General features: G+C 43.2%; 21 protein-coding genes across 63 annotated transcripts; 11 read left to right on the top strand and 10 right to left on the bottom strand.

Moving 5' to 3' along the window:
* Window positions 1–3,248: 3,248 nt before the first annotated feature.
* Window positions 3,249–9,292, top strand: pmela (premelanosome protein a). The gene is made up of 12 exons (XM_037448292.2): window positions 3,249–3,384; window positions 4,726–4,821; window positions 4,922–5,068; window positions 5,261–5,395; window positions 5,902–6,063; window positions 6,168–6,452; window positions 6,560–7,345; window positions 7,427–7,573; window positions 7,678–7,780; window positions 7,966–8,171; window positions 8,259–8,349; window positions 8,722–9,292. Exons 1-12 carry the CDS (start codon window positions 3,327–3,329, stop codon window positions 8,873–8,875), a joined length of 2,370 nt encoding a protein of 789 aa, XP_037304189.2. The 5' UTR covers window positions 3,249–3,326; the 3' UTR covers window positions 8,876–9,292.
* Window positions 9,293–12,474: 3,182 nt separating this feature from the next.
* prph (peripherin) lies at window positions 12,475–21,488 on the top strand. Its single transcript, XM_037491306.2, has 9 exons — window positions 12,475–13,123; window positions 14,738–14,798; window positions 18,375–18,470; window positions 19,147–19,311; window positions 19,387–19,512; window positions 19,609–19,829; window positions 20,146–20,198; window positions 20,571–20,644; window positions 20,745–21,488. The coding sequence occupies exons 1-9, from the start codon at window positions 12,576–12,578 to the stop codon at window positions 20,811–20,813; spliced, it is 1,413 nt and encodes a 470-aa protein (XP_037347203.1). The 5' UTR covers window positions 12,475–12,575; the 3' UTR covers window positions 20,814–21,488.
* Window positions 21,489–21,814: 326 nt separating this feature from the next.
* Window positions 21,815–30,843, top strand: timeless (timeless circadian clock). Of its 2 annotated transcripts, XM_062563965.1 has the most exons (31): window positions 21,815–22,423; window positions 22,856–22,968; window positions 23,065–23,218; window positions 23,457–23,571; window positions 23,683–23,745; window positions 23,854–23,955; window positions 24,054–24,209; window positions 24,289–24,422; window positions 24,581–24,668; window positions 24,758–24,934; window positions 25,052–25,269; window positions 25,341–25,444; window positions 25,646–25,815; window positions 25,908–26,033; window positions 26,138–26,289; window positions 26,370–26,467; window positions 26,542–26,662; window positions 26,751–26,952; window positions 27,027–27,166; window positions 27,334–27,413; window positions 27,517–27,640; window positions 27,750–27,832; window positions 27,957–28,111; window positions 28,247–28,454; window positions 28,646–28,714; window positions 28,892–29,010; window positions 29,202–29,393; window positions 29,424–29,523; window positions 29,880–29,931; window positions 30,021–30,082; window positions 30,286–30,843. In XM_062563965.1, the coding sequence occupies exons 2-31, from the start codon at window positions 22,887–22,889 to the stop codon at window positions 30,414–30,416; spliced, it is 3,777 nt and encodes a 1,258-aa protein (XP_062419949.1). In that variant the 5' UTR covers window positions 21,815–22,423; window positions 22,856–22,886; the 3' UTR covers window positions 30,417–30,843. The 2 variants fall into 2 exon arrangements, with proteins under 2 accessions (XP_062419949.1, XP_037347202.2); XM_037491305.2 differs by having other exon boundaries at window positions 29,202–29,523.
* A 2,321-nt stretch (window positions 30,844–33,164) lies between these two features.
* On the top strand, window positions 33,165–42,949 carry LOC119194108 (transmembrane protein 198-like). 4 transcript variants are annotated; one of them, XM_037448197.2, is made up of 5 exons: window positions 33,165–33,390; window positions 40,052–40,293; window positions 40,511–41,086; window positions 41,846–41,923; window positions 42,156–42,949. In XM_037448197.2, exons 2-5 carry the CDS (start codon window positions 40,140–40,142, stop codon window positions 42,206–42,208), a joined length of 861 nt encoding a protein of 286 aa, XP_037304094.1. In that variant the 5' UTR covers window positions 33,165–33,390; window positions 40,052–40,139; the 3' UTR covers window positions 42,209–42,949. The 4 variants fall into 4 exon arrangements, with proteins under 4 accessions (XP_037304094.1, XP_037304089.1, XP_037304091.1 ...); XM_037448192.2 differs by having other exon boundaries at window positions 41,846–41,994; XM_037448194.2 differs by lacking the exon at window positions 33,165–33,390 and adding an exon at window positions 33,572–33,655 and having other exon boundaries at window positions 41,846–41,994.
* Window positions 42,950–43,133: 184 nt separating this feature from the next.
* Window positions 43,134–46,735, bottom strand: mmp19 (matrix metallopeptidase 19). Its single transcript, XM_037448191.2, has 9 exons — window positions 46,458–46,735; window positions 46,256–46,341; window positions 46,001–46,131; window positions 45,246–45,458; window positions 44,921–45,166; window positions 44,670–44,777; window positions 44,365–44,529; window positions 44,155–44,282; window positions 43,134–44,060 (listed from the first exon to the last, which is right to left on the bottom strand). Exons 1-9 carry the CDS (start codon window positions 46,548–46,550, stop codon window positions 43,830–43,832), a joined length of 1,401 nt encoding a protein of 466 aa, XP_037304088.2. The 5' UTR covers window positions 46,551–46,735; the 3' UTR covers window positions 43,134–43,829.
* A 2,341-nt stretch (window positions 46,736–49,076) lies between these two features.
* On the bottom strand, window positions 49,077–56,165 carry suox (sulfite oxidase). Of its 3 annotated transcripts, none has more exons than XM_037491186.2 (5): window positions 55,901–56,165; window positions 53,650–53,711; window positions 53,310–53,478; window positions 51,970–52,209; window positions 49,077–51,425 (listed from the first exon to the last, which is right to left on the bottom strand). In XM_037491186.2, exons 2-5 carry the CDS (start codon window positions 53,697–53,699, stop codon window positions 50,202–50,204), a joined length of 1,683 nt encoding a protein of 560 aa, XP_037347083.2. In that variant the 5' UTR covers window positions 53,700–53,711; window positions 55,901–56,165; the 3' UTR covers window positions 49,077–50,201. The 3 variants fall into 3 exon arrangements, with proteins under 3 accessions (XP_037347083.2, XP_037347082.2, XP_037347084.2); XM_037491185.2 differs by lacking the exon at window positions 55,901–56,165 and adding an exon at window positions 55,749–55,880; XM_037491187.2 differs by lacking the exon at window positions 55,901–56,165 and adding an exon at window positions 53,794–55,527.
* Window positions 56,166–57,865: 1,700 nt separating this feature from the next.
* On the bottom strand, window positions 57,866–62,393 carry mcrs1 (microspherule protein 1). Of its 2 annotated transcripts, XM_037448288.2 has the most exons (14): window positions 62,205–62,393; window positions 61,151–61,305; window positions 60,823–60,961; window positions 60,565–60,729; window positions 60,348–60,457; window positions 60,142–60,250; window positions 59,895–60,033; window positions 59,672–59,747; window positions 59,537–59,565; window positions 59,333–59,425; window positions 59,150–59,232; window positions 58,970–59,057; window positions 58,343–58,470; window positions 57,867–58,262 (listed from the first exon to the last, which is right to left on the bottom strand). In XM_037448288.2, the coding sequence occupies exons 2-14, from the start codon at window positions 61,303–61,305 to the stop codon at window positions 58,176–58,178; spliced, it is 1,401 nt and encodes a 466-aa protein (XP_037304185.1). In that variant the 5' UTR covers window positions 62,205–62,393; the 3' UTR covers window positions 57,867–58,175. The 2 variants fall into 2 exon arrangements, with proteins under 2 accessions (XP_037304184.1, XP_037304185.1); XM_037448287.2 differs by lacking the exon at window positions 62,205–62,393 and having other exon boundaries at window positions 57,866–58,262; window positions 61,151–61,341.
* Window positions 62,394–63,234: 841 nt separating this feature from the next.
* LOC119194159 (25-hydroxyvitamin D-1 alpha hydroxylase, mitochondrial) lies at window positions 63,235–68,412 on the bottom strand. The gene is given in 10 exon segments (XM_037448289.2): window positions 63,235–64,327; window positions 64,818–65,015; window positions 65,106–65,187; window positions 65,284–65,450; window positions 65,532–65,695; window positions 66,105–66,305; window positions 66,702–66,892; window positions 67,255–67,445; window positions 68,172–68,381; window positions 68,383–68,412. Coding segments are annotated over 10 exon segments (1,548 nt in total). The 3' UTR covers window positions 63,235–64,213.
* A 3,741-nt stretch (window positions 68,413–72,153) lies between these two features.
* mettl1 (methyltransferase 1, tRNA methylguanosine) lies at window positions 72,154–83,168 on the bottom strand. Its single transcript, XM_037448139.2, has 6 exons — window positions 82,932–83,168; window positions 82,431–82,558; window positions 82,137–82,321; window positions 79,142–79,255; window positions 77,039–77,140; window positions 72,154–76,572 (listed from the first exon to the last, which is right to left on the bottom strand). Exons 1-6 carry the CDS (start codon window positions 83,009–83,011, stop codon window positions 76,456–76,458), a joined length of 726 nt encoding a protein of 241 aa, XP_037304036.1. The 5' UTR covers window positions 83,012–83,168; the 3' UTR covers window positions 72,154–76,455.
* A 488-nt stretch (window positions 83,169–83,656) lies between these two features.
* LOC119194172 (E3 ubiquitin-protein ligase MARCHF9-like) lies at window positions 83,657–96,450 on the bottom strand. The gene is made up of 7 exons (XM_062563968.1): window positions 96,203–96,450; window positions 90,461–90,739; window positions 90,060–90,215; window positions 89,151–89,418; window positions 86,348–86,503; window positions 85,323–85,515; window positions 83,657–84,624 (listed from the first exon to the last, which is right to left on the bottom strand). Exons 3-7 carry the CDS (start codon window positions 90,107–90,109, stop codon window positions 84,326–84,328), a joined length of 966 nt encoding a protein of 321 aa, XP_062419952.1. The 5' UTR covers window positions 90,110–90,215; window positions 90,461–90,739; window positions 96,203–96,450; the 3' UTR covers window positions 83,657–84,325.
* cdk4 (cyclin dependent kinase 4) lies at window positions 95,884–101,602 on the top strand. 3 transcript variants are annotated; one of them, XM_037448102.2, is made up of 8 exons: window positions 95,884–96,227; window positions 98,467–98,701; window positions 98,790–98,925; window positions 99,074–99,241; window positions 99,413–99,522; window positions 100,713–100,763; window positions 100,846–100,981; window positions 101,357–101,602. In XM_037448102.2, the coding sequence occupies exons 2-8, from the start codon at window positions 98,484–98,486 to the stop codon at window positions 101,444–101,446; spliced, it is 909 nt and encodes a 302-aa protein (XP_037303999.1). In that variant the 5' UTR covers window positions 95,884–96,227; window positions 98,467–98,483; the 3' UTR covers window positions 101,447–101,602. The 3 variants fall into 3 exon arrangements, with proteins under 3 accessions (XP_037303999.1, XP_037304000.1, XP_062419953.1); XM_037448103.2 differs by lacking the exon at window positions 95,884–96,227 and adding an exon at window positions 96,734–96,812; XM_062563969.1 differs by lacking the exon at window positions 95,884–96,227 and adding an exon at window positions 96,787–96,807.
* A 2,153-nt stretch (window positions 101,603–103,755) lies between these two features.
* LOC119229976 (arf-GAP with GTPase, ANK repeat and PH domain-containing protein 1-like) lies at window positions 103,756–119,283 on the top strand. Its single transcript, XM_037490881.2, has 20 exons — window positions 103,756–104,319; window positions 104,828–106,050; window positions 110,003–110,061; window positions 110,152–110,239; window positions 110,442–110,527; window positions 110,667–110,808; window positions 110,904–111,038; window positions 111,123–111,244; window positions 111,440–111,601; window positions 112,045–112,128; window positions 112,334–112,438; window positions 112,514–112,673; window positions 113,054–113,182; window positions 113,296–113,433; window positions 113,562–113,621; window positions 113,880–114,031; window positions 114,767–114,857; window positions 115,068–115,290; window positions 115,442–115,745; window positions 116,192–119,283. The coding sequence occupies exons 2-20, from the start codon at window positions 104,913–104,915 to the stop codon at window positions 116,489–116,491; spliced, it is 3,678 nt and encodes a 1,225-aa protein (XP_037346778.2). The 5' UTR covers window positions 103,756–104,319; window positions 104,828–104,912; the 3' UTR covers window positions 116,492–119,283.
* A 559-nt stretch (window positions 119,284–119,842) lies between these two features.
* On the bottom strand, window positions 119,843–125,270 carry LOC119229977 (phosphatidylinositol 5-phosphate 4-kinase type-2 gamma-like). The gene is made up of 10 exons (XM_037490882.2): window positions 125,014–125,270; window positions 124,833–124,930; window positions 123,772–123,868; window positions 123,156–123,305; window positions 122,326–122,472; window positions 122,004–122,042; window positions 121,374–121,487; window positions 121,014–121,296; window positions 120,776–120,879; window positions 119,843–120,659 (listed from the first exon to the last, which is right to left on the bottom strand). The coding sequence occupies exons 1-10, from the start codon at window positions 125,161–125,163 to the stop codon at window positions 120,579–120,581; spliced, it is 1,263 nt and encodes a 420-aa protein (XP_037346779.2). The 5' UTR covers window positions 125,164–125,270; the 3' UTR covers window positions 119,843–120,578.
* Window positions 125,271–126,069: 799 nt separating this feature from the next.
* On the bottom strand, window positions 126,070–128,332 carry LOC119229422 (insulin-like growth factor-binding protein 3). Its single transcript, XM_037489731.2, has 4 exons — window positions 127,854–128,332; window positions 127,627–127,655; window positions 127,422–127,541; window positions 126,070–127,308 (listed from the first exon to the last, which is right to left on the bottom strand). Exons 1-4 carry the CDS (start codon window positions 128,167–128,169, stop codon window positions 127,195–127,197), a joined length of 579 nt encoding a protein of 192 aa, XP_037345628.1. The 5' UTR covers window positions 128,170–128,332; the 3' UTR covers window positions 126,070–127,194.
* A 1,471-nt stretch (window positions 128,333–129,803) lies between these two features.
* LOC119194072 (SPRY domain-containing protein 3-like) lies at window positions 129,804–142,241 on the top strand. 2 transcript variants are annotated; one of them, XM_037448138.2, is made up of 12 exons: window positions 129,804–129,913; window positions 131,091–131,237; window positions 131,381–131,456; window positions 134,342–134,466; window positions 134,838–134,970; window positions 135,110–135,298; window positions 137,334–137,483; window positions 139,025–139,082; window positions 139,468–139,587; window positions 139,682–139,809; window positions 139,915–140,094; window positions 140,366–142,241. In XM_037448138.2, the coding sequence occupies exons 2-11, from the start codon at window positions 131,110–131,112 to the stop codon at window positions 140,047–140,049; spliced, it is 1,242 nt and encodes a 413-aa protein (XP_037304035.1). In that variant the 5' UTR covers window positions 129,804–129,913; window positions 131,091–131,109; the 3' UTR covers window positions 140,050–140,094; window positions 140,366–142,241. The 2 variants fall into 2 exon arrangements, with proteins under 2 accessions (XP_037304035.1, XP_037304033.1); XM_037448136.2 differs by having other exon boundaries at window positions 139,915–142,241.
* A 1,130-nt stretch (window positions 142,242–143,371) lies between these two features.
* On the bottom strand, window positions 143,372–153,996 carry LOC119194052 (LIM domain and actin-binding protein 1-like). Its single transcript, XM_037448101.2, has 9 exons — window positions 153,882–153,996; window positions 151,107–151,246; window positions 150,725–150,770; window positions 147,914–148,342; window positions 146,415–146,469; window positions 146,125–146,280; window positions 145,893–145,924; window positions 145,648–145,781; window positions 143,372–145,520 (listed from the first exon to the last, which is right to left on the bottom strand). Exons 2-9 carry the CDS (start codon window positions 151,223–151,225, stop codon window positions 144,440–144,442), a joined length of 2,052 nt encoding a protein of 683 aa, XP_037303998.2. The 5' UTR covers window positions 151,226–151,246; window positions 153,882–153,996; the 3' UTR covers window positions 143,372–144,439.
* Window positions 153,997–155,507: 1,511 nt separating this feature from the next.
* Window positions 155,508–175,065, top strand: znf740a (zinc finger protein 740a). 27 transcript variants are annotated; one of them, XM_037447995.2, is made up of 21 exons: window positions 155,510–156,037; window positions 158,345–158,520; window positions 158,719–158,922; window positions 159,444–159,590; window positions 160,236–160,356; window positions 160,606–160,689; window positions 162,214–162,297; window positions 163,902–163,985; window positions 164,359–164,442; window positions 165,061–165,144; window positions 165,384–165,467; window positions 166,151–166,234; window positions 167,557–167,640; window positions 168,005–168,088; window positions 168,382–168,465; window positions 168,859–168,942; window positions 169,568–169,741; window positions 170,095–170,178; window positions 171,190–171,273; window positions 171,674–171,792; window positions 172,014–175,065. In XM_037447995.2, the coding sequence occupies exons 2-21, from the start codon at window positions 158,476–158,478 to the stop codon at window positions 172,185–172,187; spliced, it is 2,076 nt and encodes a 691-aa protein (XP_037303892.1). In that variant the 5' UTR covers window positions 155,510–156,037; window positions 158,345–158,475; the 3' UTR covers window positions 172,188–175,065. The 27 variants fall into 27 exon arrangements, with proteins under 27 accessions (XP_037303895.1, XP_037303903.1, XP_037303898.1 ...); XM_037448004.2 differs by having other exon boundaries at window positions 162,214–162,327; window positions 169,568–169,651; XM_037447992.2 differs by having other exon boundaries at window positions 162,214–162,327.
* A 474-nt stretch (window positions 175,066–175,539) lies between these two features.
* Window positions 175,540–177,547, top strand: smug1 (single-strand-selective monofunctional uracil-DNA glycosylase 1). Its single transcript, XM_037448031.2, has 2 exons — window positions 175,540–175,970; window positions 176,329–177,547. The coding sequence occupies exons 1-2, from the start codon at window positions 175,671–175,673 to the stop codon at window positions 176,857–176,859; spliced, it is 831 nt and encodes a 276-aa protein (XP_037303928.1). The 5' UTR covers window positions 175,540–175,670; the 3' UTR covers window positions 176,860–177,547.
* Window positions 177,548–178,210: 663 nt separating this feature from the next.
* On the top strand, window positions 178,211–183,952 carry LOC119230171 (calcium-binding and coiled-coil domain-containing protein 1-like). 6 transcript variants are annotated; one of them, XM_037491215.2, is made up of 14 exons: window positions 178,211–178,390; window positions 178,827–179,107; window positions 179,205–179,307; window positions 179,642–179,844; window positions 180,017–180,262; window positions 180,392–180,540; window positions 180,633–180,702; window positions 180,795–181,049; window positions 181,146–181,271; window positions 181,567–181,743; window positions 182,052–182,103; window positions 182,190–182,368; window positions 182,957–183,024; window positions 183,367–183,952. In XM_037491215.2, exons 2-14 carry the CDS (start codon window positions 178,976–178,978, stop codon window positions 183,392–183,394), a joined length of 1,788 nt encoding a protein of 595 aa, XP_037347112.2. In that variant the 5' UTR covers window positions 178,211–178,390; window positions 178,827–178,975; the 3' UTR covers window positions 183,395–183,952. The 6 variants fall into 6 exon arrangements, with proteins under 6 accessions (XP_037347112.2, XP_037347110.2, XP_062419975.1 ...); XM_037491213.2 differs by having other exon boundaries at window positions 178,785–179,107; XM_037491212.2 differs by having other exon boundaries at window positions 178,212–178,390; window positions 178,959–179,107.
* Window positions 183,935–209,731, bottom strand: LOC119230172 (retinoic acid receptor gamma-A-like). Of its 2 annotated transcripts, XM_037491219.2 has the most exons (9): window positions 209,590–209,731; window positions 200,588–200,957; window positions 188,960–189,108; window positions 188,360–188,501; window positions 188,102–188,265; window positions 187,785–187,961; window positions 187,379–187,583; window positions 187,086–187,244; window positions 183,935–186,638 (listed from the first exon to the last, which is right to left on the bottom strand). In XM_037491219.2, exons 2-9 carry the CDS (start codon window positions 200,754–200,756, stop codon window positions 186,307–186,309), a joined length of 1,497 nt encoding a protein of 498 aa, XP_037347116.2. In that variant the 5' UTR covers window positions 200,757–200,957; window positions 209,590–209,731; the 3' UTR covers window positions 183,935–186,306. The 2 variants fall into 2 exon arrangements, with proteins under 2 accessions (XP_037347116.2, XP_037347117.2); XM_037491220.2 differs by lacking the exons at window positions 200,588–200,957; window positions 209,590–209,731 and adding an exon at window positions 196,639–197,127.
* Window positions 209,732–218,987: 9,256 nt separating this feature from the next.
* Window positions 218,988–228,678, top strand: LOC119230089 (nuclear receptor subfamily 1 group D member 2-like). Its single transcript, XM_037491082.2, has 8 exons — window positions 218,988–219,616; window positions 224,274–224,588; window positions 224,703–224,791; window positions 224,895–225,039; window positions 226,221–226,765; window positions 226,897–227,082; window positions 227,172–227,382; window positions 227,482–228,678. The coding sequence occupies exons 1-8, from the start codon at window positions 219,598–219,600 to the stop codon at window positions 227,676–227,678; spliced, it is 1,707 nt and encodes a 568-aa protein (XP_037346979.2). The 5' UTR covers window positions 218,988–219,597; the 3' UTR covers window positions 227,679–228,678.
* Window positions 228,679–231,209: the final 2,531 nt, after the last annotated feature.

Genomic DNA, 231,209 nt, shown 5'->3' with positions numbered 1-231,209 from the left:
CAAAGGCGGGCCACCGGTTCGGCTGACGAGGGGGAGGTGCGTGCTGACGCCATAAAATGACAGATGACAAATCTGGTCCGCGGGTCTTGAGTTTGACACATGTGAATTAACCAGTTACAGGACCATGGGCCTGCTGGGCCTATAGGGTCAATACCTCCCTTAGGCCCCCTATGAAGGCCTTAGGGCAGCGTGCATCAAAGGTACTGCGTCAAAGTCAAGCTGACATGTCTGTAGGATACTTACAGGTATAAATAATGAAAATAGAGCTTCCACTTTCAGGATCCTAGTTTTGCTCATTGTAACACTGTCCTCCTGGAATGGAGAATGGGCTTCGTTAATTCTTTTATAACAGCACCAGCTCATTATGGCAATGACAATGTGTGGGGTTTAAAAAGACAAAGGATTGGTCATGAGGCATTGGATGTGATCTGTTACTGCATGAAGAAACAGCCTCTGTTAGATGTTCACTCACCATCACTGCACATGATCAAAGCCCACAGGCTTGCAAAGCGTCCGCCAGGGCCGACTCTAGCCCATTGGCTGCCCTAGGCGATACTAACATTTCGCCCCCCCCCCCCCCCCCCCCCTCACCTAACACCAACATTATATGTGACAGGATACTATATGATCCCAGATCCTAGGAAGTCATTGCTCACAACTCCCAAGGGAGGTGTTCCAGGCACGTCCAGCTGGGAAGAGGCCCCGGGGAAGACCCAGGACTAGGTGGAGAGATTATATCTCTGCACTGGCCTGGGAACGTCTTGGGATCTCCCAGTCAGAGCTGGTAGATGTGGGCGGGGAAAGGGAAGTTTAGGGTCCCCTGCTGGAGTTGTTGCCCCCCCGACCCGACCTCGGATAAGCGTTTGAAGATGGATGGATGGATGGATGGAAGGCCAGCACTAGCTATGTAAACGATAGTGTTAATCTAAAGCATCACATGTGTGAAATGAAATGACTTGTCTGAGATACATACCTCTATGCAGGGCTTTCCTCTCCTCCTCCTCCTCTTCGTTTTTGTCCCTTTGCACCAGAGAGTTTGGACCTTTTGATTTTACATTAGCTTGATCTTGAGCTTGAGTGTGACCATGAGCGGGCAACCGTAAGGTCCGCGGGATCGTCGCCCCCCCCACACACCCTAAATTTAATTTCAACATATAGCAATGATGGTTTTATTTCACCAGGGTTTTATTTCATTTCTATTTTGTTAATCAATGTTGCTGATGAAGATGTATGCTTACGGACACACCTAGAGGGCGCCCCCTCACAAATTTGGCGCCCTAGGCGGTCGCCGTGGTCGTCTATAGGAAGACTGAAAGTTATGCTTTGTTTTTGCTGAAGAATACTGGTGTTTGTGGCAATGAGGAGACCGATTGACCAACAAAGAGAAAGAATTTGGTTCAATGTCAAGTATGTTTAAGCCTTGTGAATAGACCAAATGACAGCGATCCTTGCTGTATTTGTTACCTTAATTTCCTCGTCCTGTCTGATCTTGTTTTAGCAAGATTTGGCTTTTGGTCATAATTAAGCACAATCCTCATTTTCTTTGAGTTATTGTAAGTTTGTGTGGAGGACGAGCTTTGTGTTTGTATCATTTTAGGCATTCAAGCTTAACTGTGGTCCTGATGTTGAATTTGATGCCCTTTTGTTACTTTTCACACCACGTTAAGGCTGTTCCACAAACTATTTATTTGGATTGTTCCCTTATCCTAAAATCACAAATCATTTCATCTTGGGTTGCTGTTAATAAAAATACTGAAAAATTGCAATCTTATTCCACCACTCTTTGAAACACTCTTAAATAATATTCCTAGAAAGCGAGCAGCAATGAAATTGCCTGTGTTTTTGTATTACTTCTGATAATAATTTGTAATACAAATCTGTTTATTCTAGAAATTCCCCAAAACCTTGAAACAGTTTTATCAAAATACAATGGAGACTAATGAGGAAAGAAGCTAACGGTTGAATATGTGTGGTATGTTAAGTCAGTTGCTCTGTGGTAAGGATTTATTTCCTCCTGAACTTCGCTGTGAGCACATGAGGGGTCACATGTAGTGCAGCATGAACACGCATGAGAAAGCATCAGTGGGAAAACGCACAATTGCTGTTATAACAGCCCACAATATCTAAAATAAAGATGATGTTCGGGTCAATGCCTCACCAGTGGATTGTTTGTGTGGAATATTATCTCCAATTAATACACTTTAAGTAGTTTAAAAGTGATCCATCAATACGCATCAATAACAAGTCCAAAGGAAAATAAAGCTTATACAAGCTGTAAGCTCCTGTCAAACTTTGTTTTTTAAATCGTTCAGATTCACTCTGCTTTAGTAAAGAATATTTCACGGGTGGATTGCAGCCTCTATTCCTGCTTTGTAGAAAATGAACCCGAGAAATCAGATGAATAATTTATTGAGATGTATTGACATCTTGTTTTTGTATTCATGGCTGTAATTTCCCTTGTGTGACTTGAAAACTCTTAATTTGGCTACATTTCTCAAATTTGTTGTACATTCCAGCCTGTATAAAAAATACCAATTTACCAATACCAGGATTTTTGTAATTATTTTGTTTTTTAATCACTTCCAGAATCAATCAGCTCATTCATCCAAATGCATTCTTGTCCTCCTCTCAATAAAAGTTATTACTCACAAAGTGAACACGGGTGTCTGTGCGAGCACACAGAGCTGCAGCAGCCTGAAGGTGGTCAGCAGGATGCAGAGGAATGGCTGGGGAAATAAAAGGATGCTATTGATCCGTAGCCCACACACTGCTCTTGTGATGCCTGCTCACGTAGCACTAAGGTCATATGTCAAAAACAGGCATGACTCAAGCTTAGCTCACAATTCTTTCTCATCACTTTCTCTGTCCTAAAGCAGGCAGCACGTACACCATTTCCATATACACGATGCAGAAAGTAACCATTGATTTTACAGAAAATACTGTCTTTATGAATAATTTATGTCCACAAATACATGTTTATTTGAGATTTTGCATTTATGAGTTTAAAAAAGAAGAAAGGAAAACATTAAGTATAAAGCATTTCTAACACAGATGGGGTCAAAACATTTAATTGAAAAAGTGAAAAGCAGTTAAACTAAAAAATGTATTGTAAAAATCACCAAGAGCCATCACAACAGTACTCATATTTGTTCTTACCAAGGGGGTGGTGCCAGCCTGAGACTCCCAATGATGTCAGAGGTGAGAAGAAACCTTCTTAAAAGGAGTGAGAGGACATTTCTAAAGTCTCTGTGGGAGTTGTTTTTGGGTTCAGGACGGCCGGTTGACGATCAGGACTCAGAAGACAGAGAAAAACGCCCAAATTCAGGATGAAGACTCTGGTGCTGGTGCTGCTGGGTTTGGCCTTTACGTTTGCAACTGCGTCAAGTGAGTAAAACTAGTTTCCCATCGGAAAAACACTTGTTTCAAAGATTATTTTGAGCATTTTTTTTTCTTTTAGCGTTTTCTGTCTCATTTAACACTCAATCAAAAATCTGAAGATACATATAAACGTCGAAATGCCCTCTGAACACCATTCTTCTTTTATGGTTCAGAGAAACAATGTCTGAAAACCAATTTTAAAGTATTTCTTTTGTGACTTAACAACTTTCTCTAACACAGTTAAGCAACGAGAAAAAAAATTATTGTCATCTGAATAATTTCTATTACGTTTCCCATCAACTAAACATAGAAGTGTTTCTATGGGCTACGGATTGATCTTTTATTGAGTTAGAACATTAATTCCATCAACGATTTATAACTTTATAGTGTCTTATATACCACAATAAAAGATCTAAATAAACAGATACAGGGGAATTATATTATAAGCATTAGGTTTTAGGGGAACAATGGTTGAAACCTGTATAGCAACAGGGAAAGTGATCAGTTGTCATTTTCTTTGACTACATCAACGCATTTTCCATCAAATACACATAGTATTTCCTTGTTTGGACTGCAAACTGATTGATCTGTCATTTCATGCTGATTTCCTGATGACATGCTCCCCACTCTGTTAAAGAGAGTGAAGATATACAAACATTTACATGCCCATTTTACGCTATTTCTTATGCCGATGGGCATTTATGACTATATAAGAGCGTAAAAATATGTTTCAAGGTGTTCTGTGATTTAGAATAGTGTACTTTTTAAGTTATTAATGGCATGCTCTTTTCAAACTTTTTTTTCTCTCACAAAAACGCACACACACACACACACCCAGTGTGAGTTTCAGCTCTCACCAGCTAAGAACCCCCCCCACCCCCCCCCGCCCCTGAGCCGGTTGTCTGGGATCCCTCATTCCTCACTCTGGGATTACTGATGCTGCTGCTCAGCTGATAGTCACATGAAAAGGATTGAGGGGGATTGCAGGTCGTGTGACTCCCAAGGACCCCCCCACGCCCCCCCCCGCTCCTCACCCCGCCTCCCTAAAACATGGACCTGCTCTCTTTTACATAAGCATCTCTATCATTATGTACCTACAGCCTTCTTGGTTATAGAAGGGAATTTGTGCCTCTTTTAAAAAGCCTGCACAACTTAAATCCCGCTAAAATAAGTAGATAATTGCGTACAATCATCGATCTGACACAAAAAATAAATAGCAAACTACAGAAACTAAAATATTATTTTGAGGTTATGAATGCAATACAATGTTTTTCAATTGTGTTACATCACACAGCTTAGCTTATATAGCTTATTTTTCTAAAAATGTGTTTGTGATATTTCTTCCAGAGCCTAGAAGTCAGTTCACACGTTACCGCTCATGGAACTCACGGAAGTATCCGGTGTGGAAAGATGGCGACCCAAGATTCATGAACTGCTGGCTTGGTCAGGACACATTTCTTTATTTCTCAACACAGAAATGTTACAATATTCTGTTTGGCAGTTAATCTTAACATTTTACATTGTTGTGCTTTTCTTTTTCCAGGTGGTGAAGTCACTTTTGATCTGAAAAATGATGCACCCACATTGACAGGAGCAAGAGTAACCTTCAATATTAATCTCAATTTCCCGCAAAACCAGACAACTCTCTCTGATGGGCAGGTGGTGTGGGCCAAGAACTGCACCGTCAATGGTAAGAAAACTGCAGGATTCCTTTTTCAATAACGCTCAATCAGCAAAACCAGTCAAAATAAAACTGACTTGTGACTTATTATGTTAGGACAAAAGACAACCAACCCATATTACATTTATTCTGTGTCGCCTCATATTAATATTTATGTAATTCATGTAATAAAAATTGACCTTTGTACGTTGACATTTCCAGGACAACAGTACCACGAGGGTCAGGCTGTGTATCCTGACCAGGACACCCAGTCGACTGGAATTTTCCCAGACGGTACACCGTTCCCCAGGAGCCAAAACAGGAACCCCCACTACGTGTTTGTGTGGAAGGCATGGGGTAAATATATTAAAATATGTCATATTTATCCTGTTTAAAACCTTGGCTGCTCTTTAGCCTTGTCCAATACTGCAAGAGGACATACAAACCATCTTAATGCAGCTATAAATATGTTGAATTCACTTGTGTTATCTCCATAGAAATAAATAACATAAAAGGGGCTGCAGAAGAACACAGGAGATGTTTTACCTTCAGGCAGGGAGGCTCACGTTTTTCTACCTGTGAATAATTGGTGCTATCTGCAAGAAGTTGAATTAGCAGAGTCGTCATATTTTTATTGTAGTTCACTAGATTTAGCGGTTTTGGTAAAGTAAGTAAAATTCTAAATTTGAATCATTTATTTCTTCCATTAAAAAAAATCAGAGGTTTGTTAACATTTATCAGCATAACAGTAGAATCTCATGTACAATATGAAGAAAGTGACACTTTGAGTTTGACCCAAATTACCAACAATTTGCTGTGATCACCAGATGACGCTGAATAATTTCAATGACGGCCTATTGCAGGTCGTTACTGGCAGGTGGCAGACGGACCATCCTCGTCCCTCACTGTTGGTACAGAGAACGTCGCCCTGGGCTCCCACAACATGGAGGTCATCATCTATCACTGTCGTGGCAAAGACAAGTTCATCCCTCTCGGCTATGCCTCTACAGTTTTCACCATAACAGGTCACCTGTCAAACAATTTCTAAAATAATTTGAGAAAAAGAAAATATTGCTCATATCTTTACAATCCTCATCTTTAAAGACTTCATCTTTCCCTCCGTCCTCAGACCAGATTCCCTTCACCATCTCCCTATCCCAAGTCAATGACGTCAACCAGGACGACCAGAACTTCATCCAGAACCGAGCCATTACTTTCAGCATCAAGCTCCATGATCCCAGCCAGTATCTCAACAGTGCCGACATCAGCTTCAGCTGGGACTTTGGTGATAGCACTGGCACTCTGATCTCCAGAAGCCTCACCGTCACACACACCTATCTGGCAGTCGGTACCTTCATCCCTCAGGTGGTTCTGATGGCGAACATCCCCAATGGCTGTGGAAACCCCACCGCTGGTTAGAACTTAAACCAATTTGATCTCTTAGACATAGAAACTCTCGTATAAGAACTGTGTACGAAAATGTGCTCAGTTATTTTATTTAACTTTAACTTTTTTTTCCAGTTGTTCCTATTGATGCCTCTGCTGTTCCAGCAGTAGTTGTGATGGCCTCCACCCCTGCCGCTATCCCGGCAGCACCAACCGAGGGAGGAGATACGATTGCTCTGGACGTTCCTGCTTCAGTCGTCACTCCACTCGCTGTTTCTGTGCAGCCAGCTGAGGCGGTGGATGCAGAAGTGGTGGTTGATGCGGACATTGAGGTGGTTGCCTCGGTGGCGCCTGCAGTAGTCGACGCAGCTGTTGTTACAGAGGGACAAGACCCCGCTGCTGAAGCAGATGTTACCGCAGGTGAGGTGGCCACTTCTGCCCCGGTTGCAGTTGAAGTAGCAGCAGACGCCGATGCTGCTGCTACTGAGGTTGCCGCAGCTGTTGCAGATGCTGATACAGTTGCTGCGGCGGCTGAAGGCGAAACTGCAGTGGTGACAGATGCAACTGAAGAAATCGTGCCTGTGATTGATGCTGCCGCTTCAGTTGCGCCTGTTGAAGAGGGAGAAGAAGCTGCAGTTGAGGCCGCTGTCACTGTTGCTCCTGCAGCAGAAGTAGCCGTAGAGCAAGAAGCTGCTGTTGTGGCTGCTGATGCTGATGTTGCTGCTGCTGAGGTTGCTACGGCAACAACTGAGGATGCTGCCACAGAGGTTGTCCAAGCTGAAACAGAAGCCCCTGCTGATAACGTTGTGGCCCTTGCTGCCACTGAGACCACAATTGTAGAAGAGGCATCCCCAACTGGTGATACTGAGGCGGAAGTGCAAGCAACTGAGAATGAAGTTGCAGCTACTCAAGCTCCTGCAGGTGAGAGTGTGTACAGTAAAATAAAATCAGTGCAGGATCTAAAATAAAAGTAATATAACTCAATGTGACTTCTTTTTCAAGAGCAAGCAGCAGAAGCCGTTGCAGCTGAGGCCGAAGTAGATCCAGCACAGGTTGCCCTTGTTGTGGCTAAAAGACAAGCACCAGAGCTACCAGCTGACTGCATGGTCTACCGTTATGGCTCCCTCGCCACCTCTGTAGTTGTTGTCCGTGAGTCAATAGCATTTCACACTAAACTGATGATAATCTGCTTTAATGAAAATTGTATTATTTAACTGTGGTATAATCTCTTTTTCTACCTTTCTACGCTACAGAGGGTATTGAAAGTGTAGAGATTGTTCAGATGTCCAACGTTGTAGCAATGGCAACAGAGTTGGCTCAGAATGCTGTAGACGTCACTATCAGCTGTCAGGGAAGGTGAGCATCAACATTTGAGTCAAGATGTTTACCTACTGTTCAGCTTCTAAAAAAAGGATCATCCAGTTGGACACAGAAACTGTGATTTGTGATATTGTATTATATATTATGTTTGTGAAAATAACCCATCCACTCAGGATTGTTCTGATATGTATGTCTCTGCATTCCCATTATCCTTCCTTCAGTCTGCCAAGTGAGGTCTGCACAGTTATTTCCGATGCTGACTGTATCACGCCCATGGAAACTGTGTGTAGTGCAGCTTTACCCTCACCAGACTGCCAAATCATCCTTCGGCAGTTCTTCAACAACACTGGAGTATTTTGCATCAATGTCTCCTTGACCAATGATGTCAGCCTTGCTGTGACAAGTGCAAGAGTCAGCGTATCAGTAGGTGAGTGGAAGAGAAACTACACAATGACCACTAAAGTATTCAATCTATAGAATATTGTTTCATCTGTGTGATTTGCTTGAATTTCAGCCTCCGGTGGTTCCCCGGGTGGAACTGCAGCCACAGTCCTGGGGGTTATGGTTCTCGCTTGTGTCGTCTGTTGTATTGGTTTGATGTACAGGTGAACTCCTTAATTATCAACTTTTAATTTAATGAATTGATTTTGGGGTCAAATAGAATCCGGATTAATGTCTGTCAACACTGCTTAGAGATAACATCAACATTTTAACGCGATGATGTATACATGCTGTTGTTGAGCACGTAATATTTATCTTGGTTTAGCTTGTTAACGTGCTAACATTCACTGATAAGCACTGGACAAAAAGTTCATTCTAATGATATTAAATACAAAGTGTTGGACAAATTTACTCTAATAGGAACAAGAATTCAAGAGAAATAGTTTGTACAGTTGATTTTGATTATTTTGTTGAGGATAGAGATTTTGCCTTTGATTTCATGTATTATAAACTCTGTTTTGTGTCTCTGCAAACAGGCGGTTCAAGCAGTACCAGCCACTAAGAGAAGACCATGATGACAGTAATGGAGGCAGCTCGGGGGTGACATCCATGCCTTTGTTGTTGTGGAACTTGCTGAGCCGACAGTCACCAGGAGAGAGTCGACCACTGCTTCAGGGGAGGGTTGTTTGAATTTTATAATCTGCGAATGCAAACAGCATTTCCCAATCTGTTAAAACATTGACTTCAGACACAATATAATAGTATAACTCCTGCTCAATTTATTAAACCGAAAACTAATTCATTTAACCAGGCCCGTGTACAAAATGTGCAGAAATAAAAAGGAGTCAACTGTCATAAGAATGTTGAAACATTTGTTGAAGAAAGTGATATTTATTTTGACCTACATATTTTTTATCAATTAGTACCAATAGTTTTTTAGAAGCCAAAACATATTCTCATATTTGTGGCCAACTTAGAAAATCAATTGGAAAATCAATTTTAACATATTTCAATTAAATATTTTTAAAAATTCATTTAAATCACTTACATCACAAAATATGATCTTGTTTGCTACCCAGTTATTAATAAAGTGGTAACGTATCACAATCATGTTTGTTGTTTTCTACTGCCAAGAAATAATTTCCTGTCGTTGAAATAAGGGGCTTGTTTAATAAAATATGTACAAGCATTTTATAAATGTCTCAAATGGGGTCTCGTTATATGATGTACATTGTACATCATATAACACACTGCAGGAAAAAGGCTGACGTCAATGCAGAAAAATCTTTAATGAAGGAAGGCATATGGCCTGGCCTGCATGGTAAAAATAGAGTGTGGGGTTATATTGACTGAAAGCAAAAGATGCCTCTCGATGATTTGATGTCCTCGTTTTATTAAATAAGACAGCCAAATATGAGAAACAGTACATACATACTGTGCACCTTTCTCAACAAAAGAGTTGTATTTCACATGCTCCATGATGTATTTTCGCTGTCTCTCTCTTTACTGACATACATGGAGTTTCCCTCCAACAGACCAGTGTAACACTGCAGAGCTCCATTACAGTAATTACACAAAGCCGTTAATCATCCTCCACCGTTTAACGCGTCTCTGGGTTACATGTACAAAGTGTTGTTCAGCCATCTGTGTTCACTTCGGAGGTGCACTGCACTGTAGCCAAGACAACACCCCAGCTCTGCTGGAAGGCCATCATTTTTCACTTGATGATCTCTATCTCGGACTGACAGTCCTGACCGGATCTTACCAGGCCAGCTCTTAATAGGTCACAGCATCCTCCCCGCTTGTCAGTCACAAAGCTGCAGAAAATGCTTTTAATTTTTTCCAGATAGGCAGACGAGACTTCTCTGTGTTTTACGTCCTCTCTGGGCAGCGAGGCCTGGAGTCAGTCTTAACCCTCACTAATGTTTAAACATTTGACCATCCTAAAATGTACTAAACATTTAACAACTCATTTATTTCTTAGTAATGAGCATGTGAAACATTATTATATTAATCACACTAATTGTTTAAATCCATAATGAACCAGAGTGTATTCATAACCACACCCTAACTATTGTTTATTGGCAACCACTATATGTAACTTAATCAGTTGACATGCACAAGAATGGTAGAAAACAAATTTCCATGTAGAAACATCAGAATTTGTACAAATTTAGAGGGTTTTGCTAATTTGTTATGTTCTAGCATAGAAATTCAGTTTCGATGCTATCACTATATTTTGCCAACGTTTGATTACTTTTCTTATTAGAGGCCACACCCAAGACATTGTCTCATCTGAAATTCGACCACAGCACAATATTTGATCCACTTTGATTCTGATAGCTAAATGCCTGTTCAGGTTTGAGACAATGCACACATTCTGGGGTTCAAAATGCGGAGTAGATATATTCCAACCCGTCACTGTCAAAGATGCATGATTGGATTTGTGTTCCCCTCGGGAATTCTCGGAGAACCAGAAGGATCAATCGCCAATGGTAACATCTGGCTGATGGTTAGAATTACTGATGTAGTCCAGTTAAAAACCATTCCAATGTATGTGTGTGTGCCTGAAATACACATCCTGGAGCATGACTGGGGGGAAAGAATAGAAGGCGAGATGTGCCTTGAGCAGACAGGGCGAGGAAGAGGGGGATGGAGAAAGAGGAGAGAGTCACTGAGCATAGAGAGAGTTGATTAGGTTACCGAGCTAAGACTAACATGGCCATTTGTTACACAGAGAGCCAGACCTCTGCAGTAAATGCCATGCAGACCTGGAGAGAGGAAAATCACATGTGGGAGCATGTAAGAGTGAATGACAAAGGGAAGAAGAGATCACTATACTTTTACTATAGTGTGCTCCAGATGCTGCATCAGGGAGACAAAACCTAAAGTAAAAATGTGTTATAAAACACTGGTGAGTGCAGGTCAAAATGAAGGCTACTGGTTGATATGTAGCGCAAAGTGCATGTGTTTGAAAGACAATTTTACACAATAAACTATATTTGGTCGTGTAGAAAGCATACATGCATAGGATTAAGATACCAAGGACCATGGGGAGAGGACACAGGGAGAACAAAGTGACACACCCAGTCACCACAGAGCATGCTCAGAATTACGTCAACTTTATATGAGAGCAGTAGTCCCTCTGCAGTCCTCAATTAAAATGACTACAGAGCTCTCCCACACACACATAGAAGTGCAGAGGCAGTCTGCACAAATAAAGGTGCTGCATCATTGAAATCATTAACATAACATTTTTAACCAACATTTGAAGGTATCTTATAATAACAATGGATCTTGCTGCATGCCAAGCCAAGAGTTAAAGCTCTTTATCTGCCTCAGTAGTGAATACAGAAATGTAACTGTATAACAGAATATCATGATCTTTCAGTAGATCTGTGAAATCCAGTCATTTTGTTGTTAATTATCATTGCAAAAGGACTCACATCTATACCAAGGAAGATTGTATATGGACAGTAGTGGATTTATAGCAGTTTTGATCTCAATAAAGATGTGTTATTAAATGTCAAAAAATATATATATTTAATTGGTAACGGTACTAAGTTGTTGATATTAAGCTAGAATAACATAATCAAATGTTGGCTGAGTTCTACCTGCAAAACCCTCATTGTTCCTCACAAATACTGACAAAGTTATTTGACAACTTTTACTGGTTTAGATCCTTTTTAAAGGATAGAATAACTGCAGAGTCATCTCCCTGCCCCAGACGCCCAGGATATCAATAAAGTGTTCCATTACTGTAGAAGGAGGGAAAGACAGAGAGGAGACAGATAGACACTGGGGGAGGGGGGGGGAGAGTGAAATCGATACACAGGATTCAATTCAGAAAAGTTTTTTCGAGAAGGTAACAGAATCCTTGACACCATTGGTGAAGTTATATATGCTGGAATGCTGTGGAGAAATAACAAATCCAAACTGACCCAGTGAATAAGGGTCAATGTTGTCATGAATCAGAGAGGCAACAGGGAGTGTGTGGGGGGGGGGGGGGGGAGACGGGAGCTGAGGAGACATCTTTAGATATTAAAGCAGTAATGTGGAAGCTAGTCTGGCCTCCAGCCAAGTGCTCGGCTAAAAAGGGTGGAGCTGTCGAGACAGAGAGAAAGACGGAGAGAGTCTGGGTCTCTGAAGGGTAGGGAGTGGCCAAAGCTTGCATGCTGATTGAGAAAGAAAGGGTACATGTGGGTGGGGTGGAGAAATGAGGGAGGAGGGGGGGGGGGGGTGGCGTAAGCATGATGGGACAGCCAGCCTGTGTGCATAAATACCCCCAGCACTTCTCAGCCGGGTGTCCTGTAGCTTGACGAGCATCTCACAGCCTCAGCTCTCCTTCTTTCCTCTTTCCTCTTCAACAGAGAACAGAACAAGACCAACCATGAGCCACTCTTCAATGCACACCTCAACTTCCTACAGGCGCACCTTTGGTAGCCCACACCCCATCTCCATGTCCTCTTACTCGCCCGTGTCCTCCAGGATGCCCGTTTCTGGAGGGCGGTACGTGCGTTCGATGCCACCTGCGGCAGCGTCCCGCTCCACCACCTACCACCAGCAGCGCTCTCGCTCTGCCGCCGTGCCCCCTCGCCTCTCCTACGACAAGGTGGACTTCACCCTGTCCGAAGCCATCAACCAGGAGTTCCTAACCACCCGCAGCAACGAGAAGGCTGAGCTGCAGGAGCTCAACGACCGCTTTGCCAGCTTCATAGAGAGGGTGCGTTACCTGGAGCAGCAGAATGGTGCACTGCAGCAGGAGCTCAACCAGTTCAAGGGCCAGCAGCAGCAAGGTCAGCCCAACCGCGCCTCTGAGCTCTTCCAGGAGGAGGTGAGGGACTTGCGGCGCCAACTGGACTCCACCGGAAAGGAGAGGGACCAGTACCTGCTGGACAGGGACAACCTGGCTGAGGAGCTGGTCCTGTATAAGCAGAGGTAAAATATGATGAGAAAAAAAAGATATGAGATACATACAGAAATACATACATACATAGCTAGATCATTTGTTAATGGGTGATAATATAAAATGTTTTGGATACAATCTTATACAAAAAAACAGAACTAGAATGTATGGCTACAGATAAAGTTGCATCATCTTCTAACAAACCATATACAGTATATATAAACCATAAAAATGTCACAGGTCAAATTCCTCCTACTGATAATTCCCTGTTTTAGGTTGGTCAGTTATACATGTTGAGCACTGTATGTGGGCCATACTGTGTCATCATCACATAATTGATAGACAATGCAATGATTAACTGCACATTGTCCACTTTAAGTACAGTAAAGGAGGAGCGTTTGTGGGCGTTTGCAGCTTGAGGAGTCCAGTGATGAGATTGCTGCAGGGCGTGGCACATGTCCAGAGCGGACACCACTGAGTGGGTGCACGATAGAGGACACTGTATTAGTTTATTTACATTTTTGAGTGTATATGTTCACTTAAAGTCTTGTGCACCAGCAGGATTGAACATAAAACAAGGGGAAGAACGTCAGCACATTTGAGGCTAAATTAGATAAGGGCTTGTTTTGTTACTCCGTTTAGATATTGCAGATGTTATGTAAAACTTTGTAAAACACACAGCTATGAAATCCCCATAATGAGAGCTGTGGAGAGGATGGATGGACCAGACACAGGGTGGGGCCGGCGGAGGAGAGGGAGAGGGGGGGGGGGAGGAAATGAGAGGTCGGATATCAGGCGTGGTGAAAATAGCGTCAGGGAAAATCAATGTGACTCAATGTCTCCATTAGGTGTGTTTTCAGTGTCCCTGTGTGCAGATGGGATAGAGCCAGAGACCCCATTAGGACAAAAGGACCCCTGTAACACAACATGAATTAAAGATGAGGAAGCAGGGCCCACTGTGTGATCCTTCCCCTATTAATCTACTTTATGTCAAGTCAGGACAGGACTTAAAAGGACAGGACAAAGGGAGCATATCCATCATAGAATAAGCAAATGAGTCTATTGGACATTGAGCTATGATTTGTGATGACTCATCATCATAGTGCCTGATGGATTGTAACCAAGTTTGCATTCTAAAAATATATTTCATTTTGTGCAGGGCCATCAAATTAGCTTGGGGCTTAAGAGATTCCACAAATTCTCACCTCTCAGCACATCCTACATTATAACTGCCTGTAAATGTTACGTATAATATCTGGATCCAGCAGTTTTTGTAACATCATTGTAAGCAATATCAAAACGACTTAATCGCCATCTTTAAAAAAGAGGGTAAGTGTGTGTACATAACCCTATTGAGTGTTTGCAGATGACCTTATTGAACTAGAGAGAAACCACATTAGCTGAATGGAGCAGCTGCTGGTCCCACTGGGACCACTCCCAACCCCCTTCTGCAGGACAGTGAATTAACAAATTGATCCAGAAAGCTTTTTGCCAGATGAGGCCCTGGTGCAACCTGAGGGAGAAAGTGCTTTCTTGGACAAATTTGACTCATTCTCCCTGAACCTTTTTGTAAAAGAGAGATATTGGTGCCCAAAGGAAATCTGTTCATTGTTTGAAATATTTTGCCTCGCTTTTTTGTCCTACAGGTTGGATGAAGAGGCCCAGAAGAGGGCAGATGCTGAGAGTAACCTGGTTGCTTTCCGCAAGGTAAACATTCAGCTTTAGTGGGCCATGGTGACCTTGTGTCTTATACACTGTCCTTACGCTTAGATAACCAGTCAAAATTTACAGCTTTTCTCCAAAAGAAAGAGCAGATTTCTAAAATATCATTGATCTCGACGCCTGCACACGAAAGTTACTTCTTTTGCTTAATAATTTTTCAACGATTAAACAAATCAAGCGTACGTCTAACTGTTGATTGGATTAACGATTTTTGACAGTAATCTTTTGTATTTCTGTAATTGTTTACTTCACCATTCAAACTTTTAGTTAAGCTATGGTGCATGTCTTTGGTGTCAGGGACGCAGGCCCAGGAACCAGAAAGGCCCCACCGTGCCTGTCACGGTTTGGCTTCGCTTCCGGTTTTAGTTTGAAGTTTCATGTCTCTTGTGGTCCTGGGTTAACTTCACTTCCTGCCTTGTCTTGTGATTGCGTGATTGATTCCACCTGTGTCCAATCACCTGCACCTCCCTTGTGTATTTAAGCCCTGTGTGCCAGTTGTCCTTTGTCGCGTCATTGTCCATGTCAGTCCTCGTTGGTGCACGTTTTTGGCTTCTGTTTGGTTCTGTGGTGAATAAAGATCACCTTCTGAAAACTCTGCGTTTGAGTCCTGCCTGCCTGCCTGCCTTCTGCAACCTGCTCCAGCCCGAACCCCGTGACAGAATGACGCGACCAAGGAAGGACTCAGCAGGGTTTTACCCTAATGATAAATATTTGGGAACTCGCCTTGCGTTTGGGGGACCACGGAGCATGCAGCAGGCTGCCCGGCGAAACACCGGCATGCCAGCGGACTCCTGGAGCGACCTGGGGCCTGACTACCTCGACGTAAGAAGCCCATTTTTTCAATGGAAGACTGATGTCGTTGTTGGCCCCAGGAGCTACCAGGAGGAATGCTTCAGGCTCCGGGACCTCCTCAATCCGAGGAGAAGGAGCCGACGAACCCCCGCAGTCCCGGCTCCCGACTCGGCCCCCAGATATCCGTTCCAGCCTGAGCGGGCCCCAAGACGCCCGTTTCAGCCTGAGCGGGCCCCAAGACGCCCGTTTCAGCCTGAGCGGGCCCCAAGACGCCCGTTCCAGCCTGAGCGGGCCCCAAGACGCCCGTTCCAGCCCGTTCCGGCCCCCAGAGTCCAGTCTCCGCCCGTTCCGGCCCCCAGAGTCCAGTCTCCGCCCGTTCCGGCCCCCAGAGTCCAGTCTCCGCCCGTTCCGGCCCCCAGAGTCCAGTCTCCGCCCGTTCCGGCCCCCAGAGTCCAGTCTCCGCCCGTTCCGGCCCCCAGAGTCCAGTCTCCGCCCGTTCCGGCCCCCAGAGTCCAGTCTCCGCCCGTTCCGGCCCCCAGAGTCCAGTCTCCGCCCGTTCCGGCCCCCAGAGTCCAGTCTCCGCCCGTTCCGGCCCCCAGAGTCCAGTCTCCGCCCGTTCCGGCCCCCAGAGTCCAGTCTCCGCCCGTTCCGGCCCCCAGAGTCCAGTCTCCGCCCGTTCCGGCCCCCAGAGTCCAGTCTCCGCCCGTTCCGGCCCCCAGAGTCCAGTCTCCGCCCGTTCCGGCCCCCAGAGTCCAGTCTCCGCCCGTTCCGGCCCCCAGAGTCCAGTCTCCGCCCGTTCCGGCCCCCAGAGTCCAGTCTCCGCCCGTTCCGGCCCCCAGAGTCCAGTCTCCGCCCGTTCCGGCCCCCAGAGTCCAGTCTCCGCCCGTTCCGGCCCCCAGAGTCCAGTCTCCGCCCGTTCCGGCCCCCAGAGTCCAGTCTCCGCCCGTTCCGGCCCCCAGAGTCCAGTCTCCGCCCGTTCCGGCCCCCAGAGTCCAGTCTCCGCCCGTTCCGGCCCCAGAGTCCAGTCTCCTGGCCCGTCCCCACGGCCCCTGATCGTGCCCCCTCCCTCCCATCCCTTGGTCCTCTCCCCCCCACCCCTGGGGGCCGTCTGGGATCCGGCCCTTGAGGGGGGGGTGGGGTCAGGGGTTGGGCCGCCGCACTGCTCGGCGCCCCCCGCCACGACGACGCCGGAGCCGCACTGCTCGGCGCCCCCCGCCACGACGACGCCGGAGCCGCACTGCTCGGCGCCCCCCGCCACGACGACGCCGCAGCCGCACTGCTCGGCGCCCCCCTCCACGACGACGCCGCAGCCGCACAGCTCGGCGCCCCCCGCCACGACGACGCCGCAGCCGCACTGCTCGGCGCCCCCCGCCACGACGACGCCGGAGCCGCACTGCTCGGCGCCCCCCGCCGCGACGACGCCGCAGCCGCACTGCTCGGCGCCCCCCTCCACGACGACGCCGCAGCCGCACAGCTCGGCGCCCCCCGCCACGACGACGCCGGAGCCGCACTGCTCGGCGCCCCCCGCCACGACGACGCCGGAGCCGCACAGCTCGGCGCCCCACGACGACGCCGGAGCCGCACAGCTCGGCGCCCCACGCCACGACGACGCCGGAGCCGCACAGCTCGGCGCCCCACGCCACGACGCCCCCGGAGCCGCACAGCTCGGCGCCCCAAGCCACGACGCACGGCCGCCGACCCGGCAGACCCCCCGAGACCCTGAGGCCCGGCCGCCGACCCGGCAGACCCCCCGAGACCCGGAGGCCCGGCCGCCGACCCGGCAGACCCCCCGAGACCCTGAGGCCCGGCCGCCAACCCGGCAGACCCCCCGAGACCCTGAGGCCCGGCCGCCGACCCGGCAGAACCCCCGAGACCCCGAGGCCCGGTCGCCGACCCGGCAGACCCCCCGAGACCCCGAGGCCCGGTCGCCGACCCGGCAGACCCCCTGAGCACCCCACGCCTGGCCGCCGCCCCGGCAGGCCGCCGGACCTTAGCTGTCGGGTCCCCACCCTCCCTCCCCTTGTCTGATTTTTTCCGGTTCTGCTCCCCTTTAGGACCGTCTGGAATTCGGTCCTTGAGGGGGGGGTTCTGTCACGGTTTGGCTTCGCTTCCGGTTTTAGTTTGAAGTTTCATGTCTCTTGTGGTCCTGGGTTAACTTCACTTCCTGCCTTGTCTTGTGATTGCGTGATTGATTCCACCTGTGTCCAATCACCTGCACCTCCCTTGTGTATTTAAGCCCTGTGTGCCAGTTGTCCTTTGTCGCGTCATTGTCCATGTCAGTCCTCGTTGGTGCACGTTTTTGGCTTCTGTTTGGTTCTGTGGTGAATAAAGATCACCTTCTGAAAACTCTGCGTTTGAGTCCTGCCTGCCTGCCTGCCTTCTGCAACCTGCTCCAGCCCGAACCCCGTGACAGTGCCGCCCTTACACTCTGTTCCTGGATTAAATAATCAAAATCAATTATTACCTGGCAATTCAATTTATAATCATTTCCACATAAAACATATTTATGCCTCATCATAATTCAAAATAATTCTTTGCACTGAAGGAAACTTTTGATGTTGTTTTATTCCTTTGGAATAGGTGGAACTCACTCATCATATATCAAACTCTATCATTTCTGCACATTGCTTTATTGCATTATAATTATTATAATGTGATGTCATTTTTATGTATTTTATTATTATATGATGATGAGATTTTTCAATCCAATAAATGACATATTTGCAATTGTTAAAAACATTGACTATGTTTGTGTCCCATACAAATTAGGATGTGGATGATGCCACATTGTCTCGTTTGGAGCTGGAGAGGAAGATTGAGTCCTTGATGGATGAGATTGAATTCCTCAAGAAGCTGCATGATGAAGTAAGTTCTTCCACTACGCTAGTATTAATCAAGAGCTTCTTTCTTATAGGAGACAATATGTAGTAGTATCACAGAATGGTTCTGTTGCATACGTCAGCACTAAAAAGCTCCAGCTTATTCTCTGCCTCTGATTAACCGTCATGTCTGCAGTTTGTGTCACTTTTTTGCTAAATGAGTTCATTCTTCTTCTTCTTTTAAGCGAACCAGATGAGTTTTGCACAAAAAAGGTCTTTAGTTTGGATATGTTTTGAAAAGTGACTTTTATATCTGAAGTGAAGATCTGTTTTGAGACGTAGTATGTGACATAAGGCCACAATAGTTGCAAGGCAAGAAGTTGCCCGAGAGGATTACAATGGGGAGTATTTTTTAAGCTAAACTGGTTTCAGTACACCAAAATGAGCGATAAAATCAAATATCTAAATATTTCTGATCATATATCCCAATATCCATATGACCATATTGGAGGGTTAACTAGATTTGGATGAATAATTGAACAGCTAGAAAAGTCTGGTAAGTTCATAAAACATCATCATCACCAGGAAAAGACACCAATGACATATTTTGGAATCCAAAATGTAAGACCATATCTAGTGTTCTACTGATAAAATGTTTATACTTTTACCAGAGGACAAGCTTTTGATATAACAGTTTTTTTGTCTTTATCTTGGTATATAAGGAAATCCAGGACGTACAAGTGAGTGTCCAGACCCAGCAGCTGAAGATGGAGGTGGACAACACCGCCAGGCCTGACCTAACTGGAGCTCTGAGGGAAATCAGGGCCCAGTATGAAACCATTGCTTTAAAGAACATGCAGGAATCTGAGCAATGGCACCAGTCCAAAGTAGGCAGACCGACACACTGACAGTCACACATGAACATACATGCACATATTAATTACCATGTGTTTTATCTCCAGTTTAATGATTTGACTGAGTCAGCAAAGCGCAACACTGATGCGCTGAGGCTGGCCAAGCAGGAGGCCAATGAGTCCAGGAGGCAGATTCAGTCCCTCAACTGTGAAGTTGATGCAATGAAGAACACGGTGAGGACACATTCCAACCCTCATCTGTACTATATAATCCATCATTATACACATTACAGCCTCTTATAACGGTGTACGTGTCATCGTGTGTACCAGAATGACGCTCTGGTGAGGCAGATGCGTGAAATGGAAGACCAGTTTGGCAACGAGATCGGGAACTACCAGGACAACGTGGGCAGGTTGGAGGACGAGATCCGCCACCTGAAGGAAGAGATGGCTCGCCACCTTCGGGAGTACCAAGACCTCCTCAATGTCAAAATGGCTCTGGATATTGAGATTGCTACATACCGTAAACTCCTGGAGGGGGAGGAGAGCAGGTGAAAAAACATACCTATGCCCAGATTACATTTTTGGCTTTTTTAACAGGATTTTTTAGCTTCAATAAATGTAGACACCGCTTGCTCACTGTAGCAGTTTCCAACTTACAGCTTAATGGACCTGAACTTGAACCTAAATCCTCCACACAAGGTTCTGCTAAATGGATCCTCCAGATAATCTAGTTTTCTGACAAATAAAACCAACAAACATGCAAGACAGGTGTATATAGACGTAGATAATAGCAGCTTTATGCAAAAATGACTTTTTATTAGAGATGGGTTCATAACACACAACCTTTTTATGCCCTGTTTATAGGATTACTGGTCCTATCCTCAGTATGGGCATGAGCAGTCACCATGGCCACCAAGGTAAGCTATAGTTCTCTTTTTTAACAATAACATCTAAAGATTTTAATCTCTTTAACCTTTCAAATAGGGCATTGCGAAGTATAAGTGTTTCCCTGTTTTTTCTTCAAGCATTATCTTGAATACGACTCTCCAGTACTTATGTAACAAACATGTGGGTTTATATTCATTTTTTTATTTTCAGAACAGGGCAAACCAATCTTCCACTTAGCTATTCTCATCAGTTTATCATTGATCAATAACAACTTCTTATAATTCTACTTTCAAAGACTTGTAAAAAAAAATTGCAAAAGAAAAACAAAACTTCTATTTTGTTATAGCAAATGTATCTGAATCTGAAAAAGCTGATCAGAGCATTAATCTGACTTTTGACAGATTATGACCACACTCCAAGCAGCATGGGCAAGAAGACTGTGGTGATCAAGACTGTTGAGACTAGAGATGGAGAGGTACATGGATTTATACAAAGATATATTGACTTGATATACTGATACAAATGGTTCGTACCATATGAAAATGAATCTGAACAAATCGGGTTTTTTCCAACAGGTGGTGAAGGAATCCAGGAGGGAGAAGGACAGAGAATCTGCTCGTGAAGACGAGGATGATGAAGAGTAGAAAATGTGAGATTGGAAAATGTGAAGGCCTTTGCCATGAGAACAAAAATAAACAAAAAGAAGAAGAAAAAACAGAAAAAAAAACTCCAAATCAAACACATATAGTCCTCATTCCCACTAGTTATGTGTTAAATCCTCCAGCAGAGAGTCTCGAATTTAATGAATGAATCCCTTTAGACGGTGTCACTTTGGTGCTATTTAAGCGACCCAACTTTTGCTAAACACATGTGTGTCATCTGTATGCTCAGCAAAGCCATTTTACTAACCTACCACTTGAGGCCTTAGTTTACAGTGCAATTCCGTGAAATCCTGAGAAGACAACACGTTTGTAGCAGAGTATCAAACTACAGGTTGGACTAGAAAGTTTGGAGGAGTTTGGAGGATTTTAGTAGTTTGTGTTGTAGGTAGGACTTACTAATAAAACTTAAGACACTGCTGCCCATTAGTCAATACACTTAAAAAATAGACTGCAAATATATTTACCTATTTGCATTTGTTTTTGAAGCTTTGCTATTTTCTGCAAACCAACAAATCACCAGAAACATCAGATATTAGTAACAGGTAAAATACTGGAAATCAACTGAAAATAATTCTGCTGAATGTGCTTCACAATGCTTTGTGTATCTGGCACTATCAATAAATGAATATGTAATTGAAAATAAACTGCAGCAAATTGGTTTTGTCTGTCCATTTTCCCCATCATGAATATACAACAGTAGATTTGTTTTGTCAGTATTGAAAACACTGAAAATGTGTCAGTTGAATCCCTGAGGTCACGCGCTGACGGTCCGGTCGCGGGCCACATAAAATGACGTGGCGGGGCCACATCTGCCCCCCGGGCCTTGAGTTTTAGGCCGTTTCTCAATATGCGTTCTTGTGTGGACTTTTGTTCTCGTGGACTCGTAAAACGTCATCAGTCTCAGCCCGAGTACTGTTCCAATTCTCAAGTCCGCATCTGGCCGAGAACGGTCATAATACCCGGATGTGGCTCGCCACGCCCATTTTACCGGGCATGCATCGAAGCAGGCTCGTCTGTTCTTGTGAGAGACATATATCCCAGAATGCATTTCACCTCAGCAACAGGCAACAACGACAGAGGAAAATAAACACAACTTTATGTCGAAGTTTATAAATACTACTTTTTTTAAGTAACGTAATGTAATTTTCTGACTGAATAGTAAAATGTTTAAGTCAAAAACTAAAATAAAAACGTATTAGCAAGACCAGCTGACGTGGTGACGTCATCAAGTCAGCTGCTGTTCCAACTGCGGAAATGACCGTTCTCCGTTCTCCCGAACCTGCGAGTCAGGACTCCCGAGTCTGTCTCCCGAGTCTATTCTCGCGGGAACGCGAGTCCGTTCTCGCCGTCTTAGGTATTGAGAAACGGCCTAACATGTGCCTTAACGGGCTACCGCCTGAAATGCCAAACTGAGGGCACTTCCGTCATCGCAAACATTCTACTTCCGCTTCCGGAGTCCTCGCGCTTGGCGGGAGACTTCGCTCAGACAACAAACAGAAAACAGCGTTGCAGCTGATGGAAAAGCTCTTAACTTTACACGCTAGCAGCTTCTGAACACGGAACCCGTCGAGTAGCAGCGTTGAAACGATCTGGTAAACCGACGGTGTTTTAAGTAATTGCGGGTCAGGCTGCAGTGAACTGAAGCGTTAATTACTGCTCCTGGCTACTTATCATTAGCGATGTGTGGAGCCATCTTATGCAGCTAATTCAACCCCTCCACTAGCACAACGTGTAATATCATAGCGGTCATTTGAATGCCGCTAAAATGAGTAGCCTAACTTTTAGTGACCTCTACGCAGCCCAATATAAAAATGCCATTTCTCACTGGTTGTGTATTATCTGTATACAACATCATTTGTGAATACAGTTAACGTACAAGTTCACACACATCAAATATTAATTGGCTCAATCTTGTCATAAATAGTATAACGTTCACAGTAACGCCTGATGTTTGAGTCGATGTGTTGCTCTCTCGGTATCCTACTGTACTCTGTGGGTGAGTAGACTGAACATTTCCTCTTTAGGCTGTCTGATGGTAAAGAAAACTCGTCCAGGATGAATTGTGAGCTTCTGGCAACGTGTAGTGCGCTGGGCTATCTGGAGGGAGACGCCTATCACAAGGAGGCTGATTGCTTGGGTGAGTATTTACTCACCTTCTCCATCATCAGAGGGAATGTTGACAACTTGTCAGTATCACTCCCGTCCTCCTCTAACTATTCTTTGTCTGTTGTAGAGAGTGTGAAAGACCTGATCAGGTTTTTACGCCATGAAGATGACACCCGTGATGTCCGCCAGCAGCTGGGTGCAGGCCAGATTGTACAGAATGACCTTCTTCCTATAATCATTCAGCATGGACAGGACAAGGCCTTATTTGATGCCTGCATCAGGTAGAATTACTTTATTGTGTAACTTGTATTTGTATGTTGACATATATACTCATGGTTATTTGAAAAACACGTTCCACATTCAACTAATTTGTTGATATTGTCTTATGAAATGGAATATTGATACTCCAATTGTCCTATTATGATATGTCTTTGCCCTACTGTTGCCAAGTATTGTTTTATTAAATATTGTGGTTAGTTTGGCTGACTGTTGCTTACTACACTTCACTTTTTTTGTCAGGCTCATGGTCAACCTCACTCAGCCAGCCATGCTTTGCTTTGGTAAAGTCCCTGATGACCCAGTGTTTAGACATCACTTTTTGCAAGTGACATCTCATTTACAAGCATATAAAGAGGTACATTCACCGTAGTATAACATTTTAGTAATTATAACTGTAATTCATGTTTGTAATTTACTACATTGTATGATAATAAGTACTTTCTTTTGTCCTCTGCTTTAATTTCAGGCATTTGCCGGTGAGGCAGTGTTTGGCATTTTAAGTGAGACATTATACACACTTCTACAGCTGGTGAGTGTTTCAATCATGTTTTAGCCTGCACCTGTTGCTACAGTATATCAGTGAAATGGTTCCCCTTAGTCATGTTTTTTTGTATCGAATCACTTGTTTCTCTTTCAGGACTGGGAGCAGAGACAGGAGGAGGATAATCTGCTCATAGAAAGAATCCTGCTGCTGGTCAGAAATGTGCTTCATGTACCTGCAGATCCCTGTGAAGAGAAGGTCTGACAAATCTACATACTGATCAATACTATTAATAATAGTATTACGAATGTTATTCTTCATCCCACCTCATTCCCTAATTTCTGTCGTTCCGTTAGAAAGTGGACGATGATGCCAGCATCCACGATAGGCTGCTCTGGGCCATTCACATGAGTGGTTTCGATGACCTCGTCAAGTTCCTTGCTTCGGCCCAGAGTGAGCAGCAATGGAGTATGCATGTGTTGGAAATAATCTCCCTCATGTTCAGAGACCAGGTGAGACCGGAGGAAAGCCCCTGGTGGCCCACGTATAGATCTCCAACCGTTCTGCATTTGAGCTCCTCTTTCCATTCAGACACCAGAAGGTTTGGTGAGCGCCGGTCATGCCCGCTCGGCTGAGGAGAAGCACAGAGACTCTCAGGAGCTGGAGGCACTGAGGCAGAAGGAGCTTGCAACAAAACGCTCCCGCACATTACAAAGAGGAACCAGGTACAATCAGACCCAGAGAAATCTCATAGATGCTTTGGTTCACTTCCCAATTTTTATATGGCGTATGTAAAATACTACAGCTTAAAAAAATAAACTGACAAGTAGAATAGAACATACATTTATGTATGGGATATTTTGTGTTAATGTTGTTCTCTCAGACACTCTCGCTTCGGGGGATCCTATGTTGTTGAAGGCCTCAAATCGATTGGGGACAGAGATGTGATTTATCACAGAAATGTTCATCATGTGAGTATTGAACTCCTGTATCTCAGTTCTGTTAACATGCAATGCTGGTGCCGGTATCCATGATATATATATATACATTTGTTTTTTAGTTCAAAAACTATACTCATGACACGGGGAAAGCAGTGAGACGTGTTCCCAAGAGGAACCGTCAGGCCCGGGAATGTAAGGACAAGCGCCGCTCTGCCTTAAATGTTCGACTCTTCCTGCGGGAGTTTTGTGTGGACTTCTTGGAGAACTGCTACAATCGCCTCATGTACCTTGTCAAGGTAAGCTTCTTTTATAATACAATGCAAAACAAAAAAAATCAAATACCTTTTTTTTTATAGATTTATAATGCCTAAGTTTGAAGCACAACCCTTTGTATTTCTTGGTCTCCTCTATAGGAGAGTCTAATTCGAGAGCAGACTCAGCAACATGATGAGACGTACTACCTCTGGGCACTTAGTTTTTTCATGGCCTTCAACCGTGGCAACGGCTTCCGTGCCGACTTAGTTTCTGAGACCATGTCCATCCGTGCCTTCCATTACATTGAGCGCAACATCACCAACTACTATGAGATGTTGCTAACAGACCGCAAAGAGGCCACGTCCTGGTCCCGCAGGTGAGTTCGTGAGGGAAGCATGTCACTAGGAAAATGTGAAATCTCTGTTTTGACATTGTTGTTCTTTGTAGGATGCACCTGGCTCTAAAGGCCTATCAGGAGCTGCTGCTGACCGTAAACGAGATGGACCGCTCACAGGACGAAAGCATCCGTCAGAGCTCCAGCGTTATTAAAAGTAAGCTGCAGTCAGATCTTACTAACTTTGGGTACTCTTTCCAGTGATGAGATTAGAACCGACCAACCAGGGTTTGCCCAGGTCTTAATTCTTCATGTGTGTGTATATATTTGGTACTTTGTTTTAAATCTTCGTCTCATATAACATTTTAATGTAATTGTAGCCTAGTTGCCTCATTTCCTTTTGGCTTCCCTTTTTTAGGCAACATATTTTACCTGATGGAATACAGGGAGATTTTCCTGACCCTGCTGAGGAAGTATGATGAAACCAGGCAGCCTCACTCATACCTCAAAGACTTGGTGGAGTCAACTCATCTCTTCTTGCGCATGTTGGAGCGCTTCTGCAAAGGTCGCAGGAGCCTGATGGTTCAGGTAAGTCCTTGAACTCAATTTGTAACGTGTGTAAGGTCTTGCTCACACTATCCGCGTACACATGTCGACATCGAGCTTGGTTTACTTTCCAGAAAAGGAAGGTGAGGCGGAAAAGGTCTCACGGTAAAAAAAAGCCCTCCGCTCCAGACACTAGTCCGGAGGCCCTTGGAGAGACCTGGAAGATTGTGGAGGAAGAGTTAAGGGCTTCAGGGTTTCAGGTCAGTGTGAGCATCTGCACGCCACACACACACACACAACCGGTCTGATATCGGGGTAATAGAAGGCTAACACTGAATACAACCTTTCTGCCCTCTGTGTGCAGTTGTCTGAATCTTTGACTGAGAACACTGTGCCATTTGATGCCACGTCTGAAACTCCCCTTGAGGAGCAGAAGAGTGAGGCCATGGTGCGGGTGCAGGATGCCCTGCTGGCTCGACTGGCCCCGGAGGCCCTCGGCCTGCTGCGTGCAGCCAGGTCAGGGAGACCTTCGACACCTCAGACTAATCACACATGCGTAGTCATTGAGGTGTTCACCATCTGGTTATCATCCTCAGAGAGGTGTGGCCGGAGGGAGATGTGTTTGGTTCTGCTGATGTGGAACCCGAGGAGGAGCTGGAACTCCTTAAGCAGATCCTGCATGCCAACCTGCCAAGTATGTTTTTCTTTTACATTTTCTTATTTACTGGATAGATCATTTTGTATCACAGCTTCTATGCATGGTTTCAGGGTCTTCACCTCCTGAGCCTGCAGAGGAGGAAGAGGAGGATGCAGCTGAATTAGAAGAGGAGGAATTGGAGTCGATCCAGGTTTCTGAAAAAGAGTTCAACTTTCTTGACTTTATCAAGAGGTGAGGAAAGGGTTGTGTTAACGGTAACCGTCTGCCACTCTTGTGACTTTCCTAATGCTGCATGTTTCTCTTCTCTTACCCATCGCAGGTTTTCCAACCCCGGGATTGTGCGTCCGTACCTCCTCTTATTGAAATCCTATTCAAAGAACACACCTCACACCAACCACTGCATCGCTCGCATGCTGCACCGCTTGGCCGTTGACCTTAAAATGGACGCCCAGATTTTTCAGCTTTCAGTCTTCAACCTCTTCAACAAGATCCTGAGTGACCCCGCTGCAGCTGCTTATAAGGTTCCCTAATGACATGAGAAAATGCCGCGCTGTGGGTGACGGACGGGAGCTTACTTTCGTTCTCTCCTTTCCAGGAACTGGTGACCTTTGCCAAGTTTGTGCTGAACCGTTTCTTTTCTCTGGCGGCTCGAAACAACAAGGCCTACGTGGAGCTGTTGTTCTGGAAAAACGTGGGAGCTGTACGTGAGATGACGGAGGGTTACAGCATAGACCGGTTGGTGCATGTTTTTTTGTGTCCACTGTTGTGTAAAGCCGATTGTTGCAGCACAAGATGCACATGTGTTCGATTTTTAGCACTTTGAGTCAAACCTTCACATTACGTTAACTATGAAGTGGCAAGTCTGCTATTTTAAATATTGCATCTTGTCCTAAATATGTCAGAGAGGAAACGAAACCAACGTGGACCGAAGTGGAGGAAGAGGAGTTGCGCAACCTCTACGAGGCGCACCGTCATTCTGAAGGTGTGATTTTCTTTAGATTTTTGAATTTTAAGTTACAGGAAACATTTGCATACCATGTACTATGGTGTGGATTTTTTAATTGACTGTCCGTCTTTGTGTTTAGAGCCTGATATAGTGGAGACTCTGCTGCCATTACTCAGCAACAGCAACCGCACTCGCCGCCATGTAGTGATGCAGCTGGTGCATATGGGTCTTGTGGAAAATGCTAAAGCACTAAAGAAACCAAAGTATGTTCTCCAGACAAACCAAGTGATGTGATATGACAATGTTAACGTAGTGAAGAATATACTGCGGTGTTGGTGCTATACATTGGAAATGTTGTTTGGTCTTTCGTAGGAAAGGTACCCAGATTGTTCTTTGGACTGAGGAGCAGGAGGAGGAGCTGCAGATGCTCTATGAGGAGTACAAAGACTCTGATGGTACCAGACACCATAGTTTCATACTGTAGGGCGTTAGCTCCAGTCCTGGTGCAACATCACTGAGGGATGTTAATGCAGGCTCCTTACGGTGACCCTCTTTAGTGATGAAACTGTATTTTCTCAGATGTGCTGGGTAATCTCCTGAAGAAGCTCACAGCCAAGCGGTCCCGTGCACGCGTGGTGGACAAGCTGCTCAGTATGGGCTTGGTGTCTGAGAGACGACAACTTTATAAGAAGAGGAGTCGCAGCGCTCATGGGAAGAGCTCTGGAAAAGCAATGGTAAAATGATTTTAGATGACTTCTTATTGCTGATTCACAAAGTCGATATCATTTCATCCTTTACAGAAATGACTCGACCAGATTAGGGAGTCTAATGAATAGTTGCTTTAAAGGAGGCGTCTCTTTCTCTTTCAGTCTGAAGAAGAATTCTTTGAGGAACTAACGCAAGGCTTACCAGATGATTCTGGTGACAGAGATGAGGATGAGGAAGAGGACGAATCTGAAGAAGAGAGTGAGGAAGAAAGTGAGACACGGCATGTAAAAAGGAGGAGCCGGAGCCTGCCCTCCACAGAGGAGAGGGGACCTGATGTAGGAAATACAGTGTATGCTCTACAGCAGGAAGGTGAGACAAAGAAGGAATATTTACCATAATGAGAGCTGATATTATATATGGTATTAACATATTTTAGACTTTTTGATTTATATTACAACGGCAATAGGCATGGGTGTGTATTTATAAAGTGTTAAGCTAATGTCTGGAAAGTATATCTTTCCTTCTTGCGCTTACATGCTGTTTTATTTTATTTTTAATAGGCCTATCTGGACCTTTGATGTGGCTACAAAGGAGTCTATACAAAACGGCCATATACCGAGACAATGATGGTAAGCGCAACTGTCCGTCCCCCCCCCCCCCCAAAAAAGTATCTAAATATTTCTTATGATGTTTCCTTATTCTATTTCAAGTGGGTTTGGCTTTCGGTGAAGTTACAGTATTATCTTATAAAAAATGTAAATATTTATTGTGGTTTGGTCTTTAAATTGTTACAATCTGTTCTTCAGGATGTTCCCAGGATGTGCCGGTTGTTCCTCACGGGAAGGAAAATGAAGACGCCATGGAAAACCAGACCTTCCGGAGGCTGTTACGCAAACTGGGACTTCGACCACCTGCAAATGAACAGGTGTAGTTTTCCTGTGTGATATTTCACCACTTCAGCTGGTTCTAATGGTATCCATTTGGGCTTCAATTTAAGACTCTTTGAGTTTCTCCGTTTGATTGCAAAATCATAAAAAAAATACATTTATAACAAAATACTATACAGCAGATATTATACATCTAAATTTGAGGTTGTTTTTACTTTTCTGTAACCAGGAGATATTTTGGAGAATCCCTGCAGAGATCAGTGAATCCCGGCTCAAAAGTGCAGTTGCAGCCCTTAGTTTGAGAGAGGAAGAACCTAAAGGAGGCGAAGAGCATGACGGCTCCAGGAGTCCCATTGGAGAATCCCAGGAGAAGGAGGTTGAGGAGAAGGAGGTTGAGGAGAAGGAGGTTGAGGAGAAGGAGGTTGAGGAGAAGGAGGTTGAGGAGAAGGAGGACGGGAAAGAGGGAGAAGTCTCGGGTGAACATCGAGCTCAGGCTCTGAGAGCTCTGCGGCTCAAACGGCAGAGGAAACGGCACACCTCTGGGCATACAGGTGCGTGTGGGAGCTTCAGATTACGCAACTCGTCTCCGATGACAGCCGTTCGTTAGAGCAATTAAAGTTAAAGCAATGAATTACCTGTCCACAAGTCTAACCTGTTCTGGCTAAGCTCGCAAAAACAAAATTCATTTTATATTATTTTTACATGTAGAATCCTTTGTCTGTGCTTTACTTTGCTAAGACTATAAGATAAATCCACTGCAATGTTCTCAAAAAAAATCTAATTGTATCTATTATATCTAAAAGTACAGTTTCAGTACAAAATTCCTTTGCTAAAGAACCTTTAATTGATGAGTTGAGTCATGGATTGAGACAACTTTGTTGAAAATATTCAGCTTTTCTTTTTTTAGCTCCTGTGTCAGATTTCACTCCTTCTGAGGAAACGGACAATATTCTCGAGAGGTGAGTTAAATCTGTTTTTTGTTAAGCCACAAATCTGAGAAATGTCTATTTAGTTCTGAACACGGCTTAATCTCTTCCCTCTCCCACAGGTCCCGGGAGAAGACCTCAAACAAAAGAAGCAGGTTGTTGGACGACGACAATGAGGAGAATGGTATTTACTGTAGGATATCAAATTGGGATTTTAATGCTTGTATTCATAAATAAGAGGCCACCCGCAAAGCGTGTAAAGGCACAGTTTAATAGTATGCTGTCTCTTTATTTGCCAAGCTTAACACCTGCAGGACCAGTATTGATCCTCTGATAATATCCATGTTAAATCGTGACTGATCCTCACTCACTTACTTGTCTTTACAGCGAATGGTGCTGCCCCGGTGACGGCTATGGAAACCAACGACGACCCAGATTCAGACAGGGAGGATATCTCCGCGCCGGTAAAGCGCAGACGGAAGTTGGTGTTAATTGATGATGAGGACGAAGAGGATTAGTGACTTTCTGTAATGGACTGTAAAAGGCAGGGGAGTTTTGCCCTCTGGAGGTCTGTGGTCCAGAGAGCAGAAACTATTAACAGAGTACCAAACAACCCAAAACAACAGGTCCTCATCCCGGCCCCTGTGGAAACCTGGATTAGCTGTTTTACTGTTGTCATCCCTTAAGCTTGTAAGCTTCTCCTTTTTTATATAGTTGTGGGAAGTAAGTTGTGATCTGAAGATTTCTTTTTTTGTTCATTGTTCCTTTGCTTTCTCAGTGTGTACATTGTTCAGGTGTTGCTGTCTGAGAAAGAATTGTATCACAGAATTTCATCTATAACTTTGAGCTGAAGGTTAACGGTCTCATTGTTTTAGTAACAACATTACCTTTTGAATTTCAGAATAAAATGTATGTCTACTTGATGATAATTAATAAAAAAGCAATAATGTTAAATTATGGTCTCACAGGCTGCTTTTGTTGTCACTACATCATTTTGAACAGTAGAGGGCACTTAATGTTAATCTATTTAGTTTGTACTATTTGGATGAATTTCTGTAGAATATCTTAATTTAACTTTTGAATAAATTGTACATTCCTCCCATTTCTTTTGCGAGCAAAACGCTTCATCAGTTTTTCATCGCTGTAGTGAGCGAGAGGCCCAGTGGGAACGATGAGGGATTACAATCTCAACCTGTCAATGTGTCGGTTTTATACTTCTGCAGACACCGCATGAACGCACGTATTTTGACTGAGCTTTCTGGATATAAGATCCTGTATGTGAGCAGTTGCTGCCTATTTTCATCCACGTTTTTCAGCTTTGTCGGAGGTGGTCTCCTGTCCCCACATCTGGACCATGTTAGTAACTTCCTGTCACCGCATCTGTTCTGCCCCCATCCCACAGAGGCATGAGCCGAAACTAAGCGGTTGAACGTGTAGATTTCTTCATCTGCACAGAGTACTGTCCTGACATGTCTCCATGTGTTAACCTAAAGCCGACTTGGACGAACAGTATGAGTTTTAGTGATTTATAGAACATCGAAGGCTTCAGGCTGTATTGCGTAAATGTTGGCAACCAATGCATCATGCAGGAATCAAATCATGGAAATAGAAACCATACTTTTATTATTGAAAATAAAGACCTGTTTTTATTTCAAAGCAGCAAAAGTCACAGTACTAATGTTGCTCCTTATCCACCTATTAATCATTAAATGTTAAACCCTATATAGAACGTCTAAAGGGATTTACTGCCCTATAGATCACCATATAGGCACCCTCTCATTTAGGGAAATGTAAAAGTGACGTGTAGGAAAAAACACTGTCGCATAGTTTGTTTTTCCTTCAATTTGCTCGGATTGCAGTTAAATTAATTTCTCCACAACACCACAAACGTAGCATTTACATATTTGTTTTTTTTGTGTCAGGTTGGTCATTTTGGGACAACAAGGAATTTATTTTGCGCAACCCACAGGCCCTCTCAAAGTAATAACCTCTGATCTTAATGGTCAGCTAATGAAGTCAACCCGACTGAAGCGATCATGGACTATGAAAACCTGTGGCTTGAGCTGTTGAACTGTTGGTGTAATGGCCATGCAGTCTATGGTCGTCTTTTTAAATAAAAAAATACAACTCCCTGGCTCAGACACGTGCAACTGCCTCCTACGGTTGACCCTGTGGTGCAAATGAGCTCCTACTCTCAGCATTCACAGCTGCAGCTAATTCCTTCTCAATGTACCAACACAATCCATTCCACAGGGTCCTATGTCAACAGTTGTTGCTCTAAACACAGCAAGTACACAACCCTCTTCAGTGGGTAGCTATGTGAGTAGAAAAAAAAGAAAATCACCAGTTAGCCTCTTATATATATGTATGTCATTACCACTTTATAAAAAAGACACCCTTTAAAATCGATTTGGAATTGTGTTTCTCTAATAGTTAAATTGCTTTTGAGTGATGAATCAGTTATGAGTCATCTATAAGGTTTACTTCAACCTAAGGTAGTAAAAAAAATCTCCTTATTGAAACATAATGAGTGTCATCGAGTCCGGAGTTATAAATGTTATTATGTGATGTTTACTGATAAGGGACAAAGGTTTCTCACCTCGTATTACAGCAAACACGAGGGAGCTCACTTATACAACTTAATGATGCGTTTTAATTATCAGTGTTAAATGTGTACACCCAAATTCTCAGAAAAAGCACTATTGATAATAAGTACATTTATCTTGCAAAATAAAGCTCATTTGGTTTAATCACTTTAGTTTTACCCTTTTATAGCTACCATCAAGGAAGATGAACACTAACTAAAGTCAGCCAGCAACCAACAAACAAAATGTGTCCTTAATGGTTTAATGTAAATGCTGTGTAAAACGTTATCGGAGTACGTTTCATTAGCAATTATTACAGCTATGAACCCTTTCCAAATAATAGTAGAAAGTGGTACTGGTGTGGGTAATACCGGTAACAGCTGTTGTTTCGATTTCTTTGTTGTGATAAGGGGAGTTTGGGGGGGAAACAAAAAGACAATGTCAACAGTTTGGTGTAAATGTTCTACTGTGACCCCTTTGGGTTCATTAACGTGCATCCATTCAAAGTAACCCCCGTTAATTGAATGAGTTTCTTGCTATGGCTGACTATAGCTCAATGAAGCTCTTCAATGAAGCTCATTGAAGAGCTTCGCCTGTTGCTGTGCCCCCCCCCCCCCCCCCACACCCCCCCTTCCTTACCCTCCCCTCCATCCCTCCCCCGCCCCCCTCCCGCCTCGCCTCTCTTCTCTTCCAACGGCCCAACTGACGCTTCTGGATGGAGATAGAGAGGAGGGCTTCCCTTGGAGCCAAAAAAATATATATTCCTCCTTTGTTTTTTTTAGTTTTTTTTTTTCAGCTGAGCAGCGGAGGGAGGCGCGCGAGGGGACGCCGTGAGGAGGAACCTGCTGCCGGGTCACAGACGGGGAACTTCTTCAGCGCTTCATTCGGACACAACAAGTAAAGAAAAGTAAGTTAGTAAACGTTGGCTGATCGAGTCGCCTCCGATGCGCCGTTACCGCGACGTTTTTTTTTTTTTAGCAAACCTTTTCCGCGAGGCAGGGAGAGGGAAAGCACGAAGCCGTAGTGGTCGGCTCAAGAGTTCAAAAAGAGCCTCGGGAGAAGTTGAGAGGAGCCCGGTTCCCCCCCCCCCCCCCCGGTACTTTACCGCCGCTTTTGTGTCGGTGAACGGTGGGAGTTGTTCCTGTTTGACGGGAACACGCGCGGACTCATCGGTACGTTTCTCAAAGCACTTTCATTACTAACGTTATTTCAGTTTTTCATGTGGCAGATCTCCATAGGATAGTTTTCTATTGGCTGTTTTCCTGTTGTTGTGCCAATGAGACGTTTGAATTCAGTTTACTCTCGTGACTCCGTTACTGTACTTTATTATCGATGATGGTGATTGATAACGTTTGAGTGATTCCACCCCAGATCACGACTGATCAGAGGCTAACCGTGGCCGTGTTTGTAATAACGTGTAACAAACCTGGCTGCTTCCATATCTGCTCCTTTTTCACACTTGAGGCTCATAATGCTATCGACAACTACGTTTTAAATAACGTCTATGGTACAGTGCTATTTGAATAGGCAACTTTTAACAAAACATAACAATCAATACAGATATGATTAGGCCCCAGTTACAAGTCGTATGTCCACATGGAGGAATATAACTTGTATTTCTTTATGCCCAACTATAGTGTACAACTATAGAGGGACATCCTTCGCCTCTGGAAGCCAACATGTCAGGGGCCTTCTGGCTCCGTGGTTGTGCTGTGAGATCCAGGGTGCTGGTGCCCGTTGGGTTTTTTGGGCTGTGTGATGATAGCCTACGGGTCCTGTAGTTACTGGGGAGGGCAGTTTGTAGTTACACCCCCTCAGTGCGCCCCCCCCCCTCCTCCCCCGCCTACTCAACCCACTCTGACAGCCTGCACCAGATGGTTTTGTCTCTTTGAAAAGCTATGGAGGAAGCCCTTCCTTGCTTTGAGGAAGGAGGCAGGAAAGGAGGCCTGTAGAGAAAGGCGTTGATCAAAAGTTACACTGCACATGTTGTTTTGCAAGGTGTGCCTAAATTTGCACGGATGCAAAAGTGTGATTTTTGTCTTGCGTTTTGTATCAAAATGTGTTATCTACTTGTTAAATACAAAATAGTTTTGAAAACTATTAAGAAAACTGTGCCATAGGATAAGGTTTATCCTTCTAGTTAAATGTTGGCCTTCGCTGGATGTCCCATCTAATCTGTAGGCGGCTGCATTGGTAAACTACGTTTTGTATCCATGAAGTAAACTATTCACCTGCATACCAGTACTTTAAAGCTTTAAATGCTTTAAAGCACAAATATTACTCAACAACTGTTAAATTATAATAATTGAGCTCAGAGGTCTTTAGAATCTACGGTTGAAATGCACTTATTGTAAGTCGCTTTGGATAAAAGCGTCAGCTAAATGACATGTAATGTAATGGATGGGTTAGCACTCCTTTACGCGCTGCACATGGACAGACAGTATCTATGAGGAATGAATCAGAGGTTCTCATGGTAAATAAGAGAGAGCTGTGCTGTATAATCTGTGCTTAAGGCTCATAGATGTGCTTAATTGTACATGGAGACTGCTGTGCTTTCTCTTTCTTAGAAAGTGCATCAATTTATAATATATGGCCTTGTTGTTTTTAATGTGGTAGCTAATTTAATACATTTTTTTAATTACCCAGCCAAAGCTGTAGTTGTTATTATCAGCAACGGCACTCCATGATGTTGTTGTTCTTCTTAAATGAATAAACTAAAGAGGCCCAACTGACAAAACGGAGTTACATGGTTGAGCAGCAACCAGTCAAACTGCAGAGAGGAGGGACTTCTGCGTGGTGGAAAAGACCCATTGTCACAAGGAAACCACATGAAAACTGATACCAGTCATTTTAAAACATCCACCCATAAGCTACTTATAGCACCTAAAACATTGGTTATAGCTCTGACATGACAGGGGCATTGAATTGGCTTGTGAAATGAAGGACACACATGAAATTTTAGCCTTGTGAGATCGCTGTCGGAGGTACAATTATTGTCGAGGGGAATTGGACAAAGGGGGTTAAATGGCCGCTCTAAATGATAGAGCTGCTGTGGACGTGCTGCAGACGTATATAGACACTGCGTGGAGGTCTGAACCGCTAGCAAAACTATCCACAAAGTATCACAACTCAAGAAATGGCCAACTGAATTTATTTTGGAAGTTTGCTTGAACCACAAACTCGTGTTAGAAAGAAGAAATAAAAACACAAGTTTAACAAGAGCTAAACAAAGTTTCCATTGACACTGCAATAATAGCATTTATACCACACTGCCTTTCCTCAGCTCCACTTCTGTCAGAACCAGGAGGCGTCTTGCTCAGAGACACTACTGCTCTCCACCAGCCGGGTGTTCATCAGAAGCATATATTATCTCGCACACAGTGGCGCACTGTCAAGCTCTCCCTCGCATGTAGACATCAGACTCCACCGCACCGCCTGCTAAATCTCGCTCTCTACCACAGACCCTAATGGAGTGTTTGTGGAACTGCCGCTCCCAGCTGCACACACCGTACGCTGCTTCACAGAGTGCTTACGCGATGAATATTTGTACGGGTATTAGTCCTGGCTATGTTAATGACTACTTGTGTTTCTGATGTACAGTACACTCAAGCACCATCGACATGTGACTTTTGAAAAGCTCCCTTGTAGTGTTTCTGATCTCTGTAAGTAGCTCTCTGCATTTTTACATTGAAAGGCCCCTATTGTTTGGACTAAAGTCTGCATGAGATTGAGAGATTACGAGGGAAGAAGAGGTTGGATCCTAGTAATGAAAAAAAGGGGTTGTTATGGGGGTCAGAAGCTAAATTATTAGGCAGAGAAAATGATGAAAACATTTTTGGATTTCGAAGTAGCAGACTTTGCTTGAAGTCGTAACCATTTTTCAAAACACTAGGCGGTGATCAAGGTGTTCTAAAACAAAGTTAGTTGGTTGAACTGAGTCGGCTTTGTGAGGCAAGCAGTTTTGCATAGAAGTCACTATTTTTGAATATTTGGTCACAATTTGCGTATTGTGAGGAGTAAAGTAAAAACATATCTTGTCAGTTCAAGTTGAGGTACCAACTATGAACTGACTGTCATGTTATGTTTTTTTCATTATTCAAGTCGTTACAGCACACCAAGCACAAACAAACAGAATGTGTAGATTAGCCTGTGAGCCAGACAGATTACACGCTTGTTATAATCATAATGCGAGGCTGACTACTCTAATGACTCAGGTCCAGTTGTTTGTGTTGACAATGCTAACTTTCATGGCAGTGCACATTTCCAGATTCTCATTTGAATTCAGACAGCGTTGTTGTTGAGGTGAGTTTGATGTTTCAGTGTTGGTGATCCAACTCTGGGTTCCTGTCTGCACAAACACAAGGATCGGTTCCTGCTGAAAGCTGATGTTCCACTTCCTCATGTGGCCCTGAGCTTCCTGCTGTGGAAAGACAGGAAGCTCAATGGTGGCCACTGTGATCTCCCGTTAATGGGATTCTGAGTGAAAGCAGATGTCGTTGGGATGGTGAGGATTCATGTATCCATGTTGTCCAGTGTTATGCTTACAAGCACAATATGGGGACTGCTTCAATTCATTCCCCTCCTTCCCGGTGTCTTGACCCGGATTCCAATGTGCCTTAATTTCCCGCTGCAACTGCAGAGCGCTCACATCCTTGGTGGAGTCTTCTAAGTGATGATCTCAAACAGCCAGGTCGTAACACTGCAGGTATTCAGCTTCTCAGCTACCGCCGTCAAGTTGGAGGAGCACCCCCAGAATCCTAGGCTGTGATCAGACACACCCTTCCTTCGATTAAACACACCCAAATTAGCTATGTGGGAAACTTTTAGGTCGGTCCTGCCTGTCCCACAGCAGCTGGGCCCTCAAACCTGTGCTACTCAGCCCCCCCCCCCCCCCCCCCCCTGCAGTATTTGTTCACGGGGATACTGGTGGGCGGGTTTTTGTTTCGAGAGCAACATAATACTCCAATAGGACCTCTGTAGCTGTGAATGTGCGTCAATGCACTGCTCCCACTGCTAAACTGTAAGTGATACTTTTAAAGGCCAGTATTTGTGCTTGTCGTGCCATTTGAGCCCAAGTAAATGGGATTTACACTTTTCAAACCTCTGTTGGTCAAGCACATGCTTGGAAATGTAATACTCGTCAAAGGTTTTCGCCCATGTTTTCTAGAGTGATATATTTGGTATCAGGTTTTATGCATTGATGTCGTTTACTGCTGGTATTTAAGATTGCTCAAAGATACATTTTGATAAATTAATTAATCCTCTAACCTTTCAAACGTTTCAATTTCAATATTTTCCAATCCTTTGCTTTATGACCAAAGAAATCCCCAAAGACATTCCCACCCACTTGAGCTGTACCTTGTGTTTAGCTCTAATCAGGACATTTTCATCTTATATGGTGAACCTGTTAAATATTTACAAAACTAGAATTGTGGACTTATTGTTTTTGACTTGGATTGTATTTGTTGCCAGGCAACTTTAACTTTGGCTATGAGGAAGCATCGGGGGGACCCAGGAGCCTCCAGTGAGCTCAGTCCTTTAGATAGATGGTTCTGCTTCTAGTTTGGTACTCCTCCCTTCATCACTCACCAGCCCTCTGAAGGCAAATACTTGGCACCATCTTACAGCAAACACAGGATCTACCAGTCTCCCTGGTGCTCTCAGCCATCTTTATGTGGTCTATTTTACCGTCTGCATGGTTTCCTCTGAGTTCCACTAGAGGTCACAGCATGGGCCTCAGAGTCTTTGTTTTGCCCCATAATGGCTCTATTCTCCCACAGCAGCAAAGACTTCCAAGCCCGCTAAACATAGGACACCATTGTGACTCATGGAAGGGTAAAATGAGCAAAGACGTGCAGAGGGATGGATGTGCGTGCTGAGTTAAGTAAATTTCTGTTCAAATGGGGTTGAAATATCAAAGAGTTGGCACATGGTGCGCAAATTACTAAAAGTGTTTTACCATTTGCAATATGAGATTCTACAATAACAATAACCAAATATGATTTGTGGTAAAGAGGAGGGCACTGGACTTGTAATTTTCAATTAGTGCTGCTGACTATTATCATGATTTAACTTAATTTAATAAGCCGACCACAGAAAAGGCATTCTGCTTGCTCAGAGGAAGTGGTCCCACTCACAGGGAAGGATACCCCGATGAGCATTGTACACGCTACATTCTGTTGCTGGAGGTCTGACCCCGATGAGCATTGTACACGCTACATTCTGTTGCTGGAGGTCTGACACCTTCAAACCTTCAGACTGCAATAAACCCAGCTGTGCTTCTATACAGAATAATTCAAATAGCTTGACACTTACCTTTTAGGTGGTGTCGGTGAAGTTACTGGGTCAATCTCTCACAAAACATTCTACAACTTTGGTGTTCAGCTTGCAAGTCTTGAAACACAGAGATTACCCTTATGGATTAGATAATGCGAATGAAGGAGTTACTGTCCTGCTGCCCACACCTCTGAATGTAGAGAGAATGATTCATTATTTTAGGTTATTTTATTTTAAATTGTGGTCTTTGTTGTCTTTTTCTGCTCAGGTTTTTAGTTAGAGAAGAGGATAGTTACTAAAAGAATGCAAATGACTAAAGAAGAATCGGAAAACTTTCCGATAGATTCCATTTTTTCCATGTAAAGTCATTGGCAGGCCATGCAAATGACACAGCCCTGTGTAATAAAGGCAGGCGTCCTTTTGCTGCCTGTTTGTCTAAAGTAGAAAACGTGAGTGAGTTGTAATGTGATCCCAGCTGTGGTGAGATCATTCAGGAGGCCTTCCAGCAGCCTTAGGAAAAGCAGTCCTCCCATAAGCCTTTAGCCCCACTGCAGCCCTCTGTGGCTCACTACAGCCCTGCCAGCTTAAATATCATAGACAATTTTTACTACTTGGTCCTTAAAATTACAGAGGGGAATCTGCGCTTTCTTTTTAAAGCACTGTTTTTCATGGAATTTGAGAGAAAAGGATGGGTTTCATGCCATTAATATGTGGGGTTTAACCCATATCACCAAATGTGAGTATCTGTTAGAGCCGAAGGCTGAAGCGTTTCATTATGAATTTAGAAAACGATCCAACTTCTTATATTAAATACATTGTTTGACATAGCTGAAATCAAGGTTGTTCTTAGCAAATGAAAAGTCAACATTTTGGAAATTCATGACTTTCATCGGAGGGTAACTGATACCTCTTTGTTATTTTTGACATAGCTAGTGGACAAGGTATCTGTTATCATAAAACATGTATCAATTAACTGTATGTGTGTATATTTCGTACGTAGGATCAAATCGTAAAAAAGCTAATTCAGCATAAATCTGACAAAGTAAATCCAATTACTCTCCTCAGATAGCCGACCACTTACAACCGTCAGAGATCCCGACCCCAGTGATTCAGGGGCGACATAGATAAGGACCAGGGGTCTTGGTGCATGGGTTACAGAGAGTGAAAGAGTTGCTTGTGTGAATGGCCCTGCATACAGGATGGTGGGGTTGCATAGCTCTGTGAGTTGAGCCTATGACAGCTGCACATACAGCGAAGCTCGGAAGAAGTCACAGTTTCCTCTCCTCTTGCAGTCACCAGACCTGCTCAGATGGGGCTGAGATAACGGCCACCTGAAGTTCTACCCTCGTGCCGAACTCGAACCTCCCACATTCCGCCAGAATGGCAGATCCCACGGGGCCGAGCTCAGCAGGGGCCGGTGCAGGCTCGGCCGAGGTCGACGCCTGTGGTTTGGAGATAGAGAGGAACTATGATGTCATCCCTACTGTCATCTGCTCCATGTGTTGCCTGTTTGGCATCATCTACTGCTTCTTTGGTGAGGATCTCTGCGGGCCCACAGTCCTTCAAATCAAGAAAGCTGAAACGGAACGTTTTTGGTATACAACTGCTCAGATATTGATACCAGTATTGGAAATGCCTCAGATACTGCCGAAAAAATACTGGATTGGGTTGCATCATCCAAAAATATCTTGCTTGTTCATTTGAGTTAAAACCACCAACTTCTGATTCCTCTGCTGTCTCTCCTCTTCTAGGTTACCGCTGTTTCAAGGCTGTCATGTTCCTGTCTGGTCTGATGTTTGGCTCCATCGTCATTTTCTTGCTGTGTCACAAGGAGCATGTGCTGGACACCCAGCTGAGCGTGGAGGCCAGTGCGGGCATCGGCCTCGGCATCGGCCTGCTGTGCGGTCTGGTCACCATGATGGTACGAAGCGTCGGCCTCTTCATGACTGGACTGCTGCTCGGCCTCCTCCTGGCTCTAGCAGCCCTACTGGTCACTCATCAGTTTTACACCCCGACCACAGTGTGGGTCCCACTGGGGACCCTTCTGGGGACCGGCATGCTGTTTGCTGTGCTGACGCTGCAGTGGCAAAAGCTCTTCACCATGCTCTCCACGGCTGTGTTCGGTGCAGCTATCATGACAGTGTGTGCTGATTACTTTGTGGAGATGCTGGTTTTGGCCACGCACGTGTACGAATGCTTGCGCCTCACACCCGGGCCGCCTCTCTGCTGGTACAGCTGGGTCATTCTGGGCATCTGGCCCGCCCTCAGCCTCATAGGAGTACTGGTCCAGTGGAAACTGACGGATGACAGCTTCTCCCACACTGAGGGTAAGGACGAAAATGACCCTCTAAAGTTCGGTTGTAGGTTTGACTAAGGAAACAGAGTAAACCAAACCAAATAGAGTAAAAAATCTTCTTCAGTTATTACACAACTTGGGCTGCATTCACACCAGCTGTGGTGGTGTGGGAGTCACTTAAATAACCAATGTGTGACATCAATTGTTTTCATGCCTTATAAATGCTAAAACAAATTGAGTTAAAGAAAAGGTGGTGTAGCATCCTATCAGATTACTTTTTTTTACCTCTTTTATGACGTTCTGTTTTTCTGTTCTGACTTTTTCGACATAATAGATTATGATGTTTTTGACATAATATATTGAATTATTAATTATTGAATTGGATTATTATGGAGTACCATACTATGAGTTTTTTGTTACGCACTGTAACAAGGCTTTTTATGCCATAAAAACCTATGGCCTTTAGTTTCCAAGTTGTCCTCTATCTTACCTTGATGGAATAACTTCAAATTGTACACAAACTGAGTGAAGGATGAACCGAATAGACTTTGCTTGTCAAAGGTCATTGTCGCTATGACCACACGGCTGTCCCGTTCTTCTGATGGAATTTATCTGGCACAAAAATCTACTTGGACTCAAGGATAAACTGATTAGTAATGGTAAAAACGCCATGGTCAACCTCACAAAACACAGTTTTGGCCAGAATTCAAGATTTCATATGCTGAGAAAGACAATTTCCTAGAAATGAAACTTAATGAAGCCGCCTTTGAATTCTCTCTTCTCTTTGTAGTTGTCATCAGTCGGAGACAGAAGAGAGTCCAGCTGATGAGAATCAGAGAGAAGGACGCCAAGAAGCGACAGCAGGCAGGTGGGCAGGAAGGCACATACCGCCGTAAACCCACCCCAGTGAAACGTTACGCTGGGGATCTACTGGCACCGGTCAGTGTCACCCACCATGCCGTGTGCTGTAGATGCTGATTATTGGGGTTTTATTGCATCAGTTATACCAGTGAGGCTAACAGACGCAATAAAATCCGTGCCAAGTTGACGCCACAGTTTCCGTGTACCTGACTCATCTCTCCACGCTGTGTTCTTCTTAGAGCTACCTACAAAGTCTGCGGGACAGACAGATGGACACAGGTACTTCCCTTAGCAGCCTGGGCACTGCCAACCACACCATGATCGACTTGGACTATGACTCGGGCTCCACCGCGCCCCTTACCGCTACAACCCCGGTGGTCAGGGTCTGAGCAAAGGGGACTGACCACAGCGCCCTGGTTCTCCGACTCTGTCTTCCTAACGCAGAATAAAACCAACAAACTGACACCCTCAGCTAAGATTTATCGTGCCCTTACTTTGGGGGAAAGGGGATTGTTTGGTGAATGAGAATGCTGCTTTTTTGGGGAGAAGTGAGGGTCACCTGTTTGGTGAAAGCTATAATATAACCACTACAACTACTGTGTTTCTCAGAGAAACACTTTAAAACAGATACTAACAAGTAAGGTCCTCAACTTTTTTTCATGATGTATTAAATACATAAATAGCAAGTACAAGCCTCAAAAACGGTTGTATAGCTGTTAAGGTAGTGAAGTGACAAAGCAATTTGTTTACGTTGTTATGTACTGTACTTAATAAGTTTAGTCAACGTGAAGTGTTGGTATTACCTGTCTTACCTGTTTAACTGTGTGCGCCTAGGATTTGTGGCAGTTTTTCTTTTAAAATGACTGTGTATTTGTTTAAATGGAGTTTGGTTTTATGAGCAGGCATAATATGGCGGATGGATACATGTATGACAAAGTGAAGCAAAAAATAAATGGTGTAAAGAAAATACTGTATTTCCCGTCAGAATAGAGCAGGCAAAGAATTTAAATAGTTGTGTGCTTGTGGGTGAACTTTCTATAAGTTAATTTATATATTGACCAAGTACATCATATGGTTAAAAAAGGAAAAAAAACAGACATGTTTGTTGTTAATTTGTAGATTTTAAGGAATTATCTATCTTTTTTTTTTAATTTTGCAGGGACAATGCACTTGTTACCTGAATCTGTACATACCTGTTGATAGAAATTGCAAAGATAAATAAATGTGTTTCATACAAAAACCATTTTTGTGCATTGATTGAGTCAGATTGATGTGCTCAGTGTTTCTCTCGTTTGGCCCCTAGCAACACTGGCAGCATTACTCACCAGACTTTTCATGGGCAATAACGAGGTCATGGGGAGGATTTCCAACTCTGGAACTGCTTGGGGTTGTCATGGCGCCTCCAAAGTTGTTTTTTTGCAGACAACATAATGAAGGACAGACTGGCATTGTTTCATTGAAGAACATTTTACATTTTACACTTAAAATCTGAATCTGGCCAAAATATCTTTGACACATGACTTCTCACAGACTAGCGATACTCGTAAGAGAAGTGTTCATTAACATTTTATTTCTTAAGAGCACTGAAAAAACGTTTAAAAGCTGCAAGATTTGGTTAAAAAAAAATGGAACAGGAAGTGCGCACTCCCATCATATATCTTACTGAAAGAATTATCACACATAATCCAACACATATGTTTGAGAGAAAAACAAGGCCTCTCTTGATTTCTCCCTGAGATCATTCAAAAGCTTACACAACTCTCGCAGTCACAAAAACACACACGTGTGCTCGAAGGAGAAGTTCTACAATCAGTCACTGCTGTTGAGGTTGCCTGGTTGTCAATGCCTCTGGAGTGGAACCAGCGCCCCTGCCGCGGACCTCCTGATACATGCCGCCCCCTGGTGGTTGGCCCCTAGCATCGCATCCAGCGCTCCCTCTTGCTCAGTGGGTACCCTCTGTCCACCCTCAGCAGCTTATTCACACGCCAGTACTCGTCTCCCTTAAAGAAGTAGACTTTGCCATTGGTCCAGGTGAAGGCTGCGTCCGGACTGGACGGCACTCCACTGAAGAGCATAGAGAGCGGCTTGGGGTAGAGGCTTAGGTCAGTGTAGCTCAACTCATCCCACTGCCAGTGCTCTGATCCCTGCACAGGCAGACAGCACAGATATTACAACCAGATGTTTCTGCAAAAGGAAATTTCTGGTGGGAACGCGCGGATATCGCCCTTGCTTTCATACCTTGATGAAGACCAACTTCTTGTTCTTCTCCAGATAAAGGGCTCCATCGATATTAGGAGGGATCCGTTTGACCTGTTTGGGGTAGCCGTAGTCCAACACGAACATGGAATACCTCCACACTTTATTGTCTGGGACCACAAACAGTCAAGATAGTCACACACTCAGCTGGAGAACACAATAGCAGATGACAGAGGCATTGCACAACTGTACCTTTAAAAAAGTATGTTTTGTTGGTTCTTTGAGAGTACACAACAGCATCCAGGTTCCCAGGGAGGGCCCTCCACAGCATGTCAATCTTTATTGGTGTGTTGTGTCCCAGATCGGAGATCGTCCAGACGTAATCACCACTAAAAGCAAATGTTTTCCTCCACGGACCTGATCAAACATACAGCGAGGTACTCTGTGACACATTTTGTAATCCCGCTGTTGAAGAGCTGACGTCAAGTCAGCCTGCAATGCACAAAGGAAGAGCTTCACACGCTAATTACTATAGCAACGGATGATCTCTAATGTACCTAACATGATGGCATCCAGTCGGGCAGTGCAGGGGTCAGGGATGTTCTCAGCACCATGGGGGCTTTCTGAAGCTGTTGGACTGGCTAAAGTGCTGATGATGTGTTTACCTACAACACAGAGAAACCCAAGGATGTATACTTTCCTTATTTAGACACAAAACACTGTGCTATTGATTTATGCAAATTCACAAACACAGATACAACACACATGGAACCAAAGCGAATCCAGGGTGACTCCTTGATGCACTTACCATAAAGCATCTGGATGCCTCTGATATCATCTGTGTGCAACCTGAAATTGGCTCTGTAACCGGAGTAGACCGGAGCCATCAGAGCACCTCTGAACTGAGAGTGGCCCAGGCCGAGGGCGTGGCCGATTTCATGTGCAGCCACAATGCGCAGATTGGTACCGTAGTATGTTCCCTCAGTCCAGAACTCATCCTCATCAAAATGGACCACACCAGATTCTGGGGACTCGGCATGGGCAAGCACGTGACCTGCAGATGGTACGGACAAACAATTTAGTTTGTGTTTAAGGGGACAGTAGGCCAATACATTCCAAATAAAAAAACTGACCGCGGCCATCGAATGGGATGGAGCAGTAGCCGTCGTTCTTATGAAAGGAGAGCTTGATGTCCGCTCTGCCATATTTGACCTCTCTGAAGGTCAAAGACGCCACATCACTCCAGTACCTGAAGGCAGATTGGACCGCCATGTCCACCTCTACCTTCTTCATGTCAGGTGTGTAGTTGTAGATTCGGTATGTCAGGCTCCTCTTTTTCCAGCGACCTGTAAGAGAAGAATACTTTTTTGTAGAAAGAAAATCTAAGATACTCATTATTACTCCTGTATTAGCTTCTTTGCACAGGCACCTTGTTAAATCAAGAATAGAATTTAAGATACTTCTCAACTACAAGGCACTTGCTGGTGAGACTCCTTCTTCTCTTAAAGAGCCACTAGAGAGCTGAAATAAATGAACTTTTGCACGATATTCAAATTTTTCGAGTTTCACCTGTATTAACAATTCTATGTATGCCATAGGAAGCTATTAGAAAATGACTCAATATTATTTATTTTCGGATAATCTCATGATGTGTAAATGGCATTGCACCCAATGACTTTTATTTGATTCTTAATAAAATACTATAATTTTCTTACATTCAAGACTCTATTTTAGATTTTATTGGATTATTGAATGAGCATTGAATTGTTAATATCATACTATGATTCATGTAATGAAATCATAGTATGGACCGATCTCAAAGTTACTACCACAAACATTTTAACATTGTTTAGACTGGACTTATGCTCAATTTATTTTCTTGACTCACCCATCACTCTGTATTTGTGATGTTTCTTGTTGAAGGGGTCCTCCATTCCACATCTGGGCCGTCTCATTATTTCCAGAGTAGCTTCATTTAATTCTCCAGTAGGGGGCAGATCATTCACTCCCTGGAAAACCCTGGAGAGGAGATATGATCAAACATCTGCTATATGAGGGCTGCTTACTTCCTCCTTCACTGCATGGTGTTGTATCTAATAGTATCTATGCATGTTTCCCCTGAAACAACATTGTTTTAATTTACCGAAGAGCTTCAATGACCTCTTCCAGGTGTTGAGGGTCCAGTGGATCAGCAGGCTCATCCAGGTAACCATACTGCCTCAAATAGGCCTGTGAAGCAGAGGCAGACAATAAGGGTCACTTAAAAGAATAATATGAACCTATTAGCCGTTGACATGAATACAAATCTAAATGTTGTGTGATTAAAGTTACGAAAGCACCTTTACCTTTGCTTCATCTAATTCTGTCCATTGCACCACTGCACAAATAGCTCCTGTGAGGTTGAGCAGCAGCAGCAGCAGCGACCGTGTGTTGCCCATATTCAAGTTCTCAATTCTCCGCGGCTGATGTTGAGAAGCTGAGAAGTGCACGGCGGAGTCCCACAGTGGACTGTTTGTCCCCCGAGCGCTCCAGCAGTTTTTAACTCAGACCGACGCATGAGTCATGAGGTGATCCATCCCTGAAGAATGAGGCATACGAGGGAAGCCAGCTGACCTCCAGCCAACATGGCGGCTGTTTGAATTGTTCAGCTGTTCAGCAGAGGGTGCAGAGCCGCGGCGGGGTCTACGCACGCCACCAGATTAGAGGGTCAAGATGCTGCAAAGAGGTCGATCAACATGAGCAAAATGATCACTATAACCTTCTTCCCTCAGGGTCAATGCTCTTGATTATTCCCTGTTATTACAGCCACGTCTGCGCTACAGGTGTGTATTAGCAGTTTGATTATGGGCCTCCTTCCCGACATTCCTCTTGTGCCCACACCCATCTCATATGGGAGAAATATACCCTAATGCTACTAAAAAACACATCATTGGACCAACTCCAACTGCGGTCATGTAACAAAGAGTAGGTCATTTTTAAAGATCTGTTATGCTGTTACATGTTGACAACAACAATAATTCCTTTGGAGTGAAACAAACGTGTTCCTCAGCCACCAAAATGTAAAAACACTGGTTTGTTATATCACTCCTAAATCTATGTGTTTCGAATAGACTAACAAAAGACATCAACTATACTTTCCTGACCGCTTTTGTTCATTTCCATCACTACTGTTTATAAACATCAGCAATAATGAGAAATCTTACCCCATCAGGAGGAATAATAATAACTTAAAGTCAATAATGTAGTCACTCTTTGGAACCATCAGAGAGCGAGGAGAGCGTCTGGCTGCTTTGAACAATCTATAAAGCTAATAAAAGCAAATGGAAGCACTGAAGCTCCAGCTCTGCTTGCTTGAAATCAAAACACCAATAATATTAGTCTGGCTCTTAGCTGAACCACATTAGTGTTTGTCGCTGTCCCTTATTCCTTCTGTGGCAAAAACGTCATGAGCGGAGCTTTAAGTGGAATTTCACATTTAAATGCAATTAATTTGACCTCAACAATTGGAGGTACGTACATATTTCTATTACTTATGTGATAATCAGACAATACAAACTATGCGTTTATTCAACATAATCAAGTCTCAGCAATCATGCTAGTAGGTCCATGCTTTTGATTTGGGGGGGTTGGGTTTTAAATATCCTTTTCGTCCAAGTGGAACAACTTTTGTTACCAATTTGTGCTTGTTGAAGTGTCAGATTTGAGATCAGTTTGCATTTGTGTACAATTGAAGAGAAGCAAAGAAAAAGCCAACAGAGTTTACAATTACATAGTTCTAGATGAATGAAGGCTGGCGTTATCCTGTAAAATTGAAACTGGATTTGGACATTTTTACTACGTGGGAACAGGGCGCAGCAGGCGGATGTGAGGAGCTGGTTGAAATGTCACAGCAGCTGGCCTCCAGATGTGAGCGCATGGTTAATGATTGCCATCGTAAACCCTTGGACTCAAACATACTAACACCAAAGGTTTGTCTTTATAAGCCAACAGCGGGGTTTCTTTTACAGAGTTTACAGATTTTTCTTGCTTCTGTGGGTGCGGTCAGGCTTTACGATTTATTCTCAAATAAGCAGCTAACTAATAGTCTTTCATGCAAACAAGTAGGTTTGCTTTTTTCTTTTACTTTGATCATTTTTAGCTGCGTGCTGCTTGTTCCCCACCTTTTCACAATGTATCCCACAGAGGAAATGAACCTTTAGTGCCCTGGTTTGCATTTACCACCAATATGACACAAGTGTCTGTATTTGCTGAATTCAACTTAATCCGTTTCCTATCTAATGTATTTATCATTGGTGCCTAATAGTTACTGACAACAACAAAAAGGAACCAAAAGAGGAAGAAGCAAAAAGTGGGAGTAGGAGTTGGCTTCTGTTATTTCTTCAAGTATTAGTGAGTAGTGCATGGTTTCACTGGTTTCACTGTTCTCAGAGCTGCGTCAGCAATCTAAACCAAAGGAATACACAAATTCTCAGATGAGGTTAACTGCTGAACCACAAACACGTGTTTTCTTTCAAATTAAACAACAGTTGTGCATTCCCAACTTCTAGTCATTGGTGAGTCAGATCAGAATAAACAGTTTATATCAAACAGCATTTCCAAACAACAAAGGGTCAGTAGTCCCAGGACACCAACTTCATTTTTCATGCTGAGTAATCTCCTGGCGTATAATACATATATATGAATAAAAGATCTTCAGCCGTAAGGCCGTAAGGCTGCTTGTCTTTTTGACAGAGATCAGGATTCTGAGGACATAAATCACAAAAACGATTGTGACTCGAATACAGGACACTTTTAGTTTAGTTACTTACAGCAGATTAGACTATTTATAATAAACATCAGTCCTGGCACCTCATCTTTTACATGAACTTGTCCTCCCTCTTATTCACCTCCCTCCCTTTCTCAGAAGACAGTCTGAGTCACTCACATCCCATTACTTCTGAGAAGAGATTTGACAAACTTTGGTGTAAAATTAGAAAGTCTTTATTTATCAGCTTTAATAATATTGTACATTTCACACAAAGCAGCGAGGGTGAAACTGTGGTCACAAGGTGACCGGACTTCTGCAGAGTGTCGTGGTAAAAAAAGAAAAAACTGAACCCCAACAGCACCTCGACGGATGGAAACTCAACGGTGCACAAAGATCACAGCACACTACGGATGCATGATCTACAGCACGGATACGGCTCTACTTACTTCAACCGGTCTGATATACTGACGCGTCTTCAGCATTGAGGATGTCAATGTGCACCACAAAAAGAAATGTCTTGGAGAATTTACTGACTCAAACGTTTACTTCAGTGTTCTGATCATGAGAGAAGGCGGACGTGTTTTGGTCACTGACCTCTGCTTTGTTCTAGCGTAGGTCAGTAAACCCACGACCACATGAGCCCACTCTCAACCTCAGAGTCTAATGAAACAACTCTAATCAAAACTATAGTGTTTTACTTAAGACTTCTCACTTTTGGCCTTTTAACCAATCCTCTCCCCAAATTCTACCTCACCAGATGAAATAGCTCCATAATACTGATAATTAAAACCCACAGATAAAAATCAGTGATATGAGGTAATATATCCTTTAATTCTTGATTCTTTGATCATTTATCACACATTCCACCAGCTGAAAAACCAACGACACAAAACTTAATATGTGGTCAGGCTGGTCATGTCTTTTGTGCTTGACAGTTACAGGCCATCAGAAGTGGACACAAAGTAAAGAGGTACAAATGCTATTTTAACAAGTATTTATTGCTATGTTTTTTAAATAAATAAATATTTATCAGCAAATCAGGAATTTGGCTTGTTAGGAAGCACTATAGACGCTTCAAACTAAATTGTCAATTAGAAATCTGTATAAATTCATTATTCGAACACCAAATGAAATTATTTTACTTTTAAACTCAAATGTCTTAAACCACCCAAACCGTTCACACGAGGGTGTGAATGGTCCTCTGTGTCAAGATGGGTTTATGAGAGTTAAAATGGGACCTGAACAAAGAATTACAGACAGATATAAAACAATGTCGAACTCTCTAATGGCGCTTTTGTGCGTAAACCCTTTTGGATTTTGAATGTGGATCAAACCGCCGAGTCTATTCTTCGCTCTCATCTTCTCTGATGTTCACGTTGACTCGGTGCCAGGCGTTACTCAGCACGCCCCTGAGATTCCAGATGGGAGCCACAGTGTCCGGCTGCATGTTGTAACTATTATCAACCGCCTTGCATACGATCTTCAGCTCCTTGGCCCCCGGAGGGAGAGGAGCCGTTATCTCCCACAGCTTCCAGGCCCAGGCTCGACCCGGTGGGGGCGCGGCCTCCGGCGCCTCACCCTTCTCGCTGCTCCTCATCTGGGCCACCTGCCATGTCTCCCCCCCATCCAGAGAAACATCGACACGCACCACCTCTCTGCCCCCCCCACTCCAGGCGTAGCCCTTCACCGTCAGCTCTCCCGAACTGCGGTCGACCACGGCCCCGTCGGCCGGAGTGGTGATGGCCGACTGGACGGGGAGCTCCTGGATGGCCGGAGCGGACTTGAAGTTCACCGTGTCCCAGTCCGTCCCGGGGGAGAAGCCCTTGTAGTCGTTCTGCTGCCAGTGGCTGCTGCTTTCGTCCGCACTCACTACGATCCTCCCCAGCCACTTGACGTTGCGCGCGCCCACTACGCCCGGCACCACAACGCGGACGGGGTAGCCGTGGTCGGCGGGGAGATCCGCGCCGTTCATTTCGTAAGCCAGCAACACATCGCCTTCCTCACTGACTGCCTTGTTCAGAGGGATGGAAGCGCCGTAGGTGGTCCCGGTCACGTCTTTGTCCAGTCCCTCAAACTGAACATGGCAGGCCCGTCGGGCCACATCGGGCCCGTATCCGGCGGCCAGCAGCACGTCCCGAAGCCTCGCCCCGCTCCACGTGGCGTTACTGATCGCCGCGATGCCCCAGTTCAGTCCTTTCACCTGCTTGACCTTATTCATCTCAGAGCGACGGTTACCGGCACACTGCAGCGTGGCGGTGACGGTGTGTTTGGGGAATCGGGTCTTCAGCTCTTCTAAAGACAGCGTCAGCGGTCCCCCAGGAAGTCCCTCCACCTGCAGCTGGTAAGAAGCCGGGTCCACCTGAGGAACTGGGAGGTGGTTTCTTTTGAAGAAGAAAGCAGAGGGGGTGGTGAAGCTGTCGGAGAGGATTTCGGGGGGCGGCTCGGCATTGAAAGGCTTGAGGTTGTTGATGCGCAGCACGGGGTGGCGTTCGGGGTCAGAAGAGTAGGGGTCTGATGTCTGAATGGGCTTCTGCTTCTTCAGGTCTTCTGCGTTCAGTTCACCGACCTTGTATTAACAGGAAAAACACCACAAAAATTAGCAACAGGTGCCAGTATTTAGCCTACAGTGGTTCTTCTGCATACAGTATCCAGTAGACCTTTACATATGTGTGGGGGGGCAAGACAGACAAAGAAAATAAAGTTCATTTTAGGATAAATTCAAATAACAAAGGTCACTTTAAAACCTAAAGCTTGACATAAATCTCTGTTCATGGTTTTCTGGTATTTTTCTCTTCTACAGTTCTGTTTTCCAGCCACAAATGTAACTCAAATGAACAGAGCTTTGCAACGTAAAAGCTGGTAAGTGATCTTGGTACATGTAGGTCAGTGATGGTCGACCCTTTGACTTAAGGTAAGCATATATATATATATATATATATATATATATATATTTAGCAGCAAGTATCTACACAAAAGTGGCTAAGCCGTGTGGTGCTCTTCATGGAACCTTTTCCACCCAATAAAAGACTGCTGGATACCCACTTTTTTCCTATGTATTCCTAAATACAGTCCTCCTATTATGTTTTACTGACATTTAGTAACCTGCCCACCTTATACGCTGAGAGCATTTCCAGCACGTGTTCCTGGTTGTGTACAGCATACAGCGCCCAGAAAGGTTCAAGGGCTCCACCTGCTGCCAGCAAGATTTTATCCCCGCCAGGGTGTATGGCAACAAACGCCGTGATGTCATAGACGCCACCTTTGTAGGTGACCCACACGCCATCCTCCAGAGAGCGGTGTCTGGTGACCTCTTCTTGGCTGAAGATGGGAAAAGCTGCCTCCTGCTCGGCCTGCACCAGGAGAGGGGAGAGAGGAGGCATTAGATTTGTGAGATTTCAAAGAGAAAAATACTTGAATCCAGTCTACATGCTTGAAAAGAGAATTATAAGAAAAGGGTCATTTGCATTCTCGTGTGATTGCGTTTTTAACTGTAGGGCCTCTGCTTTTACGATGGTGATGAGTGTGTTCTCATGACGACACCCCTAGCTGTATATCTTTTCTGACCTTGCGGTTATCTGAAATGCTCCAGGATATAACACACTGACTGGAAGGCCAGTAAATTAGAAGCCATAAAGGATTAAAGTAAGAGTGAAACCACGCAAGCTACACACTGAAAAACTTGACACTTATCAAATTAAGGGATAAGAGTGGGGGGGGGGGGATTACCACCAGAACCCATAAAAGATAAAAAAAATGGTTAAAAAAAGAGAAAGAGAAAACAATAGCATTATAATAATAACATTTAAGCAGTTAAAGCCATCAAGCAAATTGAAACAGCTATTCCCTGTGACATCATAGGGCAATAATAGAGCTACAAATTGATCTCAAGGAGGACGATGACTGTCTGAGACACAAAATGAATCACGTGGGGCAAGAAATCAACGGCAAACTTGACAACATGACGTTGGAAATGCAGAGTTTATCAGAGCGAGTTGGAGGGGTGGAGATGGGGTGGAACAGGCAGAAGGCTGGGCGGTATCGACGACCGGAGGCCCCTGCTCCCTCTGACTTGGAGTCCCGGTCCAAAAGAAAGAGCTGGAAACCTCGAAGGGGAGCGCAACGTGGAAACACGACTCTGCGAGCTCTCTGAAAGAGTTTGGGTACTTAAATTCTTTTTAGCTCTTGTAGAAATACTCTAAGAAGAGGAAGAGCTGTTCTGACTACCACCTTTAAAACACTCAATGGAAAAATTGGAACAATTCTGGTGAAAATGAAGTCTATACAAGGGAAAAGATGAATTGTTGTCAGTTGACCTGAAAAGACTGGAGCCAAAATTATGAAGAGCCACTGCCACCTTTAATTTACAGTATTATCTTTTTTTTTTTTTCCTCCTCTGTCATTTACAATGTTTCGTCACATTTTGTGTTCAGTGAAACTGAAAATAAATCACCTTGTGGTGGTGGAGGCCGTAAGCCAGCGCGGCAGCGGTACCAGCCAGCAGTCCGGCCGCAGTGTGTCTCCAGCTGGGACCATGGGCCCGCTGGTACGATCCCTGGTCCTCGCCGCTGCTGCTCCACAAACGCACAGCGCACGACGCCACTGCAGGAGCCACTGGAAGCCTATGAAGTGAAAAGAAATGGCAATATAACTTGTATGCAGATCAAGCGGAGCTCACTAGGTTTCTAGTACAGCTGTGTGTTAAAGGTTTAACAATAAAATTCCTATCTGTTCACCAGAGGTGCAGACCAAGTACACCTCAGGGAACATATCGGTTTGTCACAGGGCTGCACCTTTGCGTGCTGAGTCGAGTCAGGCCGCAGCAGCGTCTGAGAAGCAGCATTGCACCGGAGATCTGTTAAAAAAAAGAATAAAACAAAGTTAATTTCACGGTGAAAAGCTACAAAAGAATCTAGCAAAGAAATAGTACAACATACTAGTTAAAAGGCAACCCACTGCAGCAGAAAGTGACTCTGTAAAAACACCTGCACGCCCTGATAGTGACCATCCCTATACAGCCAGGTTTTGATGAGTGAGTCAGCCTGAATTAATGCGTCTACAGGAACAGTCCGCCCACTTGCAAGGGAAAAGAAATATAATTTCCTGAGAATTTTCCAAGGGCATTAAGCTGTGTTTTGTGCATAATTTAAAAATAAAAAGTGGACCCTTTGTTAGTGAACCGACCAAAATACTGACACTGATACATGCATTCAGACATTTGGAATTACATACATGTTGTTCTTCACTGATGTTTCAGTTAACCGGTAGTACAAAGTACGTAGTGCATCAACCCCTTCTGCTAGTTGTTGCAGGCTAACTGACCGCATGTGAAATGTAACTTAATTAAACAGGGTTTTCGTCTATTTTTATTCATTCCCAATTGGAAAAAATGTATTTTATAACTTTGTTGTTGACTTCGGCATCATGTTAAATAACTTCATAACCATTGAGTATTTCACGAGAAACATTCTTTGTGAACAACTCAGATCATTGCACACAACCGTTTCAGCCATGATCAACTTTATAGGCTTCTGATGATGGGCATTAGTTATGTGTTTAGAATGAACACGTGTTAGAAAATCCAAGGCTAGACCGGAGAAATGTCATTAAATCAGCTTGCAAAGACCTGTACCATCCTGATTAAATACTGGCTCGGTTACTGCTGTGAAAGGACACACATCAGGTTAGAAGTGGTAAAAACAAACTTGCTGTTGTGTGCAGGTTTTTTTTTTTTGTTTAATGGCAAAGTGCAGTCTAACAAACATTGTTTTTATTTTATCATAGAGGACCCAAGCCACCCCCGTTGTTACAGCGTACACAAATTAACTTTTAAGCAACTCCTACAGAACTGGCCAACCAGCAATCACTCCAACACACAGAAGCAGCCAACAGGCTCAGGGGGAGTGAACAGAAACGAGGAGGACAGAGCTCCACCGTTCTCTAACCAGAGACACATGAACCCCGAGTAACTCATTAAAGACAACAAAAAGCTTCAGTTTGTCAAGCACTCAATGGGGAAAAGAAGAGGCCCATGGTTACTATGTTCCAACATGGTGCCGTCTTAGCAGTAATGAAGAAATCTAATTAGTGGATCTTGTCTTATTCTGTTATCAGTATGTACCTAGACCCTTTGACAACACAGTAACGTGACCAAATATCTCCCAAACTTTAGAGGAGATGATGTATCACTGGCAGGCCGGGAGAAAAAAAGTATACATTTCCCTTCATCCTCATTGGAGAAATGCAAAGTAGGTAAATATAAATGAATTGCCAAAAATGAAAGCATGACTTCTCCCCCGACACAATGACAGACAGCATACAGTCAATTACTCCTTTCTTATCACATAAAGATAACTCAGTTATATTTCTTTCCACTGAGGCAGAGTGCCAGATGAATTATAAATGTTCCGCTACATTTTATTAAGAGAAAACTGTGATGCTGCTCAAAAGACGGAAGAAATAATACACACTTTAAACAGTTACATTTGAGCCATTTACACACGTGAAGTGGGTTTCCAAAAGTTAACATTAAACTTTATTTAACCGCAATTATGCTGTAGTTTCCCTAACTATGAATGAACAGTTTTTACATCATTATATTCAGGTATTAAACCATTACAGCCTCAGAGTTTAGTGACCACTTGACCTTTGTCAAGGGAAGTGTTAATGTCACTCATCTTCTCTCACAGCTGTAACAATGCCGTCCACATAAAATGACTGAAAATAATACTTATCATAGTTTTCTGTTGGCTAACTTCACTGCGAGGGCGTTCAACATCGAAGAGTCAACCCACATCGATCATTAAAAACGGCGAAAAAACAACTAGTAAAACAATTAGTAGCAACTAATAACTTTAAAGAGATAGTGTAACGTTAGCTAGCAACATCTCACCATCCTCGCGGCTAATGGCTAATGACGCTCGAGCTAGCAAAGCCGGATCACTGACAGCCCGCCTCGCATGAGTGCATGAACAGAGGGAAAGTTATCTGTGTGTCAATACATCTGTTCGTTCAGAAAACGCTACTAGGATTGTGACTACTCACTTGTGGCGTGTCCGTCGCTTGCTCCCGCACTCGGACGCTCACCACGATCCGACACGCGCAGCCCCGCTCCGGGGCGTGACGTGGACGGCGCGAGGCGTTCAGGACACCTTGTGTTAACTCATTCACCTATTTTGTAATAAGCGGGATAATAACGCTGAGTTGGTCCTTATTCACTCCCTTAATCAACCCCACTGCAGCGCGATTCGAGATGAAATAAAGATATTTAAAAAAAAATGTAATCCTTGTTTTGTTTTTGTCCTACACGAAAAATGTATGGTACGGCCGACGGCGGGGGGGGGAGGGGGGGGGGGGGGGGGGGGGCGTCCACGCTTGTGGTCCGCCGGCCGCGAGTTTGACCAATAAACCAAATTGTTGCAGACAAGAGCAGATAAGGCTTTCCCAGCAGATAGGACCTCGGAGGCACTGCTACCTGGAAGCCTTATCAGCAGCCGTCAATGAGAGAAGGCTCCATCTGTGTGTGTGTGTGTGTGTGTTCTCCTTACAGTGTGGACTTGTACTGGTTCAGGAGGAAATTAACATATTTAATTATATATATGTTTAGAGCTGCATTTTGTGTGAGAAACGTTTTAGTCCCTTGCACAATTTCTACCATGAATCAATGATGTCTTGCTGATTGGTGTCATAATCGCTGTGTAATGCAGATAGCTGCTTCTGTTGATATCATGTTTTGGTGCGTCTGTATTTCTTCAGAGTAAAACTGCACGCATTAACTGCACCTTAACCTTAAATTACACATATCTCCAGGTTGTCTGTTGTCCTTGTTTAACCTCTCCTTGTGTGAGGCTTAACATGTTTGGGTAATTCAGTGAAAACATAACCTATGGCACATATTTAGTAAAGATGGAGTTTCTATGGCAACAGCAATTCCCTTGACTGCACTGTCTGTGTTTTGATGAAAATATTTCCAACATACCTGGTGGATTCTTTACATGTCATTGCTTTGGGTGTTTAGATTCTCCAGTGTATTTATCGTTCTCTAGAAGCTTCATTTCAGTAAAATTTGTGAAATCGACGTGAGCTTCGTTATATTCTCATTGAAAAAGGAGACACATAAAACACTTCCTTAAGCTCACAGTTAAGGGCCAAATCTTTAGCTGTCTCTGAATATAAAAATGTGGCACAGTCAGGCTTTATACACCGTAAACAAATATTTGGTTAAGACAAGAAATGTGGAAGTTGGTTGCAACATTCCACCTTATTATGGCTGTAAATATTGGTGATAAGGTAAGTTTAGTTCAGGGTATGACCGACAGAACTTTTTTCCAGGAGGAAAAGATTGAAGATGGCCATTGCCTTAGCAACCATGAGAATGAAAAGATGGTTACCAAGTCTCTCTCACCAAAACCGAGCCAGGCCGAGTGTGAGCACCAGAGGTCCGTTTCAGGTGGAGGTTCAACAAACTCTGAGTCAAACCCTAAACTCTGAGTTGATTTACCCTGAGATGGGAAACTCTGGGTTTGGGGTTTCAGAACAGCTGTTGGTTCAATCAGGAGTAGGTTGACTCAGAGTTGAACTGAAGGCAGCATGAATGGAGCCATGATACAACGATTCACCATGGCAACGACCACAAACAATCGAATCTCACAGAAACCAAAATCAGCGCTCGAGTAAAAAAGTAACTCTTTCACGGTAAGAAAGGACAGAAGGAAAAATATAATAGTCTGGAGAAGTTCCAAAAGGTGCTATTACAGTATTAATTTTTAAGAAAGCCAATCAGACTGCAGTCTTTGCCTCGACTGCCTTGTGTATGAAATTTCAAGAGCATACCAGTATTCAAAGAAACTCATTTTTTTTCAAAGAGAGTTGAAATACACTGATGAATAAATAATTTAAGATTTTTGCTCCAACTACGCCGGTGCTCTGGCCCCATTGATACCTAAAGTCGCTTTCTCAAATCTGCAGATTATCATCAGCATTGTTGAGATGTGATGCTTCAACAGTATATTGGACATAACTTTTTGTGTATACAAGTTTAATATTTTGAAAAAGCTTTACTACGGAATTTAAATACAATATTTTGAAGAATTGGCAACAAAAAAAACAATGCTCTACCACGAGTGTGTCTACATTACAACATGGAAACAAACGCCTGTTCACAACCTTGCTCCGGGATTTAGCTGTAGTCAGTGCGATTCGTGTCAACTCTACTGCGTTTCATGACATAAACTGTTAACCACTGTTGGACCGAGAGGGACCGACTGGATCGCCCGCAGCCAGTACGCCGTGTGTGATCACTCCGCTAGATGGCTAGCATTCACTGCGGTGTCATCTTGGCTGCTTCAGCTTTTATAAGTGAGATGAGTTCCAGGTTAATGAGAAACACGAAGCGAAGACCTGCAATCTGAAGAGACAAATACATATATTTAGGGCCACGTCTCATTCAGTACCCACATTCAAACACATTTAACGGCCTCCACACACCTCCACCACTGAGTTGTTGTTAAGTTTCCACTTGTTTCCCGACAGGACCGGTCTGCCATCTATGTAGATGGGCCTTCTGCCCTCATTGGCGATGAAGAAGTCTCCGTTATTCTTCAGTTTAATAATTCCTGCAGACGTCAAGGTGGTTGGATGAAAGACGGCACTTTGTTTAAATACACATCAAGATGATTGACCGATAATTGGTAGTTTTGAAATTATTAGCAGAATCACAGGGGATGAAATGCTGCCAGTTTTAAGTTTCAACATTAAAATAAATATACTGATTTGAAATGTTGGGATAAAACTATTAAAACGCCTTGACCTTTGAGTCACAAAGTCCTTGCTAGGAAATTCTGCGTGGTTGTGAGACATGAATAAATTATACTATGGCTTCTATAACCGCAAAGCCATTATAACACGAGACCCAGCTCAATAAATGTACTCTCCACCTGGACCAGAATGATGTGAAGAATTAAACAATGTCCCTGATGCCACTACACCTACAGCAGGAACTTTTAGTGGGAGTTACAGAAGGAGTCACATCTACGTCATAATTCCACCGGAGCTGGCAGAAAGCAATATAAAGTAAAATAAATTTACATCCTGACAGCATACAAGTTAAATCACCTTGTTTTCTTGATATTTTCCAGGCAGGTCCTTCTAGCGACAGATCTACATCTATTGGTTTGTCCTTGGTCGCCCTCCCCAAAGTAATCTGTGTGAACACAAATAAATAGATCGTCAGCTTCATTAGCAAAACGCCTTTACTTGCTTTTCTTGAACAACAGATTCGGAAAGATTGCTCACCTCTCGCGACCGCATGAGGTAGCGCACCATTCTTCCTCGTAATGCTGCCAGTGTCTGGTTATCAAAATCAGGCATGCTCATCCCTGGTGACACACACATAGACAATATTGAGTCACACTTAACTAGGTCCTTCAAAATAAATATACCTATAAAAGACGTGACTGTGAATGAAAGATTCCATACCCGTAATACTATCCACAAGGACCTGCCAACGAGGCAACTCCTGTTCCAACTGTCTGATCTCTTTTTTTTGATGGCGATCAGAAATCATCAACTCTGAATGTAAGGGCAACGGTAAATCAGATATTAAGAGATTATCAAAGATTGAATTGGTACTGTTCAAGATTAAATGTATTCAACTTGATTTTTCATAATCTAATTCCTTACCGTGTTCTAACACTTCATCTCTACTCTCCCTGTAAAAACAGAAGGTCCAAAAATCCATGTTAAAAATTTGCAAACATACAACATCCAAGTGAGAATACGATGAACAACAAAAACATGAAATTAATACTGCCTTACTTTAACTTTACATCATCCACCATCTGCTCAGCATCAGAGAAGTTGAGGACTTGGTCTCCTTTTGGGAGAGGCTGGACTGCAACAAACAATTAAAGACAACAAGAATTCAAAATTTCATTCCAAATTCAATGTACATCGGAGTACGAAAAGCATTCATTTGATCAAATAAAACGAAAATAATATACTCCAGGCTTTGGAGAAATGTGTTGTCCCTTCAACATACCGCTCTGATCATCCAATAGGTAGTACTGCTTTAGCAGCTGCCAGTGTACCAGCAGGCTCTTGGGGGTACGAGATGGGTGAAAGACACCGGGGTGTTTGCTCAAAAGCTCTTGGAACACATCCAGTTTGGGCTGACTGGTCTGTTCAATGACATGTGACAAAAAATGTGAATGCAGTAATAAAATGTGTACATTTAAACAATATGTATATATTTTACTACAATAGTCAAATGTTCCTAAATCACTTACTGATCCAATGTTTGCCAGCAGACCCTCCTCAGCCTGACTAAAGAGAGCTTTGCTTTGAATTGCTGCAATGGCTTCCGGGTGAAGCTGGCGCATGGCCTGCCATGCCAGCCTAAAATGAAAGACAACAGACACAATTCAATGTTTTACCTACTATAGAAACTTGGGAGTGGGGAGGTACAGCTGCTGCCGGGTTATTCTCTACTTACTTTGAGATGACAGGATCGTAGAGGAGAGCGTACCACCGTTCTTTAATTTCCCGCAATGTGAAACGACAACTGAACTTGACCCCCAAATGAACAGAGGTTAGATCTGTAGTCTAGAGACAAATGTAGACACATTAGATCATACACTAACAAATTACTCAATCATTACAAAACAGTATCAATCTGTTCAGGCAATGATTTTAACTTTTATATTACTCACCTGCAAAACTGCATTTATAAGTAGAAGGTCATCCGTGGGTTTCCATCTTCCCAAGTCTTTTGTAATATGTAACGGCTGCTTGCTTTTCTTTACTCTTTTAGTGATAGGTGCAGGGTTAACTACCATTGTCAGAGGCAGTGTGAGAGCCATTCCTGATTTTGTCACCTAACAAAAGGCACACAAAAAATATAAAAAACTCTTTATTCTTCTTTGCATTAAGATCCTTCGAGAATGCGTGTGCTCCAAGAGCGTATGTACCTTTTTTTTCTCACTAGATGAAGGTTCACTCCCCGAACAGCGAACCGGCTCTATGACAGGAGGGCCTTTGACTCTAGTGGATGACTTCACCAGACTGCTCTCCACCAGCTCATCGTCAAACTTCTTCCGCTTTATTGATCTAAGGACATAATTGTATAGAACATTGTACAATGATCCTTCAATAAATGTTTGAAGATATGCCAGAGAAAAACAATATAATAATACACCTATAGCAGAATTAAGAACAAATCAATGCTTTTAAATTGAACCAAATACATATGTATTTAAAAATATTGAATATTCCAATAAACAACAATGTAATCCTAACCTGGATGAACTTCTGCGTTTCGGAACACTAATGCCAAACGCTTGTGTTGCTGTCCTTTTCACATCTTTTACTCCAAGTGACTCTTCGTCCTCCGACCGACTCTGAGCACCAGCACCAGCCATCGTTGCACCAGCCGCTGGGTCCCCAGCTTGCATCTGTTCAGTCACAACTTGCATCAGGACACTTCTCAGGACAGAGGTGCAGGATCCAATGACATGGTAAGACTAGAGATCATTTTAATGGATCATCGTTATAAAACCTCCACTTGGCCCACCAGATTAGCGGTGTCTACGGAGAGTTAGCTAGTTTAGCCCTGGTTGCATAGTTACTTTTAACAATCCAACGACAGATAACTATCTCTTTGGGAAAGATACCTTGCCTGTAAATCCTGTGTTAATTGTGAGGCGATTGGAATAAATGACTGATTTATATATAGTTTCGCACGCTGTTTTTATTAGACTCTAAAGGGCTCTGGGAAAATACATTAAGCATCGCCGTTATATCAGTCATCACTCTGTGGTAACACTTCTATCAGTTATTTGTTGACAGTAAACATTGCATGATAACATGCTAATCGACAACATCTTTACGATAGCTAAATGGGAAAGCTAACGTTAAAGTTACACCCGGAAAGACGGATTTATCGTCAAAGTGAAACCAACGTAGCGTAATGTTAGTTTACCACTCAGTGTGGGACCCATATTCAAGAAGCTGCGTTTGTGCGTGTAGGTGTTAGGGAATGTAACTGGCTAATCAACTTAGCGACGCCTTTGTTTACATTTAATTTGAGCCATGGTGCTTTTCCTTCTGCCTACAATATGTAATATCTAATGGGAAAAGTGAACCCCTGACGAGCAAGATTTTTCCCCCAGACAATATAGCAGCATAGTTTGTTGTTAATCCAACATAATGTATAAAAACAAAGGTCGTTTATCATGGCTAGTTAGCATTTCCCTAGCTAGTACTAGCTTAGCTCGCCAATACACGATAGCTCGCGTTAATCAATTGGGCACGTTTCTACAATAAACGTAAGCTACGCTGTCTTGTGACTCACCTTTCCTTGCTATCCTTCCTTTGGCGTAGTACCTAATCCGTTAACCTAAGTATGTATAGTCGGTTTATGCCCTTATAATCACCTCGGTTAGCTACATGGCTAAGTGGCTACATGAATTTGACGTACGCCTGTTAGCATTAACTGCTCTGCTCGTCTGTTTTCTTCCTACGAGGTTTATCGCGGTTGGTTATCGCGGCTTTATGGCTCTTCGTCGCCACCATCGGGACTGGAGCGGAAACATACCTTATGTGTTCTATTAAATATCTATATTTAATAAAACACATTTATCAGTCATTTATTATTTAATAGAACACATGTTATATTAAATATATATATATATATATATATATATATATATATATATATATATATATATATATATATATATATATATATATATAGATTTAATATAACACATTCATGAGTAAATATATGCATGTGCATCAGTATGCTGAATATTGTGTCAGACTTTTGATTTTTTTCCCCCATCTAAATCGGTGTGTTGTTGTTGTTGCTATTGTTCTTTTTACTTGTTGCGCCATAGTGCAGTTTGACCACTTTTATTTGGCTAATAGGGTAAAGCATCCGGGATGCATGGAAAATGAAAATCCACTTTTAGTTTCGAGCTCAACTGTCTTGTTGCACACACACACACATCCATTCACAATGCATTTTTAAAATATTTTGGTTGTGAATTTTTAGTTTTAGGTTGATCATAGTTTGGCTCTACAAAAAGTAGAGGAGAGCTTTGAATAGACACTGCACACTCCACAGGGTCGTGTCACTTCCGAACTTTGATACCAGTGTTGACTTTCTTAGAAATGACTGCCTACGTGCCTGGTTTCACTGGCATCAAATTAAAAACACTCTTTTGATCGGTTGGACCTGATCTGTTGCACTTGACGGTGTGGATTATATTGGTTAAAAATACAACTGGGCATCACATTGAGAACCAGGTGAAGCTATTGATATAAACTGTATTCTCATTGGTTTGGCCAAATACAATCACCAAATAGGCAAATCTCAAACTTGAAACCATTTAATGACACCTACAAAACAGTTTAACATGTTAAAACATAACAAATACAGAGTTCAGATACTGAAGCTTATTGCATTTACAAAGTGGTGGTACATCACTTATAATAAGTAGGAAAAGACAAAATACTAAAATTGCATTGTGCTGCACTGTTGAATTTGACAATTTACATTTTTAAAACAACACAGATAGCAGGGTGCAAAATAGTTAAAGTTTGAGATTTTAAACAGTGGCACCATGCATTCCTACACAGGAACATTAAACAGCTGCCGTTTGACAAAAAATGAGCCTGTCACTGAAAGTTCACCATAAGCCACGTATCAAATCCACTGATGTTTGGAACATTTGAAACTCAAGTTTCAAGTGCCAGACTGAGACTCAACTCCAAACTCAAATCCTTTATGGCACAATGTCCATATTAAACACAACTAAATATTTGCCTGTCCAGAACACAGAGGAAATGATAAATACATTCATGAGTGTACAAGATTTCAGACCATAATTGGAGTCTGGAAGAGGTTATTTGAATATAAACAGTCAGCTTAAAATACAAACTCGTTGCAAATTCTACAACATGCAGCATGGTCTGACACTTTCAAGCATTGAGTCTGAAGATTGGCAATGGAAACGTACTGACAGTGATCATTGGCTTGCCCTTGGCCTCTGAGTAAAAAGTTCTTCAATGGTGACCCTCAGTATAAAACAAAACAACACAGTATTACGTTTGGAGTTACATTGCTTCGGGTGTAAAGCCCCAGTGGTGGAAATGTCCCCGTTCATCCCTCAAGAATTTGTCCTTCTCCACGCGCTAGGTGACAGGTACGGAGGGCTTTGGCCTTTGTCGCGTCGGAGGTCAAAGGTCTGACTGCGTGCAACAGGCTCTTGTTTCCTGAGATAACTCTTCTCTGCTCGCACTCTACTGCGAAGAGACTCACGTTCTCGCTCGTGTAATAGATTAGCAGAGGAGAGTGGGTCATCGTTCAATAAACTGGAGGCTAATGACATTTTCAGGAACCAGAAGCGTGCGTGTCATGGGCTTCACGGAAATCCCATCTGGGTTCGGCTTCACGTCGAACTCTATGAGAATCTAGGATGAACAGAAAAAAAACAGCAGATTCAATCAATTGTGGTTGAATTCTGAGTAAAATAAGTGTGCAGGTTAGTGATTCCCAACTGAAATCCCTGGATTAAGTGATCAAATGAACACAATAAGAACTGGATCAGTACAATGGCTTAAATGCCCTATAATACATTATTGTAAGAAGAAATGTAGCGAGTGGATTTTACAGATTAAATGCGGTTTCTGAGAAACAATTGGGAACATTCTAAAGCACTACGACCAACTAACCAGTGTGCATGCACCATGCAACATGATGTGTTAGTGTTCTGACACAAATGTGTTTTACATTTTTGAATGAATGACTAGAGGTTAACACGGTTTTCCTTTTCAACAGACGATCAAACGTGTAATTACTGTTGAATAAATACACTTTACCTTAACATTAACAGTTTCTAAGAGTATTCTTAGTCCTATCCCTAAATGCTTATCAATGTCAGATGCTTTTAAGTCAACTCACCCTGGTAAGAGCAAGGTAGAGTTCCAGCTCAGCGATACGTCGGCCTATGCAGCTGCGTTTTCCCACACCAAATGGAACAGAAGCATAAGGGTGGTGAGTCTGGTCCTTGTTCAACCATCGATGTGGATGGAATTCATCTGGCTTTGGAAACACCGCTGGATCCCGCGACGTCGCAAAGTGGCACAGGGTAATCAGAGTCTGGGTAGAGCGATTTTAGAGTCAGATTGGCCAAACATTTACGTTCAGCCCATTTCAAAGCTCTTTATACAGGACCCTCAACACACTCACATTTTTTGGGACGACGTAGCCTCCAACCTGGATTTCTCTCTCTGTAATGACTCTTGCATTGGCAGGAATAACGGGGTACAACCTGGAAAACAAAAGTTCAATATTGTCAGCAATAAATAAAATGTACAGATTGTAAACTATAGGTATTTAGGATAACAATCCTAATCTTCTGACTTACCTGAGCACTTCTTTGACTGTGGCCTTCAGGAGAGGCATTTGGGCCACATCTTTTGCCTCCGGTATGCGTCGCCCCTCCAGCACGCTCAACACCTCGTCCCGGAGCGACACCTGCACCTCGGGGTGGCGGGACAGCTCATACAACGACCACGACATGGTGCTGGAGATCTGAAAAAGACACGAGAGGTTGATAAATCCGGTAGAACCAACGTTAGAATCCAGCGAGGAAAGGGAAGGGATCTTTCTTACTGTGTCGACTCCTGCAATGAGCAGCTCTGTGACGTTGCTGTAGACAGTTTTCATCGGCAAACCGCTCCGCGACAGGAAGTAGGTGAGGTAGCGGCCCTCCACCTCCTCCCCACGGGCAACCTTCTCTGCTTCAGACGTCAGACGCTGGTCAATGTGACCTTTTGCTATAAGCACAGAGATCAGAGTCCATTATGACACCGAGGTATGTAAAGCACAGGCTGAGACACAACAGTACGAGCTGGCTTTTCTCAAGTTATCTTTAGGAAGCTGATATATAGTTATCCATCCTAATAACACAAACCCGGCATAAATCGCAGATCGATTGTAAACGAGATCGTTTTTGTTAATTTTAGGGGAAAAACTAGACAACCAGGTTTATTGTAGGCACAATTTAATTTATATATTAATTCATTTAAAATTGTTTTTAATTGTTGATAATTTGTTATATATATTAATTTATTGTATATTCTGTTAATTTTCATTCTTATATAATGGTGGTATAATATTAGTATATATTTAGATAACATTTCCCACACTGACACTGAATTAGAATAATTTGGAGTAATGACCTACCAAAGTCAAACATGTAGTCCCAGCACTGACAGAAGATGTTCCAGGGTTTTGGAAACAGCCGGTGCAACCATTTGGGCATCGCCATGGTGAGAAGCGTCATTACAAACATGGTGTTGATCGACTGGATAAAACGCTCGGTCTCTTCTGGGACAACTTCGTCCAGGCAACCAATTCTGGATTCAAACAATACCGAGGAAATACCTGTCAGAGGACCAAGAAAAGGTAGATGAGGAGGTGAGACATACACAACACCGGGATTGACCGAAAGGATCTATGATCTCAGGCTGCACAAGGAGCTAAAAGCACATCTCACACAAGTCTTGGAATGTAGGACGTATTTGCACTGTTGTATTTGACTTTTTTTAAATGGTGTGAACATTTTTTTCATCACTGGAAAAGTGAGCTGAAGGTTACTTGTTGTCGAAGGATATGTCAAAACTACAGGCTTTGACAGGTATCTATAGTTAAGTGTCCGTCTTATCACAAAATACTGCTTCCGTCGGGGGTCTGTCCCTGATTGCCAGTGTTTACACGCCGTGATAGACGCTGCGATGTGATGCGTGATGCTGGTAAGCCTCAGAACTCATGAAACCTTACCCTCAAGGCCAAAGCGGTAGAACTCGCTGGCGATGTCGGAGACGAGGCCCTGAGAGCGTCTGCAAAGGCGAAGTTTGGCAATCAGGTCACTGACCACGGCGTTCAGGGTTTTATCGTAAGCTTCGACTGCTTTTGGCCGCAGCATGTGCTTCCCCAGGAGGCTCCTCACCGACTGCCACTCCTCCCCCTCCCTAGGAACAAAAATGAACAAAAGACTCATGTTAAATCAGAATTAAAAAGGTTTTGTTCACCTCATTTTATACAAATCCTGAAAAGAATAAGTTGTAAAATAAATAATTTAAAGTCTTGTAAATTATTTTTTTCTTGTCTTCACATTAGAGGAAGAAAATGCCCTTGATCTCTGTGGCCAAATATTAATGAAATGAAATGAGAAAAGCTGTCCTATCTTTTCTCACCTACTTCACTTACGTAAGGTAAGTTAAGTCATACACGTTTTACTGTGAAATTACAAACCATTCAAGACTACATCTAGCTGGACAATAGTTTTGTATTTAGGGGTTCCCACCGCTAACCAAGAGGAAGTGACACTCACGCTGTCAGGAGTCCGTAGTTGTGTCCTCTGAGCTTCCTGTAGTCCTTCCAGGAGGACAGGTCAGAGCGCATGGGGTGCTGGCCCTCCTGCCTCAGCACCTGCTCAATGAGCGCTGGATCCGCCACATGAACTGTCAGGATGGGGCCGAAGCTGGCCTTCCACATGGGCCCATACCGCTGCACTCCCTCCACCTATAGGACACGAGGGAGAGGGGGGGGGGGCTTGTTAAAACTCTGCTGGCAAAGAGGCTTTGGATGCATTGTCCTCTAGTTTGCAGTGCACTCAAGAAAGAAAGACTCATGCAAGCTTTCCCAACCCGATAATGATTAGATCATTTTCACTGAGCCTTCATGCACTGTTTAATGAGCCAGATGCTCTTCTTCACTTAAGAACCTAAAGCCGAGCACCTTGCACAAGGAATTAGGCTTGTTGAATGGTGCATAACAGTAGACACAGTGCAATAGTATGCAACATCATTTAGAATATATAAGACGATATATACAATACAATATATTATGGTAAACAAACAAATAACAGTACTTTAAAAAAAGGTATATTATTAAAGTGGTAAGTGCAATGCTCGCTTTGTGAGTCTTTGTATGTGCTAAAGACATCTCAAATAATTTTACCAGACTACAATCTCTCTTTCTCAAAAGGGATATCCAGATTAAAGCCATCCACCACCCAACCATGTGTTTTTCTTCACTTAGAGCTCGAGCCGGCTTATGCATATGCAGAGTAAGAGGAGGAACATTTCTTTGTGCTCACGTCAAATGTTAATTTTATCCCAACGACATGCATTCATTCTGTCCCCTTTTTAAAATGACCATCTAGCCTTTTGTGTTGCAGCCCATGCATGCATCTTAAAAACCAAATGTTGTAACTATAAATAGTACGTATCCCTAACCCGTATTTACCTGTAACTCGTGCAGCCGCGACAGCCCGCGCTTGGCGAACAGGTCCCAGGCGAACCTCCCGACCGACGGACCCGGCATGTCGTCCAGGGTCCTCAGTGCCTGCGGCTTGGCGGATGCGCCCTCAGCCCACTTCTCCATCCACTTGAGCAGCGGGAAGCCGCTCCGGCCGGATACTTTGAGAGCTTGTTGCAGCATCCTTCTCACAGGGATCATGAAGCGGTAGCCGGACGTCGGGGCTCATTTTGCTTCGCCCGCGTGCACGCAGTATTTATACTGCGCGACCTGCCTGCAGAACCCGCGGAGATAAAGGTTTTTTTTATTTTTTATAATCTGGGCCAATAGTAGGGTGTGAATGTGGTGCAGGTCCCGCCCCCGGTTGGATGAGATGGCGAAAGCATGAGTTGAGAGAAAGGTGTGTCCAATCAGAGGGCTGAGTTTAGACCATCCCAGAGACAACACACGTGGAGGTTCTGGATAAATAATACAGGACTTCTCTGTAAAATCCGCCGTTCAGGCTTATCTGCGCGGCACTTTGCTCTCTAATAAAGCAGCTGATTGACGTATCTCAACAAGTCTGCTAATGTGGATGTTTGGGCTGGTTGAGTAAAGCCCTCACCTCAAGACAACTCATTTCAGAGAGTTAAATTGACTCTGTGAGATTCAATTTTAACTCTAAACTGGTGTTTATATTGTCCCAATCTTGTCAGTGTTAAATCAACACTCAACAAAGTGTTAACAATTTAACTCGGAATAAGTGTCAGAAATAAATCTGCTCAGTGTTGAATACAACGTCATTTAGCTGATGCTTTTATCAAAAGCAACTTATGTTACATTTTTCACACATGGAGTTTACATTTTAGCCCAGGGAGCAATTCAGGGTTAGGTGTATTGCTCAGGGACACTTTTACATGGAACATGGGTAAGTCAGGGTTTGAACCAACAACCCTGTGGTTCCTGGTGCACCCTCACCAATCTATGCACCACATTACATGGAGTTAAGCCTGATACCAAGAATTGTGACAGTGTACAGTTACATTTCAATCCTATCAAATAGTTAATTTAACTCTACTACGTGTTGCAAATTATGCTTAACTTGACACTGGATAATGACTCCAGCTCTTTCATACAATTGACTCTGTAAGAGTTGAATCTTTTTGCAGTGTGATTTCAACTCTGCACTTCAACACTTTTTTAACTCTAAGGATTTTGCTGTGTAGGCTATGGATCCCATTGATTCAGCCGGGCCAAAACCTTAAACTGAAACAGATGGATCAATAATCCCCCTCCCCCACATCTAAATGCCCTAACCAAGACATTGAGACAATATTTCAAGCTTAACCTGAAGAAATAAGCAGTGACGGCCTGTGTCTTTTTAAGACTCGGGGGGCTTTGTTTACCCAGCTATGACTAATTATTTTGCTGACATACAGGGGTTTCTAGCGAGGGAGTAAATCCTGACCTGATTTCATTGGAGCTGGAATTTGTCCAAATGCACCATGTATGTGCACGGTGAAGTAACAAGGCTGTAGCCTACCCAGAATCTGTTGTGACATTTGCTCCAGTACTTAGTTGGTTCTATCTAGAAATCTTGGATTCACCAGAAATCACCAGGTTTCACAGAAACACTGAGGATTCATTGGCAGGTTCTGCAGGACGCATGAGTCCGATCTCAGCATTGGATAAAGACTTGAGCATCCATTCTGCTATCAGAACATTCCTAATGTTTGCAGGATAAACCTGCTGTGATGCACCGTCTGGTTTCCAAGAGAGTCCTGGCAAGAACTCTCTTGGAAACCAAGGCTACATCCTACTAGCTAGATGAGGCTACATCCAAGGCTACATCCTACTAGCTAGATGAAGGTGCAGACAGAAACAAAACTAACCAAACTTGAAAAAATCCTTGACTTGAATCATATTTTGAACATAAATGCCAGAAGCAAGTGGACCTTCAAAAAGGCAATTGAAACTAAAGGGAGTCTTCAATAAAAAAGCTTTTTTTTTCATGATCGAGATCTGCAAAGACAGTGTAAAGATGATCAGAGGGTTTCATGCATTGATGCATACATATGGGATCATACATGAATGATGCTCTCAGGTCATGATGTGGATATGTAGAAAAATATGTAGGTTAAAGATGGGAAACAGTTTAATGACAATATTAGCATGATCTCAAATACGTAACAACAACTGGGTTACACGTTATTTGTATTGCAATCATGACTGCAGTTCAAAGGAGACTGAAATAAGGCTTGCAGCCTGAAAATGAGCCCAGCAACATTCTAAAGTTGTTGAAAATGAAATAATAAAGTTATTTCTGTCTACCCATAATGATCTGCAGTATCCAGCAGCATTACATCCCGAGGGTGAGACTTCGTTGTGCACAGACTGTGTGGAATTCTGCTGAGTGAGACAGATATTTAGAAAAATGAATTCCACAACGCAACATCACATGTCTGGTCAGCTTGAGGCTGCGTGAGACGTGAAACCTGACAGAGAGCATTTCGATTTTAACGACTAGTTGGCGATAAGGGATCCGGTGCAGAACATCTTGAATCTCAAGTTATGTCTGCATGATTTATTTGGCCGGCGCTGGAAGTGAATTGAATCTCTTGAGTGTGACCTGCTACTGCTTGGAGATCTAACTGAAAGTAAAAATGTCATGAAGTAGATCTAGTCTGATGTATGAAATTGGTGGAAAAATTAAGAACCCTGTGAAGTGCCTTTAGCCTAGTTTAGAATAGATTTACGCAGACCTGGAGTTACAGTTTAGGTAACATCCACAATGGTCGTTATTAATCAGCAGTCGTCTGCATGAGTTCTTATCATAGCGCCTTCGACAAAATGAGCAACTTCCAACATTTCTAAAGCAGATGAGGTGAAGATGTGCAGTCGTCAAGTGGATAAATTAAAAATAAATCAAAAAGAAATTGAAGAAAACACTCATCAGCTCCAGCTGCATTCGACAAGACCTCTGGTGTGGAAGGTTTTTTTTTTATGAGTGGCCCCCTTTTTTTTAACACGCAAAACAAAACGCTGAGTTGGAAAGATGAAAGTGCAACATCAACAGTCTAAAATACAAAAGAAGACACAAGGTCACCAGCGTCTTTGTCTTATGCAACACACTGCAAACTAATCAAACCAAAGATTCGCTGTTGAAATGCTGATACGAAATCTGGGTTTTCTTTCCAACATCTGGCTGCTCAGGGTGGCTGTAAAAAAAAAAAGAGAGAAAATGCATTTCCTTATCGTGTATCTTGTTTGTCATGTTTGGTTCTGATAAAGATGTGCATAGCTTGTCATTTTACTCACATGCTCATCTTCAGTTTCTAGCTCAGCAGGCTGCTAATCTAAGACCACACAAGAAGCTGACACAAATGAAACACTCTCCAAAAACCAGACATTTTTATGAATGTGGCCTTGGCTGAGCAACAGGGATTAATATTGATTATGAAAAAACATAACATGAAATCCTGTGAAAGAATGTCTTCTTTGTGCTGTTGCGGGGTGCGAACTGATGTGGCCCAGTTGTAGATCATGCTATAAAGCGCAGTGGGATAGCCTGAGAGGTATTTCTAATTACTCTATTGGCCGTGTGCCCAAAAGGGAGGCTGCTCAAGGATTAGTGTGTTAAAGTTCATGACTGCAGTCTGCCTGTCTGGGTGGTATCAGAGAAGTATCTATGCACACACACGCACGCACACACACACACACACACGTGTATATATGCACATGCCCAGAGGTTCACATGAACGAGTGACTGTTTGTCCAGCGGTTGTTTAATTTTTTTCCCCCATCACTCAACAGGCTTGTGAGGAGGGTGTATTTATATGCTTTCGATTGTGTATGGTTTTTAAATGTCTATGTTTCCAGTCTGTCATTGATTCCAGTCTGTTTTGATTGATGCACACCCCCAGAGTCCAATCAGGTAAGTTACCCTTCATCTGCACCAACAATCACGTGCCAACATATCTTTATAAAAGTCTTGTTTAATAGCATCAATTATATAATATGTGATTGACATTACCCCAACATTGTTTTTGTATAATGTAAAATGTAAGTTTGTGTTATCTTTGTATTCTTCCAATTTCTATTTTTAACTTTCTAACATTTCTTTTATCCGTTTAGTTATTTCTTGAAACCATTTATTTATTACTGTTTGAAACTCTCAGCATTTTTCTCAGCAAGTGTGTTTTATGCACTCTCAATTGTTTATTCCAATATAGTAGACATTAGCCTCACACCAAGTTGTATTCTTATTGGGCCACCTTAGATATAAATGTAATAGGCCTAGTATATAATATTTGAACACAACAAATTATTTTCTGTATGGCAAAAAGACAAGAAGTGTAAGGAGAAACCAACCAACTTTGCAATATGCCTGCCAACATCTGCCTTTGTGACCCCCAGGAAAGGAGGACGTGCTAATAAAGAACACAAAAAGTGTTACTGAATAATGATTTTATCACCATACGCGTGGTACTTAATTAAGATTCTGCAGTTTTTAATAAAACACCTTCCTGTCATGAATAGAAAATAGGTGATCATGGTGCTGTAGGGGACATCTGTTAGACGGGGAGCACATCTGGACACAAGATGTGAACAACTGGCCGTATACAATGAATGTCCACCACAGTGACAGCATGTCCCTTATAGACAATAAACCGTCTCTGTCCACGGGATGTATAAAATAAGGGATTTCACAGAAAATGTGACCCTTTAATGTTTTTTACCAACATTCAGTCAATGGACATTTCCTGCTTGTTTTCAGAGGAGTCGTTGCTGCAGGCAGAAAAAAACAACAGAAAAATGTGAAAATGTTCCGTAAAAGTTTGATAATATTTAAAGCATCAAGTCCGACTGATAATCCCCTCCTGCGGCTGATGTCCTGCTGTACTCATCGTTCTTTATGTAGAAATATCGCAGCTTTGTGATGGTTGGTCTACATTTTACACACAGAACTAGCTGAGCTTAATACAAAATGATGTACCTATTTTTTCAAAAAAGTTCAAAGTCCTTTTTGTTGGACTTTATAGTTTTACTTTATGTATAGAAGCTACCACAAGATTGAATGCATCTTATATGAATCAATGGATGCCGACTTAACTTATTTTGATGAATCATTGTGACCATTCACATATTCTTTTTGTTACTTGAGCTCAAATAATAAAAAAAAGACTTATGACTACTCAGCACTATGTCATGTTTTGGTCACTTGTTGAAAGCTGACTTAAATAATGAAGCAATCATGATGTCATGAGCACCAGGTGTAAACCATGACAGAGCTGCAGCTGTTCTCCAACTCAAAATAATTACTGATATCCTTCAGAGGCAAAGCTTACTAAAGATCACATTTCCTAACATCTACCACTCACATGTGGTCTGACAGAAAGGGACCATTTCTTTCTATTTCTGTTTGGTACAGCCCTATCAATGATAATAATTTACACTTAAAGTAAAATGATTCTGTGAAAGGAAAGTAGTATTTGTCTCCTAAATATAAGAAAGCTGTTCATTTTTATAAGAGTATAAACCAATTTCTGTGAAAGTGAAAACGTAATTTCAGTCGGGGGGGTTTGGGCAGAGGAATAAAAACTTTTGAAGAACTAGAATGTACATTCAGTAAACTGCAGATTGCTTGAGATGTGCAGAATATCGCCACAGTTGTTTCTCCTTGTGAGAGAAACGAGTCGGCGCGGTTCTTATTTGGGTTTTAGGCCGAGCTTCAGGCGGCAGGCAGCCACCCAGCTGGAGATGTCAATCAGGCCCCAGTGACACAGCACTCGACGTCAGTATGAGCAAGGAAAACAGTGGAAGACGTTTGAGTGACAGTGACTTATGAAAGTAGAAAGAATATCGGGTCAGATCAGGTCATGAGTCCATGTGTATTTTGTAAGATGGACCAGAGTTCCTCTTGTTGGAGTCTAGTGGACAACAGGATCAAAGGCCACGAAACAACGCTCACTTTAACTCGGGTTAAATGAGTAGGGTGAATTGAGGCATATTGGGACATCAGGTCATTTGAGACAGCATATGGAAAAAGCATTTATATAGCAAAGGCTGTAGTAAAGGTAGGGGTGCTAATGCATTGCTTAGGAAGCATATAACTAAAGTCACATGACATAAAGTAGGTCACATTACAGAGGTGTGTGGTCAGCATCAAACAGGAAGTTGGAAATTACAAAAAATGTCCCAATATACCTGAATTCACCCTAGATCGATATTAATGTGTAAAATCTACGACCAAAGTCGGTAGCGAGTTAGCTTAGCACAAAGACTTAAATAAGAAGGGAAACACCTATTCTTGACAAGATAGTACTTTCAATACACATTTCTTTCTTAAAAAGGTCCATTGCTGTACCTGTGACAGCATTGAGTGCATCGTGAAGTGAAATCATTTGCGCTTGTTATACACTGATGAAGCTGATGGAGGTGGAGGATGAAAAGGAAATCCCTGATTAACGTTTTAAGGGAATCAGCAACACATCCTTTAGTCTTATGATGTTTCACAGTGGACAGCTGCCACTGTAAACACCTCAGAAACCGTGGACCCCGAAAACATCTCCAGGTCCGGAAGAAACGGACCCTTTGGGCCTGAAGGCAGCATTCACTTTGCTTTACTGGTGCTATCAAATATTATTCATTAACGTTCTTTCTTTGATTCCCCTGCAGAGCATTTAACTGTTACTTGATGACCTGATGGTGCTGAAATGTTAAATGACGTATGTTGGTTGGTGTCGTTGCCCCATAAACAAACAGAGCATCGGCTCCTCATCCAAAGGCCAGATTGGATAGATTAGACTGGTTTACATCAGCACGCCACACCGCTATAAAAGGTTCTGTGAATACTTTCTGTATGTGATAATGGTTTAGGGCAGAGCAATGACCAAACCTTTGAACAAAGGAGTACAGGCTCACCAACAGTGGGGTTTTCTTTTTCTCGGATACGAGTCACAGGCAGCCATGTAGCTTTAGGATCAAGGACAATCGGAAGAAGTTCCAGACTAACCCTTTTTTTGTTCTTAAAAAGGGGAGGTTTCTTATTAGTCCAGAGAAACCAAGTGAATAAGTGCATTTCTTACTTTGTACTTCAAATTGACAGATGTGAAAATCAAGTCTACTGCGTATTCACTAACAGTGAACACCAAAAATATTCATTCTCGGAATACTACAAGCAATTTATATATTTGTACCCGTGGAACGTTAGAAAGCACCCTGATATCTAATGACTGTTTCAGAAACTGAACAGCCAAATATGGTAAAGACCAGAATGCCAATAACTTTAGCAGAAGAGCCTACATTAAATATTAGCGGTATGGTTGTGTATTTGTTTATGGGTTCTTGGCTGACATGTGTGCAGCGTCTGGTTCCCACTGCTGAGGCGTGTGCTGTCCTGTTCTTAATCACCACCTCTAACATGCGCTGCCCCGACTTATCCTGACAGACAAGAACTCCAACCTGCAATAAAGTGTCTGTTTTTAAATGAGTGGATTCAATTAAAATCACATGACTGAGAACATCCGTAAATCAACCAAACAAGTTATTTTAACAGCTTTGTAAAAGCATTTTTCATTTAAACATAATCACACGCTGCAGCATGTACTTAGAAATTCAAACCAGACAATGAACCAAAGTGAATAAACAGGATGAAGATTGTGGTCAAACTTCTGTCTAATCCATTCAGCTGCCAATACTGTAAATTAACACCGTGAAAGCAACAGTTTATGTCATTGATGGATTTTTTTTCTCATTTTAAATGTTTTAGGGAGTAAAATGCTCTTCCAATCTAGGACTTGTACTAAAGTAAGAGCTACTCCGTTTATTCCTTTTTTAAAGACCTAAAGTGTAACATAAAACTAAAATGTAAAAAATCCATTTATCAATTGCTTGTACAGTCAATGTACCGATCGACACAATGAACCCGACACTCGTGTGTTTTCTACTTAAGTTTTACGGCACTTTCCAATAACGGCACTTTGGAGTTTGAGAAAGGAAACAGAAGTGAATTATTAAAAAACAATCTAAAAAAAGCAATACAAAACATTTCATGAGTCTGAATAGAAATTATTTTATGATTTACTTCCTGTGTGCTGTCTTTTGTGAGGTGAGAAATGAAATATATAAACTATTGAGGAAAAAAAAAACAGAAAAACCCAGACCCCTCACTGTTCATTTGCTGAGGAAAAAGCCGCAGCTTCCAGATCCACGGAGCAGCATCACGCCCCCACGGACACACGGCTGCATGAGGCCAGTGGACACGTTCACTGCGCGTCCACGCGCTTTGGTCTTAGTTTGAATCCTCAATCCTTCGGAAGACTGCGAGGAAGTTCTTCCCTCCGTTTCTCTGCACTTTCTTCCCTTCCTCTGTACAGGTGCCCAAACGATCGATGATCACATCTCCGACCTGCCCAAATAAGATTGAAAAACAAAGCTACGTTAGGAGGATGCAGGGGGCCGTTGTACCAGATTGTGTTCATGCTGTTCGTTGACTTAAAGCTCATCATTTTAAAGTTTGTAACCCGTGCAAAGTGACTGCATTTAAATGACTTTGCTGTCTTGGCGAGAGTAGGACGAGTATGTTGCTGCTCACGTCTGCACAGACAGCGGGAACCATTCTTCTCAACCAACTCTTTGCATGAGAGCAAATAAACAGTTCAAACTTTTACTTCTTAATCATCTCAGAATAACACATGATCAATCTTCAGTCAAAAAAAGTGAAAGATTGAATCATAAGGCTAATCTGCTGATGACGATAGTGATATTATTTAACCAAGAGTGTTTTCCCCAAAATGTCAAATAACTGTTTGCAAGATGTTCGGATCATGTGTTAAATCTCAATAAGCAGATGACAAACCCCATGATCAACGTACCAGTTCTTCATCGGGGACACGTGTGAACAGTGGATGTTCGGTGAAGTGCTTCACCATCCAGACGTGCACTTCCTCCACATCTGTGATGGTGTACACCAAACCCTGACATGCCCAGACAAACACAGGGAGGTTTTTAACATAGTTTTGGGGAAGGGGGGGGGGGGGGTAGGGGGGGGGGACATAAACAACCATCACTGGTGGTTAAAAACGCATCCATTTATCCATCACTAAGTAATGCTACGGCATTTATCAGATACAATGAATTCATTTTTGATTTATTCCCTTTGATTCTTCCTTTTAAAATACATAATCGGCGCAGAGGGGTTTCACCATCGCCACAGAGCTGTCCTTGCTAAAAAAAGATCAGAATAACCTGCCTCCAACACAGAGGTTAATCACCTATGTCACTGTAGTTTACTTTGGCGGCTGGAAAGATAAGGTTTACTGGAAAAAGGGTTTCCTCGAAAAATTCAGCAATGGCACAGATTTCCACACGAGCGTATCTGAATGTATGGGTTTTCCTTCAGAAGGACAGGGGCTGTGCAGCTGGACGGCTTCAAGCTGATCCCACTTGTTTACCGTTTTAATACGATCCAAAAGATATTGACTTTTTAAACAATGGACAACATTTTTGACGGGTCATTTTGGTATGAAAGTGCTTGTGTATAAGTCAAGCCGCACAATTATGGCTGCGTGCCAATTCCAAAGGCCCCTATAGAGTCGACCCACCCAATCCACACACAACCACACAAACCTATCTATCAATGCACATACACCAGGAACAACAAATATAGACACAAGCCTTCCTGGTTCCCAGCAATGTGTCTGAATCGAGTGTCTCCCTGTTGCTGCGCCGACGTCAACCAGCTGCAGGCCACACCGCTCGATCAATTATATTTCAGTTAATTCATGAATTTCTGCACAAAGCAACAACTAACTTTCACTGGGGTTGGAGTTGGGGTCTCTGTGCTATTAAGTCAGTGAATGAAACCTGATTCTCCTTCTTTGTGTTGAGGTGCTGGCAACAAAAAAAAAAGAAACAATAGTCTCTTGAAGCAAATGGCTGGTGATACTTCTTTTGTTACTTCAAACAAATCCCACTAAATCATTACTACTTTGAAGTATTCTGTGTTGCTGCTGCCTTTCCAGGAATCAAATCAATGTTCCCTTCCCTTTCAGTTGCACCGCTTCAGAACTTGCAGGTGATTAGGATGTTATTTAACCATTCAAATGAAAATACATATTTGTGTCCTGTTTTTAATCACATTCTTCATTGGGAATGAATGGGCTCGTCGCTGCATGCCAACCAACCACCAACGTTGTTGGCAAGTGCTAAAAGACGGACACGATGTGCTCTCGTCTTTTCGTGGTCATGTTGACGATGGAGAAATACCACAAATGCGGTATTTTTTGGGCGGTATTGAGACTAAGCAGAATATTTGAAAGTCAAGTTTTAACTCAGATTTGGAATATCCCGCATTTACACCTTGATTAATGTCTAAAGCTAAATCAGGAGTTTGATTGTGAGGAAGTTCCACGACACCAGCTGTGCGGGAACTATCTGAGCAGAAGAATCTCAGAGCACCTCTCCTCTTTGATCCCATCTGTATTTGCATAACATAGCTGCGTGGAGGAAGGAGAAGGTGTGAATTTCTCCGGCCACAGTCCTAAATCTAATCAGACGTGTGTATGTAAGTGCCTTGAGTTCTCCCTCAGGTCTGGGACGTTGTTGCCTGTCTGTTTCTTTAGCATTACAAAACCAAGGTGTTAACCCTGTCGACGTATAAATATGTGTGTGTGTTGCTTTCAAACATCAAGAAGAAGCTTGCCACTGCCTGTCCATGTAATGCTGTTGTAGACGACTTCTTCCTTGCAAGAAATAAACAGACTTCGATTCACAAGAGAGTTGTTAACTGATTCCTGATTGTATGAGAAAATCTTCCGCCACAAACCCAAATCTACTCCCATTCAGAAGGTTTTATCCTTCTTTCAAAAGCCAGTGAATGTTCCTGGAATTTGTGCTTAATAGATCACAAACAATTATCAAAATGATTGACTAATGGTGTTAGCGCTCGCTGGAACAAGTCTTACATGCGTACATACCCCGAGTCTCAGCGTGTAGGCGTACTCTGCCAACAACGTGGGACTAATAATCCTCCACTTGTGCTTTGTCTTCTTGAAGTGAGGGTCAGGAAAGAGGAAGAACATCTTACTGAGCTGAAAGACATAACAAAGGGTCAGAAAACTAGAAGTAAAGGCAGGATAAACTGATTTAGCTGGTGGTGGTTGTACGCCTCTGACTGATCTAGTTTTAGCATTTTAGATGTGTGGGAAAATTCTTCAGTCATGTTCTTGTGAAGTCACTGGGACGTTAATTAAGACACAAAATTCTGATCAATTCTTTAGATTATTACCAGTAGATCAAAATTGATTTATTTAACATCTTTTGTTCGAGAACAAGTCACAAAAAGATAAAAATGACTTTTGAACCAATGGCTGCAGAGCAATACGTCTTCTTTTCGAGTGCAAGTGGATGATTGAGCCAGATGTAATGAAATTGCCTTGAGGCGGCCCTGACATACTGCATTCAAGACAATGGAAAGGATGAAAGGTCACAGCGACCTCGACCTTTGACTTCTCAAATTGAACCAGTTCGACCTTAAATCCAAGAGGACCATTGGGCCCAAAATCAATAGGAAATGCCCTTGAGGCGTTCCAAAGATAGAGGCGGACAGCCAGGAACAACGAATGCGTGCCGTCTGGCCGGTGTGGAGGCAGCAAGAAACGACTCATTCCTTTTATCTAAATAAATGGATAGGCCCTTCGTTACGTTTTGTGGTTGTTTTTTTAAGCACCTCTGACTGAAAAACTGGAATTTCCCTTATTGAATTTTCTCTCCCCCCCATAAACTTCCCCGCGTCTCGGTCTTCGACAAGTGCACAACTGAAGGCTGCATTGACATCAGCCTGGCAGATACATAAAACTATTCCAGCACGTTTTCATTAGTCACAATAAATAATGTCACATACAGACATAAAGTTGTGGGGATAATTACCAGGGACTGCTATAGCTTTAGGGGCCCGCTATAGAGATAATTTTTGGCTACAAATCATGCTAAAAAAGCGGGGGAGTAGGCTGTTTTATATATGCTGAGTTAACACTTAAAACCTGTCATGCATGCAAGAAGAATTGGGACCAAATTCTGATCCCTGGTCTTATATTTCTACAACAGGTTTGTTCTAATCATGAACGAGGAAGATGGTAATACTAAAAGGTAGAAACATGTTCATCCCAGGTGAATTAATACTCGCTGTCTGTGAAATAATCCACCACCACGCAAGGCCGAGGCAAACGAGGCTCTCTCCAACACGCCGGGTTCTCTGAAACATTTCCCATCTCAGTTTGGCAAAAGGCCTTAACTGACACTATAGAAATACGCGTCTTCATCCTAAATTACCTGATATACTATATAAAAATAATAATGATAATTGGAACCATCAATGTGTTCTTAAATTAATAATCTATAATCCACCAATGTGTTTATTATATCTATTTAAATTTTTAATCAGAAACTCCCCAATGAACGGGTCATTTGAGTTGAAGTTTTTTTTTTAATTCGTTTTTTTTTTTTTTACAGTGGGTACATAAAGATATCCTGGTACACTAAACCCACACTGCATAATCTAATGCGACTTCCAACAAGTCATAGATTAGCAGCTAATTGGAACGGATAAAGGACGCGCTGCTCCATACTCAGCTGCATTGCAGATCAGTCAAGGACCCCATTGTTGTGAAATACAGGATTTAATGAGCAATCCGTATAAATTCAGTTAGACAATATGTTGAACATGAGAGAAGTAATTCATTGTAGTGAGAAATGGGCATATTCTTGTTACCTTGCAGCACCGGAAACGACTATTGGCTTTAGTTCAAGGCTATTAGAGGGCAGGATGGATACGCTTTTGTTTTTATGAGCTCCAATTTGCTTAAAATCAAGTCAGACCAGCACCGGCCTCTTGTTGGTCTCTTGCTGACATTGTCATATCAGTTATAACCTGCCTTGTAGCAGCTAAAACATATTTAGATTCTATAGACTGGTGGCTTGTATCATGAACTCTGACTGTCAGAGAACCAGAAATGATCTGGAATAAAAGTAACTGAAACATTATAAATGAAGCGTATGAAGTGAATTCATAATTGTGCAGGATTTTTTGGCACAATTATCAACACCAAAAATAAAATTTATACATGAACTAAATAATGAATGTGTGCATACATAGAAGACAGAAAGTAATTGCCTGTCAAATGCTTTACTTTTTGAACATCTCCCCTGGTGTTGTTTCTGGTGTATTTTGGGGTTCAGTTAAAAGGATACAGTACATAGTTTGATTCGCTAACTCAGTGTGTGAAGGTATTTTAGCGTCATTTTATTTGTGTTTAATGTTAAACGGGAAAACACTGTACAGACACACTATCCAGCGTTGGATACGCTTACACTGTAGGCGGTTTCCCTACTGCTAATGAAATCAGATTATAAATGTAAAATCATATTTAGATTTTGTGATTACGGTTTAAACAGAAACATGAATCATTGGGATTGGGGCGGAATGTGAACATCAACTTTAAGCAACTGGAAAGAATAACCATAAACTCGGCGTTCTAAATGAGTGAGCCAGATGTTTCTGCTGATTTAGGCTTTTTTTCAGTTAAACGTTATTCAAGTGGAACGCAGACTTTAAGCCGCGGTGGGTTGAGGCGGGTTTCAGTTAGATGTTTCAGGTGCACGAGCGGGACAAAGCAACGAGGGAAGCCCTTTAAAGCAGAAAGGTTGAGAGTAAGTGAAACACAGATGGGACTTCTGTATTGTATAATTTTTCATTAAAAATGTAGATAAAACTATTTGGATTCAGTACGGAAGCACCGTAACACAACTTAACAAACACACAGGGATCAATATCTTAGTTTAATGGTTATTTGAAGCCTTCTGAATGAAGTGATTGTCAGACTAAGAAAAGATCTAGCAGTTATCATTTATCTCCCTCTTGTATCTCATCTCTTGTGTCCTCACACACAGCGGGGCACACAGGTGCAGACCTACCTGCCCTTTAAAGAAGAAGTTGGGGAGATACTTCATCGCATTGGTGCGAATGCAGGCGATGTTCTGGTAGAGTCCCGGTTCCGAGGCACGCAGGGATCGAATACGATCCTGAACATAATCAGACACCTTCACTCGGATCTCCATGCCCAGGATGAGCTTGTCTGGAAAAAGTGGAGATAGCTCCACTGATCAAAGGTCAAGACACAAAGAGACACGAGAGAGGACATGAGGTCAATACAAAGAAAAGGTGGGATCTGTTAAAACTGCTTTTGGTCAGAATAGCGACAGAACTACCTAAGAGGCCCCCATATCCACATCCGATGTCAGCAAACTCAACTCTGGGAGTGTCTTTGTCGGACGGGTCGCCAGTGATGAAGTCTGCATACAGTTCGGACCAGTCCATCTCCTCGGGACACACGGGACTGAGGTGGAAAGGGTCAATTGAAATATTTTGTTTGGAGGAAAGTGGAAAAAGGCTTACAGTGGAGTCGGTGGGTCATACATAGTGTCGGAGATACTACGGATTACTTGATAAATACAGCTTTTCATGTTGCTTGTACCTACTGTAATTTACATTGTGGCGGAGACAGTGTCACAGATAAACATCTCAGACCATGTGTACCTAAAAAAACTAAACGCTTCTCTACATAACCAGCAGCAACTTGACTTTCTAATTATTGCCTTCGTATAAACACATAGTAGAGACCGAAAATAAAAGATTGGCAGGTAACGTTACAAATGAGAAAAGTTTCGTCCTTTAGTGGTATTAAACTAGGACACATGTTCATTACTCACTAATCAAACGTGTGGTGTGCCATCGGGTTTGAATGGGCTCGCTGTCTGTAGTAACGTTTCTGCGGCATTGACGAAGTCATGTTGTAATACAAAACGGACGTTTTACTCAACAATATTAACTCTGACAACAAACTATTAAATAAAAGTAGCCGATTCCAAGTGAGTCGCGTTTGTTTCTAGTTAGTGTAGCACATCGTTTGTGAGTCGCTGCGATTCTACGTCATTGCCATGCGACGTTTGCGGGTTGCCAGGTTTGTTGTATTTTTACGATCTCGAGGACGCTGGCGCGTAATAGTCCTACATTTTCAATTTGACTGAGGTAAAGGTATGTACTCACTAAATGTCTGTATCTTTATATTGTATTATCTATTGGCATATCTCATCACATATGTGTGCTGTTTGGATCCCCCAGGTGTATTGTGTTGTTAAGTCTAAGTTAAGTCTTTCATTTCTAATATTAATGGTGAAGATCTTAAGATGTAACAATTTCAAACATTTGACAAGAAACACGTGCAGTTAGACAAAAAGATGGAAAGCATGCCATTATTATAATTATCAATAACAATTATTGTTGAGTTATATAATTGCTGATTTTTTTTACTTGTGAAACACAAAGAAATGTATTTCGCTGTTTCCAATAGCAACTGTATGCAGTCAAACATCACAAATTAGTTATGGGGCTCTCTCAGGGGCTCATGTATATCTATTTCTTAATTTTATAATCTTCACTGTTGTCTAATAAATGTGAATGCTTTTATTTCCCTCTGGGTGTCCTCAGTCAGCTTTCATAATCTTATCTAATTTTACTCCTTCAAGAAGGTGGTGAGACAACATAGTTCCCTGCTGTAAAGCTCCTACATTTGCTAAGATCCAACTTGCTGCCTAAAAATGACACACAAAGTTCCATTTTCATATCAACAAAGTATTTAATACAAAACATGAATTAATTAGTACACTAAGGATTTAATATTTTAAGCAATTGTGCCTTGTTTTCTTGGGCTTTTCCATATCTGCTCCATTTAAATGGACCTTTAGGAATATGTTGAATAAATTACATTAAATTGGCTGGAGCCATTGCCATGGTCACATGAGTAGGAACACAATTATTTTCACTATCAAACTTTTATAGAGTACAATCCAAATCAAAGTGGATGGTAATCACTTTTTTGTTTTGAAAGAAAAACCTTGAAAGAAAACATTTTGGTGACATTTTGTAACATTTCTCATGGTTGTTAAAAAATGTTCGTTAGCTTCTATGAATCAAAGCTTCTTTTTTTTCAAAATGTTTACGGCAGTGTTTATTTGGCAGACTGGAATTTATTCACAATAAAGTCCAAACCAACACTTTAATCTCGTCCTCCTCACTTTGGAGCACTTGTCTGCATGACCCTGCCTCATACAGTGGTCACCCTCATGACCACCTCATGGTTGGCTCTGCGCAGACTGTTGGGTCTCAACTGGCTGAGGATGTGCAGAATGGTGTAGCCACAATGGTGGTTGAGAATAGTCCGGACAGGTCGACTCGCCCTTTGTCCGCTGCCTGAGTTCCTGTCAACACGACCTTTACTGCTGCAACTGCTGGGGTCACCAAGGTCCTTCGCTTTCTCATAATTCAGCACTTTCCACTGCTGGTTCACCGCCTGCCAGCGCTTAAAGATGCGGTAAACAGACGACCCTTCGTGGAATATTAGGCCTGGGCATGAAGGACAAAGGAGGAGAGGAGGTTGGGGTAGGAAGCAAGGTTACATATCAGTAAGTACTAAAAGGTACAGACAATATGCACAAAAAAGAAATCCATAATGCCCAGAAATTTAAATTTGGGGGTCTGAGGGAAATGTCCACTGTTGAATGGGTTGCCAACCTCATTCCCTCTGAATCAAACCTTTGATGATCCACTGACGTTTTATTGCAGCATCATCTATCTCTCTTAGATACTTTGGTCTGTAACCAATTACCTGCTACACTAATAAAACAGAAAAATCATACTATATCTACTTGCTTAACATGTGAGCATGTGACCATGCTGAAGCCACAGAGCCTGTTAATAAGACTGGTTCATTAAAAGCCTCCTTGTAGTTTGGCACTGATTATAGTCCTGAAATAGCGGCTCCATTTCAACACAAGTATGTTAATGTATTATTAATTCATGGAAAGGTTTAATGTGTGCTTGCCTGTAGGAAAATTGTCCCTTCAGTCCACACTGTTATGCAATGACTAAAATACTCGATGGCAACTAATTGGAATTCATTCAGTAAAGTATACAATAAGTAAATAATTTAATAGTAATATGTCATCTTTTTGAAATACTAATTATAGACAAATCTTTCAAAGTGGCCTGCTAACTTCTAACGTTTATTAATATCAACCAACTGTTCAGTATGTGTGTCTTACCAACACAAACTATGTCCATGAAGCCATACATGCCATAGCATATCTGGAAGAGAAGGTCCTGCCGCTGCCATTTGGCTGAAGGGCTGAGAGAAGACCACACCAACCAGGAAAGACTGGCGATGAGGAACAAAGAGCCCAAGACGATGGCTGCAATCTGCACCTTCTCAATGACGGTCAGGGAGAGGGCCTGCCACTGGAACACACACACACACACACACACACACACACACACACACACACACACACACACACACACACACACACACACACACACACGGACAGATACTTTGAACCTTAGATGTACATTTCAAAATCCTGAGAAAGTAATAGTGCAAGGTTTGTCTCAGTTTCTGCCAATGTATGAGCGCGAGGCTCTACGCCGTTATATTGACGAGAACACAGTGTTTTCTTTCTGCTATGAGAAAACAGCCCCAATGCACTGCTCAAGCTTTAGCTCGGATAACTCCGAGATGCAGGAACTGTAACAAGACGAGCCTCAGAGGGAACAAGCGTCTCATGCCATAGCGTCTTTCTTTTCCAGCATTCAGAAGCTCACAACATTTGGTGGTTCGGTCTGTTTGTCTACTGTCTGTGTGCCACACACTTTGAAAGTGTGGAGTGTCTCACTCTTTTGCTTTTGGCCTCCTCCTCACTTTCTTCTTCTCCATTTGTCAGTAAAAAACAAACAGTATAAATAGCTCTGGGAGAATTTAGATACTTGCTCTTTATCCGCCACAAGCAGCATACTTTGACAGGACAAAAGCAGAGCACTAGGCCTTTGTCTAATTGGTGATGGAAGCACTTCATGGCCTCTGCTGAATGCCATTCAGTGACCACTATGACCACTACTGGGATAACTGCCTCAGTCAAATCGGGCACTGTCAAATTTGCAAAGGGCTTTCTGCCATACTTCTAACAAGGACTTTATTCATATTGCTCCTTTTAAAGTTTCTAGCCCAGTAGGAAGGTTTCCACATTAAAGAGAGACAGAGAGAGAGAGAGAGAGAGAGAGAGAGCTGCTTTACCTGAAGTGGGTTTTTGGTGCTGATGGCCAGGACCTGGTACTTGAAATAGCAGATCTCACAGCTCCAGCAGCCTCTCTCACTGATCCAGCGGATAAGGCAGGACTGGTGAGTGCAACGCACGGAGCCAGCACAGCGACAAGGGCTCAACAGCTCCCCCTGCAGGGGGACACAAGCGGCTGCATTCAGCAGGGTCTCAAAGCTATTATTGAATCTGCCTGCTACGAGATTTGATTTGGCAAAGATGACACTAAAAGCAAAGAAGAAGATCTTTATCACAAATAGAACAAAGTGCCTCCTCGGTCCTGACAATGTTATTGTCACAATGTATCTACTGAAGGCACAGAGTAGACTTATATCGTATCTTGTGTTTTCTTTGTTTTTAAATGTTCATTACAGATATGTGGTTGAGGTTGATATCAATATATTTGGCTCCAATTATGTTTTGGTGTCTTTAGAGAAAAGAAAAGGGGTTTCAAAGTGATATGAAACAGTATTAATTACAATCTACTAATCACAAAATAATTATCCCGACAATATGTGCAGCTTTCTTTTAACCGTCATTAGTATTATTACTAGTATTTGTCAATGAAGCTTTGATGTCTGCAGTAACTCCCATGACTCCTCTCAGCAGAACGCTCTCGTGCCTCTCAGGTTTTTGCATATTTGATCAAGTTTCTGTTTCAGTTTATTTGTCCAATCTACATGCTGGCTTTCACTGGTCTTCAGTGACTCTGGTTGTGTTATAAGTGTAACGAGGCTGTCTATAAACGTCCTGACTATAAAGGTCCTGACCAATTGTCGTCTGTCAAATCAAAGCTCCCACAGTTCCCTTCCAACATCGAATGTTCATTTTGTTTTCCACCTGCTAGTTTTTTTTTTCCGTTCGCTAAAACAAGACGTAACTACACCTTTTAACCCCAATGTTTTGTTTGTCTAAAGTCATCCTGCTAAACAGCAGATATTGATCAAGTCAATTATGGGATAGAACTCCCGCAGAAACTTTTTTCAAACAATTGTTACAGCTTGGTGCAGTAATATGGAACATATTAGTGACTCTTCAGATTCAGGTGCATTATTGTGTGCCTGTACAGGTCACCACCCGCTGTTTATTGTCTCCACCAGCAGTGCATACGATCCTGTATCTCCAACTCTCCCACGTCTCTCTAACTATACAACAGTTGCATATTCGTCGGCTTCTCCCTCCGTTCACAACAACAGTTGGGATGAGGAGCGGAGATCAAATCCTTGACAACTGGTGTACAGAAATAACTGCGGGCCGGAATGGCTGAGAAAAAGCTTTCGTCAGTTGAATTCTCCATTTGATAAAGAGCACAGGGAACAAAAGCAACGTCACATCTTTGTTACGAATATGTTTTAAGACGTGGTTGACATATTCAGAGGATATAGTAAAAAAAATAAAAAAAAACCACGAATCAAAATAAAGAGAGCTTGTTTGATGAATTTCACGATCTGCTGGTTGACGCTTTCATGGATCCAGTTTCTCTCGTGTCACTTTCACGTGTCCTCAAAAGAAATCACAGGACCTCTGGTGCAAATGTTTGCTGTCAGAGCGAGCCTCCCCGAGGCCTCTCGGACTGACAACACTTAAGCGCGTCTCACTTTATTTTCTGACTTCAGGCAATGGTCTTAGACATCTGGAGGGGAAACAAAACCTTTCTGACAATCCTGTTAAACACTGATTTCATCCTTTGTTCCTCAGATCCCACATCTCAGAAAGGGACAACATAAGCTTTTAAAAATGATTTTAGCTTTCTGTGCATCCATCCACTCAGTTTTTCTTTACGTGAGGGGCAGAACCTGTACTTCGCCAAAATCAAGGCCGGATCGCTGTAAGGTCACATGAGTCCTTCTGCAAATGTTTTGACTTGTTCCTCATTCAAATAACTTGGACCAATAATCAGTATAAATGTCCTTTATGTCGAGGACTTATTCTCCTTTTCTTTCACTGCAAGCACGTCACCTTTCACATGTAAATATAGACTCCTCATGCTTTTTAGAACCTAAATTATGCCCTGCTTGCTGGTATATTTTCAGATCACGATTGATAGAGAAGTCTTTCTGGAAGTAACGATATTGATACAGACTGTGAACAAATTAGATTTGGAAAAGCTCACTTTATATCAACACCCAGACATTTAATATACCCAGATATTAAATGTCTGGGTGTTGATATAAAGTGAGCTTTTCCAAATCTAATTTGTTCACACAGCTATGAGTTCACTTGTGAAAAGAGTTGTGTATAAGATAAGTATAATATCTTGTGTGCACAGGTAAGAAAATAACCCCGATGAGGTCATAATGATGTCATCTGTGTTTTCTCAGTTTGAGATGAGAAAATTGTATTGTCAAACAAATTGACATCAACAAATACCTTTTCAGTTCCATTATGGTCAATAAACAATTATTAAATGTGTAAAATTCCTGACAAAAATATGCAATTTGATTGTTTCGGGCTTTTCTGAGCTTTTCAGGTCGGTTGGTTTGTTATTCTGACACAACAAACTTGAATTTTCCCTTAAAGACATTATCTAGTATTCCATTTCCATGGCAGCAGACATGTGTATGCATTCATGAGCTCAGACAACAGCACAGTAGTGAGCGTGCCCTCTCGTGACCTGCCTGAGCAGACTGTCTCAGATGAGCACCACGTGACTCCCCATGAACAGCGAGCACCTGCCAGGTTCCTACCGGCTGATACAAACCTGGATGTTAGCTCATAAAGAGTAGACCCCCCCCCCCCCCCCCACAGCAATACCTTTACCATGATTTAGACGAACTATACCTTCTCCGGTCCTTGGAAGCAGATCCGGCACTGCGGGGATCGCATCCCGCTCTCTGAGAGACTCGGGAGTGACGCGGCGTCCAGGCCTCCTCCCTCGGGGTTGTCTTCCTCGGCATCATCCAATTCCACGCTGCGTGGCCGGGAGTCCGACCCATAATACTCCTCCTCGGCATCCGGGTGAGAGCAGTACAGCGGTGGCCAACCGCAGCCTCCTATAGCGCGCCCTCGCATGCCGGTCCGCGTGTCCGGGTCTGTGCCCGTCCTCCTGCTTGATCCAGAGCGCATCAGTAACAGCACATTGAGTTCATTGAAAAACACCCAGATGCGATACTTAAACATTCTTCTGCACCTTTACTACAAAGGCACAACCGCTCCGTGAGACCAAACAGCCTTCAGCCCGACGGTGGAAGGTCCATCGTGAACTCAAATCAACATGACTATTACTGTCAGATCGGTTATTCTTATTGCGGCTAATAAACCATTGGATTCAATTAGGCAATGTATATCCCATTAAACTAAATAGAGATTTCGGCCAAAGAAGCCCGATAGGCTACCATCCCATCCCATTAGCCCATAGCTCTTTGCATATCCTGTTGTTATAGCATGTGCACTGCGATCCAGCCAATCGGGAAGCCTTATTTCTCATGGATGGAGCCAATGGATGCTGAAGTGTGAGCCACCAACATCACAGTCAGATGGTTGCAATATCATTCTCCCGTGTCTTGTCTTTCATTTATAAGCGACCCGCTGTTCCTCCTGGTGTTTATAAATCAGCAGACAACAAAATGTTGGAGTCTATTAATCTTCAAGCGGAAAAGCAGCGAGAGTGTCTGCGGTGGGGGGTTGATATTAAATCCTATTAACAACTAAGTCAAAGCCGATTGATATTTCAGTTTCTCCTTTACCTACAGGGTAGATGCGACAGCAGAGCGCGGGTCCTTTGTTGTCTCGCAGTCCATCCATCAAGTCACCAGTGTCCCCTCGTATATTTGTTTTTTGTCGGATCGAGTGTGTTTTCGTCCCACACCGTTCGACATCCCCGCATTCAAAGTTACGATCCAGCAGCTTTGCGCGTCACAGACGGATACGAGAGAAAAGACAAGCAGACGAACAATTCAAACAATTCGAATTAATTCCACGACAACTTGCGCTCACAGTTCTCTGTTCACCGCAAGCGCCTCTGCGCCAAAAAGCAGGAGGACGAAGAAAGGATGTCAGACATGGACTCCTGCGAACACCAAACGCGAGCCGACAGCAGACTGCAGTCGTGTCTTCCGGGTTGTTTGAACACAGCAACACATGATGCTCACGTCTGTAATTGAAGGCCTCCTTGAAGCAGTGGGACGACAGCCTGCGGTGACGTGTCCCCCTCCTCCTGCGTGTTAAAACTTTGATTTCCCGTTGTTCATTTCCGGCACGTCTGGTCAAAGGGGAAGTTATTTCATCGGCTTAGTAACAGACGGCAGCTTTCCTTCCAAAAAAACACCTTCCCCCGGCGGCCGAGAGAAGACGCGCTCCGTCCGCCGCACGCGCTGTCCGAGGTGCTGATGTCCTGGGTGACGTGGAGACCACGTGACGGTATCAGCCGGCTGATTGAGAAAAGAAAAGACGGTTCGAACGAAGACAAAGGACGTAGAGTCTGATTTTACAGACGCACAACACGCCCGTCAGATACTCTGTCTCTGTACGTGTAAGAGGTTCAAACTATCATAAGCACCATGGAATAAACACTCTCCAGATGATCATTAGATCTTTCTAAATACATCTCTGTTGAATATCAGAAAATGTGCTGAAGAAAGTGATTCTATGGCCTTCGGTTTTTAACCTGTTCCTGGGAAATACCAGAAATGTGCCAATAAAGAGAAAATAGCCAACATTTTGCATTTTTCTTTACCTGGCCCAAAATTTACTTGAGTGCCTGTTGACTTTTGTCACAAAGGCCCGGGATGGCAAGGCATGAAGGACGAATCAAATGCAGAGTTTACAAAACAAAACAAAAACTTTAATAGTCTAAATTCAAAATCAAACATAAAAAAAAGCGGAGGGGAAGAAAAACACAGACAGACGGGGACCACGAACTTATGGGTAGACCTTCACAAGTGACATTCAGGCAGGACATTCAATGAAGCAACCAGGGACAAGAGACTAACAGGGGAGGTGCAGGTGATTGGACACAAGTGGAAACAATCATGGACATGGCAGACAATCACAGGGGATGACAGGACAAAGAAGGAAGTGAATCCAACCCAGGGACACAAGACGCATTCATTTACAAAATAAGACGACATGAACCCTAACCGTGACATTTTTAAGGAAGTTTTGTGGTCCTTTTACGTGATCAATCACTTGTTAGGACATAATACCCGTTTCCAGGAAATGAATAGTTTGAATCAAACTCATTCAATCATTTGTTTGATTTGAAAATGTTCTCAATAAATCCAAAGAGATCCACTAATAATAGTGAACAATAATCTGAATAAATACATACAGTATTTTTTTTATTATTTGAAAATAGTAATAGAGAGGGTAAAAGAAAGAGTTAATGGAGATCTATGGTTCAATGTGTCTCATGCAGAAACACGCATGGGATCCTCTGTCAAAGAGAATATTACTGAAATAGTGCATGTTCCAAATGTTTGTAAGTGCAATGGAAGCAAAATGTTCAGTTGTTGATGTTCGCTGCGAGAAAGACAATAGGAACATTTAGACCAATGCTCAAAGTTATTACAGCCGTGAGTGTCCCAGGCATCAGTGGGTGGTGAACATTATTACAGAGAAAGGGAAGTTATTATGTCCTAAATGAGCTGATGCAAAGAAGTCCCTCTGAGATGTCCCTTTAAAAGGAGGATGTAAACAAATATGTTAAACACGCACATTAACTACCAAATGTTATCCTAGGTCAAATCACATTGAAAATGTAGAAACTTGTTTGTTCTAGAGTAAAGAAAAAGAGGAAATGTTAGTCAAGCTCGGTGTCTCAGTTTCTAGCTAAATCATTTCCCCATTATGCACCAACATTTGTCAACATTTGTGGTGAAAAACTCCGGCATCTGAGAAACACTTAGTTAAAACACTTTCCCATGAAATCTACAAAAATCAGCTAAATGTGAAAACAATTGAATTGAATTGGTTTCAAGACATGTGTATGGTTTGAGTTTAGCCGAGAAACAAGCCAGATTGAATTAGTTACAATGTATGAGATGCGTGTACATATATACATTTGAGGAAATGGAAACGTTCTGGCGCAGAAATGACGTCAGACTTTTTGTGGCCATTTTAGGAGTAAAATGCAGCCCGGATGTAACGTGATGGTAAATTATCTGCGGTCATCTTCAATTATCTATGTACTCGTTTTAGGAGTGCACACTCTAAAAAGCCTAACGTTAAAAAAATGAAGTTAAATGGATTGTACTTGTATAGTGCTTTTCTAGTCTGCCAACCACTCAAAGCACTTTAACACCACATCATTCACCCATTCACACCCTGATGGCAGGACCTACCATACACAGTGGCACCTGCCCATCAGTAACTAACATTTACATGCTGTAGTCGCAGCTACAGGATCAATTTTGAGTTAGTAACTTGAGTAACTTTTTTCATGTGAATACCTATGAAAAAAGTTGAACTAACTCAAAATGTCAACTTTACTAATCAGGAATCAGGAAACGTTTATTGCCATAATATGTTAGACATACATGGAAATTGTCTTGGCGGTTGGTGCATGACGGAAGACAGTACAATAATGACAACATAGTGCAGCAATAAGATAAAAATAAAATAAAAGTATAATACAAATATGCTATGGGTTAGTAAGTAAGATGAGATAAAGATAAAATTAGAAATAAAAATAAAGATAAAGTGCACCAGCTAAATAAAGTGACAAGTGAAGGTGACAAAGTGAATGAACATGGGAGTCAGAGACAGTCAGGGGGGGCCCCGGGCTCTGTTGATGAGCCCGACTGCCGAAGGGAACAAACTGTTAGTGTGACAGGAGGTCTTAGTCCGGATGGACCGCAGCCTCCTGCCGGATGGAAATGGGCACAAACAGTTCATGTCCAGGGTGAGAGGGGTCGGCTTCAATCTTTCTGGCCCGCTTCAAAGACCTGGAAGCGAACAAGTCCTGGAGAGACGGCAGATTGCAGCCAATCACCCTCTCTGCAGAGCGGATGACACGCTGCAGCCTGCCCTTGTCCTTGGCTGTGGCTGCAGCGTACCACACGGTGATGGAGGCGCAAAGGATGGACTCGATGATGGCCGTGTAGAAGTGCACCATCATCGTCTTTGGTAGGTTGAATTTCTTCAGCTTCACGTGCTGCTTCCTGTCGGACAGGAAGTCAGTGATCCACGTGCAGGTGGAGTCGGGCACGTGCAGCTGAGAGAGTTAATAAGTAGAACAAGCTGCATCTGTTCATCACATTCTCGACAACTAGGGGGGGGGGGACACAGTTGTGGTTGCATCTTTCCACTTTTTTGTATACCAAAATACGAATTGGTCTACCACCCTTTGGTATTGAATCCCTTTTTTACTGTGGTAGCACACTTTTTTTATTTTATGTCCAAATGTTATTCTTCAGACATCTGTGCTTGCCCACAGAAAGTCTACAGCTCTGCGAGGTCTACCTTTCTTTGTGAGGAGCCAGATGGCTTGCTGAAAAACTGGTAAGACTAATGTTTCAATGTTTCCGTTTTTAAATTTGTGTTAACAGAGTGTGAAGGGAAAAAATTGGAACTTTAAAAAGGGGCAGATTATTGATTATACTTTCTGTATGCTTGTTTTTCTGTGTCCAGGGAGTTCAACTTGGAGTAGTCACATTGAAGATGACAACAACAAGCATCGCCCTGGTTATTGCGCAAAGGACTGTCCTGTGTGATGTATGCAACATCTTAACAGCATTGCCCTTTTTGTTGGGCTCATCTATGCTCTGTGTGTTTTCACTAAATCCCACCAATTTGTTGACCAAAACAAGATTTTGAGAGACCAATGTAGTTTGCAGTTGTCTTGTTACAGACAATATGATACAGTTGTTTTTGACCCTGTTCATTCATAATAAAGGCAAAATAGCCACATACTGTTGTTGGGTTTTATTTTTTCTTGGTCAGTTCATTTAGGATTTAGACAGATGTAGTTACTACGAGTGAAAACAAATCAATAATTTTATAGATAATGATTAGTGATGAGTAAACCAACTATTACAGAAACATTCAAATATTTAAACTATCAGGTTGTTCCTGATTTGTTGCCTGTTTGGTCTTTGAATTCTGAAATTCAATGATATTGCTTTGCAAGCTGCTGTTTACTTGTTGCAAGTAGTACAAGTATTCTGAACGTTAGTACCTGAGTAGATATGGCTATCAAATGCAATATTTTAAGTACTGTTAACTCAAGTATATTAGTAGGTCTGAGTAATAACATTAAGTTGGACAAACGTATGATAGCACTTTGAGCCAACTTCTCATCTTGAGTTGTCACAACACATTATCCATTAGTTGAGTATACTGAAAAAAGCTTTGCAGCTGGTTGCCTAACTATTTTCAGTATTCTCAACTTCTTCTTTTTTTAGAGTGCAGTTGAAATCGTGTTACACCATTATCGTCACTTTGCAAATATTTTTTGTCAAATCAGCTTGATCGAGCTTGTTGTAATAAACATCAACTAAATTAAGCTAGTTATCAGTTGTTTCCATTAGCCAACATCCCACAATCGTTTTCATTTGTAACCATCTGAAAGACACCACTTGTTAAATGACCCACAACTAATGGTGTGTTCCTTGTCTTTGTTTACAGATTTGTGAATGCCAAGTGCACAGGAAGCCAGCAGCAACACATGTCCAGTTCACCCCCTTCTCATGTCACACTTGTGGATTTGACAAATTTTCGTCTGAAAAGTAAACACTTTAAGTCACGTAAATCAACATCTCCAGGATCAAATATATATCACATACAGTGTATTAGTTTGGTCATGTCAAGACACAAATGGAAAGAAATTGGATATGTAAATAAAATACATAAATGTTCAATATTAGGCTAAATATTTCTGTGAAAGTTCTTTCCCCTCTGTGCAGCAACACAAGCCCAGGAGCAGGTGACTGGAAGAAAAAAAAACTGCATCCCAAATGGATTGGTTGTGTCGGATACTGGAACTATGACCATCCAAGGAGGTAATGAAGTTCTCCATTCATTTTTCCTGTGATCACATGCTTTGAAAGCTGGCAGACATCATTCAGTTTGTCTTCAGCCAATAAAGGTGCCATATAAAAACACAAACAGAATCTAGTTGCATATAGTCTATTTGTCCATTTGGACCCAATATTACCCTAAGCCCACAAAACACACTTGATTTGTTTTCTTTTAACTTTAGTCCCACATTTCATTTGACTTAAAGTTACGAGGCATAAATATCTCTGAATACCGTTTTTTCACAGCTGTATATACCAACTCCACACATTTAGAACATCCTTAAAGGTTAATTCTAACTATTTGTATTTTGTTTAGTGGAATGTTTTTGCTAGAAGCTGTACAACTACATTTTATTCGACGTTTGGCACATATTGTTTATTATTTTTTAGGCCCATGTTGATTCAACATACGTCGATGCGTGCGCTAAATTAATGGGTGCGGCTAATATTTTCTGGGCAGATATTTGTATTATCTGAAATGAACGCCTACATGAAAGCCTTTTTGAAAGATTTAACGACCAGTATGTTCACGCATTGTGCGGCGTGGGTTCTGTGACCGTGGTGACTTCATGCGGCTCAGTAGGACTTTAAATTCTGCGAAGACTTCGCTCCAGCTCCGCCTCCTCCAAGAGTTACCAGAAGCAACAGGAAGCGACCACCCCAACCCCCCAAAAAAGTGCAGACCAGAGAAAAAAAACAAAACATAGCAGGCCGAAAACATAATCTATTTATCGACTTATGCACATCGGATCCATCTGCCGGAGGTGTGAACCCGCGCTGGACCCGACCCGCCCGCCCGGGACCCGCTTCTGGAGGAGTTCTACGTGGCAGAGAGGCGCGAGCATGTCCTCCTCGCGGAGCGAAAGTTAAGCTCACCTGTTGCGCGAAAGACACCCGCGAGGTAAGTGCGGCATCCGCTTCGCTCGCGTGACACTCTGGACGGTTTGTTTCATTTGCCACAGGTGTGGAAACACAAGTTGTCTGACGGTGATCCGTCCCCGGCGTCTCTACTTTACAAAAAAAATAGAATGCTGTCTTCCTCCGCCACGTCGGTGCACATGTGGGTGTGGAGGAAACTAGTCCGCGTGCCCTGCGCTGGCTTCACTTTTTCTTTTAATGGCAGTTTATTTAACAAAGGAGCGCTATGGAGGAGCACCACGTGTCGGGGACTCGGCGTCTGTCCTGGCCTGTTTCTGCCGCCGCCGCCGCCGCCCACTGCCCCCCCCTCACTTGATAGATTAAGCGGCCTGATGAATGGAGTCAAAATAGAGCGCATAATCAATAGGCCACAGGCAGCTGCTCCGTCTGCCGGGACGGGCCTCGGGGCCCTGCGACCTCGGGGGGGAGGGGGAGGGGAGGGGAGGGGAGGGAGCCATCAAGTGTTTAAAATCTGCCCTTTCCTCACCGAGGAGGAAACGAGAAGAGGGACACAAGGGGACCAGTCGTGAACAGCCCGACCACTTCCTGTAGGACCAGGGGAGGTTCGGTATGGAGGCCACGCAGAGCCCGAGCACTCGTTATGACACACTGAATCACTCTATACGGGCTGATACTGTTGTGCTGCACAAATGGTTTTAATCACGCTTTCGTTTTGTTGTTGGCACTGCAGGGGGAAGGTCCAGGTAGTGCAGAACAGTGACTCTCTAATTGGCTGTAGTTGGACAGCCAAACAGCACTCGGAGGTTTATGCTGCTAATAATTATGGCTGTAAATTTAGAAAATGTGTCATAATTCACCAAAAATAAGGAATCCTATAACTTTGCTTTACTTTCTACTTGTCTACTTTAATTTGCAATATTTCTTTCAGAAACACAGGAATGCAGGCAGACTGTAGTCTGCAGACACTCGGACCCATCTTTCTTTGCATAAGAGGAAGACATGTGTGTTCAACGTGCACCATCTCTTCCTCTTCTTAACTAACATGTATATTGACCTCCATAGATACTTGTGGTTTGGCGGCAATGTTCCGATAGTGAAGCACTCCACTGAACGTCGTGATTATATATAATCCACCCTAACTGTACATGTTGCTTTGTTAATGTTTAGTAAAACCGATGAGCACAGCTCGGGTGAGATCAGCATACCGATTACAGAAAGACTGTAAATAAATCTTAGAAATGTATTGCTACATCCAGCAGTGACTCTGCAACTATATCTGTTTACTTCTCTGTGGTCTCTGCTGTAATGTATTCAACGTTGTAGTCCAAACATGAGAACGAGTGTTTGGCTTTCAATGGATTGTGTTTTTGCTTTGTTTCTTCTGCAGAAGCTTGAACCAGCAAAAGTTTGGCTTTTTTTTGTTTTAAATGCGACTGAAAAGGTTCATTGAATATTGACATTTGTCCTGATCTTTTTCACCCCAACGTGAGATTTGCTCTGCAAACCATTGTTGCAAATCACTGTGCATTACTACTTGGTGACAATATTTGAATACATGATTTTTGTATCCCTGTTGAAGTGCATTATTTTGCATGAATTTCTTTTTAAGCATTCAATTTCCTGGATTAGACGTACACCTCCAGATATTTTATCCAGAGGCTCTTTTTCAGTTTTCAATACTTTGCAATTACAAATGTTGCACATTCAGCATTAAAGGAAAAACAAAATAGCTTAGTCAGCTACTTGACAAGTCCACTGGCTTGTTTTGCCGTACGGCCCCTCGGTACAACAGCTGGACGCTGTTGGGCGGCTCGATGCGGCAGTGTTTCACAAACGGAATTCCTCAAGTGGAAACACCGTCCTCGACGTTGCAATAGCTCAGTTTGCTGTTATACAACCTATTACTTGCATGAGCGCACCACATCCACACTTTCCACGGATGAGGGTCAGTGGTCTACTGCCTTATACATACAACGCCATCTTCTATTGTACACCACTGTTAAAATATGGGTCAAGTCAATCATGTGACAAGTACCAAGAGTTCACTTACTTTTTATTGACTTTACCATTCTTTTCTTTGCCCATAACTTTTGTTCAGATATTTGTGGTTCCCAAGTAATGTCTCCTGAGTTTTTTTCTGAAATGTATAAACAAATGTGACTTTCGTATGTTGCGGGATGTAACTCCGGGTCCTCAGCTGGATGAATTCAAAGTGAGTGAAAAACTGAATCTGATCTGTGTGTCATACGTTTGCCCCTCAGTCTGTTTGATCCTGGCCATGGCCCACGGCGCCAGTATCCAGTACGAGCCCGTGGCCGAGATCGGGGGAGGCGCTTACGGGACGGTTTACAAGGCCCGAGACACGGAGAGCGGCAAGTTTGTGGCTCTGAAGAGCGTGCGCGTGCAGGCCGACCAAAATGGCCTCCCGGTCTCCACGGTCAGAGAGGTGGCTCTGTTGAAAAGGCTGGAGCAGTTTGACCACCCAAACGTTGTCCGGTAAGACATCTACTCCAGGGTTGAGTTGCCTATACGATTTACTGTGAACCACCTCCTGAGAGAAGTCCCTGCCACTTGTTCTGGACAGGCTGATGGATGTATGTGCCACCCAGAGGTCGGACCAGGAGACGAAAGTCACTCTGGTGTTTGAACATGTGGACCAAGACCTGAAGACGTATCTAGAGAGAGCCCCAGCTCCCGGATTGTCCCCCGGCCGCATTAAAGTGAGAAATAACTGAAACAACTAATATTGAACAGAAATGTTCGGATTGGCAGGTTTTTCCATTGTTGGCGGGTTTTGAAAGCAACCTCTGTTTGTACAGATTTGGTTCCAGTTGAAGTATTTCTGTGTGTGTGTGTGTGTCTCTGCAGGACCTCATGAGGCAGTTGCTGTGCGGCCTTGCATTCCTCCACTCTAACCGTGTGCTGCACCGAGACCTGAAACCAGAGAATATTCTGGTAACGAGCCAGGGCCAGGTGAAGCTGGCTGACTTTGGACTGGCCAGGATCTACAGCTGCCACATGGCTCTCACTCCTGTGGTAAGACCCTCACCTGGACCGGACCACAACCGCCGTTGTTTGTGTTGTACGCACGGAATACAGATTTTAAGCATTCACGAAGCATTTCACTGAGAAATGCTGAGTCATCTGCCTCTTTGAGCCTCGGGGAAAAACGAATCCATCATACTCATTTCTGTTTGTGTCTCCCAGGTGGTGACTCTGTGGTACCGCCCCCCCGAGGTTCTGCTGCAGTCCACTTACGCCACACCTGTGGACATCTGGAGCACCGGCTGCATCTTCGCAGAGATGTTCAGGCGCAAGTGAGTCGGCGATGATGTTGAAAATGATGAAGACTGATGCTATATGGGTTCATCACATCCTTCGGAGGCGCTCTGTGGATTTCATCGAGTTGTGTTCTCTATCTGTCGAGCCACACGTTGGCTGGATTATTACAGCTGTTTCAAACCCCAAAATAAGGAGATTTTGCCGTGATTGAATCACAATAAACGCACTAAAAGGATGCCGAGGTTATTTAAAAATTTTGCGACCCAGCGGCACACACACTGAAAATCTTCATTGACGTGAATACTATAATATCTAAAGTACAAACATTTGTTTTTAGGGTTAGGTTCATAGGTAAGGTAGACTTTTTGTCTTGTGTTAAGAGTCAGCAAATAAAATGCTTTGAAAATGAGTAGTTTGCAAATCTGTTGCAAACTACCGACTGCTTCATTTCTATTGGACCTGTGCAAAGAGGCCATCATTTAAATGAATCGTGACAGTAGAAAGTACTGCAGCGTGCGCTCCGTACTAAGCGTAACAAAGTTCCACCTTTAGACTCTTTCTATCATTGACGGTAGTAGGGACACTCATTACCTGGCGGGTTTGTGTGTCAGTCGGAGCATAGTGAGTTTGCAGAAGGTTCCGATTTTTATCTCAAAACGGATCAAATAACAAGTTTATCTGCTGCTCCGGGGAAATCTGGTCTGAGGCCTCAAACTGTCGGAAGTTGGTGAAAAACATTTGGGGTTTGCCTCGGTCAATTTGTAACGGCATAGTTTTACCGTATTTGCCCCTGTTCTAACCAGTCAACAGTAGATCTCCTCTGACACACACACACTGGAGCTGTTCTTTACATCTTGAAGTCATCAGCACCATGCATGCTGACTCGAACCCACTCATCCATTGCAAGTGTTGCTGCTTGAGAAAGTCACAATGTTGCTAAAGCTTCATTCTTGCATGCAACTGATCCCAGAACAGTTAACCAGTGCATTGGCGCACACACACACACACAGTAGTCAATAGACAGTAGTAAACTTCAGAGGTTCCAGCTTCAAAATAGTTTCCTCTTGAACAGTTTAATGATGGTGATGTTGTGATGGTAAAGTCATGGTTGATCTGTATCTGCATCATTTGCTCTCCTGCACAAGCAAGAGTTTCAAAGACATGTAAATAACCAAAAACAGCTGCTTCAATCTGAAAACTTTGCTGTCATCTTTCCGTCTGTTAGACCTTTGTTCTGCGGAGAATCAGAGGTGGACCAACTTGGGAAACTATTTGAGTGAGTAAAAAATAGTTTCCACGGTAACCTGACTGCTTGATTCATATCCTACCGCTTGCATTGAAAACATGTGTCATTTCAGAGTTATAGGCTTGCCACCAGAGGATGAGTGGCCGTCTGATGTCACACTCTCCAGAAAACACTTCCCCACTCTCCTACCTCGCCCCATCACGGACTTTGTTCCAGAGATAAATGAGGCGGGGGCGCAATTATTGCTGGTAAGGCTTTGCCAGCATTTCAAAATGAATAAATCAGTATATCCTGCTTGGTATGTGATTCTTTTCAGCTGTGTAGAATTCAAACCATCACAGATCAGTAAGGTCGGACTCCGCAGATCTTCAACAAACGATCTTTTCAGAGGAAATTCTCTATATTAATCGTACTTGTCCAGTTGGTTGAACTAAGACGAGAGAGAGACGGAGCAGGACTTTACATCAGTCATGTTTTAAAGTAAACTTTTCAATCAATATTGCATGTTTATATCACCATAATTTACAGTGCTGGTTCACCCGGAAATAAGTGTAACTCTGCAATCGTTTCATTTAAAACCTGGCCCAACTCTAACTAATGGCCTGCTACTCTCTCTTTCCTAGAAAATGCTGACCTTTGACCCCTTGAAACGAATATCTGCCCTGAAGGCGCTTGAACATCCATATTTCCAGGACGAGGAGACGTTGACTTGAAATGATGCAGACGTAACGGTGTCTAAGCTTAGAGCGGTTTTCAGCCTCTCCACACGGCTCACTTATGCTTTGGGGTATTTCTTGTTTTTGCTCCTACATCAAAAAAGGATTAAAGCCTGAGAAATTGAATTAAAAAAAAAAAAAAAAAAAAAAGAAGAGGAGTGAACTTGAGGATCACTGGCATGCTTTCCAGCGTCAAAATTAATTATGTTACCATGTTGTGTCTTCAAGGACAGTACCAGTGTTTTTGATGTTTGATTTGTGAATCCGACTCGTCCGCAGGGACTGATGCACGGAAACGTATGTCATCTCCTCTGAAATGTTGCTCTTGTTTCTTTTTATACTGTGGTTCGACAGAAGGAGACGGAGATGTTGTTCACAGTTTGTGCAAAGTCTGACAGAAGTGACACATCAGAGTTCGATCAACCAGCCGTTAGTGATCTTATCGTATTCCTGTTCATATTTATCAGACCAATGGAATTATTTGGAAATCACGAGGAAAGGAAGGAAAAACACTTGAGACAGACATACTTGACAGAAACACCGGCATTGCCCTGAAATACTGCCATAGATGTTTCTGTCATCGGAGGACTGAGGGGATGGACTTCATTTCAAATGTTTTATCCGCTTGCTGAAACCATCTGGAATGAACCAGCACTGCAACTACAAATGAATGGAAAAAAAGTTGAAACCACATTCAATCTGTTATGTGTATTATTAACATTGTTATTATCAATGTTGTTTTATGGCAATCAATAAAAAATGAATACATGTTGTTCTTTGAAAAGTGAAATATTCAATAAACTATGACATACTAACAAAAGGAGAAGATAGCTTCACTTTAATGCTTTTGTCCTTGGATCGGATAAACACTTGATGCTACAGGTGTTGAGATCCTGAGTTTTAGTTATAAATATGCTGCAGTTCAGTGTCCCAAAACAGTGAATTTGATGTTTTTGACATCCCACAGCTTTCAACCTTTTTTTTTAAATCTGTACTTTCCAATTCCAAACCCTGATGATTCCTTAAAGGTTATTTCCCCCCCTTTAAATGATTTTGATTTCTGACTGGGCTTAAGGAAAAAGACTAATTAATTATGAATGAATTAACTTTCCCAACTTAATATTTACCAATATATTTTAGAAGAACTGTAACTATGAAGCTGCCAGCTAACCATGAAGAATGGAAAATGTATAAAAAGCTGGATAGATATGCATGTATGAGACAAAAATTGTCAGTTTGCTTTTGAGGTGCTTATAGTTTCCTATTTTGAACTGAGGCAAGTTGTCAGTTTCCCATTTTTATGCTAAACTAACCGGGTGCTGGATGCGGCTTACAAATGAGAAAATGGTATTAATCTTGTCCTGTAATTTCCCCGGCACTTCCTCCAAAATGCATCATTTAAAAAAAAAAAAGAATTGTATAAATTGAAATGTGTAAACTGTATGGTGCCAAAACTATTAAAGTGTCTTTGCTAAATAGACTTAAAGTATTTCCTTACATACATTTCTCATGTATGATGAAACAAACATTTCTATTCCAAAATATATTTTGTCACTAGTTGTATTTTCTGTCTTACTTCCTGTTTATATATATATATATTCAAGACTGAAAAAAGCATGCATGAACTTGGTTTTGGTCACCATTTCTTAGGTTAATGAGAAGAGGGGCAGAAGGAAGAGAGTGTACTCAAAAGAGCAATATTTTTTAGAGGACCTTTTGTTTTTAACCATTCCTCTCCTCTGTGTACTTTACTCTCCTGCATCATCACTTGCACACGCAAATTAGTATCTCTAATTTCCTGCCCATTTTATTCAATTATATACTAATTAAATCAGTTTTGCTTCCACAAATGTCTTATTCTCTTTCTCAATTATATTCCCAATTGCAATGATCCATAGACATCCTGATTCACCCTGAGCATAACCACTTCCTCACTCAGAAGGGACAGACAGTGATGCAGGGAGAGCGAGCCGGAGCTGCCCATAAATTGCTTTGGAGAAGGAGAAGGAGACGGAGCTAGAGACGCAGCAGATGCATTGGCAGGCGCCGAGTTGAGCCTTTTTTTGTCCTCTCTCTCTCTCTCTCTTTCTCTCTCTCTCTCTCTCTCTCTCTCTCTCCCGTGTTTCTTTTGTTGCGTCGGTATAAAAAAATATCGGACGCACGTTGGCAAAGGCGACCACCTGCAAGACTCTCATCCACAGCCAGGCTGCTGGAGCTGGATCCAGTGTGTAGCTGGCCGTGCGGCAGGCTAACGGTGGGCTAGCAGGGGGTGAGGAGAGGAGGGAGGGAGGGAGGGGGGGGGGGGGGGGGGCTGCAAGGCTCTGTGGCAGCGAGAAGAAGAGGGAGGAAAAAAAGAGAGGAGGAGGGGCTGTGGTGGGCTTCCTCTGCCTCACAGACACATTTTATTGACTTGCTAATTGGATGAGGCACTCGGAGGAGAGGATGCGGTGACCGAGAGTAGCTGCTCTCCAGAGGAGGGATACGGGCACAGGGAAGCGTTACTCGGGATGCGTGAATCTGGCTGCTTCATCTCCTTCTTTTTTTTCATTCTGGAAACATAACAACAGATGTTTTTCAGCATCTCCCAGTGACCCTCACACCGTGCATGAATCATTTTATGCATGACATTGTCGAATGGAGGCTCCGGCTGCCTGACGCTCCATGACAAGTGAATGATTTCATTTTGATGTTTTTTGCAGCCTGTTCCTGCTCACCTGTTTTTTTTTTGTTCAAGGACTGATCAGATTTAGCCATTCTCTTTTTTTGACAGCGACGGTCGATACGAGTGGTAATCTAATGGCAAGATAATTTTTTCAGCAAATCGAAAGATACAAGAAACTGTGTCATGGATATTCTTCGGAAAAATGAAGGTAAGCTATGAGAGAAAGCCGAGACACGCACTCTGATAAGGTGGCATCGTTTAGCCAGTAATCATTTTAGTCCCATGTAAATAAACGGATTAAGCAAATGTTGGTAAATCCGTTGCAAAATTCCGGTCTGAAATCTGAGCTTGAGACATCAACACAGTGAAAATATATGTCTCCTCTAGTTACCTATGTGTGTTTGCAAGTCAGATGTGAATACCTGAGTTTAAGAAGGAAAGCCAAGAGGAGTGAGGAATGTGAATGAATCAGTGGACGAGACCCGTAGTATCTGTGTGCATTGAAGAGGATTAACTGAGGCGTTCAAATAACAGTCTAGACTCCTTTCACCACTGGGTCAGCAGTGTGAAAACATACTGGAAATTTGCAATTCAAAGCGTTCCTTATATCAACCCTTTATTAAACATGTCTGAAAGGAAACTATGCACAGACCGGATATTAGACATAATCATCCACACAGGGTTTGATCTTCGATGTTCTTTCTCCTCTGCTCCAGTCCTGTCCTGGTTGCCATGACTTGAGATGTGCAGGTCTGGCTTGGTCAGAGAGCAGGTGCCACTTTGCTGAAGTCCGCTGTCCCAATGAGCAAGGCAAGCAACACACAGAGACGCACCACCTACCTCATTTCCCTCACTCTGGTGAAGGTTGAGGCCGTGCCAGAGGATGTAGCAGGGAACCAGAGGGAGCCTCTTCCAGAGGGGGAAGGGAGTCCTAGGAAGGAGGAGGAGGAGGAGGAGGAGGAGGAGGTGAGCAATGCCCCTGAAAAGGATGAAGGACCTGAATGTATAGCAGTGGGGAGAGTAGAAAACCCACCGGCGGCAGAAGAAGTGGAACAGGTGCACTATGTCAAGTATGGCAGCCCCAGCGAGACCTGGGGGAAGCCTGAACGGAGAGAAACCCACGGTCACCAAAAAGACTTTGTGTCAGTTGGTAAAGACACTTCTTTCGCGCCTCCACCTGCAAGGCAAATGGTCAAAGTGTACGGAGGCACTACCTCCGAGGGGGCTGTGCGCCGAGAGGGGCCTCGCTCTGACGCCATGCGCCCCAAGACGGAGCTCTACAGAGAGCCCCCCGTGCTGTTCCTGAAGGGCGAAAATGGAGCCGAGCTGAACATTCGATCACGATGCAGCCTCCCGTTTTCCATCCCGCCGCAAGTCGGCCAGCGCCCCGAAGTCCTGATGAGGTCGCACGCGGGAGGCAACTCTGCATGCTGGAGGGAACTGAGAGAGGCCAACGCAAGCCTGTATCACTCTGCAAGGACTTTGGATCGAAGGGAAAACCGCTTCGGGGACCAGTCCCCCTCGATGGCAGCTACAACTCTGGGGCCTTACAGGGCGTCCTGGGCCGACAGCGACGGCAGAGGCACGCTCATTCGCCCCGGAGCGCCCCTCAGCGGAGGATTTTCCGGCATAATGACCAAGGACAGCCCTCAGGGGGAGAGATTTAAGACGGTCTCCGTTTCCTTGCCGGCACCTCCTGCCACCGACGCGTCCAGGCCTCAGAGAAAAGGCACAAGCCGTACCCTGGACAACAGCGACCTACATACGGTGTCAGATGACCTGAAGAAGGGGAAGGAGGGCCAGCGCGCTCCCCCCCGCGACAGAAAGGTGCTCAAGTTCATCAGTGGCATTTTCACCAAAAGTACAGGCGTGCCAGCCAGCGTCGGCACCGCACCGCCCCTCTATCCAGCTGTGGAGAGGGGCTCCAGCGAGGACGAAGGTAAGGCTTGGTGTTCAATACATTTGAGTTAACATGATATGCAAATTATTTGTATCGATTAAGGCCCAATCAAAATGCAACCATAACAAAGAGGGCACTTGATGGCATAGCAACAGAACAACAGGTGACAAATAAACTCACGGTTGTGAGTTGTTTTTACTTCCCCCATCAGCCTCATTTGGACTTTAATCAAGCCACTAACAAGACAATAGTATGTGGTTACATATTTATTGTCTTTTATAATGCCCTCTCTGCAGCAAGCCTAAATACAGCAAATGTCCCCCCTAGAAGTTTCAGTAATGATACTCAATCATTTACTCAAACATTTCGGTAGTGTTGCTGAAAACTTCACACAGTGGCGAAAGTCAATCAACGTAGTTTCAAATTGGATGTAGCACTAAAATAAATAGCAATGTCTGTTTATTTTCAATTATAACAGTATTAATAATAATCATAATAATGATGTGCTCCTTTTTCATATATGACACAGCACCATAAAAGAACTATATTAGAAGATTAAATGCGTTTAAAACCAAAATAACATCTCGTCTCAAGAAAAGTTATATAAAAGTATATATTAATATATTTATATAATATAAATGTGAGTATTTGCTGCATTTTTATTAAATGTAATAGTTGTCAGTGTATTGTGGATTTGCACTATTGGGTTGAGCTACTTGAACAAGTCACATTGGGAAATTACCATGGCATTTTCCCACCATTTTCTAACATATAATAGATCAATCAATTCCTTAAATGGCGATGAGAGTAATTGATCACAGGATCTACAATAAAAAAAAATATCTTTTTTGACTGAAGCTCAATCAAATTCTTAGTCAAATTCAAAGTCCTCGATGAAGACCGAATAAAAATATGACAAACATAAAACTACAAATTCAACTTGCCTCCAAAGGGAATTTGAACTTAATTAATGTTGCAAAGAAAGTTTTAAAAGAATCCCAACAGATTGAATAACGTCACTATATATTTGTGGAGTGGAAATGGTCAAAATGCTCGAGCTACAGAAGTCAAAATGTTTTCTTTACTTAAACTAATGCCCACAATGCTTCAAATATCAGTATTTGGGAATTCCTCAAACCCTGAAACTCAAATTAGTTCACTCTAAAACCATGAAAACACCATGAAATCTTCAAACCTCTATATTTGAAATAAAGGAATCTTTCATCTTTATTGATACATTCTAAAGAAAAGAGTGTGGTATCAGAGTAAGCTCTGAATAATTTGTCAATGAGTAAGTGGGACATGAATAATTAAGGATGGGGATACACAGAGCTGTGTTCATCGGAGGAGTGAGGGAGCGAGAACCCGCTACTTCCTGTTGTGTGCGTGGAGTTAATCAACCTTCAAATGGAGCCTGTTCATTCGCCGATGTTTGGGTCTGCAAACGGCGCTCTCAACATCATGTCTTGTGGAACTTTTCATTTCAGCATGTTACGTCAGCGCTCCAATGATATGAATGAAAACTGAATTTATTCACATTAATTCAGAAGATATTGGTCATCATTGTCAAAGCATATATTTTTAGCACCATACCTGCACAGACGGGTGTCGTGTCTTTATGCCTGTCACACACGTCGCTGTATCCAAGAGAGACCATTTATTGTATAGAGAGTGGGGCTGGAGGCTTCTGGAAAATGGAGTTGCCATGGCAACAGCAAGCCATGAGAGTTGCTGTTTGGTCTGTGGCGTGACGCTGTCGACGGAAGGGGGGGGGGGGGGTTATGTGGGTGTGGGGGTTGCCCAAAGATAGGAATGAGGCAGAGTCTCTGTGGTTTAAAGTTAGAATCTGTGTCACCAGTGAGGACGAACGGCCAACAACGTGGCTCCGCCCGAGCTCAGCACGACCCAGCGGCTCCACAGCGCGCGCGTGTGTGTGTGTGTGTGTGTGTGTGTGTATCAGCTAATGAGGGTTTCTGCATTGAGTTACACAGTGTGTGTGTACAGGATGTCAGCAGTTCGGCCACATGTCTGTGTCTATCTGCATGCGTGTATATGTAAGGGTGCGTGTACGTGTGTGTCGGTGCGTTGTCAGTCTTTATAGTGGAAAGTGTTTTACATAAATTCCTTAAAGATATTAAATAAGAGTTTTCTTCTTTGAACACCAGCGTTTATTTGTTGTCTTATTCCTTCAACAAACCTGCACAGCTGGTGGATCATTATGATCACAGTTAAGAAATAAAGTGGATTTATTAAGCCGTAATGTCATAGACTATTTAACATCATGTAGGTTTTGGTTTTTAACACTCGATCACTATGAGAAAACAAACATAAACACAGCACCGTCTGAATTTGTTTTATGATTGGTAATAGCTCATCTTAATGGTGTAAAAGTTCTGATATGATGAAATGTGATGCATTTGGTCTTTACAGGCAGAGAAAATATATCACTTCCCCAGTTTAACTGATATATTTTGTCTTCACGGGGTTGTTTTATATCAAAGTTAATAAGGATCGTGTTTAGTCATCTTCTGATGCAAATCAAAGGCGGTCTGAACTGACAGAGGAATGAGAACACTAATCTCTGGAGATACTGACGCCTTATGCAACAGCAGTTATCTTCCATCATTGCTAAAAGAGACATTTCATTTTTATCTCATAGAAAATAAATTTGAACATAACGTTTTTGGTCCTTGAAGTATAAATACATCAATCTTAACCAGTCATTCTGTGCCAAATTTTGCCCTAGAGACGTATTCTTCTCACAAGTAAGAATCACCAGTAATAGCTTTACTTTCTCTATGCAGTGTCTTTTTTACGGAATACTATATATAAATAAATTCAACTCAATGTAACGTACCCGTACAGGATTGTCATTGTTTTATTTTGTAGTTTCATGTCTCTTGTGTCCCTGGGGTAACTTCACTTCCTTTGGGTGTCTCGTCATGTCGCCATGCCATGCCATGCCATGCCACGCCACGCTGTGCCACGTAGATATCTTGTGTATGTTGTTGTTTGCAGTCCTTGTCTCTATGTTTTTGCCCCCTCCTTGCCTTCCTGGATTTTGGGGATTTTGAGTTTCTTTTTTGACTATTACAGTTTCCTTTTTGTTTGAACTCGGCATCTGAGTCCTCCCTGAAGAATGAGGCAGATTGCTGCTCTTGCATCAGGACTCCATGGCCGACAATAAAAATGAACACTTGAGTAAAACCCCCCCGTATCCATACATTTATATTAGTACTTCACTCTGCTGGCAATCAGATCTTTTCAAATGTATTTTTGAATCAGTACTCACAGAGCACAAAGTGGCATACTGTGTTGTGCTATAGTTGACACTAACTTTTATAACACTCATGGAAATGTGTCTTACTTCACTAGGAACAAGATGAATTATCTCCCCACAGCTGGCGGAATTCTATTTTAAAGGATCAATACATTGAGTGATGAGTAGAAGAATGCATGTCTTGTTGGGAGGGGTTTTGCAGGGTAACCATGATACGAGGCAAAAACAGTGGCATGTTTAACAACGCTGGTGTAAATATCCAGCATCCAGTACATTCGTACACTTGATTTAACTTTCTGGGTGCTCAAGCTGTGACTGTGTGGGAGCTTCAGCCTGGTGGGGAGGCTTGGACTCTGACTCTTCCCCTGTGTGCTGTGTCCACAGGGAGTCAGGCCAAAAACGGGCCAGTATTCAATAAGAACTCTAAATATACCTATTTTTCTCATTTCAAAATGAGTTAGAAAAGGAGACCAGCATGTCTTCTCTGTTCAGAACGAGATCTAGGTCTTGCTTAACTTAGCTTAGCACAAAAGGGTGCCATGTTTAGCCTTGTTAGACTTTTCAGCCCAGCTTAAGACACAGACTTAAAGGGCTCAGCTTTGCAGAAAATACCCCATTTCTTCTTTTACAGTAAGCAACACAAACATGTTTTACTTTCTATTATTAATGTTTTCCCTCTGCTCCTTTTTGGATGTGATTTTCTGTCTCCAGCTGCATGCACCAACAGTCAAGAATGGACCATGAACCAAACTGTCCAAGAGCTTCACTTGGTAAGCATCAGGGCATAGCTTTCACAAACTGCTGTTAGATCTGATTATGAGTTCATATATTATCTCACTTGTGTGTTTGTGCTCTCCAAGGGTGTTTTGGGAGGTCTGTGCAGTGGGAAGTCCGCTCTGGTCCACAGACACTTGACAGGAAGTTACCTGCAGCTGGAGAATGCTGAGGGTTGGTTTCAGACGTCATCATCTAAAACCTTCTGTCTGTGTTGTCGTAGCACGATGTCAGTAGACAAATGACAATTGAGCTTAATAACATTAATGCATCTGATTTTGACGATCCATGTTATTACTTATGCGTTGGCTTTTCATGGCGTGAGACGACAAATTTTAGCCAAGTCAAAGTGTGTCATTCTTTTGTGTATTTGCAGGGCGCCAATACATTAAGGACGTCCTAGTTGATGGACAGAGCCACCTGTTGATGATCAGAGAGGAGACAGAACTCCCAGGTGCTCAGGTGGGTTTGTCATTCGTTGATGTAACCCTAACCCTAACCCTACAACTAATTAGTTCAACTTCATTAAATCTAGTCTTAACTGTCAGCCTGCTCCTGTTATTATTCCACTGTCATACTTCTGCTCCTCCCTTCTGTTTAGCTTGCAAATTGGTTGGATGCAGTCATCTTGGTCTTCAGTTTGGAAAATGAGGCCAGCTTCCAAGAAGTTTACAGAATCTACCACCAACTGGCCGCCCACCGGCCCGTTTCCGAGATACCTTTTGTAGTAGTGGGTACTCAGGGTGAGGCACTTGCACCCAAAAAGTGCTCTTATTCCGGTGTTTGCCGAGATGAGCTCATATTTGTGATTTTTACTCTTTTTTTAAAATTCTTTTAGATAAAATCAGCAGCTCCAACCCCAGAGTAATAGATGACGCCAGGGCCAGACAGCTCTGCTCAGATGTGCGTCGCTGCACATATTATGAGACCTGTGCAACGTACGGGCTCAATGTGAACCGAGTCTTCACTGACGGTGTGTTTACAAACATGCATAAGATGCACATATATATATAATGGCTATGTGTACATTTTTCAACTAAGACTTTTTGTTCCACAGCTGCCCAAAAGATAATGGCTGCAAAGAAGCAGGCTGCTCTTCTGGCTTCCTGTAAATCTCTCCCAAACTCCCCCAGTCACTCTGGGGGCTCCACCCCGGTTTCGGGGGTCTTTCCAGGACAGGTAACTCTGTTAAAGTCCATCTGTTACCAGCTGTCTGAAAGAATAGTGCAAAGTTATACCTTTTAGATGTATGTCTTGTGTTTTATTGCATATGTTAGTCTTGTTGTCTGTTGTAACAAATGATTTCCCTTTTCATGGGCATTCGTCTGTTCTTCATCCCCAACCCTTTTCACTCTGGCTCTTTTCTCTCCTTAGGCCAGTAACGGTGGTCAGAGCAGTGATTACTCTTCATCACTTCCTTCCACTCCTGTGATCAGTCATAAAGAAATCGGCAAAACAGTGAGAGGGGAAAAGCAAGACAGTGCCACTCCCGGGTCAGTCCGCAGTGCCACCCGGAGACGCACCTCCAGATTTGCGGTAAATTCACTGTTTGTTACGGGCCATAAAGAATATTCACACAAACTTTTGATCAATGTTGGTTGAACGGTGAGGGAATTTAAAGTCTGTGGTCATTTGATTTTTTGTTTTGTTAATCAGTCTATTGCTTTAAATCTTGGTGAGATTATATTCACATTATTAGGGCTTATTTGATCAATGGTTCATATAAAAATAGTGATGCCACAGCCTGGATAAGGCTGAGTGGCTGATACTCAACATCTTTCTATAGCCATCCCTTACATTTAACATCCAGCTGTTGAAGTCAGTAGGAACTCAGATGTTAACATTTTCTGGTTTCAAGTGACATGCAGAACAACTTTGAAGGACAACCTTCCTAATTATTGATGTCTAAATGATATTGGTCAACCAATGAGCCCATTCTGGCCTCTGATGATGTTCAATGGTTGTTGTGTTCTTTTCAGGGTCGCAGAGGCAGTGACTCCAACAGAAGGAGTGCAGACTGTATGGGAGACCTGGGCAGTGGACGCTTCATTCCCATCAAACAGGCAGGACACTGATTTACGCTTCAAATCAAATGTGTGAAAGCAGTTTCATCTTTGGGAGTGACGAAGTCTTCTCATCTGCCAAATCGGCCTTATGAATAGAATAGTGTGTGTTCTTTGTCGGGTGCAGTCATCATGCTGTCGTGATGTGTGACATGAAGATATTTGGAGAGAAATTCTCATCATTCAGTTTTGTCACCTCCACCAGGGCATCTTGCTAAAGCGCAGCGGGCACTCGCTCAACAAAGAGTGGAAGAAGAAGTATGTCACACTGTCCAACGACGGCATTCTGTCCTACCACTCCAGCGTCAACGTGAGTTAGTGTGTAAGAACTGCGTCATGGTACGGAAGGTCATCCCTGACCTCATGGTGGTTGATGGCTTGGCAGGACTACATGCTGAATGCACCTGGGAAGGAGATGGACCTGCTGCGGGTGACGGTGAAGGTGCCAGGAAAGCGACCACCTCGTGCTGTACCCGCCTACGGCCTTCCAGTCGGACTCAATGGGCGCGTCAAAGATGTGCCGGGACCCGAGGGGGTCAGCCCAGGTCAAAGAGTTAACAAATACCATACATTTTTAAATTCCCCCCCGCCCCCTCCAAAAAATCCAAATCCAAACAAAATCATCAGTTAATGTGCATAAGCAGAAAATAGTATCTTGCTTATACAAAGGGCAATGCCCTGGAATGACTCTCCAAACTGCTCCTTTTCTTTGTGGAGTTTGATGTGAGTTTAGTGAAACGTAGTGCCTAATGACACTAAAGAGAAAAAAATGAGTTCAGAGCTCTAGTACCCTGTATCTTTTCTCTTTGTCTGGAGCTCACACATAATCAGTACTTTCAATTTTCGTTTCAGTAGCTCTGCTTTACATTTGATGTTGATGTAGATCACTTCATAATGGAGTGCATGCTTGCTGTCGTGTCTTCAGTCCCTGTAAGTGCCAGCAACCTCCTGCAAGTGGAGGAAATGGAAGGGCTGGGTGGTGCACTGTTCCTGAGGGGCAACAGAGGCGTGCAGCGATGTCCCTCGACTCTCTCTAACCACGCTCAAAGTGTCGGTCAGTTATGGACCCTCGTCTCTGCCCATGTTCAGCTGCACCAACATGCAAGTTTTGTACATGCAAAAACATGCAATACATTTGGCGTGTTTTCTCTGTGATGTGATTGGCAGACTCTGCAGTTGAGGGCGTGTCCAGCTCATCCTCCACCAAAGACGTAGGTTCCTCCTCCCCGCTGACGGACAGGAAGAAACATCGCAGAAAGAAAAGCATGAACCAGAAAGGAGATGCAACCATTGGCCAAGCAGATGGTAAAGCAAATGAACTTTTCTACTCATAATAATAATTACATTATATTCAATAAATAGTCACCTTATAACATGTATTTCCCTCTCTCTCACTCTTTGACTTTTTTCTGTATTTTTCTGTTCCTGTACAGCTAAGCGCAAAATGTGGAAACTTAAAAGCTTTGGTAGCTTAAGAAACGTAAGCAAGACAGGTAATGTCGATCTGTCGTCTTTCTAACTCTGAGCTTCTACAAATGTCTGTTTGTCTTCTTGTGCTGCTGTAACTTTAGGGAGGGGTGTTATATCCTATCAAGCTGAATCATTTTATCTACAAGTACCTTTTGAGAACTTCACTAACTTGCTAAACTGCGGTCAGAGATGGAGGCTAAACTGTTGTGATGAATGCAACACATCTTTGTAGTTTATCATTTTAACATGATATTGATGATATATCTACTTTTGTGTGACAGATGAGGATAACTTTGACTTCCTCATCGTGTCGAGCACTGGCCAGACGTGGCACTTTGAAGCCCAGAGTGTGGAGGAGAGGGACTCCTGGGTCCAAGCCGTGGAGAGCCAGATCCTGGCCAGCCTGCAGCTGTGTGAGAGCAGCAAAAATAAGGCAAGAATGAACAAAAGGCAGCAATCATTTTGTGGGCAAATGCGCAGTCTTGTGTTTCATGCAGTGGTGAAAATGCAGCTGGTATATTTCTATTTGTATTATTTGGCCTCAAATGTTCCTGCTCGCATCAAGGAGGACAGAGTCAAACACTTGAGGTTGTGTATATGCAAATCGGGGGCTGTGGGGCAATACTGCTACCCATTTAGCATGAAATTGTGTCTTTCCATCTCATCAGATGAGCTTTTATTGCAAGTCTACAGAATAATTCTTTAAGCTTTTATTGGCAGAGCACACACGCAGAATAGAAGGGCTCAGCTGTTAAAAATATTTGTTATGTTACATAAAAAACATACATATATATATATATATAATCTGCACTTGGAAGTACATGTGTCGGGTTGTGGGCTGTTTATTGGGCACCCTGAGTCTAGTGACTAAGGATTTTCTTTCTCTCAGGAGGATCTGCCCTAGAATACTGTGCTACTTTTAAAAGGGATGAGGGAAGCTAATTTGATTGGCTATTACCAAAACCCATCTCCATGACCGTGTGGCACAAACTAACATTGCTGTCCTCTAGCAGGCTGCACTGGTTTCTGTTCTTGATTTGGGAGTACCTCTTGGTGCTGAACTTGTTTTGACATTAAAAAATATAATTTATTACTATGTTTCTGAATAATTATTTTCTTTCGTTTGCCGGTGTTTCTCCATTTTAACGATGAACTGTGTTTTCTGCAGGCCCGCAGGAACAGCCAGAGCGAGGCAGTGGTTTTGCAGGCAATCCGCAACGCAAAGGGCAACAACTTCTGTGTCGACTGTGACGCTCCAAGTTAGTGACCCACATTAATGGCTTTTCTTCTCTTTCTACATCGTGTCAGTTTCATTTAAAGGGCCGGAGTTTCAGGAGGGCACCTTTAAAACCTTACTACTCAACTTCTGTGGCACGACAATTGAATGCCACATTTAAAATAGTAGAATACTGTCATCCATATCTATATAGTTCAGTTTCAAATGACTGCCTGTATCCTTCTCCTCCAAGATCCAACCTGGGCCAGTCTGAACCTGGGGGCTCTCATATGCATCGAGTGCTCAGGGATCCATAGGAACTTGGGGACCCACCTGTCGCGGGTTCGCTCTCTAGACCTCGATGATCTGCCGCGAGAGCTGACGCTGGTTCTCAGTGCCATCGGCAACCACATGGTCAACAGCATATGGGAGGCTCGTACATTGGGCAGCCGTAAGCCGGCACCTGATGCTACACGGTAAGGACCATGACCATGATGAGTACTGCTTGAGTTGAACAGTGTTTAGGTATGAGCCCCACACTTATGTTATTTGTCAGTCGTTACTGAAGAGGAGACGGGGCTAAAACTGCGTAATGGTCGTATTTTCTTTCTCCCTTTGCTTGTTCAGTGAGGAACGGGAGTTGTGGATCAGAGCCAAATATGAGCAGAAACTCTTTGTGGCGCCGTTGCCCCCTCCCTCTCCTGGCGAGGGCCCAGACATCACCCTTTCTGGCCGTCTTCTTTTGGCTGTGATGGAGCACAACCTCCCAAGGATGCTGCTCCTTTTGGCCCATTGCACTAAGGAGGACATTAACGCCCCTCTCAGCCTGGCGCTCTCCTGCAGGTCGCTCGTGGCGCTGCGAATGCCTGGCTCTGCCCTGCACGCTGCCTGTCAGCAAGCTGATGTGGTGATGACGCAGCTTCTCGTTTGGGTGCGTTTCCCTCCCTCTCGATCATAGGAAGCAATAAGATCTAGGGTTGATCGTCGGATTTCCAGTGCAATGCTGATTGAGCGAGATAGTGTAGCAGTCAAGGAGCCATTACGCCAACGTGAAATGATTTTAAAAGTCTTCAGAGTGTAAAATATTATGTAGAGCCATTCAAAACTGGCAAGATAATCATTGTTACCCTTGAAGAACTTCACAAAAGTAATTTCACAAAAAACAAAAAAGCTTTAAAAGTGATGACTCAGCAGACCACTCAATGTGATCTATAAGTGTGAAAGGCAATGAAGCTCAATGAGTCACACTTTGTTGGATACTTTAGGAAGACGCAGATCAAGTTGCAATTAATTATACGTGACAAAACATCTTAATAACTTAGAAACTACCTAATTGAATCTACTAATTTATCTTCTTTTTTTCTAAATTCACTCCAGTATGGCTGTGACGTTCGTCACCGGGACGCTCAGGGGCAGACAGCTCTGGTTCTGGCTCGCAGCGCTGGCAGCCAGGAATGCGTCGACATCTTACTCCAGTACGGGTGCCCAAATGAACCGGCCTCCTCCTTCTGCGTCGCCACCACAGTTGGTTTTGCAGCCGCTGCCACGCCGAGCTTCCCTGTTGCCATGACGCCGAGCCTGACGGTTGCCACCACCCTCAAGATTTCGCACAAGAGCGGCGGCGGTGGCGGCGGCGCCAGCTTGAGTTACAGCACCTCTAGAAGAGCAGTGTCATAATCTAAATGTGCTGTGGTATATGTGGCTCATACTGTCCCCTACCTCCCGCGGGACTGTTGAACATGTGGCCAGATGTTGCACTACTGAGGTTTTAAAAAGGGGGTTTGTTTGTGTGTGTGTGTGTGTGTGTGTGTGTGTGTGTATCAGGGATGAAAACACACATTGTTGACAGCGCAGGTAACAACACTTTAAGTCTCCCAGAACGATCAAACCAAAACAAAAAGAGAAACTGTCCAGGGAGGAAATAACGTGACATTACATCCTCTGTGTTCGGATCCAATAGGAATGTATTGCACTGTATACCAGCTGGTACGATTCATACGTCATCATGCAGCCAACTTGATTCTCCACTCCGTTAACAATTAGAGTTTACCTTTGGCCTCAAAAAAACATGTATTTAAACACTAAATGCATCCACACATTGCAACTTTATGGACAACAAATGACCATTTTAAATTCCGAATGCATATTCTGTTCAACACAGCCTCATCCACTGCATTAATAATGTAATAAAACAGACTTTACAGTGGCTAAAAAAAAGAAGCTTCTTTAAAGAAATTTAAAAGATCTGTATAGAAATGCATCGATAAAGATATTATAATTCTGAAAGATTGAAAGCTCCATTTTTGAGATTACTATTGTACGATTTGTACAGTTGGTTCTGTGTATAAAACGGTTACTCGTGGCTCTTCAGATATTTCCTGTACAGCATCTTGGTTTGGTTTTCCTTCAACAAGCAGTGGATTAACGCTTTGCCATCCAAGACTGAGATTTCTATGTTATGTCATTTGTATCAATGTGTGTGACATTCATCATGACGCAGCTCATCATCAGGGCGAGTGTAATACTAGATGTGTAAATGCCTTGATTTTGATTGAATGTATACAAAACCAGAGGGTTTCGGTTTTCCAGGCTGATACAGTTTTGGTGGACTGTCAGGGTGTTTTATTTTTTATTTAACTAATAGTATTCCTGTTGTGACTAATAGAAAGTACATTTTAATAGATTACAACTCTGCAAAGGTTCTGATCTATAAAACTGGGCCTTTGAATGACTATGATTATATTTATATCGATTATAGTCGATGGAAATCAACATGTAATAGAGGAATGTTGGCCAATCTAGTATGTTAAAAAAGGCATAAAAACCAACCCTCTTGCAGTACTGTATGTATTTTTGTGTTAATCTGAAGACTCGGCTGAGTGTACATGTCTTTGATGTAAGCATCGCTCTCCATTTGTATTTTTTTACTCATGCAATGATTCATGGAGCATTCACTATAATACACTAAGGCTACGCCCAAGCTGTGGTGTTTCTGTACTAAGTTGTGAATTTTTCCGTAAAGCAAAAAAGGCGAGCTGAATTTTTTATTATCTGTTCATTATTATCAGCAGCCGGTAATGAGGGGGAGGGAAGCTCCAGCAGGCGGCAACTTAATGCAGTAGAGTTGCATCACCTGTATGCTGCATTGAGTCCGTGTCGAGGTGTTTTCTGGACGGGTGAGGCGGGCGGCCGACACTTTGACACTCGATTTAGGATCTGAGCATCAGATCTTCTTTATCAAACCGTCACTCACTGGCTGCGACTCAATACCTTTTTTTCTAGGTCGAGGTCGTAAACCTTTTTCGGTACCATAATACCACGGTGGAGAATCAGTTTCATCCATTCACAATAATAACCTGATTGTTGTGGGCAAAAACGCATCAAGACACAAAAGTGACATATGTGGCAATGTTTTTAAATTGATGAAATGTATAGATGTCCATGTTCAGGAACCACATTGAAATATCAACCAATACAGCGAGTAAAATAAGTAGTGAACACGTCATCAATTTTCTCAGTAAATATCTGCCCTAAGGTGCAATTGACGTAAAGCTTTCACCAGATAACAACCCAAATAATTCAAACATTTGATTCTTGCTACATAAGCGTGGTGGGTAATGACCAGAAGCCTCCTGTGGGGAGAAACTGTGCATTGCGCTGTGATCTTTGCCCATTCTTCCACACAAACAGTCTTCTTTTTTTCCTCTATTGATTTCTTATTGGATTGAAGTGAAATGATTGGCTCGGCCATCAGCAGCTTTATTTTTCTTTCTCTGAAACCAGGTGCGAGTTTCCTTGGCTGTGTGTTTGGGATCATTATCTTGCTGAGATGTTCACCCTCGAGAATGTCTTCCTTCAATTATATGAAGTCTGCCAGTGCAGTATCCTGATAAAATGTGCCGTGATGCCCACACATATACGAACTTTACTGTTGGTTTTGTGTTTTTCGGATGATGCGCAGTACCAATCGACCTCCAAAAATGATGTATTATGGCATCCAAAGAGTTTACTTTTGCCTTCATCTGACCAGACTATATCCCCCCAGTATTTCACAGGCTTGTCTAAATGTTGTGAGGCAAACTTTAAACGAGCTTCAACATGCTTTTTCTTCAACAATGTACTCTTGCCGGGTGAGAGTGCGCACAGGAGTTCTTTCTGAAGCTTTTCACAAGCCGTCTTTGGCTCTCGGACAACTCTTCTGACAATTATTTTCAGTCCTGTGTGAATGTTCCAGTGAGCACCTTTGAAGACTTTAAAGGTGCTCACTGGAACATTCACAAGTTTAGAAATCCTTCTGTGACCAATGCCATCGGTATGAAGGTCTTGGGAGAGCTCTGTGAAATACATTAACAGGGAAAACTCTTGACGCGTTCAATACTTATTTTACCTGCTGTATATGGTTTGCATACATCATAAAGGAACAGTTCACTCCGATAAACAATAAAGCTGTCGTTGTTTTTTGCCCAAAATGTTATGTTTTTAATCAGAATTTTGGTTTATAGGTCATCAAAGTGAAAGAAATCAGCAGCAACAATATTGTTCCTTGTTACCTCCACTGAGGAGGTCATGTTTTGGGTTTGTTTGTCAACCATTTGGATAGTTTGAATAAAACTTGGTTTTTTAGGCTGAAGCTTGTGCCAGAGAAGAAGCTGCCTCATTTTGGATCGGATCCAAATCACAGATGCAAGACACTGGTTATTCATCACTTTTCGTTCAGGGTTCGGTTGACTGCACACAATGCACACCTTCACGTGAGCCCAAATTCTGAAGTGGATTTTGATTCCTTTGATACTTCACTTATGTGCGAACATTATGTGGTTAAACTGTTGATATCATTCAAAAGCAAGGGATCCAAGCAATTCATTTTCACACAAAGGTTCTCAAAAGGATCAATTAACAGTTTAATAATTTGCAGTTATGGTGGCGTTCAGATGAAAAAACATGTGTGTAGCTTCAACTACAATAAACATGGATCACTGAGCTGAGATCAGTGGAGCCCTTCAGCACGACTGAAAATGTGCGAGTAAATCTTTCCAGTTTCAGTCTTCCAAAACGCAAACACCACGCTGCATGGAACCAAAGGCAAATGGGTGTTTGCTCTTTGAAAACAGGTTTTATTAGCACATAATTATCATATCATAACTGATGATACATTTACTGATACACAACAATTGATTTTAATTGAGTTACATATATTCATGTAATACTTAACTGCAATATTGTTGGATACAATTCAATTCAACATATTTTCACATTTTAATGTAAACTGTCAGTATTTACCAGCTGGTAAATCATTCACATCATTATGTTGGTGTTATTTATTTAAAATCTTCATTTGGCAACATCAGCCATAACAGCTTAAATCACACAATGCTGATTAATAGGAGATGCTGTTGCTGTTGGGAAAAGAAAGAGTAATAAATTAATATTCAAGAAGAAATCATACATATTCATACTCAGCAGCAGCAAGTAGGACTTTTACAAATATGTTTGTGTTCATGGGCTTTCTAATCATCTCTACCTCACACTGAATTCCTGCGTAGATTATTGACAAAAGAAAACTCCTCTTAAGCTGTCTGCAGATTCCCCTTCTTCATTCAAAATAAATGCACAGTCCATTTTGCAGTAGACAATGTCATCAGCGGGGAATGCACCTTTAGAGATCACATTTCAAGTGCTTCTAGATGTCCGTTTGAGAGATTATCAAAGCGTTGCATAAAGAGACTCCTCCTGTGTTAAATGATGATGGGACTGAATCATTGAACTAGGCAAAGATCTTCGTGATGAACTCCCGGAAACGTTTAGCGTACTGCTCCGGATGAACTGTTGAGATTTCTGCTCCTGCCTACAAACACACACACACACACACACACGGTTGATTAGAGACACTTGGAATGGAAAATAAAAGCAACCCTTTCCAGGGTAGAGATGTAACGACGGAACATGCCGACGGGTCCTCACCCCGTGTTTGACTGCCTTGGCAGCGTGAGCAGCTTTCTTCTTGGTGTCGTACTGCGTCAGCACGTCAATCAGACCCATGAAGTACACTTCCCTCTGGGGTGCACCTGCATTGGTGAGTGATATGAACACATGATACTGTCACTTACCTCACAGCATGAGAAGAGGTTTAGGTGTGATACAGCACACGGGCTTAAATAACTTTAATTTAAACTTGCCAGAGGTCGCTCAGTGGACTCACCTACGGCGCTCTGAGTGGCGTACACGTCCACGTAGGGGTCAAATTCTCCAGCACCCATGGGTTTGAAGGAGTTCATATAGGCACCGATACCCTCAGGTGGGTTGGATCCCGGAGCTGGAGCCGAGCTGTTTTCCTCCTCCTCTTGCTCATCGTAGGACGACTCCATCTCCTCCTCCTCCTCCTCCTCCTCCTCCTCCTCCTCCTCTTCCTCCCTCTCAGCCCGTTCAACATCGTGGATGCCGAGCAGCAGGCTGTAGTCCATGATCCTCATACGCACCAAAAACTGCAGCGAGAGAGGATACACACAAATTATGTCCGAGATAACAACGCTTGCGTGCTTCTTCAGAAGTATTTTCTCACCTCGATATCTCTGCTCAGCCGATCCACGATCTTTCCCCTCTCCTCGTCGCTGACGTAAACTTTTTGCATGTTATTCCTGAAGTCTACGTCTTTATACGTCGGCAGCTCCTTCACCTGCAAATAAAGGGTGAGGTCATGTAAATTTACATTTAGCCCCGTGATAACAATATTCACACATATTTTTCTCAATAAATAAGGCAGATGCTGTTATCACACAGGTGTCAGAAGTTGACAATGCTAGCAGAATTCAATTTGACCCATTTATCCATGGCAACCTACTCTGTCACGCTTTATACAACCACTGTCATTATTAATAAAAAAGGCTTTCTTACAGAAAACCTTCTTACTATTGCTAAATTAAGTAGCATTTTCAACATGGCTGGGTGTGAATATCTACGATTTTATTTAAAATCCAATGTGTTATCCGTTATAATGTCTGCCTGTAATTGAACTCGATTTATTTTAAAGGTCGTCAAATACACTGTACTAAAAAAAACTTGTTGAATACTTTACTTGTTAATGGAAAGAAATCTCCCTTCATCCCTTTAGCAAATGTGCAATTATCACCACGCTCGTCGGTCTGCAGAAAGCGCAGCTTGTGGGACAACCTTTACAATAATTAGATCTCACCTTCTCTTTAAAACTTGCCTCACGAGACAACAGGGACCCCTGAGGAGAGAAAAGAAACACTACAGAAACCCTTCTCACACATTGCTCCACAAAACAAATGATACAATCACCAGCTGTTGAGAGTCTGTGAACGTCTTCACACGGGATACATGAATAGACATGAATCCAACCACCTCGGGGCAACGTGAGCTGTATAGAGACAAAAAAACTCAGCGTAGCTCCTCTGATGCACCATTCCGCTGGTGTGCCATCAAACAATACGCTGTCCATGCTGATTACAGTTTGAACGATCATCTTGCTACACACCCTGTGCAGGATTTACCTTGAGGTCATACTTCCTGTGTACGTGCAGTCTGCAGCTGAACATGTTCCTCATAACCAATAGGTATGTGTCCTCGCTCTCCACAGTCAATCGGTACATGGCCAGGAACTGAGGCAGCAGCGTGCTGCCGTGGCAGGTGACGATATGCTAGAAGTGAGCAGCAGTGAGCAGACAAGGAATGGTGAGAAAAATAAAGGAGACCCAGCAGCGTGTGAGTGAGTCCACACTGTACGTTTGCTCTTGTGTGAACGTGCAAGTGATGCGATACACAGAATGGTTTCACATCAAACAGATCCACTGGTGGCTGCAACTGGTGGGAGCAAATTAACATGCACCTAAGAAATGCTGGATTTAATCTGCTTTATTCTATAATGTCAAAGGAGGTTTGCAGGCCCCAAGTATGCAAAAAATGGGATTTGATGTTACACTGAATGTGAGCATAACGTTTGTTTGTTTACAAGAAAGGGTTTGGGTTGGGGCAGCAGCTGGATTATTTTAATAATTGAGCATTCTAATTCACAAATGAACCATGGAATTAATCAAAGACTAGTTGTTGTTTTATTCAAAATGTTTGTCCATGAACTCTGGTCATGGATCATTACATATAAAAAGAAGGTACTCTCCTCATCCTAGGGCTTTGATGTTGTAAAACCTTTGCCATGGCAACCAGGGTTATCACAGAAGACGCAGGAAAATACTGGTGCACCAAATGTAAATGATGAAATGTATCCTCAGAATCTCCTGCTTGGAGTTAATACCACAAATGGATTAACAAAGATCACTAAGAAAGGACATTTAGACCTCCCACTAAGGGCCTGTGTTATGCCTACCTGGTGATACTCAGAGAGGATGTGGTGCATTTCCTCCACCTCCTCACTGGAGATTTCTTTTACTACCAAAGTGCGGTCGTATGATGCCAGTAGCAGCTTTCCGCCTTGCCCCTCTTCGTCTTTTATTGGAGGACTGCGGGCCAGAGACACCTGTTGGTGAGGGAGAGGATCGCATCGCTGAGCAACCAAGGACAGCAGCTTAAACAATACATCTTTCCAGTGGAACCTTTTAGGCCCATTAGCTGCCGCCCAGTTTTTGATTATGTAAACATCTGAAATATCCGACACATGCTTTTGTTTTAAGACGTGAGTTGCATCATTCTTGTAGATGTGGAGAAATTGAACTTTTATCAGCACTTTTCCTCACATCAATTAGGTGCTAAGCAAATGCAGTCCTGCAGTCCCCCCTAAGCTGAACAGATGATGACACAGTCTGCCACCTGGCACATGCAAAGAAATGCAAATGTGGAAGGGAGCAGCTCAACACACTCAAAACCCTTGAATTCTTTGTGTTTGTGTTGTACATCTCTTTACCGGAAGCATCTTGTTTTGGTTCATGCTTTCTGTGTTGCACAACCCGATGATCATTATATATATAGTTTTATTATAGTCTTACCTGGTAATCTTGGTCCTCGATTCCAAAGTGTTCTCGCAGGTTTCTGAACACTTGGGGACAGTAGTCCTTGAATTTGAACTGTCCTGGAAGTTTCTCTCTGTGGAACAAATACATGATATAAGAAGATTGTGGCTTCATGTGCTGAGACTTTTCTCATGATGAGTTTGACTGGGAGCAACACTGGAGCTCAAGTCAATAAATATCAAAGAACTGCAGCACAAATAGGCAATACACCAAAATAACATGTTCAAATCACTTGATCAAAAGGTTCACACGATTAAATGTAGCGGAGATACAAATTGTATTTATTATTATGTGTAAGTATATGTGTTTTCTATAATGACACTTAAACTTGACTTGTGTGTTTAAAGGCCCGTTGGTGTCTCCTGTTTTCTAGCAGTCCAAATAAAATAAATGCCATCATTAGTTATATTTAAACTATTCAATTCTAAAGTATTTTTCATATCAGGCGACATGAAAAAAACTCAAGTTAATCTAACTTGAGAAAACATACTTCATTGTTCCTCGCTTCATAAATCTTTACACAACCTGGATTCCTCAGTGGATTAAAGGATTATTGAAAGCCCGTCAAGTCGTCCACTCTCCATCCGTATAGAAACTGAGTCGCAGGGCGGACGCAATTAACAGCACAGCTTTCAGTAATAGTTGTGAATCCATGACAGGGTTTTTGTTATGTTGTGTAAAGCCAATGTTTTCCGTCGAAAATACCAATTTAGCTGTTTTCTGTTTTGTTTGAATGCAATTCATGAACGTTGAGGAACAAATGCATTTCCAACTCATGCAGTTTCTCTCTTTTACGTCACCCTGACAACACTGCACACTATGTTCAAGCTAAATTAGTAGTGCTTTCATCTCTAAGGGACATTGGCTGTAGCCAGGGTAGTATTGTTGGTGTAAAAATATATGGTTTAGCTATAATTTCTGATAAGCACAGGCGGGCGTATAATTCACATAAAACTACAAAAATGTGTGTGAATCACAGGAAGAGAAGGATGAAGGTTCCTACAATGAGACCGAGAGAGTTGAGTGGAGCACAGTACTTGTTGAAGAGGTGGTTGCTGACTTTGATCTTGGTGCTGGCTTTGAAGTCGTCTGGAAGCAGCATGACAGGTACGGGCACATGGCTCAGGTCATTAATCTGCGCGTGACGGTGGACGAACAGTTAATGAACATATTCACTCACAGATATACATCTACAGTACTTTGTGGGAACGTACCTACCGAGTGGTTGACTCCCCACATCAACACGCTCAACACGGGGTCACTGCCTCGGAAAACCTCCACTTTCTGCTGCACAAAGTGATTCTTTTTGGTTTTCCTTTTGGGCGCCAGAGTGTTCAAAAGGCTGGAGGTGTTCCCAGGAGAAGACATCGCGCTTCTCAACCGATCCTCAGCGTGTGAGCCGGCTTCCACTTGTCATCCGCTGCTTTCTGTCTATGTAAAGTAGCCTGAAGTCCAGCTGGTAGGAGTCTCTGCAGCAACCTGCTGGTGGTGTGGTGGAGCGTGTGCAGCAGCAACGACATCAAACACCGACAAACCCCAGACCATAATCACCATCATTATGGAAGCACTTTGGAAAAAAAACTCCTTATGTGGACTTATTAACTCATAATTATGAGTTAGCATCTAATCGTTTTTACGTAATCTCAGAAGTATGAGATATTAAGTCACTATTAAGAGGTAGTTTGTCATAATTACGAGACACTAAGTCATAATGCCATCTCATCTTATAATTATGACGTAGTATCTCATAATATATGTATATTAAATCATTACTTTGCCATTATAAAACATAAAGGATCTTAATTTATTTTTTTAGGTGGCGCAAACAGATTTCCATGCCGTTGCATGTTATTTGCCACTGATCCTATAAGCCTACACATACAAACTTATAGTAGATACCTTTGTCAAACTTTAGTTAGTGGTAGCTTTGTTACTAATTTGCTGTAGTCTTGAGTTATAAGCAGTTCAACTAGAGCAACTTCATCTTTTTGTAATTTCTCAATTTATAATGAAGACATGAAAGTATTCAGTATTTTGGATGAAAAACAGCCAAAATATAGTGCTACAGAAATATTGCAGTTTTTTATTTAAATTTTCTAAAATAACCCACATTTATCTTGGGACCCTGTGACAACACTGCACCTTCTTTGTTTGGAGCCACTCTCATCGTGTATACCCTTGTATTTAATATCTTATAACATTATCTAAATGATAAGATGAGAGTCAAATAGTACACCTCTCAGTATAATAAAAAAAACTGTACATTTTAGGGAACGTACTTTTATTTAATATTTTATTGGCTTTTTACAAACATTGTAGATCATTGTAGACAACTATGTGTTTGGGCAGATGATAAAATGTCATAATGGTTTTATTGCAGACAAATTCTAATTGAGTTTGATCTCAAAGTGCCTTTAATCTCCTTTCTGTTGAATAATAGATATTATTCATGACTTATTCATAATAATGGCCCTTTGTGATGTAATAACAATTCTTCATAAAGTTACATCTGATTGTTACTGTTCAACCTTGCGTTAACACAGCAAACCTATGTTAACTGCTTTCATCTTCTTTTTCCTCTTCATCTTCATTCATGATGTTAGTTTAAATACTAAATTAGTACTCCAAAATAATCAATTGGTTCTCAAAATAGACAAAATCCTCAAAGCATGGATAAAGTTTCTTGTGAGCATGTTTGCTTTATTGACTGGATGTCAGATTTTTCCTTAATGTTCAAGAGGTACATTTTCTTCATATTGCCCTCATGTAATTCTGCATTAGAAATTCAGGTTTTTATATAATAATACCTAATAAAAAGAACAATAATAATAATAATACCTTGGCTGCTCTAGTGGCCAACCACTGTTAATGCCTTATTCAGATAATATAAATATTATATTCAATGTAACATAAATAGGATTACATCAAGAGATACATGTACAGTAATTACAGTTATTCAATTATCGTAAAAAGTACTGAAAATGTACATATAAATATGATACAATGATCCAAATCATATTGTTAAAGATCTTGGTCAATGCCTGGAAATAACATATATTATTAGTTAAAATGGTGAAGCATAAAGATGAACAATTTGAATAGATATAACTGAAGGGGCAATAAATATATGCATATATTGACAGGCGAAAAAGTTGATATACATTTGATATGGTGTTCTTTTCGATCTCATATCAGTTGATAATGTCTAATCATTACACTCTGAATATGTTCAGTAGAGGGCGCAGGGATACAAAGTTACTCCTGATTTGGAAACAGCTTTTCATTGGCGGAGAGCTGTTTCTGTCTGCTTTGAGCTCCGTTACGTTCTGTATTGGTGTTCCTTCATCTTCATCTGGTATCGGCGATGAAGCTCCAGCCTCCTCTGCTTCGGTCCAGGCATCATGCATTTGAACAGCTCAGGCCTCCCCTCTGTTTAGTGCTGGAGGAGACTGGCATGCCGTTCTGATCCACACACCAGCAATTGCCACGCCGCTTACCTCGGGACGACCAACACTGCACAAGCAGAGCAAATAAAAGATTGTTTTTGCAGCTGGAAGTGCAACCAAAGCGTGCAAAAATGTTGTTCACATTGCCATTAGTAGCATCCGACCTATTTGCAAACATACCTGCTTCTTCCGAAAGAAACCCCGTTTGTCACAGTTGGGCATGTATATATGATGATGCAACTTAAATACATGAGCATCAAGACCTTTGATAAGTGAAGTCAGCAGTTTACGACACGGAGTCTGTGGGGAGAGTTCAACAGATAGTTTACCTCATGTCCTGTTTCTTTGAATTATTAAGGTCATCAGATGAAGACGATCTAGTTACCTGGTCTGGATCTTCAGTAGCGGCTTGGTCTAGGATCAAACACAGACAAAAGCATTCCCGTATAACTATCACAAACCCACTAGGAAATCATAGCAGGATTGATTGAACTTTCATTCGCTGGTTAGATATGACATTTAATGACGTCACCCTCTCAAAAGCAAATGAATCAGTGAGTTTTTAAAAATCCATAAATCACGAGCCTCACCCGAGCCTGGATTTCATCTTACCTACAGTCTGGGCATTTTCAGTCGGTCCGACGCCGCTGGCATTTTTGCAGACTCCCCTCCCTTCCAGAAGGGCACGCAGGGGCCTCGGCTCATCCTCTGAAGGCGCACAACGCAGACCGCCGGCGCAGCCCACTGTGTAGACCCCGCATGCTTCTCCAACGGCCGGGGCGGTGGAATTTGAATCTGCCGCCGGTTGGCTCTGCGTGGACTGTGATTTACAGGTGGGACATCCTCTGGACGGGGTGGTCGGCACCGCTGAGCTCAACAAAGCCGGCTGCAGGAGGAGCAGCGCCAGGATGTCTAAATACAGAAGCATCTTACTCTGAAAGTTGCCAACTATTAAAATGGGAGCAGAACAGTCCCGGACAACTGACTTGTTGACTGAGGAGTCTTGGTTTAGAGACTCTGACTGCAGTGTGCCGAGAGGTGGATCGAAAATTCCCTCAAGCGGAGGTAAATGGATAATGAGGCTGCCAGACACGACTGGCAGCAGCTTTTAAAGAGTCGAAACCAGTGGGGAAAGGTATGGGAGGGTACATGATGGAGAATGTTTTCACACAGCTGAGCACACCCTGTTTCCGTGCACGCATGCTCATACCACTTGTTGTTTTCATCATTCGTCAACCAGTGTATTCACTTTCATTTGACAGTAAGTGTGATAATTGGCTACTTTGAATTGATGCTGTGTTTTAAGTTACATAGAAATCTCTCAGGAGATATTTAAATATAATGCAAACCTAGCTGCACCTCAACCATTCTGAAAATTGAGAAGTTATTTCCATTAAATTGCCTCATAATCCCTAATTGATCTGTGCTGTTTAAGGAGATTATTTTGAGCCGACAACACACTGCACATATAATGCACATAACTTTTTGAAAAGTATAAACAAACCCACTTTCCATATAGGATACTGGAGAGAAATTACAAGGACCATAAAAACAAGTGAAAATGGTTATTTCCTTGCTTCCTGTTCTTGTTTTTGACATTGTGAGGACTTATATTTTAATGTCAACGATAAACACTTGGTTCACAGAGCGTGTTGACAAAGTCTGTTCCAGCACGTCTAAAGATTGTGAGGAAAAGGCCAACACTGAGCGGCTGAAGGAGTGCCTATCAGGGTTTGAATGACTAAGAGATGAATAGCTACATGCAAAAAGTCCCACCCTACTTATTCCAATGTGAGTCATAAACAGACAAGACGAGATCTCAAACTGGTCTTAATCCTCATTTTGTGACAAATTTATTGTAGAGACAAATACAATATAAATATAGACCAATACTGAAATACAGGGATTAGGCTGCTTAATCTGTGTGGTGATTCTGAATTCAGAGGATTTCTTCATTACGGTTTCCAACCGTTCTTCAACTTTTACGAAATGTATGTAAAGGTTTCTAGAAATATAATACCCTATACAATAATATTAATCAATATTCCAGCTTTAGATTACCCTGTGATGAGAAAAAAATGTAAATGAATGAAAAGGCCTCAATTCATCACTTGGTAATGTACAAACAATATCTTTTCTTGAATGTTTCTTAAATATTTGTACCTCTTCAATTCAATGGAATATCCTCGATATTAGACTTATGCTAGACTCCGACAACTCTGTGGTTTTTGGCTTTACAATAGTCCAAAATCCAAACTTCATAAAATATGTATGTAGAATGATGCAGGCCCATCAGCATGGAGAAAGAGGAAATTACGACCACAGAAGTTGCTATTTTAAGCCCACCATCAATTAAAACGGCTTCCATAAAATACACTTGTCTCTGACAAAACCTTCAGACTTCAATTTTTCTTTTCTTACAGGGCCCTGAAGTATTTTCAGCCCACAGGTTTCCATGTAAAACGCATGCAAACACCAACTGTAAAACCTGTTGAAAGACTACATCACACAGCAGAGCGAGAGTTAAAACAGACATGCGGTAGGTATCCTCCGATATAATTGGTCGAGTGGGCGGGACTTCCGGCTGCGTAGGCTGGCCATAAAGTGACAGACTTCACCTCCTTAAAATTGGAAGAAAAACAGAAGGACGACGCTTCACAAGTTTTAAAACAGTAAGGAACCCACATGAGACAAATGGGCTGTGAATAGTTTTTGTGTAACCTGAGATACAGTCATGTTTACAGTACATAATTAGCCATAATGCTGTAACGTTGAAAGCAGCTAGCCGGCCAACCGAGTTGTTCCTTTAGTTTGGGATACACCGTGCGGCGTTTAGGGTTGGCTCGTAAAAGGGTACATCGAAGAAGTTAAAGCGAATACATTTTAATCTCAGATAATAGTTCGGCTTATTTATTTAGCATATCAAAATACATCGCTGGTTAGATCCTCTTCGGGGTTAATCGTGCGTATTTAAGATGGAAACTTTCATTATAACTAAGAACAACAGCTTCCAGGAACAGACAACTTTTTCAGGCAACGAAAGTATTTTACCTCTGAATGTTACGTCAGTCTGAGTAATGCTTCACTGTGGCTCAGTACTGAAGCGTAATTATCACACAGTGAGGCAGTGAACTCAAGATATAGTGAAAGGCCCAACAAAGCCTAATATTAAAATGTACCGGTGTTTGACTGATAGATTAGTTGAAGCACAGAGCAATAATCTGCAAATATGAAAAACTGTTTTGATAGGTGTTCACTAAGTGAATTCATTAAGTTGAAACATTTGAAAGACTAGACAATTTAATTTATTGAAGGAAAAAACAGCAGATTGATAAATTAGTTTAACTAATATAGTCCTAACAACAGTGAAAAAATAAGTTTAAATGTTGGCATTTAGGGTTGTACTATTCTGAAAACACTATTATACATAGGCATTAAGATAAGAGCCTGCCTACACTTGAGTCCGTTGGAGTTCACATGGCATGGAAGATAACCCTGGGAGACACCTGACCGTCACAGGGTTAGGCAAATGGAAGGACTCGCGTGTCTGCGTGTTGTGTTCAATCACTGTCCAGGCCTTTGCTTGTCTCTGGAATGTGGGATTAAACGTAAATGGAAAAACCCAAACGTATCACCTCCGCGCAGGAAGGGTTTGGCCTGAGGATCAAAGGCAGGTCCTTCTCGTTGTCAGGCAACAGTGGAAATCATGTTGTGGTCTAAGAGCTTTGCTGTGGTTTCAAACAGCCTCTGCTGTTTTTTGAAGGTTTAAGATCTAAATTTGAATGTTTTATCCAAAAATGATACACATGCTCTATTAAACATGTCTTTAATTTGGATTCCGTGTCCCAGATTGTAATGATTTTCAGACATGGACGACATAAACCTTCACTATCGGTTTCTGAACTGGAGGAGGCGAATTCGAGAAATTCGTGAAGTCCGAGCAGTGCGATACCGGGAGCGGCTCAAAAGGATGCTAAGAGACGGAGACGTCCTCAGGTAGCAGGGATGAGCGATGTTATTTAGTCCCTCATTTATTCATAGTGCTGCTCTTCTGCTTGCTGAATCAGCATGCTGCTTTGCTTATATTTGTCAGAAGTCATGATTGCAGTCATTCATTTTGTTTTTGCCTCCCCTTGTAGGTATCATGGGAATTCAGATGAAGTCGGGTGTTTTGTTGCAGCCCGCCCACTGTCGAGAAGAAATCGATACTTTGAAGTAAGAGTACGACCGTTTCATAAAAACATTCTTCAGTATATTTGAAACCTTCAACAGTGATCCACATCAAAGGAGAAATAAACATACATTTTCTGTCAAAATATCATACTGCGAAGATCAATATATAGCGTTCATTTTAACATTTTAGGGTTTCATTATGCATTAAGTACACAGGCCTGGCGGTTTGTCAGGATGTCTCTTTGCTTGTCTCCTTTGCGCTGAGCCATACAAAAAAGGAGATCACGAGACTTACCCGGGATCAGCTCTTTTATGAGAAAACTAAATCTTTTATCTTGGAAATGCATGCTGTTGTACATACTGTTGTGATTACTGAAGCTAATGTTGTGCCTTTGAGTCTAATATGCAAAAATCATTCACACTAAAGTCAAAAGCGGTGTGTCAGCACTTAAGTCCCAGCCCAGGAGATCGCAGTAGGTTCACCTTTGCATGATATACATCTCCTCTCGATCAACTTTGATGTTGACCCACTGCTCAGTCAATTCGCGACTTTTGATCGAGATTAATAAAATACTCCTCATATGATTTTTTTTACTGAAGAACCTTTGTAAATAAAGTAAGACAACAATATTTTTTCTGATCAGAAACTCACTGAGTTTGGGTCCCACGCATATTCTGCAGAAAATTCATGCTATTGACATTGATTCACTTCATCCAAACCGTGTTGTGATTCCAGCACTTCGTAGTTACTGTTACTACGCCCGTCAAGCCTTCCACCCTAGCATGGAACATACGTTGTTTACAATGATAACAAAGGCACATTTTGGGCTTTTAAATTCTGGTTTTAAAACCAGCGAGTCCTTGAGTCCAGAAGGTGACTGACAGAAACAGGATTTCCATCGCTAGCAAGAAAATAACAATTTTGGCACCTGTAATTACAGCTGTTGGGCGAAGATTTTATCAGCTGTAGCTCGCTAGCTCATCGAGATAAAACTACCTCCATGAGCAGTTCTTAAAGCTAGTGTCCTAATGGCAAATACCCGATTCATGGCTTACTTGCATGACATCGTTCTTAAATGCCGGTAATAAGTTACTTACTTGTACAGTGACATGCTACTGACACCATCCGAGTCAGATTATTTAGTTGTAAATAGACAACTGTATAGTCATCTAGCAGCCAGTTATACGGATAAATACAGTAATGGTAAACTGCCTGTTCTACGGCAGCATACAGATACAGTATATTGAAGTTAGAGCAGCGCTTTTGACGGGATGGATGTACTGACTGGGTCACAAAGCCCAATAAGTTGAAGCTCATTACTAAACTTTTTATATATTTATTTTATTTAGTCCTCCGTAGTCTAGACACTGTAGTGCACAAACATCCCAGGAGAGTGACTGTTGCTCAGAATTAACCATGTTCAAACCTGCCTGCACACATCCTGCTCACGTGCACTGAAACGGTAACAAACCCTCTCAACCTTTCATACTTGCGTGACTCACATTGTGGAAGCCGCGTAGGAGGAGGAGGAGGAGGAGGAAGGAGGCGATCTGCGTATATGTGCCAACAAATGTTACCTGCATGTTTTACACTGACACGGAAAAAAAGATACACACTCTCAGGAGGCCAGCATTGAGGTCATGGGAAAGAACTTTCCTTCGTTCCTTGTCCTCCTTTGCCAGCAGGACTCCGATTGCAGAGCTTCCACATACGGCTCCTTAGGGATGATGTCATAGGGTCAGTATTCAGTTATGACAACAACGGTGGAGGCCAGTCCATTACCTCAGGGTTTCCCTTTTTTAACCAACATGCAGCTCTGTACAAGAGATGCTACACGGTTTCAGGTTCGTTTGGACATTTTAAGTGAAAAGAGAAGCAGCGTCCAACCCGAAAGTAAAATGTGATGTTATGTGAAACGCCTGAGGGAGCAGACACAAAAAGCTTTTCTGCCAAATAGACCTGCATCACGCAAGTTTTGAAACGTATGATATCACTCCCACAGGATCTGTACAAGCATGAGGTTAACAATAGGATTGATTGCCATCAAGGTGTCACAGACCAGAGACGTTTGTGGTCTGCAGAGAGAGTTCCTCTTGACCTGGATGATCCCATGACACCTATAGCAGCTCTGCATCAAAAGTGTATTCTTCTAGTACTTAATGGTTAATGTCTCAATGCCTGGAAATCTACTGACATTCCCATGAGCCTCGGGTGTGCTTTTGTGTTTTGTAGTAAATAGCAGATATTAGCATGCGTAGTTGCGTTGTCATTGGGACCATGAGCTAAATGCTAATGCCATTATTATAGCATTATAGCATTTGCATTTAGCTCAAAGCACAAGTGCATCTTCACAGAGCAGCTAGCACGGCTGTGTACCTTTTTTAGTGTGTAAGTATAAAGTAGTTTTAGCTCTATAGACAGGATGGCTTTGCGTGCAGAACCTGTTTATTTGTGAACCCAGCACACCGGCACTGTGCATGTTCTGGGATTACAGCGTGATTCACCCATGTATGACAACAATCATCAGTAGAAACTATAAATCATGTGTCACTGTCGCTTCCCCCTTTCATACACTTCCTCTTCCTCTGCCTCAACATAGTTTGTTTTTCTGACGCACCATACAAAAGCCTCCCACACATGTATTAAGTAGCCCATGACTCGCTGCTGTGCATGTCAAAGCAGCTTCTTTACAATTCGAGTTTGAAATCCAAAGGTCTTTGAACAATTAAAAAGGAAACTCCTTGCATTATTTCGAAAGAACCCGTTTTAATGCTCACTCTGAATCGCAGGTCCCCCACAGGATTTAATGACACCATTCCGGTCAAAATTAAGTGCATTTGGCGAGATTACTGTTTCAAAACCGCGTTTAGAGCTCCAGTGATGCTCGGTTGTGTCTTTGGGTTTATTGTACCTGTGGTGTTCGCAGGTGACCATCCTCGACACCGGAGTGAGGGGAATGATTGCTGTTGGTTTGGTACCTCAGCTCTACAAGCTGGACCATCAGCCCGGCTGGCTGCCTCCCTCTGTGGCCTTTCATGCTGATGATGGCAAGTATGTGACAAGGATGGTTTTCTTTACGTATACTGTAGACGGACCATGTTGTCAGAGATACAAAGAGATCCAGCAGAATGACACAGGCTCACAGGACACCTCGTGTTAAAGGACAGCTCCAGATAGTTTCCCAATGTTGTCTTTTTAAATTAAAGCCTTGAAACGGTTTTTGGTGTTATAATTTCACCATTCATAGTGGTCATTACGAGCTCCCTTCTCTTTAGAGAGACTTACAAACAGGGAAATGACATCAATCAGCTTCATTTTAGTTACTGGACCCATTTTCTATGTGTTTTCTTGTGTTATGTGCAATCTGACCATGCTGGCCCTTAGTTATAGCCATTGCACCTCGCTGCATTGTCTTTCCACAGGCTGTATAATGGCAACACTGTAGGACAACAGTTTGGTCCAAAATGCTGCAGAGGTGACAGAATCGGCTGTGGAGTTTCTCTGGACTCTGATGATGGACAGCTAACTGTGTTTTTTACCAAAAATGGCAAAGAAGTAAGAGCTCTGTTACAACGTATATATTTTTATCCTGAGAAATAATTTACTCATCCATTCAATAATGATGAATATACCAATGTACTCCAAGTTCTCAGCTAGCTTTCCCTAAACACTACTGTGTCTGGCTGCGGCGTAGGTTGGCAGTGTGGACGTCCCAGCGTCTCCTGATGCTCTCTTCCCTGCTGTGGGAATGCACACTTTGGGAGAGGAAGTGCTGCTGGACCTGAATGCTGAATGGGGGATGGAGGAGGACGATGGACAGATGATTGTGGATAGTCACGAGGAGGACTGGGCCCGTCTCCATGACATCAAGGTGACAGGCACGGTAAGTCTTGTGTGTATGAAATCATGGTGATCATTTTCTTCTGCTAATTCTACTGTGAGCAGTCAAACGTAATGTAAGTATACGTTAAAATGGGACGAGTGGTCCCCCTTTGAAAGGTTGATGATGAGCAATGATTCACTGGTGTCAGTGGGAGGATGACGCAGAGGAAGGATCTCTGCACACAAGATTATTGGTCTGTTATATATCAGAAAGCTTCAATTAAGGTTGTCTACCAACTTATTTTCTTAGCTTGCCTCCTTCCCCTTATTTTAAAAGTGGTACATCACTTGTTTGAGTCAGTGCATCATTTCTGTATTTTGATCAGTTTTACCCATTCATTCCCAGTAAGTCCTGGTCTGTAACGATGTGTAAGGAATCACTTTCAGTCACATCAGCACTTAAGCTTGACATGAGGAATATGAATATAACACACATACAGTATAATGAATAACCAAAATTCCACAGTTGTTTACACATAGTCTATTTACAGCTCTTGGGAAGTAAGGAAGTTGTATAAAGCATTTTGAGTCTCCAGAGGGAGTCGAATAGATTGACTTGTTGAGGCAGATGACTACAAGTTTGTGAATCAAAATAATCTGTAGATGTGGAGTTAGAAAGAAGTGAGCTTATTAGATCTCTGTAGCCTATTCTTTGTCGGGGAGCCTCCTTGGGAAAGACTTCTAAACCCAAATTGCCTCGAACGGTTAATAAGGCAGGTGGCAGCTTGCATGGTAGCACCTGCCATCATGGAATGAATGGGTGTGAATGGGTAACATGCTGTGTTAAAGAGAATTAAGTGGTATGAAGTGCACTTAACATTTATCAACACCCTAATCGAGGTTTGGACTCATTTGGATTCTTTTATGTTTTCATATGTTATAAAATAGAATATGTCATTTTGGAAGGGATTGATTGGCACTTGAATATGCTTTATTTATTTGAGCAGGGTGTACAATTTTAAGGTCAAAGCAAATATTGTTAATGCCAGTGCTGATGTCACAGCATTTTAATAAGCTTAAACATTTAAAGTGCTATTTGTCCATTTATTTTTAGATTTTTTATACAACTTGCTGTTTGTAAACGAAAGAAGAATGAAGTAAACTTTTCCCTCCATGTTAGTAACGGTGTGGGGAGCCTAGGAGGCCATGTATGGGTTTTATCTTCCAACTGTTAGTGGTATCTTGTGTTCATCTCCTGCTCTCACGACCTTTGGGAAGGTCTCTCTGGAAATGAACTCTGCTTCGCTGGTATCGATGTCCTCTGCTACAAGTAGTAAACAGCTACATTATCTCTGCTGCTATCTCTGATGTCAGTAAAAAGTGCTCTGATCATATGCAACTTCAGCCTGAGAGGGACGCAGTTTGATAATTTTAATAACATCTTCCTACTTGTTTTGACGTATATAAAAACGTGAGATACACTTGCAGGGAAAAGCAAATACAGCGGGGGCCTGATCTAAGATGCAGTCAAAGGAATGCATGGACCCGGCAACGTGAAGAGACAACAGAGACGCTTGTGTTACAAACCTAACTCAGAGGGAAAGGGAATTAATTCTTTGCGATGATGGATGTACCCCTCTCCTGTATATCTTTGCATTGCAAATTGTTGTTTGCTACTATATCAATGCTCTTGAGAAGTGTGTACAGAGCACTTCAAAGTGAGCAAACAAAAGCCACCACATATAAGGCTTCCAAACCAAAACTTCTGATTGTATTAAAGCCAGCAAGGACTTTTATTAAATCATTTTCATCTATAGGACTAAAATGATGCTGTGCATCTTACGAAGTTGTTGTGCCTAAAGCATAGTGGATGCAGAAACAACACTTTCAGGAGCCAATGAAACAACATAAGGATTAATTTGGGCTCCTGTTATTATATCGGATAGAACCGATATTCACCTTTCTTATAGCTCTGTTGGTTGCAATCAGAACTCTCGGTGTCATTACCTGCTACATGCTCCACTTCGTTCACCAGCTACATGCTAACAGGCTGTCTCCATAGCAGCTACCTGAGTGTGTCCGTGTTATTTCCACAGTTGCTGGAGTACGTGGGCAAAGGAAAGAGCATCGTGGACGTGGGCTTGGCTCAGGCCCGCCGGCCTCTCGACACTCGCTTCCACTACTACGAGCTGGAGATCACGGATGCTGGAGAGAAGTGTTACATTGCCCTCGGGCTGGCACGCAGGGTAAGCGTCCTGCTACTCAGCCCCAGAATGACCACAAGTCATTGTCATGCCGTGTTACTTCCGGCACACTCTGCGCTTATCTCTGTCTGTAGAGAAAACTTCTCCCCCCCCCACACACTCTCCCTCTTCATCATTGCTCTCCCTCATATGCACCGCTGCTCTCACTGTTTCCAGTCTGAGTGATGGATGACCGAAAGAGGAAAAGCTAACAACAGAATAAACATTGTCTCATTTTACCACCGCATCTGGTTTTCCCTACACAGCAGGTTGTTCCATTTACACGATAATCTACCATGTCAACTGGAGCACTGCAGTCTGCATCAGACTGTGATTTTGAAATCACAAATGATGGCAGCCATCGATTATACATATTTGGGAATTGAGTTGGGTCTGAGAGAGGACGTGTTCTATGTTTAGGCGGCAGAGATGCATTCAGCTGCCTTTGGCCTCCATGCAATTTTCATGAAGGCATACACCTCCTGTTTAATATAAATGAGGGGTGAGGGGGCAATTATGGTGGCATCTGAACAACAGATAGGAAATGAATTGTGGCTCGGATATTGCTGCACTGCAGGGATTCCCAGTTATTGGATGCTAATTGATTCAGCATCAGTCCTGCTAATCCCACTGCTGTGATGGTGCTCTCAGCCTCAGAGGTGCTGGGTAACTGTGGCACTCACCCGCGACTGTGAGCTCCCCATGACGCCTCTGCTGTTAGTTACTGTACGTAACGGGTCAGATGGAGTGGAGAATAGAGCTCTGTCATTTCACTGATTGTTCTCCTGGAATTGTTTGCGGTTCAGGTGAAGCATCATAAATCCATCAAACGGTCATTCCTAAGGTTTTGTAACATCGCTCGTCATCTCCTGCAAGACACAGCAAGAAGAATCCCTCCCTTTGTAGAAAGTCGCTGTAGTCTACAGGGGATTTAGCTCTTCCGAGTTGCGTCATTTGGTAAAAGATTATGTTAATTTTGTCCACATAAACACAACACTTTTAGGATGCCCAAAGCAATGTACTGTAGAAAATACAAATACACTGAGCAGACTGAGGTATCCCAATCAAAACCGGGACTGATGTTACATTTTGACAAACGTTGCGTTATTTCAAAGGTGTGTTGGGTTACACCTTGGTTTTAATGTTGTTTCGGCACATGACTGAGATCAGCTTGGACTCCTGACCTGTCACTGATATTTGGTGTTGCCATGAGCTACAAACATTCCTTGTAATGCTCGGACCACAAACCATCCTTGAACCCTGGCATCAATTTCACATCTGTAAGGTTTTGTATCTGTGTCTTACACAAACGCTGTGACTGTGACAAAATCCATCCACAGAAATGAAACACCTGGGAAAGTACTCAAAACTTCTGCTGTTGTAGTTCCCACTACACTGGGTGTCTCCAGCACCACATTTTGCCACGATGTCACACGCACACACTCGGAAGGTTAAGACAGCACAAGCACAGCTGATTCAGCTGGTCCTAAAATGGATGGATGGCTATTGAATCACAAGATGCCACGTTCTCATTTGTCTCACAGGACTACCCCAAAAACAGGCATCCAGGTTGGAGCAGAGGCTCCATTGCTTATCATGCAGGTGAGATGGCACATGATGACCTGTCTGTGTTTCGTCTGCATTCAGTAACTTTTGTCCTTTAGTAGGCTGTTTTGTTCTCATTTACAATCTTTTTTTTGGGGGGGGGGGTTAAAAATATTTGTTCTGCATGCAAAAACATGAGCAATGGCACCAAAGTGAACTGGAAACTGTAAATGTTTGGGTGTGAGTGGGAATTACTTTGTCTGTCAGTTTGTGTTTTGGCTGAACTAGTGGTTCAGAAATTGACGGGATGAATTTTATTCGATCTAAACCATACAAAAACATTTATACAGACGGCAGACGTCATCTTCCGGCTTTATTGCACCACACTCTTTCACACATGCCACATGCGGCTCTGATGAACGTCCCTGTTATTTTTTTGTAGATGATGGAAAGTTGTTCCAGGGCAGCGGGGTCGGGGACGCGTTTGGACCGCGCTGCTTGGAAGGGGACATCATGGGCTGCGGGATCATGTTCCCACGTGACTACAGCCTCGATGGTGGAGGTCAGAACCGCAAATTGGCTTTATAATTTTTCTTTAGCAGCGTGTGCAACCTCTGAAAGCCTTTCTTCCTATTGCTGCGTGTGGGTTCTTTCAGATGACGCAGACGACTGGGACCTCGATGTGATGCCCAAACCCAGTGAGGTTCAGAATGACTTGTATGCAAACAATGAAGATGAAGATGCGGAGGATGAGGGAGAGGACCTTGAGGGGAGGAAGGTCACGGTGAGATGCTGTCATGTTCTCGGATTATAAAACCAGGTAGTCCTCCTTCCTTCCTTCCTCTCTGCACATGCCGTCTTCTTACCGTCCGCTTTTGTGTTTGTGCAGGTGTTCTTTACCAGAAACGGAAAGGTTGTTGGCCGGAGGGAGGTGGCCTTACCTGTAGGAGGCCTGTACCCCACGATTGGCATGATGAGCACTGGGGAGAAGGTCAGAGTGGACCTGCACCCCCTCAGTGGCTGAGCAGAGTGGAGACACGAGTGGTTGAGCTCTGCTATGTCTTTGGAGGTTGGATAGTAAACATTACCTCTATATCAACCATCTCCAAGATATTACTTGAAAAGTCGGTGACTGAGGTTCATGCTGTAAGAATGATGAAATGAATGCATGTTAATACAACACGCGTTCCTCAAAGAAGTGCTTTATAATGAAATGGTTTTACAGAAAAGTGTTAAATCAGAGGTTTTCTGTCAGTGACACGCTATTTTTGATAATTTTGTCACACAGAGTAATGGATAAAATCACATAAAATATTTTTTCTATATTTGTCTCTCACCAGAATAATGAATGTAAAAACCTAATCGGAGCGGACCCCAGCCTCCACACGGACCCTTTCATAAGCAGTAAATATGCAGCGCCTCTCTCACAGCCTGCTGCTGCTCGTTACTTGAGGTCTGCTTTACGTCTCCTATCGATGGCGTGCTACTGACACTCAGTGGTGAGAGTGGTAGTCTGAAGAGTAATGCTCGGAAAACCTCCAAAAAAGAAGTAGGGCATTGTGTGTGTGTGTGTGTGTGCGTGCGTGTGTGAAAGCCACGGGTCTTGAGAATTATGGGTAAATTAAGTCTAACAACAACTTGTTGAGGTTAAATCTAAAGCATTTAATTGTTGTGTTAGACGTAAGTAAGACGTAAGTTTTAAAGGACGCTTCCAAATTCTGTTGTTTTTCTTTTTGTGACCAAGTGTTTTTTTTTAATTCAGGTATAAATTTGACCAAATTATAGGTGATGTACTGTCACAAAACATATTCAGGTCTTAGTCACTCTCAAGCTTTTTGCAGAGTTATTTGTGTCTAAATGATGCAAAAGGTAAACCAAAATCATGTCATAGGACATCAAAGATTCTCTTTATCACCTTTTTTCCTCCCCCATATAGAGATATTTGGTGCATATAATTTATACAAACTGTATCGATCTACATTAAACATGTTTCCTGAGCACGTATTTTTCCTAATTTTCACAATTAGTGATCTTTATATTGAAGTTAAAATAAATGTTGCCTTTGGATTTAAACGTACTTCACAGAAAAAAAGAAGAATTTGAATTCATGCTAATCAATCGATTTTCTGTAGATCATAAGGTATTTTGGAAGAAATGGACCTTAAATTGAAAATCCACGAAGAGCGAGCCAAAGCCGGAGTATCTAAGTACTCAATACTACACATAGCATTATATTACACAGTATATTACCCACTTCTTCAACATTTCAATATGTCGTTAATGAAGGCATACAGTAACTAATATTTGCTGAACTCCGGTGTATTTGAAATTTGGTACATTGTCTTTTCTATGGTTATTTTGGGATTTTTACTGTATGTTAAATTCAACCATCGATTGATAAAAACCTGTAATGCCTTTTTTTTAATGTTTTTAGTTTTTTTTGGTCATAGTGAATATTTGTTCATTGCCAATACTGTACAAGTAGTTTCTCCCTGACTCCAATGTCAATTGTAATCTGTTTTTGGTATTGTGATGCCAACGCTTTACACAAAACACCTACCTTTTACAAAAAGTGTAGAAGTAAAGGAATGCTTCTGTTTTCTTGACATAATGAACAAAGTGCCCGTGTGAATGGGTACAATCTGGATCCATATAGGTTTGTGGATCCACATTTGAATTAAAAATCTTCTATACCTCATTCTAAAGGTGCATCATATCTATAAACTCTGCAGGTCATTGAAAAGATATGAAAACACTTTATTGGATCCATGCTGGACTTTTGAGTTTTGCTTAAAAATACTATTGAAAATGGAACAATTCCATCCATTCAGGTGCCCCCTGGATATCCCAAAAAAACACAAGCCTGGTATTCATGTGATACTGAACTGCTGCTAATCGTGTGCCGAGGAAAACTCTCATCATATCAACCATGTGCTGTACACAGGGTGTTTTTTTTCACTTTCCACAGTGCAGTTTAAGGTTAATGATTGTAGTTCTCAGGAGCTGCTCATAGTGTCCTACTGTTGGCTGTCTGCCACACTTTTAATATTTAGCCCTCCTGTATCTTCACTTGAATTAATCATGAAGGAAGTCTCTCTCTCTTGTGTAGGTCCTGTGTTTTTTTTTTCTTCCTGTTGACATTTTATTGTTTCCCTTGTCACTTTTCATCAGGTAAACATGCCAAAAAATATTTAAAAAATAAAGATTTACACCCTGCTTTTGACCTTCACCTGTTGTGTCAGAATGAATGATCATATATAAGTGACAGGGCTCTCTGCTGATTGATCTCTGGTTATAGCGCGGGTGTCAAACTCCTTTTAGGTCTGGGCCAGATACTGCCCACTTTGATCTCAAGTGGGTTTGACCATTAAAAATAATAGGGGTAGGGGGGGGCTGCCGCTGATGGTTCGGCCTTAACAGGGGGGTGGAGTCATTTTCAAGCGCGCGCTGCTACCTCCTTCATCGAAAGGGTCTTCTATTATTATGACTCCGCCTAGTGTTCTGGCGGGGAATTGCGTTGCAACACGCGCGAGCCTTTTTGGACCAAGACGGCAGGAACGTGCTTCTGCGTGTGGGTCTGCGTTTGCGTCTTGCGTCGACGGACTCGTTTCAATTCATGGTTCAAAAAGACTTGCGCGTGTTGCAAAGCAATTCACCGCCAGAAAAATAGGTGGAAAAACGTTTTTTTTTGTTGAAGACCACTCGACGTATTTGTGTGTGGAAGTTGTTGGTTTGTTTATTTATTTATCAGAGACTTTTTTTTTGCCCCGTGCATCAATTGAAACGAGTCCGTCGACACAAGACGCAGACCCGCACTTTTTCGGCTCGCGAGTTAACTTTTAAATCTAAGTCATGGCGACCTACCTCCCCCCCGCTGGGAGGAGTTCACCCCAATAATAATAATTACGAGCAGTAGCCGCAACCAAACGGAACAACACAGCGCTGCATCCCGGGAGCGCACATACATACATACATACATACATACATACATACATACACATACATGCATACAGTCGGACTATAGAACGTCCGCATATGGCGGCCATCTTGCCACAGTGAGCTCGCTTCAACAGATTTTTAAACGGTAGAACATAACATAATTATTCATAGTATATATGCAGCGTCAGAACTACATCTCTGAGCTTGACGCATGTTTTGAACGAGCACTGCACTAGTAATATTAACTAAAATCCCCATTCCTTTTGAGAACTAAAAAGTTGAAAAATCTTTTAAATCTACCAATTTCTTTCTGGATAATAGCAATAGAGATAAAACATACCATATTCATAATTTGGTTAAGAGTGAGCTTTATACAAATGAATGGGAAAAGGAAGCTGGTAACTCTGTGGTTTTAGTAATGCGTTTATTTATGAAGTCAAGGACAAATCCAGATGGACTGCAGTCAGAATTTCCTTATTTACACATTTTAAGTATGTTTCAAGAATTGAGACTAATATGCCAGATGTGTCATTATACAAATAATTAGAAAATGGGCAAATAAATATTCCAGGATGCATTCTAAAATACAAAATGTTTTACATATTTAGTGGATCACATTTAAAACATTTAAAACACACATCTAGAAGGCCCAGATAGATTATTTATTTGATACTAGACAGAATAGTGATTAGTAGAAACCTTTGATTAATCATTAATATTTTCTCCTTTTATTGTAGTTCCACGGCAGATTATGACGAGGACCAGTTCTCTTCCAAACCACAGAGCCCCGGCAGGATTGTGTAATGAAGGTTTACTGACTCGTCTGTTTGTTGTTCGGGTGCTGAAAGAGGTTAATGGCTCCATGACAGGAGACTGCACTGGGATCCAGAGCGTTGCCATATGTGTTCCGTTTAACATTTTCTTCAATTTACAGACATTATGTAGGAATTGAAAATGCAAAAGGCATTTAGTCTCCCAAAACATAAATGCTGGTGAATGCTTTTTGTAGTGAGATTAGGTATTTTCTGCATTACAGAAAAAGCATTAATAGACATAATAATGACTGTTTTGCTGGATGCAACTCAAATAATTAATTAATAGACACTTAAAGTGCTGCATAGTAAAATGTCTTTAGACATAACACCTAAAAATTACAGCCTCTAAAGGTGCATTTAATGATCAAGAGATGATTCAATTTAAAATGTAATAGATGGCAAGTTTCCAGTATAATCAGGAGTAATATAAAATCAATATTATATATTGTACAGTATAATTAAAATATATATAAAGGAATCAAATATTTGTACTTTAACAATTAAAGGCAGTAATTGTAATATAAATGCACATACAGAAACCTATTACACCTTTTTAAACCTTGCCTATAACACTATAAAATCTGGCAAAGCTACATTTGTGATCTATATCTAAAGTGTTATGTGGCAGATAGACGTGACAGTGGGAGCTGCAAGTTTTTCCTATGAGTCAGAGTCCTCTTCGTCATAGTAGCGGTTCCTCTTAATCATATCTTCTGCACTCAGCTCTTCTGCATCACTTCCTTCCTTGTCCTCCTCCCAGAAGCCCACATCCTGGGAGGCGCGGTTCGGTTTTGGCTGCAACGGTGGCGAAGGGGACAGCAAGGTTTCCGGGGAGATGCTATTAGGAGAGCCTTCTTCCTCCCCCTTCTTCTCTGCTGCTGCCTTTCCTCTCTTTACGCCGTGGCTCCCTTCCTGTTGCTGGGTCTCCTCGTCCTTCTCGGAGGTGGCCTTGCTTTCATTTGCTGCGTCTCGGCTCTGAACTGGAGGCCCGGTCTTCTCTTCTGTCTCCTGCCGTTTCCCCCGCCGAAGCTCTGGCTTATCTTTCTTGGGTGGCTCTTCGATTGAGTGTTTCTCCTCGAATGAGGCTCTCCATTCCAGCAGGGATTTGAGAGGGCGGCGGGGTTCCCTGGGTGCCAGGCTGGTCGCGGTGCTGGGCTTGGCTGCGATTGTAAAAGGCCGAATGCGCTCTTTCAGAGAAGAGCTCCTCCTCAGGCTCGTCAGCTCAGCTCGGTCTGAGCTCTGGAAGGACGATGGCGCCTCGTCGCCCGGGGGCCACTTGGCTCTCCACGGTCGGCTCGAAGGAACTCCCTCTGTGACCGGGCTAAGTGCGTCGGTGCCAGAGGAGCCTTCCCCAGCTGGGGGAGGCCAGGCAACCCTGAGCCTGCGTTTCTCAGCCATCTTCTCTGTAGAATCAAGCTTCTCACCGGACCTAGCATGGGACTGCACACTTTTCTCCAGTAAGGCAGTCAGGTCCGTCACCTTCACCTGCGGGGATGTTTCAACCGTTGAGGGCTCCGGTTTGTCTGAGGTACTTTCACCCGGGTGCGTCACCGCGGCTGGTTCCTCCCGTTCCTTTGGCTTCGACTCCTCCTCGCCCTCATCCCTCTCGGCGCGAGGCTCCCAAAGCTCCTTGTGAGGCCGATGGCCAAAGCCCTCGTCGTAGTTGCCTTTAGCTTTAAACAGCTGGTTGAAGTGGGGCTTGCAGTAGACGTTGCCATGCAGAGAGGCATAGCTCCCAAGACTGGAAATAGCGAAAAATAACATGTCATTCATAAAATGTCCCTTCCTGTGGTTCTGAAACAGGCAGCCAGGGAGAAGGCCAAAGACATAATTAAAGTACGAGGAGTATGCAACAGTACAAGACCGACCTGAGCTTGGTGCTGCAGTGAGCACAGCGAAAGCAATTTTTGTGGTAGACATGCTGAAGAGCCATCAGTCTCTCCAGCGGGTAGACCGTCTGTAGACAAGCGATGCATGTGTCCCTCACCGGGGGGCGGAACTTCTACACATACAACAACAGTAACATTTATGCAAAGCACCCGAGGGTTGAATTCTCATTCTTGTCTGGATGATTCCTTCACGTCTTCTAATGGTTGTGTGATGACAGACTCACCCGTGATACTTTGGGTTGCTCGCCGCCCCCCCCTGAAACAAACAGACACAAACGAGTCACTATTGCAGCTCAGAAACCAGCTGAAACGGTAAAATAAACAAAGCACCACCTCATTCGGGGTCACAAAGTTACTTATTAACACTGTAGTCAATGCCCTATTTTACAATTTATGTTAAACGTAACACTGAATCAAGAACATTAAGATGGGAACATGTGCTCCACTGAGACTCACCATTGCACTCAGGTGTGGGATCGTGGTTTGGATTTACAGGTGCAGATGTTTTAGGAACAGGCACCTCTTGGGCCTGTTTACAGACAGCAGCCCGGTATTTGGCCATGTTCTCCTTCATGGACGTGGACTCCAGTACTCTGTCAGGCACAGACGGACCTACAGCAAAGGACATGATCACACTTAATGCTTTAAATGTATTGTGCAATAGACAACTCCCCATGGAATAGTAGTTTGGGGATTAAAGGTTGGGCACTTTAATTAGTCAAAGGGTTGTGGGCATTTATCTTTACCACCATGGTGGTCCATGTCCTCTGATGAAGTACTGCGTAGTTTTGTCCTGCCACCCTGAAAGAATAAAATGATTGTTTGAATGACATGTTCAGTTTACTGGTATATAACACTGAAATAACATACTTTGAAAGCAATTCAGTTTGTGTGCGATTTAATCCCAAAGGACACTATCTTAGCATTTGTCGATGTGACAGAAATCATATCTATATTAAAGTGGTTATGTTTCATTAAAGTATAAATTATTTTTTACCCAGCTTTGGGTACATTATGTCATTAATGTCATGAGAAGTTGTTCATAACATACTTTCACAACACCAGACAACAGGCTCCATCTGAGCAGCACTCAAGAACAAACCAGGTCTACTACAAGAGTAAGCCGTCGCACTCTGTTTCCACGCACATACGAGGAGGGTCCACGCATTACCAGCAATGACGTGTCAACCACACTCTTCTGACCAGTTCAGGCTGCTAAACTGGGACTGGGGAGTCCTGTTGTGCCACAATGTTACTCAGTCAACTAAGAAACAAACGCCAGCTGTGCAGAACACACAAAGCATGAGTTAGACAACACTGTGAATGTTGACCCTTTCCTAGTGGTGACAGAGGTAGTCATACTTTTAAGGAAATAAAAAAATGTATTCCTTTACGCTTGATTACTAATATTAATTTATGACGTGCTATGATGACAGCTGCAACATTTGCAGAATGCATACTGTTGCTAGAGGAAAGTGAGATGAAGACAGGTGCTCCTCAGAGCTGGGTCTCCGTAGTAAGAAACAGCCCTGGGTCAGGAATGTTCCTGCATTCCTCTGTTATGGAAGGTGATGAGTGGGGAGCTTGTTGTTTTGGGCTGAGAGGGATGGGAGGGTCGGGCCTAAGTCCAGGTAGAGCAAGACTAATTCAGGAAATACGGGGAAGAAAGACATTCTTAAACACGTTAACTGTGTTTATCTCTAAGAATTTAAAGTCAAAGAAAGGAGCTTGGCATTAAGTTAAGGGTGACTTCTTATCTCCATTTAAAATGTGTTAACTAATTACATATTCCCAAATTTACCCAGAATAACCCCACTCATTACTGTTCTGTTAGTGTTCTGTTTAGTTTAATATAATTTGGTTTTAGTACGGCGGAATAATGACTGAATAACAATTCCTATGAATTAGGATTAAAATAGTTTACGATTGCCTCCAAAGTTGGTCATTGAAGCATTATGCAACATCAAGTTCAACCACATGGAAAACATCCTTCCTTTCTATCTCAAGAAGGGCTCAGAAAACATGTTTTTAAAGGGATGGTCAACATCAGTAAGCCCTTGTGGTTGGAGTTAAGAGCCTGAGAAACATGGCTGGAAGATGCACATCTGTATAAGCTGATGAAGGATTCTCCTGCACAAAGCATTCACTCTTACAAATGTCATCTCAACTCATTCTGACGGTTATGTGGGTGCTTAAATCGTTATTACAGATGCACTGAGGGGAATGTCTCAACAGAAGAGGCTACCTGGCCCATGGCATCCTCTCCCCTCTCAAACTGCATCTTCAGGTTGGTCAGTGGCACTCTGGCTCTTTCATAGGTCCTCGGGCTGGTTGGAACTTGCTCCTCAGGCTTTTCAGGTCGTCCATGGCGTGTCAGCTCCTCCCCGTCCATCCCTGTCTGCTCTTCACCTTCGGCGGCTTGTGGTGCTGCTGCGGGCTGCAGGACACGACTGGCTGTGAGCTGACCTCCCTGATCGGTCGGCAGGCCGGGGCTCTTCAACGGAGGACAGGGCTCTGCGATGGAAGCAGGTCTGGCCACAGCAGGGGGCCTGTAGCGGGTGCTGGACTGCACAGGAGGTGGGACAGGTGAAGGCTTCGCCTGTGCCTGCTCCCAGCGCTTCTTCAGAGCACTGAGGTTGCCCAGACGCAGAGAGGTTGATGCACCCTCAGTAGACTGTGAGCACGAGAAGAAGAGATTCAGAATCAACTCGAAAAAATGCTCGCAAAACCCAAAGCAACAGGATACATTCTCTTAATTCGGTTTTACACGCTGAATTACAAAAGTATTTGGCAACAATCAGTGCTCCAAGCCCTATTCAGCAATAGGAATTAAGGAAATGCCAGAAACTGAGCCCGGCTTCACTGACAGATTAGAGGAACAGCTGTTAAAGGTTGGTCCAGGAAGTTGTTGTCTTGCTGAAGGCTCACGATGGAGATGGCGGAGCTGAGCAGGCGGGAAGATATTTTCCAGCCGCATTCTTTTCCACATGACAACTTCACCTTTCTTAAACACTGAGGAGGGCTCTGTTCACCGCTCCGCTACCCATGACAGTAAAACCTGGTGAGCAGCATACAGACAAAAAGGAGGCGCTTCTCTGTTCCTTCTGGGAACACGCTTAACTGTGAAAGAGGATGCAAATCCTAATCCGCCAACAAATATTAGAAGCGAGCCCCCATGCGGAGGTCACCTCATTGAAACTATTCTATCATGAAAAAACACATTTCCAATTTTGAGATGGTTTGAGATGAGAAACAAAAACAACACCCAGTTAGTCTAAAAAAAAAAACAATGCGTGTGAGCACATCAAACTGTAGCATTTACAAGTAGGTCACACTCATTTAAAAACGAAGAAGAAATAAACTAGAACATTAGGGTACTGAATAAAATCTAACAGACAATTACTGTCTTTGTGAATAACGTGAGCGGAGAGAACTGGACAGTGCCAAGATTGTTCACGTTTTTAGACAAAAAGACAAAAAGAGAAACCTTTGTGAATTCGTTGGAGTTCCCAAACAACGTGTAACAACAACTTGACAGCAAGGAACATGAGACTCCTTTAGTCGGTTCTTCTTTTTACGAGTCAGTCTGCTGAAAGACAAGAGATCCTCCAGATGTTTGCAGCCAGACAAAGTCTGCTCATAAGAGCTAGTTGCCCCTTTAACACCAGGAAAGAGAATGAAAGAGTCAGAAAAACCAGGAAACCAGAGCAGGAAGTGAGCGATTCAGGGAAAAGTTAACTCTTTGTTTGCTGCATTTTCTTTTACACCCTTACAAGTATTGGTGAAGATAATTGCCCTTCAAAACCATTCACATAAAATGAAAAATGTTTAAACAATTACACAAATGTATATATGCTATAAAAACCAAGATGGACTAAAAAATACCAGGACAATAAAAGAACAAGAGCTGCCTGATCGTGAATTTAGCTGTTTTGTTCAGAATTTGACCACTACTCAGAGCTTAGATACAGGGAGGCTGTAAAAAAAACAAGCTCCAATGACAGATGCTAACTGAAGCCTGCGAGAGCTATTAGTTATCAGTATAAGTGATGTCACTTTAATATGATCAATAATAGCAAGTTATATCAGCAAATGTTTGCATTCAAGAAGTTGTGCCCAAAAAATGCTTTTTGTTTTTCCTTTTTTAAGGGTGTATCTATGTAATCTATCAAAAGAACAAAAGATGTCATTGTCTGGTTTGAAAAGCCCCTCCTTCCGCGTCCCCCAACTCCCCCTCACACACACACACACACACACACACAAAGACAGACAGATGGTCTGTTGCGCTGCTCATTCAAACTCGTGTTATCCTTTAATATTTGAACAGGACTCCCGTATACCCAGTACTTGTGGAATCAGATCATATCCACACAAACTGCAAGGTCCCAAAAGTGATGGCAAACTATGAATCAATCGCCTTGAGATTTCTACAAAGACAGAACTCGACACCCTGACATTTTTTGGAGAAATGTGCATTCAGAGCAGCTTTTACATTAAATCCTTAAACAGGAGAGCCTTCTTTCAAAGATGGTTCATTCACACAAAGCTTCTACTGCATAGAAAACACAAACAAAGGCGTCCTGATGTTGTCATCACCAGACGGATAATCAAACAAAGAACACAGAAGTTTACAAGCTTTTAAAAGCAGCTGGCTCACACAAACAACGTTCCACACAGTGTACGTACACAGCAATATTACCTTATGTTTCCACATGGCATCAGCTGATCAGTTACTCATTTAATATAAGTCTTGCTTTGTTTATGCCTCTTTCACACTGACAACGCAGCTCACCTTCAGTCTGAGCTACAAGGAGCATTTCCAGGGGATTACACTGAATTAGGATTATGGGTTTGATAGCCTGCCCATCTCAACAAGTGGCCACAACACATTAAACCCAGACCTGTTTGTTGGCCTGTTAGTTTAGCCGTAACCGCTACTGAGCAAATGAAGCAAGCTAGGGAGCACAAAACTTACAAAACTAGTTCACAAGCCCCAAGAAATGTCTCCACACTGATATAACATGTCTCAGTCGTGACAGTTATGACTCATACTTACTCCTTTTTTCTTCTCGGCACTGGACACCTCAGCCGCCCTCTGGTACCTGAGAGAGACAGACACAACACTGACCTCTGCTGCCTCAAAACAAAACCCCTACATGAATCGTGGCATTTCTCATCTCCGGAACCTGGCCAGGAATTCAAGAACCACACAGCTGAGAAAAGGAAGCTTTTCATGTTGGTACTTTAGGTTTCCTTTAGCTCACAGTTTGTTTAGGTACAGTGTTAGACATATTCTGTGTAATATAAAATAGTAATCAAGCAAATATTGAGATGTAAGTAGAACTCATTCATTTTGTCCACAGTCTTTAAGGAACCTAAATTCCCATTAACAGCAAGAACACACACACACAAAAAAAAGAAAACCGCATGTCACTCACTTGGAGAAGCGCTCGGCGATGGCGTTGTTTTTACCTCGGCCGCTGAGGGACAGCTCCTTTGCAGTGACGCGCAGGGACTGTGCTGCCCATGACCGTCGATTGAATGGACCACTTTCCATCTCTGGCAGCTATATAAATACCTAAAACACAAATGCAACCGCCATTAGTCATGATTATTACAATAACCACTGGAACTATACCTCTCAGAATCACTTCCCAAACCTTTAACAAAGAAAACTAAACTTCAGGACATGACATCTCCTTCTGCTGAGCACCATCATGGATTGAAATTTGTTTGCATCTTGTACACAGAAAACAGGATTGTCTACTTTTCATCCGTCCATAGAATCATCTGACATTGTTTAGGAGATGGAAACTGCCATTCTGACAGTAATGCAAAGCAGATTCACTGGGGACATGAACCGTCCCTGCAGAGGGTTGTTGGCAGAGGGAAGGACCCATCTGCTGTCTGAGATCACTGATTTGCTCATTTGTAACATTCTCGCCATCAGTTGACCTCTCGTCACAGCCACCTGTCATGCACGCATAAGAGTGGTTGTCCATTTTAATTAGCGTACAGTTACGCATGCGGACAAACCGGTCAACATGTTCAAACTTGCTTTGCGGCTCGTGCCGCATGATGACAAGATGGAAACACGAGTGTGTGCACATTATCATTATGAGAGGATAACTCGCCATTAGCAACGGTAAAACAAGACCAAAGGAAAAAACGCCCCACAACTGTACCTACTACATAACACACAGTCTTTCTTTCACTTTGATCGAGCAAACCTACACTTAAACGCGGGCAACAGACGGATGATGAGCCTTTAATGCTATTTCTGCGTCTGGATAGACTGTCAGACCATGAATGCTGGTTTTAGCGCTCAGACAGCATGTTACAATCATGTGTTTAAGTTGCCACTGTGACTGACTCAGTAAATATTTCTTATGTGGGCCTTTTCACTCAGGTGCACCCATCCCATCACCACTCAGCTAGAAAGCATTACTGGTGACGACTAGAGTGAGGATTTTGGACTGAACTTGTTAAACGGTTAAATATGGCTGCAATAAAGAGTTACCTGTTTAGATAAATAGAATGTGGAATTGTATACATATTACAAATTAATAATATGTGATTATATATAATTACAAGTGCTTACTTGAATGCATTGGTTAGTGTTCAGTGATCCGTTTTGTGCTGCGCTGAGTATGATTATTATTATTTAATGGGTTTTAAGCACAAAATAATTTAACTTGATGGCCATACTGATATAATTGATTAACTTCTCCTTTCCACCCTGTTTGTTCCTTTGGAGGAAATCAATGGAGCGTGCCCTACATGATAGCATACAGGGACACACCCTGAGCAGGTCAGCAGTCCATTACAGGGAGAACTCAATAGGACGGAGGTTAGAGTCTTTTGCATGTCCTCAAACTGTTAAAGGAAGCCATCTAAGTATAGAGAAAGGGGAGAAGACATGAGCTACCCACAGGAATTACTGTGTCTGTTAAGAATCAAAACTCAAGTCCACAAGTCGGATTCACAAGTGCAGGGGCAAGCAGAGCGGGGGGGGGGTATTCCTTTTAATCACATACACATCAACATCAACAAATGCTTGTGATTGATTTAGGACGAAGGTGAAAACAATCTCGGTACTTTACATGTGGATTTTCTTTTGTATTACCTGGTTTCTACTAAAGACGGTAAATTGCCTTCTGAAATCAACAACGTTTCACAAGGTCACAATTGGAATCCAAAGATTCAAATTTCCATCTACGTGTGCATAGATAATAGATATATTTACATTTAACTATAGTCGTTTTGTTGAGTTTTGTCAATGGAACTTGTTAAACATAGGATTTAGAGGTTTGCAGTACTAACGAGCATCTAATCTTTTTTTGCACAAAGGATTATTTGCTTTATTTCCCAACCTCCTGCTATGAATTCAGTGAGAATATTGACTAAAATGTCATGAATCAAAGCCAACAGTCACAAAATGTAAGCAAAGGTGGCCCTGTTTCAACTGGTGGTGACAACGTGCCAAGTAGGACTTTACACCATCACAGGCTATCTGATAAATGCACTTTATAGTGTTTACTTTAATCAAATCACGACATTTATTTACGTCTCCATCACTCTTTGACAGTTAAAGGTGGACACTGACCTTTAACCCTCCATTCAAGCCAAGCTTCCCTTTACAAGAACCCTGAGCACAATCAGATCATGAGTCACGAGTATAAGGAGGAGTCCGCATTGCTTAACCAACGACTGACTTAAGACACAATCCAAGAAACCCAAAGAACACGACCTATTTGTGTGGAACTAACTGATTTGAGCTGAAGAATCATCCCTGAGACGATCCGACCTGTGCTCTGTTACTTGGCGTTAAGTTGAATAGTTTCAGGTGTGTATCACCGTTAGCACTCTCCATACTGTTAGTATTAGTGTTACGTGTATACAGTAGTTGTTACATATATATTGCAGTCCCCGTAGTGTCACGTGTAAGTTGGACCTTGACCCAGAAACAAAAAGTGAAAACAGAAGCCCAAAACAACAACAGGGCAGCTGGACTGGTTTGACATCTATTCATCTCGGAAGACGCAGAGTCCTCTTGGAGCACGAATGTGTGATCGGCCGTAACTGTAACAAAATCAATCCAAACATCTACAGCCTCGTCAGAAAGGTCCAATCGCGTACATACGTACGTATCTTTGTACAGCCCCGGCTCGCGCTAATTGCATATATTTTGAGATCCTCGCTGTATTTCTTACCTGTGCGAACTTCCGTTGCGACTCTTTTGGTGAAACCTGGACACCTGACACCGCGTCCCCGCCCGCTCTGGCGGAGTGAAAAGAAAGGTGTCGTGGGAGTGGAAGAGCTGTGTCATGTGCTTTTCTGCACCAATGGCTTTAGGTATTACCCTTACCTGCTACATTTATGCCGGTTTGAAAGGGGGGGGGGCCCACACCCACCCACCCACCCAAATTCCTGAGAAACTGAAGGCTCGTTTTTCAGGTGAAGAGAAATCGAAAACAAGTGGTGTTCTCCGGTTTAAATGAAACTATTATTAGAAATGTTTGAATAGTAACACTACTAAACTACTGTTACTACTAACTAATACATCTTTATGTGTAAAAAACATTTCATCAACAACTTGGAAAGATTGTAATATTGGGTGAATGTGCGTCATTACTTCACAAATAGAGTGCCTGTTGTTATGTAGCTGCCCGAACACCAACACAACATTTCAAACAATAGCAGGCTACCTTTGTGAGATCTCACATTAGTCATTGTAAATGGAAATAAAAAGGTTTACACTGTGACTGGTGCATTGGATATTTGCATTATGTTTGCCTGTTAAATGAAGCCAGCTGGCTGCTGTGAGAAGGAAGGGGTGGCATGATGGGCCCCAGCGATAAGCCTGCACACTATTCAAGCACACACACCCCGTTAGGCGTACATGTATTTGACCAACTATTATGTTGTAGTATTACAGTCAAATGAGTTACTTTGGCAACTGTATTGGGAATGTCTCTCTCTATGCCTCTGAACTCATGTGACTGGACTTTTTATATTTATATTCTATATTTAAATCACAGTTTTAATTTGAAAAACAAAGATTAGTTTTCAAATGATGGTTTCAGAGAATCTTCCAATCAATCAAAGGAACTTACATCCGTCCAGTTTTCTACATCAACCAATGAAGCAACATGTGTAGTTACCTACCTGAAACACAGGAACATAAGTATCCAATCAAAGCTGTTTCTTATTTAACATCTTCCATTTAACTTCAGAAATCATTGATGTCATTATATGTTTTATAATAGGACATGTGATGATCATATTATCTTAACTATCCATAAGAGGCTTGACATTAATGTAGTATCCTAAACAATTGTCATGCTATTTGAGCCACAAATGGAATACAGTTATCCGTGGATTCAATGGATTGCACATATGTTGAAGTGCTTTCAGTATCATATGGACATAAAACATTTCACATAAAATATTTTTTATGCCGAATCTCCATTTACTTCTTACAGAGTCTACTCATTGATTATTCTGTAAAGAATAGTGACCAGGGGGTGTTTAGGACATGGACACAATTCCATGCGTAAAACTTAAAGCATTTATTAATTCATGGACAAGAGGACATTCTCTTATATGTCATTTTCCACCTTAATGTCAATGTGCCAGTCATAGCTAAGATTTTTTCATATCAATACAAAATGCTCCAGCAAACACTTACATAACCACACAATACAGACAGTAAAGACAATAAAATAAATCCATTCCCAAAGTAGATATCTAAAGATACACAGTCAATGCAAGAGCGTATTTCAAAATTAGAAAAAATAAATCCACACTGACACAATTGACGATTACGTCACCACCCGTTAAACGAGCGTCTAGGAGGAGCTAACGTTATCTCACAGCAAAAGCCTTTACTGATTAAAACAATGATAGCCATATTTTTTTGGGAAGGGAATTGTTTTTCATTTGGTGCGACGGACACTTCAGACAATCAATAAGGTGTCGGATCGAGCAACTAAAATCTGCCACAATATGTCTGCACGTCCTTGTTTCGTGTCTCGATAAGTGTCCACTCGTTCCTTCTCATCTGCGTCTTTTTAGTCGTCGTCTGAATCTGCAACAAACTGAGACAACGCCAGCTAGCTACACCACAGCGTAGATACGTGTGTAAAAAAACACAACAGTACCACGGATGGATTAACAAACATCATTTTTTTGGGGGGCCACATTTCCAACCAATACGCTTTGCCGGCGGGGAGCTGGTTGGAAGAAGATGACCCTTTTCTCTTGGCTCGAGGAGGCTTTGCCGCTGCGTGGGGGAGTGGGGTACATCCTGTGGCGTTTCCTGTGTTTGTAAACTAGACGGTCTTGAACAACGTCGTGGAGCTGAAAGGTAGATAAATATCTCTTCGTCTTTCTTCAAAGTACCACGAAACGCTTTTTAAAACTGTGCATTTAATGGTATGTTAGTTAACTCGTAAACATTCCTGCTGGGAGATTTCAGAAAGGGGGATTTTCCTAACAATACAGCGTCAATGTTGGCTGCTAGCTCGCTAACAAACGTTAGCTTCATCGTCGGGAGGGGGAGGCACTCGCAACGACGGCCATCACGAATGTCTTTATCGCTCAATCTTGCCTTGAATCAGTTAAGCTTTTGTCTTATGGTAGGAAAACGCTTCATCGGTAAATTGATCAAGATATACTCTCGAAACGCGATTGTATCAAAACGATGACCAGGTGAGCAAAAAAATATGCCCGATTAACGTTGCTAACATTGCAGTGGGCGAGGGCGCCAGCGAGAAGCTAGCTGGTTAGCTGATGTTAGCTAGCTAGCAAAATCGACGCTAGGTTTGTGTAATTACGAAGGCCTGCTCACTCGATTATTTATTTGTATAGTTGTATTGTGTTAATATGACCACTTATACGGACAACTAACACAACAACGGTCAATATAACGTTAAACAGCGCAGCATTGGTGTATTTTAATTAGCGTTAGCCACAGTTAGCGTTATGCTCGGTACCTATTTTCTTAGCTAACTGCGCTAGCCAGCTAACAAGACTAATGGCGAAAGCCATGTCGCGTTTATAGATGGTTGTCCATCTGCCCCTCGCTAGACTATACGATGGCACGTGAGCATCATAGTTAATTTATACCTCAAAGAAAACCAACAGATTCAAAGCGTAACGTAACGATATCGAAACGCCTTCAGAAAATAGAGCAGTGTTTCTTTGAGTAAAATGATGGCCTCCTCTTAACATGCATGTTTAAACCCCCGCAGATTAGCTTGGGTGGAGATAGTTACCGTTATATTCCACGTTTACATGTTAATTCGCGTTTCCAAACCCCGTTCAGAGGTAATGTGGCCACTGATATTTTATATCACCGTAAACTCAGCGAAAAGATGTTTGAAACAAAAGTTTAGCTTCCACTGCAACGGGGTGATGTTCAGAAATACGGGCTCTTTTATGAAAACACCAGTTTGTAGATTATTAACGACCCCTGTTTTTATTAAACCTTTTTAACACTATATACGCACTATTCGATGACTTTCAAAGCTGTGTAGTGTTCTCTTTCCGACGTTATAATGGAATGTCTTTGTCCAAATACAAACTATAATCCCAGTACACTCAAAATGCAATACATTGATAACCAATTGCGATAGTTCGGGCAATCTGCAGATATTTTTAGCTCATGCACATTATTTTAAAACATGCAGAGTAGTTAAAGCCAATATCAATTCTGGATTGACTGGTAAGTTTAGAACTTCTCAAACATGTGGATTTTTCCTTTTGGGGTTCTCAGTTTTAAGAATGTTACTTTGTCATCAATGATGCAGAGACATGGTCTGTACTTTGCTTGGCTGTAGATATTTTTTCACCAGATTCTAAATTTTGGTGCAGCTCCCTCTTGCCTTTTATGTTTCATCCTGTTTCCCAAGTCATACAAACAAATAGGAATTTAGTTGCTAACCTGCTTTATTCATGTGTACTTTGTGGTTGGTTTGTCTGAGTGCAGTTTATTGCTAGTTGTAGTGTTTGGTATCTGAATCTTGGATACAAATTCATAAAAAGGAATGTACTCACTGAAAGTAAAGTCTGATGATGATTCAAACTGCTTCATTGGTCACGTATTCAGCAAAGGAAGTGTTAAGGTTTTACAACTGGGTCCCCACTTACAGCTAATGGTGAGCGCTACAAAAACACCGTGGTGATGCAACAAAATGTTGTCATTTTGCAAAAAAGGCTACAACATTGACATTTGTCTTGCACAAAGATGTATTTGGAGTAACTAAGTATTGATTATAACTTAAGTTTGCACATGAATGAGTCTATTCATTTTTTAGTTAATGCCTGTTACCCAGGTACTTATTAGGTAGGACCTCCATTTGTATTCCTACCACAACGTGGTTATGGACAAATGACTTAATTTTTCAGGAGCAAATGATAGTGGGTGTCTGTCAATTGCTTAGCATGGGTAGCACCAAAAAGAGAAAAATGTCGTTCCACAATATATACATCGTTATTAATTACCATGAACAGTAACCAACCCAATGTTATTTAAATAATATTTTTTAATATTTTGTGACGTTTACGTGTCATTGAGAGAAATTTCTATCATAATTGGACTTTTCAAAAAAGACAGCGAGTGATTGGGTTGTCATTTAATGCTTGTCTGTTTCATCCACCTCCTCTTCCTCAGTTTTAATGCTAGATGAGTGAGGTGGGTGTGGCTTCCCACCAGCCCGACCATCCTGACTGACCATCCTGACTGACGGATCTCTGGATGTCCTTGTCCCACCCCCTGTCCCTGCGCTCACATACACCACAGCAATGTCACATCTGCCCAGCAGCTCAGTCCGCGACCATATGAAATGGGTTTGTTTTAAGAACACCAAAGTGGTTACAAATTACTTTCCTTACAGTCTTGTGTCACTCAGGATGTTGTCGTTGATTACTAGCTTGGCAAATGCCATATGACTGACAGTGTTGTCTAAGATGCAGATACTTTCAAATTAAAGACTGCTATCAAAAGGGCAATACAGAAGAAAAACATATTTTTCTTTTTCTTTGCAGGCGGGGCTGCTTGGCTGTGAGGCTGTCCTCTCCAGCATGGCACTGATGCAGGCTAGTTCCATGGCTGCTCCACCCAAAAAAATGATGGCCCCCCTTGGCCATGGACCCCAGCAGAGAGACGGACCCGACCGGGCTCCCCAGGGCCATATGATCATCCCATCCGGAATGAGCTGTCCACCCCTGGTTAGGACCAACTTCGGAAATGTAGAGTGGAAATTAGGCTATATGCTATTATTTTACTATTGTGAAATGTGTCAATCTGTGTGGAAGAGCTTAATCTCTAAATGCGTTCATTAGCATTTTGTTTTTGATTTTAAACAAACCACAGTACCACTTGTACGTGTTTAACTTAATAATTGGAGTGTAACGTGTCTTTTCAAATGGAGGAAAAAAAACAATTCACATAGTGACCCCCAGGCTACACACAAGGGCAAATAGTTAGTTTTAGAATGACCTCATATACTTTGGCCTCATACCTACACAAAGGTTTTCTTGTTTATTCAAAATGCAGATTGCATTGATGATATTCCTCTAAATTATTCAAATTCTTATAAATGGTCTTTTAATAAGCCACACTTTTTAATCCTGGTTTCTTCCAATGGCTGGGCCAAAAACAAGCCCACAATAGAGGGCCTCATGTATCACTTGATTTGTTGTGTTGAAATAGATTTTTAAAGGTTGCACCTCTGAAATCTGGAATTAATTGATATTTCTCGCCTTTGTAGCTTATCCGGAAGGACGGTGAATTCCAAGCTCCCCGCCTGCTGGATGAGAAGGAGATGAGAGCCAACGAGGACATGCAGCAGAAAAAAAAGAATAGGAAATCAGTAACGCCCTGCAAAGTGAGAGAACAAGAAGGAAGGGGAGGGAAGGTCAGTGGCTGTGGTGGCTAAATAGAGAAGGGTCTATTAGGTGAATTTTTATTTTTCCTCAGTACATATAATGGGCACTTAGATGTTGGCACACATTTTTGTGTGAAAGCATTTAACTTTAAGCGCGCTTTACTTGGAGCTTTCATGTGCGCACATTTTGTTTGTGTGGGGGTGGGGGGAGGAGTCCAGGGAAGATGTGGAGGGGGTGGAGGATCTCTAGAGAGGAAAGAGGGGGAGGGGAGCAGAGTGAAGCGGAGCACAATAACCGCAGTTGTGTGCATAACGGGGAGCAGTAACATGAGGGCATTAGGCCATTAGAAGGGATTGTGAGGTATTTTTCAATTCAAATGTTAATTGCTTTTAGAAAAAATCCTCAACTTTTCTGTCCTGTTCATACAAAATATAAATGGGTTTTTACAGATAAACCCTTTAACATATAAAGGAAAAAAATAGGATTTGCTTGCCAAGTCTTGAGTGAACTCATAGGCTTAATATTCACTGAAATTACAAGAGTTTTAGATTTTCATCAAGTTCTGACCAGTTGTGGGTGGGAATGTTATTTTAACATTGTGTTAAAAATACACGCTAATATTGTATTTGTGCAGTTACTGACCTAAAAAACATTCTTTTTACTATCCTCAATAGGGCACAGGTGCAGATGAGAATGGTCCGTCCTCCAAAGTGCAGAAAAACTTTATTTGTGATCACTGTTATGGAGCATTTAGGAGTGGATACCACCTGAAGAGACACATCCTCATTCATACAGGTATGGGTAATGCTTGGAACAATTCGAATTTACAGCAAAGCAAAAACAGCTTTAAATGCTTGACTTGCGTGAATCATTTGTTGAAAGAGGCCCTGAAAGTTTAAGTTGGATTTAATCTAAGAGTGTGCAGCAACTGTAAGGTTTTGCAATGGCCTTCTTAAAAACCATGTTTGGTAATAGTATTTTGCCTCACAGCTAATTGGTGGTATCTGTGGGGACTTTGACTAAAACTGGTGCTCTTCGGTTTAGGGGAGAAGCCGTATGCTTGTGCCGTATGTGACATGAGGTTTATTCAGCGTTACCACCTGGAGAGACACAGCCTCATTCACACGGGTATGCGTCCTTCAACCGTACCCATATTACATAAATCAGGCTACATCTGTAGTCTGTCACTTGAATCAATGGACAGATGCTCAGGGTTCATTTTGTCTGTGGACAGTAACTTCCAACAAAGCCACCCCCCCCCCCTTCCCAATCTGTTCACTGCAAAATATAAAGAACAATACATTGTTAAATATTTTTTCACCATTACCAGGAAAATTTGCAGAAGGCGATGTCTCACCGTGCGGTCCAGTAGTCCTGAGTCCACTATTAAAAACTGGTTTCAACCTTTCACTGGCATCAGTTGTAGAAATGCTTGCATGATTTGAGCCCATATTTTTTAAGTGGAAGAGTCACCTAAAAACAACCCTCGTCTTGATTTCAGCTGGGATACCTTGGCTTTGTTGGGTTTGACCCATCTTGTTGTTGAATTGTTTTTTACGTGTAAAATAGGAGGTTCATTTATATTTGTGTTGCTGGGTCCTGTAGAGATGTCAGATGTAGACTCTGGAAGCAAGAGTAACTACCCACCAGGCTAATAATATTGCATGTCTTGCTGCATAATCTATCAACAGCTACAACACTTCTCAATGAACCATTGGGCAGTGCTAGAAGAGCTAGTGTACACAACAAAGCAGAACACATCGGACCACCCACACGTTTGACAATCTGAAGTACTTCTGTTGAAACATACTGCCTCGCGCCTTCTTATTTTTTAGAATGCCGACACACAGACGACCAACTTCATTTTGACCTTTTTCTCTTTTGAAACACCTAAATAATTCCCACTACGTATTAACAATTGTGCTCCTGATAGGATTGTTTAGATGTTATTTTCTCTGTGCAGTTCATGGATCTAAAAACAAAAATATATCTGCCTAAATAAGATGGTTCTATGACACCCGAGGAAAAAAATAAATCAATTATATTTAAAAAAAAATATTTAAATGTTCTGGAAACGAGACTTTTTGATAGTGGACTCAAATTTGGGGACCCAATGAGAAAGCATCAAGCACACGCCACTAAAGACATGCACGATTTCTATGTTTCATTTAGTTTTGTGTTTCAATTATTACTTTATTAGTCATAACAACTGCATGGACATCAAAGGACTATGTTCTTAATTTGTTATACAAAATGAATATTGAGGACCTAATAGCTCTGCATAGTGACAATCTTTGCATTGCACTTTTTCACACCAAGTTCTTTGTTTTTCATTGTTTAAGAAGTGTGCACTGTGGGTAAGTCAACCTCCAAACTACTTGTTTTTCCAAGTCAGTGACTCCCGCCCAGTATTGACCAAAATAAATGCACCAATATTAAACTAATAATTCAGCTGGAATAATTTATATTTACATTTTTGGATTCATTTAATTTCAGTATTCCATAAGCTTAGGTAAGCAGTGGCTCTTTGTGGCAACACTATCTGTAATCTGTATCTGTTTTCCCCATAATACATTTTGTGATTTTTCTTTTCCACACTGTCCCTTACGTAACAGACTGAATAGTTGATAATTGTATGCTCTGTGTGTGTAGGGGTGAAGCCGTACGCTTGTTCCATGTGTGACATGCGGTTTTTCCAGCGTTACCACCTGGAGAGACACAGACTCACTCATACGGGTATGCGTCCATTAACCGTACCCAGTTCAAGTTAAGAAACCTTTTTTATCTTCCTTAAGTAGTGTCGTTTAGATCAATATTTCTTTTTCGAGAGAGGCGCAAGAGCAACAAATACAGTCAGAACAACTATCAAACCACATAAAGCTGCAGGCCCACGGATCCTTGTGCAACACAATGCTTGAAACAGTCCTCTGGTATTAGAATTGGAATTTCATAAAACCTTGTTAGTTACCCCAGTAAGGGTGTTAACCTTACTGCATCTGTAGCACATGCAAAATATAAACTAATGTATACATACAGATTAATGCTATTTAATATTAAAGCATTAAAAACATCTTTAACGTTAATCGGTTTAATTTGGTGTACAAAATCTAGAAATGTATTTTCCAATACAACAGATTTGAAACATCCAATACTTGTTATTGATATGTGGGCCATTTATTGTAATGCACTGTATAAATTGATGTAAATTTTTCATTATGTGGACCCTCAAAGTGTTTTATCCCTCTTGTACCATTGCTGCTCAACAAAATATATCAAAAGATTTAATTTTACATATCATGTTTATTATTATTATGATATTGCCACTGCTGCTTTACCATGTCAGCACAATTTAAAATAGCTACAAGCAATTCATACAAAGTAGCTTATATTGTACACATTTTGTGTTTAGTCTCACATATTAAGCTGCAATGTGTGCGTCATTTCTTATCAATGGGTGTATACAGAATAGTCCTGGTCTAAGGAAGTGGCAATGATCCCATCGCTACAGTGTAGGAGATTGGGTTGATTATTCAGAGTTTATCTAGGATAAAAATTTGATTCCGAGGACTCGCACACATTTCCTTATGCAGGTAATTGATCAAATCTGGTCATGAATGCCTTTGCTAGATTGCAAAGTTAATTTATTTAGCCTTCTATCAGTTTGTGCCCTTCTGCCTGCTCCATCCACACTGAAGTAGCTTATTAACTTAGGCCATGGTATATTATGGATATAGTCCTTTGATGTCCACACCTATTAATTGCTGCAAGCTTCATGCGCCTTAGCTGTAATTGCTTGACGTTTTAAATGGACATTTTGATTCTATAGTTTCATGTACAGATGTATCTGCTGTAAGTTTGTGAGATCAGAATATAAGCTTTCTTGAAAATTGAGGCACAGCATCCCTTTGGAGTGCGAGAAATCAAGCATACTCAAAACATTTCAGAAAAAGACATCATGGCACCCAGTTTTGTAAGAGTTTTATAAATGCTAAATGAGATTCTACTTGCAGAAAGTTAAACATGCTCGCCACAATGCTAAAATGTGTGTTCTGCTTCGGCCGGCCTGTGTGATCATCGACATAGATGTGTTCTTGTTGCTTATTTGTTTGTCCTGTTTAGTCGTGCTTGGCTTTTAGCCTGTTGCTGCTTTCGTTATATGATGTATCCCTGATTGTTTCATAATGCAGCTCCATAACACTTAGCGAAATTAGTGAAACCAATCGTGCCTTTGCCCCTAGCTTGAAGGAATGTGTAATGTCTTCCGGGTCCTAGTGATGTCATGCCTGTAAATGATGCTTAAGGAACGTCTTAGCTAACGTGTTGATACTTTGTGTATGTAGGGGTGAAGCCGTACGCTTGCTCCATGTGTGACATGAGGTTCTTCCAACGTTATCATCTGGCAAGACACAGCCTCACTCATACTGGTATGCGTCCACTTAGCCGAGCTCATTAGGTAGTGGTGTTTAAGAAGTGCCGTAACTCATTGCCGTGTAAACAGATTTAGGGTAAACTGGCCACCACTTTATGGTACCCACATAGTCCGACTCATTTATTTACAACTTCAGTTTTTTCAGTAGAGTAGAGTACTCTACTTCTGCACAATCATTTCATTATTATTCCAAATTAAAATTTTGACTCAAAATCACACCAAAATACTTGTTTTTCCAGCTAGTGATACAATGTGTAGAGGAAATAGTAGTGTCTTTCTATGGGAAGGGTTGAGGGTTATGTGTTAAAACTATTTTTGACTGTTTCTAGCTCATTTATATACCTTTTTGTGTGTATGTATGTGTGTAGGGGTGAAGCCATACGCTTGCTCCATGTGTGATATGAGGTTTTTCCAACGCTACCACTTGGCAAGACACAGCCTCACTCACACGGGTATGCGTTCGCCCTTCTTTGCATTCATACCCAAATACACATTTTACTGATGTTCCTCTGCTCTTTTCTCAAAATATTACCGAGCATGAAGCGGTTTTAACTGATGGCATGCTGGAAGAGTGCTTTTCAGTTTTTGCATTAACTTTTTACGGCTTTATTTTGCAAGATACCTCCATTGGTACTTTGTCGTAGTAGCGCTGGGTGATTAACGCAATTTAATTAGTGTCTTTTAGATAGTGCCATTAGATATCAAGATGTTGTGATACACAATTACAGGGTCTTACTTGACAAGCACATACCGACTCACGTTTCTCAGAATATCTAAACAAAGAAACACTAAAGTATATTCCAGTCGCACAGGTTTAATAATGGTGTTGGGTCTCTCTTGAATTTGCAATGCATGTCTGCATTGAAAAGCTGCACTGAATTAAGCAAAACGCCGTCTTCATTGAGGGCCCTCTTCCATGCATGTTGACCGATTAGAAAATGTTGACCCCATGCATTCAGTATTGCGTCATTTTGGTGCCACTGCTTTTGGCACGCCTAGATACATAACATAAGTGAGTGAGTGCTGTTCATTGTGTTGTCTTTACAAAATATTGTGCTCTGTGTGTGCAGGGGTGAAGCCATATGCTTGCTCCATGTGTGACATGAGATTTTTCCAGAGATACCACCTGGCAAGACACACTCTCACCCATACGGGTATAACTCTTTGTTTATCCCTTTCACTTGACAGTAGGAGGGGCTTGTAGAATATTACAACTTGCTTCCACTTATTTTCATTGCTTAAACTGCTTTCAGGGGTTGAAATTAAACGTTTGTATAGACACTAGTGGGCCAAGACATTAAAAGAGAGCATATAATGACATAAGTGGCCAGTATGTGAGATGACATTGTGTGTTGAGAACAGTTTTCTAAAGTTTGGTACTGTATGCGTTTAGGGGTGAAGCCGTACGCTTGCTCCATGTGTGACATGAGGTTCTTCCAGCGTTACCATTTGGCAAGACACAGCCTCACTCATACTGGTATGCTTGAATTATTTGTTCCCCTTTCACTATAAAACCATTCATACAACAACCTACACCTTTTTGTCAATTGATATGCCCTACTATATACAATACCATAATTATGCCATTGTTGATAATTTCCCCTTCTATAAAATGTTTAATAGAAGTTTTAGGCTTTGTTGGAAAACTGTCCACAAAAAAGTGACCCTCTCTGTCGGTTATGATGTTCTGTGGTTAAACTGTAATGGTACTATTGCATGTGAATTGAGTCATTTTTTGCATATCCAATCAAAGGCACATTACACTAAAAAGAATTTTAAATACAGGCACCAATACGCTGAAATGATACCCAAAAGAAGCTTTTGCTTGTCAAGATTTAATCAAGCGAAAACTTTAGCGCGTTTGACTCAACTAACTAGTGCATTTTGCACATTCATTATGCAGCCTGATCATCAACAGTCTGTTTGCAGGATGACTGAATATCACTCCAGCTGGTTCAAACTCTTTCCTCGCACATGACGATGCACCTTAACGCTGCACGTTCTTAGACTCTTTTTTGTGTAATGTCTCTGACTGAATGTTATGTGAAAAAGTATTTGACATTAAACAGCCGGAAGGATTTTCTTTGTCTTTAAAATACAAAAAATAAATCCTGCATCAGCTCCCTGAAATGCATCTAACCTTCTTGTGCTCTTGTCTAGGAGTGAAGCCGTATGCGTGTACCATGTGTGACATGAGGTTTATACAACGTTACCAACTGGAGAGACACAGTCTCACTCATACGGGTACGTCCTCATTTCATACACCCGCTCTTTTGCTGACTGTCTTGCATGTGCCCCACATTAATGTTTACATGGCTGCTTCAAACTCGAGTTTGTATTGCTTTCTGTCACTTTATTGCTTCCTGCTAATGTTTCATGCAGCATCCACACAGAACCGATAACAAAACCTCCTCCCATACTTTACACATGAAATGACGAGATGACCTAGAAATGTTAGATCTTTGGTCGGTGGTTTTGTGTGCAGCTTTTTAAATTTCCGCCAGCCAAAATATAATTGACTGGTTACTGTTGTCCTATTTATACATTCTTTGTGTTTGAATCAGCTTGAGAGTAACTAGTAATTACTAGCACTTGAATTGGAACACTGATGGTGTCTGTGTTGCAGACTTAAATGCGTATTATGATCCATTCTCCCAATTTTGATATACATCAGACTATTTCTGCAATTGAAGAAAATGTTCACACTAATAATGATAAAGCTTCTTGGGAAAGTTCAAATGGTGTCTCAAAAGATTACCTATAACTAATAAATGAAATGATATCTGTAACTGGAGGAAGCAATAGCAGACTACTAACACAGCCATGTCGTTATGTCATTTCATATTCAAAGTAATGGTGAGAAAATAATACATAATTCTCTATCAATAGTGTGACTGTTTATTTAAAAACGTTTTGTGAGATTATTCTATACTTTGTCAGTTTACATTTGAAGACAAAGCAGTTTTTTTACTTTATTCACCAACATGTTTTTTTTTTAAAGCAGTTTCCTTTTATATTGACATTTTCCAGCTAAATGGTTAGAGTGGCTCTAAAAACAAATCTTAATTGTTTTGTGCATAGTTTTTTTTTTACCAACTGCCTAAAATTGTCTAAGCTCTGATCAGCATTACCGTAACCCCAGTATTTCCGTTAACAAGTTTATCCTAGTAATCTGCATGTGATATGTGGAAATTTATATGAAATCGAGCACTTATTGGCATCATGTAAAAAACATTGTTGGTGTGAATAACTTTGGTTTTTCCACAATTGATTATCTGGTAGTTTCATGTTTTTATAGGCATGGGAATAAGTAAATTCTCTTTCTACACAGGATATTTCCAATTTTTAATTCTGGCCTTTAAACTTTAGCAGTTACATTTGGACTCGGATGCGAAAAGACACTTGCAATTTGATTAACCGATTTCTGAAGCATGCTGGAAATATCCAGTGTAGAGATAGCGCCGATAAGTGCAATCAAACTTTACTAAGCGATTAGTAAAGTTTTCCCGTCGATCGTTTTTGGCAGTTGAGTGTTTCATGCTAAAGTTGGTACTTTGTGTGTGTAGGGGTGAAGCCGTACGCTTGCACCATGTGTGACAAGAGGTTTTTTCAGCGCTACCACCTGGCGAGACACAGCCTCACTCATATGGGTATGCGTCAGCCATCTTAACCCAGTCACAAGATTAGGATGCTGCAACACATGTGTGCTTGAGTTAGTCTCATAAATATATAACATCTATTCAAACACAAATGATTAGAGTGTAAGATCTAATAGATTACATCATCCCCATGTGTTCTTTAGGTGGATAGTACATCCCCTGTGGGAATTCTGTAATTTAAAACAAGCATCTAATCATATTGTACCTTTTATTGCAACTAATGTTAGGGAATGACATTGGTTATTAACCACCGATATCAATTTAGCCCCGACTGATACTGTTAGAAGTACAGATTTATTCATTTTACCATCATGACGGAGACACACATTTAATTCTCTTGATGCTTTGGGTTTAGGAGTGAAACCTTATGCTTGCACCATGTGTGACATGAAGTTTTTTCAGCGTTACCACCTGGCGAGACACAGCCTCACTCATACGGGTATGCGTCCGTGCACCGTGCCCCTGACATTCACTGTTAGAGATCAGTGTGCACATTTGACTTTGTTACTTCCCTTCAGACATTCAAAGAATGTTTTAATAAAGTTTCATAGTCTGTTAATATTCAACATATTTGATGTTGGTCACTACAAGTGAGGGGAAAAGATTTGAAAGTGTTTTCTCATTTTTTGGCATGGATTGGCAATTGTGTGGTTAATAACCAATAGCGGTAATTTTAATTCATCAAATTGCAAATTGAGGCAAAGTATTATAATATTGCTACTTTGCATTTAGGTGTGAAACCTTATGCTTGCACCATGTGTGACAAGAGGTTTTTTCAGCGCTACCACCTGGCGAGACACAGCCTCACTCATATGGGTATGCGTCCGCACACCTTACCCATGTCACACTATGTTAGAGACAGTCAGCCATCTAGGCTAGCTACCAGTGCTCTTCAACCATTATTCCATCAGGCCTACCCTGCCTAGTTAGACCCTAGTCTCAATGTTTAAATAAAGGACCGCAACATCATCAGCTCATGTGATGTATTAGGTTGTGGATTTGAGATTTGGTTTTTACAGTTGGATGCATTTTTTATTGGATTTGGAGTAAAACAAAGAACATGTTTCTTTTTAAAAAGGTCATTTCAAAATGATTGAGGAAAAAGTGGTTAACAACCCATCAATTCTAAGAAGATACTCAAAGTACATTGTTCATTGATGGATTGTGAACACAAAGTCTGAAAGTAATACCCTAATGCTCTGCGTTTAGGTGTGAAACCTTATGCTTGTACCATGTGTGACATGAGGTTTGTTCAGCGTTACCACCTGGCGAGACACAGCCTCACTCATACGGGTACGCGTCAGTGCACCCGCCCTTCTCACACTTTGTCGGCCATCATTGCAAAGTTTTTATTGTGCTTAAGTCAGCAGTGCAAACAGTATCAACGACTATGTCTAATTGCTCAGGTAGCCAAATTAGTAGCAGTGTTTAAAGTTTTAATGAAAATGACCTTAAAGGCAGTAAAAGCCAATTGGCCCAAATCTTCGTTCAACTCTACTGCTTATTTCCGTCACCCTAGTTTTTAGAAATCTCTTTTCTTGAAATTATGTTACTGAAACGTCTCCTTTTTTATATTTAATGTTATTGAAATGTCAACTGCTTGAATGTACAAATATGTTGTCATTGAAATGTGATTTTACAGACACTGATAAGACAAAATACAAATTGTGAGCATGATTTAAATTTTGCTCCAGTCAATAGACGATTAACAATCCGGTACAAATGGTGATGTAGCTCAACTGGTCAGTTGATTAGTTGCATTTGTTGGCAACTGTAAGTGTTACATGAAGGCAAAATGAGTTGCACCTATTTGTTCTTGCATGAAGTTGCAAATGTGTGGTTAATAACCAATAGCGTAGGTATTCGTAAAGAATGGAAGTTGAGGCAAAGTATTATAATATTGCTACTTTGCATTTAGGTGTGAAACCTTATGCTTGCACCATGTGTGACAAGAGGTTTTTTCAGCGCTACCACCTGACAAGACACAGCCTCACTCATATGGGTATGCGTCCGCACACCTTACCCATGTCACTGAGATCAGACTGCAGTTACATAATGTCAGAGGCTCCCAGGCAATTATTTACCTGTAAAAGTAAGACGTCGTCCACCTTTTTCTTGATCAAGACTATTTTACATTTTGTGTGTACATGCAACATTAAAACAAGTCTCCACATGTTAATAAATACAGGACTTTGGCATCAGCTCATGTGATGTGTGAAGTTGTGGGTTTCAGATTTGACCAACAGTTTCATCCATTGCCAATTGGATTCGGAGAAAAGACCAAAAAACTCAACACACCTTCTTTCTTTTTAGCAAACTTTCACATATAAAAATGCAAAGTGGTTTAACAACCCATCAATTGTAAATAGCTGTCTACGTTACTGATTGATTGGATTGTGAGACAGAAATATAAGTTCTGTGAATAATCTATTGATCTGCGTTTAGGTGTGAAACCTTTTGCTTGCCCCATGTGTGACATGAGGTTTGTTCAGCGTTACCACCTGGCGAGACACAGCCTCACTCATACGGGTATGGGTCCGTGCACCTGCCCTTCTCACACTCCTTAGATCACCATTCAATCATTAGTGTGCTGGTAATAGGGGGTAATATGTGTTATTCTTGTAGGCACTCCTATTTAGTTACAGATGATAAAAATTGAAATAGGTAGTATTTACTCTTTATCTAATTTCTATTCTTCAGGTTCAATTATTTCGAACTTTTTACTCCCCTTAAGCTTCTTGTTTCATCTCAATTATAGATGCTCTTTGTGTGGATCATAAAGGCCACCATTTTATTCTTGACCGGCCATACAAGTTACATTTTACAGTATAGCAGTAATACCGGTGGGCCAATCAGGAACTGTGAAAGTGTTTGTAGCTGGGATGAAAAGTCCACTATTCTGACTCCCAATTGCACATTTGAATTCTTATTCTTATTACGTCCTAATTGCAAGTATTTACATAATGTATTGCTGTAAATCAACTAAAGAATAAAAACACTTTAAAGTAATCACCTTTTGGTAATTTAGAAAGATGATTAGAGTAGTGAATGAGTAGAGAATCACCAAACTCGATAAATTCGTTGGTTTCTATTTCTTTGTCCAGCTTTTTGAGAAGATTGAAAATGGTTTGACATTAGAAGTAAATGGTGGCTTGAGGAAACCTAATAATTAGAAATAACAAGACCAGATTACAAGGAAACAAACGTTAAATTCTTCTGCTAGTTGTTTGTATATTTTGTGTAAATAGCCACAATGGATCCAAAGTGAGGGTTTTTGTTTATTCAGATCCAACCAACATTAATGTTACGACAGATCCTGGTGTTTGCTTTGCAACCAGACAGGTTTAACTCCATTATGTTCAAATCTGACTCCGTTAAACTCTTAGTTGCATGAACATTTCAATATGTTTTCTTCAAAAAGTAAGGTACAAAGAAGTGCTCAGCTGTTATCTCTGTCCGTGTTTCAGTCCCAGTGCTCGCTCTACAGTTGTTTCCTGCTCTTGTGGCTGACGGGGCTAATGCATTGCTCTGTGTGTGTAGGGGTGAAGCCGTATGCTTGTTCCATGTGTGACATGAGGTTTATTCAGCGTAACCACCTGGAGAGACACAGCCTCACTCATACGGGTATGCGTTTCTTTCCCGTACCCTCATTACCGAGAACAGGGCTCACAACAAACTCGAGTTTGGATTGTCAAGTCATTTGATGGGATGTTGAACCAGCCTCAAAATACCTTCCCCTGTTTTTGGGGCCACCATGTTGCGTAGATCTGGGCCATGACAACACGAAATTCCACTCTGATCTACACATAATGAGTTGATGACGAGGCCTTTTGAGAATATCAATCTTCAGATGCTGAAACTACAATGTTGAAACATACTGATCGGGCAATTGTCCCCCTGACTGTTTGTCAGTGTTGAAAATAGAGTTTGTAAATAGAGATTAGTAAGTGAACAATGCACGCAGTTTTGTTGGTACGCAACGCTAAAATTGATTGATTGACTGTGTATTTGTGTGCTCTTTCAGGAGAGAAGCCCTTTGCTTGTGACATGTGTGATATGAGGTTTATCCAGCGCTACCACCTTGAGAGACACAAGCGTGTCCATAGTGGGGAGAAGCCCTATCAGTGTGAACGGTGCCAGCAGGTATGCACGAATGTAAAAAGCCAAGCGGTCTACTCGCGCTATCCATGTACTGCTAAACAAATTGACTGTGTTGCATTCCAACGTGTAAAATGAACAATGTGAAGAGTGATTTCTGTGATTGTTTTTATTACTACTGAAAAATCATTTCTGCCTGCATTTACGGAAATTATTTTACCCAGAATCGATAATAACTGACGTTCCAATTTGTGTGTTTTGGAAAGAACTTTTCACGGACAGACCGGCTGCTGCGACACCGGCGGCTGTGCCAGGGCCGCGGCGTGGCCAAGGTGGAGAACCAGCCGTGCTGCGAACCGCGCCCGTACGGCCAGGAGCCGCCGCCCGCGCCCCCCACCTGGAGCCCCCTGCACCCCCCTCCGGGCCGACTGGCGGTCTGACATTCCACCTCCTCGGCACCCACAACATCGCCGGAGACGGGACAAGCCAAAGGGTTTCTTGTTTTTCTCAGCGCCGTGCCGAGTGACGCCGCCATGCTCCAGCCCGGGCTGTTCTCGCAGCTCGGGTCTCTGGATTTCTAATGACAGTGACATTTTTTTTTTTTGTTTAGTTGACTTTTTACTGTGTTTACTTTTCTCTATCACCCCCCTCTTCCCCTGTTTTTTTTTTAAAGACAAAACTTTTCTGTGATGAACAGTTGTCCTGTTTTGTACTTTAATCTATTTGATTTTTGCAACAAAGAAGGTTTTATGGTTGTTGAATATATCTGCGTCCGGTGGTACTCTGGGAGGATTTGGGGGTTTGTCCTGATGCATTTGCAAAATAGGATGAAAAGTATTTGAACCTTTTTTTTAATTTTATTTTTTAAATTTCTCCTTTTTGACTTGACTTAAGGTCCATGAATTAGGTCAAAATTTATCATACTGAACTTTCCTGACAATTGAAGTCCAGGAACTGATCTGTCAGCATCTCATGTAGACCAAAGCATCAAGACATTTCACTGAAAGCAGTGTGTGGTCTGAATATGATTTGGACATTAGTATTTCCCTGAATTTATCAACCTAGGACTTACAGTTTTAATGATTACTTTGTGTAGATAATTCAAAGTGCTTATTTCGCTATGGGACTTAAGTGCGGAATTCTTTTTTTTTGTTCACAAATATGCCGAAAAACAAAAGGATCATTCAACTGTTTCAAATACGATCCCATTGTTTTAAAGACATCCTACGGAAACCTGAGAAACTTTTGAGTGTTTTTTTATTCAAAAAAAAAAAAAAAATGAGAGAAAAAAAAAAAGGTAGTATCAAACATGCTTCTCAACTGTAAACCTGAACTTCCAAGACTGGGACGGAGAGAGCGAGCCGGGGGGGGCTCTGTGTCTGCCATGGGGGGGTCACAGCAGACACAGGCTCATGCTCGGTTCTGTGATGTACACACTAACAGAGACTCATGCCATTGTGCGTTCAGCCGTGTGTGTACGGTGTGTATGCAGAGATCTGCATTACTTCACAGAAAGGCGTCTCATCTTGCTCTGTCCATAGATTCTGGTCTCAAATAGCACAGGTTGGCCTCTCACGGTCCCATTATGTTGTTTGTACAGTTACTCTCATTGTGAAATTAGTGGGGGTGTACAAAATCTTGTGGCCTTAGTGTTTTTTGTTTCTTTCATTGGTCTTTTTTTCTCAACTGTTTTATTATTGTGGATCAGATGTATTTACTAAGGAAGCCTTCCATCATCATTGTATGTTTTTATTTCTTTGTTTTATCCTAAAGCTGTCGTGGTTACAGGATGTTGACTGCTTCGGGGGCGCTAAAACAGACTGATGTCTTCTCCAGTCGAGAGAGCTCGTCTCTTGATGATGGTCAATATTTTGGGTCATTGTTACTGATTTCAGTGTAACGCAGTATGTAACCCGTAGGGCAGCCCCCCCCCCCCACCACCCCACCCGTGAGGTCCTTTGTGAGAAGTCAGTAGTGCTCAATTGTTTCCCACTGCAGCGCTCGGCCTGGTCCCACACCGGTCAACACTCACTCGACTCTACTACACACTAACATTTGCCTTTTATTATCCAAATATTTCGTGGTTGGTGTGTAATAATGGACGTCTGACATGTCATTGGGTATACCCGTGAGTGAGTGCAGATACACAAATATTCATTGTAGTACTAAACGATATTGTAATGAACGATTTCTTTTACCTAATGATGCAGCCTGATAGTGGTGCGAAAGGCTCTGGCGATCGAGGCCACTTTGCCGCCAGTTGAGAAGGTTTCTCAAACTTGATCCCTTCTGTGACTCTAGTCTCAACTGCCCTGTCAAAGGTGCGGGGCGGCAGAATTAGTCTGCTAATCTGAGCACGCATGTTCGTATCAAGATGTCAGAGCAAGTAACCGAAACCATCTTGATTGATTTCAGTCACCGAGATTTTATTTATTTTTGAGTTCAAAGTTCCTGATGCGAACCCAGTGGCAGCGAGGGGGGCCAAGTTTGAGAAAGGCATTAATTGTGCAAACACTATTTCAAAGGTGTGGAACGGATACTGCTGGTGGGAGAAATGGCTTACGGGCAATACAGTATATAGTTGCAGTCACTTGTTAATACCTTTTTGACTTATTGTTTGTAGTATTATCAATCTCATTGTTAAAACATGGAGTCCTTCAGTCTCAGACCATTTGTTTATAAGAATGAGGTTTAATTTTTCAGATGGATCAGAGGATTTTGTTGAACATTTTAATGATTGTTTTAAGGAGCTTTTTTTATTCTGATGAACTTGTAAACACTGGAGTGAAGGGAGAAAAAGACAAAAAAAAAATGTTTTTCCATCAGGCTGTACTAGATTTTAGGTTTTAGACAGAGCCTTTCTCTCCTCAACTTGGCACACAAGTGGACAGAACAATTTGGATCAGTACAGTTGAGAGCCCAGTATGTTTGGTAATTTTCTCATTAGCGACAGTAGTACCTCAAGAAAATGTCTTTTTTTTTTTTTTTTTCTTATACAAAATCCCTGGTATTTGTAGTAAATTATATTGATAATGGTATTAGATGAACAACAGCATAACAGTAGCTATCACAGATTAGTTGTTTTCTTTTTATTAGTCTTGCATGCAGAGTTATGGTCCTCAGTTAAGATAGGATCTTGATATTGATTATTTTGTGTAGGAAAATGAGTGCATAAGAATAACTGCCTAAAAAAAAATTACGATTATTGTAAAATGGGCTAACTAATATGTACCCTTGTGATCCAATTAGTTTCAACTATATGAAAATCAGAGGAGAGGCTTCTTATTATGATGCTGAAATAAAATAATTTGTAAAGGACTTTTTGTATGTTGTCTGTGCTCCATGACGTTCGCGTTTTAATGTTGAAGAATTTTCTGCAGTCTGTTCAGATTCAATTTCTGGGAGTTTATTGATCCTGTTAGGATTGCTCAATCCAAAGAATGGCTGATAAATAAGCAAGATCGAGGTGGGACTCCTTCAGTGATTAATGAAGGTACACCGGCTTTTACCTTTTAAACATTTTTTTTTTAAAGCAGAATAATCACAGAAACCAGCAGACAAGACGTGTTGTACCTCCAGGCTCTGGTTAAACCATGATCCAGATATTAAAACCGTATAAATTTATAAATCACTGGGTTGAAGAAGAGGATGCGGGTGTTAAACCCTTTGTATTAGAACGGGTTCTTCTGAATACCTTCTGCTACTTCCCAGTGGGCCCAGGGTGTATGTACTTACATTACTGTGTACTTATCAGTGGCTGTAACGTCATGATTCCACCACAGGTGGCGGTATACATTTACTATAGTTTGTCAGCGATCCGCCATTAAACCAGAAGAAAAAGAACAGGAAGAAGCACAGGAAAGAAAAGGAGGACATAATAATAACAATAAACGGGGTCTCGCTTATTACACCCACAACTCAAGATGTCCGATGAGTCCGCAGAGCTCGCTCGTGGGGACGCGCGGCACGAGGAGCCTGCGCGTGAACCTTTGCCGACGCCGCAGCTGCAGCAGACCGCCGCCTCCAGGTTTCTGCAGGTCGAACTGGAGCTGAACGCGCACCTGCGGCGGCTCGCCTTCAGCCTGCCCGTCCGGCACGTGTACAACCCGCTGGAGTACGCGTGGGACCCGCACCGCTGCTACGTGGACAAGTTCTGCCGGGCCGGACAAAGCGTCCTGTTCCTGGGGATGAATCCGGGACCTTTCGGCATGGCGCAGACCGGGGTGAGCGGGGTCTGTTGTGTCCGGTCACACCGGGGGGCGCGCACCGTGGCTCTGGGTGGCTTGATGCACGATGGTCGGACGACGGCCATCCTTATTTACAACAACAAAGCCCCAGTTGGTCGGTTTGTGATGTATTGGGATTCACCAAAGAGATCCGTTGCAAACAAGGACCTGAAACTTTACCCTTTTTAGTATCATGTCTTATTTAATATGTGTGATGTTCCTCCATGAGTTCATGAAATACCACATTCACCCAGTTTGAGGTATTGGTTCACCATGTGCCGGTTACTCAGTCAAATCAAACGATCTTGACTTCTATGTAATTCATTCAACACAAATGTTTGTTTTGTCGGCTCAGGTCCCCTTCGGTGAAGTGAGGTCAGTGGTTGATTGGCTGAAGGTCACGGGGGAGGTCGGCCATCCTCATGACGAGCATCCCAAGCGGAGGATCACAGGACTCGCCTGCACTCAGAAAGAAGTGAGCGGATCGCGTTTCTGGGGCTTCTTCAGGAAGTTGTGTGGTGAGCCCGATCACTTCTTCAAGCACTGCTTTGTGCACAATCTATGCCCGCTCATTTTCATCAGTGCCAGTGGGAAGAACTTAACGCCCCCCGAGCTTCCTGCGGCTGAACGAGAAGCCCTCCTGGCCCTTTGCGACATTGCACTGTGCCAGGCGGTGGAGGCACTGGGCGTTACCATGGTGATCGGGGTCGGAAGGGTGGCGGAGCAGCGGGCGAGGCGAGCTCTTTCGGCTGCAGGTGTCACGGTGCGGGTGGAGGGCATCATGCATCCGTCACCCAGGAACCCGCTAGCCAATAAGGGCTGGGAAGAGGTTGCCAAAGCCAAACTGTCAGAACTTGGTGTCTTGTCGTTGCTGAGCAACGTGTGAGCTCGTCCTCCGTCTCTTCTTGGGTGCCTTATCCATAGCAGCCACGAGTGCATCTTACTCTGACAAAAGGGTCGCGACGTGAGGAGTTTCAGTAAAAGACAATTGTGATCAAATGGCTCAATGTACTGCTTAAAAAGTGCAGCCAGACATTTCTCCTCTCAGCCCGGTCAGTGGCCAGCACGGTTGGACAACATTTTCTTCCCCTTTTGAAGATCTGTCCTTTTTGTGATTGCTTGTCTTTATGTGTAAGTGCACGCTGAGTACGGCACCAGGTTGCAGAATTCAAACACTAATGTTAGTATAATGGGCTTTGGATATATTATCAGCGTGTTAGTGAGGTATCCTGAAGGTAATGTCATTCATTAAATTAAGGCTGACGTTTGGGGTAAAGCGCTTTGCCGAACTTAACAATGGTCATTATAACTTTTCTTCATACATTTTAAGGTTCTGTTTCCAAAAAATGCTCCATCCATAGAGATGGATTTCTCAGGAACTGCAGTATTGTTCATGCTGGAATTTTGTACAAAACTATTCTTTTGTATAAAAATTAAGTATTTCTAATTGTCATTCATTTGGATGATGTCTTTTATTTGTTGATGCTTACACATTGATTTTATCCACAATTTGAACAATTATGTGTATTTCTACAATCTGCACTGTTGCAGTTCAAATAAACAACAATGGCAACTGGAAACTTTATTTTTTTTGGCAATTTTTGAAGCATATGTAGAGTACTATTGTTAACCTAATTGTTTATTGACAAACTGCCATGTCTTCAGGGTTGTGTTATTAATCCACTTTTGACCACGGGATCCCCACCACGGCGCCACACACACACACACACACACACACACACACACACACACGTCTGAAGGAGGTTTGTGATGAAACAACACTGCCATCAGGTGCTCACAAGTGGGACACCCAGAATCTCACGCAATCACACACCATTCCAGGATAAAAGTCCCAGCTACAGAATGCTGTAGTCTGTATCCATATGGCTGAAATATGGAAATTAGTCCATTAGTTAGTACAAAACCTTGTCGAAAGGACCTTGTTAAAACTCAACTTTGCAAAAGTATTTCCACATTGCAAATGGATCACACATTGTTTTCTGTACCATATCGTGGATGTCCGTGGTTCGCCGTTCACTGATTCCAGGGGAGTGGGTTCAAATAAGTTGTTAAGTGTTTACCCTTTTGCATATTGCCCCCCCCCCCCCCCCCCTCCACTGCCACTACTGAGAACGGCAATGAGCAATAACTACCAGCAGCAGATCTGAGATCCTATAACACTATCCTAGAATGGGTGTCATCACTGCTTTGCCTCGTAACCAGCTGTGAGTCCCTGAGCTGCGTCTCCCACGTGTCTGCCAGCATCCCTGATTGGACTTGGGGGGGCCCACATGGTTCGAGGGATGTTGGGAAACTCTTCCAGCAGACAGCATCGCACTTCACTTTCTACAGATCGATCCACATCTCTATCCTTCACAAGCAGGGAAGACGTCACATTTGTTTCTCAGCAGAATAAGGTAAGAGAACATTAACACCACAGGCTTGATACATTTGTAAATCCAAGTGTACAACTAACACTTGGGAAGAGAACTGCACTTAAAAGAAGACCATTAACAAAAGGCAAATGTGAATAAGAAGACCAGACAGAATTGGTTTCGTGTTTTTTACTATTCATATTTTTAATTCCCAGCAGACATTTAAAAATATGTATTCTTTAATTGACTTGATTACTTTATTGCAGATTTAGCAACAGTTGGTGGACTTTAGGAATGAACTATAAGACATGGGAAAAAAAACCCGTATTGGTCTATAAAGTGCAGCTGTTTTTGGACTTTTGGTCTTTTATAATCAATAACTACTTCTTACAATTGTTTCAATAATTTATATTATTGATTCATCATCCTCACACAGGTATACAAAGCAACAGTGCTCTGTTTCTTTCGGGGAGGACAGGGTATAATGGCGGCGGCCGGTGTTATGACCAAGCTGCGTTCCTGATCTGACTCTGCTATCACCTTTCATCAGCTGTTCTCCACGAACTGGGACACATTTCACCCGATCCACCAATGTTTTCTTCCTAAACAGCACCGCTCCCTTATCACATGGATAAACAGCCCACGGTGGTGTTTCGAAATGTGGGACAGCTGTACTTCCCCCAATCCAGAGTTGAGTGCCACTACAGTCTTACCTCTGACCACCAGTGGAGCAGCGGGGACTGGATAGGGATTTTTGAGGTAGATCGCTCCCACCAGGCCAACATTCGTCCACAGCAAAACACAAAATATAGTATTGATTCTTATGTGGCCTGAGACGTGTCTGTTATGATCACAGATGGACTGTTCGTCAGTGAAACAGTACCACACGTACACGTGGGCTGTTGTTCCTGAAGGCTACACGAGGGGTTCAGGCGTCAACTGCTGTGCACTTTTTCAGGGTAAGGATCCATCCAAATATTTCCAAAAGCATTTGACACACTGTGGTGTGAGTGCAAAAACAGTGCTGGAGAACATCAGCAGCAACTGAAGGTCCGAAATAACATCCGGTTTTAAGTTCACGGAACAAAACCTGTTGAATACACAAATCCACCAGTTCTGACTTTAACTTTGACCATTGTGGTCAATTTCAATTTAACTGCTGATGGTCAATGAGGGATCATCAATGGTGGAAAATTAAGCGCTTGTCTTGCTCCACACTCCACAATTCATATTTTATATTCTGTATTAATAAATAGTAATGTACAATTCACACCGTCTGTACATTTGGCGCAGCGTCGTACCTGCCCCGCCCCAGCGGTGTGGAGTATCAGTTTGTATACGTGGATTCGAGGGGAGAGGTGTGTGCCCGAAGTCGCTCCTTCACCTTCCGCTCTCCCAAGCCGCTGGAGGAGCTGGAGACCCTGAGAGAAGAGCAAGATGAGGAGGATGGAGAGGAGGAGCTGCAGATAGTCATCCCCAGGGCTCAGCTGTTGCAGGTAGGAATACAATTTAAAGAGCATCAATCAATATCGCATTCAGCCATTCCTAATAAGCTACTGTGCCCTTGGTTAGTAATAAAAAAAGGTCTTTAAGTGTAACTTGTATGAACTCTAAATCCATTGAGTAGTTATCATTTCATGTTAAAATGCTTGAATATCCTTCTCACAGAGTCAGCTGGAGGAGTGCTTAAAAAAACAAGCCAATCTCCTGCAGGCTCTGGATGAGGCAAAAGAGGAGAAAGAGAACGAGAAAAAGAACAGCAACAAAGCAAGGGAGGAGTGGGAGAGTCACAGAGAAGCGATGAAGGAGGAGCTCTCACAGCTCACAGACAACATGAGACTCAACTGTGAGATGTTGAAGAAGATGGAGGGAAAACACAATGTAGAGGGAGGTCCTGCTTCCAGATGTCTTGGGGTAGCCGACTCATTTTTACCCCTGAAAAGTTCTGGATTTTGTTAATAACCAATGACAACTTTTTCCTCAAAAATACGCACGTGGAACGAGAACCTAACCATGTGTTTCTTCTCTCCACAACATTGAAAGAATGTGAAATATAGTCAAGAAAACCTGACGTTTGAACTGAGCAAACTGATGGCTGAAAAAGCTGAGAGCCAGCAGCGAGTCAGAGACCTGGAGGAGAACATCAAGGTCCTGAACGACAGGAAGAGAGAGGAACACAGCGACCTGGAAAGGCACGTATTTGAGTTATACACTTACATGTTAGACATCTCTTATTGGCATATTTATTCACTTTGACCTAAAATGAACTTGTTTTCCCCCACAGGCTGAAGGAGAGAGTGAAGAAAATGTCCATTCAAATGAACCATGATGAGGAAAAGAGAAAGTGTCTGCAGGTAATTGGTTGGTGGTGCTTCATTTAAAACAGCGAGATTAACGGCAGATTTCCACACAAACGTCCGTCTCCCGTGGCCTCGTCTCTGTGCAGGTGGAGAACCAGTCCGCCCTGGCGGAGGTCCGGGGGCTGCAGGAGCGCCTGGAGGCCAGTGAGCATGCAGCCGAGGGCCTGCGCAGGGAGCTGAGAGAGCTGGGCACCCGCCACGGCCAGACCAGCACTGAGCTGCATCAGGCCCGGCTGCAAGCGGCCCAGCTCACCCTGCTGCTGTCTGAGGAGAACCTGGTCCTCAGGGAGGAGCGTGCCACCTGGGCTCTGGAGAGGGAGGCTTACAAACATGCAGCAGAAGTGAGGATACAGAAAAGCGCACACACACACACACACACACTGACGTGTCAACCCGTCTTTTTGCTAAACTTGGCTTTTTTTTTTGTCTGAATGCAGAGGGATTCCAAGAAATTACAAGAACTGAGCTGTGAGGTGCAGAAGAAGGAGGAGTGGCTCCAGGAGGAGAGGATGGAGAGGGAGAAACTAGAAGTTGAGCTCGGGCAAGAGAGAGATTGCAATCGAGTAAGTAAATCAAACTACTATTCAACACACAAACACATTCAGATCTAAAAATAACTGCTCATGTGCTGCAATATCGCAACATCACTTGATCACATTACGTTTTGGAAACTGGAGAACGAGGACCAAAGTTCAGCACAGTCTTGGTATTACTCACACGAAGGCATAAATAGAAAAGCTTCCACGAACAGTAAACATTTCCCCTCGCTGTCACGCAATCAACATCATCAGCAGGGGAGAGGACGAGCCAGGTCAGCTGTGTGAGTGCATAATGCTCCCCCCCCCCCCCCCCCCACAGGTGCTGCTAAGGGACGCTAGGCAGGAGCTGCAGGAGCTGAAGGCCAGCGTGAGGACGGCCCAGAAAGAGAGCGAGGAGCAGCAGGTGGACAAACAGGCGAGGGTTCCCAACCAGAGTACATCCATCTATTCTATAGCAATCCGCAAGATGTTTCCTAATAAGATTACTACCCATCAGGTTTATATTCTTCCTTTTATCACTTTTGTTTGTTTTTCATAGTGAATCTGAGTGGCCTCATCAAATCAAAAGTAAATAATGCTGTTAAAGTTTGCAGTTTTTTTTGTGTTTAGCAGTGAACCAAGTATAGAATTCAAGTACTTGCATATTAGAAAGAAATGCTGTAGGCCACTGTGGGTTCCTCCACACTCTTTAAATGGGAGTTATTTGTAATCTGCAGCCGGTCCCAGATGTTCTGTTCTTAGGTCAATAGTAAAATACAACTTTTTAAATTGATGCCAAGTTATTCTTATCCAATAATATAACAGGAGCCGATGAACTACACCCGGCAGTTCAACGGTGGAATTCCTGCATTCATCTGTGAGTAATGAGGTCCTTTTGTGTACAGCAACACTATTTCATTGCACAGTAACAATCTGTAAAAAATCTATACTGACTTCTCACAGCTTCCGGCTCTTCCTCTGAGGACGACACGGATGCTTCCTCAGCTTCCTCAGCTTCCTCGAGATCAACGGGTTCGCCTCTTTTCCGGTCCACTCAGTCGGATCAACCCAACAGAGCCGAGCTCCTTGCTGCAGAGACACACACCCGGAGACAAGAGGACGCAGCGGCCTCTGACTCACAGGTGTGCCACCCTTTCCCCACGTGACGCAAACAATGTTCGCACACACACCTGCATCGGAGCTGACGGACCACAAAAAGTTGACTAGTACCCCCTCGTCCCACAGGGTTTGGCTCCAGTGTTCTTTGTCAGAGAGGTTTAGAGCTCGCTGACAAAGAGACAACAAACACTTCAAAATAAACTCCCCATGGCACTGCTTAAAAAGTGATCAAACTTGCCGAGCACATTAGACACAAGAATCCATTTAAGCATTTCCTGAGGGGGGAGAATGGAGGAACAGATGGTTGTTTTGGACAAATGGAAATTAGAATGGGGCCATGCGTATTGTCATATATAAGAATAAACCAAACTTAATTGAGAGGACCTTCAAGTGCCAGGCTTTACAAATCCACAGCAGTTCAATCTCACAATGTTATATACTTCACACCATTCCATTTGAAGGTAAGATATTTACATGCTAATACGATTACTTAAACATTAGCCACTACAATTTCCATTTTCCACTCGCAATCCCAGTTACTTTGGGTGTTTATAATATTTAAAGATACACACATCGTCAGTTCTCACCCATCTCTGCTTCTGTCACGTCAGCGCTGTGGGCCCCCGGCTGGAGGAGGGAAGCTGCCGATGCTTCCAGAACCTGTCGACCCCGTCCTGAGGTGACGACTCTGGCTTCCTACAGGCCACGCAGTACACACCCTGTGTCCCTCCTCCATGCCCTGACTCACCTCTCCTAAAAGATCACGGGATGACTCACACTCTCACACTCTCGGCCCTCGCAGACTAGTTGCTGTTTTAGGAAAGCTACCGAGCACTTTCTTGCGGGGAGAGTCATAGTCATAGAGGGAAAAATAAAGGTGTAAATAATATGGTAATACCGATGTAATAGAAGTATAAATAGCAGCAATGTGCACGTTACTCAAACAGCAGGAGTGTGTTGTCTCTTTTTGGTAAATCATCAGGACTCTGTGTAAACCTTTCAGTGCTCTTTCTCTCTGCAGTGAGCCGGCCGACTCCCCCATGTGGTAAACAAAAAGGAAGATGGACGGCAACCCTGCAATCTTCAAGGTTAATCTATTGTTGTTTAGTAGGGTCCTATTTATAGTGTGGAGCTTTTGACTCGTCAGTGTTTGTAAGTGTCCTCAATTGTGTTTATTACTGCTAATGCTTAAGGATTAATGAAACTTTCTTTTAGATTTTCGTAGGCAGATACCAGATTTTTTAAAATATTTTTAGCTAATTAAAATGTGGATATGTTGTTTTGAGAAAAGCTTGGATTTAATAGCCTACAACTTGTTTTGGTGGCACATCAGCCCATAACCTCTGCATGTGAGTGTGAATCCTGAGGCCTCGTCATGTGTGGGTGTCTTACATACAAGTGTGAAATGTATACTGCTGGCTGGGGGAAAATCAATGTTGATTTACGATACTTTTATTATTTGATCTGGGCACGAGGCTCCTTAATGAAATATGATGTGGAATATGTGTTGACGGCTGTCTTTTTTTAGCACATTTCCAACGTGAGACTTTCCTTGTAAAGGTGCAAAGTGAAAGCAAGAACACAACATCTGGATGCTAAAAGGTCTCTGAACAAAGAGCACTTTTATCAAAATACAAGAAATACAAGAACAAATAAGCAAATAACAAGCAACAAATAAGCAAAGAAGACCGTGTGTGTGTGTGTGTGTGTGTTTGGGTGTGTATGAGCTATTTTCATCTAAGTCCAATTAAAATAAAAATGTGTCGGAATCCCTGAACATTGAGTCAAGTTATCTGCACACTGTAAAGATTAAAACAACTCAAATACAAAATATAACAGAAATAAGATGGTTCCAGCTTCATAAGTCATTCGAGATCATGGCATCACACAATACAAAGTAAATATAGTTCACATCAATGACTATAATAGATATTTTGTTACAATGTTTTATGTGTTTTCATCCAAATGCAATGTTATATCTTTGGTCTTTTTTAATGTTAATGTTCTCATGCGTTGACATATAGAGCTGAATCGCTTCTGACCTCATCTATTGCACCAGCGTAAAATAAAAAATAAGTTGAACAAATGGAAAAATAAGATAAAACATTTGAACACGAAATGTCCTCATTATGTGACATTTGAATACTCAACATAATATGTAACATGGGCTGACGATGTGCAAAATATTGACTGTGTCTCTGCGACTTTGCGACACACTGATGATAACGTGCATCTTTCACCTCAGTCGCTTGACGTTTTCGTCCTATAACATCACAACACGTCTAAAAACATCATCGCTCCATCAGGGTTGATTGAGTAATGCTTTAAATTGACTTCTGTGTTCTTGATATGCTTTGAGTCTGGTACTAAAGGCCCATATGACTTGTAAACGTCTCTATCGGTAAACAAGCGCTCTATTTTATCTGTAATATCAACAACATGAAGAACAACATGCTGATGGAGAATCTTTCCCTTACAATGATCAAGGAGTTCAGCAAGACTCACGTTGTCTTTCATTACTTAATGTGTAATTCATACATCTTGCAATGATCATTTTACGAAATCCATGTATTACATGACTCTTCAGGTGCAGCACATGGACACACAGTGTGCTTCGTCACCTCATGTTAAGTCTTCCATTGTCTTTGGTTATTACGTTGGGTGGTTGCAACATTCTGCTCTCCAATCGACATCTTTGGGTGTGTGAACTTTGAAAAATGTTATTTCGTTTTGTGCTTTTTTTAGGATAGTAATTATTTGAATTCTCGCTGTGGATTCTGGCCGTAATGACTCTACAGCACTCTGTTTGGATAAATGCTCTTAGTTACGTAGTGCACTTATGCACAGACACAAACACGCTCACTTGACGTTTTCTTTTTACATCCATTTGGATTATTCATACATCACTTCTAAAAAAAGAAAATGAAAACATTATGGGTTCACAAAGGCCATGTGCATCAACAACTTCACTTTCAATAATAATCTACTTGTTGCTGATGACGTCTGAGCATTTCTGAACGAACACTGTGTCCGATGAGATGTGGCCCTGATGGAATTAACCTGAGATTGTGTGCTGACGTTTGATCTACCCTGCAGATTCTTTAGTCAAAGTATTTGAAAAAAAGGAAAAAAGACTAGTTTTTGTGGCGAAGGTTGAGACACCTCGCCGCGTTTGTTTTGCGTCATCGACGAGTTTATTTTCACCACAAGCACCAGAGGGGAACAGATAGTTGTCTCCTTCTTCTTCTTCTCTTTTGAATGTTTCACCCTTTAGGGCTTTGCATACCACATGCTGGTTTGACTGTGAGCTTTGAGTCCCTCTCTCTCTCTCTCTGCTATTGCTCTCTTTATTGTCTCTGCTATTGCTTTGCACTGTGTGGAACAACGAAGAGTCGGCAAACATTAAAGACGAGCTCAAAAAAAAACTCACTAGACGTCCAGTCAAATGAGTGAAAAAAAGTACAACAAAAAGAAAGACCGAGTCCCACAGACATGCAAAAAGACACAACAGAAATGTTTACACGCTTAGAAAAAGCAGACAATAAAAAAATAAGTCGCAAATCTCTCACTTGTAATAAAGGAATTCTCAGAAGAATGTCAGGCGGCAAACAGATACCACGTAGAGCTCTGTTGTTGCAATGTATTTTTATCATCAATTTCATGTAAAGCCAAGCCCTTTAGATAGCTGAGGAGTGCATTGTCTTCTGTCCCACACACCTCATTGGGTGGACAGGTCTCATTTCGGGTCTCATTTTGGCACGGTGATCTTTCGTGGCACTCTGCTCAACCCACTTACAATTTAGTGCTTTTTGCTTCTCTCATTCCTCGCTTCCTATACCCAATTTACCATACTTTCCTTTCAGTCAATATTTACAGTATATGTAGGTGCTGCATTCAACACCGTTGTTGTATAAGAGCCTAATTCTGTGAGGTTTCCACGAGGCGATCTCGTCTCTCTCTCTCATTGCGTTTTCCCAGTTACACCTTTCTTTAGCCCGCCGCCTGCCGCCTCCACCAGCAGCTCCCCATCACTGTCCACCCCTCGGTCCTTCTCCTCGTCCCAGTAGTCGTCGTCGTCGTCCTCCTCCTCTTCCTCCTCCTCCTCCTCGACGGCTGACTCGTCCGTGGCCTTCTCCTCTTGTTTGATGGCTTGAATCGCGGGGGGCGCGGCTGCGGCGCTGTCCCCGGAGTCGCTGCTGTCCTCGAAGGCCTCGGGGTTCTCCAGCATCTCCCGGATGAGTGGAGGCATGGGGCCCGGGATCTCGGTCTTCAGTGTGATGGCTCGCTCTGCGCCTGCAGGCGCACATATGCAGATTCATGCAACGGGTCGTGTACTCAAAGGAGCCGCTTACTGTCACCGTCATTGGAGAAGACTAATGCCTCTCAAGGCTCTTGCATGCAGATGATGGTGTAGAAATGACATGTCATGTATCTGAACTATTTTGCTTGCACCCCCAATAGAATCTTTTCCAATAGTGTTATGTTTTCTCTTGGAATGGAAGGCCTCATCTCCTAAATAAGGCTGGGCGTTGTATGAACATTTTTGAAAGCAGAGCCAATACAATAATCGGGGTTTGGATACTGATGCCAAAAACGATGTAAATTGTAATGTTGACAAATCTCACCACACATTCAGTGCCAATGTTCAGGACTCCACGGTTTATGACCTTCAGTTATGTGGTAAGAGTATTCCAGCCCTACTTCTGATCTATGGTACCAGTGTGTAAAACCTCAGCTGACCTTTGGTGCTGATTCCTCGGAGGTCTGTGACTTTCATCAGCATGCGGGGAAACATGTGAGGCTTGTTTGGGCGTCTGCGGCGGGTGTAGATCTTCAGAGCCTCCAGCAGCGGCTCCTGCAGCTTGTCTACTTTCTGTGGCTCCTCCAGATCCATGCGGTCTAGCACAATGACGGGAAGAGACCATTATGAAGGGGTGAACCGAGGATAGGCGAGCTGGAAAGGTGACCAATAACACAGTCTAAAACGCTACGTCCGTAAGGTACGGAGAGCGGGTTGGGAGGCACACGCGTACCTCCGCAGATCAGGCAGATGGCGCTGAGTAGGCCCGTTTCTGTGTCATCCATCTCCAAAGGCAGCAGCTGGCCAGCAAAGGCAAACACCAGCTCTGTCAGGGGGCCAAAGCCAGCGTTGTGCATCTGGGTCCTATTGAGTGTTAGGCCATCTGAGAAAGTCATGGTGTCCTGTTCTGGGGTGTAGCGAGTGCATATCCTCAGCATCTAGACAAAGGCCACGAAAACCACAATGCAAAGACAAAAAGGGCAGTTAGTAAAAGGCTAATGACATTCAGTGCAAAAATAAATCGTGGCAGATGTTCATAATCATCAACAAGTCACGCTGCGTGAGAAATGAGAAAGCATCAGGGAGGAACACAGGGAGCTGGTTAAAAAGGAGGAGTAATAGGAGCATTTGGCCGGTACCAGGATGTCCAGGCATGCGGATTTGAGGAGGGTGATCTGGTCAGCGATGGTGAGCGTAGTGAAGCCAGGAAGCCGCTTGGCGAACTCCACGATCTTTATAATGCACTTTGTGGACAGCTCACTGAACTTATCCCACAGGCCCAAGTCCAGCTGTACTCTGTGGTCAGCACTTGAATTCTGAGAGGGGCAAAAGAGGGACACTTTGGTGTGTGTGGCTGGGCAGAGTCCACGCAGTGTTTGTCCTCCTGGCAAAGCAGTGAGCTGATGCTTGAGTGGAGCGAATGTTTAGGGGTTACGCATTCAAAAAAAGAACTCACTGTGGTGTATTTTCCGAGTTGTCCCAGAGAGGGAAAGGTCTCTTTGTGAGCTTTGCTGACTTTGTTGACCAGCTCCTCTAGTTCTCCACTCAGCTCGTAGTTCTCTGGCAGCACCACCTCCTCCTTCACGTCCTTCTTCTTTTTGTTCCTGTCGTTACGCACCGCTACAGGGTGCAAGGAGACGCGTTTAAAAAAAAAACAAACCCGAAAGTTTTCTCCGTTCACTTTTTAATTAATAGACCCATATCTCCCTCTCACCTTCTTTGGACATGCCAACCTCAAAGCACTTCTGCAGCCGACAGTACTGGCAGCGGTTGCGAGTCACTTTGTTGATCTGGCAGTTCTTGTCTCTGTGGCATGTATACACCATGTTCTTTTGGATACTGCGCCGAAAAAAACCCTGAAACGGATGAGGGGAAAATAGTTTTTTTTTAACCCGTGCGATTGCCCTGACTCTAGAGGTGGAAATATCGGCCGTTGCTGTCAGGCAGATGTTCCCATCATCCTCACCTTCACTGACGGTTGGGAGCTCATTAGACAATGTTAGCAGGCTAACGTGGTGGACTAAGGCACATCTGAGTATTTCTGCACCACATATGACATATATCCATTGGTGTCTCGATCTAAACTTCAAGCATACAGAATGTCTAATTGTTTCCCCAAAGGACTACTTTTTTATTCAATTTCAGCTTCATTTAATACAGATGCAGTGAGCCTTTGTTGGTTAATGATTGGCTGTGTTACATCAATATGGTGCAGTATTAGTCCAGATCCACTAGAGGGCGGCTTAACAAAAGCAAACTTTGCTGCATGGGTCAGGCTCCCGTTGAACATCAGCTGTTCTCTGGCTCATCTTACCTTGCAGCCCTCACAGGAGCTCACTCCATAGTGGTAACCAGATGACTTGTCTTGGCACACAAAGCACGGCTTGTAGATGCGGGGCGGAGGAGGAGGAGAAGGAGAGCTGGGGATCATTTCCTCTGAGCTGGTGCTCTGGGTCTCCACCGCTGCAGAGAGAGAGAGAACATTTTATCATATTGTTTACAGAAGTTCTTAAAGTCTTTGACATTATGATGAAAGCCAATACCTCAACTGATTAAGAGAGAATAATCAACAAACAACCCCCAATCCCATGCAAGCCGCCCCTTGGAGCCAGAAGGAAAGCTCAAAGGCAGACATTTTTAAGAGAAAAGGGGGGGGGGGGGGGGGGGCTGATTGACAGGGACTTAAAAGAGACACAATTAGCTGATGGCCAGATGGCCGTGCTGATGAAATGCTGATTGGCAGCTGAGATTTGATTGGCTTCTCCGTTTACTAGCGAGTGGGGGAGCAGCATTCCTCCGTCGACTTCTTGACTGACATCTGAATTTGTGCATCTGTGTCCATGTGCTCGTGTGCTCACACGCACACGCTCAGAGTTTTATGTGGAAGGCCGTCAACCCCGAGCTGCCCACATGTGAACAAACAGAGGAGGGATGTTTATGAGACTCGGCTGTCTCCGTCTCGTCCTCGTGGCGTTCTCGCTAAATAAAATGGCAAACTGTATGACACCATTTGCTGCCCAGTGACACAAGTTACTTAACTGCTGCTAATGAAAACAAACAATGGGAAGCAGACGCAGGCGAGAGTTCGCCCGGCTGATTAAAATTGTAACTTCTTACGCTTTAAATGAAGAAAAAAAAAAAAAAAAAGGAATGACACACACCTTGAACACATTTGAAGGTGATGATTAAAGAACAACCAGATTCCTGTGAACATGCCTTTCAACTTTCACCTTCAGTCACCCCAACTTCACCTCCCTCTGCCCAGTTCCACCCCCACTCCCTTGTTTCCTGGCCCTAAATTCCTCAGTGCGGGCTGCACAGGGTTTAATAGTTGCCCAGGCTCATAAGCACGCCCTATAAAGGTTGTTACTGGGATGGGGAGGAGGCCCCCGGCCAGGCTGAAGGCCTCTTTATTGGGATCCAGTCACCTTGGGCAGCTATTCACATCAACAGCCCCATCCTTGGATCCCTTCCTTATAAAAATAAAGAATCTGGGGTCAGAAACCCCAAAGTCACAGCTCCTCCTGTCACCTCCAATGGAAAGCACAGGACTGGACCAAATGTGGGCGCCACACCATCACAGGGACCCCGACCTGAACCCACAGCCTGCCGTTAACGAGGCTGCTAAGGTTTCCAAAAGCAGAGAGGCAAAGGCACAAAGGAAGAATCTAGTAAAAACAGAGAGGGTCAAATGAAAAGAGGAAGAAAAGGAAAGAAGGAGGTGAGTCAGAGGACAGAAACTTCCCAGTGGCTGAAAGGTTAAATAAAATCCTGACCATTTAACTTTGACCTTGACTCTAGAAGGCCATTACTGACTAAATGACCAGCAGCCTGCTTACAAGTTCCAACAACACAAGATCCACTTAATCGTGACTTAATCGGCTAAGCCTTGATTATCAGCTATGCAGCTATTTATCAAACAATAAATCCTGGTTTTTACTCAACCCTGTAAGCAAGTAAGAAATACAACTTATAGGATTTGTTTTTTAGGGTAATTTTCACTAGGGGTGAATTCCCTTAAGGAGTCCCTCGTTTCCCTCACTTTCTGAAATGTTTAAACCAAATTAATTCAGACTTTGATATATCGAAAAAAGTTCATAGTGGACGTGATGGTTCAAAGAACAAGATTGTGAGATTTCATGTTATAAAATGACATGCAGTTTTCTTGCAGAGTGTATCTGAGAAAGTAGACGTTTCACGCTGATACACGAGCAAACAAAGCGCCGCTCGGAAGGCTAACACTATGTGTTGGCTTTGGGGAGCATCCCAGCCCAGGTGTGTGTGGGGGGGGGGGGGGGTTGGCACTGTAACCCGATCACTGCTTTCTGTTTATGTAGTAACACTGACGAAAAATAACTCCTGTTGAAACGGAGACGCGTCATCTGGCGCCAGCAGGAAGGTGACTGACACGGCGTCTGAGGCCCGGGCGGAGCCGCCGAGGAGGTACGCGGCTCCGGCAAACATGACGGCGGGAGACAGGGCGAGAGACACTGGGCTGAAGGCAGCGAGAGAGAGAAGGGGGGGGGGGGGGTGGGAAGGAGGAAAGCCCAAAACTGTCAAGCACCTGTCATCGCCCTGAACTGAGCTCGGCCCCGGAGCCGCGGCTCCGAGGAATCTGTCTCGTCTTAACCTGCAACTCACCCCTCGGCGTGTCACGGCATCAATCAGCACACCTCTGTAGGACACGAGGACAGACGGGACGGCTCGTGGGCCAGCGGGATGAATCTCCCCCCACAGGAAACACGCCAGCAGATGAAGATGTGTAGAACAACCAGGGAGCTGTATTTCTGGGTGTTTCCCGCCTCGCTGCTCCGCTCTCGGGGGTTTGTTGTCGGATCAACACGTCTCTGTTTAGACAACAGAAGCTCACCTGAGAGCCGACGCCTCCCTTATCTGATGCCAGAGGTTCTTCCGGCACGCGAATGACAATTTCATTGCCGGGACAGTTTTCCTAAACCTCAGACGCTGAAATATGTGGCAAACGCGGCTCGGGAGCGGCCTCGGGCTCCTGGGACCCGAGTTCATCCCACGAACCCACTGTGGGCCGGCGCGGGTGTACAGCTGTGTCCGGTTTAAGCAGTTATTGTATACGACAAAATCACGTCGTCAACCCCTACGTGTGGCGTCAGACCCGATCCGTCAGTCCGCCTTGACGTGCCGTCGGCGCCGTGCACAGAAACACGCAGGGAGCGTGTGCTTTGTTGAACGCCGATACTGAAGGTGTGGACGCAGTGTGACATACGGCCTGTGGGGCCTGCAGCCCGGCTCCAACCTGCCAACCTCGTACATCTCATTGAACTAGACTTTGGCCCCGGGGGGCCTCAGAGAGCCTTTCATAGAGAGGCGAATGCTAAGGATTATGGCATTTTGTTTTGTTTATATTCCTATTAATGTTATCGAGTTCTTTGGGATTTTTATGCTTTGGCCACTTTGTTTTTTTCTTTTACTTTTAATGCCAATAAAGCTACAAAGACTTTGATGTGATTTTGGGACCAAAATACAAAGAATAATTTGAATGGCAAATACAGTTTTTACACAAGCTCTCTACTCTACAAAATGTCTAGCAGCACACTGTGGAATGTGTGTGCACATGTGAATGGGTGTGTGTGTGTGTGTGTGTGTGTGTGTGTGTGTGTGTGTGTGTGTGTGGGCTGCTGCATGGGGCCGCAGGTCAGTCGGGTTGTGTGTGAGAGGGTTTCCAGTGACTTTGAGTGCGACAACATTCACAGGACGGACGAGGAGGAAAACAGGGCTAAACACGAGGCGATCAATCAATAAAACAGCCATAACGTTAATGCAACTTTTCAAATCAATTCTAAATGACGTGACATGGTGTATGTGGTTGATCAAGAAGAAATAAGCGCATGTGTCTGTTGTAATTCTGTTGCAATTTGTGTGCTGGGGGGAGAGCCACAACCTCAAATGTGCTGAGCGAGTAATTACCACGACAGCAGGGAGGAGATGGGGGAGATCTGAGTGACAATCCCTTTCATCCGCTGTTCTAAGTTCAATACCGGCGTCCCCTCCCCTCGCCGCCCCCCCCCCCTAATAACCGTCTTCCCCCCTCTGTCCTCTCCTGCCTTCCTGCCCCGGCAGGAGGAGGAGTCCTTCCTGTCATTGGAAGCGCCTTTTTAAAGGAGAGGCTGTGAAAACCAAGCTACTGTCCGGCTCCATAAAAACAGCAGCACCAAACACTTAAAAAAAGAAGGAGACAGAGACACACATGCAAACAACAGCGCAACAGAACAGAAACCCTGGACATCAATCCCTCAAACGTTGTATGTCGTAGTGTTGGGATTTAATGAATAATGTATTCAGTATAAATCTAATTCTGCTGAACAAATTTAGAGAGTAAAAATGTACTCTCATTGAGAGGGACAACGTTTAATTCAAGGACAGAACCTGGAAAACAACATTCCCCTAATATGTTGTTTGGTTCATGGTCGCAGACGCTTTGTTTGTCTGCTGAGTGTGTGTGTGTGTGTGTGTGTGTGGGGGTCGGGGCGCTTTACGGGACAGGTTGTTAAATCCGGGTTTGTCCCCCCCCATTCAGCATGACACATACAAAGCTCCCTTTCTTTTTTATAACGCCCCATAAACCCAGCTCTCTATTTTTGCCCTTTTTGCATATTACTCTCCCACAAGAATACTGAACACGGCTTCTCAAACACTTCCACAACAAATCATAAGGATTCTTAAATTGTTTTAAGGCACTTACGTGGAATTTCGGCCTTAAAACAATAAAGTTGTACCTTAATGGATAAAAACACAGCAGTTGTTCACATTGTGTCACATTGAATTTAGCAGCTTTCACACCGAAACTGACTTCTTCAGATCTTCAACTATCGACTTTTAATAGACACCGACTAATGATTCAGTGTCATCGGCGGTGGGGTGGAGACGTGCCGGAAAGCTGCGTTACAGAGACAAGTTGTAACACGAGTCACTGATCCTCACGACTCGATGTTTGTTCCAAGCAGCTCAACCAATCAGCAGGCGGGATCCTCTCCACCAGCTTCTGTGAGCGAACTGTGATACTGAACCGTGGTTTACTCGCGTTATTGGATCAGATCAACGCGTCTGCTATTCATGAGCATTTGTCGTGTGTGTGTGTAGACTTTTTGATTTCATATTTTAACAATTCAGCTAAAGCTGTTAATGTCTTAATAATCTAGTAATTAAGACATCTCGTTGTGGAGGTAGTCAATATTGCCACGGCGACACAAAACAATGTGTAAACGTGTTTGATGCTTAATTTCCCCAAAAAAATGTCCAACTTCTTTTAGAAGGTTTTCTGTTAAATAATTGAAACGTTACAGGTTTAAATGACCTGGGAAGTGCCTGGTGCTTTCTCTGAACTGACTGAACTTGAATTTCCAGGGTCACTTAGGTCGTTAATGCAATTCCTTTCTGCCCGGTGGTTAACAGGGAAGGCATCTGGAGCAACAGGGTTCAGACCGGCGGTTCATGACCCAGTGGCATAGATTGCTTTATTAAAAACTAGTGATACTGGCATAGGTACAGACATAATAGAAATCAGAGGTGCTTCCAAGAAATACAACGCGCATCCTCCCCCCCTACGTTTTATAATACAAATCAGCTGTCTATCTCCATTTTTTAATCAGCTACTGGCAGTAAAAGCATCCCCGTCGTCTCATAGTTAGCCCTCCTCATATGTCACGGTATGTTGGTCGAGGAGCATTGTTAAACTAACTTTAAAGGACTTATTTAAAGTGCCAGAGAAAAAGAGATTATCACTGAATGAAGAAGAGAGAGTTTCCCCTCAAGGCCACAAAGAGTTACAGGGGGGGGGTCTAATCCCCAATTCAACTTCATTCCTCCACTCCTCCTGCAGCTCTCTTCTATTTGAAGTGGCCGTGCCTCGTACACAGTCCCTAATCTTATAATTGACCCTTTGTAATTGTAATTGAATCATTAGAAGCTCTTGGTTACACAACACAAGGCGTGTGAGCTGAGCCCGTTTGGAGAAAAAGATACAGACACACATTATTGCACAGAGGAACATATGCGCACACACACACACACAAGTGTAAAATCAAGTGTAAAAAGGGGGGATGTTCAAAAGAGGAGAAAGACAAATGTCGCATAGAGGGACCCCCCCCCCCCCCCTCCACCCTCTTACTGCACAAGAGGCGGTCAGACTTTGGCATGTGCCAGCTCCCTGCATGGCCTCCTGACGTTGAAACAAAGGAAGGCAGAGAGGTGCTGAACTGCCTCAAATAAAAATAAAAAAACACCGGAAAAGAAGACCCCTCTGATAACACACGCACACGCACACACACACACACACACACACACACACAGAGGGAAAGGGAATCTTGTGTCAAAAAGACACAGATGCCAAAATGCTCTCAGGAATTTAGAGTCACAATGTCCGACAGTGCACAACCCAGAAAACCCAAACTGTTCTTCACGTTCCAACGCGGCCCTTAGTGACCAAAACATCCATTAGCAAAGTTAGTCATGTCAAAGGGTCAGTAGAAATTAGAGAGAAAGGGGGAAGGTTGCTTTTATTCAATTTCATTTCCAGACGCAAAAGCCTGGACTCGAGAGGTCATGATGTTGTCTAATGATTTGAATTATATATTAAACTGCCTGATCCATTAATATGTTTGCTTGATTTAATATATATATATATATATATATATATTTTAAATGCCTGTTGCTAAGAGGAGCAGGAAGAAAAGCCAAAACGGGACAAGTCTGGAGTTCTTTATTTTCGAAATAGTGGGTATTTATTATCCTGTTGATTGACGGCATGAATATCCACGGTGAGCTACGCCTCTTTGCATGCTGCTGTCACTTAATGTTAACATGGTACTTAACAAAAAAGGGGCAGATCCCCCTCCATAAACTCCTGTGGTCAGTCAGTGAACCTATTTCTAACCTTTGGTAACCTTCACAGCACAGAAATCACAGCATTTTTATACAAAGCAAAGATGATTAATGATTATTTGTGGACACTGGTCAGTCGGACTGGCATCTGGTGAAGCTCCTTAGCAAGTTGAAACAGGCCCTGCTGTGGTGTTTGTCATCCCGACTGCTCATCCGTCATCATTAGTGAGCACTGAGGGCTGCAGAGTGCCTGATGGCCTGGTATCTAAATAATAACTGGAGATAAATAGACTCTAGGTGCTCCGTGGGGACACCCCACTGCGGAGAAGGCATCTCATACATAAAACAATGTAAGCTCAGCGACACACATGAACCGACTCCAACAATCCAGTTTCTATTGATGGAGGGCCAATGTTTGATTTTTTTTTCAAGCCACACAACCAAGTGTAATCAAAGAGTCTGTGGGTGGAATCTGCAACAATGACACATGGTCTGCTTATTCTTTTTCCCGATAGTGTTCATAGTTCTCATTTATCTTGGTTTTTAACACGGTATCTATCTGCACCTGATGCAACCTTTGCCTTGTGCTAAGAAGTGGCTTCAAAGGAATTTTCATCAGAAGTAAAAAAAATATATAGTGAATTTCATCAGTCCAATTATGTCTTTGTTTATCCGTTGAAATCTGTTTCTAGCTAACTGTGGTCCTGTGTGTGTGTGTGTGTGTGTGTGTGTGTGTTTATTGGCCAAATCACAATCATGTGATTTTAAAGGCCTGTTTGCCTTCAATCTATCAGGGCCGTTTCTGTTGGGCCCTTGTTGTTTTGCACACGTCGTCGGGTCAGGTCCCAAAAAGTCGAAAAGAGCTGTCAATCACGTGAAGTCATTCATAAAGAAAACAAACACCATGATGTATAAATACGCACTCCCCAACTCACTCACTCACTCTGACAAAGCACACCAAGCGCATAAACAAACAAAACGCAGGGTGAGAATGGGTACATAGAATCGAAAGGAATCTGACTCTTCCTGTGGAGAGAGCTCTATGATAACAAAACCAGCACTCTGATAAGAACACACACACACACACACACACACAGCTGCTCTGTTCCAGTCTGATGGACAGGATGGAGTACTCACACTGAATGCTGCCGGTCCCGGCCCAGGCGAAGGGGTCCAGGCCGGAGAAGTAAGGGGTTGCCTTGCCCAGCATGCATGATCCTTGTCCCGACACATCAAAGAGGGGCCGCGGGCCCAGCCCCAGAGCCTCCATGCAGTCGAACATGCTGCTCACAACTCACAGCAGACCCAACTACAGCCTGCTGCCCACAAGCTGTTGAGAACGTCACCGTGAGAAGAGGCTTCCTGTGACTGGTCCAGGTGTTCCCCGTCTTTCTGTGTGCGTCTGTCTCCTGCTGTCCCGTTTCTTCCAAACTGAGTCCTCTGGACGGACAAAATGCTTCTTTCTTGAGGATTTTCTGCTCCACAAGCCTCACTTCTTTTTCCCCCTCTCAGCTCCCAGACGCCTTTGCCCGCCTCTTTTGAATTCTCTAACTGATCACAGCTCTTCCTCTCGAAGGCTCTTTGGGCCTCCAGCAACTCCACCACAGACGCAACCAACTATCCGCATGCTCTTGCAGCACAGAGAAGGGAGGTGGGGTTGGGGAAGAAGAAGAGGGAGGGGCAAGTGCAAGGGGGGTGTGTACCTGTTCTCTGATTGGCCCTGCGTCAAAGTTTCTTTCCTCCCCCTTTTGTCTTCACGTTTTCCCAAATTGCCTCTCCATATTTCATATTCTGCAAATGAAAACAAACAGTCCTCACCTCCCCTTCCTCTTCCCAAGAGTCTTTCTTCTTTCTTCTACTGTATTAGTTCCCTTTTTGTTCTACCACAGCAGGGAACATTGCCTCTACAGCTCTAAGGAACTCCCACCTCTCGGAGTGTGTTCAGAGAAAGTACCAAAGGGGCTCAGAGAAAGGACATTACGATAATTTACCCAGCTTCCCTCTAAGCACACACTCTCCTCTGGTTTCGGTACGGATTAAAGGGGCCACAGGAACACAACACACCTGCTCAGCTCCCCCCAAATATCCCCAGACTTGAAGGCATGCTACTCGAGTATTGAGTTGCATTTTAACCACGCGTGTCATGGTGATATTTACACGTCCGTCCGTGGACAGATGTTTTCACAGCCATAGCGTCACTACAATAAGAAGCATTCAAGAAACTTTACAGGTGTGTTATTGAGATCAAAATGAAGGCAGAGTTTGAACATTAACACACATCTTTTTTTCTGTGATTTGTTAATAAGATGATTACTTGAGATTCATTTTAAAATGAAAGTTTAAACTGCTGTCGACACATCCTTCCTTCCTTCCTTCCTTAGTTCCTTCCTTGTCTCCAGCCCCACGTCCCTCGACTGCAGTTTTTTATTCATTTTCTTTCTCTTTCCATTCGGTCTTGGCATGTGCGAGTATGTAATTCAAATCCTTAAATTCTGTTTAAAATGGATTGAGTTATCTTCCCTCCCGGAGCTTATTGGATAGTTGAGCCACACAGAAGTGGGACTCTGCTGCAGGCGAACCACCGTGGCCCAGAGTCTGGATAGTTTGTATACGAGACAGCCTCACCCACCCACCTCCCTCTCCTCCTCCCTTTCCTTCCCTCGTTCAAGAGGGATGAACTCTGGAAGAAACCCCCACTGGGGCTTTCACACCCCCCCTTCACACACACACACACACAAATACAAAGTGTCCTGCCTGTGGCTGCCTATGCTTCATACCACCCTTGTGTGTTACAATTCTCTATTTTCTTTGTTTTTCTAGTGTTGTTTATGTGTTTTGTTTATATTTCTGCCAACCCCCTGAATCCATTCCTTAAGAATTCTTCATTAATATTTGGAGAATAACAGCTGCACCCAGTTTGTTGTTGTTTTACTGAAGTTTTTTTTTTTAAATATTCATCTTTCGAGTACCCCCTCCCCCCACCCCCCCCCCCCCTTCTTGTTGGAGTTTCTACCTGTCTTTCACCACCATGGCCCGGGCGGCACACCAAAACACAATGACACACTGCAGGGAGCAGAGCAGCACAGTATGAGCCGGCTGAGCTCTCCCCACACCTTGAGACAATTACCCTCCCGCCTCACAGCGCCGTGCCCCCTGTTGCTGCTTTCAGGAAAGGGACATACAAATGCAGGGTGAATGCGAGGCGGGAAGAAACAGCCACTTTCTTTCACTTTTGAAGAAAACACAAACTGGTTTATTTCCGCGGGCCAAGCGGCCTTCTCGCACGCGGCGAGTCGTGTTGCAACTGTCCACAATCCGGTTCCTTTGGCAATTCATGCTGCCGTCGTGTCTGACACAAACACACGGAGCCGAACAATGGCCTCTGTCTCGCTGCCTCTGGATCTTTCTCCACAAGCAGCTCGGCCGCAGATATTTGCACAAAGTCTTGCTGCGGTCATCAGCCAGCGCACAAATACAGGAACAAATGTGAGGCAAGACGTGCGAGACTGCTGGTTTGTGATATTCATGGGTGTTGGAATGTGGAGTCTACGGAGTGTGTGTGTGTGTGTGTCTTCGGACGCACGGACAATTATGTGTGTGTGTGCTTAAACAGAGTGCCTGTGATGAAAGACAAAAAGAAAAACACACAATCCTCGGTCTGTGCCTTTAGGTTCAAGTTACTAATATCACACACACACACACACACACACACACACACACACACACACACACACACACATTACAAAGAACAAGATGTGACTAGTGCAGAAATTACAGGACATTGTGTTCATTGTGGAAAAATACACTCTTTCTTGTGAGCAAATGTCTTCTTTTTCAAATCCAAACTACAGTTTTGATGTGAACAGAATAGTAATGTCAAGACAAACAGATGTTTAAAAATATAAGTCCAAAGATAGTACACTAACTCCAGGAAGCACAAGGCAGATAGCTTTAAACCCAAATAGTTGTTAGTGTGGTTTCCCACTGCTATCAGGGTTGGAGGAGATCAGTTTGATGGAATACAAAGCAGGGAGCTTTTAGACGCGGCTTATTTTACATCCAGGGATGTTCTGAGTTTCATAGTCAGGGCTTGTAATCGCACTGATTAGGACCTGGTTTGAATTCATTGGCAAATCCCACTGAAGCATCTACGGGAATCTTGTATAGTTTTGTACACCTTTCACTAATGAGGGATCAGACATTTATCCCAGCTTCACTTAATAGAAAAATAATTGTATCATTACACTATTAGTCCTCCTCATTCAAAAACATTCGTACAGAAAACTCTCCAATCGGCACATCAGTTTACAAAAAGTTTTCCTAAAATCGAGCTCATGGACAAATACTTCTTTGCCTTTGTCTATTTACACGTATAGAGGTCCCAGAGGCAAGTCTCCAGATAAACGCTGAACACACTGATTGACAGCTTGATTTCTGCAGCATGAATTCACACAAGCCTTACAGGGGAATAACACGGGGACACATCGGCACAGAGGTTGGTTTTCGGAGGGACATTATACTTGAAGCGAGCCACTAAAAGCTGAAATGTGTCTCTCGAAGGCCTTGCTGAGTTTCTGTGAAGTGCAACAGTGCCCCCTGTGACTTGAACGGTGTCCTTCCAAACACACTGCTTCTGGAGGCTGAAATGAGAGCATCTCATCCACCAAAAGCCCCGTCCTCCTTCTGAGGATATTCATCCTCTGCTCTAATGATGATTGAAAGATTTAGATTTGATGGAAAGCCTCACATTACACACGGGACCACGCCTGCCCTCTCTGCCATCCGCCTGCTTTTCCACTGGGGGGAATTCTTCTTTTCTTTTCTAATTTATTCTGTGAATGATTTAAAGCCTGGTTATAGCCTAGAATTTACCCTGAAGACTGACATTTTTTTTTTTTCGAGAGCTCCAACTGCTTTACACAGAGCGCCAAGCACACAAGCACAACTTATTTTTAGTGTGTGGGATCAGGATTTCTTGCCTTCTGATTCAACCCCTGAACGGCGTGATTTCCATCAGCAATCATTGAGGTCAGGTCTTTTGCAAAGAAACCTCTGGAGATGAATAAATGTACGTTTGATCACTTACACAATGCAGCCATCTCTTTAGGAAGGTCCGTCCCAAACCGGCCGAAAAGGTGGCTGCTGGCCAGCAGGTCGAAGGGGGAGTGGCTACGCATGGAGTTGAAGGTGAACGGGTACATCGCTCGGGGGAAGCCGGTCATGTGACGCATATGGTGCTCCCTGTTGGTCGCCATCGCGAAAAAAAAGTGCCGCCGGCGGTGGGGACTTTTATCCCGATGGTCGTTGGCGTCTCCCTGCGTCGTCTCTCCGTCACGGGCCTGCGTAGAGCGTGAAGCGGCTCGCTGCCATTCAGCCCCTCCCGGTCGGGCGTCAGGAGAGGCGAGAGGCGAGAGGCGAGGGGGATGCTGCTGAAACAGGAAAGCGGAGCAGGAACTCTGTAGAAAGGGAGGAAAGAGAAGGCCGGAGTAAATAGTGGCCCAACAACTGTCAAATCAATTCAAAAATTAAAACAAGACAAAAAAAAATAAAAAAAATCAGAAAACAAAACAACCCCTGAATTATAGCAAAAAACCCAAATCCAAACGAGGAATAGCAAAAAGAGAGGGCCGAAGACACAGCGACACTTCTCTTGTGCTTCTGTTGGTCTTCAAAGTAGTGCATTGATTTCAGGCAACGCCATATGATATCAATCAGCAGAACTTTATCATAAAGGGTCTCTCTGTTCCCTCTGCCAGCCCTGCCTCTAGCCAGCTCGCTTGAGGACAGCCAGCCACAACATGGGTACAATTAACCCTTTGCCACAAGAGACACACATGACCTCCTCCTTCCCACTGGACCCGGCGGGCAGAAAGAGCTCGCTCTGTCTGCGATGGTCACGGCGTCTCACCTGTGCTGCCCTCCGAGGACTCGCACGGTGACTCCGTGACACCCCCCCCCCCCTTGTCACGGGAGGTTTTGTAGAGGGCTGCCCTGCCATCTTTCTCCATGACTCGCTCATCCCCTTCAGCCATCTCATGAGTGGGTGGAGCTTAGATCTCGGTGGCGGAGCTGTGTGGTAAATACGGCGCGGGCAAAAGAATGTCTTGTTGTTTTGGGCCAGCGTCGTCTCGGGGAGTCGAACACCCCGGAGTGGGCGAGACACGGAGGGGGGGGGGGGGGGGGGTTGAGTTATGAATTTACAAAACGGTCTCTGCTGAAGACATGTTTTAACTGAGAAACTGCTCCCTGATCTTTTGAATCAATGAAGTCTGATACAACAGCAGCACAATGGATTTAACCTTCATGAAGAATACAATGTTCAAAGAGGCGTTGATTCAGTTTGTGGTGCTCTGATCAGTAGCCCTTCTCATAGTAAACCCTCACTGATGTTAAGGGGGTGGACAAAACAACAGAGGAATCGTCTGTGCTGCTACCATTAAATGTAGTATTCTTCTACATTACTTTTGTTTTTACACATTCACACACAAAAAGGCACAAAGTCGGCGCAGTGAGTGTTGTTTTTAAAGTCATATTTCCCATATTAACATTTTTCTGTAACCGCTTGGCTCTGCTGCGGTCGGGGAGAGTCCCTGCGCTGTGTTCACAAAGAACGTTTGTGTTTGAAGATCAGAAAATGTCAAACACAGGTTGGACAAAGCGTATGGTGATTGTATTAAAGCCATTACATGCAAGGCGTGGAATGGTCACATTTTGGAAAGCATAAGCCGCGCACATGCCTCCCTGAAAGCAGGACACAGGAACATACAAGCACAGGCAAGTAGGCTGCAGAGGCAAACGTACACAGATGTTCGGTGACTTTTAATCACGTTCATGTGCAGGTAATCAGTGTGCGTTCACACACACACACACACACACACACTCGCAGAAGCACCGTTGAAACAACAAAGGAGTAAATACAGGACGAGGACCCAACCACAGATGCAGCTTTTAAATATTTCAACTAAAAAACAGTCTACTCTTCAACCAATTGAAATTCAAAGACTGGAATCATCCGTATGAAAGCCAGATGTACAAAAGGACCGGGATGAGGGAGGGAAAAAAAAAAGGATTGAAAGTTGAAAAAAAAGGGATGGAAAATGATCGAGGGAAAAGAAAGGGAGGGTTTAAAGCATCTGGCAGGCCATGTGTAAGAAGTGAACAGAGTCCTTTTAATTAGAGCCATACTGGTAGCTGGATTAATAAGAGAAAGAACGGCATGGTAGCAGGCAGAAAAAAGGGGCCTGGCAGTTGCAAAAAAACGTAAAAATAGAAAAACGGTTTTATTTCCACTAATAAACTATGGAATAGCACGTGCCCGGACCAGGGAATGGACTCTTTCTCCCTAATGAGTAACACCCCCCCCCACCACCCCCCCTCCTTGCCCCGCGCCCCCTCACTCTCCCTCCGGGGGAATACACCTTGAGTAGGGCAACAAACCCAGTGCTGTGTCTCCGGGCCTCCAGGCCTCAATGCTGCTTTTATGAGACCTAGCTGGGTCAGGTCAGACTGGGTCACCTGGTCCTGGTGACACACCAACAGGCATTCACACACACACACACACACACACACACACACGCTCCCTTTCCCAGACTATGCGGGATTAAAAACAGCTTCAGTGTAAAAATGTTGGGACTTTCCACTTCCATCAAACTCGTTTCCAGGAGCGACCTCATTGTGTTCGGTGCGTTGCTGCTGCAGTGGTGAATATCTTTCAGATTTTCACAGTTGAAATGATAAAGCACTTATTGACAGAATCATCTGGATGTAGTTACCCACGATCGTATTTGTGACTAAGCTTTATGGTTTTTCCAACCCAAATCAGGGTTGGAAAAGGTTGGTTGAGGTTATAGTTTTGATTCAACACACACACACACACACACACACACACACACACACACACACACACACACACACACACACACACACACACACACACACACACACACACAGGAAGTGATTACTGAAAGTCTGTCCACACTGAGCTGGTTTTCATTCACATGTGAAAAGGACGTGTCCAGAGAGTGTTAGGAGCTCACCTCACCAAACATGTCAGCTGAATGATCTCATTCATTTTTGCTCACTTTGACATGTTTAACTAATCAAAGCAAACAGCCGACCTGCCTCCCCTGCATGCGAGAGTCACACAACTCACAATTTGTGGCTGCCACCCCTTGCACTTGGAACTTTGGAAAGTTGCCTTAGCTTGTTCTCATAAAAAAAACAGAGCCAGCCCCGACCTATTTGGAGGCCTAGAGGTAAGATTTAAGCTTGTTCCCCTCGTATCACAGCAACCATTGTCTTCATACACATGCAGAAGATGCATGACTTAAGAACTTTGGGATGAAGTCCTGCAGAATAATTAATATGTCGAAAGGATGGTGCTGCTAGCATTCGTATGTACCACCATTATCTGCAATACATAAAAGCACTGTTTTATTTTAGTCAGCAAACAACCACATTCATTCTCCCACCCCCCCCCCCCCCCTCCCCCGATAAGCACAACAACACAGTTATTTGTGTATGTTATGAGTTTTGCGTAAAGTCATGTGACAGAATCAACACACCTGTATTTTGTTGTAAAGATTTCTTTACTTCCAGTGAAGCGGCAGAAAGTCGACTTCACAGAAGCTTTGTTTAAGTCGTACACCAATCCATCTTTGGTGTGCTGAGATAATGTGGTGCAGCATTTGTGCAGAAGGGTTATAGAGGACTGGAGAATTACAGTCAATCTTCAATGATATCATATAATGACGTTGACTTTATAAAGCAGAGAAATGAGGTAAAGGGTAGTCTGTCCCTTATTGAATGAAGAGCAGCTCAAGCTTAAGCATCGAAGTGGAGCTTGATCAGGGTTTTACAGCAGGCACTCCTGATTATCAATGCTAAGATCACCGCATCACATGAACATGACAGAATTCTGTACTCTTAGACATTAGTAACATTTTTACCAGTTGGCATGAAAAAGCAAGAAACCACATCATTCCCAGCAGCGCGCTGTGAAGGTTTAAAAGCTACGAGTTTGCTTCGTTGAGGCCAAGGATATAAACCAGTTCTTTTATGGACCATGTAACGGCGTCCACCTGAAAGGACTAATAGCCCCTGGTTTCCTGTCCTGTTCTCACTGTTTGGACAGATGAACCGCTGCCTTGCTGGTGCACCATGTGTCGCACGGCGGCCATCATTACAGCGCGCGTTCTGACACACTCCCCTTCGCTGTGTCCCTGAGCCGGGCCTTCTTTTGGTTCTTTGTTTCTTGCTCCCCGTATTTCTGGCGTGTCAAAGCGAACTCTCCTTGTAATTGGCGCAGTGTGGATGAAATGGGAAGTGGTGTCATCCCTCAGACCCTTCTGTCTGTGGTGCTGGTCATTTACGCCCAAGTCCCTCCGGAAATGTTACAAGCTGTATTCTGAGCTAATAAACATTGAGCTGGCTACGTTATCAGTAAATAAAAGAACACATCTTGACTTTAGTAAGTTAGTGTGATGAAGGCATCACACTAAGGCCTTTATTGCGTGCCATTACGTGCAACATCCAATAGCTTTTGTTTACGATGTTTTTCATTAAAAGTTGCCGTGTCAACACTGGTTTGTCTGATAATAAACACTGATCTGATCTTTTGGACTGAGAACAGAACAAACGAGCCAAATAGTAACTGAACCTAAATGTCCTTTGTTCTTGTAACGTGCACAACAATTAAAAAGGAAACAGTTGCTGGTAATGAGAATCACCTGTGGCAATGTTCATTGAACATCTATTAAATAAATAAATAAACCACATGTCGAATCTAAATCTGAATACATTAAATAAAATAGTGCAATAACATAGGACTAACATATAAACAAATGCAATATTAATATAGTAGTTTAAACCTGTGTAGACACGTTTACAAATGACTGTACAGAATGTAAGCAGATATGTGGTGAATACAGAGCGGTAATAAATACATAAATAGAGATATAAACAAAGTATGGGTGAAGTTTGAAGGGTGACGTGAGGAGAGTGATGAAGCCCTGTGATGAGCAGGAGGAAGCTGTCCCTCAGCTTAGTGTCTACTGTGAGCCTTTAGTGTTGTATTTGGTGATTGATCTCGTGTTAAAACAGTATGTTTGTTCAAGCCAGAGTGGTGTGAGTCAGTTGGAAAACAGGCGGCCACTAGCTGGCAAGACTTTTTCTACTCTCCTTTTGAAGCTGTTGGTTTTTTCTATTGTTATTTTGTGAACATGAACTTTCCTCATCTGCCGTTCTCTTTTATTTTGAAATCTGTTTTTGTTCAGCTTGCAGATGTATCTGTGGAGACATTCGAGTGTGATATTAAGAAGGAAATCCCAGGGATGGAAAAATACAAAGTCTGTGTCTCAAAACCGCAGAGTTTCTGAGTATGACATGGAGCCACTGAATAAACTAAAGTCTAAGTGCACACGGAGGGTAAAAACTAGCAGAGAAAGAGCCAAATGCCGGGAAAAGCCTGACTTCAGCAAGGACCATTAGCTGTAAACCATAAAACCACAATCGAATGTGGCGTATTGTGAGAGAGGGCATCCAGCGATGATCTGTGCAGCAGGACACACAGAGACCAATGCAGAGGGGAACAACCACACAAACAACACAATTAGAATGACAGTAGTATATTTGATGTCAAACTGACACGTAGAAATGTCTTTTGACGAACACAAACTTTGCTGTGCCATAAACCGTCAGCGTCTGACAGCCATCTTATTACCGCAAAATGCTTCTGGCTGTGGCTAACACTTATTCCCATTTTATTTAAGCCATTATGTCGTTAGCTTATTCAAGACAACACACAGAGGTACACTTTAAGCCTCAAAACAACATTTGACGTCAGATTTTCCAAGTGTTTTACTCAGAAACGTCTTTCAAAATGTTTGCCAGACATTCATTTTGCGAGATGAATTTCCAGTAAACAGGACCTACTTTGGTTTAGAGGCTAGAAAATAAAATGGTTAAAGTTTGTAGGGGACAAAGACAATCCATTTGGTTCTAGTGACGTCTCAACTTAAAGCCAACAATTTACCCAATTCATCTAAATAAATGAAACAAATTATGCATAGTGCATTTAAATAATGATAATGATACGATGGTGACAACAATAATATCAAAATGTAGGTTTCCAAAGCAGGTCCATAAACCAATGTTGGATTGGACTTCCTATTTCGAGTCCTTGTTTTGGGCCCTTTTGACCTAATCTTTGTATTCAGAGTACAAAGAGTGGTATCAACCACGTAACAAATATTCCAAAACATACTGAATTATTCCTTTAAATTCCCAAACGTAGACTTCTCATAGTCTGTATCTATAAACATCTATTGAAATACATTTAAAGTAGATATAGATAAGAAATGTTTGTGGACATTAACAACTGTCCTGTGAAAATAGTAGAATGGATTTCTCTGTTGAATATGATTAACGATCATTAAATAAAGTCCTTAAATAAACTCCACATTTCTATAGAATACAGAGAATTTACTATAATGAAAAACACCTATGAATTCAGAGGATAAATAAGAAAGTGTTTAACTTTGTGTCTCTCAGCATATAACACCTATAAATAAAATATATTTAAATAACTGAAAGTTATTGACAAAAACGAATCAACACATTTGCCAACTGATTCATGGTCGTAAAACTCAGCGGACAAACGTTCACGTACTTGTTTGCTGTCAATGATGACTGGTTGGACAAAACAGACTTATATAACAAACAATGAGTCCATCATGTAGAAAAACGACATTATTACTGTTATCAGGTCAAATATTAAATACAATGGACAGACCCTCACACAGACTGAACATTGAATTCCTGCACCCATCAAACCATCTCCACTCTTTGTTTACCTCAAAGAGCCTCTGGACTCTTAGAGCTTCACTCTCGCGCACAAACCCAAAGTGTCCGACACACCTGGAGTAGCACGGGTGTGAATTCTGTGTTGGCCGTGCTAATGGGGACGGGGGCTGATAATAGCAATGCTTCATAAAACACACAATGTTGTCATTATGTGGGGCCGACCCCGCGGGTCTCCAGGTCGGAGCCGGGGGTCGGGCCCCTGCCGCTCCGGGCTCGGCACCCCGGGGGCCAAGGGTCAGGCCTAATTGAGGCATTTGGTGGGCAGCTTTTCATTTAGTATTAAAGTGAAAAGTGTGGCCAAAGACTGCCCCCCCCCCCCCCCCCTCCCTGTCTATGTATTACACACTCAAAGCCGGTGCCTTTCTGTTCCTTTACACAGCGGAGGATTAGAAGTGGCTTTAGGGGGACTCCTCGGGCCTCCATCAAACACTCACACACGGAGACACATTCAGCCTTGAGATTTGAAGAGCTGCAGCGAGATCAATAACGACTGTTTACAAGTGATTTCCAAATCTCTAAAGCCAATTGGATCAAGCCAAAGGCTCTCGAAATAACTGTGGCCCAAATGTAATTCTGCCAAACGAGAAAGCATTTGTGCCACCTGCTCTTAAAAACAAGTATAAATGCTCAGTTTCCAGTTATGTGTAGCCAGCATGAGAACAGCCTTGTTTATAATCAAACTCAGCTGACAAGCAGCAGCAAAGATGGAGTTTCTTTTTTTTTTTTCAATATTGGAGAAAGAAGTCAGTGAGACAGAGAGAAGGAGAAATAAGGGCCAGACGGCCTCCTCCGCCTGAGGGGCTGTCAGACTCTACAAGTGTAGACAACAAAGATGAGATTGCAGACGCAGTTGAAAGGAGTTTTATCCAATACCCTCAAACACACACACACACACACACACACACACATTTTTCCAAGAGAATTTCCCCTCCAAATGATGAGACAGAAGGAAAAAAACAGACTTAACCAAAAGCAGATGCATCCACCCTAAATGTTTGATTTTAATAGATAAAAGTCTGACCTGGGATCAGAGAGACGAGTTCACTAACCAGCACTGCTGATCAAACAGATGATTAATCAAATCAAAATCAAGGGGAGGAGCCAGAAGAGAAGAAAACGTTATATTTAGCCATCCGGTCACCGCTCCCCAGAATGTCATCTCTAATATACGATGTATTGTTTACACCCGGCTGTTTATGGCCTGCCTATCTCAGCCTGTCCGCCTATTCCTATAGACGTGCTGATGAGAAACCCCCCCCCCCCCCTCCCTCCCCCCATTAAGGAAAATTAATCTGGAATAGATTTGACAAGACTTTGCTAGAGCAGCTCGCAGCGGGGCGTCGCAGGGGGGAGAGTGGCGACCGGGGCGGCTCCAGATCAGCTGTCAGCCGACAGACAGCACGCTGATACCAACTGTCCATCCGCCCGCATCGCACAAAGGATGCTACTTGAAATGATCAATAGGCCGTGTGAAAAGGGCGACACACACACACACACACACACACACACACACACTGTCTTGTGATATCCGGAGTAGCCTATTTCAGTGGTTCCATCCCACTTATGTAATTGCGTTTACATAACCTTTGGGGCAGTGGGTGGTGGGGGGGCTGGGGGGGGGTGGGGGTGGAGAGGGGCCGGGTGCGTTCATACTCAGGTACACACCAGACCAACTCGGAGCCATTAGTGATGTTGATGGAGTGATCCATCAAGTGGGACAGGCGGCCTGCCGCGGGCTGAAGCTGGGAAAATGGCCCGAGACGCTCATGGAGCTCACCTGGCACGCTGTAAAGCTCCTCTCTTCTTCACCTCCGTCATTGAGGGAAGCCCAACATCGGTTAGTTACGAGCTGACGTGTGTCCTTCAGAACAAAAGAGGAGTGCGCGTACACACACACAAACACACATCTCCTCACGCAGAGTCCTGCTTAGCTTTCATTCTCCTTCTCGGCTGTATCGGCCTCTTTATCCCTCGCTGGAAACGCTCTGTTCTCAACTTAAGTTGTCCTCAAGAAACTCAATCGCTCACCCCATGCTGTCCCAGACACACACACACACACAAAGAGAGAGAGACAGAAGAGAAAAAACACACACACATCTCACTCATGCTCTGACATGTCTTCTTCTTCTTCTTCGCACACACACACACACACACACACACATAAACTGCCAACAGAAGTTCTAGGGGACCTGGGTCTTTGAAAAAGGAATTGCAGTGCGAGCTTACCAGAAGTGTGGCGTGGAGGCGGCGTGCAGCTGGTGAGGGTTTAGCTGAGAGCGAGCGTGTAGTAGTTGCGTTTGCGACGATAGCGCTCAGCCTGTTGCATTCCGCCTCCCTCTCCTTTCCCCGTCTCTCTCTCTCTCTCTCTCTCGCTAACACACACCCTCTCTCCCTCTCGCTCTCTCTCTCTCTCTCTCTTTCACTCACTCCCTCCCTCTCTCCTCCTGAAATCCTTGTGTACTTTGATTCACAAACCCTGCCTTTGTCACGTGATCCAACACTTCAAATATACAGCACATTTTTTACCAGCCACAGAATGCCCGAAGGAAGGGAAAACAGGGTCCAGAAAGCTTAGGTTTCAACTTGCTGCCGACCCCCCACCCCCCCTCTCTCTCTCTGCCCAGGTCTCCTTCTTCTTCTTTCTTTGTCTCACAGCTCTCTTTCTCTCTCTTTACCTCCACTCCGTCTGCACTGACAGGCAATGCTCTTCTGTTGAACTTCAACTATGTGAGTGTTTGTTATGCATTTCTGAATTTGTTTCCCCCCCTCGGCTCACCACCCAAAGACACACACACACACACACACACACACACAGTGACTGATGAAACAGTCATTAACTCACAGATATACACAAGCTACACACCTTTGGGGTATCAGTATCAGGCCTTGGCTTTTGGTCCATGTTTGCAATGCCTTGACTTTGGGACCACGGCCAGCCAGTGTGGGGGCCCGGGGCCGATCAAGGGCCGCTCAGTGCTTTATTGTGACTACGTATCCCTGATGGGACAGAAACGCTTCCAGCAGCAGTGTCCTTTTGACTCAGGACAATAGAAACAATAACTTAGGAACTGGGAATTCAACGTTTTGAGTCAAAATGTCCAAATATAACTAAATGAAAAATGAAACTACAAACAGTGAGTCAATCTGTGGAAACAACTGTACAAATTAACCTTACCTAAACCTAACATACATTTCAGCTAAAATTAAGCAAAAAAATTAAGCTAAATTTAAGCTAATTTTAAAATAGTATTACGTACAAAACAAATCCAACAGTTTGTTCTCTGAAAATCATTCAGAACCTGGTATATATGTTAGTACCTTCATTAAATCTCCAAAATGCAAACTACCATAAGCTGTTTTCCATCTTTCGCAGCCTGAAGAAATACAAAGAGCCATTCTCCCAGCAGCTTCTGCACCTTTTAATCAGTTTAGGTTGACTCTTTTCCTCCTACAGGATTTTCCTAAGCAAATCAACGCAGCGGTTTTCTGGTGGGGAAGCATTTAATGGCAATACATTTGATCCGTGATGAGATCAAACCTGGCCAGTCGGCCCCCGAGGGGCCGAGCTACCTGCCTCTTCACGTCAGAGATAAAGCCGCCTGCTACTGTCTGACTGACTGGCCTCGTGGCGAGGACGCCTGCCACTGCCAGGCGACCTGGCAAAACAAGAGCCTTTTTTGATGATTTTCAAACATGAAATATATGTTGTGGTGTCCTCAACATGTTATACATATATTTAGTGGGGACTTTATGAAACAATGATGTGCAGGTCAGGAAATTATAAATTCAATTTTTCCTAAATTGCTCCAAATAGTCGTAAATAATTGTACCCCAATGCATTGAAAAAATAGATACAAGGATACATATTTTTCGGTAGAAAGAGCTTAAAAAATGTTAGATTGCAATCGTTATATTTCATTCACTAAAAGCTTGTAACAGTTTCCCTCCTGTTTTATTTTAAAACTCCTCTTTTAACAGACTTTAGTAAATAAAAGTATTAAGGAAAGCTAAGTCTTTCTATCATATTTTGCTTAATTAATTAAAAGAATTTATTTTATGCAAGTGTTACTCTCATAGTTTTTGGATACAATGCATTTCTCCATGTGTTCCTGTCACACATGGAGCCAACAGAACGAAGCCACATGGAGAGCGAGGGGTGAATAAATGAAGGCAACAGCTCGCTGCATGTGTGTTTTCAATAGTACAAAAAATAAATAAGTATCTGCAACAGATTTAGTTTGTGGGGGACTAAACGAACAAATATGAGACACATATTTGTCTTTCCCCACCACATGTATGTACACTGCTGAATGTAAACTTTTAAAAGAATTAAAACATAAATACAATATTTAGTTTAGCCTCATTAAAAAGGGTTGCTTTGCATGGCTTTGGTTATTAAAGTGGGAGGTTTCGGATCACAGGCTTCAAGCATCTGTGTTGCTGCCCTACTCATGGTGGTCAAAGGTCAGTCCCGTTTGTGTTTCTGTGTCAGTGCAATGCGCAAAGAGGAGGGCAGGCTAGAACATCTGGTGTGAGAGAAGCATTTGTAGATTTCTGCACTGTGAATCTATGGGGCGGTGATAAGGGCAACATGTGGATGCACGTCGATACGTGCGCACACTCGGCCACATTCACAGACGCTTTCATTCTCTCCGGCTTTTGTTCTCGTTAAGTGTCAGTGAGCGTTGGAGCAGGTTGACTCAGCAAGAAGATTAGAAGCATGAGGAGGGAGTGCGGGGGGGGGGGGGGGGGGGGGGTCTGTGGGTTGTATATTACAGGCATCTGATGAATACTTGCTAAAGATGTACCACAAAAAAACAAAAAAGTAGGGAAAACTGAAGAGGAAAAAGAGGGGCGCAGATAACTTCCTACACAGCTAGAAGTGGGGCCCTTTTTTGGCAGCGAGCAGCGGAGAAACCACAGAATGGAGCGGCTCTGGAGAGGAGTGGTGGAGGAGGCAGGGAATGGGCGGGGGCCCGGGGGGGGTGAGCAAAGGACAAGGAAGCATGAGAGCGCCCGAGAGGAGGGAGAAGAAAGGGTGAAGGAGGAGGGTGCAGACGGCAGGTTTTAATCAGCAACAGGCTGTTGGTAATGAGATCACTGCCCCAGCGCTCTCAGATTGATGTCATGTGCAGCTCTACGGCGCACCGAGAGGCATGCAGAGGATGACCGGCATGCAGCACGAGCTCGCTCCCTCGCCTGGGCATACGCAAACATACGAGGAACCACGCACACACACAGTTACGTTTGGCAGCAAAGGCCCGACGACACTGGAAGACACAAAGGACCTTTGACGCTGTTACCCACATGCACGCCGTGAACGAGCTTAGACTCCCAGAAGTCTTTGCTGTCGCTCAAACAGATCAACAACATGCACACAAAGGACATGGCTGTACCAGTAAAAAGAAAGAAAAGAGGAGAGGAGAGAAGGAGGACCGGGCAGAGATGAGTGGCACCGGACGGGTGGCAGTTGTCAGCTTTGGGTCGTAAAGTTCGACACACAACCTGAGAAAAGAGGGGGCACAGACAAAGTGTGGCTGAAGCAAAGGCGTAATAACAAACACGCCGACCCACAACGGCTCCGTTTGCATCGTTGTGGAGAAAGGAAGAAGGAAAAAGACGGGAAAGAAAAAGAAAGTCGGGGGGGGGTGGGGGGGGGGGTGTACATGTGTGTCCAATGAACAGTGAATACTGTTTCCTATATAAATGCTCCCCAAAATTCGACCATGATGTCACCATGAACCTGTTGTGAACCCAACTCTGTCAGCCCCCATTACCGTCTGCTTCTGAACCCTCCGACTTCGCCGCGCCGCCTCTCCATTACCTTCCACTCGGTCCCCATCTCCTTCTCCAGCTTCCTTTCTTCATCTCTCGCCATATAATGTTGTCTGGCTGTCTTCTTTTTTTCAACACAAACTGCATGCACCCACCCCCCCCCCCCCCCACACCCCCACCCCTCACTCCTCCCACACACACAAAGAAGCCATTTGGAAAGTCTTCGGTTATAACAAGGACAGTTATAATCAGAACAAGCTGGCATATTTTGGCCAAGACCTGCACTTATGGTAATTCAATCAGAAGGAGAGAAGAAAGAGGGGGAGAGCGAGAGTGAAAAGGGGCACACGGAGGGTAGTGGAGTGTGAGACGGGGAAATAAGAAAAACAGAGCGAGGGAAAAGGAGACAGTGGGCGGATGGGGGGGGGGGGGGGGGGGGGGGGGGGGGGGGGGGTGAGGTAGGGGTTGAGTGGTCGAAGGAGTTTGATCCACATGTGGAAATGATTGTTTAATTACTGCAGATATGTGTAAGTGTTACTGCCTGGAGGACAGATGATGATTGGAGGGCAATCCGCTGTGAAAACAGAATGATTGGAAGAGGCGGAGAGTGGGGGGGGGGGGGGGGGGGGGGCTGGGGGATTGTCTCCTGTCTCCCTCTCCTTCCTGTTCCTCTCCAGGCGGAGCGCTGAGAAACTGGTCCTTCGCCAACTCCAATGCCCGAGTCAGAGCCAGACCACGTCTTTAAAGGATGGTTTGAGGCCACTTGCTCCCGTTCATGTAGAAGGTTTGGATGAGAAGAAGAATGGTATCAGGAAAGATTTGCATCTGTGGGTCGGACTACTTCTTGGTCAGGACCAATAACTTCATGAAGTTGCCCGGCAACTAGGTAAGATACAGGTCAAGGATTAGAAATGGTCTGGAACATAAACCCCTATAAAAGGGCAGCGTTTGCACACATTACACAAATACAGCACGTAAATGACTGAGACTTAGAGGAGCCGGTAGATGGATTTTGTTACATTTGGACAGAATTCTAAGTCGTCTTTTCTCCCATGGTCCCATTCTTTATGCTAAGCTAAGCTAACCGACTGCCTAAACCCATTTAGAGTATGTATATGTGAGCGGTATAATTCTAACTCCATTCAAGAAGTCATGTATTTAAGAAAATGCTGAAGCATTCCTTTAAACCAAGTTCCGTGATACTCAAGTTTCCAGCTAAAGCAGTGAAATTCCACCTCCACACATGCAGACATTTGCCAAATAGTAAGCCAGGTAATATATTTTTGCATCTTAAAAGGCCCTCTAACCTCTTTCTGAACCACACATCCAGCCTGCAACCAATGATTTATGCCTGACTTCTTTCAATGTTGGTTTTCACATCACAAAATGCTTTCCAAACATGAACCAACTCAGACGTATTTACCCTGAACTCCTGTCGACAATGGAGTTGATGTGTTTGTTTGGTAACGAGGAAGGGACACCTACAGGCTCCAGATAATGCAAAGATCCTCCCTCTGACCCCTCTGTGTGGCTCTGGAAATTGTAAAAACATCATATTGATTTTTTTTTAACAATATGGTGCAAGGTAACCTATTTCTGGGACTGATTCACTCAAACTGCCCTCTGGACAGCATCAGACCTCAGACAGGTTGGAGCTACAGTCAAAACTAAAATGGCCTTTTTATTATCAAGAGTCGAATGTGGTTCCTGAAGGTTTTCAACTGGTGTCCTGATGACCTACGAGTTGTGCTGCAGTCAGCAGTACAATATCCGATTGTTGATCTATCTGTTGTGTCTGTTGTGTTTATTTTATTGACACCAGCGCAGTGAGAAGTGCGTTACCCTCTGTGAGCATCAGTAGAAGATAATCCACATGTGGTTCCCTGCTAAAACACAAAATCTAAATGTGGTTTTACTGTGTAAACGTAGTTTGAAGGAAAATAAAAATGAATTGTAGCAATCCTGTTGATTGGGCATTTTGTGTTTGGATATTTTAAGCCATTTAATATAACATTTAGTAGAACACATTCAGGAGCTTTCATTTCATTTTCATCAAACCGGATATGATCATGTTGCTCATGTCTGCGGCCTGTTGTGTGTCGCATGAAACTGTGGCGATCTCCATTTGTGTGGAAACAAAAGCTTCCCTCCAATGGGGAACGTAAAGCTCAAATAATGTATTCCCATTGACCGTGGAGAACCAAGCCCACCAAGGACCATACCCGCCTGGACCAACATACCCGGACTATCATCACTATTACAGTCCATAGCTACAAGGGCAAAGCTCTACTTCGAAGCAGCTACTCCGCTGCCACTGGACTGAGTAGCAACCGCTGCTTTCATTGTTTTTAAATGGCTTCACCTTCATACTTCAATATGATCTTCGGCTCTTGTCTGTTCTTGGATATGTGCCTCTGTAAGACTGATTGTTGTTGTGTTTAGTTATTTAAACCCATCCCTCCTGAAGGGAAATAAATCCCATTGCGGTCCAGTGGAGACGGGTCTGCACTTCCGCTGGAAAGGGAAAGTAAGAATATCCTTCAAGGTCAACTCGGTTATTGTGCCATGTCATAGAACTATTGTGCTGATCCGTTCCCATTTCAGTCTACTACATGCTGCTTTATGTTTTAGTCTGTTTGGTTATACTGATAACAGGAGTATTCTAAAGAGGCAGGGCTGCGTCATAATCCTCAGGCTGTGGGTCTTAACTTGAGCTCGGTGTAGGCTGCCTCTCCATTGATTTCAGTTCACATGAAAAGTAATCAATACTGTGCAGGTTTTGCCCTGCAGCATTTCTACCGAGTTATCAAAGATGACATAAAGATACTTTTCAGGCAAATAAAGTGCAGTGAGTGACGTTCTGCTGACCTCACCACAGTGTGTCCACATGGAGGTATTGAGGCTTGTCTTCTTATATTTCTATGGCCTTACAACTTTAATTAGAGCATCAATGCTAATTCATTGTGATCCCCCTGCATCTTTACTGATGCAAACACACGCCTCCACACATAAGCTGCAGAGTTACGCCTGCAGAGGCTTTGAGGTCCTTCCACCAGTAAATGTAGACCTTGGGAGGACTTTGTGAACTTGATGCAATGGACAACTCAAAGAGCTTTCCCAGACAAGTACTGCCACCTTGTGGAAAATAGAGGGCGAAGCAGGGGAAGGGCTGGATGTCTTTTTCCCCCTGGCAGCATTGTTGCTAAAACGAAAAGGCGAGCATGAGGACGTGACACCAAAGCTCCACTAATGAATCAAGTCTCAGCAAACACATTACACATCCTCAAAACTCTGAAACAATTCCCCCCATTTTCAAAACCTTTTTATCTCCCCTGGTACGGTTCCGCGATACCGCTGCTACAACGCAACGCTTGTAAAAGTCATCAGTACATCGTGTCTTCGAATGACAGCAATAACAACATCTGTCGAGTTCGCCAGATGCGAGGCTGTAGTACTCATGTACACCACAGGGAGGCGCTGTTTGTTCACTTATTGCATCTTCCGCAGGCATCTGTTTTGGGAGCTCAAAGCCTCAGACTGAGGTGTTTATTTATCGACATATTTGTTCATTCATTCATTTATTCCAAATTCAACGTTGAACTGTTACAATGAATTTATTGTTACATATTTTGTGTTTTGTAAATAAATTAAATACATACATAACAAACTGATTGGACGGAGTAATATTAACATAATCTCATTTCGTTCCATGAGTCATGCGCTGAAGTTAATTGTTGATTAGGGTTATTTTTTCCTGCACAGTCGAGCAGTTGTATATATATTAGTCAAGCTTTTGGCCAGCTGGGTTACAGGTATAGCACAATATGCCCTTCAAAGAGCAACATTAAAGTGACCTGTTAATGTGATATCATTGGCATATTATGAATATCCTATTATTAGATCATTTATATACCATTGTGTTAGCAGTACTTTTAACTAAGCTACTCCATAATGCAGGTGAGTAAGTTTAATTTAAAATACATCTAGTTTATTTTTAGTAAAACACTTCATCTAAAATGGACCATAGCTTTTGATTGAATACAGAACAGTAAAGTAAAAGTAGCTTTGAATGGGGGAAATAAAAGATGTGGTTGGTTGTCACTTTTTCATTTAAATCCCTAAATCCATAATAAATTCCCTCTCCGATGTGAAACCGAGGCTTTCAGGCCCAGGTAGTAGTGACTTTACTCTCCTTCAACTTAGATCCGTTCAAAAGATATCAACCATCAAATGCGGCTTGTGCTCTTGTGTTGATGATCGTGGTACTTGAGAGGAGGAAATGTCCTCTCTGTGTCCCACATTTCTAAACCTGCAGAGAGCACTCAAAGGTGTCCTGCTCCCTGGTTAGGACATAGGCCGTGGTGGGGATTATGACACGTGCAGCGGGCAGTCAAAAGCCAGACGAATGATCGGATACAAAAGTAAAGAACAACGTTGAAAGTCTCTGAAAACGTTTCATCATTTGAGCTGGATAGATACCAGCAGATTACATTGAAATCCAGGTGTTGGCTTTAATATCAAACACACTTTGACCCCATAGCCCAATTCCCCAGAAGAGGGAACCTGACGAGGAGTTTCTCATTCGGCTCAGAATAAGATGGTTGTGAACAAAATGTACCAAGGCGTGAGCTGCGTGACTTCAAAGTAGCCTCATTTCTCACGTGCCTGCCCTCAGCTAAACTGGCTCTCTGAAAGGACAGCGCGTCTTTTTTTAAAAGAACACAATTATTTTACGGTGCGCATGTTTGACCTACATTCACTCTCTTCCGGCCAATCTCCGGCGATAGTTCGGCTTTATGCAAACACACAGTCTGCGGAGGGAAGAGAAACGTGACGGCGAGGAGGAGGCGCTGTGCGAGGCTGGTGGGAGTCACGGTGAGAACCGCCCTCTGCACACGTGCCAGTTTTTTCAAGCAAAGATCGCCTATGCTTGGAAAGAGGGGCCCCTCGTCGATCGAAGACCGCACCAGATTCTCTGGCGACAACGTGGGCGTTGGCCTCTGCGCATGCGCTCTACTAATGCGGTTATGCCGAGAACAGGGGAGGCACGTGGATCGTCGCTGACACGTTGACCTCAAAGCAGTGTACCGAGTCTTATTCAATAGTTGCAGCTCGACCTTGTGTCCTACTTATTAATTACAGGTGTGTTTAATAAATATATATATACGATTATTATTATATATTATATGTACATTTAAGCAATATTATATTATAAATACCTTTAAAATCATTTTTAAAACATTGCGATATGATCATTGTGATATATACACATGATTAGATTTACTATACATGATTAGGTTCACTATACATACACTTTTAACCTATCAAATACAATGTACATTTTACATGAATTTGTCTGTATACCTGTAGCCTCACTATTCTTATTGAAAAATGCTATATTTGTCAGGATCCCTTAAGTGGGAGCTTATTTGTTTTGTTCCTGTTATAAATGATGATTAGGTCACAACATTGTAATGTAGATGTGTTTGAGATAAACATGTTATGGAATATATAGGAAGATTACATTCTTAAAACGAAATATAAATGTTATTATATATGATTTAATGTTTTATGTTACCGGTAAAATATAAAAAGGTAGGCTGTACCTCTCATTACATAATTTGAATTAACCTGTCACCTTTGCTCTGCTTACACAACCCTCCTTGATAACAAGGGAAACTTCATGGTGTCCACCGGTGACGTCATCACCGAACAAAGTCTACGATACCGCTAAAGCCCATTATGGTTTGTCCTTACCGAACAAAACTGCGACACAAGCCGGGAGATGAGGAAGGAGTGAGACCTCTCGTACCCTCGTCTCCTTATCGCGACCATTAGCATAAAATGTGTGTCAGTAGGGCAGCGAGCTCACATGCCATGCGCACATGCTGGAGAGCTTTACCCAGCATTCCAATGTCGGACGAGCGCGGCTCTTAGCCAATGAGAGCCCGAGGACGAGTGAAGCAGGGGAGGGGAGGGCTGGAGAGAGAAAGAGAGAGAGACGCGGTTGACGGGACTACAAAAAGAGAACAGGAAAAAAAAAATGGTCACATTTCACTGAGGCACCTGAAAACGTGCTGGTTATTTTAGGACTCGTGTTGCTTATTGATGAGAGGGGAGTGTTTGAACTACTCCGGTCATGTTTTGATGGTGACTGTACACGGCAGCTGAACGCGTTAGAGGAGCCCTTCAGTGACACCGGCGCATCATAGGTGTGCAGACCGGAGAGCCGAGCTGTCATTCGCACTCTCTTCACCTTGGAGATTATTCGCAGCAACCTACTGACCTGCTTCAATTCCCCATTCAAAGTATTTTAATTTTGCTGTTGGTCTGAGCTTCCGGATACACACTCTTGAGGTCCTTGGCTCTTTTCGCCGATATCAAAGAGACTCACCGGTGTGGAGCGAAGGCATCGGACGCGCGCGATAACAACTGAACAGCGTCAACCTACCGGAAACCATGGAGCACAGTCCTGGTGGTGAGTGAGCTTTAAAGCCATACGTGTGTGTGTGTATTCCCTGAATCCTTTAGCGATATTTGTTTGCCATTTGTCAAACGGAAGTCACGTTAACGTTAATCAATGAAATGGTGCAGTCGAGTCAGATGCCAATGCACTTCAATACACTGTCAAATATTTAATATTATCCTGAGCTACCGTATTCATTCTGGAAGGCTTAATCAGCGCAGTCTTTTATTTATAATTAAATCTGCAATGTCAACATTAAAATGCTCGTTGGCGGAGAATGGCGAGTATGCCCCTTTTGTGCTTTATCGCGTTTGCCTGATTTGTCTTTTATTCACACTGATGCAATTCATTGTTTTACGCACTTTGTGCAATTTCTACTTCATGCCGAGCCGGATCTGCGATGTGTGAAACACATTGTACAGTTTGTGGTAAACCCGCTCCCATGTGACACATAATTGGGGGTGAAAGGGTTTTAGCCGTGATTCGGCTGCGTAACATATGGCACGCAGCCAGGTGTTCGTGGGCTGCAGACAGTCGAGAGTTTGGAGTGAGCGAGGAGCGCACGCAGAGGGAAGTCCTCTCTCGCCAATCTCTGCAGCGGACTTCCGATTCTCTGCATGTAAACAAACCTCAAACGCCCCCAGACCCGCTGCACGTTGTCGTAATTTTCATTTTCATTCGCATGTTCTTGACGCTCCGGATTTTGCGCATTAGTTCAGACGGAGTTTCTATCTTGCAGCTCTTGATTCATTGTCTGCGTTTTCTTTAGCTCGTGTAATTCTTCTCCGAAACTCGAGCGAGTGGGCTTTGGAGGGGAGAGGTTGAGCCCGCTGAGTCATAAATAAATAAATATAAACGTAAGGGATGAGATCAAGTGAAGCGCCTCGGGTCAGCGGTAGGCTATAAGAGGCATCGCATGCCACGGACGTGCGTAATTACGTGTACCTCCTCATATAGAACTGAGATAGATGGACTGAAATAGATGACGTGTCACAGTAACACGCGTTGAAGCGACACAGCGACGTATTTTGTTAAATGCATCCCATCCGACTCAAATATACATTCAATGTATTCAATGGTCACCGTGCCGCACGCAGACGTCGTGACGCGTTACGGCCGTCACATCTTCTCATCCGCTCTGCGCCCGGTGCACCCTGGGAATCATGCGCCTGATTCCCCTTTTTTTTTTTTTTTTAAACACGCAGTTGCACTGCCTCGTGCTGACATCACGTGCGTACAGCCCCACAATCCACGTGCCGAGCTTGATTCCAGAGAACACCCCCCCCCCCTCCCCCCCAATGTTCCCTCTCCATCGCGCGCGCGCTCTGGCGGCGCTCAGCTTGCACGGGGATTCCTCTCCATACACCGAGAGCTTGGTCAGTGGGTCACACCGGTTTAGCGGCCTTTTCTTTCGTCCTGGTTACTTTCACCGGTTGGAAAAAGGTTGAATAGCAGTTGTGATGGACCTCATCTAACGGGGTGTTGTCGTTTGGTTTCAAAAGGACATTCTAACCTACTTCCGATTCCGTTCGAAACTGGGTCTTGGGTACAGTTCCTGTAAGCGCACGCGGGCACGCACGCACACACGCACGTAAGTGTTTTAAAGGGACAATAACCATTTGGATGCTGTAACAATAAAAGTTTTGCTATTCACAAAAGAATCCCGAATTATTAGCACACTATCTAAAACTATCATTGCACTACATTCTAGCAAATGTAATCAACCACAGTCATTTCCACCATGTTGGTTGAAAATGAAACTGCACAATCACTGCTGTTAATGTGGTTGCATTAGGTGTTGAATTAGGCCCTGGCATGAACATGTAACCTCCTGGGTTCAGACCTAAAAGCACTGTGGCCCGAGCCTGGCCATCAGCTATCAAAACGATAGGTCATCTAAGCCGTGTGTCCTAATTATGCCAGAAAACAGAAAGGCCTGCCCAAAAAAAGATGTCTCTTATGCATTGGGTGTCATTGATGCCAGTGGGAACAACAAACTCAATGTTGAATCCTGAAACCAGATTCCTTCTGGTTGGACAATCACACAACAAGCTAATACAGAATGTAATAAAAGCCGAGCTTGATTCACGTGGCAGATAGTATTTCTATCCCCGGATTGGGTACGACCTGCTACTCCTGTCTGTTATGTATGCATGGGTAAACCCACAATACTTAACTTTGGCAATGCATGACTTCTTACGATTCAAACTGCCTTCATTTGAGTTTCCAATACTATATATATATATATATATATATATATATATATATATATATATATATATATATATATATATATATATATATATATATATATATATATATATAGAGTATTGTGAGATATATAATATATACCCCTTTTGGATATAAAATAAATGTTGCCCTTTGTTCTCCAACGCCAGAGACCCAACCCTGCGCTTCACAAATAGACCCGGCATGGCGCCAGCTGTTTCACGTGGAGTAGGGCTTATACTGCCCACGCACAGTTGCAAATGTTCACACGAAGCGGGCCGGCTCCCTTCCAGACGGACGTTTGCGCGCGCCGCCCATACACGCGGCCTCTGCCGTGCGTTCGTGCCCACGGGGTGGGAACACATGAGTGCGAGTTCATCGAGCTCCGGCAGGAGGGAGGGGCGGAGGACCGTGTTGTTTGTTCTGTGCTTCTTATGGCTATGTGTATCCACAGGTCACATGTCGTAACCTGTGCCTGAGTAAAGCCCGGATGGCATTCCCGGAGCTCAATCTGGCACACAGGCACATCGGATTCCAGGAAACGCTTAGGAGGAGACTAAATGTGGAATGTTTTTTTTTTTTAATGGGGGAAGGGGCAGAGATGCTATTGTGAATGTAGAAAAGAGAGTGTGGCGCTCACGTAACGCCGCGGCAGAGGACACGCATGCCCGTGAAATAAGCCTACACACAGGGAGCGACACGTCACGGTGTGGCTGATATTGGAGCTCCCACTACCACAAAGAACCCCCCAGGCGAGAGCACCTCGCACTCCGCTTAGACACGTGTGAGCCGGGGAATTAAGTAGGCACTTAAGAGAAGATAAACAGAAGTGCGGCACGTGTTTTTTTCAGAGAGAGAAAGCACAAAGAGGGAGGGATGCAGGGGGGGGGGAGGGTCAAATATGTAAAGTCCTTGAGAGGAAACATGCCCAGAATGACAGCGGAGACAATCCAAGGATTTTGTTACTAATTGAGATCATGCCGCCCCTCTGTTAACGTGACTTTCGGGCAGACTCCGTGTCGCGTCTGAACGTGACGCACATCAGGATGATCACGACGTGAAAGAAATGTTCTGCGTGCCATCTCCTTACGTGGGACATATTTTGGTGAGCAGACTTTCATGCCAACGTATTGAGACGCCCGGCTGACACAGTGATCTAATTGCAAATAAAACTGGAGGGCAAACTCTGCACTGAATCAGAGCATCATCGTATGGGAAACGAGAAGAAATATCCCAATAGAAGTGATTCCCACCTCTGTTTTTTTTTTGTAGGTATTGCTATGGACATTTAAATCCAAATAATTCTGTAGGAAAATGAGTTTGGCTATGATCTATTTTCCCCGTCCTTTTAACAGATGTGCCATAAATGCATAACAAATGAAAACTGCTTAAAACCCTCATTTAAATGCATCAAGATAATGGCCAGAGGCAACGTGACCGTGCTGTGGAACGAGGAGAGTTAAGGCGGCTGTGCCCTGCTTTGCAGCCCTCTCCGCTCCAAACGTGATGCGCCCCAGCGCTTGTTATTGTGCGGCTGCTGTTGTCTACACGGGACTGCGCAAAAGAGCCGTGTGAGCCGGGCGGGAACTGTGTCAAGTGTCCATGTGAGCTCTCGGTCAGGTGGCTGGCGGATAGATGGGTCTGAATGCCCGCAGCCTGAGGGAGGGAGGGAGGGGGGGGCGGAAGGGGGAGGAGGATCGAGAAGGAGGGAGGGGGTAGAGGAGGAAAGACTGTATGCTGAGAGCGGGCGGGCGGGGAGCCGGCTGGCTGAGCCTGCACGTGAGGGGCAGGCTTTTATCTCGCAGGGAAGAACACTGTGTTCGAAAACAGAGGGTGGAGGGAGGGGGGGGGGGGGCGGATGGGTGTTGTGTGGAGGGCTATAGGACATTTCCTACTCGATGACAAATCCTAAACAAAGGCTGGTGTGTGGCTTGTGGCACAATGTGGAATGTGTGGTGACTCATTCTGGGGCTACTATTCCACAGACGTCGTTAGGAAATAATAACGCACTGCAGGCTGTGTACGACAGAAACGCAGCTCCTGTAGTAAACATCCCTTATCGCACGTAACATTTAGCCTTAATCTTTTTTTCTGGTTAGATAAGCCATGTGTGGCTGCTGTAAGGATCGTTGGCCTCCTTCCTGCGTGTTCCAGCAGCATTTACTCGCATGAAGCCAACCAGGTAGAAAGCAACACGCCCGTTGCCACAACAAAGCCTTTCTAGGTATTTGATCGTCTGTAGCAAACAAAAGACTACCCAACCCTTTCTTTAAAAGGATTCATCTGCTCAGAGGGCTGCGTGTGCTAAGTAGAGCATTGCTCAACGCTGGCGCCCCCCCCCGCTCACGTTGTCCAACACGACCCAGTTGAAGATCGGCCCGCTGAGCTCTGTTCCTCTCTCTCTCTCTCTCTCTCTCTCTCTCTCTCTCCGTCCTTCCAGGCGGTGTCATCTTGTACGCCGGCTCGTCCGGCAGCGCCAGCCCGAGTCCTGGCAGCCCCTCAAGTGGATACCAGACCCAGTCGCCCTCCTCCCACTCGCAGCCCTCGTCCCCGGAGGGTGTCTCCTTTCAGGAGATCGGGCCCCTGAAGCAGAGAGGGGAGCGCAGGGGGGGGACGCCTTCCCCGAAGTTGGTCTTCCAGTTCCCCGACGCAAGCCACGCTGCCGCCACGGCCCAGATAACGACGGCGTCGGCCGCAACCTTCAGCCACCCCACAGTGGCCAAAAGGCCTTGTGGTTTCACAGGCACGTTCACCAGTAAGTACCCACTCGCCTCCATACTTCCCGTCCCCCCACCGCGTCTGTCTTCCAGCACGCTGTGGCTGTGTTTCTCTCTCTCTCTCTGATGACTGCTGTGTGCTTCTTTGATAGAAACCGGAGGGATGGTGCTCCTGTGTAAGGTGTGCGGCGACATCGCCTCCGGGTTCCATTACGGCGTGCACGCCTGTGAGGGCTGCAAGGTGAGTGCGAGTGCACGGCGATAGCACTACGTCACGTCTTTCGACTGCCACAATAGAGACTCTTTAAAGCCTTTTCTTCTTCTTCTTCTCGTGGCTTCTCTAGGGTTTCTTCCGACGCAGCATTCAGCAGAACATCCACTACAAGATGTGTGTGAAGAACGAAAACTGTCTCATCATGCGCATGAACAGAAACCGGTGCCAGCACTGCCGCTTCAAGAAGTGCCTCTCCGTGGGCATGTCCAGAGATGGTGAGAGACAGTGATGTCCACTTCAGTTTTCCTAGTGTAGGGGAGAGGATTCGACTTTTAACAAATGCAGGTTGTAGTTGGAAATTGTTCAGAGGCGGATTCTGCTCCTCGTCACAAAACTTAACTTTCCCTTTTATCTTTATCCTTTTTTTCCCGTCCCTGGTTCTCTCTGACGTCCTCTCTTGTTGCCCCTACTGTCTGATTTATAGCAAGACGAGCTCTCGAGTCCCAGTGGTCATCCGTCTTGGAGAAACTGTGACAAATATAGTTTATTTTGGGAAACTGGGGCACTCAGCTGTTGATTAACCTGCACATCCACCGAGATGTGACCTATTTGTAACATTGATATTAACAATCAATCATTTGAGACATAATATTATTTTGCCCTCTTATTGAAAACCTACACCGCTGGACTTGAAATATAAAATAATATTACTACAGTTAATCCGCCCTACTGCATCATTTCACCGCAGGACTCCCGTCTCTTGGGACAAAGCTAAACTAGGTGATAATAAATCCTGTTTTTCCAGAGCTAACATCTTTAGCTGACCTAAAAAACACATTCACCTGCTTGGGAGCGCAGCAGGAAACTTTATTGTTGATTACCATGTTCATTTTCTGAACATGCAATTAAAGTAAATTATGTTATTGGTTCTCTAGAAAACTGCAATTATAATTGTATAGACTTCGTTTAGTCCATGTCTTCGATAACATAACTGCTCACAAATCCACTTTGACCATCCCTTTTCAACCTTGTCTCTTCCCTTCTCCGCCCTGCCTCACCTGTCTGTTTGACCTTTCCATTTTCCAAATGGAATCGTGTTTAGCGTTATTGACCCAGTGACCTACTTCCACAGAGACTTAGAGTGTTTAACTGGCAGTCAGAAATGAAGCGAGAGTGATACGCGTGGATGGTGGAGCGTACTATAAATAGGTATGTCGGTGGAGGTGCACAATTGTAAAGGCTGGAGAGGAGGGCAAAACAGCAGAGACACATCGGCGTCACTAATCCCCAGAAAGGAACCGATAAAAGAAGTGTAGCTGCTTCTCTACCATCTTTTGAATCGAGTGTTGATGTTGTTATGTTGTATCAGATAACATGTCGCCAAGCTAGGAGCTGCCAGTGATATCAACCACGGTCGTCAGGGAAGTCTAACGCAGGGCGCTCCTCTTCTCCCCAGCTGTGCGTTTCGGGCGTATCCCCAAGCGGGAGAAGCAGAGACTGCTGGATGAGATGCAGAGTTACATGAACAGTCTCAACGAATCCTCTTCCATGGACATGGAGGTGTCGCCTCCGACCGACGCCCCCTGCAGTCCACACAACCAGACGAGCGACGGGGGGGTCCCCGCGTCGCAGTCCTACCACGGCGGCTTACTGGGCAGAGACGAGAAACCGCCCAAGATGGCCGTCGGCAGCGCCTGCTTCCACGCCGCCTCGGCGCAGCAGCCGTCGCTGGCGCACTCGTCGACGCAGACCCACCACACGGCCCTCGGGGAGCAGGCCGTCTACCGCGTGCCCGCCGGCTGCCCCGTTTCCGCCGGCAACAGTGACAACGCCGCCGCGGTCGACGGCGCCAAGTACACCCTGTCCAATCAGAACCGGTGCCCCGTCAGCGGCCGCCTGTCCTCCCAGGCCTACTCGGCCAATCACGGCAGCTACTCGGCCAGCGACTCCCGCAGCCAGAGTCCCTGCCCCTGGAAGCTCAACGGAGGAGCCAAAGTGCTGGTGAGGCTCTTCATTCGTTTTGAAATGAAGTTTTGGATTTCACTCAGTCGAATGTCTTTGGAAAAAGGTCTGTTGGACTCAGTGTCGTTTCTTCCCCCCCCCCCCCCCCCCCCCTTTTTCCCGTCTCGAAGGCGTGTCCGCTCAACTCGTGTCCCGTGGCTCCGGCCAGTCGCTCCAGTCAGGAGGTGTGGGAGTCTTTCTCCCAGTGCTTCACCCCCGCTGTTAAAGAAGTGGTGGAGTTTGCAAAGAGCATCCCGGGCTTCCAGTCCCTCAGCCAGCATGATCAGGTCATGCTGCTCAAATCTGGCACTTTCCAGGTACAGTACAGCTAAGGGTGATTTGTTGGTGGGACATTTTCGTGACTTTCTTTCTTTCCGATGTTGATCTGATCTGTTTCCGTCCACAGGTTCTGATGGTGAGATTCTGCTCACTGTTTGACCCCAAGGAGAGGACGGTGACCTTCCTCAATGGGCAGACGTACTCACTGGCATCCCTACGGGCCCTTGGCATGGGTGCCTTACTCGACGCCATGTTTGAATTCAGCGAGAAGCTGGGGTCTTTGTGTCTGGAGCCAGACGAAATGGCTCTTTTCATGGCGGTCGTGCTGGTTTCTGCCGGTAAGCGGGCCTACTAATACATGCACACCTACTGGATGCACACATTTCCTCACGTCTAAACTGGACTCCCCCCTCGCCCCCCTCTCTCCCTTTCGACAGATCGCTCGGGCATCGTGGAGGTGGCGGCAGTGGAGCAACTGCAGGAGAATCTAATAAAAGCGCTGCGCTCCCTCACCACCAGTCGCCGCCCGGACGACAGCACCCTCTTCCCGAAGCTGCTGCTCCGCCTGCCGGACCTGCGCACCCTGAACAACCACCACTCTGACAAGCTGCTCGCTTTCCGCATAGACCCTTGAGCTCAAAGAGCCCAACGCTTCCGTAGTTATTTGCTTTGGGGAGCCTCCCTGCTTCCCATGGCACCCCCGGCCTGCCACATACAGTCCACTGGCCTCTGCATGAGGGCCAGCTGTTGTTGGAGCTTCAAGTCTGATGCCATAAGAGGGTGAACTTAAAAAAAATCTTTTAAAAAAAGTAGGTAAGGGGGAGGCCACTGGACATTTAAGTCTTCCTCCAGTTCCAGGATCTCTAAAACAAACTTAAAACATTAAAACACAAACCATGTTCTTCCTTGGGTGCTTCGTGTCCAACATCCAACCAACAAGTCATCACCTCTCCCATCGGGGAGTTAGTGCTGAAGACCAAAAAGAGGCCAGAGCCCGTTGTCCCTCACGAGACTTTGTACTCACGTCCCGGCACACAAAGAGGGAAGCGCACACTGTCGCCCAGAGAGAAAGGAACCATGTACAAACCATCCCCAACAATCATTTCTTACTGTACATTTGTGCTGCAAACATGGTGTAAAGGGCACTTTCCATGCATTATCTAGTCCTTCTAAATCAATATATTACATAGCAATAGAAATGTCGAACACACAGTTGGGAGGGCGGTTTGTTGGTGCCCTGTTGAAATGACATAAGCTATTTTCACTCACTCACTCTATCTGTGTGAAAAACACCCATTTGTGATTTAGAAATGTATAACATTTTTAAGAAATGAGTAAATGCATTGTATTTGTATGCGTTAATCAGGGAGAAATTATCGGTCATTTCAGACCGTGCCTGATGGGATATATGCTAAGGTGTTTCCTTGTAAATTTTGTATATAACCTTTATTCTTGGTCTTTGTTAGTTTGCAGATTATTGGATATGTAAATGAAGCTTGTATTGATTTATTGTATGTATATCACCCATAATAGATTGATCTACAGACTGCAAAGAGAAATTAGCATTTCAACCAACCAGAGTATAAACTTTTTATTTGAAGATATATAAATGAAATAAATGTATTGTCAACTGACTGCATCACCGAGTGAATATTTTGTAAATGTTTTATGGTTACACCATAAAGATTCATTATTAAATAATGTTATATAGCATTTCAGCATTTGTGCCCATCTTTTTTTCATTTTTCCTACTGTAAGCCGTAGCCTAGCAACAGAAGCAATCAGCCAATAACGCTTCACTTCTGAGAGCCATTAGGGGCTTTATTACAAACAAGAAACACCATTTTATTTTTTGAGTGTGCAATGACACGTGAAACCAGTTCAAAGAATGTCTCCTCAACAAACACACTGACTTTGCAGAGCAAACACAACAAGTATATATATACATGGCTTTTACGCTTGCAATTAGAAATAAATATTTCAATCATTTGAAATTTATCCATTAATAAAAACAGATGACTTTGAATTACTTTCTAATACCTTTTGTGATAAAATCAGCAGAGAAAATTATTGATTTGGTATTACAAATATATATACACAATAAATGTTGGGAACTTTATAATGATCCTACATTGGCTTCAGATGTGATACATATTCAAACCTCACCCATGAAGGTAATCAAGGTTACAATCATGGGAAAGACATAAGGAGCTTACACAACACCTTAGAGACACCTGAAAGCGCCTCGAGTATAAAAATACCGAATATTCCAAGAGACACCAATGAGACCATTATACAGAAGTGTAAAATTATGGGACAGCTGCAAACCTGCATGGCAGGGGAAGAAAGCCTGACATTTCATCCAGGGAACGCGGCATCTGAGAACAACTAAGAGAAACCCTGTGTGCCTGCAGGACCCCCAGCATGACCTGATGAAGATGGTACAGGTGCTTAAGTGGAAAGTGCAAGCCCTTCCCTCTAGAGCGCAAGGAACATCTAAAGTCCGCTACCATATGCCGCAGGGAATGTAGATAAAACCAGTGTTTTTCATGGGCAGAAGTACTGGGCCATTTTAAAAGAGGAATGTGCAGCCTTTTGTTAATGAATAAAATCCTGGGTGAAGACTTTCCAGCAAGAGAGCGACTATTAAGACTATTATCAAGGGTATACATTATACAGGTTGATTTGGGATGCGAGTATACAAGGCAGCAGGTACCAGACAGCACGAGGAGAGGGCGTCACCACCGCTATCCTTAGAGTCTGCTGGAAGGCCTCGGGAACACACATCAGTATAAATGTTTGGGAACATTTTGCATAACGAGCAACTGCAGCCTTCAAAAGTCTCCACAATAAGCGGAGTCATTGTTTGCTATGAGATAGACTGACGCAAACAGATACGGTCTGTACTTGTCAGTCAGATGTCAGAGTTGAGATCTATTTGTAGAAATTTAAAAAGGCAATTTTAGCAGTAATCAAGTTTTACATGAATTTAATTCAAAATGACACAAATGCATTTACTCTTTGTAGACAGCAAATTGAAAGGGTTTATGCCAGGATAAATATTTGCTTCTTGGTAAACCTATTGACTGAAGTTGAGGAGAAGGTTCAGGAGAGCATGTGACTCATCATATGAATATCAGGAGGCCCGTATCCAACAGTAAATTTAAAAGCAATAAATCCCCACTCCATCGGGTGGTTATCAGGCAGTAAAACTCTAACTCTAAGCAATAGCACAGTTTAAACAGCACGACTCTACGCCTCTGTGCCAATAAATACCAATCACCCCTTGGCCCTCTCAAGACAAACGTTTCTTCCCAATGAAGAACAGAAAAGCCTTTCTACCATAAAAACATCCTGCTTGAGCTGTGACCAACCCAGTATTGCAGACATCCCAGACAGTGTCGAGGTCTTCATACGCCACCTGCTGGGTGGAATGTGAGCAGCAGGAGCACATGACCCTGATATTAATTGCTTATGATTACACACCAAAAGTCCATTCTGTCAATCAATAGTAACAGCTACTCTCTGACAAGAGGTGTAGTGAAAGCAAGGAGTCAGCATCTCTGTGGTGTTACAAAGTGCGTCTGAAAGGGGCCGCCCGCACATCTCGGGGTCAAAGTTCAAAGAATCTCACCATTCGTTAAGAAGCCGATCAGGAGCTTTTGATTATATCACACGTGCAGATAAAGTTGCAGCAGCCATCATTGAATCGCACATTTTTACAGGAATCTTATTGTTGTATTATGGATGTAACGGTTAATGCGTAGTGCGTGTGTGACACGGGGTCCTCTAGCAAACACCGGTCTGCTGCTGCCATCTAGTGGCACCAGGAGGGAAGCGTGCGTTTTATGGACTGAGGATTGGAGCAAACGTCCAAGCAAACCACCACCCTCTGTAAAGTTATAGTGGAGTACCTAATATACCTAAATAGTTTTCCTGTCTTTCAAATCCCAAATCAATCTCAGCACCTCCTGTCTTGTTTATTTGGCTTTGAGTGGTCCAAAACACTGCGAGCTGCAGCCATAAAAGGTTGCTTGTAGATTAGTCGTTGCTCTAAATTTGTCTGCAGTGTCCGGATTACACTGAAGCTTTATAGGCCTCCATGAAGATGGTTTACGTCAAAGCAAACCACCACCCTCTGTAAAGCTTTAGTGGAGTATCTAAT

The sequence above is a fragment of the Pungitius pungitius genome, chromosome 8, assembly GCF_949316345.1.
Source record: "Pungitius pungitius chromosome 8, fPunPun2.1, whole genome shotgun sequence".
In the NCBI taxonomy this organism is placed as follows: Eukaryota; Metazoa; Chordata; class Actinopteri; order Perciformes; family Gasterosteidae; genus Pungitius; species Pungitius pungitius.
This window is presented reverse-complemented; position numbering and strand designations above follow the sequence as displayed.

What these genes read in the sequence shown, in the direction of transcription:
- pmela (XM_037448292.2), top strand. Translation starts at nt 3,327, where the DNA reads ATGAAGACTCTGGTGCTGGTGCTGCTGGGTTTGGCCTTTACGTTTGCA. An exon ending in ATTCATGAACTGCTGGCTTG is followed by an intron (nt 4,822 to 4,921) that starts GTCAGGACACAT and finishes TTCTTTTTCCAG; the next exon opens with GTGGTGAAGTCACTTTTGAT. An exon ending in AGCTACTCAAGCTCCTGCAG is followed by an intron (nt 7,346 to 7,426) that starts GTGAGAGTGTGT and finishes TTCTTTTTCAAG; the next exon opens with AGCAAGCAGCAGAAGCCGTT.
- prph (XM_037491306.2), top strand. Translation starts at nt 12,576, where the DNA reads ATGAGCCACTCTTCAATGCACACCTCAACTTCCTACAGGCGCACCTTT. An exon ending in AGCAATGGCACCAGTCCAAA is followed by an intron (nt 19,312 to 19,386) that starts GTAGGCAGACCG and finishes TTTTATCTCCAG; the next exon opens with TTTAATGATTTGACTGAGTC. An exon ending in TTGAGACTAGAGATGGAGAG is followed by an intron (nt 20,645 to 20,744) that starts GTACATGGATTT and finishes TTTTTCCAACAG; the next exon opens with GTGGTGAAGGAATCCAGGAG.
- timeless (XM_037491305.2), top strand. Translation starts at nt 22,887, where the DNA reads ATGAATTGTGAGCTTCTGGCAACGTGTAGTGCGCTGGGCTATCTGGAG. An exon ending in GCAGGAGCCTGATGGTTCAG is followed by an intron (nt 25,816 to 25,907) that starts GTAAGTCCTTGA and finishes TTTACTTTCCAG; the next exon opens with AAAAGGAAGGTGAGGCGGAA. An exon ending in ACGGACAATATTCTCGAGAG is followed by an intron (nt 29,932 to 30,020) that starts GTGAGTTAAATC and finishes CCTCTCCCACAG; the next exon opens with GTCCCGGGAGAAGACCTCAA.
- LOC119194108 (XM_037448192.2), top strand. Translation starts at nt 40,140, where the DNA reads ATGGCAGATCCCACGGGGCCGAGCTCAGCAGGGGCCGGTGCAGGCTCG. An exon ending in CATCATCTACTGCTTCTTTG is followed by an intron (nt 40,294 to 40,510) that starts GTGAGGATCTCT and finishes CTCCTCTTCTAG; the next exon opens with GTTACCGCTGTTTCAAGGCT. An exon ending in CAGCTTCTCCCACACTGAGG is followed by an intron (nt 41,087 to 41,845) that starts GTAAGGACGAAA and finishes TTCTCTTTGTAG; the next exon opens with TTGTCATCAGTCGGAGACAG.
- mmp19 (XM_037448191.2), bottom strand. Translation starts at nt 46,550, where the DNA reads ATGGGCAACACACGGTCGCTGCTGCTGCTGCTGCTCAACCTCACAGGA. An exon ending in TCACAAATACAGAGTGATGG is followed by an intron (nt 45,459 to 46,000) that starts GTGAGTCAAGAA and finishes CTTCTCTTACAG; the next exon opens with GTCGCTGGAAAAAGAGGAGC. An exon ending in CATCCCATTCGATGGCCGCG is followed by an intron (nt 45,167 to 45,245) that starts GTCAGTTTTTTT and finishes TACCATCTGCAG; the next exon opens with GTCACGTGCTTGCCCATGCC.
- suox (XM_037491185.2), bottom strand. An exon ending in ACGGCCTCCACCACCACAAG is followed by an intron (nt 52,210 to 53,309) that starts GTGATTTATTTT and finishes CTCCTGGTGCAG; the next exon opens with GCCGAGCAGGAGGCAGCTTT. An exon ending in AAATGCTCTCAGCGTATAAG is followed by an intron (nt 51,426 to 51,969) that starts GTGGGCAGGTTA and finishes TGTTAATACAAG; the next exon opens with GTCGGTGAACTGAACGCAGA.
- mcrs1 (XM_037448287.2), bottom strand. Translation starts at nt 61,326, where the DNA reads ATGCAAGTTGTGACTGAACAGATGCAAGCTGGGGACCCAGCGGCTGGT. An exon ending in CATCTAGTGAGAAAAAAAAG is followed by an intron (nt 60,730 to 60,822) that starts GTACATACGCTC and finishes GCCTTTTGTTAG; the next exon opens with GTGACAAAATCAGGAATGGC. An exon ending in TACGATCCTGTCATCTCAAA is followed by an intron (nt 60,251 to 60,347) that starts GTAAGTAGAGAA and finishes CTTTCATTTTAG; the next exon opens with GCTGGCATGGCAGGCCATGC.
- mettl1 (XM_037448139.2), bottom strand. Translation starts at nt 83,011, where the DNA reads ATGACTTCGTCAATGCCGCAGAAACGTTACTACAGACAGCGAGCCCAT. An exon ending in CCTACACGCTGAGACTCGGG is followed by an intron (nt 77,141 to 79,141) that starts GTATGTACGCAT and finishes TGGGCATGTCAG; the next exon opens with GGTTTGGTGTACACCATCAC. An exon ending in GTGTCCCCGATGAAGAACTG is followed by an intron (nt 76,573 to 77,038) that starts GTACGTTGATCA and finishes TTATTTGGGCAG; the next exon opens with GTCGGAGATGTGATCATCGA.
- LOC119194172 (XM_062563968.1), bottom strand. Translation starts at nt 90,109, where the DNA reads ATGGACTGCGAGACAACAAAGGACCCGCGCTCTGCTGTCGCATCTACC. An exon ending in TCTGCTGTCGCATCTACCCT is followed by an intron (nt 89,419 to 90,059) that starts GTAGGTAAAGGA and finishes CTCTGGATCAAG; the next exon opens with CAGGAGGACGGGCACAGACC. An exon ending in GCTTCCAAGGACCGGAGAAG is followed by an intron (nt 86,504 to 89,150) that starts GTATAGTTCGTC and finishes GTCCCCCTGCAG; the next exon opens with GGGGAGCTGTTGAGCCCTTG.
- cdk4 (XM_037448102.2), top strand. Translation starts at nt 98,484, where the DNA reads ATGGCCCACGGCGCCAGTATCCAGTACGAGCCCGTGGCCGAGATCGGG. An exon ending in GCAGAGATGTTCAGGCGCAA is followed by an intron (nt 99,523 to 100,712) that starts GTGAGTCGGCGA and finishes TCCGTCTGTTAG; the next exon opens with ACCTTTGTTCTGCGGAGAAT. An exon ending in CGGGGGCGCAATTATTGCTG is followed by an intron (nt 100,982 to 101,356) that starts GTAAGGCTTTGC and finishes TCTCTTTCCTAG; the next exon opens with AAAATGCTGACCTTTGACCC.
- LOC119229976 (XM_037490881.2), top strand. Translation starts at nt 104,913, where the DNA reads ATGAGCAAGGCAAGCAACACACAGAGACGCACCACCTACCTCATTTCC. An exon ending in AACCATTGGCCAAGCAGATG is followed by an intron (nt 113,434 to 113,561) that starts GTAAAGCAAATG and finishes GTTCCTGTACAG; the next exon opens with CTAAGCGCAAAATGTGGAAA. An exon ending in TGACGCAGCTTCTCGTTTGG is followed by an intron (nt 115,746 to 116,191) that starts GTGCGTTTCCCT and finishes AATTCACTCCAG; the next exon opens with TATGGCTGTGACGTTCGTCA.
- LOC119229977 (XM_037490882.2), bottom strand. Translation starts at nt 125,163, where the DNA reads ATGTCTTCTCCTGGGAACACCTCCAGCCTTTTGAACACTCTGGCGCCC. An exon ending in AGCAACCACCTCTTCAACAA is followed by an intron (nt 123,869 to 124,832) that starts GTACTGTGCTCC and finishes TTTGTTCCACAG; the next exon opens with AGAGAAACTTCCAGGACAGT. An exon ending in ACAGGAAGTATGACCTCAAG is followed by an intron (nt 122,043 to 122,325) that starts GTAAATCCTGCA and finishes TTCTCTCCTCAG; the next exon opens with GGGTCCCTGTTGTCTCGTGA.
- LOC119229422 (XM_037489731.2), bottom strand. Translation starts at nt 128,169, where the DNA reads ATGCTTCTGTATTTAGACATCCTGGCGCTGCTCCTCCTGCAGCCGGCT. An exon ending in TGAAAATGCCCAGACTGTAG is followed by an intron (nt 127,656 to 127,853) that starts GTAAGATGAAAT and finishes GTTTGATCCTAG; the next exon opens with ACCAAGCCGCTACTGAAGAT. An exon ending in CTACTGAAGATCCAGACCAG is followed by an intron (nt 127,542 to 127,626) that starts GTAACTAGATCG and finishes CTCTCCCCACAG; the next exon opens with ACTCCGTGTCGTAAACTGCT.
- LOC119194072 (XM_037448138.2), top strand. Translation starts at nt 131,110, where the DNA reads ATGGACGACATAAACCTTCACTATCGGTTTCTGAACTGGAGGAGGCGA. An exon ending in TTACCAAAAATGGCAAAGAA is followed by an intron (nt 134,971 to 135,109) that starts GTAAGAGCTCTG and finishes GCTGCGGCGTAG; the next exon opens with GTTGGCAGTGTGGACGTCCC. An exon ending in TTGAGGGGAGGAAGGTCACG is followed by an intron (nt 139,810 to 139,914) that starts GTGAGATGCTGT and finishes GTGTTTGTGCAG; the next exon opens with GTGTTCTTTACCAGAAACGG.
- LOC119194052 (XM_037448101.2), bottom strand. Translation starts at nt 151,225, where the DNA reads ATGGAAAGTGGTCCATTCAATCGACGGTCATGGGCAGCACAGTCCCTG. An exon ending in GAGAGGATGCCATGGGCCAG is followed by an intron (nt 146,470 to 147,913) that starts GTAGCCTCTTCT and finishes TTATTCTTTCAG; the next exon opens with GGTGGCAGGACAAAACTACG. An exon ending in AGCAACCCAAAGTATCACGG is followed by an intron (nt 145,782 to 145,892) that starts GTGAGTCTGTCA and finishes TTGTATGTGTAG; the next exon opens with AAGTTCCGCCCCCCGGTGAG.
- znf740a (XM_037447992.2), top strand. Translation starts at nt 158,476, where the DNA reads ATGTCACATCTGCCCAGCAGCTCAGTCCGCGACCATATGAAATGG. An exon ending in TTAGGACCAACTTCGGAAAT is followed by an intron (nt 158,923 to 159,443) that starts GTAGAGTGGAAA and finishes TCGCCTTTGTAG; the next exon opens with CTTATCCGGAAGGACGGTGA. An exon ending in ACACAGTCTCACTCATACGG is followed by an intron (nt 166,235 to 167,556) that starts GTACGTCCTCAT and finishes TTGTGTGTGTAG; the next exon opens with GGGTGAAGCCGTACGCTTGC.
- smug1 (XM_037448031.2), top strand. Translation starts at nt 175,671, where the DNA reads ATGTCCGATGAGTCCGCAGAGCTCGCTCGTGGGGACGCGCGGCACGAG. An exon ending in TCGGCATGGCGCAGACCGGG is followed by an intron (nt 175,971 to 176,328) that starts GTGAGCGGGGTC and finishes TTGTCGGCTCAG; the next exon opens with GTCCCCTTCGGTGAAGTGAG.
- LOC119230171 (XM_037491215.2), top strand. Translation starts at nt 178,976, where the DNA reads ATGGATAAACAGCCCACGGTGGTGTTTCGAAATGTGGGACAGCTGTAC. An exon ending in CCAGGGCTCAGCTGTTGCAG is followed by an intron (nt 179,845 to 180,016) that starts GTAGGAATACAA and finishes TCCTTCTCACAG; the next exon opens with AGTCAGCTGGAGGAGTGCTT. An exon ending in AAGAGAGAGATTGCAATCGA is followed by an intron (nt 181,272 to 181,566) that starts GTAAGTAAATCA and finishes CCCCCCCCACAG; the next exon opens with GTGCTGCTAAGGGACGCTAG.
- LOC119230172 (XM_037491219.2), bottom strand. Translation starts at nt 200,756, where the DNA reads ATGGCGACCAACAGGGAGCACCATATGCGTCACATGACCGGCTTCCCC. An exon ending in CATCTGCCTGATCTGCGGAG is followed by an intron (nt 187,245 to 187,378) that starts GTACGCGTGTGC and finishes TCATTGTGCTAG; the next exon opens with ACCGCATGGATCTGGAGGAG. An exon ending in CCGAGGAATCAGCACCAAAG is followed by an intron (nt 186,639 to 187,085) that starts GTCAGCTGAGGT and finishes GTGCGCCTGCAG; the next exon opens with GCGCAGAGCGAGCCATCACA.
- LOC119230089 (XM_037491082.2), top strand. An exon ending in ACGCCTGTGAGGGCTGCAAG is followed by an intron (nt 224,792 to 224,894) that starts GTGAGTGCGAGT and finishes TGGCTTCTCTAG; the next exon opens with GGTTTCTTCCGACGCAGCAT. An exon ending in TCAAATCTGGCACTTTCCAG is followed by an intron (nt 227,083 to 227,171) that starts GTACAGTACAGC and finishes TTCCGTCCACAG; the next exon opens with GTTCTGATGGTGAGATTCTG.